This window comes from Lagopus muta, chromosome 9, assembly GCF_023343835.1.
Source record: "Lagopus muta isolate bLagMut1 chromosome 9, bLagMut1 primary, whole genome shotgun sequence".
In the NCBI taxonomy this organism is placed as follows: domain Eukaryota; kingdom Metazoa; phylum Chordata; class Aves; order Galliformes; family Phasianidae; genus Lagopus; species Lagopus muta.
Window position 1 is genome coordinate 4,241,628 of NC_064441.1, and position 247,841 is coordinate 4,489,468.

At 47.9% G+C, this 247,841-nt stretch overlaps 5 protein-coding genes and 2 long non-coding RNA genes across 14 annotated transcripts; 2 read left to right on the forward strand and 5 right to left on the reverse strand.

The window, feature by feature from the left end:
- The first annotated feature begins 3,580 nt into the window (after positions 1-3,580).
- LOC125697550 (uncharacterized) lies at positions 3,581-8,891 on the forward strand. The gene is made up of 3 exons (XR_007378841.1): positions 3,581-3,803; positions 5,944-6,137; positions 7,179-8,891. It is a non-coding gene; the product is annotated as an uncharacterized LOC125697550 (long non-coding RNA).
- A 7,468-nt stretch (positions 8,892-16,359) lies between these two features.
- On the forward strand, positions 16,360-21,977 carry LOC125697552 (uncharacterized). The gene is made up of 3 exons (XR_007378843.1): positions 16,360-16,655; positions 19,728-19,914; positions 20,726-21,977. It is a non-coding gene; the product is annotated as an uncharacterized LOC125697552 (long non-coding RNA).
- A 6,144-nt stretch (positions 21,978-28,121) lies between these two features.
- RPL22L1 (ribosomal protein L22 like 1) lies at positions 28,122-30,085 on the reverse strand. Its single transcript, XM_048954876.1, has 4 exons — positions 30,036-30,085; positions 29,730-29,822; positions 29,158-29,279; positions 28,122-28,365 (listed from the first exon to the last, which is right to left on the reverse strand). The coding sequence occupies exons 1-4, from the start codon at positions 30,042-30,044 to the stop codon at positions 28,221-28,223; spliced, it is 369 nt and encodes a 122-aa protein (XP_048810833.1). The 5' UTR covers positions 30,045-30,085; the 3' UTR covers positions 28,122-28,220.
- An 824-nt stretch (positions 30,086-30,909) lies between these two features.
- On the reverse strand, positions 30,910-36,755 carry EIF5A2 (eukaryotic translation initiation factor 5A2). The gene is made up of 5 exons (XM_048954875.1): positions 36,679-36,755; positions 36,287-36,467; positions 35,219-35,323; positions 34,710-34,841; positions 30,910-34,275 (listed from the first exon to the last, which is right to left on the reverse strand). The coding sequence occupies exons 2-5, from the start codon at positions 36,449-36,451 to the stop codon at positions 34,216-34,218; spliced, it is 462 nt and encodes a 153-aa protein (XP_048810832.1). The 5' UTR covers positions 36,452-36,467; positions 36,679-36,755; the 3' UTR covers positions 30,910-34,215.
- Positions 36,756-39,902: 3,147 nt separating this feature from the next.
- SLC2A2 (solute carrier family 2 member 2) lies at positions 39,903-47,780 on the reverse strand. The gene is made up of 11 exons (XM_048954865.1): positions 47,675-47,780; positions 47,222-47,317; positions 46,836-47,113; positions 46,323-46,447; positions 45,469-45,584; positions 44,772-44,934; positions 44,454-44,641; positions 43,894-43,998; positions 42,288-42,389; positions 41,769-41,972; positions 39,903-41,603 (listed from the first exon to the last, which is right to left on the reverse strand). Exons 1-11 carry the CDS (start codon positions 47,705-47,707, stop codon positions 41,412-41,414), a joined length of 1,602 nt encoding a protein of 533 aa, XP_048810822.1. The 5' UTR covers positions 47,708-47,780; the 3' UTR covers positions 39,903-41,411.
- Positions 47,781-49,524: 1,744 nt separating this feature from the next.
- Positions 49,525-187,749, reverse strand: TNIK (TRAF2 and NCK interacting kinase). Of its 6 annotated transcripts, XM_048954361.1 has the most exons (34): positions 187,482-187,749; positions 164,242-164,307; positions 120,668-120,724; positions 116,375-116,500; positions 109,848-109,958; positions 107,563-107,653; positions 106,083-106,213; positions 101,245-101,299; positions 100,818-100,896; positions 97,132-97,307; positions 95,485-95,551; positions 94,287-94,491; positions 88,008-88,118; positions 87,450-87,536; positions 85,777-85,977; positions 80,934-81,098; positions 78,799-79,038; positions 76,425-76,531; positions 73,599-73,762; positions 72,216-72,313; positions 71,468-71,491; positions 68,250-68,258; positions 66,988-67,172; positions 63,461-63,587; positions 61,173-61,337; positions 57,232-57,346; positions 56,565-56,735; positions 56,231-56,374; positions 55,761-55,895; positions 55,150-55,250; positions 53,753-53,902; positions 53,188-53,347; positions 52,537-52,676; positions 49,525-50,937 (listed from the first exon to the last, which is right to left on the reverse strand). In XM_048954361.1, the coding sequence occupies exons 1-34, from the start codon at positions 187,536-187,538 to the stop codon at positions 50,854-50,856; spliced, it is 4,104 nt and encodes a 1,367-aa protein (XP_048810318.1). In that variant the 5' UTR covers positions 187,539-187,749; the 3' UTR covers positions 49,525-50,853. The 6 variants fall into 6 exon arrangements, with proteins under 6 accessions (XP_048810318.1, XP_048810314.1, XP_048810313.1 ...); XM_048954357.1 differs by lacking the exons at positions 68,250-68,258; positions 71,468-71,491 and having other exon boundaries at positions 88,008-88,115; XM_048954356.1 differs by lacking the exons at positions 68,250-68,258; positions 71,468-71,491.
- An 11,077-nt stretch (positions 187,750-198,826) lies between these two features.
- Positions 198,827-239,697, reverse strand: PLD1 (phospholipase D1). Of its 3 annotated transcripts, none has more exons than XM_048954755.1 (26): positions 239,679-239,697; positions 229,871-230,056; positions 229,646-229,773; positions 229,309-229,454; positions 228,993-229,101; positions 227,586-227,651; positions 223,113-223,171; positions 222,367-222,459; positions 220,147-220,299; positions 219,745-219,894; positions 219,148-219,231; positions 217,926-218,007; positions 216,541-216,651; positions 215,326-215,532; positions 214,515-214,731; positions 212,748-212,876; positions 212,376-212,494; positions 212,116-212,229; positions 208,213-208,323; positions 207,969-208,057; positions 206,663-206,776; positions 206,105-206,154; positions 205,056-205,190; positions 204,074-204,227; positions 203,365-203,479; positions 198,827-203,070 (listed from the first exon to the last, which is right to left on the reverse strand). In XM_048954755.1, the coding sequence occupies exons 2-26, from the start codon at positions 230,022-230,024 to the stop codon at positions 202,846-202,848; spliced, it is 3,114 nt and encodes a 1,037-aa protein (XP_048810712.1). In that variant the 5' UTR covers positions 230,025-230,056; positions 239,679-239,697; the 3' UTR covers positions 198,827-202,845. The 3 variants fall into 3 exon arrangements, with proteins under 3 accessions (XP_048810712.1, XP_048810711.1, XP_048810713.1); XM_048954754.1 differs by lacking the exon at positions 239,679-239,697 and adding an exon at positions 237,975-238,194; XM_048954756.1 differs by lacking the exon at positions 239,679-239,697 and adding an exon at positions 236,310-236,328.
- Positions 239,698-247,841: the final 8,144 nt, after the last annotated feature.

Genomic DNA, 247,841 nt, shown 5'->3' on the forward strand with positions numbered 1-247,841 from the left:
TGTTTGCTTCCCTCCAGAATAGCTCCCTTCTGTATCTATCTGCATTACCATCTCACAAGCAAACTCAAAAGGGTTTCATCTCCAGGGATGTTTGGGGAGGATCATATTTCAGTTTCCATTACAGTGTCATGCTGAAACCCCTAATGTGACCCATTCCCAGCTGCATGGTGTGCCCTGGAGTTATTCATTCTCTAACCACGGAAACAAATGTCTGCTGGCAACAACAGAAAGAGATCCTTCAGCCCCAGTTCAGTTTGAGAAATCAGTGCCTGTGAGTGACCCAACAAAAACCACATCACTGGAGCTGACCTTCTGGGGACCTGTGAGCAGCACCACCGTGCAGAGGAGCCCTGCTGGGATGTGCAAGGTCCCGGCTTTGTGCAAGGCAGCAGACCACTGTCGTCTTTGAATCCCTTCCTAGCCCCATTTCCGTGGCTTCATAGATGACTGCCATAGTTCTCCAGGTTTCTTACCAGGTTCCTTCCTCTCTTCACCAGTGGTGTCACCATCAGCCCCCCAGACAATCTGCCACCACCCCAGTAGGGGAGCAAGTGCTGTGCCTGAGGCTTGCTTCAGCTCTCTCTCATTAATCCTCCCTGTGTTCTCATGAGCTCTGTTACTTCCAATCTTGCAGGAAGATGAATTTCTAAAGCTGCCTCTCCAGTGGTACTCTTCAATTTGATTAAATGCATCTGTCGTGTGTACAAAAAGCTGGATGAGGCCGAGGTACCCTCCAGACAAGTCTTATCACTGAGGTCGCCCTCATGTCAGGGTGAAATTGCCCATAACAGTCAAGCACACGACAGTGCTTTTGTGGCAGAATTTCTGTTCTCCCCATGCACTGAGTAGTTTCTATACCACTAGGATTTCTACTCGTTTTCCCAAAACAGCACGTGTCTGGCTGACCAGTCATTCAAATGCTTAATCCTATTTTGAATTTGAATCAGGCTTTGGCTTCAGTAATGTCTTACAGAGAGGATCTCTAAATCTCCCCAGAAATAAAAGTTTCCTCTCCATCTCCTTTATTTCACTGAGCTTTCCGCAGTGATGCTCCTTAATGTTTTGCTATCATCAGGACTGGCTTCAGAAGAGGTTGTCTGGGTGTCCCTTGGACTGACAGTGAGCTCTCAGCCTGTGCTATTGGGCATCCCACCACAGAGGTGCTCCCGTAAATCTTTTTCTAAACTGTTTCTGCTGAAAAAGGCAGATTCCACAGGACTGTCCTGTTGGTTTTGCAAAGATCCATTGATTCAAGTTATGCTTCAAAGAAAAAGCTATTTGAAGCAAAGTTGTAGAAGTATCTAGTTGTAGAAATAATCACATTCCAATCAGAAATCACATTTAGCCAGAGTGCTGGGCTCCTTTCTTTCTTCCTTTTGCATCAGTTGAAAACTCAGGGAGTTCCCTGCAGAGGTCAAAGAGATTTGGGCATTAGTATGGAAGGATAAGAAGAGGGATTAATCTCGCTGTCTCATCTTCTCCTGTGGTATGATGAGCACCAGAGTGAGGAAGGCTCATCCTGTAATTAAGCCCTGACTCGAGACTTGGCAGCTTCTTTACAGTTACTGCCTCTGTTACAGGTTTCTGAGTGAACTCCACGGTTCCTCGCAGTCCAAGGCTGGAAAATGAAGATGAAAATGTTGCCTGGAACCAGGCTATGTCTCATCTGCACAGAGTGTAATTCCTTTGGATTGGGGAATGTGCTTGTAATGCAAGCTGAGCCTGCCTCCTTTGGGTCTCAGGAATGCTCAGAATCATACAATCACTGACTGGTTTGTATTAGAAAGGACCTTAAAGCCCATCCAGCCCCAACCCCTGCCATGGGCTGGCTGCCTCACCAGCTCAGGCTGCCCAGGGCCCATCCATGCCCTTGGGCACCACCCTCTGAGTGAAAATTCCCCCCCAGCATCCAACCTAAGTCCCCCCTCTTTTAATTTAAAGCCAAACCATTGCCCAGAAGGGAAATTTACCATTTGGTTTCAGTTCACTTCTCCCAGCCTTTCTTGCTCGGTACTCCCCATGCTGGGCTGAATGGAGAAGACAGGTGGCAGCTCCATCAGACACATTCTCAGTTTGGGTAGAGCATGAAGGAAATCACTATCAGAGCTTGTGGGGACACAGTGAGACCTTGGGAATGGGCAGTGCAGAGTGCACAGAGAGTGTCTCATGGTGGACCGTGCTGCAGATGTGCCTGGGGGAGGCCAGGATAAAAGCTGCTGGAGAGAGAGGATTAAACAGTTCAGTGTCTGCAGGCTGCTTAAAGGACCACACACTATTTTTTCCTATTCATAAGATGCCTTTCAACAGCAAACCCAGACAGAAGCATTTGGTGCCATTCAGCTTTCTTTGGGTTTGATGGTAAAGCTTTGGGCGTGGTGAGTGCAGCATGTGCATTCAGGTCACACCATCCATCACGTGGAACGTGGGACATTGCTGAAGGCCAGCTCCCACTGTCCCAGTGGTGCAGGTGATGGCAGGGTTTGGTCTCAGTTTTCTGATTGTTCGGATTTTTAGACTCATCAGAACCATCACAGTTTATAGACCTTGTGTTTAATGATGTGGCCAGGACAGCGTGATATAGAAATCATTAATTTGGATCTTCTCCAAATGGTCTCCCTTGGTGTATTTTAGCATTTGCTTGTCAATTTTCACCCAGAGTCTGAGCCATTTCTGCTTGAACTGCAAATAGGGAAAATGAAAGGGGTAAGAAGAGGGAAAGGAAAATGAAAAGGGAATGTTACCTTGCAGTTTTAACAGGCAGCTTGGTTTATTCATCTTGCTACCAATGATGGATGGGGTTTTGCCCACACTGGGATTTGCTGAGAGGTTTGTATTTTCATCAGTTTTCACTTTGCATGCAAACGAGAGAGTTGATTGTCTGCTGCTGCTTTTGCACAGGAGCATAAAAAGCTCAAGTGAGGCAAGTGGGCAGCAAAAAGCTGCGTGTCTGGGATGAGAGCCCACCAACACCCCCAGGCTGACCCTTGGTAGCACCAACAGTTCAGCAGGAGAGCTGAACTCAGCTCAGAAATGGGCAACACTGCAGGAAAGGGAGGACTGTATGGGTCTGATCGTTTGTTATCATTGGGGTTCCCATTGATCTGCTATTCCCTGGAGATTTCTTTCTGCTGGAGGCAAAGGGCAGAGCTTGGGAAGGGTCAGCCCTGAGGATGAACGCATTACCCTGATTAAATTGTATTTTTCTTCAGACTGAATGCAGGTTCTGCAATGGATGAAGCTCAGCTGGGTCAGATGGGTCATTCCAGGTCTGTTCCAGCTTCAGATCCTGATTTTGTATCTCAGCTGAAGGACGGTGGGCAGAGCCTGCACCTCTCACATTGCTGTGGATTTAATATCTTAATGCAGCCTTGGCTGAACGCTGCTCCGAGCAGAGCACCTATTGAATTACCCACAGCACATCAGTTGAAATCTCCTGTTTGAGAACCCACAGAGCCTGACCCAGCTAAGCTTTCAGGAGAGGCTGATAAGATCTGAGCTTGTGGTAGCATAGCTTTAGGTTTTAATTGGGTATTCATTAAAGCATTGCCACCCGCCTCTCTTGACTGTGGGGGAGAGAGCTCACCAACACCTGCACCTCTCTCATCTGCACACCTGGGTGCTGGCATTCCCTGCACCACCAGGCAGAGTGGGGAAAGCTGTGTGAATTACTGAGTCCATTAGCAGCCCTCCTTTGCTGCACGGCTGTGAGCTTGTGATGAGAGAACCCCAAACAGGCTCCAAAAGTCACACGAGAGGGAAGATGAACCAGATGGCTTCTCTGCAAAATCAAGATTGGATTTTAGGTTAGTTTGTGTATTTTCTAGTCACTTAATATAGCCCTCTTTCTGTTTGTCGAGGCAAATAAGACAAGTCATTAATATGCACATCGTGGCAGTAAATAGGTTTCAAGCAAGCTTCTGCAGTGCTGGGGAGGATATTAGGGCTGGGTGTTCTCAGCAGTGATGAGCCAGCTAGTATGCAAAAAGCTTCTGCCCTTACAGCATAGGGAGAGGATTGGGAAGTTGAGAGAAAGAAAGGTTAATCAAGGGTTCAAAGCAGATAATGGCACTGCTTCTAATTCAGTTAGGTCTAATGCTAAAAATGCACATTTTTGGGAATGCTTTTTGAGGTCACCCAATTATAGGCATGGCGCAGCCCTCGAGATCATCTGGGCAGTGTACAAATGAAATGCTCTTCACATTGACCCACTCTGTATCTCTTTTTATTGCTATTTTTCTGGCCCTTTGCAGACTTCTAAACACTGTCTTTTAGAAATTACATTGCCTGGAAAAATCCACTGGGCTTTTCGGCAGAGGAGTTAATGGCTTTTATGAAGAGGTTTACCTAATGTGAGCTGATGTTTTTGGTCTCCTGAAACCAGTGCTGAACAGAGCTGGAAGTGAGTGTTAAAGATGGGCTGGTGCTGTCTCCTCTGTACTCAGTGTGGGAAAAGGAAGCGTTTTGCTGTGCCCTGCTTTTGAGGACAGCAAAAGTACATTTCAATTAAAAACCAGGAGTAGTGATTGAGTAATTTCTTAATGTGTCCAGTCAGTAAGAGAGAAATGAACGCCTCAATTAGACAAGCTGGATTCATCATTCTGGGAGGAAGGGAGGACAATGTCCTCACTGTCCACATAAAACATTATCACATAAAGCAGCATCGCTTCTGTCCAAACATACTCTTGTAATAGGCAATTTCTGACGTGTGTTTGCCTTTTTGGTTTACAAGAACAAAGGTAAACAAGGCCCCTGAAGAAGGTGGTTCAACCCCTTTCCTCCTGGCTGGTTCTCTCCTCCACCCCTTCCTCACCCATGGGTTGGACATCTGCAAAGGTCCTCATGGTGTACTGACGGTTGGACTAAGTGATCTTAGTGGACTTTTCCAACCTTCACGATTCTGTGGTTCTATGATTCTGTGACTCAGTGCCCTGTGCCACAGCTTGCACTGACATCCTGGATTCACCATATCTGGTTGCCCTCATACTTATTTCCACATCCACCTTCACCTCTTGATGTGGCACGCAGCCAATGTAATCTTTGAGCTGTATCTCAAAGACCTGCAGAGCCTCTGGCTGCTGGAGGGGAAGGTGAGGAGGGTGAATGAATGTCCCTGAGCCCTCCCTGGGGACAAGGACACTACTGCCCAGCCAGCTTGAGGACACTGAGGAATGGCACGTGCTGGGAGAATGGGATCATACAGGGAAAAGTGGTGCAGTGCCAGCTGGAGGGGTTAAAAGCAATGCTGTTTTCGGAGCAGACCTGTGAAGTAGGGAGAAATTAAAATGAGTTGTCCATTACTGAGTTTATTGTGCTGATACGTGTTTATTTGGAGTTCAGGATCTGAAGGCAGGCTGGGCTGCTAATTTTAGCACTACTGGATTTCTTGGAGTGTTTTTATTACACAGTTAAGGAGCAGGGAGAGTGATGCATAATGAAATTTTGCTGCTGGATGGCACGCAGTGCAGTGCCTATCCCAGCCTGCACCAGAACAGACCCTCAGGGGAGGATGCTGGGTGTCCCATCTCTCTACTTCCTGCAGAGAGTGGTTCTGTTTTTCAGGGAATGTCCCCTTTCCTGCAGGCATGGCTCTGAGGTGCATTACGCTGCAGCACAGCTGGTGCTGAGCACAGGCTGGTACCAGGTCACTGCCGTTGGCTTGACAACACGTGTGTTCTCCTTTTTGTTCTGTAAGCAAGAAACTCCAGTGCTGTGTTGACGCAGAGCAAGTAGCAATTCATTTGCAACTCCCCAAATGAAACTAAATTTCTCAGAATAAATTGAACATGAAAGCTGCATCTGAGCAAACCCAGTTTTCTGATGAATTGCTCAGTCCTGCTTGGAAACACAGGCATTCAACTTGAAGATAGCAACTTGCCGCCCCTGCCCACTCTCCCAAGTCCCCATTTGTAGCTCTTATCTAAACCAACTCTCCATTTTTTTCAGGGCTTCATATGATTTACAAGACATTGTTTCCTGCTGGCAGCAGATTGCATGCTTGCAAGGGGGACATTTGGAAAAAGGCAGAAGTGGAGTGACACCAACTGGCACAGCTACCCAGCTCTGTATGAGGACAACAAATGGGTGCTTCAACAGAAGTGTGCTTTCACACAGTGCAGTTAGAGATGTTCTTCCTTATGGTGAGTGATGGTCCGAAGGCAGGCAGCAAGGGATGGGTGAGAAGGGCAGCAGAGGCCATGGATTTTGCCATCACCTGCATGTGGGGATGCCCATGGTGGGGAAGGAGGTGTGTGCCCAAATCTGGTACAGAACATCAGGGCTGTGCCCCCATCCCTAAGGGCATTTCTAGTTGTATCTTCTTCAGTGGGGAGGAGTGCTGGGTATCCGTCAGTGGGTGCCACAATGCCAAAACCATCACAGGATATGCACAGACGTTGACCAGAGATGGGTTTGTGTTTTTTCTGCTTTATTGTTGCCCTTCTCTGACTTTGCTTCCCACCGACTCTGTAATTTCCTGTTAAAATATAACAGAAGGCCTGTGCATTTTAATCCCCTGTAATTGCAGCCCTGGTCACCTCGTCCATCCCATGCATTCCACCTCCACTTGCCCCTGGCCCTGCAGAAACACATCAACATGCTATTACACGAGGAGGCTGCGAGGGGCTCTTGTTCTCCTTTCCTCCATCCTCTCATTATTTTTAGAGCTCGAGGTTCCTTGCCTCCACCTAGTGCAGGCAGGGGCCATGAGAGCCACCCCCAGAGCAGGTATGACTCAGCCATGCAGTTCCAGGGCTCTTTGTGCAGTTTGGAGGAGGATGAGTCACAGAAGGCGAAGGCAGAGGCTCAGCTGGCAGGATCTGAAGGTGTGTGCTGAAGGTCCATGGCTTCCTACAGCGATCCCACCCCTGGCACTGGCTGTGCACTGTGGATGTGGGGCAACTGATCAGAGAGGTACAGAGTATCAAGTCAGCTGTGATTGAGAGAATTTTAAGAAAGAAGTTCTTTCTTAATTAGAAGGCTTGGGAAAATGGTTCTCTGTTAACACAACCTTTGTCAGCTTTCTGCAGCAGGGGCTCAGAGTGTTTCCACAAACCTCCTGCACACCAGCATGTAGCCCAGGAGTTCTGAAGTGACATTTTTCAGTCACTGAAAACCAGTGAAACAGGAATTGCCCTGATCAGCACTTATGTAGGAGATGATACTTATTTTTCTTGTCCTAGATATCAAGGAAAGAAGTGTCCATAGTTGTCTCCTGGAGACATTTTTCTACCCTGCTTCTACAGAGATCCTATCAAACAAAAGACATCTACCAATTGTTTCGTATTCCTTTGGACTCAACTCACTGTACAGGAGATGGATGAAGACTCAGAAGGCTTGAATGCATTGCCCATGAATCAGCAATGAGAACCAGTTGTTTTATGCTAACATAGAAGCAGACTACTCACCAGGTGGTTGTCCAATAGGAGAACTTTGGCTCCTGATGGGGAATGGTCTCAGTCTTGTGCTCATGCTGAACTAAATCCCAAGAGATGTGGGCATGTAACAAGTACAAGGATGGAGCAGGACTGCTGAATACGAATGCTGTACACTTAATGAGTCTGTAAGCAAAATAAGCCATTTTGGCCTCCCGATAAACATACACTATTGGGTTGAACAAGCAGTAGGCACTCACCAAAAGCCACCTCTTTCATGCTGACAGTGCTGAAAGTCATTTCCTGGTGCTTTTTGAGCAGAAAGGCTGCTATGCTAGTAGATACCTTCTCCATAACATCTTTATTCCTATGGAAAAGGTAGATTGGGAAACAGAAAACATTTTAGCTGTTACTCGAGTTTTGACCAAAGGCTCTGCACCAGCCATTAAAAACTTCACAGGAAAACACTGTAAGCATAGTTGTTGGCTTTTTGAGCAAGATTAAAAGTTTAAAACTCATGGCACGGAGCGAGTAAAAACAAACAAAAGAGCAGTCCTGCTGTCAAGTGTCCAGTCTATGCAGGAGACCAGCGACAGCCCACGGCCAATGCGTTGTATTGCTGGCAGATCTCTCGTGCTGGGTCTGTAGATTCTTGTCCAAAGCCCAGAACAATCAAGGCGCTCCTATTGAGTTCCTTGACCTTGGGATTAGGCAGGATGTAAAACAGGAGGACACGAGCAGCAATAACATGTTTTGGAAAAGTTATGCAAATGATGTTAAAGTACACAGTTTAAAATATTAGCTCTGGCAGAAGAAGACTGCTGAAGTTTCAGTCAACGGGAACAAATACTCAATAAATTAAAAACTCAAGATCTGGCTTTGAAACAATTGCTTTGTAAGCGAATGCTCCCTTTTGTGGTCTGCATGAAATGTGCTCGGGGAAGTGATCTGCAGGCAGATACTGCCATCATCAAATCCACCTGAAGAAATAGCTCCAACTTGCACTTCTGTTGCCATCCAGGAGCTTGACAGACAGCCGACAACTCTCACTGTCCTTTTCTGCATAACAGGGATCTTCCTAGAGCAGAGCTGTGACCCATTTGTGGCTGCAGGAGAAAAACTGTATCACTGCTGCCAGGTTAGAGCCCCTTGGTGTCAGCCCAGCACCCACCGTGAGCAGGGGTTGGCTCACATTGTACAATAAAAACCCAGTCCACTGTGGGATATGTATATTTTTTAAACTAATGCTATAAGTATGCATATCTTTGATGCTTTCAAAGCAAAGTCTAGATCACATAACACTGCATCCTGTGATGATTTCGATTATCTGGTAAATCTGCTGTGCTTTTATCCACCATGGATTCCTCTCCCTGAAAGGAGAAAAGAGGTCAGAAAAAAGCAAGAAGGAGCTGGCAAAAAAAAGCTCAGTTATTTGGCAAACAGTTAGTGGCAAGGAGCATGTTTATATAATTAAATTAGTAAAATGGGACCAGTCAGGGGTATATTGCTGCTGGGCAGGAGAGTGGCAACTGGAGTTGCTCTGGCTGCTGCTGTTGTTACTCCCTTGTCTGTCACAGCCAAACACCTCATGTTGTGTTCATCTTCTGAATGCTGATATAGGTACATAAACGTGCCTGTCCCATCTTACAAAGGGAGGAGGAAGACAACAAGGTTTTAAATGGATTTCCTTAGTCTGAGGGTGGCGTGAGAGTATGGGATGGGGAACAGATCTGCTGGCTCTGGCTGTCCTTCTCATCCCTTCAGTACAGGTTCTCCCTGTACCAGGCTGAAGCACAAATCCCCACTGCATTATTGAAGAACACAGGAACTTGATACAGCATTGGTCACTTTTTGCCAAGAGCTGAGGAAAAGGCAGAGCTCCTCTGCAGCTCAGATGCAGCAAAGCCCCAAGATCCCTCACTGCTGCTCCGCGCAGCAATCAGCTCAATACTGAGTGCATCGAGCCAGCTGCATGCATTTCACATCAATGGTCACTGCCCATCTGTCCTACTCCGTCAGAGCTTCTTCTCCCTCTTTCTTTGCTTAATCTCTCACAGGTAATGCAGTAATGTGGTGGATCTTACAAGAGTAACGCATCAAGAAAGAATCATAAGTGGAAAATTTTGCAAATTCAGACTTCCCAAAGATTGTAAAATGATGGTGAACTTAGAAGCCTTGGCTCACTTTTCACATTTGGCTGCAATGTTTCCCTGATTAAGGGCCGTGCACAGCCACAAACATGTTGCCCAGGTGGGAGCTGGGTCCTACCTACAAACTCCGGAGCCTGGAATCACACTGCCCAAGAAGGAGGTGAGTCCCCAGTGCTGCTTCTGTTCTGGGAGCCACCCATGAGACGCTTTTGGCCTGTGCCATTGGTATATCCACTGGGGTCAGAGACCCTGCCTGTGGGCAATGTGCACATAGCCTTTGTTTTACAGGTTGAGAGCTAATGGTTATGGTCATGGGTCATCCGATGCCAGCTGGCTGCTATCTGAAGGACAGTCCCAAGCATATTTAATTTATTAGCAGAGAGGCAGCCTAATTGAATTGACAGTCTGCTTACTGGGAACTGGGGATTCTTTCAAGATCTGATCATTTAATGGCAGCGAATCTCTGCCTCAGTGAAAACTTCTGGATTCGATCCAAAGTAAATTAGTCAAAAAGCAGAGCAAAAAACGTGCCCTGCAAACCTCCTACAGATTCTGAGCTGTGTATGAAGGGCTACAGAGGCAGCCTTTGTTGTTGTCCTCTTCCTTGTGGTCTTCCAGAGGATACACTGGGCAAATACCATGGGAATAAAGGAAATACTTTTGCCAACAGAAAAGCCACAGATAGTGGCAAAAGGGCAACCCTGCTAACAAGCTTGTAGATGGTATGTTCTGCCTTGGGCAGAAACTGCTGAGCATTATGTACAGTGCTTAAACTTGATTATTTCGTGTTGTGCAACTCTAATCACTTTTGAGCGTTAATGTATGCAAATTAGGAACAGGATTAAAATTATAATTGGGAGTGAAATGTGGTCTTTCTGATGAAGCATAAAATTAGCTGTGTCTCAGCAAAAACCCACCTGAACCGTGTATAGATAGGAGCTTCTTCCAGAGTTGGGGCACTGACTGATTTAGTTCAAATTTAGTTTAAAAACAAAAAAAAGAGAGAGATTTTAAGATACTTCCAATCCATCCAGCTGTGTGTGGTGTTTAGAGAGCTGCTAAGGCAATGTGTAAGAACCCACTCTGTTTTATTCTGTATGGATCAATGAGTCCATCTTTGCTTCAGAGAAGCTGTGTGTCGTCATTGCATTTTCAGAGAAGCAGCGGAGTTGTAGGGAAGTGTCAGAGATGGTAAGCATCACAAGAACGACGCATGCTGCATTTCATTCAAAATGACCTTCACATTAACTTCTAGCAGATAGGGTCTGACCAGAATAATGAATCAAAACTGAGTCACTAGGCACTAGTGCTGGCTGCCTGAATCACTCTGTGAGTCATGTTTCATCCAAGATATCTCTGTGGGCATTTGGGGAGTTCCTGTTAGCGCAGGACAGCTGCCTGGGCCAGGTGAGATGATGGGACTTTGGGATGTGCTACCGACAAAGGGGCCTCAAAGTAGATGGGAACATACAGGCAGCCATGTCTCATTGTGTTCTAGTGAGAAGCCATCCTATGTCTGTCCCTTGGCCGAGAGACACAGAGGAACATGGCTGAGAACAACACCTGGGAAAAGTTGTATTGAAGTCCAACTGTCAACCGCCACCAATGTGCTGCTGGAGGACCACGAACTACAGGGCTGACCTCTTCCAAACACTCAGATAATTGTAAGTTTCATTTCCACTGTTCTCAGCAAGTTGCCAGCTGAGCATACTTATAACCTGCAACAGGTCTGTTAATTCCTGCTTTGGTGGATGTGTTGTAACTCAGCACGGGATGATGAGGTGTAGTCTGGGAAGAACGTGTGCCAACAGCATTAGTGCCTGCTGATCAGCTATTGTAGGGAACGGGTAGTTTTCACAATGGGGTTTGCAATTTTATACTAAAATGTAATGTCTAGAAAATTAGTGGTTTGCTGTTTTAATCTGAGTATTCCAGGCAGGTAAGGTTAACATTGTAAAGATCGGCAAGGTTGAGCTGTTAGGTAGGTTAATGTGTTATGGAAGAAGCTTGCAGGGTGTAAGCAGGGTCTGATCAGAGTCCTGTGGTAGGTTGCACACATTTCCTGGCATCCTCGTCCTCCTCCAAACACAAAGTATATCCTATTCCTTTCTTTTCAATTTGGAATGTTTTGTGAGTTCAAAGCTGTGTTCAGGTGGACGTCTGAGCTGACATCTTCCATCCACATCATTTGTTTTGGCACTAGGTTTAACCCACAGCTCAGGCTACAGTGAGGAACAGGCAAACTGACTTAAGGAGAATAGAAGTTGGTGCAAATCCAAAGCCCTTGCAAGGAGCAAATGAGTAGCCCACTGCCTATTTTGTAGTCTCAGCATCATTAAAGCTCCATGGTAGCATCTAAACCTGCTCCAAATAACCTAAAATCAACATGTTTGTTAGATGAGACAAGGGTGTTGGCTGCGGTTATAGCTTTGTTTAATGGTTACTGTCTTGTCTTCCAGTTCTTTGTTTTCTTTTCATCAACAGATAACCAGCTCTTTCAAAGGGTGGGGGATACCTGCCAGGCATAGCATGCTTGGTTTACTTTCCTTCTGTGTAATCACTTCTGTCCTCATTTTTCATTAAAATTTATTTCCATTTCATCTTCCTAAAAACAAATGCATCTCTTTAAAGATGCGCCAAGACAACACAGAGAACCCCACAAGGCCACAGTGATGTCACATATGGACCTCATTGGCTATTTGCAATAGAAATACCTGAGCAGCAGTAAGTTATTTTTCCAGGGGCTGAGCTGGGCTTCCAGGGACTGGCAAGCTTCTAGTTGCATGTTGCCAGCCCTGTCTGACCTGTGCCTTCAGGTTTTAATTACTGCTCCACGTCATACCTATCTGCCCACAGTATTTAATGCCAACTGATAGATCTTATCTCCTTGGGAATTTTAGAGAAAGGCTCCCAGTAATGAAGACTGATGAATAAGTTTGCAGTGTGACCCTACAGTGGGTCTTCATGGGTTGAGTTCTAAGAGGGTGGACTGCTCTGCTCATCTCCATGGATGACTGCTAGGAAGCTCAGAGAAAAGAGTAAGGACTGTCTTATCTGCATTTAAATGCTTTTTTGCTTTATCCCTCATGGGTCTTTGCTTTATCCCCCATGGGAGGAGTTGGGGATTGCCAGAATTCAGACAATAAATGTTATAATTACTGCTGGGACACCGTGTCTTGAAGTAGGGATGAAGAATTTGTCTTGTAGTCAGTACAAATAAAGTCCTCTCTCCCTCTGTCTCTAACTGTGGAGGAGAAAAGAAGCAGTGCAATAAGGCCAACGCCTAAGAACAACACTGGAGTGAACATTCCCAGTATTTCCAAACAAGAACACTTCCCCTAGCAGCCACTCAAATTGATGTTAATTAGAAACAAGGATTCTGAATGACAAGTAAGAACGTGTTTAATTTGAGAAGAGCATCTTCAGTCTATTGCAAACCAGACAGAAGCGCTGTGGCGTTGAGATCATAGAAATGAGATCATAGAATTGGGATTACAGGATTATTAAGGTTAGAGAAAGTGTCTAAGATCCCCAAGTGCAACTCAAACCCATCCCACCATGTCCACTATTACTCAGTGCCACATCCCCATGGTCTTTGAACACCTCCGGGGGCAGTGACTCCACCACTTGCTGGGCAGCCTGTGCCAATGCCTGACCACTCTTCCCAGGAAGAAATCTTCCCTTATATCTAACCAGAACCTCCCGCGGTGCTACTTAAAGGCCATCATCTTACACCCTACGTACTGATGCCTGTCTGATAGCAGCTGATGAAATGGCAAAGCCACCACCTAGCTGAGAAGAAGCCACAGCTCCCTGCTCGCCTGGCCAGGTCACAGCCTTCTGCAGTCCATGCCCTGTGCTCCCAGCCCCACTCCCCTCTGTGATCCTACAACTCTGACCGGGACCAGGCTGCAGCCCTTACTCACCCAGTACATTATGTCTTCTCTTGAAGGCTGCCTCTCTAGAAAATAAACCAGGCCATTCACGCCAGCCCTCTGGCACCGGCCCTGAATGCAAATCCCAGGTTGCACAGCTTGCCCTGCTCTGCCTCGCATGCTCTGCACTGGGAGGTTTTTGTGCACAGGGACAAGTCCCCACTTTGTGCTGGACAAACAGTGACAGCTTTCTTTCTTGTTTGTTCAGTCTCAAAGACCCTCAGCATCCTGGTTTGAATCGAGTATTGTGGTTCCTCGCTGGCAGAAATGTAAATAACAAAGAAATTTCATGTATTTTAATTACCTGAAGGCGGCTGTTTTAATCGGGTGAATCCTCTCATGTGGTAAAAGTGACGTTGCTATGGAAACTGTATCTGCCAGGAGAGGTGACTCCAGCCTGCACACTGCCAGCAAGGGAAGCGGTGATGGGATGGCTGAGCCACTTGGCACAGCCCAGACCTCACAGTGGGAGCTCAGCCCAGTGTTGCATCTTTGTATGTACATGTGTGTGTAAGGCACGGATCTATCTAGGTAGGCCCCCTCCAACTGCACAGTGTTTGGAGCAGATATTTACCAAAAATACGCAGAGATGTTTCCCTGAACACTGATGGAGACCAAATGGTGGATGTGAGCACAGTGGGGCAATGAGTGGAGTGTTTCGGCAGTGGTAATGGTAGCAGTGCTCACCTCTGCTGGTGAAAATGTACAGGTAATGGTGGTGACTGTGTTGAAAAACAGTGTTTTGTAGCTGAGAATTTGCTCTATCAAACAGTGCTATTGTGCTCTTTTGTATCTGTTGTCATTTCCAAGGAAATAAATAGGAGGCATTATGTTTGGAGCAATCAATAGACATAAAGTGACCAGTGGGACAGCAGCTCCAGCCTGGGCTGAGCTGGGCAGCTCGGGTGTTTTGCAGCCCTATACAGCCTTGACTCTTTGTCTGGAATGTCACAAAACCACGGACAGCTTTGTCTGTTGCAGTGTTACAGCAGATCTGAGAAATCATTTCTCTGGGTGTTGGTGGCACTGAGCAGAGCAGAGCCCAGGGGTGGCCGTGCTGCTGCCCAGGGGACACACAGGCTTCCCTGCCCGCGGTTCGGCGTGTGGTTCAGAGCTGCTTTGTGGAAGGGTTTATTCATTTACTGAGCGGATGTGCTGATAAGAGCCCTGTGATAACTGGCAATAAAGCTATAATGACAATATGTTTCAATATATCAGCAAATACTCCTTTCTATGAAACCTTTTTCCCTTTTCTCTTCTGTAGATTAAAAGGAACTGCCTGGAAGGATGCTTTTCATTTCAGTTTATGCAAGCACACAGCATATGGCAGGTATCTGTCACACTTGAGGATGGGTTTTGCCTGGACCCAGCTTTCCTTGGAGGCACCACTGCAGCGCTGAGTGTTGATCAAGACCATTATGGAGAAAGGATGGTTATTTCAACCAATGCCATCAATGTGCTGACAGAATGTGAATGCAACAGTTACCTTTAATATAAGGCAAGGTCTGGTTTGTTATAACCAATATTACAACCAATACGCAGTTAGTATTGTCCTACAAGCTTGACTCGTATGAGGGAGACATTCAACAAGAAGGAAGACAACATGGAGGACTATTAGCTGCTGCCCAGGCCGTGCAGGTAATTGCCCAATTCCCTTTCTGAGATGGAGAGCTGTGCAGAAGAAACTGATAGAGAGGCACCAGCTGGGAGTGTTTGACTGCTGGGCACTGAAATACTGCAAACCATGTTTGGGTACTGCACTAATAGGTGAAATTAAAGTCATGTTCGTCACATAGCTCCTTCCTGGCTAGCTATGAATCATTAGTTTAAAAACAATTTCCTCATTATCTTTCCATTGCTGGAAAAGACAATGGGTTCTGTGAAGCTGTGGTTGTATCCCAGTTGATTTCCGTGCCCTCTGCTCCTCTCACACAGGGCTAGGTGGACTGTGCTCTGAAATACCCTGTTTCAGAAAGGGGAAATGCCCCAAACTGATATCTTTCATGTGATTTTGGCAAACATAGAAAGTGACATCGCTTTACTTCCCCACTGCACATGGCCTCGGCACCCAAACTGTGGTCCCCATAGCTGTCACCCCATAGCTAGGACTGCCCCAATGGCTCTGCCACTTTGTCCAGGAAGGAAAATCCACATTGTGCATGGGAGGGAAACATGGGAGAACCCCCAGCTCCACTTAGTGGGCAAAGCACAAACAACATATTTCAGCTGCAGCAACAGCTGAAGGGCATGTTTACAGTGCTCAGCTGAGCCTCGTGTCAGAAAGGTTTGCTTTTACTTCAAAAGCCTGTCCTAAAGCCTTAGGTCCCCAGAGAAGGCTATGCAGGGCCTTCCAGAATGAAAAAAGAGAATTCAGAATTTTTCAGCAGCCATCCTTTCTGCTTGAAAGTATCTTGGTAGCTCTGTTGATGAGTTAAGGATGGTTCACTAAGTAATTTCCACTGGTTGCACAGCATGCATCTCATGCCAACCACCTGCCTCGTTATCTGGTGCTCCCTCTCATCAGGAAGGCCCTGTAGGGGATATGGTTTGCTTAAAGCCCAGCCTGGTTATAGCTCTCCCCTAGAAGTCTCATCAGCAGCACTGTGTGACTATCAGTTCCTGCGCTCTCTAGTCCTGGGGACCAGATCCATTTAAGGGATGAAAGCATCACAATAAATGGAATTGTCCCATCTCCTGCACTTGGAGGTGGTGCCAAGAGCAGATAGTACTTGGTGCTTTGGGCAACCCTGTGCTTTGACTATCCTGTTGTATGTGTTTGTAATGTGTTCCCTCTTGTGATATCCAGCCTGGAGGCACCAAGTTTGTCTCCTAGAATGCCAGTGTTTGCAGTAGTGATGGGCTATCTTTTCCATCTCCTCTGTAGCTCTGCAGTTGCTCCTTCCCACCAAAATCACCCTGTGATGCTAATGAGCACTGAGGTAGCTGCACAGCAGTTACTGGCTCCTAGCTATAATTCTGGTAGTTAATTAGTGACTCTACTGCTTGTCCCAAAAGATGGAAAGCTTTAATTAGGCTCACAAAGGGACTGTGGAAAAACCAGCAGTTGGTGAGCGCTGCCAGTGGAGTGCCAGCACAGAGTGTGGTAGAGATGTACTTGTCTGCAGCTCCTGGGGAGCACAGCTTTATTGGGCAAAATAAAGAGAAGAGAGTTGATGCTGCCCTCATCCATGGCTCTGCAGGTGAGTCATGGCCCTGCAGGGGATGTGGGGAAGGAGTGCAGGGTCTCTTCCTGCCCTCTCCTTCATCTCCAGCAGACTTTGCTCTTGTGGTATTGGCAGATTTTGGGTTTCCTCCCTCCTTGTGTGTCTGATCCATACGTGACTGCTTTGAAGCTCTCTGCAAAGCTAAGTTCAATGAAATTCTCTCTACAGCCAATATTAAAATTTCCCTTTGGCAAAGTGAGCTCCATTTGTGTGGAGAAGATCTTGAATGCCTTTTCCTTTTCGGTACAGACAACTGGTGCTCTGCATTTCCCATTTGAGCTCAGACCGAGGAGGAACACATTTGTAACTCTGCAGAGGAAGCTGCCTGGAGGCAGAAGCAAAACCCATCAGCTGTGTTTTGATAGCACCAGTGCAAATCCAAACTCTGGGTGGTGGTCAAGCATGGGGGCTGCCCATGACAGAAGCTTGGGTTTTTCATTTTGGTGCCTGGGTGTCTGGGTTTCAGCCTGTACAATCCATTTAGCTGCTGTGCATCTTCCTGTGCTCTGCTCACAGAAGTTATTGCATTAAGCTGCAGACTGGGAGATGGCAGTAATATTTTTATGCAGAGATGCAGTCTCCCAAGGTGCCCTGGCTGTAGAGGTTGATGGCCACTGCACACATGTATCTCCTGCTCTAGTTACCTTCAGGCTGAACCCTTGCAGGCATGCAAGTACATCCAACTTTTTAAAGGATGAAGGGGAAACAGCTTTATTTCAGTGTTTTTCCACTGCTCTGCTCTCTCAAGATGACAGCTATTCATGATTATCAATGGGAAAGGAGTGCCTGATTCTGCTTGGAGGTTCCAGCTGTTATTTATCAGCTCTGTGCCTTGTTTTCACATTGAAGAAACAGTTGCCATGTAGGCTGATGCAGCAGAGATGGATGTAGGACTGAAAGAGTACTCTGGCATGAGAGGGCCTGAGGTACCTCTGAATATCAGATTTCATTGGAGTGGCTTTTTGCAGTTAATGATCTGACTAGAAGCACACTTTGATGATATAAATGCTTGCATTCAGAGACATCTCCTACTTCTCTTTTTGGCTTAGATGACATCCTCTTCTTATGCAATTCTCCAGCATAATTTGCACGAACGTGTCCACCCTTAGGTTTGTACAAATATATTTGCCCTTTGGTTACACAGATTTTCCTTATTCTGGAAAGCTGGCAATACTGTTGAGAATTGTAAAATCTAGCTATGACTAAAAGTTGTAGCAAGTGCAGAGCTGATCAGGAGGATTTACCTAAGACACTCCTTGACTCCTATCAAGGTGCTCCCCATATGCCTGCCTTGAGTCACCCTCTGTAACACCTGGGCAATGCAGCTGGCTTGCATAGAGAGCAGTCAGAAACAACCTAAGGGTTCTGTGCACAGTCCGAGCTGAGAAGCTGCTCAAGTTGTGCAAGTCAAATTGAAACTCTCTGTCTCCTGGCATTTATCCCTGGCATCTACTTGCAACCCCCAGGCTTGGCTATCAGCTCTGCAGCTAATGAATTGCCCTGTGATGTGATTGTGCTTGGCTCTTTTCTCTCTGTGCTGTCCTTGAAGCCTCATCCCTGATAAATCCCACGCAGCCCCTGACCTGCACACATCCAGCAATGAGCAACATGGGAAGGTCACAAGCAGTGTCTCCCACCAGCCTGACCCTCCCTCCCATCAGCAGATTTCTCAACAAAACAGAGGCTCTGTCTGTGTTATCTCATGGGTGGAAGAGTCCCTCCTGGGCATGTTGGCTTTGTCTGGAATGGCTCTGATTTGTGCAAGAGGGGCAAAGAGCAGGGCAAGGCCTGTCCCCGTGGATGGAAGGTGCAGTGGCTAAGCTGGCAGTGGTGCTTGTCCCTTTGTGTGAGGGCACCTGGCCCTGCTGCTGTGCTTCCATGTCCCTCCTTGGCCCTGGGGCATGTGAACTCTTCTAACTAGCTTTGATTCCATCTGAACCTGATGTGTTCAGATGCAGTGTTTTCTGCATCCCTGATGGCTATGAACTCTTCTGATGACTTATTTTGGCACTGTTGAAAAGCAGTTACCTTCTGTGCATCTCCTACTACAGGATATTAAATCCCTGGGCACAAATTTCCATCCATCTGCATCCCTCCACTCTAAATACTCTTTTCTATCCACTTTCCCACTGCTATGGATGCTTATCACTCACTTTCTAAGATGGTAGATTGCACATCTCCTGAACTGGCTGTTTTCAAGATGGAAAGAGTGAGATAATAGCAGAAAACTGTTGGGAATTAAGAACCCTCTTTCATTTTTGGCATTTGAATTGGAGTCAGACTGCAGCTGACCACCCTGGTCTTCCCCCTGCCCTGACCCCAGCTTTGGATGAAGGCCACAGCACTGTGCCACTAAGGCTTCAAGGAGACATTAATTTTCATAATGTTTAAGAACTCAATTTTATTGAGTTAACTTTGATCCTGTAATTTGCTCTCGGATCATCCTTCAAAATGTCTGAAGATGCTCAATGTTAGTAACAACAAAGTCATAAGATAAGAGAAGCTGTGGATGTTGGCCATTTCTGCCCCATGACCTGTGTTGGTGCTCTGGTGTTGGGCAATGCTTGTGCACTCATTGCACAAACTGGCTTTGATCCTCAAGTTTGTGCTAGAAAAAGCAACCCAAGTGTGTGCATTTTGACATCTTTGAACCTTCAGAACCACCAGCAATCTCCAGATGGCTCCCGTCCTAAGGTGGCTACCCCACCAAGCGTCCCTGGTGCTGTGGTGATACCCTGCCACTATGAATGGGGCTGAGGTTGGGAGGTGCTGTCTCCTCCTCTGGCTCTCTTTGTGGTGGGGAGGAGGCATTCAGGTCTTGACTTGGAAATGTGATACTCCTTATGATACTTAAGACTAATTGGAGGTGAGAACGGAGGTTTTCATGGAGATCTCCTCTAATGGTGTGAAGCTTCTCCTCATTTCCATTGTAAATTATTTATGGCCAGCTCATTCCCATTAGTTCTTCTTAGCTTAATTATTTTCTTTTCCTGCTGTGACTCCTTATACACTTATAAACAGCAGTAATAACTTCTTTCAACCCTCTAGACTTTCAGCTGAAAGAGCCATCCTTCTCCAGTCTCCCTGTGGAGTTTCTCTTCTCTGTCTTCGTGATCATTACCACACTTTTGGGAAAGGCTACGCCTGCGAGTGCATGGGAAAAGTCTTCAGTCACAGTGGGCTGAGCATGAGGCATCAAGGGGGTTTCAGAGAAAATGGCCAAGCTGGATATTGGGTGAGTGCCTCAAGAATACCTTAAAGAAGAGATTAAAGAAGGAAACTACAGGCTGAGAGGATAGACAAAAAGGCTGAGCTTTAAGAGGAAGTTGTCCTGACAAAGTTACCTCCTCATCTCAGCCTCATCCCTCCCAGTCAAATTCATTTATTTTTATTCTGAAACTATTTTTCCATGCTTGTACTCTTATTTGAGGCAATAGAATGACTAATTATATATATGAAGACCTAGCCTGGATCCTGACATCCCACCCCAGGCTCTCTCTGCTTTGTGGGTGGGCCACCACTGCAGGAAGGTGACAACCACTGGTTCTAACTCGATCATCATCTCCCCTGCTAAGTGTGAGTGTTTGTAAAGCCAAGGAGAGAAGTTTACACAAGTTAACTGCTTTCTAATGGTGGGTTTGTGTTGGTATATCCACAGCAACCCATTAGTTGGCACATACATCATTTGCATAACTGTTATAAGGAAGAGCCTTCTGCATTGCTGATGAGCGTGAGTTTCTGCTTAATTCTCAGTGATTAAATTAATTTACACTAAACTGTAGTATGGAAGCTGGAGTGATTTTCATGAAAGCTAATTCTGCAGAGCCTTTCACAGGAGGTAATTCAATGATGATAGTTAAGAGCTGTCCTCAGCTCTCCCACCAACCCCCTTAGCCCTGCCTTAGCTGTGCTGTGAGCTTTGCCTCCAGCCTGTTGCAAACTTTGGTGCTTGCACATCTCTTGCAGAGACTCAGAGCAGTGCTGTGTTGGCATCAGCAGCACTGCTGTGCTGAGGAACTTTCTCATGAAATTCCATCCATTTTTAGGTTCGCCTGTTCTCTTCCTTGGAATTACCACTTCAAATTTGGAGCTATAAAGGGATCATTGCAAAAAATGATACAACTACAACCCAGGAAAGCGTGTGGTTGGCATCCATCTCCAGCAGTCTAGGTCTGTGCAAAATCTGCTGCTTTTCTTTGAGGCACCATGACAGCAGCCTCATTTTTGCCAGCACCCTGCAGCACCCTCTGAGCGTGTCTGAAATCAGATCTGTTTTCTTCTGAAAACCTAACGGAGTGCTTGAGAAACACGGCCATGAATTGTTTGGGGGAATGGTGCCAGGCAGCCTGATTTGCTTTTGACATGATTCCAAAACACCAGTTGACTGGAAACTAAGTGCAACCCCAGCAGAAGGATTAATCCAACTATTTTCTTAAGAAAACATAATTACTATGAATCTTTCCAAGCTTGCACAGAGTCAGCAGTAAGTCTTTTTCCTGATCTGCCGGCTGTGGCTGCAGATCTGGCAGCGATGCTGTGAAATTGATCGTTCCCCTTTGGCAGAGCCAGTGGGCGGCATCTGCAGAGACAATGTTGCTGCTGAGCCTTTTCTTTTGCTGCCTGCACTGGGATATTGCAGCATCTGCCATGGCTGCTGGCTGCAGAGGTATATGAAGGAGGTGGTTTTCATGTAAAATATGTCACCTTTTTGCTACTTTGCTCTCAGCATGGATGTGCATGATATACCTTGGGAGGATGGCAACACCATGCTGTGCTCAGCCCTGGTGCCCTGCGATGGGAGGGATGGCTGTGCAGCAAGGACTGCTTTTCTTCTTTCAAAGGATATTTTTCACAGGAAAACATCAGTTAAACAAAAAACTGCAGGTTTGATTGCTTCCTGCTGCCAGCTTTTCCTTTAGGACCTCCCATTCCTTGTGATAAGCTCTCCAAGCAGGGATTTACTAACTATTTTCAGAAGACTGACATGAAGGTACCATGCAGACACTCATTATGACATTAATTTTAATCTTGTTCCAGTACTTTCATTTTGAAAAGAGCTGGGAAAAAAAAAAATCCCTTAAAAAAAAAAAAAGCAAATTGATTTTGGATTAATTTGAAACTTTTCTGCAGGTAGTTGATTCTGATGGCGCATTGTTTCTATCAAGGAAGGTTCAGTTTGGGGAAATCTCACCTAGGGGAAATCTCTTCTCAGAGCAGTGAGGCATTGGCACAGGCTATCCAGGGAGGGGTGGAACCACCATCCCCAGGGGTTTTCCAGAGCTGTGGGGATGTGGCACTGAGGACGTGGGCAGTGGGCATGGGGGTAAGGGTTGGGGCTGGGCTTGGGGATCTTAGAGGTCTTCTCCAACCTGAGTGATTCCATCTCATCCATTGGATTCCTGTGAAGCCACCATGTTACTCTTCCAACTTGTTGTTCAAACCCCTTGAAAATAAATTGTACTTCAAAGAGCAGAGGTGGAGAGCTGTGGTTGGAACCTGGGCCCATGACCTGCTCCATAAGGCTGAGGCCAACAGACAGCCAGGGAGGGCCCTGCTGCAGCCCTACCCCCCTCCTGGAGCCCCACCATTCGCCCTGCCCCTCTCACACCAGCAGAAAGAAATCCTTTCACCTTCTCCAGGGCTTGTTAATGGTTTTGCATCTTAGCTCTTCCATGAGCAAGAAGAGTCTGCAAATGGAAATAAAAAACATCTGAAAGAAACAGTAAGTAATTTCTAACGAGTCTTTCCAGGATACTTTAAATGATGAAAAACCCCTCTGCTCTGTCTGCAGTTAACCAAGGTCCTTTGGAGCCAGGAGGCTACTGAATATTTTAAGAGCAATGTTATTTTTCAGCAGTTCACAGCTAATGAATTCCCAATTCATATCTCAGGGTAGCCGAAAAAGAGAAGAACAATCCATTTCCATCTCAGCTGCAATATGTTTCCCACTGCTTGTGGAACAGGTCATGCTCAGAGCTTGAACCAACAGGATGGAGGTGATAAGGCCATGTCAAAGATGCTCTGTGTGCTCTGGCAGGATCTGATGTGTGTTGACTGCTTTATATTTCTCTTTCTGTAGGCTTTTAGAGTAAGATGAGCTATAAGGCATGCAAGTCTGGGGACCACAGGGGCAGTTTCCTGCTGGCAGTGATGGTGTGTATCTTTGCTCTGTGGTTTTGCACATCATGCTGTAGTGGAAATGCTGAGTCACAGCCTGAAGCAGTGATGGAGCACCTGGTGGGAAGGCTGGGGCCAACACAGGGAGCTCAGGTGCATGCAATGTACCGGAGTGATGGGAAGGGGTGGAGCCAGGATGCAGCCCTTCCCAGCCCTCATTTAAGGGTTGGCAGTGGAGGTAAGGGAATCTCACTGGAGATCCCTGCATACCTGAGCCCTTCCAAAGGTAAGAAGCCTTTTTTCCTTCATTTCTGCATCTGTGGCTGCTGCGTTTGAACTTGTTCATGTTTGCTGCAGCCAGGACTTTGCCAGCCCTCTGTTACTGTGATACTTTCCATCCCATTATAGAACTACGTACCATGGCTGGGAGGAGAGATGAGAAGTGCAGACTCATTGCTGTGCTTTTCACATGTTGACCAAATCATAACTCCGTTTTTTACTTCAGATTCAGGGTCTGCAATTTGCCTGTGCCCTGAATATGTTAAAGGGGCACATTTTGAGGCTGCCAAGGACTCAACTTTAATGTTATTTTGCTGGGCATTTCCCCATTTCTTTTAGTTCTTCTTTTGCTAAGTGCTTGCAAAACAAATTGCAGTCAATATTCTCTCATCAGGGCAGTGCTTTTTAATCCAGTGTGTTTTTTGTATGTGTTAATGCATGCACCCTCACTATGCTGGTCATGAGGAAAGGTGCTTTGCTGGGTGATCAGCCATGTTTCACTTATTCTGGTCCTTAGGATTCAGGATCAAAGGAGAGTGGCATAATCATCTCCTTCAGTGGTGACCATGTAGAGAAATAGATCTAGTGTAAAACCTGTTTGTGAGCATAGATGGGAAGATGCTGTATCCAGAGCAGTATGGGTGTCACACGGACCTTCCCAGGGTAGGTCTTGGGAAGTGTGCTATACAGACAGAGTTCACCAACTTAAGCTCATAGTGGTATTTTAAATACCTCTACAGTTAAACAAAGGCTGGTGTTTTTCTTCCCTAACTCAAAGAAATCTCGGTTCATGAAAACACTTCTCAGGGGTGGGAAGTTTCTGGGGTGGAAAGTTTCCAAGGAATTATTTGATACTGGTGAATCAGCCAACAAGTTACCTGTAGGGACAATTCCCCTGATCCTGGAGATCTCTCACTTGTTGCTGGTGCTCCCTCTTCCAGAGAGGCAGCATTTGGAGGCAGTTACTTCAGCTGACAGAGCATCCCCTCGGCTCACCCTCAGTGAACATCTTGCTCAGATCCTGAACCACGTAGGATCTCACTTCACCATGTCTGATCTCCTCCATGTGACTTCATTGGTTAAGGGCTTGGCACAAAGTGTTTGTGGTTCCTCCCACACCTGTGGTGTAACACTGTCCTGGGGTCAGAACACTGGCTTGCATCTTAGCTCTGCTTCTCGCTGTCCCGTTGTTTTCATTCTGTGCTTATCTCTGCATCTGTAATGAAGTAAAATCTGAGTGCAGTCTCTTCAATAGTTGAGTCTTGAAGTGTTTTAACTTCAGTATTTGGGCTTCAAGGGATTGTCAGTATTACGTAACGGGTTGAAATCAATGCAATTCCTTCAATGTAGGAGCAGAAGAAAATGAAAGTACAGATGAATGTGTGTGCTTCTACCATCGCCTTTATCGTTAGAGCTTATTATGAAAAATACCCAGGAAAATGTAAAATCAGAGGATATTGCACAGTCACAGGGGTGCTGCAAACCTGGGCAAGCAGCTGTGCCTGGTGCCTTTATGCCATCATTGCTGAAATATTGCTTTCAGCTTCCCTGTGCTCCCCAAAGCACACAGTGGTTGGTTTGGCTCCATCTCCTGCTAGCTTTGCAGATATACGACTGATTTAAAGAATTGCAAGGCTGACAGTAAGTGGTGTTTGGAGAAATAGTTGGATGACACATATGGTAGGGGAGAAATCCACAGAGAGCTGTGACACACAGACAGCAGCCCTGGCTGCTCCTGTCTCTGCCGCTCTCGAGGTGTTCCTGGGTCAAGGACCTGTGTCAGGTTCCACACAGCTGTTCTCCTACATCCCTTGCTCAAACCTTCAGTCCTCAGGATAGTGTAATTTCCCCAGACTGTCACCTTTGTTTTAAAATGCCCTTGGTGTGGGCCAGTCTGGAGCAGGTTTGGGAAAAGAGACCCAAAATGTTGAGGTTTTGGGGAAAGTCTGGAAGCTCTGCAGCTCCCAGCCTATGCTGTCAGCAAAAACCGTCCTGAACTCCGAGCTCCTTATCTCCTGGCAGCATAAATATTTTCTATGTGAGCAGAAAGGAGGCTGGATGAATGCATTTTTATAGGAAAATGTTACAGCTCTGGGAACAGGGACTTCAGAGCCATCCTTATCCGTGCTGGCAATAGGGCTGTGTGCTGGAGGAGTGCTCTCACAATTCTGTGTCCAAGGGAAGGATTTCAGCCAGCTGCTCTCAGGGCATCCACTGCTCCGTGCTGCCTTTCCTCCTGTGTGAGCTGGTTCCTGGTTTGGGCACCAGCAGCTCAGAACATCCCAAAGGCCTGCAGGGTCATTGCCCTTAGTGGGGAGCCTGTGCTGGGAATATGAGTAATGACAATTGGTACTGGTGAGGATATTGGTAAGGAGGAGGCTTGGTGCAGCAGCATACCACAGCCAGCACAGGGAGTCTTTCAGCTCCATCAACCCGATGAGGTTTCTTCCTTTTGTTTTGTCTCTAAAATAAACAACACTTTATCCCTATTTTGCCTATATTTGGTGTAATCAGATCGCTCCCTTCATGCGTTCATTTCCTGCCTCTGGGACACTGAAGCTATTCTTATTTATTTTTCCATGGGCCTCTCTGTTCCTAATTACTTTGTGCTGGTGCTCTGGGAATATGCTGATGCTGTGCCACCTCTGATACTGCCAAATGGCTCTGTGATACGCAGCAGTGCCTCAGCACCTCTCCAGGTATTTCCTGCCAGCGGTTTGCTCTTTATTCCTGACCTTGAATGCATGACCAAGTTGATTTCTGGTAATTTTAGGCCTAGGGAGCAAGCAGGCAGAAAGCGTGTGGCTTTGGTTTTAGTTTTTTAATTGCAGTCAGTGAGGTTCTGCTGCACCAGAGATGAGAGAGAACTGGTGGTGCAGAAAAAGCTCTCTATGCTCACAACAAATAGCTGATGCAGATCTGCTACGTCTGCTCTGGTAACAGCTGCTGAGCTTGTTGTCTAAGAAAAAGCACTTCATTATTTTTTTATTTGCCAGACATCAAAATTCTCCATGTGTGGGAGGTCTCTCCTAAACCAATTTTATATGGAAAAGCCCAGCAGAAATGCTTATAGAGAAACGAGAGGGGAAAACCTCTATTGAGAAAGGAATGGAGATAAAAATAATATGTATATTATATAAGCATATGGTTATGTAGCCTATGTATTTATATGAATGTTTAACTTCAACTGAATGTAAAACTTACCGTGCTGTTCTGCTCTCAAGATTAAGCTGTGGATTAAAAAAAATAAATAAAGAAAAAGGGGGGGAAAGAAGGGTGGAAGAAACAAGTGACCCCAAAGGTCCATGTGATTCCTATCTGGATAATTTAATTAATTTCCTCATGTAAACAAGGACTGGCTGATTTCCACCCTCCACCTGCATTACCCCAGCTCTGTTGCCATGAAATGGTCGATGTTATGAAACAATCCCCACTGTTCAGGTTTTCCTGATGTTCTCTTCTTGTCTGTGTGCTGCAGCTATTTCTTCCTGTGAAGCCCACGGGAGGAATGGGTTTCCTGGGCTCCATCCTTGCTCCAGATAAGCACAGAGAGCACTGCCACTCACAGTAGCACTTTTCCTCCAAACCCAGCTGTGCTTTGCTGAAATCCCAGCCCTTGTTTCCCCAGTGCTTGTTGAATGATGCTGTCTGTTATGCTGCGTAACAGCACGTGACACTGCATTAAAAGGAAGGAGAGAGATAACAAGGTAGCACAGCCCTATTGACTTTTTGATTTTGTTTCTAGTTGTTACATTTAATCAGGATGGTTTTGTTGTGTCAGCCTCATTCGAAGGATGCACTGCCACATAAAAGGGCAATTCTGAAAAAAAAAAAAAAATAGATGGGGATGTATTTTGAAATACAACTTACCCAGGTTTTGTTTTGTTTTTTTTTTTTTGCTTAACTCTGTGTTGCAAATAACATGTGGTTATTTTGTATGTCTTTTTTCTTTTTTCTCCAATTTCTTGCAGCTTGATACAAAAAAACCATGCTGCTGGTTGAATGCATGACCAACTTTCAAGCCTGTAACCACCTTACATAAGCACTAGCTGCCATTCGGATTTCCAGCAAAAAAACCCTTGATTGAAAATCAGCAGAGGGTCAGGTGCTCAGGGGAAATGGCTCCCAGTTGCCTGGCCTGCAGCTCAAGGGCAGCTACCCATGCTGTTTCACACTGATCCAGGTTGAGGTCTGCATCTACTCAACACAAACCTTGAGAGCAGCGTCTGGCAGCTGGCAGCCTCAGGACACCCCAGCTTGTGGCATTTTCTGACCATAACCATCTTTGATAAATAAAATCCAAAGCAGCAGGCTGGCTCTCTTACCTCTGCTGGTTCTGAAACAGAAAAATGAAACATATGGGCACAACAGCAATTACTCAAGCAGCTGTTCAATTGCTGCATCCTCTTATCTCCTGTTAAGAGCAGCTGTTCAAACAAATTGGAAAATAACAAGAGACAAACTTCCATGTGCCTTGGGGTCTCGCTTATCACCCCCTCTGTACTGTTTGTTTAGATTTAGGTAGCACGAGAGGAGGTCATGGCTGGTAAAGCATTGCTTTGTGCTTTGGCAACTCTCAAGCCTGTCATAAAACTTGCCAGCAAAAGCAGTGCTGAAATAAATAATCAAAAATCCATAAGGAAATGTTTCAGCTTAAACTAGCAGCTTTCTTCAAGCAGAAAAACTGTGTTGTAGCCTACATGCATCCCTGTTATAAACTAAACTGCACTGCAGATTCCACAGTGTTAACTCCATCTAAATACCCAATTCTGGCTTTACATGCTTAAAGCCCACTCTATGTGGCTGTTCCAAAGGAAGCAGCTGCCTTCATGCAGCCTGAGTGCACCCTTTAACACTGTGAACGTCCCAGAATTTTGCTGGCTGAGGGGCTTAGTTCTGCTTTCCTACCTGGCCTTTTACTGATGTCATGTTGAACAGCTCCAATTTCTAGCAACACAAATAAAACTGCAAATCAAATGATTCTCTATTACTTACATTAATTACAATTAAAGGGAAAAAAAGAGCTTGAAAACAAACCACGCTCTGTCAAACAGAGTACAAAATCTTTATTCACCAATAAGTTAACTGTTCTCATAAATAGATGTTCCTTTTGTACACTGTACTGAGCATAAAGCTAAGCTTCTATTACTCTTCAGAGTCTGATCCTTCTTCATCTTGACTGATCTGGAAGTAGCGTAGCTCATACGTCTCTTTGTCAGATGCAACAACACGAAGCCAGTCACGAAGGTTGTTCTTCTTGAGGTACTTCTTGGTGAGGTACTTTAGGTACCTTACAAACAATAATTATACATTAGAATTTTTGCCATTTAACATTCCTATGCCTGTACTCCACTTGTGCTGTGGCTCTAACAGAGGAACAGTGTGACTTCTATATGCTGAATTTTCTAAGGGGTGATTCTACTTACTGCATTAACTATAGCAAGAAATCACAAAGTATCATGTGTAACAGTTAACAAGCCTATATTTTAGTTCCTGATACATAAGACCTTATTTGGTGCTTCTTGACTGCATAGCTCAATGCCAGTACCTCCAGAGCCACTTCTCTCTGCTCTTAACCTTGTTCTTACACAGCAGATATTGGCACACCTATATCACAAAAGTGAAAGGAGGGCTGGGGGAGGAACTGCACCCAGCTCCGTGCACTGATGTACTGCATGCTCCAAAAACTAACTGCTGGAAAGCTTCAGTTGGCTTCTCTTGCCATACGTGTACACATATATTTTAATATAACTATTTAAGTAATAGAGCAGCCACTCGTGATATGAATGCAGCTACAATTTTAAAAAGCATATTTCCTTGATATATTTCCAACAAGCTACATAAACATTTCTGTACTATCATATCTGTATTAGAAGGAACATTAAGTCTTGTCCTTTAAGAAGATGGTTTTTTTTAATATCTAATCCTGTAAATCTGTTTGAATTGTGTATCTTGCTAATACTAACGCACTACGAAATATCAGCTATTTACTAATATATATTAAATCTGCCATATTCAATTTACTTATCACTTTTCAAACCCCACTACTCAGTAAATACAATGAAAAGAAATCCAGTCAGACCTTTTAGAAAACTGCTTCTCAGATGTCACTGTGATTTTGTTCTTCAAACGTTCAATGTGAACAGTGTTCCCCAAGTTTCCAGTTTTCCCGTTGACCTTAACCTTCTCCTTTAGGAACTGTTCCTGTTTCGACATCAGAGAAGAAATAGAACACTAGGGAAGGGCACCCTAGGTATGAACTAGGGAAGGGACCCTAGTCATGGAGCAACATTAAATACCACTCATTGCCACCACTAAGCATCTGCAATGCTGTAAGACTTCCCAGCGTGCAATTAATTAAAGTGACACAATCACAGAAGCGTTTGAGCTGGGAAGGGCCTTTAAAGGCCACCTGGTCCAGAGCCTTGCAGTGAGCAGGAACACCCACAGCTCCAGGGGGCACTACCAGCCTGGGGCAGGTAGGGACAGGGCACCCGTCATATCGTTTATACAAGATATTTAAGCCCAGGAAACGTTCAGGAACTGCTGTCGAATTAAAAAGCAGCTGCTGTTGTTCACATTGTGGTTTATCACAGGCAGGCCGGCTGCCGTACCGCACCGAGCACTGCCAGCACGCACACGGCCACCACTTACAAAGTTCCCGGAATCAAAGATTCCATCTTCAACAGGATGAGTCAGGTCGAGGCAAAACTTCCACGTCGCCTTCTTAGACTTCCTATCTTTTTGCTAAAAACGAAACGGCAACGACACCAGCGTTAGCTCCGCACCACAAGGGGGCTGTTCGCCCGGCCACCCCCCGCCCCTCGGCGCCACAAGACGGCAGGGGGAGTCGCACTGTCATCCGGACGGCGGCCCCACTGCAGTCGGCTCCTCCCCGGCACAGGGCCGCTCCCCGCCCGCCCCGGTTGCCCGGACATCGGCCGCCCCGCCCGCACTCACCGGCCCCATGCTACCGCAGCGACGCGCTCGCAGAAAGGAAGAGGCCGAGCGCACGCCGCGCTCTTATAGCCGGTCGGGACGTCATGACGCATGCGCACGTGTGACGTCATGGCGCACGCGCGTGGCGGAGCGGCGCGCCTGCGCGGCCAGAGGGTGCCGGGATGGCGGGTGGGGCCGCGGCTCCCTGAGGCGTCGTCCCTCCCGCCCTCCCCCAAGGACGAGTCATAGGCGGCAGCGGAGCGAGTCACCTCTTTATTTGCTCTAATTAATTGTCATTAGGAACGAAAGCAATTCTCTTCCTCGTACAATTCTAGGCCGAGCGGCTCTAGCGCTGAAGTGTTCCTCGTAAAAAGCACGGGGTTGGCCCGCAGGCACAGAGCGAGCGCTGACTGCAAAGCGACAGGAGGCCCAAACCACCCCACAGGACCACGGCACCACAGCGTCACAGCGCCCCGGCAGCCCCATCACCCCGAGCATCACCCCACTGCCCCCCGCACTGAGACCTTGATAACTTCTGGAGCAAAGCACACAACGACCGCTTTCAGCTCATCGTGGGTGTGGTGTGAAACAGCAATGCACCTTCTCAAGCATACAGACAGCCCCTGGCCTGCAGCTGCCTGGGGCACAGCTGAGGGAATGGCACTGCTGTGCTGGGGGTGCTCTCCTCCCTGCACAGGGAACGGGGCTTCCAGTGACACAGAGCCAACGTTCAGACCAACACAGCAGCTCTCTGCTCGCAGAAGTTACTCCCACAGGCACCAGAGCTCACCTGTGCCTTCCATAACTTGCGTGTGAGATATGCAACATAGCCTTAAGGTCGTCTGATCCTGACGTTTAATTCTACTGTAACAAACTACATTCTAATCACTCAAGCAAAAAAAAAAAAAAAAAAGTGGGATTTATTTAATTCTGAATTCTGTAAGACTGACCTGCAGTAACCATAAGAGTTTCAACTGTCAACAAGTTTGACTTCTTTACAGATCTGGTAAAATTACCTGTATTGTGAAGCTACAGACTGTGCCCGGTTTGTGGGTACACCATGGGTTAGAAAAACCTGCGAGAGGCTTGAAAGCAGTTACATTAGAACAGTGAAATTCAGCTAACTTCTTAAAAAAAACCAAAACAAAACAGCCCTGAGAACATGGCTCAACTAGCAGGAGCCTAGTTGAAAAACCACCATTAGAAGCAACAAGTTGAAGGATCTGTTGAAATCTTGAAGTATTACGTGCCAACATTGGAGGCAGGAAATACTGCAGTCTTTCCAATTCTGTAAAGTAGTATGAGAAACTCAATGAATTGGAGCCATAAAAAAATGCATTGTTTGGAGTGGAAATACTTGTCTTTACCTCCTAGTCATCACAGCCTTTATTTTAAGCAATTGCATGAGCTATCCAGAAGCTTAGCTTTCTATTTTGATACAATTTCTTTGAGTGTTAAAGACAATACTACAAAACAAGTAGTCGGGTGATGTTTGTTTTAAACTAAAGCTACAAAATAGGAATTTTCCTAAGCATTTGCTTAGAGATCTTAAAAATATGAATCTATATAGACTACTGATAACAAAGTTGTTGCAAATTATTCTGACAGTAGACTGAAACATCTTACCTTGGAAAAAGTGTCTCAAAGACTTGTTCTAATTTAGAAGCAACTTTCACCTTTACTAAAACTTGGAGATTATGCTTAAGACTCATGCTTATGTATTATTACCTATGGGAAACTTCATGCACGACGAGGCAATGCTATGCACTTCCACTGTGTTCGAAGTGCTTCACAAAAGACAACTATGTATATAAGAACAAACCTATACTGAAGTACTGAATCATTTAGGTCTTGCAGAACTGAAGGTTGCAATAGGACATCCTTAAGCCCCAAGGAGGGTTCTTCCAGCAAGCTGGAGGTCATAAAATCTTGATCTTTAGATTGCCTTAGTACCTGAAAACTTCAGTCAGGCCAGGGTCCCACTTGTAAAAACAGGATGGAAACATCCCCTGTCCTCGAGAACTTACAGTCTTAGTAAATACTTGGACTGTGGGCCAGTGGCATCGAACACCTGTCTTACAACAAGGGTTTGGGGGGACTGACAGGCACCAGAAAGCAGACTGAAACCCTACCAGAACAACAAATCCAAGTCTTGTAGATTTCAAGCATTTTAGAAAGCTTTCATAGTGATGACTCCCCATTGGGCTGCTGATCACACAGATCAGCTTGCTGTTAAGACTATGATCAGTGGTTTCAGTCACCTTCAACCCCGACAAAGCCTGTCCCTTAGGTACTGGTATGGGGAGGCAGGAAGGGACACAGTGCAGAGCTGCTTCTGCTGTTAGCATGCCCTTAAAAACCTTTCTGAAGCATTTCAGTAGCTTGGATCTACAGCTTTTAGAAAAGCTGTCATTTCAGTCAAGCTGTTCAGAGCTCACCTGCAATGTGCACTGTACTAGGTAAGAGCATGCAGCAGTATCCCACTTCTGCCAGGTGTCCCAGGTAACTGTGCTTTATTACCAGAGTATATTTATTGCTGTCTTTACCTTCACTGTACTGCTCTCCATCATGAGAAGTCTATAAAGAACATGCTTTTGCCCACTACATTAGACTTCCAGAATTTGCTAAGCCCCACCACAGTATGTACAAGGGCAGTTCAGGATAGTTGCTGTGAGCCCTTTTGGGATTAGAGAGTACAAGCTGGAAACACTTTAAGCAGTAAGTAGCAGCATTAAGTCTGACTCTCATTGCCAACAGCTTGAATTGTGCAGGTTGCCTAACGCAGCACATTGGGTGTTCACAAGTTGTCCTACATCAGCCGATAGCTGCTGAAACTTAAGGCAAGTCCATGAAATGTTTCACCCACTGTGAGGAGAGATTGAGCCATGGGCTATGAAGTTTCCCACCTATGAAGAGTCTTTAAGTGTCTGACTTCAAGTTGAGTGCTATAATCAAGAGTAAGCTAGTTAGTTATCCTCTCATGACTAGTTCTGTAAAGCTTTGTGTTTGCCTATTAAGCTACTGAATAGTTAGAGGCATGCACGTGTGTTCCAACGACTCCCAACTCCTGTGGATAGGAGCTGACTTTTTCAGCTAATTACTTTTTATAGTTAAGCCATGGTTGTTCTGTATTGTTTGTCAAGTCCGTATTTTGAAAATACAATAGTTCAATTAAAAAAAAACCAACACCACACATGCATTTAGGTTAGGCTCAATGCTACAATTCGTCCCACTTTTGGAAAAAACACGTGGTCCTTGCGCTACAAAAATACGGTCTGAACCTGAAGATTGAAACCTAAAGCTGGAAGCACTGCAACAGATTCCCGCGGAGTTTGTCACCCTTTTATAGTTTCAGATAAATACAACAAAGGAGAGCAACTGAACTGTGGGGTTTTTTTTTTCTTTTTTTTTTTTTCCTTTAAGTCTGACAAAGGCCTCGAGTGAAAGTCTATAGCTTTAGCATCCATTCTCACCTTGACCTATCTATGTCTCATCTACTCAAAACTCAACTGCCTGCCTAAACCACAGGTAGGCTTTGACACCATTTTAACGTTACAATAAGCCAACAAGTTGGCAAAAAAGAATACAGAGGTAATACAGTTAAGTTGCACATGGCCACTGGGGCTTGGTCAAGCCAGCTGGCATTTTTGATCACTTGAGTTTCTTGGTCTAAAATTTGTGATTGGTACCTACAGTTCTGCAAGAGTCCCAATCCACAAAATATTTAAGATTAAAAAAAAAAAAAAAAAAAAAAAAAAAGCTACTTTTATTGTCAGTTCTATCTAAACATGTCAAGAAAAATACTATTTGTGCTCTAGGTCACTTTATAATCCTAGATACCTACTAGCTTATCTAAAAGCCCCTGAATACTGTATTTTGTCTGTTCATACAGACAAACACTGTTTTGCTCAAGCAAATAAAAAAATATATCCACTAGTAACACCTGAACGGTTTCTTAGATCCATAGCTGAAACCCACAGGAATGTTAAAATAGTTACAATTAAGGAATTAAAATCTCAGTGATTTTGAAAACTGCCAGTTAGCCTGCAACACTAATCCAGAATCCAGCACTGCTTTGTAACAATTCAAAAAAGAAATGAGGTTGCTTGTGAAGGCCAGAGCTTTGGTGACAATCAGAACCAAATTTAAAGATCTGTGGTTTATCCAGACCTGAGCAGTTGCCCGTGCCTGGCGATCCTCTTTATTTGCAAGGCTTTATGGCTACAGCACATTCTTCATTCATTGCACTTATGACGGATATCTGGAAGAAAAGACACACAGGTTAGTTCCAACCCCCACAGAACTGCTCCTAGAAGTTACAGCCAGTCACACTCCATGGTGCAAGATCGTGGCATCTCAAGACTTGTTCTCAACTTTAAGCTGTTTCTAAGCCCAGATTATCTCACAAAGCTCCACACAAGAGTGGAAGCTCCGGTCTACACTAAGCAGATAGCACCATTAGGATTTATCCTGACATATCTGAGACTCAAATCGCTTTGCTGTCAACAGAGCCAGCCTTCACTGCCATACAGGGTGTCCCAACACAGATGTCCTACTTGCCAAAAAACCAATTCCCATGTCTCTAACCCCTTCTTCATGACATAATACAAATTACACAATGAAGAACATTTATTCTGATGACAGGCAAGGACAATTAAAGCATCTCTCTTCTTGTCTGCTTCACTCTATTCTCACCTGCACATCTTCATTGGCATTGAATTTTCCTTCGATTTCTTTTCCCAGATCACCTTCTGGCAGCTTTAGGTCCTCACGAACTTCGCCACTTTCTGTCAGCAGGGAGAGATACCCATCCTGAATCCCTATCAGCTGTGAAAAGAAACCCATTTTTAGGAAGTTTAACATCAGCATCATTAGCAGGCAGCAAGCAAAGACAAACAGAAGGCAGTTAGCTGTTACACTAATTCTTTAGTGCTATGCCTGTAACAGTTAAGAACCCAATTTAATTTGCCTTGTGGGGTTGGTGGCACAGTAAGCAGGAGATTTCTATCCAGACAATTCTGACCATTTTAACAGCTGAGTAAATGCTTCTGGTTCAGCAGTGCCACATCTAGACAGGCAAGTCTGCCAAACCCTCAGTTCTCTCAGGGCAACAGCACTTCACTAATTGACAAGCAGTTTTGTGATAACAAATATTTTACTTGTAGTGTTAGGAGTTTTAGTGTGGAAAGATAACATTAACTCACCTGATAATCATTCCTCTTTATATTTGGGACATCCATGTTATGAGTTGATGGGCAAATATCTTCGTATTTTTTCCCATTGAAGATATCAATACCAACCAGGTGGACCTACAAGAAAAAAGAAAGATCAGTACTGTCCATCCTACTACGCCACTGAAATCAGTATTGCTGGTCCCATACAGGGCTTCCTGCCTTTTAAAAGGCAACACGTGAGACAAGATTCTCCTCAAATCCTTTGCTTGCTGTGTGAGAGCAGCCCAAACCCTAAGAGAAGGCCCATAAGGTGCCTTTTCACATTTCAGATCATCCACTAAATGAAGGCTACAGCCTTCACCTTCCATCACTTTACAACGTAAAGCTCAACGTGGTTGACTTTTGGCTTGTGACTGTTTAAAGAACATTTATTTCACGTTCCAGCTGTTGTGTGAAACAGAACAGGGCTGGTGACAAGAAGGTTAAGGAGAACGGAAGTGGCCACGTGCTGAGATGAAAGCAGCTCCCACCTCCCCTGATGCCTGCAGCAGCCGCCCAGAGCAGCTAGCACATGGATTAGCAGTTTACAGCCTATCCTGCTCAACTCCTTTCACTCTTACAGGAATGCTATATAAGTCTGGAAAAATAAAAAAGCCATGAAGTTTAAGGAGAAAAACAGAAAAAAAAAAAGCCAACAGCAAAGGCTTGGCAGCCTCTAGTTTGGACAAATGCTAAGTACTTCACACAGTCACACGAGGCCGTAGAAGCTCAAGAATCAAATGAGCCCACGTCTGTCGATGTGTCTCAGCGGACGAGTGCAGGGCAGCCCAGCCCGGACAGCTGCAGAGCCAACTGCTGGGCAGCACCACGCCGCGCGCCGGGGAGCGTCACTGGGGCAGCCGGCGCGGCCCAACCACGCCCTGGGGATTTCATCAGCCCCTTCCAGAACTTACCCTGCCCCGCCGCCGCACATTTATCACCACCACCACCGCGTAATCCTTCCAACAATCCGCGGCAGGGAGAGCCCCCGGCCCGGCCCTGCCCCCCGGCCCTCCCAACCCCCGCTCGGGGCGGAGGACACGCGGCGCTGCCGCTCACCTTGGCGTGGCCGTGCTTTCCCGTCTTGGAGGTGGACATCTCCACGATCTTACACGGACGCCCCTTCAGCACCACAAAGCCGTTCTTACGCAGCGCCGAGCACTGCATGGGATAGGTGGACGAGGCGCCGGCGTCGCCCGTCGTGAAGTCCAACTCGTCGGCCATGGCGGCGGCTGCTGGGCTGCGGGAAACACACAGCGTCGGGCCGAGCGCGGGGTCCCCCCGCTTCCCCCCCCGCCCCGGTGCCGGTGAGCCGCGCTCCGCCCGCCACGTGCCCGCCCTCAGGGCCCTCAGCGCCGCGGCCCAACCGCCCTCGGGGCCGTTAGCGCCAGGCCCGGGACGGACGGGAGCGGGAAAAGGGGAAGGGGAAGCGTTCCGACGGCCCTTCTTACCTGCGGAGCGCGGCGGGGCGGCCGGGAGGGCGGGCGGGGGCACGGCGCCGCGCACACGCGCCCGACCACTGCGGCGGCCGGCGGGAAGGGGCGGCGGGCGGCGGGCAGCGCGCGCACCACGCCCCACGTCCCGCCCCCCCGCTTCCGCTCGCTTCCTCCGCGCTGATTGGTCCGTCCCGCCTCGTCCCGCCCCACCCCTCGGCCCTCGGCCGGCCACGTGCGAGGCGCTACGGAGAGCGGCGCGGCTCAACCGGCGCCGAGCGCGGAGCTCGGCCGCCTGGGGGCGCCCTCGGAGCAGATCGGAGAGAACGCACCGCCGGGCCTGAGGGGGGCGCTGCGGGCTCGGACCGCCGCGGCGCGGAGTGCCGTGGGCAGAGGCTGCCGGCTGCGCCGTTCTGTGCCGGCTGATAAGCGGTGCCCGGGTCGCACCGTTAAGTGTTCGTACATGCGTGCGTACTGTTTGCTTACCGACACGTGTGCGATGAGTTGCACGTGCTCTAGGGCATCTTGCCTTACGATGAAGTACTTCACGAGAGAGCTGCCAGCTCTTCCGAGCGCATGCTGTGGCAGGACGGAGCCAAGCAGAATGATGGTTCACTTTTTTGAGTGTCAGGATGTGAACTTGGTTCATTTTCTACAATTAAGAGATTAATTGGGTGTGCCCCGAGACATCTCCTGTGCTAAACCACAGCTTTTTGCTGAGGTGCAGCTGTAGGTGGATGATATCTCTTTTTCAGAAACAAATATTCCATCAGTCTTTATCAGAAATTCATTAAAAAACCTGAAAATCAGATGCACCAGTCATTGCTTGCAGGCATCACTCCTGTGTCCGGGTCAGCATTTATTTTCTGAAGTGTGTTTCTTGGCAGTACTGATGTACAACAACAGCAATTTGGTTTCAAGGCATGTTTGTAACCATCAGGGCCTCTCATCTGTACATGTATTTCTATTTTTGCACGTGTGCTCGGAGCACTGCACACCTGGATTGTGTCTCTTCTTTTGAGCAGGCTCAGTGCATTATCGATCTTCAGCTCTCCTTCTCAATCTTTATATCAGTCATGCAGCAGAAGTGAGCAGTGGTCAGAGAGCTTTCGGAAGGTTTAAAATAGCAGAGAACAGATACAACTCATTCATATACTGAAGAAGTGCCCCCAAGCACTTCATTAAAGCCCAGCTTTAGCCACATATTTCAGCCAGCTCTGGGGCAAACACACAGCCTTGTTGCCAGCAAACTCAATGCAACATGGGAGGCATTGCTCTATCCCTCCCACAAAACAGTGCTGGGCTCAGCAGACCCCCCGTGTTCCTGCATACGGTCTGAACCAGATGAAAGAGCCTTTGCTGTGACCTTGCCCTAGGCATTGCACTCTGCTCCAGGCACTGCATGTCCTGGGATGCTTTCAGCTCCCATCACGCTGCCTCTTCTTGCTCCCTGGTCGCTCTTGACTCATGTGCTCTGCCTGGCTGTGCAGATGTGACGGGGCAAGGTATGCGCCCTGCTGGCAGAATTACCCTGGGTGCACACTGCAGGTATGAGGCAAGCAGTGTGACAGTGCCAGGAACACTGAGCCAGCTGGAACCAGCTGTAACTTGCACCAGGAGGAGGAGATATGCATTGCAACCCTGCTATTCGCTCCTCCCAGGCTGATGCCACGCAAATACCAAGACATGTGCCCCACGGGGAGCCTTGCTTCTGACTCCCAATCTGCTGTCCTGCCTTGCAATTCCTCAGCCCCTGTAGGTTTCAGTGGAAGATAAGGACACAGAGCACCATCAGACCCTACAGTGTTGGTCACTGCTTGTGAAGTGCTTCAGTTTCATCCTCATCAGCTGTTTGAGTCGGGAGAGGGAGGGCACCTCTTCTCCATGACGAAAAACAAGTTGAAGTGAGGCAGAAAAATCAGTGATAAATGAGTGTGGAAAGTGTTAATGGAGCCAAATGTCCCGAGCTTATTGGATTAGGAAAGTCAAACTAATTTTGAAATTACGCCTCGAGTGTGGGAAACTAGATATTATTCACCATTTATCTGACATAACAGAAAAGTCTTAATGGCTGTCATCTCAGCACATTAGGAAAACACTGTCGAAGCTCTTGCTGACAAGATGCTTTCTCAGGGGCTATTAATTATATTGCGTTATTAGCTAACCACGGTGCAGGAACATATTTTGCATGTTAACTAAAGTGCAACGACCATTTAGCTAATAAGTATGATTCGGTCTTTTGAATCTTAATGATTAGCAACTTAACAAAACTGTAACACAGAGATAAAAATAATGATTGAACGAGCTGTGTCATAAGAACAAGTTTCAGCTGGATCTCATATGTAACAAGGGCAGATAACGTGCTAATTGCCAGCCTGAAGGGAAAGGGCAGACGTAAACATATCTGCAGATCTGACCAACCCTTGTGACCCTTTCCTGCATCCCCATGCTCGGTAAAAGTGCACTGTGACAGCTCAGCCCGGCATATCAGCTCCATCCCTCCCAGCAGCACGGTGAGGACAGGGATTGCCGAAGTACTGTGCAGCTCCCAGCTCTGCTGTGCTCTCCATGTAGCCTTCCCCACGGCAGCCACTAGCAGAATTGATTGGAAACATCCCAGGATAAGCAAAATACCATCTGTAGGGGATGATACAGATGAAAGAATAATATTAAAAAGCACAAAGGCTCAACTCAGCACTGACCAAGCAAGGGGAGCAACCCGTTAGCTCTCAGGAGTCCCTGTGTGCTGGCAGCAGGCTGTAGAAAAGCACAGAGGGGGAAGATATCTTTCTGCTGGTAACCATTTTTATACTCTTATTACCCAAGTGGCTCTGAACCCATGGTGAAGTTCAGGAATTCACCTATGGCAGCATGGGCTTTGTTAAACTGATGTATGTGCTACATTACAATCAGAAATTCAGGCTTTTAGTTGTCATTTATTTGGTAACACGGAGGAAAACAAAGGCTGCCTGGCTCGGTGTGTTGCTAAACAAATGGTACCTCGCTGCTGCGTCATTCATTTTGAACGCAGACCCTCCTGAAAGCACCACTGACTGATGCTCCTCAGGCATCTGCACAAAGCTCAGCTGCATGCCACCAGAGATGTTTTGCAGCTGCACAGCAAATGCCACCCACAGAGCAAATGTGCCCTACTGGAAAAAATCCCTCCTGTCTGGAGATGGACGTGTGTCTGAGATGTACAGAGGGGAGAGACAACAGCACAAGGCAGCACACGCTGCAGGTGTTGTTCATGATCACCTTTATGTAACAGACACAGATAACACTGCTGTTATTGCAGGCATTCCAGGAAATGATGACATCTCCTCCACTGAATGCATGGGGACAATGCTGGTCCTGGTGAACTTTGTGCCTGCGCTTCCAGTCGCTTGGAAAGAGCCAAAAATTTGCAAAGTCTGCATGGGAAGGAAGTTCAGGCCCAAAGAAGGGAGTGTGAACATTCCCATCACAGCCGCTGCAGTACTTGTCATCGCAGTGAGCTCACTGTGAACAGCACTGATGTTTCTTCCTAAATAAATAGTGGGTATCTATCCTGAGAAGCCTCTAGAAGGCCTTGTTTCACAGCAAGGAATATACAAACCTTAAAAGCTCAAGTAACAAAATTGTTGGTTGTTAGGGTTGATCTAAGCACTGTACAAAAATAACAGGGCAGTGAGGGGAGGCGACCTGGCAATGGTCACACCATGGGAGAGATGAAACAGAGAGGAACAGCTTCCTACAAGGAAAGAGGAGACAAATAGTCTGCAACCACACATATCAACCCAGACAGAGTTTCTTAGTTTCTCTGAGAAACACTAAAAAATGCTGGACAGGCTTGAGAGGTGAGCACATGCAAACCTCTTAAAGTTCAACAAGACCAAATGCAAGGTCCTCTACCTGGCTCAGGGCAATCCCAAGCATGAATACAGGCTGGGTAATGACTGAACGGAGGGCAGCCCTGAAGAAAAACACTTGAGTGGATGAAAAAAGGATGCCTATGAGCTGTCAGTGTGCACTTATAGCTCAGAAAGTCAACTGTACCTTGGGCTGCATCAAAAGAAGTATGACTGGCAGGGCAAGGGAGGTGAATTCCTCTCTGCTCCTGTGAGACTCCACCTGGTGATAAGGCCCTGGCACAGGTACCCAAAGAAGCTGTGGATGCTCCATCTCTGAAGGCATTCAAGGCCAGGTTGGATGGGGCTTTGAACCTGATCTAGTGGGAAGTATCCCTGCCTATGGGACTGGATGGACGTTATGGTCCCTTCCAACCCAAACCATTTTGTGGATCTGTGATCTGTGTGGTGTGCTGCTAACACAGCTGCACTAGCAGGTGTTTTCTCAAGGCTTCAGATCACTCAGCAGGAGGAGGCAGCAAGCATGAGAAGAAGAGGTGAAGGCATGAGGCTTCAGCATCACGCAACCCCTTTTTCCTTCGTTCCAGCTGAGTGATGACCCTGTTTCATGTAATGCTTTGCCAGCTGGTAAGATCATCCTGCCACAATGCAGTGGGACACAGAGGCACACATGTACGGTATTCCTCCCATTCTTTCCTTGGCTCTTCCTGCAGCTCAGCTCTGCCAACAGTTTCAGAGCAAAATGCCAGCTTGGCACCTGTGGCTGGATGGTGCAGGCAGCGCTGTGAAGTCCCGCAGTTGATGTGTCCTCCTGTGCTGGCACCTGCAAGGTGTTTGTGAAATGAGACTTTTGCCTAACGTTTCCTTCTGCATCCCTCCTTCCTGTGCATGTGGCCATGCCTACGCCTCCTCGCCGCCATGCAGGTCTTCCAGCTCCGTCATGGATTTGGCCGGTTGCTTCTTGCGGCGGAACGCAGCTGCGATCTCCTCAAATGATTTCCCCTTCGTCTCGGGTACTTTGAGGTACGCAAACAGGAAGAAGACCAGAAGGAGGACGGCGAAGACGACGAACACATACGGTCCGCACAGATCCTGCAGCAGGGCAATGAGAGCACGGCACAGCCATCAGACCACAGCATGGCTTATCGTCACCCTGCCTGCATAGCCTCAAAGATCCGGGGGACGTGTGCACATCCCTCTATTCTGCCCTGGGGACCTCACCCGCCTCATTGGTGCTGCTTTAGGGAGGTTTCTTACCGCGATGTACTGGAAGCACATCCCCACGATGAAGTTGCAGGCCCAGTTGCAGAAGCCGGCAACGGCGATGGCGGCGGGGCGCGGGCCTTGGCTGAACAGCTCAGCTACAATGAACCAGGGGATGGGCCCAGGCCCCACTTCGAAGAAGATAACGAAGAGGAAGATGGCGATCATGCTGACATAACTCATCCAGGAGAACTGGCTCTGCAAGAGGATGCACTTGGTGTTATGGTTCCAACACGCTTCTCATTGATTATTGCTAATTAATTAAGTTTCTTTTTCAGAAATCACTCTTTATTCAGACAAGTAGGGGCTGCACATGCAGGACACAAAGGGCGCAATGTCCCCGGGTGCTACATGACAAAGAACAGCTTCAGCTATTGCTATTTTGTCCCTCCTGGGGACAAGTATTTTCCAAACCTCTATGAGATGAAGATGAACATGCAGAGCTTTCATCTTCAGGAATGCTTTCTCTTCTCGTTCACAAATTACAGAGAAAAAGTGGAGATGGAGCCTTACCAGGAGCGCAAGTCCAACCGTCATGGCCACGGCGCTGATCAACATGCCCATCAGACCAGCCAGGAACAGCGAGCGCCTGCCTGCCTTCTCCACCAGGAAGACCTGCAGAAATGCATGTATGATCAGTCCCTAGCGGTGCTGCTCTGAGGAGGGTCAATCAGGTCTGTTAGAAGCAAACAGCTCGTTACCACCACCGCACCTCACTCCTGCTCTTTTAGCTCATGTGGTCGAGAGACCACTGCACCTTGCCTGTGTGGCAGCTGGAGTCAGAAGTTTCGCTCTGGTGGCTCCCAGAGTCCTGCTTAGCTGACAGCCACAATGCTCAACTTGATCTTGGACTCTGGTCATCTCACCCAGCTTTTGACATCTGTATCTGTACCAACATCTTCACCCAATAAGGAGATGGAGGTAGCTTCAGATGGCAACAAACATGACTTGCCTTGAGATACCCTACATCAGCCTCTGAAGCTGCCTTTTCTTCCCTTCCACTTTAAAGGACACTTGTGGCCTTTCGCTCAACCTCAGACATCTCTTTTTCCTGTAATTACAGCCAATGATTTACACTTCCAGGAGATGGTCTCTGTTCTGGAGACAGGTCACCCTACTGACTCACGGAGCTGCAGAGCCTCCACCTCCTCTCTCCCTGCCAAGATCTGCCTGTCTGTCAGTTATTCTGCCTTTTAGTCAGGGGCTGTCATTCATTGACAGGTGTGTGTAACTCTTTAAGTGTTGATGGCCAAGAGAACGAACGTCCCCAGGGTAGATGTGGAATTGCAGGAGCCCATCTGAGCTGGAGGCAGACCTCCTCCAGTGGCACAGCCTCTGTGCCTGGTTTCACAATGAATACTCATGGCTTTCCCCCTGCACGGGACCTGCAATGGACTTTCTCTAAAGAAATTTCACCCCAAGGCCTCCTACCTCCATAGGATGGGCTAAGATCTGTATTTCTGCATTGCACCTAGTCCCGCTTCCTAGTGGGTGAAAGTCCTTTACTCCCTAATATGCTAAAAGATATGAAGGAGGTGGTCATGCTTGGCATTTCCTGCTCTTCCTATAGTAATAATCACGTTTTTAAAAAAAGTCTGCTGATTAGAACTGAATTAATGCTCCCAAGAGATAGACAAGGATGGGAAGGCTGGAAAGCTGGAACCACCCTTTTATTGCTGCAGAGCATTGCATAGATCTGAGGAGGAAAAGTGCTCTGTTTGTTTATTGCTATGAAGTAGCCTTTGGATATCGATCATGCAGGCACTGTGTGCATGCAGAGGAAAATCTGAAAGATAAGAAGAAGCTTATGAGCTGTCTGCTCCTGGAGCAGATTGGACCTATGGAATCACAGTCTCACGTGTAACTTTGTTTGGGGCTCAATGCTGATCTACCTGAGCTTCCCTGCACAAGATGACGCAGCTCTCACTCACAAGGCACTGAGCAGTGCTGTCTGACAGCAAGGATTTTCCAGAGGAGGGGATGCCCAGGATTCTCCCCGCAGGTATTTGCAGCTCTGCAAAACCACGACCCCCAGCCCCGGCTCCAGCATAAAGTCGAGTTTCAAAATCAAATCTCAGCTCTCTCATTTTGGGGATCTAGGGCAGACGTATTTACTTACGGAGATAACTGTGAAGACTGTGTTCACCACTCCAACGCCAATGGTTGCATAAACTGGTTGGCCGACACCGGCTCTCTCGAAAATGTTTGTAGAGTAGTAAAAGATCTATCAAAATGCAGTAGGATGAAGGATTAGGTAATGTGGCTGCTGTAACCATCTGTTCTCAAGCAGGATTTATCCTGCTTGCCTGACACTTGAGGTTATTTAATTGTGATTAATCTTTCAACTTTTAAATTATTTATTATAATAATTAAAGCCAAACCTTTTGAAAGAACCTGAGGGAGTTAAAAACCCTATTTAAATTTCCCCCCTGAACTATTACATTTTCACTTTTGACAGTTCTCCTCCACCCATGTTTAATCTCCAAAATTGGATTGCCAGCACTGCCCGTTGGAAACAAATACCGTGATGGGACTGAGGTTTGAAGAGCTTTTTGGATATTATTGCATTGAAATGACTCCAATGTCTCCCTTCTCTCAAAGAACAAGGCAGTTCCTATCTTGTGGAAGTGAAGGACAGCAGGACAGTGTGGGTTTCTTTCACATTTTTGGGAGCCTCACCGCGTTGATGCCCGAGAACTGCTGCGATATCTGAACCATCAGTGCCACGATCACAGCCTGCCGGTACTTGGAGGAGCTGAACAGCTGCCCGATGGACACTCTCTTTTCACTCGCAGCTTCTTGCTTTTCCTTCTCCATCTCAGCAATCTCTTTCATCGGGTCACAGTTTCCTCTGAGCCTTTTCAAACCTTAAGAGAAGGTTCAAAATTCTTTTATATTAGATTAGCGAAGGAGCCTTCCTTGGCCAAAACGGAGGTACCCCAATAGGTAACACTGGGTGGTGTAAGAACAGTCAGGTGAACCCAGAATGTCTCTTACTTTTTTTGGCCTCCTCCACCTTCCCCAGCTTGATGTAGAGATAGCGGGGGCTCTCGGGGCACAGCAGCAGCAGGAAGAACTGCAGCAGAGCAGCCACCCCAGACAGCCCGAGCAGCAGCGGCCACAGCTCGTCGTTGCCAAGGAGAAAGTCCAGACCCAGGACCTGGAATTAGGGAGGCATGTTGGAAAGCAGGGAGAGGTTTCCAAATGATGCTTGGGCAGCATTTTTCTTTGCACTACTTGCAAAGCGTTTCTGTAACCGCAGCACAACAAGCAGGGCCTTACCATGTTTTTCCCCAATTTTTTGTTTTTTTTCAGGAAGGAGTAAGAAGATGCAGACTTCTGGCCGTGTCACATGAGATGAACTCATGGATGTGCCAGTCTGTCACATGGTGGGGACACCCAGCACAATGCACAGTGCTCCCTGCTCCCTACCCCTCTGACAGAGCCATTCTTAGACAGTGAGTATCTCATGCTCAGCATCCAGTCTGACTCTGACCAGGCGTCTACCAAAATCTCACATGGGTGGGCAGAAGACCTTGGGATGCTTCACACCTCTGACTCAGGGCTGGACTTTAATCCCATTCGGGCAAATTCTCCTTCAGCTTTGGAATGGAATGTGAAAAATTTCTCTAAGGCTCCCCCATGTATCCCCTGATATCTGTCATGCTCTGGTTCTGCGGCTTTCCCTTCGTACCTGGCTGATGAGGATGCCTGTGACGATGGCCAGCTGGTGCAGTGTCCCCAGTGCTCCTCGGAGGGCAGTGGGAGAGACCTCACTCACATACATGGGCACGAGGCCGGAGGAGAGCCCTGCACAGAGCACATGAGCATCACCCCTCTGTGAGCAGCAGAGACCTCTCCCCAAACTAGGAAGGAGGATGGAGACCGAATCCCACATCCAACACCCCGCATCTGTCGTTTCACATACGGCACGCAGCATCCCGCATCCTCCATCCCACAGCCCACATCCCACGTCTCGTATCACACATCCCATGTCCCACACCCCACATCCCATCCAGCCCAATCCCTTGCAGGGCTGTTCAGGTGCACGTGCACGCACACAGCCCAGCACGGAGCAGAGCTCTGCTGGGAGCAGTTATCACAGAGCAAAGAGCTTTCTTCAGGCTTTCCTTGACCCATCAGAGCGCACCAGTAACAGCGATAACAAACTGTATTTCTAAGCTAATTCCAATGTAATTCCACATTATCTGCCTGCTATCTTTTCCTCACTACCCACAGCACTGCTGTACTATCTGTAGTCTGGGTGTAGATAGGCTGTTTCTTGGAAACCTGTTAAACAGCACAATTAACAGCATGCTCATGGGACAGTCACCACAAGACTGAGCCTGAAGTCTGAGGCACTGCCCAGGAGGAGGATCCAGCTCCCTTCTAGCATAATTGATTTAATGATGGAGCTGACCCGAATACCCCTGTAGAAGATTGAAAGGGTGGGCATGGGGGAGAAACCCTTTATGAACTAAAAAACCCTAAATACTGCAGAAAATGAGAAACCCTCCTGGTCCCTGCGCCCGCCCCGCCGGCACTCACCGCAGTACAGCCCTGTGATCGCCCGCCCAGCGATGATGAGGATGTGTGAGGGCCCCAGCTTGGCCAGCCCCATGAGGAGGTTGCCAGCGATGGAGAGGACGTTGACCACCAGCATGGCTTTCACCCTGCAGGGCAGCAGAAATATCAGTGGGGTGCAGGGAAACCAGGGTTTACAACAGATGGCAAACGCTGCTGAAATGCCCTCTCTTTTTTGGCGTGAAAAGGATGGGAGTATCTGCAAGGGTTGCTCAGTGGCTTCTTGGTTGAGGGCTGAGCACTGAAATAAAACACCCAATCTGTAATTTAGGACCGAGACCTCTGGGATGTTAGGAGCACTGTTTTGGATGTCTGATGTCCTTCCCAGTCCTCAAACCCCACTGAGATCTGCCCAATAAAATTATGCTGAAAACCTCAATTCTTTGGAGCACAAAGCAAAGACTCATAGCAGGAATGCAGTGACATTCGGGTTGGGTGATGCCTTTTGCTCAACTGGAGCCAGAGGCAGCTGCTCACCTCCCCATCCGGTCGCCGATCCAGCCCACGGTAAAGGAGGAGACCATGCCTCCAACAGCAAACATGGAGACGGAGAGGGACCAGTACATGGTGAGGATGTGAGGGGACACGGCGGGGTCCTCAAAGCCAGCTGAGGGTGGGAGCGTTCCCTCAGAGCTGCCCCATGCCTCCGTGCCTGGGATGGTGACAGTGATGGAAGGATCATCCCTGGAGGTGTTGGTGGCGTGCCTCACCATGGGGATGACACCCAGCAGGCGCCCATAGTGCGCTTCTATCACCTGCAGCGGGCAAAGAGGAAAAGGCCATCATTCAGAGTTTCAGAGCTACAGCCACCCCTGGGCTCTGCTGTGGGGATTTGCCTCCCCAGGACCCTGCTGGGCACGTACCTTCTGCGGGGCGTTGATGACACCCAGGCTGTAGCCGTACTGGAAGAAGCCCAGCACTGCGGTGAAGACGGAGAGGACCAACGTTCCTGTGAGGTGCTGGGAGGAAGCAGAGCACAGCCTCAGCCCCAGCCGGGAAGAATGCAGCCTTGGGACAGAGCTGTGCCCCTGCAGAACCCCTCAGTGCAGCTGGGAAGACAGACCAAGCTGCTGGCTTTCAGCAGTGCTGGTGAGAGTGCTTTTTTCACTCTGCCACAGTTGAAATTATCCTCTGAGGTGACAAAGATCTTAAAAAATAACCCCCCGACCCCTTTGCTCTGGCTCTGTACATAGACATCACAGAGCAGTGAATTAAGAGGGGTATTTTTGCTGGTTGCAGTATTGGCATGCAGCAGCCACCAACCCTGGGTGCTGCTCTCCCCCCAAATCCCAGTGCCCACCACCATCAGCATTTACCTTCTCCGCCTGCATTTTGCTTTTTCCATCCATCCCCACTCCTCTGGACAGCGTGCTGAGCTGCTCCCACTCTGCAGAAGGGACACCAGGGGCAGCAGAAGTGGCCGTGCAGCGGGAGATGGGACTATATCACCTCCGGAGTTAATGAGAAACCCGTGTCCTCCTGGCAGTCCTCAGCTCAGCCAACCCATGCATTTTGGGGGTGATAAATAGAAGAATGGGGACTCAGGGCAGAGAAGGGACGTGGGCAGCGCAGTGGCACACTGAGTTTGGGCTGTCCTATAGCACTGTGCCATGCTGGGGAGCAGGGAATGCAGCCACACACAGGAGTTCAGCACCCGTGCTGGCTTCTGTATAGGGTTTATCGACTGTATCACAAAACTTGCTGAATTTTAGCAAGAAGAAACCTTTCCAGCACATGGAACAAAGACGCTAGGAAATGAGTACGTGTTTTATTTATACATCACTTGGCACCCGCTTTAAAAGATATTTCTGAACAGCAAACGTACACAGATGCAGATGTATCCAGGTGTTTGTATGCATGTAGCTCAGCCCTCACTGCAGTGCCTGCGCCCACCACGTGCGGGCATTCGGGTGCTCAGGGAATGCTGTATGCAGACCCAGAGGCACAGCGCAGCCAAATGACCCCGAGCACCACCATTACCCCACTGTCCCCGAGCAGCCCGTGGTGGTGTGAGCACACAGCCCCACTTGCTGTGACTGCTGATGCTGTGTCCTGCATGTCTTGGACTTTGCACAGTGCTGCGGATCTGGTCTGAACTGGTATTGCTCAGCTCTGTGCTGAAACCCTGCACGGCTCAGGTTGGAACCCCACATGCCAACAGGTGCTGCTGCCTTCCAATGGGTTACGGTGAGTCACGGTGCTGTCCATCAGCCTTCGCTTGGGCACTGAGGATGCTTTCCATAGAAGGAAAAATAGAGAGGCGAAGGCTGCTCATCGCTGTGCTGGGCTCAGGGTAAAACTTTAACTTGAGGTAAAAGGTTCATTGCATTCATGCAGCCCCAGCCTCTGCGTCCGCCCCTCGGGCTGAGCCCCCTCCCACATCCCTGCTTGGGGTGATGAAAAGCCTTCAGGATGCCAGCTGGGTGTGCATGGCAAGGAAGGCCATTTACATACCCCCAAAAAAGGGCAGGAGGGTGTTTGCAGGGCAGCTGGTTTCCAGCAGCACCCCGGGCTGTGCTGCACCCAGGGCAATTGGAGCACATACTTGGCTCCCAGTGACCCCAGGTGTCTTTCCATGGGGTTGTATGGGGTCTGGATGGGGCTGTGCTGCCTGGCACAGGTTAGGGCTGGTCCTGAGCCCTGGGCTGGGGTAGGTGGGGGGCAGCGTGATGGGTGGTGGCTAAGTAATGAAGTGGGATGAGGGCAGGGACTGAGGTGTTCCTCTTGGTTTCTTCTGATCGGTTCGTGTGGCCGTGGTTTTAAAAAATACATTCACAAACTGCCTTGTGTTCATACACAACAATTCTCTTTTATTTCATCGCCGCACCCCAACACCCCACAACTGAAGAAAAATCATTTAAAGCTGCGCATTCTGAACCAGTCACATTGAGGGGGGAACAAAATGAAATGAAGGAGCGATGCGCCTGCAACATAATTTGATAGAAGGCTCTGGTTTCAGGTAGTGGAAATACACAGAGTGGGTGGCAATCGGTGATGGGTTGGGTTTGAGGGCTGTCACCGTGCTGTGCAACAGGGGCGGTGGGGGCAGTGCCCCAACCACGTGGGTACCACTGTGGGCAGAGCATCCCATCCCATCCCACCCCATCCCATCCCTGCTGAGCAACGCTTTCGCCCTGGATAAAGATTCGAGTTTGACCAAGTCCTGTTGATTTAATCATTTTTTAATAAAGCCATCGTTACTGAGTACACCAAGATTGCCAGTTAAGCTCTCTATATGTCGCTGGAGGTAACAGTGCTGTGATCAACAGCAAAACAACGGAACAAAACGAAAACAAAACGAAAAAAAAACAACCCAAACGAAACGAGGTAGGTTAAAACCAGCAACACAGACCTTGTTATGCGACACCCCAATACCACAGCGGCCATGCTTGCAGCTACTGAGAAAGAAAACCCCAGATACGCACTGAAACGTAAATCAACTGAGCAGAGTTTATAAGGACACGATTCAACCCGAACTAAACACACACACATTTCGGCACAGATGTCGTCTTTCACTGTATGTTGGGTAATTCGTAGGGAGCACGGGGGGGTGGGGGGGCAGAAAACGAGTATAGATTCAGACCCTTGGCCGAAGGAACCACGCACATAAATATTGTTAAGCTCTTTACAAGCCCATCAGCAGCACAGCGGGCGGCTCGCTCTGTGCCCGTCCCCACGCCGGCTGCCCCTCCATGGGATGGGTGCCTGAGGCCCCCCAGCCCCCCTCCATCCCAGCCCTCTCCCGCCGGCATCAAACGGCACCGCTGTCCCTATCACGACACAGCATCATGTGAAGATCCATATAGAAATATGGATGGACAGACTTGACAAAAATGGTAGCTGATTTTTATTAGTCTAAGGCTAGTAGTTTAGCCATTTAAAATCCATTTCCCAAAAGAGGGGAAAAAAACCTATTATTTTTCTCTTCTTTAAAAATCTGTTAAGCCGTTGCTGCCAAAAGCAACATGTAAATGTTGGTGAAGGCAAAAGACTTCTAAAATTACCCAGCTATACGGTTATGGCCTTCATCACAAAGATAAAAGGTACATTTATTGTGCTGTCTCTCACCAGATTTAATTGGTAACTTTACAACATACTATATATTTGATGCTAGCAGGCAGACAGAATTAAAAACAGACTTTTTGACACGGTTTCTTTCCCCGTTCTTACAAAGTAGGGGACAAAGAAAAACTGGGAAGAACAAAAAAAAAAACCAAACAAAAAAAAAAAAAAAAGAAAGAAAGAAAGAAAGAAAGAAAGAAAACAACCTCATAACCCACTATAACACAGCGTAATCGGGAGACCTCCAGAGGTGGTTTCCCTATCCCAAGCCACGCGCGGGGTGCGTGCCGAGCCCTCCCCAGGGCGGCAGGGGAGCGTGGGGAGCGGTGATCCTCAGGGCCCTCCGCATCTGCCTCTACAGTGTTAGTCCACGTGTTTAATGTCCTTTAAATTAGAAATAATGCCACGAAGGTAAGTGCCAAGGGCTCTTCTGTTACCAGTTCATCATGGAGTTTCTGTTGAGGGTCATGAAAAATACTTGGCTGCTTCCTCCGGATCTGACCGACGCGAAAAATACCTGTTTGGAGACGGGGGGAAAAAACCTCAGTGAATGCTGATGATTTTTATGATGATGAGAAATAATCTGAACTCTCGTGGACGAGGGAAGCCACGGCTGGGCAGTTTCCTCTGCCTAAACCTCATCGCCTGCTCATTTCTTTGGGTGACTGCAGTCATGGTGCTACACTGGGCTTAACAATCTGGGCAGAAAGGCTGCTGGAGCTGCTGGAGGCATGGAGCCCAGCCTGGGGAAGTGGCTCAAAGTGGGCACAACACAGCCCAGGAAGGATCCAGCCCCGTGAGCCCACGCATCACAGCTCAAATCCCAACCACTTCAAAGCGAGCGTGTAACAACGCCTCCATTGCTATCACCACTGCAGAGAGCAAGGTTTGGAATAGTCTACAAATACCACGTTTATCACGTTACTGCCACAGCATTACTTATTGTGCAACGTTAATACGACTGCTTTCAGTGATTTATATCTTGCTAAACGTTAACCATTTGGGTCAATACTCACACACACACTGTGTTACACAGTGCTTAACTGCCTCAGATTGAAATGCTTTTCTTTGCAGAAGTTTTTTATATTATTTCAGCATCTTCCGAAAGCTAAATTGGGGAAAACCCAAACTTTCCTTCAATACATTCAAGGCACAAAGAAGTATTGGGCCTCTCTATGAAGAAGGCTCTTCTGTGTCCACCATTGCTGGACCACAGCAGAAGTCTTGAAAAATAAGTCATCGTGTGCAAATATTTAAGGGAACGCTTCCACAGGTCCTAATTTTAAATCATTGAACAGGCAGGCCAACTAAATAAACCAATTGCAGCCTCCAATCCTATTTATTGCATGTTATTAAACCCTACTCTGGCGACAGAGCAATCAGTGCCTGCATGTGCTTTGTGCCTGTGCTCCTCACAGAACAATTCCCTACTGCATGGTCTTGATTTATGTTGGTGAAACCCCGTGCCACAGGAAAGACTGACAGCAGACATCAGGGCTGAAAACAGACCTCAGTATTCAACTACCCCTGCCATGAGAACTTTCCTTTTCCTCCAGACAATCCTCCTTCCCTCATTCCCCGTGCACCTTCACACCTCAGCAACACCCAAGGCAGGGCTCATCCATGCAGCCATACAATTTTATGATGCAAGTGCCTTTACACACACGGCTCTGCTGCCCCTGCAGAACAGCGTTTATCAGTGCTGTCTAAAAGAAAAGAGAAAACACTTTACGACCACAAACTGCATCTGAACTGAAAATGCATCATAATGTTTCTATACCTCCGTTCAAATCAGGGCTGTCACACAACCTTAGCACTACCATTTCTCAACTTTTGCAGAGCTTATTTGGTGGCCTCAACTGCTAATGGTCAGATGCAACATTTGAGAGGAATTCAAGCTAAGTCCGTGGGGACATCAGTCTGAAGTAGAAGAGCATTTGTTGACAGGCTGAGATCTTCGTCCACTGAAGGAAACTAACTGGGATGGGACTTATGGGCACCGTTTATTAAACAAGACCTTGAGCTTAATTACTTATTAACCCCAAGACAAACTAGACTGTCTAAAACTGATCGGTTTTACCTTAAAGCACGGATACAAATTTTGCAGTGGACTTACCTTATCATTTCTTTCACATAGAAACTTTAATCTTTGAGCTCTCTTGTGCATAAATACTCCGTCCAAATGTCCCGTCTCCACTGACCGAATCTCAATAGCTTTCTCTCCCCAGCCCATTATTTGATTGGAATGAATGTAGGCTGTCGAAACAAAACGTTTGGTAGGTGTTACTATGTGTGCTGAGCTCAATACTACACCATGGGTAGGAATTCAAAGTGTTTGCAGGTGAATTACAGAGCTCTGCTGAATAGCCTTAACATAACAGTTTTAATCCAGAAGTAATCCTGCATTTAAGGGGAATACAGATCAGTTCTGCTTTCTGCAGGTGAGGAGCTGGGACAGTGACCCACCTGCACAGGCCATGGGGCTGAGCAACCCAGGCCCTCCCAGCTCCCATCTGGCGCTAACTCCAGTCAACACAGTACCCCACCAATGTAAGGGTTTATACTTGGGATAAAGCACAGTTAGTATCTTCAGAAAGTCATTTGCTTTTACTGTCCAGAACCAAACTACAGACATCTGGCAACTACATCTCTTACCTGGCTGAGAGAAATTTCCCTTGATAAACAAAATCCCAAATAAGGAGCACGCTTGACTCTGCACCTTATGTCATTTCTACTTTACAAAGGCGAAGAGGAAGGGTTGACCTACCCACAGAAGTAGGCATTTCTCCCCACTGGAGCACCACATCTTTAGTTATCCGTCCGTAGGTGTTCACATAAACACCTTCATCCTCGTAGCACACAAGCATCTCCATCCCGTCTGTTTTAGGCAGGATGACAATGGCATGAGGAGTAATATTGCCCTGAATCTGCAGTTAAAATAAACACCCTACAAGTCAGAATTACATTGAATGGAAGAAGTGGTAAGGGGAAGGGAGCAAAGCCTTAGGAAAACAAAACCCCAAGCCACACTAACCACAAAACCCGCATTCCATTCCACAAAGCTTTTCCACTGGCTTTTAGAGATAAGCTTGAAGGGGAATAAACTGTCATGTTTACACTACTGCCAAAGCTGTCTCACACAGCAAGGATGAGCAGGGTCAGCAATTATACACAGATCACAACACCCAAAGATTGACACCTGGCAGTAACACTGATCAGCAGCTGCTGACTGATGAATCAAAGTCAAATTAGGCAAATAAACCCAGAGTTTTACAGGTAGCTCTAGGGAGGAAATACTCCCCTCTCTGAGCAGTGCTCCCCCATGTACTCACGTGAGATGGTATATAGATATCGTAAGAGTTCCCAGAATCTACATCAATCACATGGAAACCAGTGTGTGATCCAAAGATAACCTTGAGCCTCTGACCCTCTTCTACAGTGAGATCGACAAGCAGCGGTTTGTGCTGGAGATCTGCAAAAGACTTTTATAACCCCTTTAGTGAGTACCACAGAAGAAACAGCAAACCCCATGGCAGCCCCCTGATACGGTTTTGAAATTGCATTAGTTTGAACGCGCTTCCTATGAAGCGTGTCATTATTCCTGTTCCTCATGCTGTTCCTCAGTCATATGCCCAGGGAAGCACCCGCTCACTCCAGCCTTCCCAGCACACAGGTGCTCACCCTGTCAGGCACAGATCTTTTCCCCAGGGGCAGCCCTTGCTCCCTGTGCAAGTACTGACTCCCAGCAAGGAAATCAGTGAGCTGTACTTCCAACTGCCTGAACAGATCCGTGCCTACAAGGCAAGGTGAGGATTCTCAGCACCCAGATGGGAAGAGCAGCACCAGGAGTGCTGGGCAGCATCCCCACTAAGCCCACAGATCCCAAGCTCCACTAATGCTGCTGAGCTCTTCACGTCACCCAGCCCATTTATTCTGGCTTTTGTTCAGAGAAAGCAAATGTGACCTAATACCAAATAAGCCCATTTCTTCTGGAAGGATTCAAAATGAGATTACTCAGCATGGAAGTCTCTAGGAGGCACTGCCCCTTGTGACTTGCTGCTGCACAGAGCTTAGAACGAAAAGTGCTTTAAAGTACTAAGTACAGCACAGCCTCTGGCAGGTTATGTAGGAGAAAGGTCTCACTGAAGGAAACTGGGGTAGATGAAAAGGGAGAGAAAAACAGTGGGTCGCTCCCCTGCACTTTCTTGGTACAGAATCCACACTGCAGAAGGGAAGAGCGCCTTGCAAAACAAACATGGAAAATAACACCAGCCTGATTTCACTCTCTGTGGCTAAAGCAAGCAAACAAGGTTAAAAAAAATCCCCTAAAACCTCAACTCTGCTTTATTAAAGGACATTTGGTGAGCTTTCTACAGCTTCTGCAATGAAGCCTCCCAGGATAAGCGATATTAATGCTCCACTGGTAGCCATAAGCAGCACATATCACATCTCTGCAGCCACGGGCTTCATAACATTTCTACCAGGGCAAGTACAGTGATGATAATGCTTTTGAGGAGTGGTTTTGTTTGTGTCCTTGAGGTCTGAAAGCCCTGGCACTGCACAGCAAGACTGAAAGGAAACCCTGCAGGTGCTTATCTTCATTGGCCCTCAAAGAGATGTGCTGTCTGAGGAGATGGACTATAAGCAAAGCACTCTCCTACTCCACACAGTACAGAAACCTCATGTGTTTACAGTTACAGAGCATATTCTGGTGACAAGGCACACATACCTTAAATGCCATGAACTTGTGATATGGTTTAGGAGCCCAAGCATAGATCTCTACAGCATTCTTTAAGGCAATCACCAGGAACTTGATTCTTTCGTATTTCACTAAAATTAAAACAAAAGATGTTTAAAACATTCTTTTTTGCTTCAAGATGACACAGTTTATCTCTAGAAACAGCTGCTAAGGCTATCTCTCTGTTGATTTGCACATAGTAGCATCCATCTAACACATACAGATGAGTAGAAAAAGTATTTCTGGCTGTTGTCTACTCATAGTTTCAAGAAAAATCATCAGATCAGATCTAGGACTACTGAATAAAAATCCCCAAAGACTCCAAATATCTTTTGCTTGTAACTTATGCAGCACACAATCCATGTGACAAACTGGAAGATGTTTACCAAGGCATTTTATCACACAGGCTGTGATGGAGGCATTCCCAGTACTGTGGAGCAGGCAAGGAGCCTGGGGCAGTCCAACAAGCATCACCCCCTCCAGGCTCAGAGCTATGGGCACACAGCCTCTTCTCACTGCTTACTCTCCCAGCTGCTCACTTCATGGCTGTACTTGGCACTCTACAAATTCCTCCATGCAGCACAGTGGCCCCAGCCACTCACCAACTTTGTAGTGGATGCAGCCTTCCAGATCCCCAACCGTGATCCAGCCCTGCTTCTTCTCTACTTCGGGGTCGTTGTGTAAAATCCTGTTTCTCAGCCAGGAGAGATAATACACTCGCAGCTTGTTCTTCTTTCCTGTTGGCAAAGGGAAACTCAGCCATCAGAGGCAGCGAGAGGTAACAGAGCAGCATGCAGCCCCAGGAATGGCCCCAAGCTCCAGCTCTCTGTGCACAGCCTTACTGGGTTTGCATGGGAAACTCTGAGATTCCAATGTTTATTTTTCCTCAAGGAAGATAAAAGTAAAGCTCTTTTCACAATGACATTGAAAAGCTTTACAGAAATGATGATACAGCTCAAAAGCTTCCCAGATTTGATGACCAACCATCCTCGACAGGATTCCCACACTAATTTCCACATCCTCATTTCTCACATTTGGAACCAGAAGGTCAGAGATGGGGTGAGAGGAGCACCTGATATTGTCACGAGGACATTCAAGCCCTCGAGCACGTCCATCTGCTGGAACCGCCGTCTGTTGATCAGGTTGTAGACCTTCCCTTGCCCGCTTCGGTCCAGCAGCATCAGGCCATTTTCTGTGCCCACCAGCAGATTTACACCTGAAACAGAGAGACCAATGGGCACAAGGAGCCACGGCTGCTGCCCACCAGAGGATTACAGCCCAAGCTCATTCTTTGCTATCTCTAAGCGACAATTGTAACTAAGGGCAGCATTCCCATTCCCACAGACAAGAAGCATCACTCTTATACCAAAGGGTCTCAGCTGACAGAGCTGTGACCAGGAGCTCACCCCACAAAGCAGCACACAGTATCTCCGAGTTGAAGCGCTTCTTATACTTCCTTATCTCTGGGGTGTCACTGTGGGGACGGATGTTGGTGGGGTTCACGTTCACCACGGAGATCTTCCTGGCTTCGTTCAGCTTGGCCTGCTCCTGTCTGAGCAGCTCGCTGGTGAACAGTGCTTACAAGGAAACAACAGGACAGTGAGGTGTGATTGGAAGCAAATTCTTGCTTTTTTTTTTTTTTCTGATAGAGATGTCATCACTCTGTTACAAGCTGCAAGTTTTGAGAGGTAACATCAGTATTTTCTCATGGGCTGGAAGCAACAGTGAAGCAGTAACAAGGAACATCCCCAGACCTCCAGCACTGCCCACAGGGATGACCAACCCTAACCCTGTCCACATGCATCTATTTTCAGTGAGTTCTAAGCAACTGTAAGCTTCTTGGAGTGACTGCCACCTCCTGGCTCTGCCAGGAACAACTCTCCCAGGTGCCCAGGCAGACAGGGATGGGTGGACTTCCTTATCTTCTTTCTTTCTGGGGATATTTCACTGGTGATGGAGAGAAGGAATTGGATGGAAATTGGAAAGCACAAGGGTACAAACACAAGAGTAACTGAAATCTGAGAGGTTCAAGGGAGTTATTCAGGCTTCACAAATGGTCACATTGCCTCCTACCAGTAGCAGATGACTCTTCATCCTCATCTTCATCTTCATCGGTAGGCGAGGTCTGATACACTCTGGTGTCCACAAAGGGGGTGAAAGAGGCTTTGGTGCTACTTCCCATTCCATACTGCAAAATAAAGACGGAAGACCGAGCTCAGAGCACAGAAATAACACTAACATTTGGTGTGTGTGGCTCTGCAACGAGCGCACAGTGCCTGTCCCTGCGGCGCCCTTTGTGAGCCCTCTACGAACATTTAGAACATTTACTCCTCCTCCCCCAGACGTGATCACAGACAACATTCCACTGGATTTGTGAATGCCTCTGGAGCAGCAGAGAACAAGAAGTGCAGGCACGGGGAGCAGTGCCCAGTGCCACGGGCTCGGCTTGCAAGTAGAAGCACAGCACAGCCAGACTGGTTAGCGGAGAAGCCGCAGTGTCAGAGGCAAAAGTGAATGCAGGGTTGAACAATTTCTCTGCATACAGCACATCTGTCTTAAAGCCCAGGCTGGGATGTCAGTGGCAAGGGGTTGCTTCTCCCATTAATGTGACTGCCCCACATGAATCACCCCACTGCAGTGCTCAGCACAGGACGGGGAATGCAGATGTGAGAACACAGCACATCCCACACTGCTCCATCCTCCCCAGCTCTGGTCTCCACCACATGTCACTTGTATGGCAGGGATGGGTTACTTGCAGTTCCAAGGAAGTATTTTAGATTGTCTACAGCGTTTCAGGTGAGGCTTCAGAAAAGGCCATTTCTGAGTCAGGAAAACTGAACCTGAACATATTGTAAGGAATGGGGACTGGAGCACCTCCCCTATGATGACGGGCTGAGGGAGCTGGGCTTGTTCAAACTGGAGAAAAGAAGGCTGCAGGGTGACCTCACTGCAGCCTTTCAATACCTAAAGGGAGCCTACAAAGAGGAGGGGAATCAACTCTTAGAAAGGATTGATAGCTGCAGAACAAGGGGAAATGGTTTTAAGTTGAGGGAGTGAAGATTTAGGTTGGATGTCAGGGGGAAATTCTTTACAGAGAGAGTGGTGAGGTGCTGGAACAGCTGTCCAGAGAGGCTGTGGATGCCCTGCCCATCCCTGGAGGTGTGCAAGGCCAGGCTGGATGGGGCTCTGGGCAGCCTGGTCTAGCATTAAATGGGGAGGTTGGTGGCCCTACATGTGTTTGGAGATTCACGATCCTTGAGGTCCCTTCCAACCCTGGCCATTCTGTGACTCTGCGATTCTGTGAATGCCAAAGCCAACACTTTACCAAGGGGATCTAAATAGGAACAAACAGCAGCACCACACTGATTTCTTTTTAAAACCATTGCTTTGTTAAGGCAGAAAACGAGGCTAAGCTTTCTCCCAAGCAAAATGACATCCTTACTTGGGAGTCCAAGTGCAACGATTTCCCCCCTCGCTGAGCAGCTTATTCCTCCTATCACAGTATTTATCCAGGGTGCTCTTTATTTGTGACCTACATTAAAAGCTCTAACAGCAGCAAAAATCAAATCTTCCTGCAGCAGCAGCAGGGCTGTTTGTGTCCCAATTCCCTGGGATGTTGTCCTCACTGGGAACACACCTTGCTCAGCCATCATGCCACCAGGTCTCCCAAGAAGGAAGGGAAACACCCTCACTCCTGCCTGAGGCTTCTCGAGGGGCACGTGAGCAGAACAGCCCCAGAAGTGCCCCCAGCCCATCCCCAGCAGCACTGCATGCTGTGGGTGAGCACACAGCTCTGCACTGCGCCTGCCTCCATCCACATTCCCACGGCCTGGAGACAGCCCTGTGTTGCCATAGAAACAGGATGATTTCAAAAAAGAAAATGGTAATGGAGACCCATGTAAGGAGCTTGCAGCCTGAGGCAGAGAAGGCTGCAGTAACAGATACCAGATTTACATATACTGCATGGCCCAAATATACTTATATGTACACACGAGATATACTTGCTACTCTGTGCTTCTTTCACATCGAATAAATACACATTTTTTTCCTGTGCTGGGCATCTTTTCCATAAAGCACCTACAACTCAAAGAGGGAAGAAATATTCAGTATTTACAGGGATGCTTTCCAGCTGACAGCCAGGTGCTTTCATACAGGTGAACTACGATGAACTCCCTCCTTCCAATCCCCCAAGCAGTTCCTCCCTCTTTGCTCAGATTCAGCTGTTCTTCTCCTAAGAAGGTGACATTTTAAGAACTTCCTAGCCTGTTATTTAAATACTAAACCCTCATCTTCCTTCAGGTCCTGTTCAATTGATTATAAACGTCTGTTTTGGCTTATGGAGACAGCACCAAGCTGCAGGGTGAGATAGTGCTGGTCCTTTCAGACCCACTCCTTCCTGACACACTGCAGCACTGTTTGTACAGGGGGAAGCAGTGTGGAAGAGCAGCCTGACAACTGTCCCACACATCCCTTGCAGTCCCCACACTCATACAGCTCTGGAGGCTTTCACAGCTGTGTGTGCAGCTCATTGCAGCTATCCCAACAGACCTGAGGTTGCTCCGTGTGACATTCTCACAGTTCCCATCCATGCACCTTCAGGACAATGCAGAGTGTCTGTCAGTGCACCCTACCTGTGGCCCATGCTGTTAATATGGCTGGGCACCATAAGCAGGGCTTTAGCTTCAGCTTCAGCTCTGAGATGGGCTGAAGCAGAGAGCCCTAAAGCATCCATTTGCAGTCTCACAGAGTGCAAGCCAACCCCACCTGCCAACACAGGCAGAGCTTGCTTGCCCATGCCCTAAGAGCATCCTTATGGAAATGGAGACATCTTATGCTTTAGCTCCACTACCCTACAGCACCGTTGGGACAGGGCACAACACTGATAACATCAGCAGTGTGGATGCAGTGCCCTGCATGAGAGCAGCTGTACACAACACCTCCCACAAAGACACGGCTGTAGGGGTCTCCACACAATCAGGACAAGGGATAACCTCCAAGTAAGGTGCCTATGCCACTGCCTGCCAGTCTGCAGGCTTTATGAGTCACCTGGAAGAACCGAATCCCAAACTTTCCACTTACACCCACTCCTTGCTCAGTCGGCCCTAAAAATGCAGTTTCAGAAATGGAAAAGCTCCTCTTGCCTGGTATTCCATAAATGAATATATTTAAAGCCTATTCTTGCAAACTGTCTGCTCATGTTTAAGCAGTCCCAGGATGACTCTGGAAGGTGTTACTTCAGGACCAACTGTCTCAGCGCTGCTTCTGAAGGCAGCAAGGAAATGGATAAAAGCTGGAGGTCAAGTCAGGCACTGTCTGTTCTTACATTTTATCAGCACACGATTCCAAGCAATTTGCATTTTTATACTGCTAGTAAAAGCAAACTGTAAAATGAGTACATCATCTCTATGAGAGAGGATGACAGAACTACCAATGTATATCCAACCAAACAAAAAGAAAAATAAGATGGGTTACTTAACACCAACCTGGTTGATTTCTCATGGGGAAACAGGGAAATACATGACCGCTTCCCACAGCTGCTGGTGGCAGCAGGACACACCAGTTCCCCTCTCTTACATGTAACATCTTGTCCATGGTAAAAGTTAAAAGTGTGCCATATTGGCTTTGGTTTTTCTTAACCTTTGGGATCACAAAGTCTCAGAGACTGCACACGTAGAAGCTGGGCCCGGTTCATGTTAATGGCACCACTGGCTCATATTCTTTTTACATTTCCAGGTATGAGAAGATGGGGACTTTCACATCAGATTGCAGCATTCAAGCCATCATCACCAACACTTCAGCTGGTGGGTTGAGAAGCCGGCCCTTCTACCACAGGGCACAAACCCATACACCAACTACCCACCAGCTCCCCTTTCATTTCCCTACACTCATCCACACGGACTGGAAACAAAGAGAGAGAAGAGCAAAGGAAGCGAGGGAAGAAAGCAGAAAGGCCCCTTACGGGGCAGAGATGTTAATACTTGTTTAAAGCAATGCAGAGAGCCCCCACCACCTACTTCAGGCACCGAGTCCATGTCTTGCGCATGCGTGGAGACTCGCCCCAGGGCCTCGGTCGGTGTGCCTGCAGGCGAGTGGCTTTGCTGCACCAGATCAGGGAGATTGATGTGGCCTGCAAAGCCATTGCTGGCTGCGTGGCCAGAACGCTTTTTTTCACCAGAGGTCTGCAGAAACACAAGGCATGAGGAAGAAAGAGAAGGGAAAAAAAAAAGGGAAAAAGAAGAGAAAACAACAAAACCAAGTTGTCTGCAGTCACCAGTTCCCTGAGCAGGAACAGGACAAGGACCCTCTCTGCTGTCTCCATCCCCATGCAATCTGGCAAGCGGCAAACCCCCCCAGGAGAAATAAAGACAGGGTTAATGACAAAGTCAATACAGAGTAATTAGCCACATTACAACAAAAGGAGAAGCCTGATCATCGTTGTTTTGAGAAAAGGAACATAAGGCAGATTCTGCTCTCGCCACCATGGGTGCGAGCCCCATGGCTGCCCTGTGGCCAGCTCTCGTCCCACACTGCCACTAGCCACAGTGACAGCAGAATCTGTCCCCTGATCAGCGTGAGCTTTAATGGCTTTTCACTGCTACGGCGGCGAGTAGCCTGACCGCAAATGCCAACAGAGTCCCCGTTGCATGTTTCTTTAACCCAAAACAGCAGTGAACAGTGACAGCATCGCCCTCGCCTGCAGTGGCAGAGCTACTCACATCCTGCTCTGTGCACAGAATTCCCTGCAGCATCACTAGGAATGACTTGTCTGCAGAGAAAACCTCCCGGGGTGTTCTCAGGTGAATGCTGACTACAGTTGCCCATGTCAAGCAAGCACTCAGCCATTCCAATACATTCCTCCTTTCAATCTCAACCTCATGTGAGGCAGGTGCTAGGAAACTTCTCCCTTCCCTGCCCATTGTTTTGAGGTATTTGCCATTCTGATGAACTCGGGTACAATGAGATTGTTAGAGAATTTGCCACCTATCAGGATTAGTGAAAAAATTCCTCAGAAACAGGCTCAGCAACTTATCGGTCTGCTCTGACAACATTAATCTATCAACTATTACCCCATCTTCCAAGCACCTCACCATCCTGACTGTGCAGGGTGGCACGTAAGCCTTCGCCCAAAGTCCCTGGAGGTCAGCGAGCCCTTCCTCTGGCTGAGACAGCTGTGGTCAGAAGAACACAGTGAGCACCCTGCATCACGGGCTGGGTGTCTTAGAACATTCTCTCCTCCCAAAGAGATTTCCCCTCCTGCTTATCTTTCCTGTGGCTTTTAAACCTTCCTGTAAGTCTTGGTCTAGCTGACAGCTTCACTGGCTTGGCACATTATGGCTGCAATGCAATCCAACCTCATTTCAGAAATGCCTGACTTGTTTTCTTACTCAGCCTCTTCAGTGTTGCAGCCACAAGGATGTGCACAGGGCTGACCAAGCTTCAGAGGTCTCTGATTAGAACAGGTAAAGGACCAGGTGAGCTGTGCATTTCTGAACCTGCAAAAAACACTCTATAACTTCTTTGGAAACTTCTTTCTTGTAATGACCTGCTACCTGTCTTTGTTTCCAATGGCACCACCAGCATGTTACAGGACAAAATGAAGAAACACTGGGGAAGGTCTTCCTCAACCAACAGGACATACCTTCTCCTGCCTCTTTTTTCAGTACCACCGATGAGAAATGACCAAGCTGTGCTGCTGTGTTAGCACTGTGCTTCCCAGGAGCAGGGAAGGTTGGGACAACAAGGAGATGTGGTCTCTGAGAATACGGCAAAGGCACTGGGCCAAGATTTCTGAGTGGGAAAGCAGCAGCGATGTCTGCAGTGTCTGGGTTTGATGGAAGCTGCACTCAGCCTTCCAGCCAACTGGCTTAATCCTCCTGAGCAGCACTGGCTGCCTGCAGCCCCACATAAAGCCTCCAAAACACCACATCTCCTGAACGCCTCCTACAGCTGTATGGTGGTAAAGGTTGCAAAGCCCTGGGGGAGCTTCGGGCCTGACTCCAAAAATGCACTCTAAACCAAAGATAACTCCTGTTGCTTGGAGCTATACTGGGACTACAGTAGAGTTGTTTATGTGAGCATTCACCCCGCTGTGCTCCGGCATTACTATTCACTGCTGTTTGTAGTTCTGAGAAACATCTGCACTTGTCACATTTGCTGAGTGTAAATTGCATTAGGAGAGCACTAACGAGCACAATTTACTCAGTCATTTTGTGTTCCGGACACACAGCACTGTGAGTTGTTGTGCTTACATGGGCAAAACCTCCTGAAGATGCTCCATGGAAATCTTTGTTTTACAACTTACCTCTCTCACCATTAAAGTCCCTTCCCTTGAAATATTGCTAAACGTATCTGCATGGGAAGTCTCCAGACCGTGGGTTGTCACCATTCCCAGGTTGTATGGCTCATTGCTTCCAGGAATTCCTGTTGGTCTGAAGACAGAATAGAAAAGCATTAGTGACAGGCACCTCCTTAGCTAAACTAGATGAAAAATCTTCCAATTCAGTAATATTTCTAGACAGGGTAAGGCTTTCTATCGCACAAGAAGAAAAATGAGAAAACACAGCCATTTAAATGTCTGGAGAAATCACTGATGTGGTCAAAAATACAGGAATACAGCATCAGGTCAGGAAGATGGATTACTCCCAGTACTGTCAGCTCCAGTCAAGCAGTGCACGGGGTACCCAACCCACCACAGGACAACTCTCACAAACAGAAGGTGGATTCTGGCCACCTGCTCTGAACACCAGACCAGAAGCTTCATGGTACCATGTCTGCATTACACACCCTGGCTCCGCCTCGCAGCTTTCCACCATCATTCAGGTGAAGATGCAGCCCTAGCCCATGATTTAGCCCTGAAGGCATCAGAGAGGGAGGCAGAAAATAATTACAGGTCCTTTGTGTTAAAAGACCCACTCTGAGAAAGAGAGAATCATTCTGAGGCTGTTACCACTCTGGCATGGAACACACCCTGTCATTTTCAGATGAGATTTCGAGAAGTAAGAATAGATCTTGCAGTGACAGGCAGACCTGGCTGCAGTGCTCCTTCCAGAAAGCTGCTTTGCAGCTGGCAATACACCAACGTTAATGAGGCTGCCTCTGCCACTCAAGCTGACAGTGATAAGCATCAAGGCTTTGGATCCCTCATTACTGCAGCAAAGCACTCCCTGTCGATGGCTGATGCTGAGCGAGGCACCTGCACCTCTCTTCCAGCCCACCCACAGCTGGCCAAGCCTGACTCCAGCCAGACGTGCTCATGGTAAGGACACAGTGACCCCACTCTGCCATGCCCTGGCTTTCTGTTATAACCATGAGAGGTTGGTTCTAGCAGTAACATCAGGACAAATGGTCTGGAGGAGCAATTCATGGTGTGGGTTTGATATCAGTCCACTTGAGAGATTAACGGGCTGTTTAATGCACCTCTTCTGTGCAGAAACATCATCAATCTCCTCCACGGGACCCAGCTCTGAGATACGCAATGCTGGGAGCAGCTAAGTTCATTTTTGGGCTGGAAATTTACTCTCAAACGTGAAATTTTAGGACTACATCAGAGCGAATGTCACACGCGGTGAGCTCCCACCATACCTTATGATTTTACGTTACTAACAGATGAGCAGATTACATACAGTTCAAATACAGCCATAAGCAAACAACAAAGCTCCTGGATTGCCCTGTGACAGCTGGTATGAAGGTGTTGCTGACACACCAGTTTCTTTGCATTTAAGAGCCACACACACCATCAGTTGTTTGCCATCAGTATGAATGCACTGTTCAGCACATCTTCACTCACATCACTTCATCGCAACTCACAATGCAACACAAGACATCACACAACAGCACACCCAGCTTCCCCAGCCCTTCAGTTTGCACCTCCTTCCTACCCTTTGCACTTCAATGCTACCAAAGAATGGGAAAACAACACGATTGTTCCACTTCCAGAAAAAAGAAAATTGAGGAAAAGGAGGCTATGTCAACTTTGAGAGCATGCTGTGAGTGAATGGAAGGTTCACGTAGCCCCAAATTCCCAAATTTCAGCAGCATGCACTCTGTAGGTCGCCCTGCAAGAAAGCCCTGGACCTGAGTGAGAGCTGGCAGGTATAGCCTAGAGAAGAGAGAGCTGGAGGGAACCACCACAGGCTTCAATACAGAAAAAGTATCTGCAGAGACAAAAGGAGTAAACTCCCTCCTGTATGCCAGAGAGAAAAGCAACGGGCTTTTTTTAAGCTGCATCAGGGGAGCCTGGATAATGTTGGAATAAAGAGCAGCAAAGTACTCAAGAAGGATGTTCAAGAAAGTGGAGGAGGGATTAAAGATGGGTTATATGGAGATCATTCAGAAAGAGCAGGAAATGAGATGATCTCTCCCAGCCATCTAATGAAACATACCAAACACAGGAAAAATAAAGCTTGTGTAGAAAAAACAACCAACTACATCTGGATTGAACTCATGTTAACATTCCCTCTGAGAAATGAGTGCAAAACCAAGCATCCGCTTTCTTTCCCCTCCACACACAGCTGTGCAGCTGAGCCCCTAGATTCCTGCACAGCCTTACGTACAGAGCTGCTAACCTCTAGCTCACATGCCAAAGAGCACACCTGCCCCTGTTCAGACACAAGGGGCTTGCACGTCAATGCACACCCCCTGGGGCATGTTTGTGGATGGGACAGGGTGGATAGCACTGGGCTGAGGTGGACTTGAGGCACTCATCTCACTGCCATGTCTGTCATCCCATACACCCAGCTGCAAAGCATTCGGGGGCATTTTCGTTCCTTGGGTTCAAACTCAAGGTGTTTTGTGGAAAGATGGCAGTACAGATTAAACGCTTCTGATTAAACTCTTCTGCATGCAGCCCTAAGCTCCCTTCGTGAACGTGCGACTGCCCACCCAACTGCAGCACAGTCATGGCATCTCATTGCCTCCTGCCTTTCTCTGATGAATTCTGACTTCTCTGCTTTTCCTGGAAGAAAGCTCCAACCCAGGAACATGAAGTGGATCCTTCATGTCTCCCTGCTGCTACTGGTCCAGTCAAGGGATGGAGTATGGTACATCCCCATTGATTAGTAATCCACTTCAATTAGCAGGAGGAATGGAAATTGATCCACTAACATGCTAACAGGCCCCTCAAGCCTTCCCACCACTCCGCTCTGAATTCAGAAGTGCAGGGAATCAACCCCCTGCTGCCATGACCTGGAACAGCAACACATTGGTGGAGGAGCCTCAGTGAACTCAGTCTGCATGAAGGCAGCTGTGTCTTGTGTATGTCGATGCTATGCTTCCCTCCTCTCTCATCTAGTGAAATATTCAAAAGGAGAAGTGTCTGACAGCCTACAACAGGGACACAAATGCTCTATTATAGCCTGCTGACTTTTTACTTTCAGCATTTTAGCCTGCACAGGGACTGAGCCAACAAGAGAAATCAATGACAAAAATCCCAGAACATTACGTGCTAATAATCCAGGCTCCAGTAGGTGGCACTGGTCAGGGTACCAAATACCATGCTTCATTATGGCTTGATCTGGAGCAAGACCAGACCAAAGAGCAGGCAGAGCGTCAAGCAGGTCTGCAGGCAGGAACAGGCCTGGGACTGACTTGGAATACAAGTTCAGTGAATGCGCAGTTAGAAAATCCAGTTTTCTCCATTAAACGCTCTAATTCAGATGAGGAAAAAGACACATCTGAGCAAACCACCCTCTGACACCATGATGCTGCTCCCAGTTCCAGCCACTGAACACCAGTGTGCTCTGATACATCCCATACCACAGCTACTGCTCCTCCACAGAAAGGCACAGTGCTGCAGTGCTACGATTTCCCCCCAAACAAAGAGCTTCTTACATAAGCCTTGGGATGTCACTGACAGGCACGGTCCCATCGTGTGTCTCATTTTCCCCATCTTCCTCCTCTTCTTCGCTGCTCTCTGACTCCTCGCTGGAGGAAGAGTAGTCTGTCACCTTCTTCAGAGGGCGATTGGTCTCTTCGATGCGCAGCTCCCTCAGTTCTTTGGCTAAGGCCGTCAGATCCTAAAGGGGATGGGGGCAACAAAACAGGAAATGGACAGCTATTACGTCTGAAGTGAGAAGAAGGTCACACACATCTCTTCAAAAGCCACTGCTAACAGCACGAGCAACGAGAAATAGCTTTACAGAGTCATTACAAACATGAGACGAACGAAAGACAATGTTTGTAGCATGTAGCATTTATTAAACAAAACAAAACTGATTTATGCTCACTGAAAAATCAATAGCCAACCTCTTCTTTTTCTGTTTGGAACGTGTATGTGCATATAGATACACACACTTATATGTATATACACGACAAAATTATATTTGTTGGAAAAGGTGATGTTCAGTCACCATCATAGTAAACTGGAAAACGTCATTTCAAAGATTGGCATGGAGAATTTCCCCTGCAGGGTTTTCTCTTCCTTCAAACTTCTCAAAGAGAGCCCAGAATTGTATTTATTCTGTAATAAATGCATTTGGGAAGGAAGCAATGACAGCGTCTTCCATGGAGTGGTGCAATCCCCAAGTCAAGAGCTGCTTCAGTGAGGAGTCTGGGCTGCCAGGTGGCTGCGAGTCGCGGTGCGGGGCGCCCAGGGGAGCAGCCCGGCTCAGCGCAGCGCCCTGTGCAGCCAGACTTCTGAGTCATTGCTCTGAGTCAGCCACACACCAAAAAAAAAGAAGAAGGAATAAATGCAATCGTTCAAAGAAAAAAATAAAACAAAAAATTCCTCAGCGGGAACCATTAAGCACTTTATGTGAGATGGGACAGCCTACAAGCTAGGGGAAAAAAAAGCCTTGAAGGGAGAAAAAGATGGGAGCAGTCTCAAAACCTAGCAGTAATTTTTCAGTTTACCATGACTTTGATGAGGCCTCAGACCCGACAGTCATATCAAATAGACACCGCTATTTAAAAACAAGGAACATTGCAGGCACCGTGTAGAAAATAGACTTTTTGTTATCTTACATGCTTTTATAGCAATGCAGGGGGAAGCAGTAGGGCAAAAAAGCATGAGAGCTCTAATTAGAATGGGTTAGAGTACTCTGTTGCACAAAACATGCACATGACGAACAAAGCATCGCGATTGTCAGTCTTACCATTTCTCCCTATATTAGTGACCGAGGTAGCCATCAGTGCATTCGGTCAGAGATAAAGGATTAGGGAGAAAGAAACTCATTGAAAAATACTAAATTCCACAATCGTTTTATGGCCACATTCTCTCGTTACTGCGCGCCACACATTTCCAGTTTACCGTTCCAGCTGGGCGACTACAGCAATATTAATTATGGTTGCAAAGGGAGCTCTTAAAATCTATCCCGTCGACACGTGGAGAGGACGATGAAAAGCTTCTATGGCTGAGATGGAAACCCAGTTTGTTTTTAATCATATTTTGCAAGCAATTTGTACTTGGCCATTATAAAGGACATAACAAGCTCTGCTGTGCCATTAGACCCCAAAGTGAAGCACTCGTAGCTTCAAGTGGAGCAATCATTTATCCCCCATTCTATACACATCAAACAAAATGCTTTACTGACATTTGAATTTGCTCTCGAGCTCCTCTGAATTGGGTCTGGGGCAAAGAACAGCTCTCAGAACCAAACCCTGACACTGGTGACGGAGCACCACGGGAGGTGCCCACCTTTGGTGGCGGTGGGACAGCGGGCCGCACCCCTGCATTCTGCTCCCAGTTGTGCCCTGTCCTGGGCACCCATGGGGCCTGGGAACCCAGACTGGGTTCTGGCCGTGTGTGAGGACACCTCTGCTGCTGTGTTGGCTGTACTGGCCATACCAAGCCTGGCTTGCCCTCTCTCTCCAGCACTGAAGTTGTTTTCCACATGGCAAGAGAAGAAAAGTGAGGAGGAATGGACATCTTCTGTGCAAACATATTACTAAAATGCCTCATTTTACCTATGAGAAACTGCTCAGAAATTCAGTCCACACTAAAGTGTGTGGTGCTGGTTGATAACTAGGATTAAAGGTGTGCTTCAGAGCCTGCTGACATAGAGGAGAGACCCCCAGGGACAACAGAGAGCCCCACAGCCACAGATATCAGCACACAAAAAAAGCTAACGATAGAAATTTAGGATCAACCTATGCAGCAGACACCCATAATGGATGTTATACATCTTGCAAATCCAAATGCTCCCTGTAACTTTAAAGAAAGGCTCTTAATCATGATTAAAGGGAGAACGTGGTATTTAAAGAGTTTGTTTTTGATGCCAATATGTTTAGGATTGAAATACAGTCAAATCTGCAGTCATGACAACTAATTACTTTAATTAAGGCTGTAGCAGCTTCTAAGACATTATTGTTTCAGTGAAAATTTCAACAGCTTAACAATGCTCTCTGTTTAGAGCACAAATATGCCCTTTGTTGAGCACTTTCCTTTGCTTCGTATTAAAGCTTTTTCCACTTTGGAACGGACTTTAAGAGAAGAGTGTGTAAGAGCCTCTTAGAACTGCAGGCAGATCTGCTGCACTGTGGGAGTAGCACTAAGCCCTGCCCTATCGCATGGATGGACCATGAAAACTGCCTTTTGCACATTCCCCTGCTCCATGTGCACAGAGGCAGCTCCCTGCCTGCACAAGGGCAGTGCCCAGCCAGCTTGGTGCTGCACCCCAAATCCACCTGTGTGGCACCCCAGGCTGCACACAGAGCCTGATGTCCTCCAGGTGCCTCCTCCCAGAGCAGACCTTATCACCAAACAGGGTGGGATTGCTCAGAGTAAGGGTTGCACTCAGCAGCACCACAACACAAATGCACTGCCCCAAACCAAGATCACCACCTCTGCAAGGCTGAAAAGCCAGGGTGTGCTGAAACCACGGACATACTCTTTGGTCATCATTAGGAGAGAGCCAAATATTTCTAAAATCAGCTTAATTAGTTCTTAATAACTAATTTGGAAGCTCTAATAGCAACAATACTCCCAAACAATACTATCAGAAAACTCATAGTTCCCAGTTAGAGCTTTGCCTCAGGATGGTTAATTCTTTGATGCTATCATGTTCTCTAGATAATGAGCACTTTGTAGGATTAAATGGCTTCTCCAAGTTGCTCTTGGACCAAAAACCATCTGACAATTAGAAATAAAGTGTTCTGCAGCTCCACATCTGTTTGAAATGTTATTATTGAAGGTGGCATAATATGTTAAGTTAGCAGTATCAGTGTTCTTTAATTACTTTTAATTGCAAAGATGTCTTTAGATTTAATATTTGCTGGAATCAAGTCAGATTGGTTTCCAAAATCATATCAGCTCGTTTAACTTGAATTTAGCATACATGCTGCCTTCCTCACACTGACTGACATGCTTTTTTCTCAAGAAAGCACCTCATTAAACTTGAAGCATTGCTCATTTTTTATCCAGAAGAACAAGTTAACTAACCAGCATGCTCTCCTCCTCCTTTTGTATTATTTTTCTATCAGCTTAAAAGCTGATCTGCCATCCACACAGGGTAGAACACATTGAAACCGCCTTGCTAGTGATGCTCTGCATGGAGCAGGATCTGGCCCTCACTTCACATGAGGGAGCTGCTGTAACGACCTGCTCTTTTAACAGAGCATCCCTGTCTCACACTCCAAACACTTTTCCTTCCTTCCCTCTTCCCTTCCCTCCACCTTCTGTTATTTCTGAACACTCAGAAGAAAACCTCAATGTAGGAAGAATAAAGAAAGCACCCAAAACATTTCTCATGGGCTGGTGATAGCTGTGTCCCACCTACACCGCAGGCTGAGACTCCCAGCCAGTACAAACCACAACAGCTCCCTCACTCCCTCGATGCAGCTGATGGTCTGGTTTCTAACAGTGAATTATTCACCAGATTCACTGCTCTGTTTTCCTCTACTTGCCAAGTGCCTTCGCTTGAATTGGGCCTAAATTGCGTTTCAAATATAGCTCAATCTGCCCACTGAACTCAGCGGGCTCTGGCGGGCTGTAGCTGGGAGCAGAATCTGACATGCGGCTCAGTCTGTCTGGATCCCCTCCACTGACACAAGGAAACTCTGTTCTTGGTCTGTATAAAAATGCAGCACAACGGTAGCAGGAGCTGCTGAGAGCATGAAGGTTCACACAGACCTGGCCTCCACTCACACCATCTGCCAGTGGGTTCCGCACAGCCCGTGGGCAGGCAGGATGCACTGACAGCTCCATCCCCTCCCCGCAGGCAGGCTCGATGTGCCCACCAACATCTCCAACCTGACCCAATGCATGGCATTATCACCTTTTTGAATGGCAGCACCAAGAAAACCCGGTTTGATATTAAGAGCTAGCTAGGCAACCTCGCATTGGCATGACCCGCTGAGAAAAGATATCACTAACCTCATCTATAGCTTTCTTATAGCTCTGTGAGTAAGGGAAGATTAATCAGCATCAGAGGAAACAGATCGGGACAGGAAAAAGCCAGAGGAAGGGCAAGCAGGTTAGAAATAAAATTAGAATTGTTAGCTCAACGCTGTGGAGTGTAAAGAAAGAACAACATCAGCAAAACATTAATACATGTTACAAAAGAGAAGCAGTAGAAATTCATTTTGTTATTAGGCTGACTCTGAAGTTTTAAAATGCAACTGTCAACAACATGAAATCAAAAAGAAACACTTTGGATGAGATTTTGCTGGGCCTTTGCTAGCAGTAATGACACAGGAGTGTACAGAAAGCAGTACCCAGCTGGTTTCTGAGCTGTGAAGGCTGTCAGGGCCGCTCACCCAGCCTTCCCGAGCAGGAGCATCCCTTGGGCCGCTGCGGGGCACCATGCAGTACGGAACACAACAATGTGCCAGAGGCAGACACTGGGCCCAATCTAGCAAAGCACTTAAGCATCTGTTTAGTTTGGAAACACAGGTTTAAGTGCTTTCCCCTAGACTTGGGTTCCTGATCAAACTCATGCACTCTCTTAAAGCATTCCAATCTCCCACAGGCTCTTGCCATACCGCCGCTTTCGAGTCTCTCAGCTGGAGGAGCAGTGGTATTAGCCTCTTTTTTGGGGTCCCCACAGCTGCACTACTGCACTGGCCGGACACCTGGCCAATCCAACTGGCAACATTCCTGCAGGGAATAAGTTAAGACTCACAGCGGGTCGGCTTGGTCGCGTCACATCTCGGTTGTCTTCCTGCTTGATCTTAGGGGGCTCGTGGGAGAGCACGGGTGAGCCTTCGGGTTTGACGTTTCCTGGGCAAAAGGGAAGCAAAGAGAGAGGGAAACTAAAACTCTGACAGGGATGCAAAGCACACGCTGGCCGGGGCACTGCCTGCTGCACATGCTGCTCCCAGCCCTGTGCAATGGTGGGCACAGGGGAGCTTCATCATCCTCCTGCTTGCACAAGGGCACTGCAGCCCCTCCTGAGCTATTCTATTGCCTGTTACAAGCAGGAAAACCATGGTAAAACTAGAGGACATCTCAAGCATGGATCTCCTGCTAACGGGCACTTTCTACTCAACTAATGAAGTCTACCTGTCTTGCTGCTGTTTCAAAAAATCCCCCTGCTCTTCTCTGTCTGGCTGTTGCTGCAGTAAGTCTTCTTCCATCCTGCAACAGAATTAAAGCCCAGCTCTGTCTCCACGCACAGGCTGCTCTCAGCACTGCTGCCTTTCTTTTTGCTACCAAAGAAACAAATTCACTCCACAAAAAACAAGGCATGTGATAAATTAAAAGCTCTGCAGCACCTGACACTGCTAGGATATTATTCGTCACAGGATTCCTCATTAGTAAAAACTAATACAAACAGAAAAGGACAATCAGTGATAAATTACTTTTACTGACTACCTAGAGAAGTGATTATTTCAACAAAAGACATGTCATCTTACAGTCAGGTCATAAAAAATTCAAAGCATGGATGCAACATTTGTTTTAATGCTCCTCAGTTCTGTGGATTTATATTCCAGAGCTGTGACAAAAATGTAGATAAACGGGCTGTCTGTGCTGTAGCAACTCCTAGTGAGATTAAATGGGAGAGCAGAAGATCTTTAAGAATGGCTCCATGATGACAGGAAACAATTCAACTAGAAACATAAACCCAGTGTAAACACAGTTCCTTTCTGAAAGCATTTTAGGGAAGCAGCTTCCAGGCTGATTTATTCCTCTGCTCCCACCTCACTCTTTGCACAAAGATGAAGATCAAAACCGAAGAAAGATACACCCATGCAATGTGGAAATGCATTCCCAAGAAACTGGCATGATCTGAACTTGGGTCAGTGAAGAGAGACAACCAGAACTCTTTTTTTTTTCATATTACAGCACAAACATCGTCTCCTCTTACACCTATTACTCATCAATGCAGTACTTTGGTAGAGCAAGGCAGCACCGTGCTGCCATCAGCATGCAGCAGTGCCTTCAGCAGCGCCCAGGCAGAAGGCAGTGCTGGCATCTCCGTTTACAAGTTAGTCAAAGAAGTACATCAGAAATGAGGAATCCTTTGATTTTTTTAAGGGACATCTGACAGAAGAAGCCACCTCACCTCTGACTCTGTTGCGCTCGCTGGAGCCAGCCTGGGAGCCTGGCTGGGAGCCGCCCTGGGAGCTGGGCTGTGAGCTGGGCGTGCTGGAGCTGGAGGAGCTGCCACTGCTGGTCCTCTGCAGAGGGCTCTCAATGATGGGCTCCGTCCTCCTCAGGTCTGGATTGCTGAGGGAGCACAAATAAGACTGCATCAGGGAGGCCACAGGGGCTTCGGTGCCGTCCCCAGCTGCCAGACAGTTGCACGGTCAGCAGATAGTTTTTCTGCTGGAGAAGACAGGGATGAAGTCTTCTCTTGTGCAACTACGGATCCTGTAAGCCCTACTGAAATCTATGGCAGCTTGAGAGACAGCAGAACAAGGGACCCAATACCTTTACAGAGCTGAATCACAGCCACAAAGAAACAAACATCTAGAGCAGTTTTATATGCTCGCAAAAAATTCCAAGCTGCTTTGCTTCAAACTCCCCTTCAGCCCATACAAGTGCAATGCTGGAGCTACCTGAATTAACTACCAATATCCAGAATAAAAGCAGGAATTTGCAAATGGCTGCTAGACAGCTATTTTTTTCTGAAGCAAGTATCTCGAATTTGCAACAAGGCTGCAGATCACTTTTGCCACTTATGCACACTTTGGGAATTTGATGGCTTCACTTCACACTTGCACAAGTTACCCACTTCAAGCATTTTCTTCCTCCATTTCTTTCCCCCCTGTGCACATACAGAAGTCTTGAAGAAAATGCCTCCTCGACACACAGTGACTAATATCTCTCATGGTATCAGAAGCCTTTAGGAAACTTAACTCTTATTTGGCACTGAGTTGACACGTTTGTGCAGAGTTATGCAATTCATTTTTATGTAATATTTCTGTTAAATGCTCTTATTATTCAAAGTCTCATTAAAAATGTACAGAAAATTTTCTCCACTGAGTTCACTTACGACCTCGTGGACATACAAATCCCACTGTACTGCTGCCATGCTGTGCAGCACAGCTGCACTCAGAGCTCTGAACACGAAGAACAAAGCACGCAGTGTGTGCACACTGCATCACTCAGAGCTTTCAGAGAATGACCAGAATGGTGCAAAACTGTTGGACTGTGCAAAGCCATCACTGGGTTGCTGGCAGAATCGTTTAGCATGAACAGTATATAAAATCACTGTCTGTCATTTTGTATCGACACGCATGCAGTAGTGAGCAGAGCAAGAGCACATCCCTCTGTGCCTGGAAATGCCCCCCAGTTGTTGCAACAGGGCAACAAAGAACAGAAAGCATATTTTTACAGCATTTACGTAGGAAGGTAATTAAGGAATTAAGAGCAAACAGAAGAGGTGTTCAGAAAGGAAAATTAGAGAAATGGTACTTTACTGCGAGAGAAATGAAATGTGAAAGCATTCCACTGAACACTTAGTTTAATGGACAGGGCAGCATCCTAATCACTTTCAATTTTCATCAAACTGATGTCTTCCAGCTCATGCTGCACAGCTGGCATATCCTCAGCTCAATTAACTCACGAGATGGACTTGCAAACTTTGGCAATCAATGTATTACCTGCACCCACCAGGACTGGGATGGGGGGACTGTGGGAACATGAGGCGACCTTCAGCTTGACTTCTGCAAACTTATTTTTGCCTTCAATGCCATCCCATAATAGGACTACTCAATCCAACGTAACACCAGATTTTATGCTGTCCTTCAGGCAGCTTATTAAAAGAACAACGTTCTCAGGAAAACAAAGTGCTTCAGCCTTGAGCAATAAACATGAATATCCATGATATGAATGCTTTTTTAATTTAAGAACAGAACAACAAAAAAGATACTTTAATCTCCTGCTACCCCTGCAAGCTACTCGAGGCTGCTGCTGGCAGGCTTGCTGATACACAATGCAGACTTTGAGCTCCATCATGCAAGGCTACATACAACACACTTATCCTGCTCAAGGTTTACAGATCTGCCCACAATGCTCTGCAAATCAGAGCCAAGTTTTGCCATGACTAAGCCATGTTTTTTCAGACCCATTCTGAGAAGAGCCTGTTAACTGCTCTGCTCATTAAACACGTTTGGGGATGGCTCTGCCGTGGATTTCCCTATCCTTCCTCAGTGCTGGGAGAGTGACCCTCCAGAATGTACTCCACAACGTACCTGAGCTAAATGTGGTAAGAGGAAGTGGGGAAGAAGCTTCAGAGTCTTCTCTGACCTTCTCAGTGACATTGCAATGTCATGGGCATGGGAGGTGGGAAAAGATCCGACTCCCAGAAAGCCAAATGGAATTTTTCCCTTGACCTATGCCTGAAGGTCCAGCTCTCAACAAAAAGTATTAGTGCCCGTTCCTTGGTCACATTCCTCAGTCATTATTTGTAAAAAGCTGATGAGTAGGAAATTTATGGTATGTATTACTGTGATCTCCCCGCTGGCTTGCAACTACATGGGCTCCTTTGCAGGCAAGAAGTGATGCCTGGACAGCCCAATTCTTCTTCAACTCAGTAGAATGGTCAAATTCCCGTTAGATTCAAAGCAACAGACACAGCATCCAGATACAAACCCTACAGTGCCTAGGAACATCTTACAGTTAGCTCAAAGGGAGAAAAACCCATGGGACTCTTATGCACGCACAGCTTTTAACACAAAACACTGATGCAAACCTAGCTCACCACAGCTACAACAAAAATATTGCAAAACTCTTGTCTTCTGCTAGCTGGCCAAAGGAAGGCTGAAGCCCAGCAAGGATGCAGGCATCCTACCAGCACAGGGGGACCTGCCTGGGTGCTCAGCCAGGTGACTGCAGGAAGAACCAGCACAGGATCACCCCTGTCTGTCACAGTTGCTGACCGTACCTTGCCCGGATGGGCTGGGAGCCCAGCCTGGGTCCTAGGGCACTGCCATTGCCTGGGGAGTTCTTCCTCGCCAGCGCCGGGGATATGGAAGTGGTTCGTTGAGGCACCTGGAAAGAAGGGAGATACTGATCACCAACCAAGGCCAGGGCAGGCTGCTGCTCACACATCTGAGAGACTGGCCTTCGGCATTTCCATAAGACCTGATTTATATCTGATTTCCCACTGGTTCAGTATTTACAGCAATTATGAACTATCAAGCTCTCAGCTCTGAGCAGGCACCGCTTGAGCCAGAAGGGAGGTGCTGAGGAGCAGCACACTGCAGCCCTGCTGTCCCCCTAAGTGCCTCCTCCAGAAGCTGAACGCATTAGAGATGGTCTACACCTAACAAAACCCAGAAGTCACTTTGAAGGTAAAATTCAGACTTCAGCATTTTAGCACTTGCAGTGGGGAATTTGGAGTCTCTCGTTCACATATAACACATGCCAGCACGGAGAAAATGTCGGCTGGTGGACAAATGAGGATTGGTAGCAGAAAGGTCCAAACAGAGCCACCTAAGGCTCTCACTCCAACCTGATGGCCCCTTCTGCCAAGCCAAACCTGCTGGCTGCCAGGTGCTCTAGGCATGACAGCTCACGGCAAACACAGCCCCTGGAAGCCCCAACACAGCCTAGGTTTGGTACAGCTCCTAACCCCAGACACGTGGGCCAGGCCACCAATCCCCACACCTGGGAGCTCGGACATCGCTGTGGCATCACATGGAGTCACCCAGGTGCTGGAGGCCAGCAAGGAGAGGCACGGCAATACTCACCAGGTACAGGCAAGGCCAAGGGCTCAGCAAAAAGAATTCAGGATTTTTATGGAGAACAGACACATAGTTATGTTAGACAAGCTAAAAAGACTTAGGGAGAGAGAGCTCTGTATGCTGCAGTACAACCAGCTACAACACATCCCATTAGAAAGGCACCTCTGCTCTGGACAGGTTACCTGGCAGTCAGGGCCCTGCAGCTTCTGTTACCTTCCTCTGAAGCATCCAGTCACAAACACTGGCAGAAACAAGACTCTGGACCACAGAGGCTGCCAGCCCCATTCACGTGGCAATCCTTTTGTTCCCAGTGAGAAACACACCAAAGTGGTTTCAGTCAGTAAAACATGAAGCCAGACTCCTTGCAAGTATGAGTGCCAATGTGACAGCCCCAAGTGCGAAATGCCACTCAGCCTGGAGACTTTTCCACAGTCCCTACTTTCTCATCTCAGGGGAGATACACAGCATGGTGTCCAAAACCAACCCCTTTCCACAGACCCCCTCAGCAGTGCATTACTGCAATCAGAAAAGACGCTGTTCTGAAAAGTCTGAAGGCGAAAGCAGCACCACACGCTGCTGTTTTCAATCTAGCCACTCTCTAGAGTGCTGGATTGAACTGCAAAGGACTTTTAAAAACTGGGTTAAAAACTTTAGTTACCCTCCTGCACTACTGAGGAGCAAGGCATGAGAAAATTGGGGCCGTTGGCTTGCTTTTCCTTTTGTCTCAGCACTGATGCACCTTACCCCCTGCTAGTACACAAAGCAGGAATGGTATTACTACCATACAACACACTGCCATAAATCCTTTGCACAGAGGCTTACCTGGTTTCTGGTCTTTTGATGGAAGCCACTTGCTTGTTACAGAAAAACTGCCTCTCAATCACAGACAAATACTATCTGCCTCACTGTCACTTACCAATTTGTAATAATTTTTTCCTCTCAAAAAATCCTCCAGGCTAAGAGCTGATTAACTACAAGGGGAATTCTAACTGCCAAGTTGCAATTCATTCAAAATGAAGGTGTATAAACAATGCAATTGAAAAACTGAGCCAGAAGACTCTTAATTAAAGAGGTACTGCCAGATACTGCCATCATGTCAATGAAGGTACAGAGCTGCTGGAGCCCTTACAAGTCTTCCATCAAATATTGATTGCAACAGGAGGCACGATGCTGGACCAAAAGGACCCTTCTTATTGAGCACGACAAATTTTATGATCCTACAATTCTATTTAAACAGAAGGTTGCCATTTTTTTTTCCTAGGGCAAGGAGAAATTGATTTGTTTTGGCCTTGGTCCGGGCTCGAGAACTTTCTTTGCTGGAGGGCAATGCTATTTTGCAGTGCTGTGCGCGCACCCAAAAGCAGCTCCCAATGTCTCCGCAGCTCATGCAAAATCTGCAGGGTCAATCCTTGCGGCAGACCCACAGGGGTGAGCTTGGCCAGAGGTGCTGAGCACAGCACCAAAGCACAGCTCCACTGGCTGGCAAAGAGGACCGGTGTCAGCCCAGTCCTGCAGGGACCAGCTCAGGGACGGCCTCTTTGATGTGCTGAAAGCGAGGAGCAATAGTGTTACCTTTGGTGGAATGTCTTCCTCCTGCCGTAACCAAGAACTTCGGTCAAACTTTTCAATGCGAGGGGGCAGAGGAGGGTTTTCTGAGGTGGGGTCCGAGTTCTGCCTTGGCATCTCAGTGCGGTGAGAGGTCACCGTCAGAGCCTCCTGAAACCCAGCCATCCCCTTTGCAGGCTGTTCATGCAGTGACTGAGACCCAGACAAGGAGCTTCCTTGGGATTTCACAGTGACCAGATGTGGAATCTAAGCACCAAGTCAAAACAGAACTATCAGTACAAAATGGAGAAAAAAAGCGGATCGAAAAGAGAAAAATCAAAAATGCGATTTTTAGGGAAAAAAAAAATAAAAATTGATTAGCACTTTGGATGCACTAAAAAAGCCCCCTTGGTTTGAGATCAGCACTGCCTTGGTTTCAGGAACTTCTGACTTACATCACTTCAATGCAAGAACTGTTAAAAATCATGCTCAGCATTTGGAAATGGGGAAATGCCGCAGTCAGAGCCACGTCTCAGCTCTGCACAGCAATGGAACACAGCATTTACTCACAGCAGCACTGAAGGAGTTCAGGCAGGGTGCACCAGGCAGCTCACACACATGAAACAAGGCCATGCACGCCTTGGGCTGCACCCACCGTGAGCCCAATGTCAAGCTCCTACCCCTGGTAACTCTAGGGTTGTGCTAATGATATTTGGCATGGAATTCCCTTATTAAGAATAATAATTAAAAAAAGAGAAACAATAGTAAATAATAGTTACCAAAAAAAAAAAAAAAAAAAAGCTTCAGGAATTCCGAGGCATAAATGGCTTAAAAATAAATCTTGAGGCATGAGTTTCTATATGGCTACAAATCCCATCCCTTAGATCAGGTCTACAGATCTAAGGCTTATGAGTGAATGAAAGGAATGCTGACATCTGGTTTGGAAAATCAGAAACATTCACAGCATTTGAGTTTATGAAATCAGAGCTTCTTCCCAGAACCCTGTGATATCTACAATGACTTCTTCCTTGCTACAGCAGATTTGTAATTAGCATTTCAGGGTAAGCGTGACATTTTTACATACATGCCTATTTGTGCATGGACATGCATGCACATGTGTACAGATACACATATTTACGTGGATCTGTGAGTTTCAAGCAGCTTTTTCTCTGGTATTTTATTGTCAAGCAAAAGCCTTTATAGCTGTTGACAATATTGGTCACGAAAAAAAATCACCGAAAAATATTTCCAGGCTTGAAATTGGGAAATGTTTGGTTAATCAGAGACATTACTGAGAAGTCTGCAAAGTGGAGTTTTACCCACTTCCCAGTGTCTGTGATGCATACAGAATGCATATTCATTGGAGAAGAAAGAGCTTTCCATTTAAGGGCTTTCCAGCATGTGTTTTGCTTGAAGTTGCTGCTGTACTGACTTACAGGAGCACATACTCCATGTAGATGGCCCTTTATTTTCACATTTTCCCATAGAAAGCCCACCTGAATGTGGAGGAAAGGCTCTGTACTCCCTGAAATGAGCCTGCTCAAGTCTGCACATCTGTGAGGGCACTTCCAGTGACCAACCCAGAGCCAGCACTGATGCTCCACCAACTTGCTGCAGAAGCCTACTAACAGACCTTGCAACTAGGGTAACTTAAAAGCATAATTCTCCTCCACTGCAATGGTCATGGTGATCTATGCCTTCTCCAGATGCGTTTGTGACTGATGTTAACTCAATGGAAAAAAGAAACAAAACCCCCGAACTGAAGTGACAAAGAAAGTAAAACCTCCTTCTGATGATGCCCAGCATCAAAATGCCCTGGGTTTTTGTACCAAGCACTGTGGTTTCAAAGCAGATTCAAAGAGGAAGAGAGCGACTGCTGCACTGGACCAGACCAGCAGTTCCTCTCAGTCCTCCAGCTTGTTTCTGGCAGTAACCAGGACCTGATGCTTCAAAGGAAGGTATTAACCAGCGTGATGTTTCTAACACATGAAGGTGACGAGGATCAACTCATGAATGCAGATGCTGCTCTACCTCACAAATACGCTTCAGGCTAAGACATCACAGAGCAAGACACTATTTTAACACTGCTTTTCCTTTTACCTGATCGGCACCCCTGGCATCCTGGGTGCTGTATGGGCACCAGTCAGGGGAAGCACCATTACCTGTGGGTCCACGGGTCTGAGCAGGGGTGGGGTCCGCGCCGGCTGCACACTGCTAATACTAAAGGACTCTGAGCGAGGAGGCAGGTTGGGGTCTGAAATCCTGTTGGCCACCTTGTGTGGCATCGCCGGCGAGCTCTGACGGTTGAGTCGGGAGCGCTCCTCCACCTGCAGTAGGAGGGGTGACACTGAGTGGTTATTTGATGAACTGGGGTTGCTTGGTTGGTATGAAAAACTCATCTTTGATTCAAAGAAACGGTTGTATGGGGTACTGGGTTTTTATACGGGCACAGACTGGGGTCCCCGTGGTCTTGCTACATTCACCTGAAGCTGAACACAGCTCAGCTCCCACAAGCTGCTGCTGCAGGCAATCAATACCACCAGGAAACCAAAAAAGGAACCTCCAGCTTCTAAAAGGCAAGGAAGTCCCATAAAGAGCCATTTTAAACTGAAAGCTGAGGTATGCCAATGTATAGGAAGCTCTTTACTCTTCAGATATATCCGGGTACTGTACGATTAGGGGACTCCTGATACCCAGCAGATTGTGCAGATAATGCATTTTAAAGACTCCAAAATGACTATTTGTATTTCATGTGCATAATTCATTTCTGAGTGTGGAATGGAAAATTAAAGCTACAGGACAAGGCAGCACGCCTCAGAGAAGCGTTTCCACATTTGTTTCTTATTTCTTCTTCAATGTATCTGTAAGCCAGGGGACCCTTTTCCTTCACTACTATGAGCACCACGAGGACTGCTTCTGTTTGATCTGAATAGAAGAACAAGCACAGCAGCCAGAAAATGGCTGGCTTTGATCTGAATTTACTGTCATGTACAGAAGGAAAAAACCCTCCACTACAGATACAGGAATAAAAACAAAGCCCAGTGCTCTCAGCAAATCTTGATGGAAACACGATGTCTTCAGGTAGCCCAGATAAGTGTGCGATCTGGGTAATGCCACAATTAGACCATATACACTGATATTCATACACTGTATGCTATGCAGAATTTTTGATTCCTCAACCAGAGATCTGATGTATAGTTTCATTTACATGCCATTAATGTGTTAAATACCCTTAGCATGTCTTAATTATCTTAATTACAATGTCATGTTGAAAAGCGATCCATGGAACAAGTTAGCTCGGAAAGAGTCATGGCTCTTCTCTAAGCAAATATTCATGAAGCAAAAAGGAGAACTATATGTTGATAAAATGAATCTCTTCCTCTTTCAAATGCCAGGCGGGAGAAAGAGTAAAATTCAGGTAAATGATGTTATAGATTCTTTCTTTCCTAGCTCTCTGTGTGACCAGCTGGGCCATGCCTGCGTCCCAAGAGGACATCACAGCTTCCCCCAGGCACTGCCCACCTACAGTCAGAGGCTGGGCACAGCTCAGTTCAGTGATGCCCATGGGAGCAGACACAAAGACAGCAGAGTAGAGTGGAAAGGAGAACTTCCTCTGAACAAGGGAGCAGCAGCATGAATGCTGGGCTGAAGACTCAGTCCAGCAATCTGCTTATCAGCCAATCTTGGCACAAACAACAACAGCTGAAGACAGTGCCATTGGTATGTCCTCTGGCTGCTTGCAGGAGCTCTCCAGCAGAATGCCAAGCCATAATGTGTGGCTGATTTTGGAGGACTTCAAAGCCTGTGTGGGGGAGAAGGCAGGAGAGTAACGAAATGGAGAGGACTGTGTACCGGGAAGGAGAAAGGCGCTTGCTTTTCCCACTGCCAAGCCTCCTTGACAGCACTTTGTTGCACTAGCTCAGCGGATGAAGCTCTTGGGACTCTCCAGCTGTGTTGTATGGAGCTTTATCAACTTCACCATTAAGCAGAGGGAGAGAAAATCATCATTCTGCAGTGCTGAGCTCTGTAGGAATTCATCATCAGTCCAGTTCCAGCTATCTCCTGTACTCAAGATCCTCCCCCTAGTAGCCATTGCGCAGGCCCCACTGGAAGCTGTTGTTTTAACATGCAGCTTCAAAGCATGGGAAGAATAAAAGCCACAGGGACAGATGGAGGAGCTCAGGCATGCTGGCTTGCTGCAGAGAACAGCCTGGCTTGTGCTGGGCCCCTAAAGACTGTGTGATGGGAAAGCACTGCAGGGCCAGGCCACTGCTTGGAAAATGTCTGACTGAACGTGTCCCCCTTATGCATGGCCATGCACGGCATGTATTGGCCCAAACCTGCCCTGCAGCTGAACATGCTGCAAGTACTCTGTCACTGAGAAACCAGCTATCTGCATCACTTGGATCAGCAAATGCTCGCCCGTAACAGAGCAGTCAGTAATGGAGACAGATGCTGATTAGAGTAACACTGCTTACAGTGCTGATATGATGTCCCTGGCTGGATCATCAGAGGGTCCCAACATGATGTCTGAAATGGCCCAGCTAGTCCTCAATTACAAGAGATTTGTGTGGGTAAGCAGGCCAGGCCTGGGACAGAACTCAAGGTACATCCCAAGTTAACTTCCAGTGGATAATCCTTCACGCTTGCAAGAAGAAGGGATGACAGCAGATGAGGATGTGCATCCATGCATGGCGGTGAAGACTACTTGATCAGACTGCTTTGTCTGGCACAAAAAGAAGAATCTCTTGAATGTGTATTATGGATAAATGACTATATGAGCGAGAAGTAGGAAAAATGGATGGGTCCATGGCAAGAGAACTCAGATGTGGTGATCAGGCTCCTGAGAGAGAAGACTTGAGAAGAAAGATCACAAAAACAAGGGAGATATAGGATCACGATCATCAGTGAATATCTCAACAAGCTCCCTGGAGCCTCCAGAAATCACTCCTGGCACAGGAAACAGCTTGCAAGCTCCTTCTTCAACCTCTCCCATCCAAACAACCTGACATGAAGAACACTTGCTGGCCATTTATAGGGTGACATCCTACCTGCTGCAAAGCCCCTAGTAAGTTGTGCCAAGGCTGCTACCACTGCCTCTGTGTCCACCTGGATTCATACCACTCAGGGTGGTCAGACTGGCAGAAACATAAGCAGAGAGAAATTACACTGAAGAAGTCTGCCTTGATGTGGTGGTTTGCTGTGTAGGTATACAGATGAGATTGCCTGTATCCAGACTTGTCTTGTCCCTGTTCCAATAGGAATCAAATATTTCTGTTACATTAGCACGTACGGACTGGATACTAGAACAGCTCAACTACAGCAGCCACCACAGTATGCAGGTATCAGCACAAGATGGACTTGAGTACAGCCAGTAAAAAAGCCACTTTAATACAAACAGCAAAGTAGCTTAACAGTGCTAAAACTGGGAGCATATGAAGTAGATGAAACAGGGTATGGAGGACGGAGGAGTAGTTTTGGGAAGTTCCCAAGGGTGCTGCATCAAGGCAGTACGCCAAACTACTGCTCCCAAGAGCCTAAAGATGGCACAATCATTGCTTTGAGCATTTCACCGCAACTGGACAGAATGACACAGGCAAAGAACAAATGGTTGAGACAGCTAATTGGTGGAAGCTGGAGATGTTCCAGCACAACGGGAAACCTTGTCATTCCTATGATTTCAGCAAAGGGCATGAGGCACTCTCTACCACTCCTGTTGGCATTGCAGTTCCCAATGCCCTACTTCAAGTGATGACATCAAAAAACAGCAACTCACCCACAGAATAAAAGAAATGGGCCTTGGTGTTTGAAATTGAAAGCCAAACCCAACACTTTTCTCCTTCATCATGGAAAAAGATTCCTCTTTATAAATCTTTGTAATAGTTTCAGTGACAGTGCCAGAGGTACACTTCAGTAATGTTCCAGATGATTTATGTAAAACTGGGCAAGGAAAGACAGAGTTTATTCTCTTTTTTCCTGCCTTCTACTTACTCTTAAAACTACTGTGGATGAAGAAGATCCCCTGCTCTGCAGAAAGCTGCAGAAGCACCACCAAGGTGGAAGTCTCTCCCGCTGGAGGCATTTCAGTGCCATGCTGTATGGCACATCTGGCCTTAGGCAGGAACGTTTTGACCACCTACCAAATCCCTTCTTCCACATGAAAGGCTGCAGAATAATCCTGCAATTCTGTGAAAATATGTTTGGTTGCAATCAAAAGACTCTGAACACTGAATCAGAAGGGAACGAAGAAGAAACCAAAGGGAGCACGAAGAGGAGAAAAGAGTTCTCAAAACCCCATTAATTCTGCCAAGACCAAAGAGTGCCAGACTTTTGGCAGCACAGCAGTGGCCCTGCTCAGTAGGAAGAATGAGTGAATTATTAAACGACCTTTTTGTGGAGGAGGAGAGTTACAAAATTAAACCAACTAAACCCAAAGAATTCTAGAAAAATTAAAAACAAGAGTGGGCACCCGTCTTAATGGAGCCACCACAAAGAGATTAAGGAGAAAGGAAATGTTCGCATGTGATTCTGACACTGCACTGCAGACAATGCACGTCTTCATCTTTTCAAGACGATTCAGTCAGGCAATAATTAATATTCAAGATCTCACAATGGTTATAACAATTCTGTCTTTTTGATGGGGAGAAAATCAGCATTGTGGCTTCTATTCCTGAAAATCACAAAAGAAGAGCAATCCCTAGAGATAAAGCCCTCAGCATGAGAGAAAAACCTGTCTGTTCTCTGATTATGGGAAGCTGAATTAGCACTCTGAGTGCACCCACAACCACCTCTCGGCACTGGCCAGCAGCTGCCCCTTCTCAGGCAAACACAGGAGCTACAACAGCTGCCCAGGCTCCTTGCTGTCATGTACCCATGTACCTATGGCTGAATCTCTCAAGGAGACTTTATCTCCTTGTACACCCTCATGGAAAAATCTCTTACCCAGCACAGTGCTGGGTAAGAATCCAACTTTAAGCACGACACGCACTCTTTGCTTGTGCCTACCTCCTTGGCCCACGCTGGTTTCTCGCTGGCGTTTATCCCTTCTTTGTAATGGTAGAGTGGTTTCTTCTCTGCTGGTCTCTGGTCCTGCCGCTGCTGTTGCTGCTGCTGCTGCAGGGACACCAGGTAGTCCCGCTCCTGTTGGAGCTGCCTCTGCAGCCGCTCTGCTTGCCTCTGCTCCTCCAGCTGCTTGCGCTTATACTCCTACCCAGAAGAAAGCACAGTGACATGGCTGCATGGTGCCCAGCCAGCGTATCGATGCGGGACAGCAAACTGCAGGTTTATCTTTTGGGTAGAAAGCTGGGCCCAAGCATCTGAAAAGCTGTTTTCTTGCAAAGCCCTTTAAATCCAAAGACTCTGGAGGGTGGGCTGTAAATCATCCCAGAGAAGAGACAGGTCAGAGGACACAGCCAACAAATCCGGAGTTTTAAACCCTGGATGGGACTTTGCATTTAGTGTATCTCTCTGCCTCCATTTTCTACATGGGAACAGAAAGTGGTAGTGCTGCATCACCAGAAAAACCTTGCACAACCTGCTGATGGCTCCAACACCTACACAAAACCTGTGCAACTCTCTGCCACACAGCAGCCTGACCAGGGACCTGGGCAACCTCCTCCAGCAGGGTCAGGTGCTGCTCATGGGCCACCCAAGTCCCTCAGTGGCTGCAGTGCTCTTCAGAGAAGGTGGGAGGCACCTCAGAGATTGCAGCTTTTGACAGCCTACAGCTGTGCCTTGAGGCACATGGAAAGTTGGTCTGCAGAGGGACATTAGTGCCAAGCTGCTGAAGGAGACTTCCAATCTACGTCAGAAACACGAGGTCAGCATGGACATCCCTCTGCCAATCCCAAACAGAAGCCAATTAGATAAAATAACTTGCTCACAGGGCTTATAAATTGCCATTGATTTTGCCCAGATTTTTCTGGATGAGGAGAACAAAGGATCAATGCAATGAGGTGCCAAATACCATTAGTTCATAAAAACCCCAGCCAAAGCTGGGTCTATGGAGCACTTTGTAGGACTAATTTATTGTTGGTGTCAATGGCAGCACAGCAGAGCCAACAGTATGATCTTCCTGAATCCCCACAGCTCTGTAAGGTTTAACGACTAAATCATTAACAACTTTTGAAAAGGCCTTTTTAAAAAGCACAGGCTTGTGTGAGGGTTTTGCTTTTCCCTAAGTAAATTCAATAGGTGGACAAATAATAATCCACATAGATTAAAAGTAAACACGGTGAGAGTATAACAGCTAATGGCAATTTAAAAGAATTGTTCCAAAAAATAATTAAACAACAGAAAATGTCACGAGAGGGACTGCACGGTGTTCCTGCAAGGGAATTAAGACAGAAGCATTCACACAAAACATTAAAACCCACATCACAGCATGGGTTTGCCCGGTGCAGTTATCTTACAGCTCCATCATACTCCAGCATGCTGCTAACAGCCATAAACGTCGTGGGGAAGCAAATAGGGCCATGCTGCATCCAGGCCTGCTCCTCTGAGGGAGGCCAAAGGCACGTGGGGACACGGGGAGCTTGGCATGCTGGTGTGGGGCTGGAGGGGTGGCTGTATGCTCATCACAGCTTGCTGGTCCACGCCTCAGCATGGTGGGAGGCATGCAGGGGGTGTGAGTGCATGCAGGCAGGAAGCATCGAGCAGGGACGGGGTGTCCCATTTACCAGAAGTAGTGCTTGCTCCTGCAACAACTGCTGCTGCAGGATCTCTAACTGTCTCTGCTCCTCCTCTAACTGTCGCCTGATGTACTCCTGGAGGTATGGCAGCAAGGATCAAAGAAAAAAGAGAGAGAAGGTGAAAGAGGCAGTGTTTTGCAAGAGGAAGAGCAATGTGGTGGGCACCCAAATCCATCCCACCCACGTGCTGGCACTGATTGACCAGACTGGGTACCCTCAGCCGTGCCCAAACAGCCCAGGGGCTTCTGAGGGCAATGAGCTAAAACTGCTTGGAAATGGCCAACATTCACAGTGGGCAGTGCAGAACCCCACCTGGGGACAGGAGGGTGGGAAAACCCCTCACCAAGCATCCCCAACCTGCAGGCAGACAAGTGGATCCGCACAGAAACCAATTAGGACAGCCGGAAGCGACGCGCACAGCGCTAACAATTAAACCATTTCCTCTCCAGTGGTGAAAGCGGGGACGAAACAGGAGTGCTCGTGAGAAGACGGGCCTTTTTCCCATTGGAGCAAGAGGCACACACTGAGGGTGAGGGCCCACAATACCTGCTCGTGCTCGGCACGCCGCCGCTCCTCCTCCCTCCTCATCTGCTCCTCGTAGTGCCGCCGCTGCTCCCGCTCCTGCTGCTTGCGCAGCTCCTTCTCCCGCCGCTGCTGCTGCAGGGGCAAAGGGCACAGGTCAGCCACCAACACGGGTGTCCCCTCACCTCACAGCCCCACAAAGCCACTCCTGAGGTTTGGGGGGGATGCTAGGAAGGCATCATGTCCCTCATATGCTTGCTGAGACCAAAACCTAACACGCAGAAGATCCAAAATCCAACGGTTTTTCTCTTTTCTTGATTCTTATCTGCCAGTCATGCTATCTACTAAGGAAAAGAAGGCTCTTGACTGAGTCACTGAAGATCAAGCTACTTTTTATGACAAGGGCTCACACGCTTATAGCCTCTTCCCCTGCAATCAATACGGCTCTGTAAGGACGTACTGCTCCAGTCTGGACACAGTGCTGCTTGCAAGGGGCACGCTCATCACATGCCCATACTGAAAATAATTAGCTAGCAACAGGCTGAATCATTTGCAATCACAAAACAAGTGCAACGGGGGCTTACCCTGCTCCTGCCCATCTACTGGCCCATGATCCCTCTTCTTTGTCTCTGTCATGTCCAACCCAACAGCAATATGGTGATGACAATCTACCACCTGCTCCCATGCTTCTGATGTGAACTGCATGGGGAGCATCGGCTTCTCCTTACTTCAGAGGTACCAAGAGTGTGACTCATGATTTTTCTCCCCTTCAAGGCATCCCTCCAAGTCTGCAGCTCAGGGACCCCCAAACTGCTCTCTTCAGGGATTTGGGAGCCACAGGCACGCTCCAGCCACCAAAGCAGCAGGCAGCTCTGCATGGCCACAGCCAGCTCATCAGCAGAGGGCACTCAAATGCAACCAGCAGCTGCCAGGGACTGTGGCCTCGTAGCTCCTCCTCTGGGTGCAGAGACAGACATGCAGTGCTCATGGGGAAGCAACCCACAGAAGCATGGACCAAGGCCTTGCTTCTCCCTTTTATATTTCTTTTTCTGCTCAGACATTCTTGCTGCTGCATGTTGGCAGGCTGCAGAGTCGAGGAAGGTATGATTTAAATGCTGCATGATGGCTACATTACATGGATGTAGAACAGGCAGCTGGCTGCAGAAGCTCTGCCCAAGGAGCTGGCTGAGCTCTCTGGAGGTGAAAATGCATATAGTTTAAATTGCTGATAAGCAGTAAACCTGCACTGTCAATATACGAAGATTTGGTATCTATTACCTACAGATATACAGACATCTATCTACACATCTATCTAGATATGTATCTCCATAGATATACAGATATCTACAACAAGAATACACCCACATTACAAAATATGAAAGAGCCACTGCCTGTGTTACACCTTTCCATCCACAGGTAACACCCACAGGGATCCTGCAATCTGATGATTGCCTCCAGCTTAACACGAGAGCTGCAGCACAGCATTAGTTGCCATCCATGGCCACAGTCATCAGTGCTGCTTAACTCGCTGCAGGGGAAGAAAATTGCACTCAACCTGAAATAACCTGCCAGCTCCAGACTCCGTCGTGTCCCACGCCACGCACGTTGTCACACTGCCCACGGGACGCATGTGTTACTCTGTGCGTACGCATGTCCTCGTTGAGAGCAGTGCTGACATATGTCTGCTTTGATTCTTCGAGCTCTATATTCAAAATGAGACGAGCGGGATGCAGCAGTGACAAATGGGATTTCCCAGCTTTGCCAGCTCTGGCCTGACCTCCTCGGATGAGAGCTGGGAAGGTCGCTGCTCCCATGCACTCAGACAGCCCCCAGGAGCACAGGTTGAACACATGCTAACTTCAGCTCCCAAACATAGTGTGCATCATATTGGTTTGGCTTGGGGGAGAGAGGGCATTTTAAATGTGTTTTTTTTTTGTTAAAATAGCATACTGTTGAATAAAACACATAATGGTTGTGTAGGCTGGGCTTGGCTGGCAGGAGGCAGGGGACTGAATGCCACAGCTATTTCTCAGATAAAAATCACCGGATTGGTCTTTATTTCCCATCCAGCAGGCACATGAAGCCAAATCCCTCCAAGGGAGAACAGAAGATGCTGTTCCCGGGAGAGAGCTGCACACTGCTACGCTACCAGCCAAATGCACACACCAGTGCCAGTGAGACAAGTCCATTTCATTCCCTCCCTAAAGGCACACACCTAACCACCAGCCTTCTCTGCACCTCAAGCCAGAAGCTGGGAACTGAGCCCCTCCAGCTGCAGCTTTTCTTGCATCTGCAAGATGCAGCTCAAAACTGAAATGAAGGATTCAAAGAGCTCTCTTTATTTGCCTCCTTTTCTCCTTTTTCTGCCCTCTACCTCCCAACTTCATTGCACACTTCCCACACTTCTCCAAGCCTGCAACTACTGTGTGTATTTACACTATTGAGATTTATTATTCATGCAAGGCAAGAGCACCAATTAATTAGGACTGCGTTTATATAACTCTGCAGGTAGAGATTTATGTAGCTGCTTGTAAGCCAGAATGGGATCTTATTTGTGCTGCACTGGAAATGACAGGTTTTAAATATTGATGAGGAAAGACACACGAAGGCAAAGCCTCCAGTGGGAAGGCCTTTGGAGGTTGGGCATGAAACAAGGACATCAAAGGAGCAAGCTCTTCTTGCTCTACAAGATGCATTTAGGAACAGGAGCAGTGGGAGAGCTGTTCAGGGTTAGAGTCTCCCCATGAACCATGAGGGCCCTGAGAGGCACTAACACACGCAAATGCAGCTCTCAAAAACCTTGGCAGCTGCTCCCAAACCTGAGCATGAGGCAGCAAAGATGTGGAATGGGAATTCCAAGTAACAAATGAAAACAAATACTCGAGGTGGTTGTGTTGTTGTGGCAGGCTCATTTATCCAAGCCACCAGGGAAACAGTGACTATGCCTGGAACATCATCGTTCCTGACACTGAGCACTGGAGCATGGAGAGGTGTTTCCCACCGGTAGAAAAATGGGGTCAGAACTTCCTAGCACAGCAAATGGAGATGTGACAATGCTCTGAACCACTGCAGGCTTTATTTGGGGTCATCATGGAGGAACACGACTGAGACTCTGTGCAGGAGGAGGGTCTTGCTTCAGAAATGATGAGTTCTGTAGGCTTTATAAACAAAGCAAAACTAAAGAGATGTAAAGCATAGTGCATAACTGCATTATAGGAGCTCCTGTAATGGAGCTTTCCTTGTAAATGGGTATGCTGGCTGCTGCCAGGATCACTGCAAAGTAGCAATCCCAATGAAAATGCTCCTATAAGCTGTATGATACCCACATGTGCACAAGAAAATAACTACAAATCCAGCTGGCCTAAGTTTACCTATAACTAATTGCAGGAAACCTTTTGCATTGCTTCGTAAGAACTTCCACTAGACAGTGCTCAGCTGATTATCATCTAAAAGAGCTGCAGCAAGTTTGTATTCACTGAACATCCAGCCCAGTAACCGCAGTGACTGCAATCTGCCATGTAAACAGCAAGGTGCTTAGATGGGGCTTCTGCATTCCCTGTAAGATCTGACCTTTCGTTTTCTGCCTATCAAGAAAATTAAAATCTGCAACATGACATAAAAATGAGGTTATGTAAAATCCTCCCTGACTACAGCTGCTCATTGCTGCCAAGGGGTCTGTATGGATATTTGTTGTGCAGTATCCTTAATGCTCTTGACCATAAGATGTGTTTTCCTCTAGCTCAGCAGGAGTTTTGATGGTAAATGCAGGGCAGCAAGGCTCATTCTGCACAAATGAAACGTGCAGTAACTTCCTGCATGAGGGTAAACAAAGCTGCCATTTTACTCCTCACAATTCAGCAAAGATAAGCATCACCATGGGTCCCGTGAAGCAGCACAGAAGAAATTCTGGTCCCGTTAGGTGGAGGAAATCCAGAGTAAAGAGTCAACAACTGGAGCTATTGAAAAGTTAGTGTTAGAAGGAGCTGAGAGGCCAAAAGGAAACTGCCTGGCCGCTGCCAAAGAATTTTGGTGCTGCTGTGATGGGTCTGTAGGGCTGCTCTGTGGAGCAGAACAGTAGCAGGGCAATGGAGCACAGGGAGCCTTGGGCACTGACCTCAATACTGAGCTTGGCATAGCTGTGACAGCTGCTGTCTGCAAGCCTCTGAGTGGCCATCAGGCATGTGCCACCCCAAAATATCTGGGGAGAACATGAAGACAAAACTTTATCCATCACTGACTGTGCTAGAATTAGGGGCAGGAGCGATTAAACTTTGTGTGCTAAGCTCTGCCTCTGCCTGCAGCAACCCATGGCAGATACAAAATACCACACAAAGCAGGTGGGCAGCTACAGTTGTCAGCACACCTCAGAAGGGTTTCTTGAGGAAAACAGGTAATGTAGGGGCATCTGAAACTCCACTGCATGGCATGAAGCATGATCAGTCCCCAGGACATGAGTGCTGCTGGGCAGAGGGAACATGGCAGCTGCCAGCACACAGCTCTCTGCTCTGTCTTAATCCCAGCAGAACCCCTGGGTTGATCTCACTGCAGCTCTGTGCTGGGCACCTTTCAGTCACCATCCCACTATCCTTCCCAGTTCTCTGACACAGCAGGAGCACAAAAACACCTTTTCTCTCAGGGCCTGCTTTGCTCCAGCAGGCATCTGCCTTTCAATTTAGATCTGAACACTGAAAAGCAGCTGGAAAGGAGGTAATGGGTGAAGAGCCCACGGGGGCTGTTCCAGTCACTGGAAACAGAGGCACTGATTTTAAATACTAGCCACAGTGGCATTAGCTTTTAATGACATGGGGGTAAGAGCAAAGCTGGGCAGAGCCGTGTCTCAGCAGTCCAGGGCTGATCTGCCAGCTTAGTGAGCGGATTAGTCCTCCAGCAAAACCTGCCCAAGGAGCACGGGCAAAGAGAGAACGATTTTCTTCTATGTGCAGAGAACATATTAATACAGAGGCAAGTATTGTATTCATTACAGGATTTCAGCTAATCTGCTGTCTGCTTTTATCCTGCTATTGTTCCTCTTCTGTACTGCTTGCAGCAAGCACGTTCTTACAATGGCAGAGCCATGATTCCCTTATGATCATTCCTAAATAAACATGTACTGGCACAGGGGATTTCAGGGTGTGTGTGCATGCACAAACCTTGTCCTCTCTCCAAGGTCCTCCCAACACTGACAACATGACAGACTTACACATTTACCAGCTGATGGAATTCTTTCACAGCTAAGCTCCTGACCTGGGGCATTACTCATCCCACTCAACCCAGCCTAGGGAGACCCAAGTTAAACATAGAAGATGCTGCGGCTCAGTCAAATTAAGGGTGTGGGTGCTCTGAAGCCCATTTACTGCAAGACATCTTTCAGACCTATCGGCGACCTCTTCATAAAGCTAACTTAATTACCCTTAATGCATGAACCCTTCAATCAGATGCTTGGGATGAGCTCAGAGTGAGTCAATGGGCTTCCACGTGCAAAACCACATCAGAAGCCTAAGAGCAGAAGAAATCCCCTTATTCCTTTGTGAACTTTTTCAGTCGGTAACTGTGAGATAACCCCAAAGCAAGCACTTCCTTCCAGGGTTGGGTGCCACTCACTGACACTGCGGCCACCCAGTCAAACACTGCAGCTAGATTTTAAATGGGGTGGATAATTTCATGACCGGTCGTATTTGTAGCTGGTATGTTAAGACAAGGGTAATGAAATCTTATGCTTCGGGGCACATATGGATTGCTGCACAAGCCAGGCATCTGCTCCTCCCCCATAAGAGAAATTGTAATTGGCAGGGCTGAAAGGACCAACGCTGAAATAAAAGATTAAATGGGACATAAGTGGTGCATGGATCTGGGGAAAGGGCAAATGGAGTTTTTTAGCTTCTTTACAAGCATCATATTCCACAGCAGCAAATAAGGACAATGAACGTGACAGATATCTGGCCTGACAGGAGTATTGGCCACCTGGACTGAATACAGCTGTCACACCAGTTCAGGACTAACTGTGCTCAGCAGAACCAGGGACCCCTTTAGTTTGGTGCTGAAGGGGTTTATTTACAATGAACAAGCTCTATTACCTCCACAAGGGCTGACAACACTTACATGGTGAGCAGAGAGCCCGTAGGTTGGTACAAACCTACACGCAGCACGTGTGAACAGAGGCTTTGTTCAGCACAACAAAACGCCTGGGTTTACCATCTAGAGAGGTCAGGGCACGATCACGGAGCACGCAGAGAGTGGGACCTGTTAGCAGACACTGCTGCTCAGCTCCCAGAGCCCCAGTTTGGCTTCGCTCCAGCCAGTTACCTCCTCCAGCCTTCGTCTCTGCTCCTTCTGCTCCTCGATCCGCTTCTGCCGCTCGGCCAGCAGCTGCCTCTTGTGCTCCTCGTTCTCCCGCTGCTGCTGCTCCAGCTGCTGCCGGCGCAGTGCCTCCGAGCGCTCCTTGTTGGCCAGCTGCAGCCTCAGGAAGTCCCGGCGCAGCGTGGACTCACCAGGCAGGTTCAGGATGGAGCTGCACAGGAGAAAAGCACCACGGAAGGTCCCACGCACATCCCGCGGCCGTGCACCCCACAGCACCTAGGCACTCCACCATGCTCCCATAGTAGGAATGGAGAGAAGGGCTGGGTCACAAGCGTTGGGGCAGATCGGTGCCAAGTGGAACACGAGTTTCACACCATCTCCCCCCACCATCCCTTTTTGTTTTTTCTAAATAATTTTGTTTTCTTCTTAAATATAAACCCCGAAGCAGACAAGACATTGCTCAATCATACGCCTTGGCCCAGACCACAGCTTACCAACATTCATTTGCTAAAGGATTCCTTTACAGTAAAGTTTCTAACCAAAGTCCCTTGTGCTGCAGTGGCAGGCACTATATTTAGATGTTCACAAAGCACACTTAGCATGAATCATTGGCAGCTATTAAAATACTACATTATCTCAGGGAAATAATGGAATAATCTGATACTAATTACAATGAGACTGAAAAATGTCATCAAAGAAAGTTCCAGCCCTATTGTGCTTGAAGCAACGCTGCAAAGTTTCATGGTGAAAAGTTGCACAGAAATAGGGAGTGTGGATATAAGGAACCACATTTGCAAGAATCTTTCTTAATAACAGCTCACACATTCTTCCACATCCAAATACCCATAGGGGCAGTTCCTCACAGCGTAGTTCATGTGAGCGCAGCAGCTGTGTGTGCACGGAGGATTCTGCACTAATTGCACTGAGCAGGCTGTCTAACAGGGACCTGCCATGCTCCTGTCCAGCCTGCACTGTCAATCCCACAGAAAATGAGACAGCTGGGTCTTCCCAGACTTTCAGCTGAGGGGATCTGTAGCATCAGTTTAATGCCTGCCCACCATCTAACAGGGGGAATACACTTCATCCTACCAGGGAACAGGACTCAGTGATCAAACTGTCCATCTTTGTTATAAGCCTACAATCCAAGTCAACTTCATATAGAATTAAAGAGACACAAAAGTAGAAACAAAAGGTTGATTTTTACCTGGGCTCTCCAGAGTCATTTTCCTCCTCCTCCTCCTCACTTCCACTGTACTCGTATTCTGTCTCATCTAGGAACATAATTACTTATCAGTGCCCTTTACTGGACTCATTTGTTTTTCTGATGGTTAAAAACTCTGAGGGGAAAACAGAACACTCTTTTTTTTCCTGTCATGAAAAAGAATACCCAGCATTGTTTTTGTCCACTTTCTGATGTTATGAGAGGTCTGCAAGGCCATAAAATCAGCATTGCTGTCTCTGACTGCTGGTCCTAGCACACACAGCATACCTGGGGAGAAGGCTGCAGTCCTGGCTGCAGCAGGTGCAACCCTCCAGCAACCAAACATACACCATGTAAGGAAGAAGAGTTACCATAAATAAAGATTTACCACAACACAGCAAAAACTCTCTTCAGAAGAGCTCTTGCAAGTGAGACACACCAGAAGCTTTTGAAGCCACAGGCGCTGGAAGGTGGGATTTAACCACTGCTCTGAAGGTAATGACTTTCTTCCTAAAAATATGCTCTCCCTATGCAAATCTGTACGTTTTCCAGGCAATGAAGATATCTGCATCACAGCCCAATTGCAAAGCTGTGCTACGTACTGTGATTTCTATTGGGATACTGGCTTTATCAGATGAAGGGAAAGATAGTAAAAAGAAAGACTTGCATTTATCCAATTACTCTCCATCTCTAGGGTACAACCTTCATTTGCAAGACTAAACACATTTAGTACTTCGCTAGGATCCAGCTTCATTGTTTCGATTACAGTGAAATCCATTGCAAAGGGCTGGAAGGTAAGCATGAAAAATTAATACTGCTACCAATAAGAAAAGACATAGCGATATATATTAGTTTGCTGAATTCTACAAACAAGCTTTCCAATTCTAATTCAGCTCACAAGCAATGGAGTACTTTAACAAGTTTTTCAGCTATCTGATCTTCCTTTCAGAGCACTCTGACAGGGCCCAGAGAGTTCAGTGCAAACATCCAGTTTAATAGGTTACTCCTAGTCAGCGGAATTGCTTTGGGCAAGGGTCTTATCTGGATGTTCATTTGCACAGCTCTGCTCATCACTGGTGCTGCTGAAATGTCACGGAGATCAACAGACTTGAAAGATGTGAGCTTGGAAAAAATGCAGCTTGGCAGCTTCTCCCTCTCACGTGCTTGCACGAATATATGCACACGTGCATTTCATACACACATTTTTGTGAATCAAAGCTTGAATGTTCCGAGTGGAAATCACTACCTGGACAAAAAGACACTATTTTTCATCAGGAAAAAAAAAAAGGACTTAAAAACATTGATTAGCTCTAATGACAATCACCTGCAGCCTTTGTATGAACACCAATTGTTTTGTTATGGGTATCTGTTCTCACTTCGACTTCGGTGACGGCCAACAGGAACCAAATCAAATAAAGTATTTTAAAACCATGACAAGGGTGCACAAAAAAGAAGCACACCTACTTAACTCAACCTGCATGCCATCCGAGTGGTGGAAACTCGAGACTGAGACTGCAAGCAACCCGGTCCTTTATGCCCTTCTCATTCTTCCTCTTCCCTTCCCCACACAGATACACCTCAGTGCACCCGAGGATCTCCAAACACACAGCAAAGCTCAGGGAGTGCCCAGAGCACAGCGCTCCCACCAACCTTTTTCTCCTCGCTTCTTCTTCGTCCTGTCAATGTGGTCCTTGAGCTGGATGCGGACCTGCCGCTCGTTGGGCTGGTCTCTGATGAAGGGGTGTTTCATCAGCTGCTCCGTCGTCGGTCTCTGGCTGTGGTTCTTCACCAGGCAGCTCTCAATGAAAGACTGAAACTTTTTAGACCTGGAAGGCGGGGGAAAATAAAAGCAAACAGCCATGTTGATTCTTGTATCGGGAAGTGAGAAATTCGTGGGTATTTGAGAATCCTGCTTGGATACTGCCAGTTCTTGCTCAGATGCAGCTTTCTGGGAGGATTCATGCAACTTCCCTGTCGACACTTAGCATGGGCTCAAAGCAGCATCATCAAATCTCCTCTTAGATTTCTCATGCATGCTCCTGTCCATGTTTTCCCAGGTGCTATTAGGGGAAAACACCACTCTGCTGAGCCTGGAGAAAGGTGGGAACCATCACTGTAATGGGGCATCAGCAGAGCCAAATGGCACCAACAGCAACCAACAAAACGCAAGAAACTGTTCTTACACCCTTCCCTTTGAGTTTGCAGGTAAGAATAAGAGACCACACCTACAGATATAAACACAATCCCTCCATGAATTGTCACTCATCAGACCCCATGTCCCAGCTCACAGCCCAGGAGAACGGGACATGCTCTTCTGGAGCATGGTTTGGGCAGAGGCAGGACCATGGCTTTGGGAGGCAGAGCCCAGCCTCTCCTCACCAGCAAATAGTTAAATTCAGCCTCAGCTGAAACAATTTCAGCCAAATCTTTAATAAACAAACCCTTCTTAATCTCAAGTTTTGCATATCAGAAGTTCAGCCGGAATTAATTTCACCGCGTTATAAGCCCAAGAGAACAGGGATTTACAAGGAAGAAAGATGTTGACAGGCCACTATGCTGTATGTTGCTTTAGCAAATAGGAAAATGAGTGTAAATTAATGACAGAAGCCAACAGATACTACAGAATTGCATTGAGAAGTAAAACAATAAGCTTTTGGGGATTTTACTTTTAAGCTGTCAGACTAGAAGTGATTTATCTTTTAAGTGCTAATCCATACAAATTGAGATGCAAAAATAAAATACACTACTGGATCCAATTAAATCCTCCCTCCAGCTTTATTAACGAGCAAATCTTCATCCTCCACCTTGCCTCAAGGAACCCTGCGTCTCTGTGTATTCCAGAAGGGCCAGACCACATGATGCTCTAAAAACTGCACCTCCAAAGCATCATTCTCCTCTGTGGGTCTGAACCTGGAGACAGCTCACGTCTGGGTGCGCAATCCAACCCCAGACAGGGCTAAGCTGAAGTAGTTTATGATGTTTCCTTCAGCACACAATGGGTTTGTCCACCTCCTCAGGCTCCAGTGCAGTATTTGCAGAGAGATGCAGGACACAGGTCTGTGCCTAGCCTGGCCCTGGCTAAGCCAAGACACAACCATGTACCTCATCAAGCTGCTGTCACAGCAGCAAGAACTGTAATCTGCATGTACCCAAACAAGGGCTGCTGGAAACTGAAGCCTGCCCTGTGCATCCTCGAGTCACAAGGACAGGTGCAGAGATGTGGCCTTTCCCAGCCCAGCAGATCAAGCACTCACAGCACCACATAGATGCCACTCAGCCTTGCTTTAATTGCCCCAGGAGCCTGCAGGCATTTGGCTCTCTTCTCCAAAAAGCAGGACTCTCTCTAGCTCTGATTCTGGGTGACACCTTTACTACTTCTCATCACCACCCTGGTGCAGGTCAGCCCATCTCCGTAGCCACATGCACTGCTGTTTCCCCAGCTCAGCCCATCTCCATAGCCAAATGCATTGCTGTTCCCTCAGCTCCCGGGCTTTGCAAAGCTTAAATAAATATTTGCAAAGGCTTCTCAGCTGCTTAGATGAAAAGTGCTATCACAGTGCAAATACCACTTCATTAACAAAGAGATCTTGCCATTTTTTATAAGGCAGGGACAGGAAGTGTTTACGATAATGACATCACTAAAGTTCAAGTGGATTTCACCTGTGAAATGCAGGAAGAAAACAAAGCACCACTGCTGGCTGGATTTAATTGGAAAAGGATACCGAAGAATCTGTAACTTCACAGGACCACAGCACTGTTTCAAAAGTGAGTTCAATGATCTAGCACGGAAAAAAAGACTTGGCAAGCAATAAAAAACAATAAATAGAGCCACTGTGAGAACCTGGTCAAACTCTCAGCTTCTCCTGGGTCTTGCAGAGGTCCAGGTCCAATACCTCCAGCTGAGAAATGAGTCAGAGGCAGCAGATCTGCCTGGAGTCCCAATGGAAACACTCAAATTGTTCTTAAGGAACTGGTGGACTCTTACTGGTTTGGAGCTCAAGGCTGAGCTGTGCAACCAAGAAGAGGAGCAAAACCAAGGACAGGAGCAAAGCCAAGGACATGTAGATCACCTGCCACAGCTGGGGAAGATGGTGTCAAGCAACACCCTGGCTGGTGCAGAACATATCTAAGTACGTCAGACTCTTATCTGAGCCAGGAGTAAAATAGAAACTCCACCCCAGAGCAGTTTTTACCTTAAGGAGATGGGCAAAGTACTCTGCTCAAAGCCTGCCTTTGTCAGCTGCCTTCCCCTTTGTCTGCAGGCTGAGAACCTTTGCTGAATAAACAGCATATTTGTATGAAAAAAACCACCAATCCTCTGAAGTCTTACAATCCACTCTGCGCTGTAGCAGTGAGGATAATGAAGTAGGAGACTGGTGATCTGGCAGAAAACAAGTGTCTAAACTGTTTTCTCAGCTCTCTGACAAATGGCATCCTAAAAAAAACTGTGCAAGGAAAGAGAGCTTCAATATCCTCTGGCAGAGCTGGAAGGGAAAGATCCTTGTCCTGGTTTGGTACTGGAACATCTGAGGACTGAGCTGACAAAATGAAGACACTTTTTGCTAAAGCCTGGGACTCCAAGGCTCTCATTCCTCTCCCCTCCCAGTAGCATTCCTGCTGCTTTGGCACCGAGTGTTTGCAGTGCCCACCAATTACTCTGCTCCCTTTTTGTGTGTGTGTGTTTTCAAAAAGATAATAAGCATCATTTCAAGGAATAAAGCACAGTTTCCTTCTCGCTCTCAGCCTATCTGAGGCCATGCTGTTTCTCTAAAGCCTGGCAGATCTCTCCCAATAAAATCAGGGCTGAACCTGAGGCAGGCAAACCATGCAAACCAGAGATGAGTGTTTTTAAGGACTCCAGCTCCATTGGTACAGAACATACAGTAACAAAACAACATCTGCTGGGCTTCAGAAGTATTTTTCCTACGGGTTTGCATTGGCATATCCCCTCTTTCTTTTTCCTTTTTTTCTCTTCCAAAACGGTGATGTACTTTTTCCCCCAAAATTTTAAAATAAAGCCCAAACTAAGTACAAATCTCTGCATTCTTGCACCTTCAAGATAAACTCCTTTCTTTTGGCCTGGCTACATGTTTCCATTTGAAAATGGAACTTTACTGGAAAGAAAGGGGAGCCAAGTGAAGTGTCAGCTGCTTTCAGCTGCACAAAGCCAATTCAATGTTGGGAAAGGGCAACGTGAGAGGCATTTCCCTCTCTGCTTCTCCCCTTCCGCCCCCTTCCTCCCATGCCTGTGCTCTGTGCAGACCAAAATGCTTCTCCACAGGAGAATATGCACCTAATGCACCCGTTTGATGACCACTGAATATGGAGAGACTCACCACTTCTTGGATTTCAACCTCGGGGCTGGGTTCCGGGGGATGAGGAAGAGGGCTCTCATGGGGTGCATGTCACAGAGAGCTGCAAAGTGCAAGAAGAAGTATTAAGCACAGCATGATGTCTCATGAAGAGCTGACACAAACACACCCAAACTCCCTCTGATGCCACCAGATCAGCAGGACACACGGAGCACGTGCAGCACCAGAAGCCACACACAGCTTTTTGTGCCTTTGCTTGCTGCTCCTATTCCCTAAGCAGCTTTTTCCCACCACGTCTTGGACCCTGCAAACTGCACCAAACCCAGTCCAGGCCGCTCAGTGAAACCCTTGCCTGGGGTTTCCAGCACAGATCCCTGTGCCTGCTGACACTCAGCAAATCCTAGCAAGTCACCACCAGCATTAAATAAAGCAGAGCCACGCATCTACTTACGGGGAGCGCCTTCTGCCATCTCTATGGCTGTTATCCCCAGAGACCACAAGTCACTCTGTAAAAAAAAGCAGATGGAAATGTGTGATGCAGTGCAGCATTGTCACAACAGTGGGCACAAAGGGAACCCCAGGGCTCAGCCCCACGAGCAGGGCCTCTGCTTTCTCTGCCGGGGCCTAAACCTGCAGCACAGGAGATCATCTTTTATGTTCTTCCCATATTTTAAGGCTTGATAATAGGCTCCCAGACTTGCTGGTTATCCCAAGCTTTATTGCAGAGCTTTTGGTGGATGTCACACTAGTGCAGGTGTGGGACATGGCCAACCCCTGCAGCCATCTCACTGGGCATAGTTTCCAGCAGCTGTGGTGCAGAGATGTTGGCATCCCAAAGGTCCCAGTACACCCCTTTGGCTGTGGCATCCCAATGAGCAAACCCCCTAAAGCCTCGATGATCCAGCAACACACCACCCCCCTGCCCCATGAAGAGGAAAGCAGCAAGAGGCAGGAAGGAGGCACAAACTCCAGGTGCTTTCCTGAGACTCTGGCAGAGATTTCATGCCCTGTGACCTGACTATCCAGTTCCAAGGACACAGCACAGTGGTGCAGCTTTGATTCTGCACCACAGGATGCAAGCAGCAATGTGCCAGCCCTGGGGCTGTAGGTAGCCCACAGCAGCCATCTGCGCCCTGGTAATGGGGCTGCAAGCTTCCTGCTTCAAGCTGGATGACACACAAATGGATTTGTTGCAGCTCCTGAGAATACAGCCTGTCTGGGATAGATTAGAAACACGAAGTATCTTGAGATACCTCAGGACTCTTTTGAATCATGCACTGCTCATTAGCTAGAAGCATGAAAAGCAGCGTTTCGCTAGTGGGAGGAGAAACGGGTACCCTCACTTACTGTGTTCCCAATCCTTCCTCAGCCCACACAGTTGTTTTAGTCTCCTGAATGATTAGTGCATGGAAAGTGCATCTATTCAGAAAGCTCCTTTGATTTCATGCTTGTATCACTTTTCCTTCAATTTTCTCACTTGCAATGAGGGATATTTATAGCCCCAGCTCCCTGCCCGTGAGGCTCTACTCCTCACCAATCCATACCACAAGAAATCCCACGTGAGCCCTGGCTCCACCACTCGCTCCAGTAACGAGTCCCAGAGGATGGCTCAGCTCTTACAGACAGGAGGTGTCTTACAGACACCATGCGATCAGGCAGAAGGAAACGAGAACTTTCCTTAATGGCACTGCTGCAACTTGTGCTGGCTTTCTTTTGGCAGAAGGTGGCTAATTCATGACTGGGACATCATGTATAGGACTGCCTAATGATTCATATCTTTGCACCCAACGCACTGGGAACAGAAGCCAGACTAATTTTGGTGCCTTCATTTGAAGCACATTCCCTAACGCATCTCCAGGCCTGGCGGAGGGGAAGGTGCCAGCTGGCACAGGCACACTGCTAAAGCAAAGCCAAGAGCTTGCTCCTTCCTCTCTCTACACTCTGCCATGGACCTCAAGGACAGGGCTGCTCTTCTAGCAGGTCTGGAACTACCTGGAACCACCTCCAGGTCTGGTGGAGATGGCTTTGTCCTTAGACATCATCTCATCAACCAGGGCTTCCCAGCTCCCTACAAGGAGCAGCGACTCCAGGCTTCCCTGGGAGCTCAGTGCAGCAGCTGTGAGGCTGAAGTCGTGGTTTGGTTCATGCTGAAGGGCAGTACAAGGACTTGGCAGCTACAGAACAAGCCCTGCTGAGATGGGACATAGCAGTGGTCCAGGGCAGAATCCAGAGCCCCACAAGGAAGCCAAACAAACCCCACACACACAGATGCAGATGTGAGTTGGAAGCTGTGAGTACACTGAAGAGGACTCAAAGGCTGCCTGATCTCCAGTGACACAGAAAAACGAGTACGAGCTGTGCACAGGTACATCTCAGAGCAGAGGGGATGGACTCTGCCTCCCATTCTCCCTCTGTGATCTCCAGTTCCCACGTGCTGCTCTCTCTGTGCCCCACTTTCCGCCATGGCCCCGCAGTCACTCCTCAGTCTGTGCTCCATTTCAAAAGCTGTCCTTCCCAAGCAGCCTTGAGCCTCTAATCCTGCAAATTGATGCATCTGAGAAAGGTTGCTCTTCCCAGCTCAGAGCACCAAGAGCTGCAGGGCAGGAGCCCCGAACGCTACAGCACCTTCTGTGTATGCATGTAAATATATATGTGACACCCTCCAGGAAAAACAACCTGCATTTTACAGTGTCAAGGCCAATTTCCTTCTTTTTAACCCAAGTTTTCCCTTAACAAATGCTGTCCCATTAGTCCTTGCGACAGATCTTTGTACCTGCCTAAAAATTCTCCCTCAAATCTCATTTGCAACACTTTCGCAGGACAGCCACATCCATTCTTTGTCTCTGCTCAGCTGGGATTTATGCTGCATACTTAATTATCTCAGTCTTTCCACATGATTCAGTATGCATGACCCCTTCCTTTTGGTTGCCTGAACTCCTTCCAAATTCCTAGTGTGTCTTTCCATATTGAGGTGCCCGGTATTATATGCAACATGCCAAGTGATCTTAAAACTGGAGCAACACAGAGAAGGATTATCACCTCTCTAAGTCTCCGAGAGAAAGCAGAAAACTCAGTGGGAAGCACGCATTTCAAACTGATCTAAAATTCAGGTTTTTGTTTCTTCTTGAGTCTGAAAAGCTTTTCAGTCCACCCAGCAAAAAGCCGCTGTGCTAATATATTTGCATTGTCTTGACTTGAGAAGGAAGCAAGCTGGTTTTCCCTTTTCATTCGACACTTACCGACAAGTTCTCTAAAGAAAAAAATAAGACTGGCTGGGGAAAAAACAACAAATAACTTCAACAACATGGAGTTTCTATCTCTTCTTTTTTAGAGGTTTATTTTTCTGAGAAGGCATTTACTGCATCCTTCTGTCGATTACATGGCAACTCTTCCTGACTCAGAAAGAAGCGAGATTAGAGGCTTTTTGTCCAACAGATTAAGCCTGTGAGGATTCCTTTTTTCCACCCTCTAAGTCTCATCTTTTGTATTCACTATTTCAAGCCGGTTGGCTAAACCTGAGTATCTGATTTGCATGTCTTTAAAAAATAATAATCATCATTTCCATTTTTTTCCCCACTTCAAAGCAAGAACATCAGGTGCAGGGACACGACCTGGGGAAATGCCCAGTGGCTCCCACAACACCACGAGCTCCACAAACACCCTGCAGTAAGCATGTCAGCAGCAACCAGCCTTCTGTTCCACATCCCCAGTCAAGGAAAAACTGTCAGTGCCAAGTGCAGAGACAAAGGGGCCCAGCGTGCTACGAGCGTTTGATCCTTGGGGACAATAGCGGGATTTTGGTCCCAGCACTTGTGCATCACTCAGTGACATATTAAGTGCCCCAGTTTTTCTAGAAAGAGTAAAACCTCATACAGAGGCCTTCCAGTGCCTGTAGGGGGGGTCCCAGGAAAGGTGGGAAGGGATTCTGTAAGGGCATGCAGTGACAGAACAAGGGGAGAAGCCCCAGCACACTGCTGCCCTGAGATCTGCGTGTGCCCCATCCCTGGAGGTGACCAAGGCCATGGGTGGGCTTTGGGCAGCCTGAGCTGGTGGGGTGACTGCCCATGGCAGGGGTTGGGGCTGGGTTATCTTTAAGGTCCTTTCCAACCCAAACCAGTCTGTCATTCTATCAAACACCAAAGCAACTTTTTGTTACTTTAAAATCCTTCATCTCTTAAAAATTCTCTTTAAAAAAAGAGGCCAGTAATTGCACTGCAAAGTGGTGGGCTGTTGTGCCGTTACATTACACTGTAACATCCTGCTGTTAAAAAGCAGCTACCTACCTAGCTCACACCGAAGGGCTGCCAAGTCCTTTTAAAATATTACTCTGCAAGTGACCACTCAGGGTGGGCACAGAGGCGTAGCAAGCTTTATATCCCTCTGCATTTCCTCCAAAAGCCCGCATTTTGTAGCTTTCCCCACTCTCCAAAAATGGTCAGTGGATCTCAGGGGGGTTGCAGTTAGAAATTCATGTTCAACAAAACCACAAGGGACAAGCCCACAAAATACAGAAAGCTTTCCTTGCCTGTAGCATCAGCCTCCACTGCAGTTTGAATGGGCAGTGGGAATCACCCCCCCTCTGACCTGCTGCATGGCATGCCCCCCTCTTCATCTTACAGCTCTGCAGCAATGTTGTGCTGTCACTGATCCAAAAATAAACTTTCAACAGGCAACAGACATGTGAAAAGTAGGTCAGAGCCCTGAACGTCTGCTTGTGTGACAACCTTCAGATCTCCCTGTGAATACCAGCCTGCAGGCCAAAAGATGTGATTTTGCCCATTCTAAACCTGACCTGACTTCTCTGAGGAATGAACTGAGGAAACACAGCGTGTTGGTGGTAGTATTGAAACACTCAGCACTGAAAAACTGAGGAGCAGGTAGGAAACCTCAGTCTGACACCTTTCTCAGCATGGGGAAAGACTTCTTCACACTAAATCTTGGTAGGTGATGAGCACAAGACAAATTCACATTGGACCCAAATTCACATCTCAAAATTTAACAGGCAGAAAGCAGGAGGAGATCACACTGCCTGTCAGTGTAATTAGCAAAGCTGCAAGAATGTACTAAATTCCTGCTTGCTCAAGTCTTAGGTGCTGGGACACAAAATCTGAGATCCTACCAAGCACCACCTTCAGATGTTTATGGTCACAACTCTCATTTTAAGCACTCACAAGTAGAGAACACTCTTTCTTTGAGTCCCCTGGCTGCTTTAATTCCTTGATTACCTTATTAGTGACTGCACTAGACTCAAAGATTGCATCTGTAATAACATACAAAGGAGTACAGTACCTTAAAGTCGTAAGTGGCATCAGGATTTTCATCACAAGCAATGACCTCAGGGGCCATCCAGTAAGGCGTTCCAATGAAGGTATTCCTCCTGCCCACTGTTCTGTCCAGCTGAGCACTGACACCAAAATCCACTATGGACAGGAGAGCAACAGGACACAGTGAGTGTCAGACACAAACCTGAGCAACGTTCTTCTGCTGAATGTAAGACAGTGAAGTACACTAACAGCATGGTCAAGAGAGAAAAATACGGCCAGAGACACTTCTGTTTCATCTTTGCTAAGGTCAATAGATAAACAGATGTCAACCAAAGATGAATCTGATTGTCTGATTTCCAGCTTCCATAAGCAACCCTGTGCCTCTTCCTCCTTGCCAGGAGGCAATCAGAAGAAATCACAGTTCCTCATACTCATGAGAATCAGGGTTAGAAACACGAATAAGCAGCAGCCTTTGTTCTATGTTTTTTTTTCATTGAATTAAGGCCTGCCAAATGTTTGTAGAAGCCTCATTTTTCTACCTAAATTCTTGCTGGAAATGGCAGAAATGTAAAAGACTTCAGGAACCAAGGCTAAGGACAAAAGCCCATAGGGAAATGTCAAGCACAGAGCTGAAAAATGAAGCAAAAACTGATGAAATCACATCAATGAGAGAATACTCCACGGTCCACCAAGCTCACTTTGCACAACATAATGGCTGGAGATTTGCCCTGGAGAATTTCCCCTTGGAGGGGAATCTTCACCAGCATAAAGCCAAACAAGCTGGTGGTGCCATCTGTTAAGATGGGGTTTGATTCCACAGCAAAGACATGGTAAAACAAGGATTCCACTTCACTTCGCCAGTGTAGGAGATCTTCCATCACTAGCATAAACTAAAAACACACAAAGATGGCTTTAATAAGATAGGTGCTGGACGATGGAGGGTATCAGGACAGACTGTGCTGTTATCCATGTATCTTCATGTGGATGATGGGTCTTTTCAAGGATGACAAAAACTGCATACAAATTTCATAATATTTCTTGCAATTGAAGCACTGACTGAAAGGTTAGCTTGCAAACCTGGATTATGTCATGGTAAATGGAATGGATTATGGTGCTGGAGAACACACACAAGGCGTACAGCTGTGGAAAAATGCACTTTGATGATGTCTGGGGATGCACACAGGCAAATTTTCAATCTAGGGCATGAAAAATGATCACGATTGGTCAACCTGTATCTGGTGGCAGAACTGCCCACCCCACCTCTCTGCAGAAACACCACTGTAAATGGATCTTTGTATGCAGAACTTGGTCATCAGTCACTGACAGTTTACTGCATGGCCGATCAACACCCAACGTCACATTTTTGAGGCCAGCACAAGAAAAAACATCACAGCAGCTTTTAGGACCCACTGCCGTTCTCCAAGCAATTTACAGGCTCTACCAATTTCATCTCTTCTCTCCAGGCAGCCTACTTGCAGTTTGCAAGAGCTCTAACCAATCCTTACCTAGTTTAACTTCTGCATTTTCCGTCAGCAATACATTCTGTCCCTTGATGTCTCGATGAATTACTTTGTGCTGGTGTAGATGACTCAAGCCCTAGAGAATTCAGAGAGAGGTTAGAGGAATCCGAGTTCAAAGCATGCTATTTTCTGACATTCCTCCTCAACCAATTACGGTCCAGAAACGAAAGATTCACAGTTGCAGTTAAGCACTTGAGAATGCTTTTGTTTATCATGCGTTGAAAACGTTGTCCTGTGTTACCTGCTGGGGGGACATACCCAGCAAATGAAACGCCCGCTGCCTGGCTGCATGTGCTGCAGTGGGTGCTCCATAGCAGGTGACAACCACTGACAACTCCAGAGGGATTAAGACCAGCCTTCCAGTTTCTGCAGAAACCCATTGTAACCCAAATTTCTCTGTATTTCTAGATGCAGTTTTCCCCATGGGCTTTTTTGCCTTAGGGAGCCATTTGTGTTGCAGAAGTAATAGAAAGCTTGTGTGTCCTTTCTGTACTTCCATCATCAAGAAACCAAGAAAACCCAATTCTCTTTGTTATACTGGTCCAATAAGTGGGACTCCAATATACTGAAAAGTTTGTATTAAAAAAGATACCATGGAAATACAAATATTATAACTTGCACATATCCCTAATAGAGATATAGCTCAAATTAAAAGCCCATCTCAAAGGCTAAAGGTAAACTAGCTTTTCTGTTGTGTTGCTTTATTAGCTCATTAATTTCTTTTTGCAGCCTCCATTTTTATTTCATTCATTTATTATTACATTTCCAAACTAACATCCACCTATATTGCCAGCTTAATAAAAAATGGATTACTTTAAAAACTACTTCTGCATTAGGTTTACACTTCACATTAAACATTCATATTCGAGGAAGAATATAATTTCTACTATCACTGCTGGTAGTTATGAGTCATTTTTTGCTTGTTACCTTGAGACAACACTGTGGAACAGATTATATCTGTAGAGGTGCCCTGCTGCATTCAATTTTTAGCCACATTATACCCAGATAGAGGCTCGGTGCACTGGAGGCAAAGCAAAAACTTCACTAAAAGCCAACAAATCCTTCCACAGAGCAGGATCAAGTCCTGCATGTCAGAGTTACAACGTGCCTTCGACTTCTGAACCAAGAACGAACCACACACACTGCAGCATGAAGGTGGGAGTCTTTTATGCCCCAAAATACTGTTTTCTGACCCCAAATCCTCAGCAGCTTTTGCAGCCTGCAGGTCACTAAGTCAACCGCTTCAAAGCACGGCCACAGCACAGCACAGCTTGCACTCTGCACGGCCCAAATGAGAGCAGTGACACTTGATGGTGGCCCTGGGACATGATTCAATGGATAGGTTTTGATTCACTGACAGTGACTATTTTAAGAAGGAGGCTCACAGAGCTCATACATTTGTAATAAACCCACATGCAACTGTAGTTTCCTGACACTGAAAGAAGAACTGATCAGCTCCAGCTCCTTCTGTACATCAGGCTGGTTGTGCTGGCACAGATGGTGACACCAAGGGTCAAGAGAAGTGCTGCGTCACCCTGGTCAACAACAGGAGCCTAAGAGGCAGCATCAGACACAGCTCATGGAGAGCTGCTGGAGCAGTCATTTTGACTCGTTTTCTTTGAATGGCTCTTGTATAGTTTTCTTCACGTGGCTGCTATTTCTTGTCTTCTCTTGAACAAGATTTCAGTTCATGAAGTCTTAAGATTTTAACGTCAGGGCAACCACTGCAATTGGATAATCTGTCCTCATTTGTAGAAAATACAAGCAAGTCTTTGCTAGAGGTGCCACCCTCCATTATGTGAAACTCCAGCGTGGCCCGTTTTAAGACATTCCAGTCAAACATTTAACTTGTGGGCATAAAAGCTGCAGCATCCTCATTAAAGTCAGAGGCATGTGGATTTAATAAAGCATAAGATGTTTTTTAATCATGCAGACTCTCTCCACAGGTTTTATTAGTCCTTACCTTTCTGTTAATTGAAATCACAATCCTACTGTAAATAAATCTTCACCTCATTAATATTAAGGGAAATTACATTTCAGCCGAAGGAAAGAAGAGGGTTAAAATTCAGGCAGCTAACAAAGCTAAAGGGCATTAAGTAGTGCTTATTTATTATGCATCATACAAGCACATGAATCATTCATGCCTACCAGCACCGAAGCTGCTCAAGTCCACAGAGCAGAGCCTCAAGAGCCAACGGCTTCGCGTGTCCCCAAGGCCCACGTGCCACACTCCACCAACGCATGGCATTTAGCTCCCTCTGGGCACATACCCTTAAAATCTCTCTGCAGATGTAGGCAATCCACTCCTCCTTCAAAGTGTTCCCCTTTGTGTTCTTGATGAGGTCGGTGACGGAGCCCGCGCCGCAGAACTCCATCACCAGCTGCCAAATGAAACACAAGTGCAATTACTGCAATTAGGCTGAAAGCATCCTCCGGGCTGCACAGCCCAAGGGCAGGGCCTGACACTGGCAACGCAGCTGCCATCAAACCTATCTACTTTTAATCCATGTGTTTTTTGTTAAAAAAGGAAACGGTAAAAGGTGGGAAGGCTGGAAAGGTGCGATGCTGCCCGGTACGGTGGGAACATGAAACAGGAATCAGTGCAGTGCCAAAAAGCAGAGATCAGAAACATTGAAACCACACTGGCAAAACTCTGCCTCTTGCATTTGAGCTCTTCAACCCCGAATATGTGAAAGCAACATGGCAGATCTGAAAGCTTTGTAAACCTTACAAAACAGCAATATTTTTTTCATTTTTGTACCAGCCCATCTCTGTTTTCAACCACCTTTTTAAGCAGAGAGCCCTCCAGAGGCCAAGCTTGCTGTGCGGCTCCCCAGGGACAGCTGGAGCCCTTGTGCTCGGGCTGATGCCAAATAGACCAGGAACCACCATCTGTACCACTTAGAAAGCTCCGTAATATGAAATACAGAAACACAAGGATCTAACCTGCGCCCAAACTTTATCTTGTCACTGAGCAACTGTGAAATAAAACATTCCAAAACAGTCCAGGATGTGACTCTGCCTTCCAGGGGCACCACGGGCTGCTGGTGAGCAGCAATCCCTGTGCTTGAGAACCTGAGTGCAGCGAGAACATACAACAAGCCTCCACCAAGTCCTGCTGAAGTGTTTCTTCATCAGAAGCGAAACCTCGTTTTCCAGTTAGATCAGTTTGTCTGCAGAAAGATATTCCCTTTCCCTAGAAGTCATGCTGTGCCAGATTCTTCACTGCACATGTTTAAAGTTTCCCATCATACGCAGCTTATGTGGTATTTAACATTTTCCAAGCAAGAGACACCACCTCATTAAAAGCATGGACTAAGAGAAGGGAACAGCAAAAGGTCTGCCCAAGTCCTACCCAAATTGCTCAGAGATACTGATTAAAAAGACTGTTATAAATACACAGAATTCAGGCCCAGTACTGCTACAGAATTCCTGTACAAATAAAATGCTTGAGCAGAATACATCTCAGTTGGCTGACAGACCCCTCTGACCATGCTCCTATCTTTAGTTTTGATATCAAGTTTCTCTTCTCTTCCTAAAATGACAGCTGAAATACTCTTTGCATATCTCCTTACATCAGGAAACTGGCTCCCAGCAAAGATGCATGGCTGGCCAAAGTCTGTCCTGCTAGGACAGTATCTGCATGTGTTTCTGATTAACAGAGCGTTTGGGATACCGCTGCAGCAAGCACTGAAAGGAAATCCCTGGATAGCTGAACCAGCTGAAAACGCTCTCCAACCAACAGGCTGACCTCTCCCTGCAACACTTTATGGCCTCCTGCCATGGAAACTCATCCGCAGGATCTCACCGGGGTTTGCAGCAAGAGGCCCTGGTGGCTGGAGGAGGTCTGGGAATCATTTTGTTAAGGATCAGTTCACCTTTGTCTTCTCCTTCAGAAGGAGACAGGCTCACCCACACCACACCTGTTTGCATGAGCAACAGCCCTGCAGGGGAAGGGCACATCCTGCTGTGTACTGCAGTCACAGCGCTTAAAGGAAGATGGGACAAACACCATTAGAAGTTCTCAGTGCACACATTAATCTGCCAGACTATCTTCATGGAGTTGGCAACTCACTCAGACCGCTGTTCTCTCCCTCATTGCACAGAGCTAAGATTAATTTTGCACCAGTAGGTGAAGAACGCAGCTGCCTGCTGATGTATCCAAAATCTGGAATTGTGAAACCTCTGAGAGACTAAAGCTGAAGAGGTAGAGGGGAAAAGATTCTTGGGAGGAGTGTTTCCAACTTGGCTTTTGAAGAGCTGTCCAATCCTACAGCATCCTTGGGAGAACACCCGGCACCAGCAGACAGGGGCTCAGCAGCACACAGGTTGTTAACACCACAGCTCCCGGAGAGCCCTGCCATCAGTTCTCCAAGAGGAGCAGCAGGAACACAACAAGGCTGCCAGCACACCTCTGTCTGGAACAGAAAGTGGATGGACACCCGACTTGAAAAAACACCACTTCCAGAAGTTTTCAATGGGACAGGAAGGCAGCTGGCAGCATGCTGCTGTGGCAATTAGAAAAGAAAGAAATCCCACTCCTAGAGTTCTCTTTGATGCTCAGATGGAAGGATGCTACAGGAGACCCAAATATGGTTTTACTGCACAACTACAAAGAGAGTAAATAGTGAAGGTGGGTCACACGTCACTAGGTGGGTCAACATGTCACTAGGTAAGGTGAGGCTTCAAGAGAGCAATAAATGCACACTGGAGCAGGTATAGAAAGGATGAAAAAGATTATCAGGTCGCTTCAGAGGACGCAAAGATTTGTTTAGACGGAGAGTTATTTAAGCCACAAGGCAGATATTGCCATGGTATCATTATATATAAACACCCTCTGGGTACACGTAGGTGAGAAGGCAACAAACAGCATTCCAGGAGTAAAGAAAAAGGAACAAGAGGAAAGGCTTCAAATGGTGCTCCTATCAGATACTTCCTTACCAGCCCCATGTCTCCAGGTGAGTGCTTTGCCCAGCTAACACTGGCATCATTAGCAATCTTCTTAAAGGATGGAGTCATGATGTGGTAGGAGAATAAACTTGAAATGCAGATTGAATTTTTAACTGTAATCAAAATTATCATCAAGATGGGATAAAGGTAATATCGTCTTCCAAAATTTAATCTGCAAGGCCATTTATTGAGGAAGTATTTTTAAATACAGCTCATTTAGCATCTACTTTACTCTTCATATCAGAGCGACAGCAAACTTGACAAGGAAGCCAAATTCAGAAGCAGCAGCTGTAAATCTCCATGCCCTGCTGTATCACCCAGAGGAGTGACACAGCTCTTAAACCAGCCACTGCTCCCAGAATGGGATTCCACAGAGACTCCCATTCCCTGCCACCAACAACCTTTTCCATTTTTCAAGTCAGGGAAAGCCATCACACAACTGCCCCAAGAGAAATGCTGATGGAAACCCTTTCCCCTGTTGAATGTGAAAGCAGAAACTGGGTGCAATGCAACCCCTTGTGCCTCTGCCACACAGATTTCCCACTCCACCCATACCTTGGTGAAAGGGGCTCTCACCCCACGCATCATGGCAATGACAGAGCCAGCAAGAGCATTAACATGTAGAAATCTCTGCCCTGTCAACATGTCACCCGTGGGCAGTGGCAGCGTTTGGGGGACTGAAGAGAATTATACCTCAACCCCAACCAGCCTCCTGCCAAACGTGTGATGGCCTGGCAACCAGCACCCAGGTCTGCAGTGAGCAAGGGCCATGCAGTGAGGTCATGGCCACCCCCCAGGCCATTCCCCATATTTCTGCACCTCTTCTCCCTGGGGCCCCAATCCCACCAAAGGCACACAGCACCCCTGGCAGCAATGCCTCATCTGTAATAGCAAGAAGAATTTCACAAGAATCCACCAAGAATCTGGTCTAGTATTGGATATGGAGGTCGGTGGCCCTGCTTAGGGCAGGGGAGTCGGAGCTTGATGATCACTGAGTTCCCTTCCAACCCGAGTCATTCCACCATTCTACGAATACCTCAGTTTTGTGTTTAACATTCCATAAAGGTTGTCCCCATGACTTTTACTTCCTGTCTCACTAATGTATCAGATCTGCGATACACATCTCTATTGTTGCCTGGCCAAGCACGCTCTCTTATTGCAGGAAAACTCATCTGGTTGGCGAGCTCGTCCTCCAGGGCAGCAGTGCTACCAAACAGGAGAGACCTGCTCATCACCACAGCACGCGGCAGAAACGATGACAATACTTTATGTCAGGAGCCCGCCGCGCTTCCGAGAGATCTTAATCTCCACTGAAAGAGCTCTCTGTTTTTTATTTCCGTATCAGCCTCCGAACGTCGATAAAAAGAATTACTTGGGCATTATCAGAAACCGTTTTATTTCAACAAAGGGCCAATGAAAAATAAACAAGCCTTTATCTGCACTGGAAGACTGATAGAGTTCACACAAGTCCTAATTCAATCAGATGCCAAAACAACAGCTACTGAAGGCAGCGACACCAGCACTCCTGCATGGCCAGGGAGCATCCCCATAACACCTCAGCCAGCCCAGCACCGCACAGACTGCAACACCACTTCTAACTGCCCCACCAGGATGAGCAGCACTGCTGGCTGCACAACCCTTTTCCCCATGCATGGCTGGGTGACCCACAGGGAAATCACAGCTTCCTTCCTGACCTCTGCCAGCAAAGGTGCCCCAACACACACAGCTTCACAATGGAGACACGGCAAAGAACCTCTCCTCACCCCAGGAGTTCCCCTTTTTGGTAGCTTGGGCTGCACAGCACGGACTGAACGTTTTAGAAAAATTATTTTCTTAACACTTGCATGTGCCAAGAGCTCCTTGAACTGGAGCTGAATTCACAAAACCCTTCTCCCTTGGTCTGGCTGTGCTAATCCCACACTCAGGCAGGAGCTAAGCCCAGCTCCAAGAGCGGCTGTCTGTCTAGTGAGGGCTTTGGCATGTGCTTGACTTTATTTTCTTCTTTTTTTCCCCTCAAGGCACTCCAGCAGCACAAGGTGAAATGGGTTGGTTTTTATTTCTCTTTTTTTTTTCTTTTTGGACACAGATTATAAAACAGCTAAAGCCAAATGGAATTTCACGGGATGAAAAGGCATTTCTCAGCTTGACAGCTTTCTCCTCGCTGAATTCCAGGCTCTCTGCAAAGAACACGTTTTTCAAGAGTTCCCACAAGAAAAAAAACAAAACAACAAACTCAGTCACAGAAGTCCCTGGAGCCCAAGCCCTGCACCGTCCCAGTAACTCAGACTAGCAGCACCAATGTGGCACAGAACCCCGACAGCTTCAGCTCAGCCCCTAGTGACATTTTTTTGTCCTCCATGATTCTCCCCAGCTCCCACAGCCCCAACGTTTTGCCACATGGACACAACTGAAGCCACTGCACTGGGAACCTTTTCCCAAAATAAAGCCTAGATCATACAGAAACTAATGAAAATAAACCACAACCTGCAGTAACTCTGCCAAGATGCAGAGGAATATGTTGGGATCCGCTGAATGAAAACCAAGGTTTTGGATGCTGACATTAATTCACAACTTTTTAATATACATCTGTATATTTGGAGGTGAGGCAAGTGGACATGGAGAATAAAACAGCCCAGGCTTCATCTTTTCAGCATTTCCATCACTTTCCTGCTGAACCATGGCTGTTTGTTACTCCTGAAAACATAGACTCTGGCAATCTTGTTCAGACACTGAAAAACTCTAGACAGCAAAACGAGTTTTCTCCTTATGACTCCACCTTCAAATCGAAGAGGACACTGCTGCCTTTCCAGAACTGTAGGCAAAACACGTACAGCACTGAGCAAACCTGAGAAATAGCTGGCACTGGTTCCTTTGGCCTGCATGTGCTGAGTTCCAGCCAGCTCCACCACCTGCAGCACTCTGCAGAACGACGATCCTACGTGGTGCAAGGAACACATGTGGGGTCACCTGTGTGGTGTGGGCACAGTCCTGCAGTGGTCTGGATGTCCCTGCAGCAGGCAGGCCACCCGCTCAGCCGAAGGGGAGCTGGCTGCAAGCCTCCCAGGCTCAGAACACAGCACAACGCCTGTGATTAATATTTCATGGCCCTTATGGTAGGAAGCACGGCAGCGCCAAGCTGCTCTGTGCAGCTCTTGCAAGCAGCAGGGCAAGGAGGAGGAGGAGGTGGGCTCACACGTTCTGTCCTCTGATAGACAACGGGTTGCAGCTCTGTTCTCCAAGGCCTGGGAACACTGAATGAATAACTGAGAAGCTGCTGTCAGGAGAAGCAGCAGGATGAGGCAGGTTAGGATATGTGGGGGAGGCAAAGCAGCTTCAGCCCTTCAGCCACATGAGGCAACCGTCCCTAAAATGGCTGAACAGCTGCAGACCCTTCTGCCTTCCCTTCTCCATCCCCCTTTCCTGCATTGCCTCTGTGGAACGTGGAGCACAAGATGTAAGGCAGGGAGCTGGAAGGAATTAGGAGGAAGGGCACCCCCCACCCAGCACCTCTGCCTCCATCTTCCCAGTGTAGCTCCCTTCTCCCTCCAACTGGTTTCAACGCACTTATTTTCATAGCATAAAGTAATTTTCAATTAATTATTGTAACAAAGATGCTGTTAATGACAGTCCAGAACAAATAGTTGTTTGTTTGTTTGTTTTTCTCAGCCTGTGAAAACTCTATGGCAAAATGGAGAAGCATCTTCCTGTGTAAGAACAGCCTTTTCAAAGTCACAATTTCAAAAAAGCCAGATGCAACATGAGCAGTGCAGGTGGTGGTAAGTGGGCAATGCAGGGAAACTGGGTTTGTCAAAACTGAGTTATTCTCAAGAAAAAGAAAGTAACTTACCCAGAGCTGATCATCCATTCCCGGTGGGTTCTTCTTAATAAAAGCACCATAATATGTAGCAATATTTCGGTGGTGAGAGTACTTCTTCAGCATGTTAATTTCTTGTTTGATCTCTTCCTCTTCATCCTGGGGTAAGGGGAAAAAAACCAGAACAAAATAGCCACAGTGAGAGACAGCATTTCACCCTAAGACAGCATTTCACAGGCGCTGCTCTGATCTCTCTATGTTACACTGGAGAGCTTCCACACACCACTTCTGACTGTCCTCTCCTAAGTTTCCTTTAATTGACTTGGGATTTTTGGTTTATTTGTTTTTTACAGTATGTCATTCACAACAGAGCCCCGGCAGCCTGAAAATCTGGACCAGAAACTAAGAGGTTAAACACGGGCCCTTGAACAAAAAGCTAAGAATAGCAGGCCTAGAGATGCTCTGCCACATCCCCTATCACATTTCTGAGCCCTGAACTGGAAAGATCGCCAGGCAGTTCAGAACTGCCTTCCCAAGTGGTTCGGACTGTTGGTGCCTCCGCAGCGGGCAAAAGGGAATGGCCACAACCACTGACCTGCAGGGCTGCAGTACAGCCAGGGCTGGGAGGAAAGAAGTCCTTGAAAGGAGACACGTTCTGCATCCAGCAGGCCACCAGTATGAGGCTCTGTTCTCAGCCCACCTTTTTAAACAAATTCCTTTCTACTTCCTATCCTAACGCACATCTGTACCGCACTGCTCTGAAGCTGAACTACACTTGCATTAGTCCCGTCATGCATCAGCACAGCCCTCCAAGACCTGTCAAGAAGTCTACTGGGATGTTGTTCTAAAACATCCTGCACAGCTGTTACTTCTCAGGCTGTGGAGCAGTGGGCAGCACCTTCGTGCTGATGAATGCTGTTCCAAAAGGACCAGAAGGACGGTTACTGTTTTCCCTGTGTAGGACCCCTTTGTCCCTCACTTGCTTCATCCTGCCTTCAGTTTCACCAACCAGCACATGACAGGATGACCCGGTGATCAGATTAACCACAGACACAGTTCTTAAGGACCAGTGCTCCCTGACCAGACACAACACAGCCAGAACCACAGATTTCTTCCCAAGCTACCAAGGAAAATGAGTCAATGATTACAAGTTTTTCAGAGACGATTCAGGAAGGAACAGTGAAGGAAAAAACAAAAAAGTAGTGGAGTTTGTGGAAAAAACCTGCAATTATATCTTCAGTATGAACACAGAGAGCATAAGCACCAATGAGGGCAAAGAATGGGCCCAAAGTTTTTAAGAAGAATCTAGGAATTATTCTGAAAGACCACTATCACCTCTTCTCTTCAAGAAGTCAATATAATTTTGCTAGCACTTGTTTGCCTGGGGAATCAGGGAAGACAACACTTAAGATTATCAATCAAGCCTCAGAGATATTCTCTTATTGAAACGCTCTGTAGCAGAAAAGCAATTGGATGCTCAGTCCTGCTGGAAGCAAGGAGAAGCTGTCAGTACAGAAACCCACCAGCTTCCTGCATACCACTGGCCAGGTTTTTTGCCATTCCCCTGCTGGGTCGATCTCTGCCAAGAGCAGAGAAGAGCCACAAGGACATTTAGCCTAAGGTTTTATCTTGTGCCCATTTTTAGGCTGAGTAATTCAAAACGGGGGAAAAAGGTGAAAAAGTATGAAAATAATAAAAATAAATCTAAGCAGTGGAAGTCAGGATGTGGCCACATAGCCAGGCTCCAAGGGTGACAGATGAGCTCCATGCTGGCATGAGCCTGCTCTGTTAGAGAAGTCATGACAGAGGCCTACACAGGCACACATGTGCTACCTTATGGACAGGGCTGGCAGGCCAAAACCATGAGGACCTGGCTTCATGCCTGGGCAAGGATCACAGAAATGTTGCTGGAAGGGACCTTTGGTCCCCTTAGGGTCCCCAGCTCCACCTCCCGCTCTGAGCAATATCACTGCCAGCAGCCACCATCAGTACATCTAGCCAGAGAGGGCAGAAAAAGGAATTATCATAGCAAGCTGTTGTAACTACTCCAAAACCCCAGAGGAAAACCCAGAGAACCCACAGACCATGTGCTGTTGCCATGCTTTGCCTCCATCAATTGATTCTATTAGATCAGTGTATGGGAAGTAGGTCACAGAGCATGCAGTAGAACCAGCCTCTGGAAAATTAATCTGAATTCTGAATTCACAGTCACTGCTCAAACAGATCGAGTGCTGTAATCTGAGGGCCTCGATGCCCCAACCTTCCCCAGCATACAGTTAGCAAGAGCACAGATGACTTACAGGATTGTCTTCAGGAATCCTCTGGGGTTTTAGCGCAGGGAAACATTGGGGTTGATGCAGTCTGGGAACTCAATTAACTATGGCCGATCTACTGTCCAGAATTATCCACTATGAAATTATAGATGGCTATAATTGGGGTGAACACACTACACCTGCTTTTGTAGGCTTCTGAAAGATCCACCATCATCAGGGACAAAGGAGAGGAGAACTGGATAGAACCAAGCAGCACAACTGGAAGTGGTGCATGTCAGGAAGTGGCAAAGGATTGGAGTCTGGGTTCTTGCTACCTTGCGCTGCACCTGGACCAGGAGCCAAACCCAACTCCAAGCAAGAATCAGCAACTGACTTTAGAAATGTCTCCAGAAACGATTCTTGTGGTGGCTGGAGAGCATGGCTCTGGGTCTGACTTCAGCATCAACAGCTATGGAGCACTCAACCATTTTTTATATTTATTTATTTATTTATTTTTAAGGAGAATTTATGCATTATATATTAAAAGAAAAAGAAAAATAATGGGCGTGTTTTAATATAGCTGAAAGCAGCTCAAGAGGAAAATAATTAATAGCCAAACAACACATTCCATGCCAAATATATGATTTACTGCCCTGGACATTCACTTCAGCTAGTCAGAGAGAGGCAGGAAGCATCATTACTGTTCTCTTTAATTAAATACAACTACCTGCAGGATAGCTACAGAGCAGTTATTAAGAAGGATTCCAAGCTGAGACTCGATTTTAGAAGCAAGAAGTTTAGATCAGGGTTATCCACTTAAAGATAAGGCTGAAAATATCAATTATTGAGCAGGATTGGATTTGGGCTATCTTCCTTCAAAATCCTTGCTTGGACTCACAATAGTTGAAAAACCACTGAACTGAGTGCTGACTCAAACTTCCACCTAGAAGTAATATTCTGATTTCTCAGCTTAGATTTGTTGTAACCTCAGACTTAACCTTGTGGAATCTCAGTGCCATTAATGCCATGGGGTTATGCTTGGTGGGTCTGCCCACTGCCTTACAGCCTGATCTACAAAAATTAGATGAATGTTACTTGTAGGCATCGTAAGAAAACAGAAATTCCCTCTGATTTATTTCCACACATCACTTCACCTATTAATACAAAAAAGAATCTGAGTGAAGGTCCTGTAGATATAAACACCACACCGTAACATCTGTGGCAATTCAAAACTTTTGTAGCAAGGCAATTCTGTTCCTGCTGAACTTCTGAAAACTAACCAAAAACATTAATTCAAAACCAAGGTGAGTAGACTGGGATCAAGTCCTAAAGTTTGAAATGTGCTATTCAACTAAAAATAAAAACAAAGAACATGCTTGCTTGCTTCCGAACTTGGTGCTGTTTATGCAGCCAAGAGCATTGGGCTACATAATACTTGCACGTAAAAAAAAAGTCTTATTCAAGAAAAAGTGCTCTCACATGACTCTCCTATATGCATCTGTTTAGACTTTGAGGGGTCACAGCAATTCTACGCATTTCTTCTTCTGTGGAAAATGGAAAATAGGGCAATGGTGAAAGCACTTTTTCTCCAAAATCCTGTTAGTGGATCAGCAACTTGCAAACTCTTGGTTTTCTTTGTCTGAAGTAACTTTCAGAAGAGCCACATTCCTGAAAGCAGGATGCTGCACTTTTCCTCTGTGCCTCCAGGATGCATAGAAGTACTTCATCTCACACAGAAAACTTATGCAAAGCAATGCCTGCACACAATTTTGTCCAACAAAAACTTTTTAGTGAGAAATTTGGATCTGGATAAGCTGACACGTCTCACCAGTGCAGGATCATGGTGCTACAATTGTGCTAAGATTTTATCAATCCATTCAAAAAAGCTACTGCTGCAACTGGATGCCTCACTGCTCCAGCGTAACATTATTCCTTCTCAGAACTCTTCTGCATTTGCTTCCTTCTCCCTTATTTCAAGTATTTGCTTCCACAGCCCCCCACACGTTATCACACGCAGTCCCCTTTCCCCTCTTATCTGGCAATTTAAGGATGCAGGAGGAGGAGGATACGTTACCCCGGTGACGTCCATAACCTTAATAGCAGCAAGCTGTCCTGTTTTAACATGACGACCCTGCAAAACAAAAAGGAGAAGTTTGCTTATTTTGCTTGTTTATTTGGCAGTGTTTTGCTTGCAGTAAACAATATCCTTAAGCAATCTCCTGGCTCTGGCAGCTTTCACCCATTTTTTGTTTTTTTCAAGAGCATCTTCACAGCAGCCATGATGGGAAAGCAATTCCCCCCCCCTTCCTCCTGCCATTACAATTAATTAAAGGGCCTTCATCGCGTGCTGTGTTTTCCTGGCAAATAAATGCTGAGAATACCCTTTAATGCTCAGCCATGCAAAAACAGCTCCGGGCCTCTCCTGAGCACAGACCATGACTCGGCTGTAAGTCCAGTGGGACTACAGGATTACACTCACTGCAGCACCTATATGGCACTGAGTGTGGTCCCCTCACGCCCCTGGCCACGGCACAGCCCCGTCTGTCGCAGATCAGGGACACAGATGTGCTTCTGAGCCACCATGTGACCACAGGAGACAAGGCCCAGCTGCAGAGGATGCTGAAGATCCACGGAGCGGAACTGCACGTGTGGACACCGCGGGGAGGGGACACCCAGCAGAAGAGGTGGGGGAAAAGGTGAGCCTCTCCTGAACGGCAGCAGCCCTCTGCCCAGCCTGACCCTGGCCCAGGCGCCGGCTGCGGGGCTGTTTGGGCAGCAGCAGCGCTGCGCTCGCTCTGGATTTGCACCTTCACCAGGAAAGCAATTCACCCAGCAGGGCTCCTCACTCATTTAATAACACCATTTACACGGCCTGAGCAACCTCATGTCCTAACAACAGAGTTTTATTTTAAGAAGTGCCCGGTGGTGCACGCAGGCCTGAGCGTTGCCCCCACAGCCCGGCACCCCAGGGCACGGTCAAACAGCCCTCAGACTCAGCCTGGAAGGACCAGAGCACCGTTAGCCATCATCTATTTAGATAGCCTGATCTGCAAACCCAAATCTTCCCTAAATCCATCCTTGTTTGCTCAGCCAGGAAGCGCCCACACTTACTGAGCCTTTAATTAAAGCCTGGGGAGCAGCAGCAGGGGATAGCTGAACACAATCACAGCACGCTGACTCTTCAATAAAATGGAGGAAGAGAAGGGGAAGCAACTCATGGCATTTAAAGCTGTGCAGTGTGCTAGTCATACCTAGCCCCTTTCAACACGCTGACACATTTTGGCTATCTAATTATCCAGAAAAAGGAGATATTAGTGTAGCCATGATGCATCCCACTGCACCTCTTTCAATGCAGCATGTGATCATATAGCATGCAGCAATTCATAAATCAGTGTTAAGGCCAATGGTTCTGAAATGCAAGGCTGAATTCTAATGGGTGTTTACAGAATCTTAACGGCTTCTGCGGGAGCCAAACAAAAGAAAAACATGTATGCAGTTTGACAATTCAAGTATTCCTTTGTTTTACACTTCAAGCTCAGAGTTGCTGTGTATCTTCGCATAAAACCAGTTCTTGTTCACATTGCCTTCATTCTCTTCTCTCTCCATTTAACCCTGCTTATGTTCTTCCACCCATGCAATCTGCAGTGCAGTGAGGAGCAGGCTGCTGGCAGTGGGACCCGCAGCACTGGAGACTGCAGCACAGAACCAAGACCATGGCTTCAAACACTGGTTTGTCACTGGGTTTTCTCCTTCCACGTAGAGTTTCCCTGATACAGGTCACCACGTGGTTACAGCACACACTTGGAGTAACACCAACAGTGATTACCTCTTATCTTTGATGCCTCAAGATTGACAGCACAGTATCTCCGTTTCAGTGGGACAGCAGCAAGGTTGCAGATATAGGGCAGAAACTAGAGCTGAACTCAAATTCAAGGTGGGTCAGCTTCTGTTTGTGACTCTGCACCATGAGTTTAAGTGTGAAAGAAGACCTGAATTCAGCAAAGCTAAATAAGAATTACCCAAAGATTTACTCCAGCTCGAGTCAAGCCAATCACTAGTGCCATCTGGGCCAAATGATGAGAGTCCCCACATCACTGACATTCTCTGGACTTCCCAGTGAGGTCCATCTTGTCATCTCCAACACCGGCAGCCACCATAGAAAGACCCAGAAAAAAAGTCTACTCAGGTGGTTTGGGGTCTGCTTTACAGAGCAACAAGGTCTGGAAGAGGGACCTGAGCAATTGAAAGAGTATCTGAACTTGCCAGCTCCACAGTATGCTGGCACTTGCTAAGACCTCTGTCTATGAAAAACCAAGGCAACACACTTGGTGTTTGCCATGCAGAGAGCAGCAATTTCTACAGAAAGCACAGTTCTGAAACAACACTGCACAGAGGGGGTTTATTCTAAGCAAAAATTGAGATGGAAACTGCAGTTTCTAAAGGAGATGCTCAACAAAGCTCTGCTGTTCCTGGGACTCCACAGCCAACAGGCAGCAGCTGGTCACACACGGTGGCTGAAAGGCGCAGAGCTAAGTCCACTGACAGTCAACGTCCCAGCCTTGCTGTGGTAGAGTTCTGCTGCCTACCTTTGATATTAGTGAGGGGAAAAAGGAGCAACACTATTCTTGAAATGTACTGGAAAAAGTAACCAAAGCTATGGTACTGCTTTAGAGACTACACTATGAGTCCAGTCAGTAAATGCTCTCCATAATAATGTGGGATGGAGACCAACAGAGAAGCCAACTGTAAAAGCTGCCCAGGCTGTGCAGAGCCTCGTGGTGACCCAGATGGGCTGACCTTAAAACTCCACTTGGGCTCTGCGGCTGTTTTGGGTTCGGATGCTCCTCCCTGCCAGGGCACCGCAAGCAGAAACCTCAGCACCACAGGTGCCCACACCATCCTCCCACAGATCTCTGCACTTTTATAAAGACTATCAAGCCCAGCTTTGCAAGAGCCCTGTGAGTGGGTCAGGTGCCATCCTTTCTGATTCACAGATCGGTAAATGCTGAAGCTGTGAAGCTGGGAGGCTCGAGCACGCAGGGTGCAACAGCCGTGCTCACAGCAGACAAGGGATACCCTGATTCCATCCCCTACTCTCAACCAACACCCCATACACCTCTCAAAACATTTACAGAGGAAAATAAAAACGTTTTGCAAACATCTACTAAAGCAAAACACTTTGAAACTCATGTGAGTGTAAATCATTAGGGACACTCAGTCACTCAAAATACAGGGGAAGTGGAACTGATGGGTCTTTAGCCTGGGAATTTATAACAAAGCCTTGCTTTTCATGTAGTTTGTCAGCAGGGGTGGGTTGTTTAGCTTCCTCCCTGCTGGGCGTTTCTCCTTCCAGCTGCACGTGCTGATGGTGACTCCACCATGACCTTACAGAAGAGCGGGCTGCAGGGCCAGAGCTGAGCTCCACTTCCTCCATCCCTGCCGCATTCTGCACCGCATGAGCACTGTGTCCCTTCATTGCCAATTAATCTTTGCCTCCAGTTTGAGAAGCCTGGTGTTCGGCATTAATGCTTTTGGTGAAACCACCATCTATAGTAAAAAATCCAGGTCATTATCACTCTACTGTAGGCACTGCTGGCTTTATAATACGGATGCAAACAGAATAGATATGCTGAAGAGAGGCGCTGAAAATGAAAGTGATAGATACAATAGAGGAACAAAATTAGCATGAGAACCATACATATTAAAAGATTTCATGCCAGCAACAAGCCCTTTTGACAGCATTAGTCACCAAGCACATCCTGCATGTTGGCCAAGCAGAAACAGACGCGTGTGCCCCAAAGGCAGCAACGACATCCCCACATCTTCACCCCTGACTTCTGTGCCCCCAGGGCAGCACCAGTGCTTGCTGTGCTTTGTCTCCAAAGTAACCAGGCTGGAGCAGGCAGCTGCAGAGCTGCCAGGCCACTCTTTGGCAACGTGTGCCATTGCTCCCAAAGCCAAGGCAGGTTGAAATTCATAATTAACGTGCATCAAGTGTTAAATTGGCCAGCATGAACTCTGCACTGCTGTAATGAAGTTACAAAGGGGGATTGGGATAACAACCCTGAGCAAGAAAAGAGCCACAAAGCCACTCTAATAACATGCTTTTACCTGATCAAAACTTGTGTCATTTAAAACAACACCGGAACTCTCCTACAAACACATTATGATTGAGCCCATGTGCTGCTGAGGTTGGCTCTGGTCCCAAAGCCAAGCATGTGGGTCAAAATAGGTGAGACCCAAGTTGCCTTCATTAAAAACAAATTGTCTCAAAATTCCTCTATGATTTTGGTGTTTCCATGCTTGGGAGCTCACCACAGGGAGGTGGAGAGGGCACAGGTGCCCAGAGGCAATGCTTATAGGACAATCAGCATCCTTTGGGAAACACAGGCAGTAACCGCGATCCTCATCAGCAGAGGCACCCCACATCACCCACCACTTCCCAGCATCGAGAGCACACCACTTCCACCACTTTTTGGCAACAGCAGCAAACAAGGCTCAAAGGGGAGCAGCCTGGCCACGCGAGCGGCATTCAGCACAGCCCCATGCCCTCGTGCCTGCTCACTGATGTACACTACCAGCCCTCTGCCATCAGCCTGCGTGTGGGAAAGGAGGTGAGCAGTTCTCCATCAGCTTGTGACACGTGGTCTTGCTTCCATTGTGCTGGATTTTTTCACAGTGCTGTCTCCTGGAATATTATTTATCGTAGCCTTTTTACTCAAGTGCTTCCAGATGACCATCTCCCAGCCCTGCTTGGCTGCAGCGTTCAATTCTGCACACAACTGTATGTGGCTCAGGCCAATTCCCAGCAGCCACTGACCAGTGAGCTGCTTCAGGCTTCTCATCCATAAGAGCTAAAGGTGCATGACGACTGTCGGCCTCCTGAAGCCCAACACGGGAAGCATGGCACCAACCCAGAGGCTCAAATCCCTGCACACCATCACCTCTGGACACCAGCATGGGTTTATCCACCCCGATCGCCCCTCTCATACAGTGTGGCAACTGAAGCCAAAGAAATTCAAAGGGAGGAAGGAACACAGATCTCCCGGAGCAGATTCTCTGCCCCATTAACCACTGCTGACTCTGCAAGGATCAAAGGTCAGCTGCTGGTGTCACTGGTGGGCACAGCACCCAGAGGTTCTCCAGCACCCTCCTGCTGGTTTCCCCAAAGCAGGTTCAGCATCTGTATGTGGTATCTTGGCTGAACAGCTCAATCTGCCTTCATCTCCATAAATACAGCACTGTGTTACAGACACGGCGATGGCTATGATGATGTAGAACAAATAGGAAGAAATAGGAGCTACTAAAGAGTTTTTCACTTCTCTGGATTTGCTGTCAAGGTTCACTTGGGTTTAAACCCGCATTTCATCCTCAAGATTAGTCAAGTGTGAACTTCAAAGCTGCCACGCTTTTTAATTAAACGTTCATCTGAGCATAAATGTGTGCTCCTAATTGCTCTCAAAAATGCTATATCAAGTATCACCAACTTGATAGTGTCAAGTATTAAGACTAATTTCTGCGAGTGAAGCAGGCACCAGAAGTATTTCTTTAAAGGTTGTGGTCTCCACGGTCTGTAAAATGTAATGAACCGGCACATGCTGGGAACACTGGTAAATGCCTTTAAACAGCATTTGATGCACTCAGGCTTATTATTTAATACCTAGAAAGATCCACTGGAGCACACTAAATTGGGCAGGGACTGCTATAGGTCCACGGGAGAGGTCTACCTGTGTGCAGGCAAATGGCAACGAGACAGCAGAGCTGACTCCAGGGGCTCCAGGAGGGACTCAGCCTCACGTGCATAGAGGAGGGCCACTTGCTGTGACTACAGCCAAGCCCCAGAGCCAGGCAGAACACAGCAGCTGAAGGCATCCTCTCTCTGCTCAGCCTATAAACCCCATCAAGCATGCATAATCCCCATAGCAGGCATTTAATGGAGGAACCGCAGAGCAGGTTTAATGCTTTGAAGACAAACACTTCATATTCAGCCATTTTACAGCACCATTAATCTTGCAACATGTAAACATTAAAATAAGTGGGATTAGGGTGCTCTCATAAGGCCCTTCAGAAATTCTGATGGCAGCCTTGATGGAACGGAACACCGTCACCCCTCTCAGCTGAGCAAGTATAAGCCCAGGAGCACAGCAGGGAGCAGCCTCACCTCCCCAGGCTCTGTTTCTACATTCAGGACCTACTGCAGCCAAGCATCCCTGTGGTGAGCCAGAACTTCGCGCAGGCCTCTGCTCCCGCTCCTGTCAATTCCTAGCTTTCTCCTAGTTCATGGCAATTTAGGGACTTGGTCCAAGATCTCTAGCATTAACACAACCCAAAATTGCATGCAATTTTTTTCCTGGGAGAAGCGCTACCACGGGAAGCGCATTTACCTTAGCACGGAGCCTGAAAAGCACCAGGAGGCTGCTAACAAACAGTTTTACGGCCTGCTGCTACTGCTCAGGCCTCTGGCTGACAATCACAGCACCACGCACACGTAGCTCTTGGGATTGAAACAGCCTCAATTTTGACTGCTCCAGATGCTCTGAGATAAGTGATGCAGACGGCACGCACCCAGTGCATGGCCGCCTCTCTTCTGTTTCAGTGCATGGCAACGGCACGGCAGCAGGCAGACCTGTGCCTTGCAACACTGACCTCTGGCAGCTCGTGCTGGGAAAGCCCGGCTGGGCTGTGGGGTCAGAGCATTGCACCGTGCAGCACCCAACAGGAGCCCAGTGCTGGGGCAGGCAGGCAGTGGACGTGGAACAGTGCTGCAGGGAACCTGCAGAGCTCCCCAGCAAAGCAAAAAGGGGAAATTCAGAGTGCAGGCTCTCTGTTTATGGAGTGCTAGCTAAAAGAATCGTTATTTCTGTTTTATAGCAGTAAATGCACTTAAGCATCAGCACCACTGAAATACACCCGTGTTGACAAACACTAGAGTGTGCTTCTCAATGAAATTACAAAGTGCTGGACATGCATCCAAACTGTCATCCTGCATTAAATTAGACCGTTTTACAGCATCCTGCCTGATTCACACTTGGCTTTTATAGGGTAAAGGCAAGTTTATATACTTCTCAGTTTCCCACTGAAAAGGATCTTGAAAGAAAAAAACAACGCTCAGACTAGTTTAAAGGGGCTAACATCTATGGAAAAACAGGCTCTTCCCAGTAGGAAAATCCAGCAATCTCCAAAACAAGCTTCTTTTATAAACGATGTGCTCTGGCTTCGCACTTGGCTTACACATCTCTTAAGGCTTATCTGAAATAAATCCACGTCTTTGAGAAAGTAATTAAAACATCAGATACTCTAAATATCAGGTCAGCATAAGAAAAAATGAGTCATGTAACAGGATGGGAAATATATAAAGTGTTTATTTTAACTGAAGCAAAATATCTGTTCAATTAATCAGAGCAATCACGGGCCAATTGCTCTTGCCTGCATTTAACTTCAGCACACAAAACTTCTGCCATTCCACGCTGCCTTTTTTCAGAGAAACAGCATGACCATGACAAAGGCAACCGCAATGACAGTGCATTTCCCTCCAGCTTCATGCATTTCCACCTCTCCATCATTGCTCCGTTTCACAAACAGCTCTGTGAGGAGTTCCAAGCAGCCCTGCTGCCCCAAGGCGCTGAAGGACACAACCAACTCAGTGCAATTCCTCTGAACTCAGACGGAACTCCACCTCCTTCAAGTGCCTGCCTGAGCCCAAGCTGCAGAGCAGAAGTAACTGACCTCAAATGTTTATACATTTTCCATTCCAGGAGTCAAAAGAAGCACACACAACTGCTCTACACATTAAGTTCTGGCAAAGGGGCATTCCCAGAGCTGCCCTCCATGCCCTGACCTGCCCTGCAGCAGCCTGGGGGCTCCTCTAGCCCCTTCCCTTCAGCCAAGCTGGCACCATCCCCTCCCCAGGCTTTTGGAGAGCAGGGACCACCACCAAACAGGACAAGCACAAGTTTTACTTCTATCCAAGCTTCCCTCACATCTATCATCTTTTCCAACCTTTAATGAAGCAAAATCCTGGAAAACGTTCAAAAAACCTCTAAAGAGAAAGATAAACAAATAGAGCAGATTTATTTGTTCCCTGAGAAAGGCATAAATCATCTCTCAGCACAGACTGAGAGATGCCCAGGGTTGAGCTGAAGCCCTGAGCTGAGGGAATAACCTTTGGGCTGAAGCACCTCTCACTGTGTCTGCCCAATGTCTAACCAGGACATATGGCCTAGAGAGCTGCAGTTCCATCAATGCAGATCAACGACAGCTCTGATGACAAGGAAAGTAGGCAGCATTATTAGGTTATCAAGCTAAATTGTTAAGTTAGCTTACTATTCATCTCCAAAACAACACACTCTGCTGCACATAGGTGAGCAAAGCAATAACAAAACACATCCCTAAGCCCAACGTTTGCACTTTTGCCACCCCCTCATTCTTAGTTCAAGGAAAGGAGACTGGAAACCCCGGCTCTGTCTGTGGCTCAGGAAGAACCAAGAGATTTCCCTCTCCCATAGATAAGTGAATGTAAGGCGTCCCAAACCAGCACCAGAGGTCCCAAATTCTTTTAGAATGGCAAGTTTCTGTAGACAGCTCTTCTAGACGTAGTTTTTTACCCTTCCAATACCCACACAGGGATAACAGCTGCTCAGAAAGCACTCGCTGCCTCTTTGTGGCACTGCTGCTGATAAACAGAAGCAAATCAGGGAGCAGCAAGGGGCTGTGTATCTGCTTCACCTCTCACATGAGGGACAGTGGGCCATCCACAAGTGCTTGAAGGTGCAGGTTTTGGAGAGCTGCACTTCATGTCAGAAAAGCCTTACAGCAGGGCAAAGCCTCAAGATGTTTCTGCATCTTGCAAGGCTTTCCCATGGCACAGGAATAAACACCGCAGATTTCCCAGCAAGTCAAAGAACCATCATGGGAACAGAGAAGGGCAGGGATGTAGCTGGGTAACCTGCAGCCAGGGCCCCTCACTGCTTCCTCCACCTCCCCATGCCCCTCAGCCCATCCCTTCCTTGTCCTCAGCTCCCAGGCTTCTCTCCCTGCGCTGAGCACGTGCATTTCTGCAGCTAAAAGAAGGCAGTACAGTCTGTTCCCAATAACATTAGTTCATGACAGCCATGTTATTACCACCCTTTAACACCCCCACTTTGCTTCTGTTTCTTACCGCTGCCTATTCAACACCACAGCATTCATAACTAAAACTGAAACTCCATTTAAGAGACCCACAAGGCAACCCTGTATGCAGGCCACGTCTCCCATAACAGCACCACACCATCCCTTCCAGCTGGGAAGCACTGAGCCATGGAAGGAACAATTCCCACAGAGCTCCGGCGTGTGGCTGGTCCCACAGTGGTGATGCTGAGCTCTTGAGGGCAGCCAGGAAGGACAAAGCCTCCTCCAAAGGATCAGGCCATCACCAGAACGGGGAGCATCCTGCTGCCAGCTGGGATCTGTGCAGCACACAGGAACGGATGAATGGGTGTCCTTGGGCAGCCGGCAGCGTTCTGCACCCTTCCCTGTCATTAGCAGCATCACCAATGAGCTTTGTGCCAGAAAATGTGCCCTGGCATCTAACAGGGCTGTGTGTTTTGACAGACAGACTTTTACCTCTCTTCAATCCAGATCTGTAACTCTCCTACAAACCACAGTTTAGAGGGGGGGGAAAAAATGGCCCTTAAAGAGAAAACCCCACACATGCTGATGGAAATGTGGTTTCTTGAAACACCTCTTCAATGCCATCTGTTTGGCTCTGGTTCTAGTTTCATAGTAGCAAGATCCAATTTAGGAGGTGGCATGTAAAGTGCTAGGTGGATTTCCAACCAACAACAGCAGCAAGAGAAGCATCCCCACGAGCCAAGCGCTCTGCGGGATGGACGGGAGCAGAGCAGGAGGCAACACTCAGGTATCAGCTGTGGAAGCTGATCGAGATCCCCAACTGTGATTATTTTCAGAGTTAATGATATTGCAGGCAGCAGCAACTGTATTCAGACACACCTTTGTGCTCTTCTGCACCCAACAGAGGGAGGGGAGAGGGAAGGAGCACAGCTCCAAGCATCACTTGGGGAGATTCTTCCATCCCCCAGCTCTGAGTGCAACCCACAAGTGAATTCACAGCTGGGGACGCTGACAGCTCAGCTAGGGAGGCAGAAGGACTAAAACCTATAGGTTCCTTGAGCCTCTCTTGTTCAGTAACACTCAGATCAGTGACAGTCACACCTCAGTTCCCAGCCCCACGGCTGGCTTTAGGCCAGCTGTATGTGCATTAAGGTTTCATGCGTTCGCATTCATCAGCAGCAAGGTTCCAAAGCCCTGTTTAGAGGTGCTCACTGCAGGAGCGGGATGGTAAAGGTACTTTGATTCCAAGAGGCTTTGGATGAAGTTCCACAGCTGCCAGCAGCCATCACGTCCATCTCTTAGGGTGACTTAGATCCCGGTGTTAGGAAAAGCAGCATAAGGATGACAGAAGTAATCCCACATCCAGCACTGCTGAGGGTTCCAGAGCGCAAGATGCTGCAGACCCCATGTTGCACATTTCAACACAAATAACAATTTGAGGTCTCACATACTTGAAGGCAGATGAGCATCACACTCTTTTATCCAGAATTACCTGCAGGGCTTTTGTCTGCCCTGAGCAGCCCTGACAACTTATCATCCAGCCTGGCCTACTCCCAGTCACTTACTGTCAGAAGTCAATAAACATTTTGCAGTGCCTGTGCTGTACTGATTTAGAAGCCCCAGCCATGCCTAGAGCAGCACTATGTGATACCCATACCAATGCTGCTGTGCAGGGCTGCATCTCTGCGTCATCCACTGCTTCAAGTGAGTCAGGTATGGGGCAGCAACATTTTAGAGAGGCAATTTGGAAACAGGAGCTCAAGAAACGTTGCTCAGACCTTTTATCCTTTCATTTGCTTTATGTATGTCACACATGTATTTGCTCCTTTGTTTGGGATAACGAAGGGGATTTTCTGGCTCCTGCCAAACAGTCCCACTGCAGCTTACCTCCAGAGCCAGTCAGCAGGGCATGAGCAGCTGATCAGCAGATTAAATGGTACTGCTTTTATAGCATCTCGCTTTCCAAGCCTCCCCTCTCAAGCAGCAATCTCCTACCCCTACAGCAGCTGGGCAAAGCTTTTCTATTATGAAATAGCACAGCCAGGGCTTGGCCTTTTCCTGCCTTCCAGACAGCCCTGCAAGAAGGACCTGGGACAGCCACTGCTCAGAGGTCCGGCCTCTGAGAAAAGCAGCGCTGCAAAACACAGAGCCTGGGGTGCAAGAGGTTTGCTAGGAAAGGAGGTACCAATAGGAGATGCCACAAAGCAAGGAGAACCCGCAAGCACACGCAGTGATGCCCAGATGGGGCTGAGAGCAGAAGAAGAGGAGGAGGATTTAGGGTTAGCAGCAGCAGGTGACACCTGCACCAGGGATCGCATGGGGACAGTGCAGCTTAGGAAGGAGTGGGAGGAAGCCAGAAAGACCTGGGTGCCCCGCTGCACGAGCACAGCATTAGCACAGCACTGAGCTAGTTGGGAATCAAGAGACTTCAGCCACTGCCTGCACTTGGTTATCAGTGCAGGAGAGCTATCTACCTACTAAGGATCCTATTACAAAGAAATAACAAGCACAAAGGCAATCAATATTGTGCAGTTTAAAAGCACCATCTGAAGGCAATGGGTTTTACTCGCTGAGATCTGCCAGGTGAAGTGATGCAAGAAGACAGGATTTGTGTGAAGCTTCACTGCTGGCTAATCCGAATCCTGTTCAGGTTGTGCCATGCTGCAGGCACTGCAGGAAGGAATCAAGTCCATGCACTGCATTGAATCAGACCCCTGACCTGCAATTCCAGCTGTACTAAAACAAGGAGAAAAGAATGCTTTAGGAGCTCCTCTGCAGGTGCCTGCACACCCAAGGCAGCACCCCACTCTGCCATCAGCTTTTCACCCTTTGCCAGCAGGATCAATGCATGCTGAGCACTAAAAGCAGCCAGTGTGTTACAGGCAGATTCTGTATTAAAAATTCAAGATCCTTCCCAGCAGTGAGATCAAGCTGCAGGACACACCACAGCTGGTCTGCCTTCTGGCTCTGCAGCACCTTCAACCACAAACACAGCCAGCACATGGGAATGGGAAAGAACCTCACTGCATTTTTCCATAAAAATCAGACACTGCCCATTTGTCTGTTCCTTCAAACATGGCTGGGGAAAGATGAAATACAAGGCTCAATGCCCTTTAAAGTTGAGCCTTGGTTAATGACCACCTTTTCAGTATGCTATGGAACAACAAACCCTAATGAAGGAAGAAGATGTGCCCCATGATGCTTCGGACCCCTGCTTAGGATATGGCATAGAAGCACACTTGGGGATTCAAGCTTGTCCCTCACACTGCAGCGCTGCTCGGATCTGCACATCCAAACAATAGCACCGCATACATCCTTGCATTTCTTCCTTCTACTTTTCCCAACAGCTTTACAACGAATGAGCACAATTTCTTTACATTTGTAATTCAAATGTTCCTATGCAGCATTTCCACAAGAAAAAGTGCTTCAAAAGCGCACTGGAAATTGTAATTAAAACCTGATCTCTGAGAGATGAGTCATGTTTCTGCAGGCTTCAGACCTGGCCTCAGAAAAATACACCAGCAGAGCACTGTTTACCAACTTTACATGGGGAGCTGCCAGCATTTATCAGAGACTACAGGAACGCTTGCATAAATATTAAGGGCAAAAGATGAAATGAAGATATTTCTGCTCAAACAAAGGACTGGTTTACTTGGTGCACTGAGCCTGCTTCTCCCACAACCACAACAGCTCCAAGACTTCTCCTGTCCCTGGAGGTCAGCAGGCCAACCAGCAGTGCTGCAGCTCCCATTCCATGGGCATGGGAAGGGCAGCAGGCACTGGCCCTGTGGGGTCAGGCAGCCCCTGAAAGCACCCAGCCCAGACACGCTGCTTTCTGCTCTGCCAAACTTTCAGCTCTTATTTTCGCTTCTCTCCTTCCTGCTCCCAACAGCCTGAGCTGTTTGAAAAGCAAAAGCATTTCCATCATCTCTTGCCACTGTAAAGCACTTATAAAAGGGACATGTCAGGAGGAAATGGCCAACACTTGTGACATTCCTATGCATACCAGGACATGGGGCAGGATCTCATAGCATGCCCTAATCTCTGCAGTGCATCACAGATCAGACCAAAGCCTCAATGCAAACAGCCCTGATGCTGGGGCTGAGGTGAGCTGAAGCCAACTGGTCACACAGACTGGCTGATCTTCAGCATTTCCCAGTCACCACCTCAAGTGCCTCTGTCTGTGGAAGGGGTGAGAAAAGCAGAGAAAAGGGACTGGGGAGAGGCAGCCCAGGGAACATTCATACCTAAGTGTTGGCTTCCCTGCACGCCCTTACCTCCACCTGACCTTCCCCAAGAAGGAGTCACCTCTGAGGAAGATCAGAGGGCTCACCCTTGCTCCCCAGCTCAGAGGGCAGCAATGAGCCCAGACAGAGAAGTACAGAGGTCTCAGGAGATGACAGCCTTTTCTCTACCAGATCAAAGGGATCAGTGCTGCACAGGGATCAAGGAAAGCTCCTCTCACTCTTTGCAACTCAACCCATAATCAAGACATCCACTTGCTGTTGATCCATTCCAGGAGCAGGGGCTGCTTACAGAGGTGACACTGACAGGCTTTGAACCCAAACCCCTGCTTGTTGTCTCTGCCTCAGGTCCTCCTCCCATTCTGCACTTGTTCAGCCTTGGCCCTTGCTCTCTTGTGTCACAGAACAGCATGCAGGTCCTCTGGAACAAAACCACTCCTCTAAATAACACTTATTTCATATCACAAAGACGAGTTCATAATGAACAGGAATATGCATTTTCAACATGCAAAGCACAGCACAGGCAAATGAGAAGACAGAGGTCTGTGTCACGTTACAAGTGCTGCAGAGCAGTGCATGAACACCGTCAGACACGAGTGCCATCCTAATACCAGCCAGAGCACGAGAGTCACTGCACCGAAGGCAGCGCAGCTCCGAAGTTCACCTGCCATTCCATCAGTCATACGGAAACAGCAGAGCAGACAGCAGAGGGCATGTACAACACAACCACCCATGGATCCGTCTGCTCCCCAACACCCGACTGGTCTGCACTCAGCTGGGTGCTCCTCGCTCCTTCTCCTCCTATACCCACTTATCAGATTGGGAACAAGCACACCTGAAACAGATGTTTTCCCCTAATTCAGGCCCTCTCCCACTTTCCACCTGGTGAGCCACCTAGCCCAGCTTCACTCCAGTTTCTCTGAATGTTGCTTCCAGCCACGCTCGTCCCGGAGAGCTCACAATGCCATTACAGACGCATCCTGGCAATTTAATTACAAGTGAATAATAGCGGTTAATGCTCACAGCAGCGATGTGACTGAGGAGTGCAGTCATTGGCAACATCAGCAGCACAAGCTGATGCAGAATGACTGCAGGAGGAACAACTCATCAGTACTGCCTACAAGCTGTGAGCCTCCATTGCTTCGAACAAAGGGGAACATGAGTAATTTCAGACAAAAGAATGAGCCCTCATCAGAACTTCTGGAACACAGATCTCTGAGCTGTGCTAGGTACAAGTGCTATAAATCTCTTTTTTCTTTTTTAAGCTTTCTCATTTTGTTTCCCTCCTCCATGCTTCCAAATTCCTACCCTTCTCTGAAAGAGATGAGCTGAAGAATTCCCTGAAGGCTGCAGTCCCCAGTATCTCTCAGATGAGAGATTTCAATAAGCAGTTATTGGTTACCACTTGCTCCGCACACAGCCCTGCTGCAGTGCCTCTCCTGCTCTCTTCAGACCTTAAAGCATAAAGGCTCAACAGACCACAAGGACACGGGACTCAGTAAAGGCTGATGCTGGTGACAAATGGAAGCCATCCTCACAGCCCTGAGTTATGTGTTGCTGGGGACAGAAGGAGAATCTTCTGTCAGTACTTCTTAAACCAGCCTCAGTGAAAACACGAGTAATGCACCGCACCGTGATTTATTGTAAACGTGTCCCAGTTCTGCTAAGAACTAAGTCAGGAAGCAGAAGTGAAAAACACCCAACGTGACAACAGAAAAGATTGCTGTCTCCTCCAAAACTCCTGGACAGCATGAAAACACTTCAAGGAAACCTGAAACCATTTCTCCTTCCGTGAGCGCAGTGAATGGGTCACAAACACAGCCGTCCTTTCCAACGGAAGCACCCTGTTTTCCTGAACAATTTAATGTAAATTAGATTAACCAGCGGTTGCTCCTCTGCCCTGTGCTGAGCGATGAGTGCCTCTTGAAGTGCAAACATTTACTTAGAACTGTACAGGAAAATCTTCTCGCTTGAGGTGAACCCGGCCCTGGGTCAGCAGGCTGCTGATGTGGCACACGGCTGTGCACAAACGCCGGAACAAAGTGCTGGGGCCACGTGCCACCAGCCTGCCTCCTGCCCTGCATCGAGAGCTGGGAGGAGAAAAACCAGCAGCAAAACAGACAGGAGGAGAAGACGGCGGTAGGAAGAGCAGTCGTTTCTCTCCATCCTCCCCCAGACCCAATATTTATAGTAAAGTCCCTAAAAATACAAGTTCGGGCTTCCTGCAGTGTTTCACTGACAGCTGCTTTTCTCTCGCTCCTTAAGCCCCGTGAGCCCCCACTTCCTCCCATTTCTTGCTGCCTTCCTGCTCTGTCCCCTTTTTTCTTCCCCATTTCCCCTCTCCTGTTTATTTGCATTCTTTCCCTCTTCCTCCCCTTCTTGTACTCAGCTTTTCCCCATTATCTGCCTTCCCCACAGCTCCCAGTGCAGCCCCGCTCCCTGCCCACACCACGAGCAGGGCCGTGGCATCCCATGGGTGGGAAGACAACGATGACAGGAGGCCTCTGCCCAAGGCAAGGCACAAAACCAAAGAGCAAATTCTGCCTTACCCCCAGCCGTGCTTCTCCTATTGCAGCACCTGAACACAAAATGAAGATTCCCATTTTTCAGGTAATTCACTTTTTACTGCAGTCCTGAAGTTGTCTGCAAACCGCTGTGTTTTGTTTCACACTCACAAAACACTGAGGGTGGCAGTGGACTCTTAAGCTGGACTTCACAAGGTACCACCTTCACACACGTATCAGTCCGGCCACGTTAGTTTTCTTCCTTTCCTCAGCCTCTAAGCTGGGCCCAGCATTTCAGACTGAAGATTGGTTTCCAATCAGAATTACAATCTTGTCAGGATTTGGCATTTTTGTAACATACTTAAAAAGATGTCATTCCACCCTTCAACCTGCTAACTTGTTTTCTTGGCACTATCCTAGGACAGACACCTCTCAGCCTTGCATTAGATACACTTGTACTGAATGCTCTGGAAAAAGGAAGGGGGAGAAAGAAGGGGGAGAAAGGAATTGCTATTTCAGGTGTGGAACAGGCCTCTGGGACCTGAGCACCCGAGCAGGCTGTGGCAGCCCCTGCAGGCAGGTCAGTGCTCGTGGCAATAAGGATGCTCTACACACACATCAAGCCCACCAGTGCAGGGATGAAGGTCAGCCATTCTCCAGTGTGGCTCCAACATCTTTCAATCCCGTTGGCCACTGTCTCTTGTCAGTTATAACAGCCTCAGAGCTGCCAGGGAAGTAATCAGAGGGAGAGACTATCGGTATAAGCAGATATAATAGAAACTCAATTAAATTAGGGAAGTACTCAATCAACCATAGGACATAAATACAAAGGAAACCAGGTCTATTAGTTCTGTTTTTTGCAGAAATGCCTGCTTGCTTCCCGAGTACTGGGGAAATAAGAAAAATAAGTAATCTTAATAGCACGATCCTCATTTGCTGTTTAACAAAAGGTAGTACCAAAACCAACTGCAAGCCAAGCTGCTAGAAAAACAGCTTGCTCTTGTGACTGCTGAATAACTGAGCTCTTGTGGGGGAATCCTGGTTTTGCTTTAACTACGGCTAAAAATTAGGAATCACACCTTGGCCAGCTTCAAGGGAAGAACTTCTGAGCCCAGTTCTGCTCTCAGGTCAGCTTTACACCAATGCTTCACCAGGACTCCAGCGTCCCATCATTGCCCATGTATGAATCAAGTCAAGATCACAGCATGGAGAAGTGCCCGTTTTGTGGGATGGTTCAGGAAAACAACCAGGCACCACATCCAGCAACCTCTTATTCCCTTTCTCTGCTCTCTTTCCTACGTCTACAAACAGCTCTGAACAAGGCTCTTCCAGCAGTTGCTGGGGCTGAGGAACATAATGAGCAGCTGGCCTGTACAAATGCTGCTTCGTCCTTGTTTGGGGTTTCCAGGTTCAGAGCCAGCCTGGTAACCGGGGTGTATTTAACAGCCATGTTTTAATGCCTGGATAAAGGTTTGGTTGAGAGTTTAATAGCACGAAGTGACTAACAGCAAGCTGGGGAACTATTTAGAGATTAACTGATTTAGAGTGATGAAAGGGCAGGTGGTAATTTTAGGATTAGAAATCCATGTTTTGGATGTCAATACTTTGCGTAAGAAAAAGGCCAGGAACAGCACAACTCTAATCCACTCACAAGGAAACAGCAGGACAGGGGAGGAACTGGATCTCTGTGCTGAGAAACTTGAAAAGCACTTGCAGAATGCCATCTTCTGTGCTCTCCAGGACAAGCGTGCCCCCACGGGCCAGGGATGCTCTGCACACCACTGTGCACACTGCCTACCTCAGGACAAAGTCTGATGGCATGTATGAAAGTGATGCTCTGCACACCACTGTGCACACTGCCTACCTCAGGACAAAGTCTGATGGCATGTATGAAAGCTTAGCTTCTGTCTCAAGGAACATGAACATGCAGATGCTGTTTTACACCCAAACTCACTCTCAGTGCCTCCTATGTATATATACACACATCTATACTCATCTATGTATACACTTACACCTACTTACACACACACTATATACACATACAAGTACTGAATCAGCACTGCACGTACTATCTCGTTTCCATCAGTCATATTACAGACAACTCCCAGAGGGGTCAGGGGATGAACTTGGTTAAAGCCAGAGCTATTTAAGCAGAAAAATGGCCCTCTTGCTGCCTGCAGTACCCAGGGCGTTCTCTGAAGCTAAGCTAAAAACAATATTTATCTTACCAGGCGCTCGGTGCTTTGTGTTTTGAGATTTTTTAGCTTCCAGTTAGGGAGGATTTTGCAGGCCCGTAAAAAGGAAACAAAATCCACAGTGAGGTGGAAAAATAATTTATGGACGTATTTTGCATTTCATTTGCTTGATTTTTCCTCCTTCCTTCCTCTTTTGATGTCCCCCACCCCACCCTTTCAGTTTAAGTTACTTGAAATTTGCAAAATCTGAAACAAATAAGCCCAGACTGAAAATACACAGTATGTCTTCAACCCTGCAGAGGTTAAAAATAGGCTTTAAACCAGCTAATATCAGCATCAGCATAAAAGAAAGGACACCCTGACAGCTTTAATTATTACATTCTCTTGTTTTGCACTTCTGAAGAGCAGCAATTAAATCCCTGCTTGGGCTTATAAGGAAAAAGTCAGTGCTCTGCACCTGCAAAACTGACTCGATTACACTGGAGGATTTCAGCTCCCCAAAGCACATTATCCAGGGCAGCCTGCAGAACAACTGCACACAGTGCAAGAGCTCAGTGCCACCCTGCAGCCGAGCATTTTGCAGCCAGTTTGCAGGGAAGAACACCAATAACAGAAACACCTCCTCTTTTGCTTTGCTCTGTATATTTATTTAACAGAAATCTCACCATTTCTGGACAAAGCAGCTGCAGATCACATGTGTGTGCAATGCCTGAAACTGCCATATGGCAATAGAAGTATTTTGCTCATAACCAGTTGCCTCTGGGGACCTGAACTAGGTCACTTTCCCATCAAGGCTCACTACAAACCATTAAATAAGTGGTGCAAGCAGGGCCTTTTAAACATCTCTTATAAAAAAGAGCTATTTTGTTGATTAGAAAGGTAAAGAGAAGCAAGCACCGCCGCTTATGAAACCTATTTTCTGTGACTCATAAATATTAATTCTTTGATATTCAATAATCTAATTGAGTTTAGTGCTTGCAGCTGTTCCCTCATCAGCAGCAGTAATGAGGGTCTCATTTGCTCTGATTACCTGGCTTTGGGAAACCTGCTGCCAGTAGCCATCCCTGAGACCTCTGCTCTCTGGTCACACCTGGCTGGGATCTGCCCTTTGCCTGGAACCCTCTGTGCCTTGGTGGCAAAGTCTCACTAAGACACAGAGGTTGCAGCAACTTCATTTCCCTGGGAGATTCGCTATCATGCTCAGCTCCAGGCTTGCACTGAGTAAAGATGGCTTACATAAAAAATAAAAACACAAAACCACCAACAAACCAAAAACATGACGTAAAAGCATATCCTTCCTTTTTCCCTAATATAAACCAGTTTAGACCAGGAGTGTCTAAGCAGCCTCTCGGTGACTAAGAGGGAACTCAGTGCATGCAGGGAGGGCAGGCACCAGCTGGGACGCAGGGAGAAGAAAGGCGCAGTGTTTCCATAAAGCCAGTGAGAAAAAAACATAGCTGGGAACATTTTTCTGGCAGAAAACGTTCACTTCTGGAAGCAAATCGCTGATGGCCAAGGGGAAAGTGGAGCCTTCCCCCCCAGGGACACCTGCACGTCATCTGCTGAGGGAGCAGCACAGGGATGCAGGCGCACTGCCAATCCATCCCAGCGCCCACAGACACTGCTGCTCACAGCTCCATGCCAAGCCAGCAGCCCTGCCATGATGGAGGGGCTCTCCCAGCTCTACCAAGAGCCATCTCCTCTTCCTCCAAACCTGGCTTTTCTGCTGTCCATCCCACAACATGTTACACAGGAAGCTACTTCTGTTCCAGACAGCTTAAATTTACTGCTAATTTTTCAGGCCTTGAAAAATTTTAATGTGACTTATCATCCTGGGAAAGACTGGATTATCTCCCATTAAGCTCACTGTGCAATGCACAAAGGCGGTATCCCCACGCAGCCCTCCACTGCCGCCTCATAACGGAGCAAAAGGATGTGATAAGGTCCTTGTAGGGCACTCCATCACAGCAATAATGTCACGCACGATAACTCACAGGAGCACTTCTGGTGTTTGTCTTTACTGTAAGCCATGAGTTTATCTGCTGGCTGCAAGGGCCAAGCATAAGGGAGCATAGCTGAGGGTGCACGTCATGCACAGCCGCACTCGCTGGGAAAGCCTCGCGTTCCTCGTGCCAGGCTGACCTCTCTGCAGTTGCTGCTTCGACCTGCTGTGGGCTGTGCATGCAGCAGAGCAAAGGGGAGCTGCTTCAGGCACACTCCCGTGTGCTCAGCCAGCACGCAGCTGTGGGGAGTCTTCAGAACACTTCATCCCCATAGACACAAACATGGGGAATGAGTGGCTGTGGCTTTTTAAGATGTCCTTTTCATGCTTACACACTGCCCTATCTCAGGCGGAAATGGCAATCAGCTTGGGTTAAAAAAGCACTTTCTCTGCTCAGCCAGCATTACTCACATCTGCTGAATTCACTGACCAAACCACAGGGCCCTGTGTTCTACTTTTTTAATCCCCTGCAATGGACCCCATTTGCTCCATGCAGACCCATGCTGGAGCACAACCACCTGGATGCTGCAGGGCTCATCCCAGCTCCAGGCAGCTGGAGTTAAGCTGCTGTCAGAGCCATGGGACCCTTCTCGCACCGTTCCCTAAAGGATACACGGCAGATTTTTGCTTCTATTTTAACTTGTTTCGGTGTGAGATTGATATCTTTGACCAGGAGCTCCAAAAAGCCAAAAGCAGCCAGGATGATTGTTGGACTAGATTATCTTAGTGGTCTTTTCTACCCTTCATGATTCTATGATTGTATAACACTGATCCCCAGCTCCAACAGCACCTATGCACAACACCGTCACCAAGAGTTCACTGCATCATCACAAGTGCCACAAGCAATGCACGCTGCTCTTCATTTTTAACTGGTCTACAAGTAAGCAACGAGCACCAGAAAGACTTCCAAGGGTACAGAGGCTCATCAAGTCCTCTCTGTCAGGGAGAAGGCCCTCCTCAACTGTGATGCTGGCTCTTACAATGGATGCTCTCACCCCATGGTATCTCCGGGTCCAACAACCCCTCCCTGAGTTGCTCCATCTGCCAGAGAAGAGCCATGGGCAACAAGAGCTGCACACAGACTACTGCAGCACGGAGCAGTGGAACTGCTGGTGGCTCTATCACCACCTCCACCAGGTCCCACCACACTCCCATAAGTAACTGCTAATTCAGACTTTCAATAAAAACAAGGGCAATCAAATTGCAGTGCTCTGTTACAGGAGTGATTGTATCTGAATTCCAGGAGGCATCCGCCAGCCTCATCTGCTCACATTTCAATCTGCTATTGTAACACAGGTACACCCAGGCCCCTCTGCTACCATGAATAGCGAGGAAGGGGCTGCTTTCTCCTTCAGGGTGATACAAGAACACCCATCCCACTTGTGGTCCCTTCCGTCCATCTGTTTCTTGCAAATAAACAACTGAACACACTCCAGGATTCTCCTCTACCAATGTGAGAAAATAATGGTGATTCATCACAGTGATTTGCTTCCTGACTTCTACAGCAGCTAGTGCGTACACGCTGCTGTAGAAGTCAGAAAAAAGGACCCAATAATCTTTCAGGAGGTTCTTGTTTGAACCCCAATCCCAGGATTAAGGTATTAAAAGGACAAGAGAAGTGCAAATAATACAGCCAGGGCTTTGCTGTCTGCATCTCTTCCCACCCGTGCTGTTCTCAGATACCGTCCTTGGCTGCTCTCAAAGCAGGCAGCAAGAGCATAGCTGACTGGGTAAAAACCACAGTTGACTGAGGTGGCACCAATGAACCCTCATGCTACGCTGAGTGGAGCTGACCTGGCACACCAAAGCCTTTGCTTGCCTTCCAAGCCCTGCCAGCAATAGGGCAGAGACAGCTGGCAGCCCTGCGATACAGGTAGAAGGGCAACAGTGGAGCAGGAGTGACACTTAAGCAGAAGAGCAATGCTTCTGGCAATCCTGCCTCTTCCACAGCAAAGCCGTGCTGCAGGGAAGGCTCTCCTGGAAGCACCATGCTGGCACAGGACTCTGCATGTCGCAGTGCAAAGCCCACGGTGCACAGTTAGGGTCTGGGCTGGTGACACACACGTGCCAGGAGCTGCCCAGCTGTAATGCCCACTCTGAATTAGTCTGCTCTGCAGTTCCACACAGCCCAGTCACCTCGTCACCTCAGACTCCCCACCTAACTCTTACTGACCCTCACAGTGAGGACTCAGCTCTCCCAGCGCAGTCCTGCAGGGCGGCTGCCTGTGCAGCTGTCCCACAGCATCAGGGCACACAGCACCAGGACGGGCCCAGAGCCCAGCCACACCACGGGGCAGCGCTCATAGGGACAGGCTGGGGCTTGGCAACCACAACACGAGGAACGGAGGAAGTGTGCAACATCCCCATTAGGCTGCCATTACGAGGGCCGATGGAGCCCAGAAAGGCCAGCAGATCATACTGAAAACACGTGGAACATGCAGCTCTTGAGTCTTAGTCCTGGGATTTAACCACATCTATCTGTGCTTTCTCCAGCTACAGCCCACTGGGCATTATCTGATTAACCCCTGCAGTAAGAAGACCCCAGAAGCTCCCTTTTCCACAAACAAAGGCTTCTCAAGACTGCATCTCGATTTCTCAAACAGTAAAAAAGTCATGAGGGCTCACTACTAAAAGCCTCTTCAGAAAGATGCTCAGTTAATCACCAAACCACTGCACAGCCCAAAGCCATCCTAAATGCAACAACATGGCATGAAGTGAATCATCCCAGGAAATGCCAGGAGCACATCTGTCACCAGCCAAGAAGGCAAGGCCAGATTTTGCTCCAGACAGGAAGAAAAACACTGGGTAATATGAAATGGACCAGACCGGTCACTGAAAGAAATCAAGACAGCCTGCAAAATGTGTTCTTGCCGTTGAAAAAGAAGTGGAGATGTTCTTCTATGTGCTGCTGTGCAGGAAAAATGCCCTACTTCCCTCCTCACTGCTTCTCAGGGCTCCTCCAAAAGTAAATTATTTAGGGACCCATCTCAGCAAGTTACTTCCACTCATTTGTGGGGAACAATGCAGCTCAGCCTGGGATTTAACCAACAGCTGTAATGGTGCCTCGTGGGCTCCATCTCTAGAAGACAAGCAGAGAGATGACACGCAGCACCAGAAGCCAGCACTGACAGCAGAGGATGCAGTGAGCACTCAGTGTGGCTCCCATATGAGCATGGTGAGCTGCTCTCACTGCACACACCTTAGGAATACCTGCTATGCTTTCATATTCTGCAGGCTTCCCATGCACAAAATTAAAGAAGGAAGTTGGGTTTTCTACTTTTATGTGAATTGCTCTATGGCAACCAAAAGATACTGCAAGTTAAACGATGTAATTTGTGGACAAGTTTTAACAGGGAATTGGGCTGCCAAAAAAGACCACCACAAAGCTATATTCTGCACCTAGGGCAATTCTACTTAGGAAAAGATTAAAAGTAATAATAATTATATATAAAAAAAAAGACAAACAATAAAAAACCTAGAAACAATGCCACTGAAGAGTAAAGGGAAGAAAGAGAAGCTACGGGTCGGATGTTTGCTTATTTTGCTGTTCTCCTCAAACCACTACTGCTTTTCCAGCATCCCCACTGCAGAGCTGCTTGCAAGAGAGGGAACGAGAAAGGCTCAGGATCACAGCACAGCATCCGCTTGCCTGAATGCAGCCTTTTTAAAAGCCTCACACCACAGGCAGGACCTGGGTGGAGTCTCCTGTAGCACTAAGGGAGGCACACATCCCTGAGACGTTTACTGAGATGGTTTCAAGTCTCAAGCATGTGAACGCTGCATGGAAAAAGCCTGTGCTAGGGCCTGGCAGCCAAAGCAGGCAGCACACACAGCCTGATACTCTGACCCCAATTCGCTCTGACTTCTGGGTGAATTGAAGGCTTGCTGTAATTAATAAGACTACAGTGAAATCAGATCAAGCTGAGCCTTCTGAGAAACGCACTTTCACCTCCGACAGCCTCTCAAGACAACAGGCCAAGCCTCTCCATTGCCACCAAGCTCATTTGGGGCTATAAAGCATCGATACAAGGGGGGAAAATCTGAGAACAGTCTATCTGCAACTAATCCCACAGACAGTTTTTGGAAACATCAAGCGATGCCATGGAAGAATTACAATCTCCTGGGAGAGAGGATCCTCCCAGTGCTCCAGAGTGAGCAGCAGCTGCATGAATAAGAGTGATTAAAAATAAAAAACAAAAAAACCCCACACAGTGCTGTGTGTCAGAACGGCAGAGGCCCAACTCCACGCTATGAAATGGGATTATGGCTCCCTGCAATCCACTTGGTTTTGTTTGCTCAGATTTGCTGGCGAAGCAACAGAAGGCATCAGCCCTCTTTGCTGCCAGTGCTGAGGCACCTCTGTACTTGCTGAGGACAGGAGCTTATCTCCTGGGAGCTCACTGCTAGTCACCAGGAGCCTGACAGCAAAAACACCGTGGCACTGCCAACAGATAAGATGTGTTCCTGCATACACAGGGCGCTATTCCACCCTGCACTCCTGAGGCTTAAAGGAAGGGCTGCTAGTGTGTCCTACTACCAACAGCATTGTTATGATCTCAATGCTACAGTTCAGCATCCATCACTGAGATGCTGATGACGTGCTGAAGGACAAGCATTTATTGTCTGCAGTAGATACCCACCACAGCTGAAGCTTCTGTAATTACTGTTCCTTATGAGAAAATGAAAGATTTATTACCCACATAATAGTCAATGAAGATCTTTTCTTGAGTAGAATACTGGTTTACTTACAGGCCTTCATCTGTAGGTCACACTGTATTACTCAAGATAAAATAGTTTACTTCTTTCAAGCTGTGATGTTGGTTATCTGGGGCTGCTCCAGCAGTAATTAAAAGGACAGAGGCTACTGGTACTGTGCTGCACACAGGAGCACTGGCATAGGCTCCCAATTCCTACCCAGTCAGTTTCAGGCTGTATGTCTTTAAGTTATGAAAACATAGGTAGAGAAGATTTATATTCTGCTGCTGGATAAAGGTCTTCAGCAGAGATCAAAGCAGTAAGCTGTAGCTGCAAAGAGAAGGTTACAAAACAAATCCTCATTTATCAGTGGGGATTTTTTCCCCCTGTAAAGTTATGTACCATCCGCAGCAGGCAAACAAGATAGGAAGGCAGGAAAAAAAAAAGCACTGATCATAGGAAAGGCTGCTATCACTTACAAATCTGCTATTAGCTATGTGAGAAATCCTAAACACAAGATAAAATCTCAGGTCTGTGTTATTACACATCTCCCTTAACAGAGACCTGTTTTAAACAAACACCACATGCACACACTACATCACGGGAGCCCACTGCTGCAGCTCTTCTTCCTTCTCTCCATCCTCTTCCTCCCAGCTTCTTGCTAAAGCTGACATCGGACTATCCAACACCAGGAGGAGAACACAGCCCCAGACAGCAGCAGACAAAGCTCTGAGCTCCCACGGCTTCTCTGCAGTGAGCCCAGCCACCAGTCACCACAGCCACCTTCCACTACAGCCTATGGTTTCCTTTTCTTTAACACCAGAAATACATCCTCTCTATAATAATAAAAGAAGATGCTGCAAGCTATAATCAAATGGTCAAACAAACTTGCAGGGCTGCACCCTTGTTTTTACATTCCTGAATTCTAATCAGTCCATTTAATTCCCAGTTCAGGAGCCCAAGAGGCACCAGCACTGGAGGATGAGAACATCTGAAATGCAGTAAGCCAACAAAGCTCAATATTCATGGCTTTGGTGCTTGAACGCTGAACGTCTTTCTACTGCATCTCCCTTCTGCCACCCAGCTCCTGTCCCCTCCTCCACTCACTGCCATGGGGACACGGCTCAAACTCTCCCACATTTGGAAATCTGAATCATTTAGACACATCACAGAAATGTCCAGGCTTTGTCTGCCACCAAACAAGCCTTGTTCGCTCTGGATTTCACATTGCAGTGGCAGAGACTTATCTATGGCATTTCTACGACACCTGGGGTATGCATGTATCCTATTAGCTGGCCTGGTGGAAGGTCCTCCTGAGCTCATCTAAATGAAACGTCTGCTACACTGACACATTTTGGGGTCTCAGTTACACTTGAAGGTGGCTATCCCACCTACTGGCCTTGGTCTGCTCTGCTGTGCATCAGGCACACTTCGTAATAAGCATTAAATGATACAAATTAAACTATTCCTCAGATTACACAGCTATGACAGCAGGGCTGAGCTCTGCCCTCACTGCTGCTATGGAATCCAAAGGTCTTGCAAACAAGACAAGAAACCTCAGGCAGACATGAGCTGTTACCCACAGCTCTGTTCCAGTGCCACACACCACCCAGTCATAGCATTTGCTTTGGGTTGGAAGAGTTTGCAGCTCAAGGGAAAACAAAAACAAAAAACTGTGTTTGCTTGCATTTACCAAAGGGAGGAGAGAGAAAACCACAGCACAGTTTATCTAAAACCTTGGAGGCACAAGCTTCTGCAGTCAGCCTGCACCCAGCCAGGTGTGCCACAGCAACAGCCATCAACAGTCCTGGGATGGGGGAGCGTTCATCCCCATCCCCGACCACGCTGGGCTGAGAGCACCCACACCACGGGAACTTGGTCACTGCTTTAGCAGTTCTTTAATGCAGAACAAAAGGATAAACAGTGAAAGGGGAAAGAACAAACAAGGAAAGGGAAAATGCATCCATCATATTCCCAACAACCTCAATCACGCAAGCTAAAAGGGTGAGAATGAAGAACAGTCTGCCCTTTTTGCCCAAGCAGAGGGTTAAAAGACACACTCCTGACTACACGTCTCTATGAATGAAAAACCAGCAGAGTCAATAAAATGTGAAGTGCACCTAATTCATTTTTACTATATGACCTACTTTCAGCAGGTTTTGATTCACATGAGCAGCTAGAGCTTCAAGGTGGTGATTCTGCAAGGTCTGTTCATTAAAGTCATTCTGTTCTTTATGGCTTTCAGCTTCAAGGGATATGAAAACACATTTCTGCTCCAGGCATTCTCCATTGGCACGAATCTCACAGCAACACAGGAAGAAAACAGGTATGAATGCAAAAGCTGCCTCAGTGCTGAAGGAAGGTGGGAATGAAGGAAGTTCACTGTTGTAGGCAATGCAGCTCCCACCATGTTCTAGTGCCTGGCCCATCCCAAGCTCCACAGCAGAGCTGCAGATGGGCATGGATTGCTTACAGGCCCTGAGGAAGTCAAAACAATCTGCTGAAATAGCAGAAATGAGGATAAAGCAGTTCATTTCTGCACTCCTGAGTCCCACGGGGACAGGCAGATAAAGGTGTCATTACCTCCATGTGTGCTGCCCAGCAGCAGGCCCTGCAAAGGGTGCTCTGCATTCCTCACTGACCACAAATGCCTGACCTTGGGCCATGGCACAGGCAGGAAAAGGCATTCAGCTGAAAAAGGGGTGCCTGGAAGACCTCTCATTAAGTGTCCTCATGTCAAGGTCCAACAGTCAGCTGGGTAACAAGCAGCTCACTCCACAGAGACCCCATTAAAAACAAACAAATCAAAGAACAGTGCACATGTCCAGGAGCATGATCACAAGTATATACACATCCCTCGGCAAGCCCCCTTCAAAAAAAAATTATAAATAAACCAAAAATAAAAAGGACAAAATACACACACACATATATATATTTGAAAAAGTTCTTTCTATCAGGAAACCATCATATTGAACATCTGGGATTAGAAGAGTTCTTTTCTTCCTCCAGCAACAAAGCAAAGCATCTTGCAGAAAATATCTTTCTTGTAAAGGGGGGAAAAACAAATTTCCAGGGAAGTTCTAATCATACTGAGCCTGGAGACTGAGGCAGTAATGACAAAAGAGCAGTGATGCTGCAGCACTGTGCACCACAAGAGGAGCAGCCAGTGAGTCACAGTGCTGGGCCAGCACAGCCCTGCTCTCCTGTCTTGCACCCAACAGCCCTGCTGCTGGTTTAAGCCAAAATACTTTCTGCCCAAAGGGATGGAGAGCAAAAGCCAAGGCAGGTGGGGATGCTGCTCCACAGCCACCTGGGCTGCAGTCCCAGGACACCACAAAGCCTTGTTACTTTCCACCCATTTGCTCACAGAATCTCCTTTCAGGGGGCTCACTCGCTCTCTCAGAGCTGCAGTTAATGAAGCAGGATTTTAGCATTTGAGTCAGACACTGACCCAGGCTCTAAAAGCCTCTAATTTTCCATTATCTCCTGGGCAAAGGCAGCCTGATGTCTCAAACCTTGCTGGTGGGTTCCTCTGTGCCATAACCTCTGGCATAGGTTTAAACACTATTTTTCTTGACATTTCATCTTAATTATAATATATATTCTTTTTAATTAAATCAAGCTCACGAAGCAAGCAAGACTGACTGCCCCCACTGTGGATGGAATCTATGGGAAAACACACCGGATGGACGGGAGCACCTGACGGTGTTTTTCTTCAGGTACCACAGTCAGTATTTACAGACAAATGCATGTCCACACTCAGAGTTTACACAGGACCTCACATCTGCAATGCCAACACACCAGAGCACGACGCAGCACGGCCAGCAGTCACACGCAGCTCACCCAGTGCCAGCGCACACAAATACATGGGCTGTGGGACACTACCAGAACCACCTGAGCCCATGTAACCCCTGTCTGCAGCTGCCAGCTCACCCAGCTGTTTTGATCATCTCTTCAAAGGATCCGCTTGGTTCTGTTACATATGATGACAGTGATTATTCTGTTCATAATCATTCTGTTATGAATGGTCTCATTCCCCGGCTGAGCCCTAGCGGAGCATTTTTGAGACACAATATCATTTGTTAGCATTCAGGTAGGCTTCTCCATCCTCTCCTCTGCTGCTGAAGACAGACTGACCTGCAGCATCCAAAACCTTGCAGGGACCACAGCCAGACCTGCTGCTACCCAGTGGGCCTCTCTCCTTTGCAGTGCTCCGGTTTGCACCCACAGAGGTTCCTCAGAGGATGGAGCTTCTGGGAAGCTTGCTTTGCACAGCCAGGGGCAAGGAGAGCAGGCCTGCTCAATATTGAATGCTGAGCTGCAGATGTGCTGCGTCGTCTTCTTTTCAGTAGCTGCTACTACTCGATATTTACCCTGAAGCCAATTTCTCCTTTCCCAAGTATTCAAGGTCAACTGGATCTCAGAAGAGATGAAATGGAGGTGTTGGTTAAGGGATTGTTCATGCCTTTGTTGGGCACACATCTCAGGTAAACGCAGTAATCTGGATCCATTGGCAAATTAGTAGGTGCTTACTTGGGCATACCCTGCAATCCTCACCTCCCTTACTCTATCTGTTAAACACACTGTTTTCTACTTCAGCGGTGCCTCCACTTTCTCCCTGTTTTCCTTTGCAGTACTTGCTGCACTTCCATTTGCTCTGCTAGAATCGGCACTACATCTTGCGGTAGCCCCTAATGGTGGGCATCAATAAAACATGACTGGCCTTCCAGGCCTTTTGTTTTCCAGTCAAACATATATCTGCCTTCTCCTTTTCAGCACCACTCTCCTCTAAGCCCCGGCTCAGCTGGGGGACCTCTCCATTACTGCAGCTCGGCTGACATCATTTAGATGGATGTTGTGGGACCAGTCACCCCAGAGTGCTGCCTTCCTCCTCCATCATTCTGAGGTGCTCATCTATTACAAACGTTTTCCTTCACATCTCAGTAGCTGCTCTAACAAAATATCAACATTCCTATCAAACGTGTTACATTTCTACCCAATTTTAGGTACCTCTGCTTCACACGACTTCATCAGAAGCCTTCATACCCGTTAAGGCCTGAAAGAATGAGTGCCAATGGCCTTTTGTAGGTTAATCCACAAGAGATCAAGAGAGTGCAAGACATTCTGTCTATTCAAATTACTCATTTTACAGTATAATAGTATGAATATTAATATTGTCCATTGAAAAAGTGTGTTAATTAGGATGTTGGCAGTTTTCTGGGCCACTGCCACCCAAAGTAAGCACTTGGGGTACGTGACTATTCAAGCAGAGGTCCCAAATTGCTGTCAGGCTCCTCCAGCCTGCTAATGACAGCAAAGCACGCAATTCCACCATGAGAGCCCGATGGTCAAAACAATTAATGAGGGAACAGCCTACAGAGGGTTAATGTTACTCATTTTCCTCCACCAATTTCAGTTACTCCCCTTCCTAGAAAAACAGTATTTAACCAGACCAAAAATAATTTGCATAGCACACATATGCTAGCAGCTGGGAGGGTTTTAAGCAAACAGAACAAATGCCTCATTAATAAGGAAGCGCCAAGGAATCCAGAAAAAATTTTGCAACAGAACCCTGAAAACCATACTAACTTACTTTTTTGATGCTTGCTTTACATTAAAAATGCTCCTTTGATAGAACTAGTTTGGGCAGATCAGTGGATGGAGGTGGATGTATACCTGGAAAGTCAGTGTGGGCTGTATGTCCTTATGCAGGTAAAGCCTCCACAAGCTCAGGATCAGGCCAGGTACATCAGTACCATGTACATAATCTTTGAATTTAAAATGTAATATTCCTCCTTTCCAGCCTCTGAGTCTATTTTTATCCTATCTTAACTGTAGTCTGCTGAGCTCAAGGTTAATCTTCATTTTCTACTAGCAAAATGAATGGTCAGCTACGTTCCAGGCACCAGTGAGGTCTCCTCCAGCTGCCCAGGTACCTACAGAGCTGACAAACCCAGCGTCAGCATGTGTCTTGCTGCAGAGGAAACACACATGGGCAACCCCAGGACACCACTGGCAGCTGCCCAGAACACCTGAGATTTGCAAACATATTTGTCTTCCACTATAGAACAAACCCTAGACTTCTTGGATGTTTCTGCGAGAAAGATCTGCATTGAATAGTCCAATCTGAATGGCAAACCACAGGTTTTCTTCGGTTGTGGTGATCTCCCTAGGCAGAAGAGAAACACCAGGTCCAAAGGACCTTATGTGCACGTGGGCCTTCCCTGCCCTGCATCAAGGGAGGCATTTTCCTTTGGGATCACTCTAAGCTGGAAACAGGAAGCCAGGTTTCTCACACCTGAAGCCTTTGCCGTGGCAATAAAGGGTCAAGTCCTTCTCTTGGGAGAGACTGCAGCCTAAACGTATTTTCACAAACGCATTCTCAGCACGGTGCGATTGACAACACATCCAGTATCTCCCTCTTCGTAATATTCAGAAATGCTATTTCTGGCTCATACTCAAGAGCCAAGAGATCCAGTTTCTCACGCAAACTCGCTGCAGGACCTCCAGCAAAGCCTTCTGCTCCATCACTGCAGCAGATATTTGCAAACATCTACCGAGAAGTGAGGTCTTCATTTTCAGAAGCTCCCAGCACCCTGACCTGCAGAGCATGCCAGCCAACGAAGGGGCCTGGCAGCACTGCTGAAGGTCAGGTCCCTTTTCTGCCTCCACTTAAACGGGAGCATCTAAAATTAGAGCAGACTTTATGAGTGTGGATGACCAAGGCCTCTGGTCTTTGGATTCCTGGCCTGTGTTATCAAGCAGCAGAAGACAGTGTGCATGTACAGATGAATGGGGTAGAGAGAGAGGTTCAAAACCAGACAATTTAGAGTTGTTCAAAATCTGTAGTTGGAAGCAACTACAGAAACCTCTAATAATTCCCCAGGTCACCGAGCACTTTGCTGCTTAAATTTCTTCCTTGCAAGAGATATCATCTGTCACCTACCAAAAGCTAATCCTCTTTCTTCTGACTTTGCCTCTATCTTCTTTTTCCCCCTCTCTATATGAGCACAAGCACCTTTAATCTTAATTTCAAATGTACTTTCCGTGATGTTGCAGATGTGTTATCTGCAGCTGACAATATTCACCAGGTATTTCTCCGTAAAGGACACTGCTTGACCTTGTAACAGCTTCCATGCCTCTAGTTCTAGACACTGAGCATTTCTATTTGAATGGATCACAAGTCATCACTCTTCTGTATCCATTATTAGTAGAGAGCCGGCTACCCAGCGAGCTGCTGCTCTGGGTTTTTTTCCTCCAAATGCAGCATTTCTTCTCAGGCAGAGACGTATTACAGCAATTCAGACACTGACAACTGTGTAAATCACACCCAGGCAGAAGTTATTGATGACCTCATTCCAGTGAAGTATGATATGATCAGACTGCCCCACGGTATTCTGATCATCTGAGAACCCTCAAAGTCGCAAGCTCCATTTTGCTTGGGAATCTAACAAAGGGCATCATCTGTGACAAAAGGCACTGAGAGCCCTTCTCTTAAATTACCTCATTTCACACCAGCGGTAACAAATACTTGTTTTTCTTTATTAATACACTCTCCCTGCCTATAACTGCTTTCATTTTTCTAATTTTGAATGCAAATGCTTTCAAGTTATTGATCCCTTTGGTTAGAAATCTTTTCTTCTGCTTCTACTGGTTCTTGTACACAGCCTAATTTCAGTATGAGCAGTGCATCCAACATAACTGCCCTCCTGGCAGACCCGTCTCCTGGGAGCTGATGTGATTAATATCTCCTGTGCAACACAAATCACATTCTTCAGACCCAGCTTCTCCACACTGCACCACCATTCCCTAAATTGGTACTCTCACATCTTTTATTAAACGATATAATTAGCTTATTTCTTCTCAAGTGCCTTCTGAAATAGGCTGTGAATGGTCACCAATAGGAAAACAAAAACCAGCACTTGAAGTGTGGAGGCACTCAGAGACAACAAATTTCCTTGGCTACGCCAAATTTCAGCGATAGGCAGATGCAAAACCAACAACAAAAAAAGAAACCAACAGGAAAAACTGACGTTAGCCCCTTTAGGCTGCAATTCAGGTGCACAGGGCATGCTAACCTGGCAAACAAGCGAGTAGGGTATAGTCTCCAGCAAAGCACTGTGCAAACAACTCACAAAAACCAAAGCAGCCAAAGACAACCTGCCTGATGAGAAACACATCACTTGAGAGAAAGCCTCTCCCCAGGCCCCCAGTGCATTCCTGCGAGCAAAAATCTGTAATCTAAAACTCCCATGCCCTGCACAATCTGGCATGCAAGCGTAACGGCGTGCATGGAAATCCATTTAACAGCCAAGGAGATGCATGGCAGCCAGCGTGAAGGAACAACAGGCCCTAGCAGTGCTGGCTTCGCAAGGACAGACAAGACCTTGGATCCAAACACAGCTGCTGGTTAACACTGAGGATGAGGTTGCTGCTGCAACATCACCAAGGCCACCTCCATCCCACTACAGCCTGGCAGAGCAGCTCATCGTGCCTGAAGAGCTTCTGAGCACATCCAAGTGCCACAGCTTCTCTATCCCAACAGATGCTGCTCTTTGTCCATTAAAACAGCCGCTGTTCTCAGATGACTTTTGAGGGATGTGCTCACTGGGTGGCTGCTGCAGGACTTCAAGTAACCGTGCAACTGGTAGGGCTGGATGAGGCACCTCCACACCATGAGCCACAACTTTGGTTTTCTTCATTCTAATGCAGTTCTGTGACTACAGTAAGAACGCTTTCTTAAAAGCCCAGAACTGCAATGCTGTGTTCCATTTCAGATGCTTGCTCTTCTAACGTAAGATTTCAATTTTCTTTTGCAAACTACCCCTTGAGTTAGCCTTATCAGCATTCAGATGCACAATTCATCTGGAACAGGCTATTCACAGAAATTCTGCTGAACTGGCTATCTTTCTACTAGTTATGTACAGAAGAAAGGCTTTGGCCTCAATCCTGGATCTGCTGCATTAAAGTGCAGAAGAGAAGATCCCCAAAGCCCAGCAACATGAAGGCACTTCCACGCAGCACCAGCAGCACTGTCTGCTTTGGCTGAATCAACTACTGCTCTAATGAAGGGAGACTAACAGCAAGTCCAGCTGCATGTGCAATTTGTATTAAACACAAATTGCTGTCTCCATGCAAATTTCTTCTTCCATATAACAAAGATATATTTCCAGCCTTTCATGTTGTCCGTAACAGCTTCAAACTACAGAGGTTTTTAACTACCAGGCTGCAAGGAAGGAGGTCAGCCAGAGACTTCGGAATGCTCAAGTTAGGTACTTAATGAGGCATCATACTCCCAACTAATGGTTTTGCTCAGGGACAAATTGCAACACCAAGGAAAGTATTATCATAAAGACTTATCAGCTGCGAGATCTGACATCTTTTCAAACCGGGATGCAAAGCACCAAAAAAGCATAAACGAGGGATTAAGTGCCTGCCAGACCATGTCTCACTCCTGCCAACACAGTGCTAAGCCCACAGGCCCTGGCAGGACAGGTGATGGTGTCTCCCCAGCACGTCCCCTGCACTCTCTGTCACCACAGGTCACTCTGCACCACATCCCCTTGAGGATCCCTGAAGACACCCTTGATTGCTTGCCCGGTTGGAGGAACCACTCTGGAGCTCACACTCCACTGCACCACGGTTGTTTCAAGGAAAACACAATGCTAACCTGTAAGAAAAGAATCACACCTTTCAGCTAATAAGGAAGCACCCACAAGTTTTTCATTGCTGTTGTTTTCTTTTAATGTAGCAGTTTCACAGCACAAAGCCTGCTCTGATTTGATCTAGATGCTATGCAGACAAACATAAATTATGTTTCCTCACATTGACCCTGTTAATAACTATTTCTCAAGGGAACAGAAGAACTGTAACAAGCTAACACTATTTGTTTTTATTTGGAATTCAATAGCTAGACTTATTTAAAAAAAAATCCCGATCCTGCACAAAAACATCCACTGAAATGTGATGGCAAAGGAGTGGTGTGTGGCACTGCCCGCTCCCTGCAGTGGGGGCAAAGCATCACCTCCATTGTGCTGCACTAACAGGGCTGGTCCAGATAAGGCACCCATGGAGAGCCAACAAAGGCAGCACAGCTTCCAGATGGGGGCTGTGGGCACTCTGAAAAATTAGCTATGGCAATCCAAAATCCAATTTTTATCCTTTATGCAGCCCTCCCCCCTCCGCAGTTCCCGTTTCCGAACATACTGTGCTGGATTAGCTCCCTGCCCTCTCTGCCCCCGCACACAGAGGTCACTTCAAGTAACGCTTGCTCTCAGATTCAGTCTTAAAGTGGATTAAAAAAATAATCTGCAGAAGGCTATTCATGTTGCAAACTGGCCTGCACAGTTTGCAACTGCTCAATGGAACAGCAGGGGCTGCTGCAGAGGATGAAGAAGGGAACACGGGGCTCCACCACCCCACTGGGGTGCTCAGCATCACACCCACCCTGGCTGCGTCAGAGAGGCTCTGCCAGGGCAGGGAAGGCTGGACAACTTCTCTCAGGCCCTGCATCAGCACAGGCAGTTCCACCTGCCAAGGAAAGGCCTGAGGTTTATTGCAGGATGAGAAGCACTGCGGAGGCTGAGCTGGAGCCAATGCTGCTCAACCATGAAATCTCCCAACCACATAACTGATGTGAACCCAGCAATCCAGGAGGCTCCTACAGCCCCTCCTTCCAAACACCACACACAAGTGGAAATCCACACTAAGAGAATGCTCACCAGGTCTAACTCAGCACCTCAATACGTCATCCTGCTGCAGACTTGTGGTCATGGCTGACTCTACTGGATGCATCTCACACTTCACATTCCTTCCGCTCAGAAAACTAAAGATATGCAGAGGAAAAAAATGTACCCGACACTCATTCCTAAGAGCAAAGTCATTCCAGTACAGTGAGACAGTGGGAGGTCTGTATTCTGTACATAAAAAGAAGGAACATCTTGCAATCCCATCCTTTCTAGACCAAACCTTTGCCCAAACCTAGCTCTTGGCTGTGTTGTGTGATGCTGCCTGAATCAGCAGAGAGAAGGAAAATGACCTAAACAATGAAAACAGATAGCACCAAGCTGCCATTCTTACGTGAGGGGTGAGGAAAGAAGGGAAAAAAAAGCAGTAACACAGCATTTGGGAGAAGGCTTTGTTTGCTTGGACCTTTCCATCTTTAAGTAATCAGCGTAAAGGGCTTCCCAGGTAAAGCGAAGAACAGGCTGGGGATGTTGAGAAGCGGTGAAGGAGAAGATGCTGAGCTCCAGCTGGATGCCCTTTGGCATCACTTTCCTTCAGGCCCTCAGAGTCAGCTGCAAGACAGGCTGCATCAAAATTTGAAAAGATGCAAAAAATGACAGGCGAGAAACATCTCTAGAGATAAGCAGTCCAACCATGAACGCCTCAAACATGCAGCATGAGCCAATGCTCAGATTCTGCACCCCACGTGCTCTAAGCTTTCCAAAATGTCTTCTGCTGCCCTTTCAGCTGCATGTGGCAGCTCCAGAGCTGGGAGCAACACATCACCTCCCGGCACCAACACCAACCTGATATTCATTAAATATTACAAACAAGTCAACAACAGCATGCACCAGCCTCTGAATGCAGCAAGACCCTCCCCATTCACCTACCTATAGGGCATTAGATCAGCTTATTCTAAACAGGACATTCTTCAGCAATGCACCCGAGCCTTGCAACAAACAAACCTCACCCACTGGCTACGGCTGTGCTGTTACAACGTCCTGCATTATGGTGATCAGAGCATCAAAAGCTGCAGGGCAGGAAGCCATCCCTCCTGAACAGGAGGGCAATGCATGCCCACAAGCGTGAGAAGCCACCTGTTTTCTGCTTCTGGGAGGCCCCACCTGCACCAAACAGATCATACATCCACCAGCAGTGCTCCACCATCAGGTACCCTATGGATCACTGGTCAGCAATAATGCCCTAATAACTGGGCTGCTCCACAGAAGACCCAGGTGTGAGCTCTTAGACCAGCAGTTCTTGAGGGACAGAAGGTGGTACTAGAAATGGGTTGTCTGGGAGCTTTGCAGAGTGGTGCCTGCATCCTTTAACCCCAACAGGGCAAGCAGACAGCTCTCCATCCTGCTGCACCCACCCAAACCACCAAGCACTGCCATACCGACCACCACATCCCTGCCCTCTGCAGCACGCTGTTGGCTTTGTTCAGCATTTCCAAAGGCAGCTGTCTTCCCCCTGTGCCACTGCAGATATTTTGTCTTGCAAGACTGCGCAGTGTTTGCAGAAGCAGAGCACGCAGCAATGCAAGGAGCGTGCCCAGGCGTCCCTGCAGAGACAGGGGGCAGCTCCAGCCCCCAGCTGCCCTTCCCACTGCAGGCTGCAGAGGGGGCGAGGGAATCAAGATTAAAAGGGAGATGAGAAATTAATTCAGGAACATTTTTAATCACCTTTTGTAATCCGTGCTCCGTAGGGCTGAAATGTAAAAAGCACCTTTCCCTTGCATTATTCAGCAGGCAGAGAAGTGAGTGTGACATATTGGCACGTAGGTGTGTGTGGGCTGGCTTCTTGGGGGGAGGGCGGGCTGAGGGTGCTCTGTGTGTTCAGAGAACCAAGCAGCACACCGTGTACCAGTTGCTCTGGTAACAAAGCTCTTTTTTTTTTTTTTTTTAATTTTTTTTTTTACATGAAACATCATTTTCCAGTTCAGACTTCCTCGCGAACCCAACACAACAAGTCCACATTTCAGAGACGCACAAACACACGCCGCATTTGAGTCAGCAAGGGAAAGATGTTCTCCTCTAGAGATAAGCTAACATCACAAGGAATCTGATAAGCGGAGGTCGCCAGCTCTCCCTCTGATAGAGCCAGTGTGCACTGTGGTGCAGCAGCACGCCGGCCCAGCCCTGCCATGCCCCACTGAGAAGCGATACAAACGTACAGAACAAGCCTGCAAACCAGCAGCCCCGCCAGCAGCACAAACCTGCTGGGTGCAGCTCCGTGCGATGCAGGGGGCCGGCCTGGCAGAAGCAATGGCTCAGTGCGTAATGCTGGCCTGCTGATACGGAAGGATTATAAAGCAGCTTGTAAGTCTCATAAATCCACTCACATTCACACAGCCCTCGAGCGACCTTGAGGACCCAGGGGTACCTCGTGGGGCAGCATCCCTCACACCAACCCCACCTTGCATTTGTATTATCAAGAACGCAGGGGAGGGAGCCAAGCAGAGGGCCGCAGCATGCAGCATCCATCAGACCGTGCCGTAGATACATGCGTACATCCATGAGGTTACACCTGCAGCCTGCTGTGCCATGCAGCAAATGTGACCTCCGAAGAAGAAATTGGAAACTGAAAGTGACCCACAGCCATGGATATGGCACTAGAAGAACATACCTGGCTCGAGGAACACTCAGTCCATTGTATAAACCAGCAAGAAGGAAGGAGAAGTGAAATGCTTAAGATGCCCCTCCAAATGCAAAGGCTGGTCAGAGATGGTGACAGGCACTGAGATGGGTCGGGGCAGCAGCAGCACACAGGCCCTGCAGGCAGCAGGGCTTCTAGCAAGGCACAGCAGTCAGCCTCCAGCTACAATGGCTGTGTGTACACAGCTAAGATTAATTCTTTACAGCAACAATCTGCGGGAAATAATAATTTCATGCAGCATGGTAACTTCTTCCACTGGGCTAAAAGCAACAGTGATTAATTATCAAACTATTGACCATCAGTCTTTCAGAAAGAGAGACAATAAAACAACCAATTATTAAAAACAATTAATGTCATTCTCGACTCAAGCTAATTATTTGAACTGCTAATAATGACCTGGGAACCTGCAGAGTCTCTGTTCCCACCAGGGCTGAGCCAGACCATGGGCAGGCTGAACACGGCACAAGCCTGCGCAGGAGTTATTCTCTCACACCTCCCACTGAAAATAAACATAAAACAAAGAAAGAAATATTTCCCTATCTTTAGCATACTTCCCACTACCTATCCAGCAGCAGGACACAGGCCAAGGTGCTGGCTGCTAAGGAAGCAGGTGAACAGCACCAGGGATGGCAGGACTGCATTATCCAGGTTCATTCTGCACCTACAGACTCAGGGATGCCATCACCAGGAGGCAGCCACAGGTGGCTGCTGGAATTTCAGATTCTTCATTTGCTTTCTCATTCCCACACCCCTCAACATCTTCACCTCCTGGGGGTTTGCCTCCAGGTGAACTGGTACTGGCTTCAGACAGACCTGAGCTGGGTAACAAACACAAAGCCCCAACAGAAGACTTTGGGATACATTTCACAGAACCATAGAATGGCTTGGGTTGCTAGGGACCCCAAAGACTATCTAAATTCCAAACCCCCTGCCAGAGGCAGGGCTGCCAACCCCTACATTTCCTCATCATTTTTCCCCATATGCCGTACCCCAGACGTACAGAACACAGCACAGTGGAGAGCAATTGGAAAAACAGTGTCATTCTCTTCACCTGGTGGCTGGTGACACCCCAACACCACTCCCATGACAGCAGAGGAACACGCTCAGGGACCAGCAGCACACACGTCCCATGTGCTTATGTTAACATAAGCAGAACATAGTGCAGAATGATCCTGTGTAACGGCGGAGTGATTATGTGGCATTTACCAGCTAATTAAACAATCAATAGTTACTGTGTGGCTATGGGGTCGGCCCAGAGCACTGAATCCTGCACTTTGTAAGATTAAGCTTTGCTAACGCTGTAAATGAGAGCAGAATCTCAAAGCCAGCAGCACTGCTGAGCGTGGTCCTGCTGGGGTGGGGAAGCAGCACGCAAGCATATAATCTTGGCATCATTTATCTCCCTGCTCAACGCTGGGAAACTATGTGAGATGAGAATGTTGATGGTTACCACCTGACCTACTTTCCAATTTCTTTTAGTACTGAGAAGACTTGCATCAGTCAAGTGATCGCAGAATCACAGCATAATAGAATCATGTGAGTTGCAAGGGACCTTCAAAGGCTACAGGGTCCAACCGCTCTGCACCAAACAGGGATATCACAGCTCCATCAGGATCTCAGAGCCCTGTCCAGCCTGACCTTGAACATCCTCTGGGATGGGGCATCCACCACCTCTCTGTGCAACCTGTGCCACTGCTTCACCACCCGTTATGTTGTGCACGGGTTTGCTCCCAGCCTCCCACAGCCACCAAAACAAGTGCCTAACACCATGGGGAGACAGCTTCATTAGTAACGTGCACAACAAGTGCTATTTTCCCCTGGTTTTGAGCAACCTGGATGGTGCTTCTGAGTAACCTGGTTTTGTTTTCATGCTCAGTGGGGCTAGCAGCTGCAGCCCTGACAATGTGTTTTACCCAAGCAATCTAAGTATGCACTGTGTTTAAAGACTTTTTGTTTGCTATCTAACGCAAACTGGAGATAGATGGTAATAATACTCTGCAATACAATAAGCCTTCTCTAATAATACTCTAAAGCCTTATCAAAACTTTCAGCAACTTCTGTGTCTACCATTTTGCTTCCAGTCATCATCTACGTGCTAAAAAACAGCGAGGCAATGGCTTCATCCCCTATATCCAACGTGCACTGTTCCCATTAGCCATATCTCTAAACATTAACAAAAAAAACCCAGCACAAAAATCCCATAATGCAACCATGCCTTACACTGGAGCTCTCAGCCTTGTAACAAATACAGCTCACAGTCTGGGCCATTAGATGCAGGGTTACTAGGAAATAAAGCAGTGCTTCCAGTTCAATCAAGGGCAGAACCCAGCACCATCTCTCCATACAACAAAAATGAAACTACTCACAAGGGAGTGTCAAGCAGCCAGCAAAGAAAGCTTTCTCTCTCTTCCCTCGCAGTCCTGAGCAAAGAACAGCTTGCTCAAAAATCCAAAATCCTGCTTGGCTACCTAATAGCCCCGTAATGTAATGACCGCCTCATGCTCCAGCCTGAGGGCCCTGCAGCCTCTCCCATGCATCAAACATTGGGGACTCCAAACAGCTTTACTAGCATCGACCTCTAAGCTGCCCACAGGATGTGACAGTTGGAAGTCATCCATCAGCAGGCACCATACGGAATTACCATCCCGGATATTCTAGAGGCAACGTCTCAAATTAATTAATAGTCTGAGAGATTAGTAGCCTGGTGCACTGTGCCTGCCTCACGTGATCCAAGGGAAAAAAGATGCTTCAGCTTGACACTGTAAGGGGCCTACAGCAAACCACAACTTGTGAAACACTCGTGGCTCTGAAGTCTCTCCCGTGGCATTCCTGGGCCAGGCTGCTGCTATGAGAAGTACCCTGCTATGGCTTTCCTCACCTCCCTCAGAAATCATGGCCACCCTGCACAGAAGGAGCAGCGAGGGCTGGTGGAGCAGAGGAAGGAAACAAAGCAAACCAAAACGCAGTTCTTCAGAGCAGCCTCTTGTGCTGCTGCTCCCCAGCTGTTCTTGCTGCTCTCCTAAGAGTCATTCCTCAGGACCCATGCTATCACTCTGCCATCACAAGGCTATAACCACACATTTTATCAATGCAAATAGGAGGATTCCATGCCATGCTGCCCAGAGCTGGGCTCTGGCTCCCGGGCAGGCAGGCTGGCTGAGGACACCTCCACCACAAGCACAATCCTGCAAGGTGCTCTCGCTGCCTGGAGCCAACACCTTGCTGCTGTCCCCAAGGCAGAGCTGCTTTCCTCACAGCAGAGCGAGCATTGCAGTGAGCTGCTTTTTCCACATCTGTAACGTGACCAGAGGCAAACATACATCTACAGAGAGGTGGGAAAACCCCAGATCTGACTGAGAAGGGTTTAAAACAGCTGTGAAACAATCGTCCAGTTACAGCACCTGGTTACAGCAGATACAACTCCCAGGTAAGTGTGACCTCAGAAGTGGTTTGGTATTTTTTTGTTGGTTTTTTTGTTTTGTTTTGTTTTTTTCACAAGGGAGCCAGAAGGTCTAAGCGTCTCGAAAGCTGTTCCATTTGTTTTGCTTTAAGAGATAAATACAGCGGTGGTATCTGGAGGAAAAGAATCGCAGAGATCTCATTTCTGTACTAGGTTTTAGGGTGGGACACCATAAACAGTTATGTGTGCTTTATATCAAAGTCTCCTTTTGTTTATAAAGTGGATATTACTCCAAGACTTCAATTTCAGAGAACTCTGAGCTCAGCCTTAGCCTGAATTCATACCTCAATACTTACTAACTGGGTTTGGACGCAGCTTTCCCCCTCCCCATCACCATCCTGTCTGGCACCACCAGTGAGTGGATCACGCCGAGCACAATCTGACTGTTCCAGCTAGTTAAAGACAGTAGGAGGAAGGATTTGCCTCATATAGAGGGGAAAAAAAGAAACACCAAAGCGTTCAGAATATATTCCCTCCCCAAGTGCTACAGCTGAATGCTTCTGCACGGTTCTTCCCCCACTTTCAGATCTCACATAGGCACACTGGAAAAAGTCAAACACTGCAACAGGAAGCACGCACAGCGGAGCTGTGCAAAGAGCAGAGCATCAGATAGTTTATTTCCCTTTTCAGCTTTCCACAAAAACACGACGCTTTCAAAAGGCCGTTAAAGGTGCATAGTTTCCACTGATTGTTAGAAATATGCACAAGTTAAAATTAGGTCACCCTCTACCATTATTTGAGCGGCTGAAAAGAAAAACAGCTCTGAGACCAACTCCTGCAGTGAGAACAATGGGAACACAGACACCATCGTCCTCCCAGAGAAAAACAACAGCAGCACAACGCCGAGGGGAAGGCTCCTGGAATGTAACCTTGATAAGAAGGGGTTTGGAGGAAAGTTCTGTTTGCTTTGGTTTTAAACTTATTCCAGTTTGAAAAATTCACCCGTTTGCAACTCCAGAAGTTTCAGTTCATCCTCGGTTCACTTCAATTCTTCTATTGTGGAATTGACGGAATTAGCCTACGGCGGTGGGAGGATGGGGAAACCAGGATTCAGAACAAATATCTCCTGACAGGTAGCTTTCCAAGCACCCTTCTTCTCTTCATTAGGGTCAGCTCACTGTCTTTCACTGCTCGACAGGCAAGTGCTTTCACACTGACCCAGTGAGAGTACTTGAATGTACTCATTTCTATTGTCAAAAGGGAACATGGGCTCTCTGTGTGAACACACACGCACATACACACAGATCAATGCCCACATTACAGAAACCTTTGGAGAATGGAGCCCATGGAGTTACTGTCTGCCAGCAGACCCAAAACACTTGGCAAAATCCACCATGCAAAAGTGACATGAAACTTCCTTACGCCATACGTTAAGAGTAGGTAAGCCCAGACTTAAAAATAATTCAACCCTTCCCAATCTCATATACATCATCCACAATAGAATACCATCAAGATGACAAATTCTGGAAATCCTTCAAGCTGGGAGGTGCTGGGGCAGGTAAGGTACTTCAGAAAAAGATGGACTCTCCAAAACATTTGTAAAGAAGCTCATGCATGTGTTCATAATTCTGTTCTCCTTTACGCTCCCCTTTGGAGCACTGTTTACTGACATTTGCAGAGGTTCTAAAGCAAGCCTTCTGAGCAGCAGGTTTGCAGCAACTCACCTGAGTGCTAGCCCCGTGATAAAGGCAGGGCAGCAGGCTGCAGCAGGCCCTTTGGCAGGCTCCTGTGGCCATAATACAGCTCTTCAGAAGAGACCCAGATTTATCTATTATACCACAGACTCTTCATTCCCTCCTCATCACATAATCAATTGGGGAGAGAGGGAAGGAAAAAAAAAGAAAAAGCAATTCTTTTTTTTTCCTAGCAGCAGTTTCAGAGCTAACAGGAGCTCCATGAGATGCACGGTACTTGAGCACACAACCAAAAAGCCAAAGTCCAGCAGGGGTTCTAGATAGGCCTGAATGTGGTGGAACCTCACCAGCCTGATGCACTGAGATGCTCCATGTTCAACACACGGCCAAGTAGCCCGCTTCAGACATCAGTGTAGCCTTACCTTATACACCTGCCCATACGTGCCATTGCCAACAAGCTCCACCAACTCGAAGATTCCTGCAGGATCCTAGGAGAGAAGAAAGAAGGAACGTTTAATAAGCCATACTTTGATTTGTTCAAAAGTAAGCATTCTACAAAAAGATCAACATTTTTCTGACAAATGTTTCGAGTGGTTTAAGGTTTTCCGACAGCACAGGGATTAGCAGCACTGCAGCAACATTGAGCAGGGTGTTGTTAATCCACCCCGTGCAGCCGAGCCATCCCTGCACCAAGCTGTGTTTGAGGAGGAAGGAAAATGAGGGCTGGGGTTGGCCATGGGAACATTGGTAGATGACCAGCTCTTCCAGCAGGAGGACGACCAGCCCTCCTGGAAGACAGCAAAGCGAAGCCCTCCATCACAACACCAGATCATGGAAATAGAGATTTCACTCGCCACAAAGCCTGGATCAACTCCGAATGACTTAGGGCTCCAGAAGTCCAACACTGGGTCTTAGCGAGTAGCTGACAAGCAAGGTTCAACACGTAATAACAGCACCAGTAAATGAATCCACCTTTCCCCCAGCTGCACAGTTTCAGGAACACCACCCCATGCTTTTGCACACCTCTTCCCATATGCCCAACTCCCCAGACTGCAGGACTGAACACTCATAGCTCCTGAGCACAGCCTGGGCAAACGGCGCAGTATGGGGAAAACCCAACAAAAGTGGTCCAGCTGGAGCCCAAAAGTGCTATCCACCACCTGGAGCTGACCGAGTGCAGTTCTCCCCAAAAACAGATGGGAAAGGGAAGCAATAGTGCACCAAGTTTTAACAAAATGGGTGAGAAAGGAGGCGGGAGGGGAAATGACAGCAGCTGCTGTTTATTTTTTGAGTTTCTTTCCTTAGGGTTATTCTCTGCAGTGCTGAAACAACTCTGAAAGAGGCTTTTCAAGTGTTACAAGTATATCTATTTTTGAATATTCACTAGGAGATTAAGAGAGAAGAAAGCTGTGCCTAGGGCAGATCATTGGGAGACTTGGAGAAGCACATCCAGGGAAGCAGCTGGCCAGTTCTGATAAAGAGACCCATTTTCCATGTTATGTTTTCCGACCTCTTTCCACAGCTCCCCAAACCCACAAGTACCCCTATCTGTGGGTCAGCCACACATGGATGCCAGCCATGGGGCAGCCCCAGGTCCATCTGTGCCCGCTCACCGTGCGGCTGCAGACCCCAGGAGCCAGGTGAAGGCACACACATCGTGGCCATCCTCCCACCTCGCTAATTCCTTGTGTTTTTCAGGGGCATTGCCAAGGTAACGAGCAGCATTTCTGCTGCAGGGAGCGGCAGAATTTCAGCACAGCCCTAGCAACACGTAGGGAACGCAGAGGAGAGCGTGCTTGCTCCTCCCAGCAATGCAGTCCCTCCTTCATGTGGCTTTTTCCCATGCAATGGGCTCTCGAAGGGATAGCTCTGCTCCAAACAGTGCCCAGCAGCAGCGTGTTGCTAAGAGCCTTCCAAGAATACACACTGCAGAGGATGGGGCAGGGAGAAATCCTTCTTTCCACTGAACAGGAGATGAGCTTTGCATCTCAATGGCTGCTGGGCACTGTCCTTGGGACCTGGGGACCCAATCACTCCTGAAGAGCCCCAGCTGATGAGTGCAGAGGGAGGAAAACAGGACAGCATGCTGAATGGGGGCTTTTAGCTTAGCAAGGGAAAGAAACAGAGCACAGAGCCCTGGCTGGGGACCAATCCAGGCCAGGCAGGAGTAATCCCAGACCAAATATAGCCCGTGCTGCAGATACCACGCTGGTGCTGGCAGCAGCCCCAGGCTCCATGCTCCTACCCTCCAAGGGGCTGCAGGACCACCCCTGCACGCTGCCACGAGCCTGTTTCCATGGCTTCACACAGACTCTTGCTTTTTTGCTGTTGTTGTTTAAACTGAACATAAAACAAATAAAAAGGAAAAACATACAATTGATTTGTCTGTTTAGAGAAACTGGAAGAGGTCATGCTTTTGAAAACCAGGGAAAAGAACCAGCATTTAAGATACACCCAGGGATAATTTTCAGCTTTACATGAGCATCATGCAGAAAACCGTCTGCATTATCGAAGCACCACCAGGCTCTGCTGCGAGACACACAGCAGCAGACAGGTCCTCCTTCCCCCTCCTTGGCTCCATAACAAAGGATCAGAGCAGAGAGGCAGGGGCAAAACCAGCACTGGATAGGGCTGTGCTTTGAGCACTGCACAGCACAGGTGCTCTGCACACAGAACACTCATTCAAAGCGCTGCAAATGGAAACTGCCTGGCATTGTGCTGGTAAAGCTGCACATCCTGGCCAGAGGCGAGCTCAGTTCTCAGGCTCTCTGCAAGGTAACTGAGGGCCCAGCCCAATGCCTCAGCTGCAATAGGAAAGGAAACAGGCACACAGCAGCACTCGTGGTATAGGCTGCACAGAGCTCTGGGCAGGGCAGGCTGACACCCAAACTCTCCCGTGTCACATCTGGCTCCGCTTCTGCAGCTGCATCAGGACAGGATGAAGTGTTCCAGAGGGGAATTCTCCTGAGCTAACTCCCATAAAAGTAGGTGATATCAAGATCTATGTGGCAGAACGGAGTGAGACACAAAGCAAGGCAAGAGCACGTTCATCTGCAGTAACAGCATGGAAAACTGTTCACTGTATTTCAATAAACTGTGTATTTAAAACTGTTGCATTGCCAGAAAAGGGACTTCTGCACAGAGATGATAAAGCAGAACGCATCCAAACTCCAGCACCAGCACGCACATCCTTTTTGAAGCACTTATCAGCTGAAGCAAGCAGCAGCTGGGCTCACAGCAGGAGCGCTCGCCTCGTTAAAATGGCTCCGCTCAGCGCAGCACAGACCTGCAGGACTGCATGAAGCAGCTCGGCTCTGCCTACACCTTCACGTCCCAACGAGCCCCGTATGCAAAGGAGCCAAACACTTTGCACGAGGAGGCAGCTAAGGACTGCAGGGCTCACCTGGAGATTAGCGAGTTAGCAGATCGACCGTGATCTGTTCCTAAATACTGCCGGGTGGATGCCCACAAACATGAGAGGAAGGATGGAAGCATTTCTGTGCAGGTTGTATCCCCAGCTTGCCCCTTCTCCTTGTGGGAGCCTCACTTTTCTCCCCTCCAGCACACACTGAAGGTATTTAACAGAAAGGGTTATATGAGGAAACAGTGCAGAGATGCTGGGGGATGGGGGGAATTGAGGGACATGCCAATTAAACTTCTATTGCCGTGAAGGCACAGGAAGGAAAATGAGAGATCAGAGCCTCTGTAATCATTGTGCACTTATTCTCCCAATTCTGAACAGCTAATGACAACTTCCAGCCAAAAATCACGGAGATAACCAGTCATTAAACAAATGTTATAACCCTAGAGAAACAAAACGCTCAGTGCAATGGAAAGCAGCACAGCGTTACGGGTCAGTGCGTGACGAGCATCCCCAGGCACCGGGAGCTGCAGCAGCTCTGTGGCACTAGGAGAGGTTTTTCATCTCCACTACAAATAAAGCCCGTGCAACTGACATTCCCAAACAGCACGACGCTCCGAGCCTCTGCCTTACAGCTCCCTAATAAAACACCCTCAGCAGGAGATGCTATTAAACTGATCAGGCACATTCAGGAGCCAAAGATGGGTTTATAAAGCAGCTTGCTTGCTGCCCCTCAAGACCGGGGGAGCTCCTTCTGTGAGCAGGTGTCTGTGCTCAGACAAGTTCCACTGTCACAAGGAGGCATTTCAGCCCTGGGAAGCACCAATACAGCCGCCTGGCGAATATCACTGCTTCTGACCCCACCGGGCTCCAACCAGGAGAGGAAGCTTGTTAATTTACAGTATGAAAAAACACTTTCACAGGAACGCATGAGAGCCAGAAAAGCCCTTCAGCAATGCAATTTGATACGTGAAATTGTCATATGGGTAATGCATTTCTGAGTATGCAAAAACATCTCTATGAGTAACGAGGACAAGAAACAAAGGAACAAGTTTTCACCCCCCATGCTAAATACCTGCCCAGATTTCATTTCCCAAGGCCAAACGTCCCGGCTGGGCCACGCTCTGGGAAGCCACACTTAAGGCAGCCAAGTCATCAAAGGCCATACGCATCTGCCAAGCGTTAAGACCTGAGAAATCTCAAGCTCTAAAAAGTCGGCTGCTGTTCCCTCTGAAAACACATTAACTCACTCATTTTACCGTACTTTTTATGTTGGCTTCTACAGCAGGAATTGAAGCACTCGTATGATTTGACAGAACAAGGTCCCGCTCCCCCTAGGGAAGCTACCCCAAATGGCACGCAGTTTAGAGGAAAATTGAGAGCTTTGAAGAGTACTTGAAGACACAGTTGCTTTTTAATCATAAACCAGTTGTCTCCATCTCCAAGGCTCTTCTCGTTAACAACCCTGTGAGTAATACAAAGATGGACTGCACGAGCCAGGGGAGGATTGCTAATATAGCTGCAGACAACAGCAAGCAAAGCAGGACGGCAAAGGCCAAGCCAACAAAATATTGATCAAGCTATAGAAAAAAAGGTTGGGGACATTACCGTTCTGAGCTTTGAGCACTTCCCATTGCACAGACATACCTTTAAGGCTGCACAACAGTAAAAGCAGTGCAAAAAAACCTCAACAGGCTGCACAGGTATTTCTGAGCTGTTTTCCTTTGGTTATAACCCAAGTATTTGTATTTAAGCAGAGCCATGCTGGATACTAGGTGTTATTCAGTCCTCTCAGACTGCTTAGTCTCACGTCTTCTCCTAGCTTTGGTACTTTTCCCCTCCTTCGCCCACCCATCCAGAGCCTCACAAAACAAGCTATCATCAATGCCATCTACCACTGCACCGCCTGCCTACTCAAGCAATACAAGCTGCTCTGCTTGGAAGAGAAATAAGGAGCTTACTGAGGGTTTTGTTTTCATTCTGAAGAAGTAGTTTGTCCTCCCTCACCCCCAAACACCCAGCTCCACATCTTAAATGAAGATGTTAGTCAAGAAACAACATTCCTATAGAGCATAAGAAAAACTGTTGTCAAGGCTAAGCTATCAACAGGAGACAGATTTCTCCACTTGACAGCTGAGAGAAGCCTATTAACAAATTTATTTGAACCGTTCTTCTTCAGCATCTCCCAGGGAGCCCTTCCTCCAGCCCTTGCTGAGAGTCACTTCAGGCCTTTACCCATTTAAATCCCCCCCCCAGCTCCCCCAGGCCTCCCCCATTCCTTTCCCCAGCTTCTTGCTTAGCACCAGCCACTACCTGTGCACTTCCTCCCCTTCCAAATCGTTAAGACTGGCCAATAGCTGGCAAAAGTGGAATCAAATAAGAACTAATGACCACACTGGGCTTTTCAATCAGTAAAGCTGGGTCACTCCAACTGCTACCTGTTCAACTGAAGATGTAAGTGTGAATTTGTAGCTACAGGCCACAAGCATAACCAACAACCCCACTGAAGGAAGGACAGCAAAATACACGCGCATAACCCTCCTTTCAGTCCCACTGGGCCAAACCACTGAAGCTGCAATATATTGATCTATGCCACATTTCCTGCTTACAGACTAGCATCTGCCCACACAAAAGTCAGAGTTCTTCTGACTGAGGTTCTCCTTCCTATTACGTCAAAAGGAAAAGCAGCTAGTCTGTACAACTTCTATAAATACAAAACACAGGGATGCTTAAGTCAATAAGTTGTTCTTTATTGTCTTAATAAGGAACATACAAGCCTAGAAAGACACACATACCAAATCAAGAGAATGTTTTTGCACCACTTCAGCTAATGATCCTGCTGACATACATAAAAGCTAACCCTTCTCCTGGAGAGCACACTGGAGAACCCTGGTATAAGAAAAAACATCCACAAGATGCACATGTACAGAACCCAGAACAAGGAGGATCCAAGCCTCTTCACCTCCTCAAGAGCCTGAGCCACACATCAGTACCAACAAAGTACCTCCATCCAGTCCTCATGCACCTTAAGCAAGAGTCAACAGGTTCTGACTTGAAGCACCACCTAACTTCCTCAAGTCTTACTATGGCAAGAAGCTGCTGACTGAGATATTCAGTAACCCCTGAGGCGAGGAATTTCTGCTTACTCCTCATTCAAAAGGCTGGCTTCCCCAAATTTAAGATGAAATCGTATATTGTATAAGTCATACAGGACATCCCAGAGATCCCCAGAAAGGCCTCCACAATCACTTGCAGCCACGATAAACACTCATTCCATTTCACAGAAGACTGTTCACCAAGGAGAGCTGGTAGTCAATCAGTGCAGAAGGACCAGCAAAAGCAGCAGTGCTGAATGAGCCCCACATCAGATGAATACAGCCCCAGCACAGCCAGCCACTTCAATGCACATCTAATTCAAGCACACAACCTCAACAGGACAATATATAAAAGGCTTGGTTAAGCTCAGCGTCTAAAAAAGCTACAGAGCCAATTATAAATCATATCTATAGTCCCCAGAAGATCTAAGTCACTACTAGTATTGTGCCACTCTTCTCAGGACGCGAGACATCAATTAGAGCACAGCAGCTGGACACTCTCCACACTGGAAGTCACTCATCTGCCATTGCAGACCAATAAGATAGCATTCCTGAATGTTTAGATCTTGTCTCTCTGAGAAATAAAGTCTCTCCTCTGCCAGCAAATGTTTGCATCAAGCTGATATTGCTACCTACTAGTTAATGCAGTCAAAGGTTTATGAGTTCTCAGAGGAGCTGGTTTAATTACTTACCCAAGCAGCTGCTTCAGGAACTACAGCCTCTTCACACACCACTCCTGGAGGCATGCTCTGAAAGCAAGGTCACTGCCAAGCTCAGCACCAAAAGCAGAGAGCCCTCTCCAACATGCAGGCAAAAAACTCAGCATCCCACACTGCAGGTCCCAGGCCCATGGATGTCTGTAGGGGTGACAGCTCACTGCCAGTTGCACCTTTCCAAGATGGACACTACAGCCTCTTCAGCCTTCAGTGGAGGCTGCCAAGCTCAGGTGTTTGATTGCCTTCACCAAGGAAGGCAGCCTTGCTCCTTCCTCACAGCCAGATTGACGGCCAGAAAAACACCAAAGGGTAGAAGAACACTTTGCTTCCGAACAGGCATTTAGAAGCAAGGCAAAAAAAACTCTTAACACCTTTTGGAGGTACTGGGAGCATAAACTAAACATTAGACTTGAGAGAGACATGAGTGGACAACTCATCCTCCATGTGCTGCAACCACAGGTGGAACACCACCTGTTCACCACCCCCCAAGGACTCCCCAAAATGAAGGCCACAGTCCTTTTAATATTTTGTCGAAAATAAGGCAGAGTCCCTGCATACATGTCTGGAAAACATCACCTCATTGCTGCTTTTGGACAAGGCTGGCACACCAGCCCACTTTTCACCCATCACCTGGTGATGGAGATAGCTGCTGTTGTAGCACTTTTCCAAGGCTTTGCTCCCAGCCGTTACTTCACATCAGTTCCTTATGTTTGGCTCTGCGAGGGCTGGTGAGCTGGGGGGGGGGAAAATCAGGTAACCCTCCAGCAGCAATAGCTCCAAAAAAGGATAATGCAGGGAGCAAACCACATCAAATCAGTCAGCATTACACCAGTTGCAGTATTCTGCAAGATGCAGCCAACAGACTGTAAAAAGCACAACTATACCCAAGCAGCTCCCCAAAATCTGCATTGTGAACACATCCTCCATACAACTGTCCTGGCAAAACAAAGTTGCAAAAAATATATATATCTATATAATTGAAGTGTATGTTAATTTCTGTATCTCGTATCAGGAAACATCTTTCTCATCCAAGAGCAAACAAGGTATGGGGAAGGGGGAGGGAAGACTTCGCACCCTTCTCTACATTTCACAGGCTGCCTTGAGGAAAGCCAGACACCAGGAGCCAGAAGGTTGGATGCTGACAGTCCTTCACTCACACTGGGGGAAGCGAATGGTCCTCCAGCAGAAAAATCAACACCCTGCCAGTTGCATGCCAGAAGAACTGCTCTAGGTCAGAGACAATCCACACTTGCTGAAATGATCTGTAATAATTTTTTGCCAGGCCATAAAGTACACCCCATAGCAAAACTTCTGTATGTCTTGCTTCTTGGTGGCTTGCATTGTAAAACACTCTGGTAAATTTAGGGAGCTGCTCTTCAGTTTCCATGTCCCAGCTGAGGGCAGGGATTATGTTGCTTAGTTTGCGTGATGCGTACCACAGTGGTGCTTCACACCAAGGCAAAACAGAGGGACCTTTCTCATGCATTCGAGGAAGTGGTTCTGGTTTTGCTCTGCAAGTCACCATGACGCTCTGTGCATCCAACCTCCTGCTTCACGGGATCCATTCAGCTCCCATCGAATTACAGCCCCGTGACACCTCCCTGCCTTCAGAGCTCTCTGCTTGCTCTGTTCCCTGCAGCAAGACACAACATTATCTGTCCTCAGCTGGCAACACGCTCTTTGCTAGGACTCCAGCCTTATCAGTTCGTACAAGCAGACTGGCACCATCAGCACAACTCACACAGCAGCAAAGCAAGCCCTGCAAGACCACAGGTGGCAGCCTGCTGAAGACCCGCACGTGGTAGGAAAACAGAGCAGGGAGGTGCATAGCGGTTGGGCTCCCAACAGCACAATATCAGCCAGCAGCAGCCAAGCCCTCCTGCAGGCACTGTGCGCCCAGCCTGCAGCTCCCAGCCCGCAGCTCCACAACGGGGGAACTCCACAGCCCCAAGAAGGATTTGGCCCATACACAGATATGAGTCACGCGGTGCAGGGATGGGAACCATTTGTAACTGCTGCTAAATTAATTGCCATTGTTGTTATTTGATTTGCTAAAACCTCCAGGGCTGGATTTTATTTTAGAAAAATACGAACACATCAGATTAATCAACTTAAAATAAATCAGTTTGATTTATTTATTTCTGCTATATCTACTCCTCTTTACGCTTGGCAAGTGGCTGCATTCTTTCCATCCTGTGAAAGAAGAAGAATGGGTGTTTTGGTTCATCATCGTTTTAAAGGAACCTCTGTAAAGCTCAGCGAGCACAGAGCACAGCACAGGTACGCTGCGGAGGAGGACAAGTGCAGGGCTGGGGCTGCTCCCATTTGCTGCAGGCACCGGCCCTGTCCCCAGGTGCTCAGGAGAGCAGTGCAGAGATGGGCTGGATCTCCTCTGGCCAGCTTTCACCATCCCTGGCTCCTCCACAAGCAGCCAGCATCCTTCCCTCTCTGACTCCCTGCCCTCAGCTGCAGCAATGCAGCAATGCCTCAGCCAGCGCGCTCCAAAGAAAAGCTCTCCCATATATTATCCTGAAGAAAATTAATCTTGTGTTCCACAGAATACTAAGCGGATTACATCTACAGCCTCCAAGGAGAGAAATGTTGATTTCCATGTATCTTGTGCTATTACTCACCTCTATTAATTCTTCTACCAGCACAACGTTAGTCATGATGATTTCCTGTTATTCAGACCGGAGCCCAATCGGTACAACGTGCCAAGCAAGGAGAGTGAGCAGGGACCTCTCCTCAGCTGGCTCCAATAAGCAGCACCAAAGTCATTCACCTGCTTACCGTTAGGAGAAACCAGGAGCCTGCAAGCTCAAGAAGGCTCTATGCCCTTCCAAGCACAACAAGACCAGAGCCACATGGAAAGAGTGCAGCCGATGGACAGCAGTGCAAACTCAGCCTGACTGTTTCTGGGTATTTCACAAGCAGAGTAACAGGTTTAAAGGCCAAAAGGAGCATTCTGATGACATTGCACAAAGTAAGGAACGAAAGCAAGTCTTGGAAAACGTGCTTTTCCCTAGACATGATACACAATCAAGAACTGGCTTGACATGTGGAGAGATTCATACTTTCTATTTGAATCTCATCAGTCTCTGCAAAGAAGTACAACTTCTTAACCCCAATTCCCAGGCTCCATCCTCTTATAGCTCCCAGAAAATTTCTAAGACTACATAACAAACGTGAGAGCTGATAAGAAATGTCTTATCAGATGAAAGAACTCACAGCTTTCCATGAGGGCAAGATGAAGAACTAATGGTTACAGAGCCAGATTAGGGCGTGCATAACCAGAAATCAAATCCACGCAAGAGCAGCAGCCTCTTGGGAAGCGCTCCATCTTGGGAAACAAAACAAAATATCTCATGTACGTTAGTGCCCAACACGCCATCCCTGCACCTTTCAGCCACTCTATCCGTGTTTTATCCTTGAGCCCATGAACTGCTTTCCGTGCTTTCCAAGCCTGGGATGGTTTTATCTTTGCTTGCTGACCCTGGAGACAGATGAGGGACTGCTGGAGACTTGTTCAACTCAACCATGACCCCACACTCTGCAGGGCCCCCCTAAATCCCAGCAGAGCTATCTGCAGACCCACCCATGTCACTTCACCTGACCCAGCAAAGCTCAGCTCCAGACTGCTGCACAGCCCCAGGCTACAGCTACGAAGACAAATTACCGTGAGATCAAGATGCCCTTGTAATCCTTCTCTCCTCTGAAGACCTGATGTATTGGAAAGGAGTATTTCATTCTGCTGGGAAACCAGTCCAGCTTCCAGTGTTTGCACAGACTGAAAGCATCTTGAAGCCAGGAATGAATTGCTGCTCTGGGTCTGGGTGACAGCAAGCACCAAGCTAGCACATTTCACACTGTAAGAAAATTATATCAGATCTCTGCAACTGGATCCACCAGCAACCCGATACTGAGGCAAAACCCTGTTAGCAACAGCATCGATTGAGGCCCCGGCAAACCCCTGTGCCACATTTCATCAGAGCTCCAGATTGTCAGTGATACTAAAACCGATGGTAGGCTGCCGACAGCAGGACTGCATCGTGGGTTTCCCACATCAGCTACTCTAAGACAGGAAGAGATGAAGAGGGCTGTCCCATCACTGAGGACCAGTCACAACACTGGTCTTCCATTTCCCTGCATGACTGGTGGCTGCCTGTCTTGGTGCACCGATCTCAGTCACAAATTCATAACCTGTTGGTTATCTCCTCATCTGATCGATTTCCTTCCTGAAAATTGACAACTGCACGTTATTTCCCTTCCCTGGTATCCCAAACCTTATTCTGCGTTGGCAAATGTACAACAAAAAGCTTTTATTGAAAGGAATTTGCTCATCAAGCTTTGCTAGCACAGAAAGCACACCTTATCTAATCTTAGGAGAGCATAGTTTAATGACTAAAGCACATTCTGAGAGGCCAGAAGGTTTGACTTCTACTCCCAACTCTGCCACGGCCGCAACGCCTGCAGTGAATGCAGACAAGATGCCTGAACCCTCACCTTGATTTCCCATGCTGTAAGACTATCTGAGCATTCCTTTCCTCACAGGGGATCTTATCTGTAAACTCCTCATTAGCATCTGCAAAGAGTTATGCACCTCCGGATGTGTTTTAATCCAAGTATGAAAGAGAGGAGCAGCAGCACTGGCCGCTGAGGCTGAATTCACCCCCTTCAGTGTGCTCAGGCATTGCATTCCCCATCTGTGCTTTGGGAGAATTTTACATTCCTTCTATCTACAAGAAAGAGAGGGAAAAAAAGAAGAAAAAAAACCCACCAGCACTACTATCCCACAACAGCTGGATGTGGAGATGAGGTAAATGCAGACCCAGCATGTTCCCACAGTCGAAGAGCAGCTCACGGGGCCTCTCTTACACAGCAGGTCCTGCTCTGCTTTGCCCCAGTGCCACAGCCTTTGTGGGGCTCTCCCAGCCCTTCTGGGAGGATGCAGAAGGGGCTTCTTCTGCTTTTAATAGAAGCTTCCATTTGGAAAACAACATCAAGCAAAGTAATATTTCAGATCTTCCAGGGAGGAAAGGAAGTCACCCCGTCCTGCCCCCTTCCCACTTTTCCCACTTGCCTCAGCTAACATTGCAAGCAGATCACGCCACCAGCATCAGTGCCAGCAACAGCACTGCACGAGCTGGGACTTTCCCAGTGCAGTAAGACCTTTGCTCTAAGACGGATCCAAGTGGTGTACAGCATAGCAAAGGACAGGAGGTATGTTTGCTCCAGTCCAACTCATGGATCAGCACCGTCTCTGAGGAGCAGAACTTGGAGAAAACATAAGAAGAGGGCTAAACTCCTTTTAAGAGAAGAGAAAAATGTCTTATTGTTCCACAATTAATGGAAAGCAGAAGAGGTTTTATGGAGTCGTTGAGAAATAGAGGGTGAGTATTAGAAAGCACACATCAGTATTTTATAATCACAAGGTGAGCTGCTTGCATAACCCAAAAAAGAACGTAAATGCAGATATCACAAGGTTGTGATAAACTTGGGTTTTAAATGCTCAAGAACAGTTACAAAGTAATTAAATTTCATGAGTGATATATTTATTATTTTTTATTTTTATCTGCAGAGCAGATGCTGCAGCCTCCAGTTGAGGAAGCACCACGGTGAGGTGCACATGCACACACAGTGGATGATCTTGCTCCCATCACCTTGCTGCACCCAGGGTCCAGCCCACCCCACAGCCTTGCTTCCAGCTCCACCCCTGGGGGGGCTTCAAGATCACACCAAGAGAGTGATCCTGTCTGTGAACCTGACAGGGGCAGAAGAATGAGGAAATAAACCTGAATACAACTGCACTGTGAGAGTTAACTACTAAACCCTGAACAAACTCCTAGGCCTTCTTCCCCAATGCTTTCTGACACGAGCACGTGCTCATGTGAATTGCTCCAGTGTGACCAGGACACACAGTCTCCCCTACAAAGCACATAATATAGAGCAGCAAAATGTCAGGAAAATCAAGGGCAAATGCACACAGAAGACAATCCCTCCCCCTACTAGTAGTGCTATTTTTAGGCAGTCAGATTAGCTTGGAGCAGTGTTTCTTGGTTCTGATAATGAGCAGGGCTCTTGCATCTTCTCCTGAGGACACTTTCTCTGCTGGCCAGCACTCATGCAGGCACTTTGCTTTAAACCAACTGCATGGAAGAGATCACATGGAATGGCACAAGTAAAACCACAACTTCACGTGCAAGGCTCTCGGCAAAGTGACCCTGGCTTTGAACATGTGCCACATCTTCATTCACCACACTGCTTAATTTTGATGTATGGGGGAAGAGGACATGACAGTCTACCCAACTACAAGGCATCCCGCCCTTTGAAGTGACTTTGTATACACTCCAGTGAGTCTGGCCAGCAGTTTTGAAGTTCAGCAGCAGTGAGCTCTGCCCATCTGACCATTACCAGCCCCAGCTGTGAACAGTCTGAACCACAGGATAAACCCCGTGCTCAGGTCTTTTCTCGGGACATCAGCAGGTCCACGAACCAGTCTGAAGTTCGCTTCAAGGGAAGAGACAGCACTCATCTGCTCTACCAAAAAGCCTCCTTACAGTGGGTCCTTCTGACATTGAGGTTGACAAGGTTGGTAACAGAGGCGTGACAACGACTCCCAGGAGCAGCAGAATCAGCAGGCTAACGGTGGGACTCTGGTAAAGAAGAGGATGCCTGTTCTCAAAGGACTAAGACAAAAGGAAGATTTATAGGTAGCCTTGGGTCCCACTGCATTGCCAGCTTCTTCTCATAATGAAATGTTCCTCTTTCTACCAGGCAGTTCTGTTGCTAAGGCACTATTCCACAATTTTTTGCAACACAACCACCGGCACATTCAGCGTCCTTGGGCTGCTTCTGAAATACTCAGACTGTCTTGACGGCAAGCCCTGGGTACAAAGCTTTCCTCCTTCAGGCCCAGCCCTTCCTGTCTCAAGGCCTCAGCCTTCCTCCACAGCCCTTCACCACCACCTCCCTATCTGCAGTAGGACCATCAGGAGCTGCTCCAGCAGCCTGTGCCAGCCAGCCTGGTGCAGAGGGCAAGAGAGACTGCAAAGCAGGAGTCAGAAGTGTGGGACAGGAGATCAGCAGGTTTACCAGAAATGAAAGCTCAGGAAAAAATAAAAATAATCAGTGCTCCCACCACATGAAGAGGACAGGGCAGAGCCTGCACAGCCTCCAGAGCTGTGCCCAGCCCCTGAGCCACTCATGGCTTCTCAGCGAGCTCCTGCCCAGGGCCACAACGCCTTACAGTCAGGCTCTCTCTTTCTTCCATGGATCGTAAAACCTCATTTATTGAGGAAAAGCAACAGTCCAACATGAAGAACCATTAAGTTGCCTGGTAGATAATTAACAGGCAGGTACTCAGTCAATTGCTACTGCAGCACTCCAGATCGTTCACAGCCATAAATGCATCCTGCACCTTCTCGGCAGACGTCAGAGGTGAGTTTACAGGGAGACTGCACCCATCAAAGCCCTGGCTGCAGGCAAGGATGCAACCACAGGTCACCCCTTGGCTTCCCCTCTCCCTCATGGTGGTGGATTTTGTTCCAACCATCCTACTCCACCATCACACCTCGGCCATGCTGCCAGGCTGCCCCCCCAGCCCAAGCCTTTGCAAGGCAGATTCTGCAGAGGTGGCCATGGCTCCCACCCTCTGACAATACTACACTCATGCAGGAGGCAGGGAAGGCAGAAGGCTCTTTAAAACAGAAGTGAAAGTAGTGTTCCTCCTCAGGCCTTTGCCTTTCCATGTCAGGGTCCTCTAAAGGTTCTCTGGAGCTCTAAGTGTTGGCAGTTTTTAAGCAGCAATATCCTGAACACTCTTCCTTGCTCCGGCTTTTACAACACACAACAAATAAGTTACTGGGATTTGGCACTTTCTCCTTTAACAGGCCACCATTAACAAGTGACTCATATTACACTGCACTGTGAGTCATCTCAGCAGAGGTCATCACCATAAGCGACAGCGGTTCTTCAATTATTTCCTTCAAGTTGAACTAAGGGTATATTGTTATGCTAATTTTACATCTGCTCTCTCCTACTTTCCCATCCACTGTCTCATGAGAAGCTTGCATTTTCACCTCATGGCCCAACCTATGTCTGGAGGAGCTATTCCACTGCGGTACAGTCACAAAAACTGGGCATGCAAATGCATTTTCAGCTACGGCACAGAATGGCTACAGCGAGCAGTTCTCCATCCCTCCACCCAGTGCTGCCCATCTGGTGTTAAGAGGTTGCTGTTGCTTCCACCTTCTTGCTTTTTCTACTTTATAATGTCGATTTTCCAAGAACCCAGGGCTGGTCCAGAGCTCAAACACAATCACCACCAGGCAGCCACACCACGTCAATACCTCCACGAGCATGGGCAGAGCACAGCAAACAAAGTCACTCTGAACTATGCCCATCCACACACGACGAGTAAGAAGCTATGACAAGCTATGAGCCGAACAGGTAGAAAGGGAGTCCTTTTCAGACTACAGTTAGCTAGGCAGCCCCATATTTCAATGGGAGGATTGAGCAAACTTATGTAACTCATGGTAGAGTATTTCCAGTACTGAATTTAGATGCCAGCAGGTGACTTGTGGAGACAGAGCTTCCCAACCACTAAATCAGGAGAGGACATCCCTCAGCATCCCTGCCACGGATGGGCATGACCACTTGGGGCACTTGGCTCAGAAAACATAGTTTTGTCCATTAGAAAACAGCCATTACCAGCCCAGTCACCAGCACAGCACTGTTGATATTTATAGCAGCCAAACATTCTAACAGGGAACAGGGATAGCCGCAGTGGCTGAAATTCATTTTGGAAACCATCTGAAAACCTCTCTCACTACTGGAATCCCATTTAGCTATTACAGCCTCTTGAAACTAATATACCGATCCCCACAGAATAGAAATAGGAAGGACAGAGTCATCACAGTATTTACTGAGACTGATCAATACATGAACACTGAAGATTTATTGCAGCAAAGACAGCCTGTCTGCGTGGCCAGAAAATGCACTTAAAGCCCTTTTAATTTTGTTGCCTTGGCCTCAGGTTTTAGTTCAAAGCGCATCCATTTTCTGCATATCCATATTTCTAGATGCACCCAATTGGAGGAATCCACCAACACACAAAAGAAGCCTCCTCGGTACGCCCGTAGAGGAGGAGAAAATGCAACACAGAGAGGTTCAATGCAATGCCCTTCTTTTGCAGTCAGCTTTCATGTGCAAGCTCAGGTTAATGGCAAATGAAGCAACACCCAAAAGCAATGGGAACAGCAAAATTGACTGCAGACGAGCAGCACACCCAGAGGGTCTGTACCTTTCTGCTTTTCTCATTGCATGGAAGAGAACACTCACTCATCTCATCCATCACCAGGCTGCACAGGGATACCCGTGCCTCTAGGGTAACCTGCTAGCCTTCAGCATCAGCCAGCCTCCACAGAAGAAAGATTTACAGCTAATTTATTTCCCTTGCTTTAGTAGAGACAGTGACTTTTTATAACCACTTCTCCACAAATCCTTCCTCCTTTTCCCATGCCCCTTCCTTCACCCCAAATCTGGCTGGTTTTGGCCTACAGAACCCAGCTCCACACTCATTTTCAGTCTGCCTGTGCAAACTAAAACCTTATATACCACATTTCAAACATAATAAACTTCTGCCTTGGATATAAACTATAAATGCACAGGTCTGATTTGGAAATTTGGGGCTGTTTTGAAGGTCTATGCGCCAGGTACACGTGATCTGAGTCGTTTGCTGTATCAGCCACATGGCCCACAGTGCAATGCTTCTAAGAAGCATGGCAGCAAGCAGGAAGGAGATCTGCAACTTCTCTTTTGCCAGTTTATCTCAAAATCATATTAAGCTTTTAGGCTTTTGTACAGAAGAGAAAGAAAATGGCAAATCTCTGCTGATTTACAGGGAGATTTCTATTGTTGCCTGGACATCAAACAGCACCCAATTAGTCCTGCAAGGATCTGACCCACAAATTATGAAAATAAATGCCTCCAAAGCTTTGATCTCTTGTATTTCTGTAGCATGCTACAGCAGTTATTAGGCACATCTTATTACATCCAAGCTGTGCGATCTCTTCCTCGGCAAAGGCTCTGCTGCCTCAAATGCATCCTACAGGCTCCATCCAGCAGATTAAGGGCATGGTCCAAACAGTCGCTTCTGTCATGCACCGAGCACATGACTCAGCTGGCAGTAGGCTTTTTCCTGCTGAGTTTCAAAATTAGGAGCAAAGAGAATTTTTAAAAGGCGGGGGAACGAGGGGGAAGTGTCAGCCACCGAAATGGAATTTTGGATTCTTTGTTAGTTTATAAAGGAATACACATCGTTTGCAATGCCCTTGGATTCTGAAAAGCGGTGTTTTCAGCAGAGCTAAACAAATTATCTCTTTCTATACTCTGAAATGACACTGCTGAAGGAAGCAAGCAATAACTGTAACAAAAGGTTTCATGCACGCTGGAGCTGAAAACCACACGTGTGCTCACACGAACAGAAACACATCCGCCCATCCCCGTTGCAGGGGCAGCATTAAAACACAGAGGATGTTACACTGGGGCTGCTCACAGCAAGCCCAGCGCCTGCCACGGGCCACCACAGTCTGTGTGGGGGAAGGATGGGACTGCATGAAGCAATCCAGTCTCACTTAATGGCAAGAGGGTGGTGTTTGCACGAACCCATTAATATCTGATAGACTTTCTGTAGCAGAGCTGGTTATCAGCAGCAGAACAAAGTGCACAGCTCCTGCTGCATTCACAGCGATTCATCAGCTGAGCACGGGGCGGCGAAGGCTGTTTGCTCACCTACTGCAGGAGGAAGCGCTGGTTCTCAGCAACACAAGATGCATCTGGATTCCCCAGTGCTGGCTGCCTGATTACAATCATCCATAATTTACTGCCAATACAGAACCTTGAACTTCTGGCATGCACCGCAGAGAATTAACATTGAAAAGCAACATTCCAGATCAAAGGGAAAATGGCTCTCTGCACTCTCAAACCATTTGCCATGACAAAATAAAATCAGGCGTGCGGAGAGCTGTAACTGAGGTCTGATTAAACTTATCGATGTTACCCAACCTTGCCTGTTTTGCTTCTTCTCCCAGGACTGGCCCCTACGTGCTGAGCATCCTCACCCCATGGGACACTTGTCACTTGGCCCCACAACAGGTTCATCTCAAAGGAGCACAGAGAGGGAATGTGGGCAGACGAGGGGTCCTCATTTTTGCAGGATTGCATTTGTAAGGTAATCCTGTTAGAAATCACAAGCCATTAACATGCAGAACACCAAACTTGATTTCATATCACTTGTTTTCCTGAGAACAGAGAAGGCAGCCCATTGATGTCACTGCATCGCTGCAGTTCAAAGTGACAAAAGGGAACATGGAGAGGGGACAGCAACCCTTATTTAACGGAGCTGTGACAGACTGCAGCCGGCTGGGTGGGAAACAAACCACGCAGCCAAGGCTCAGCGCCCTGCCTTTCACACCCCAACACCACATCCCACGGCTGCCGCTGCTCCATCCATGCCCCATACACTAATGCCTAACGTTAGCTTCTCCCAGAGGCATGCACAGGACAACTGGCAGGATTCTCCCCATCTGTATTTTAGGCAGGAAGAAATCAGACAGGGATCAATATCGTGTCCTTGCTCACAGGCTGAGGCACAGGCTGCTGCTGATGTATATAATGATGGATGCACAGTGGCTGTGGGTGAGTTAGAGGCAGACAGGCCTGCTTTGCAGAGAGCAGCTCAGAGTCTGGGTTTGGGGTGTGACAGCAGCTTACATGTGACCTGGCAACACAGAAATGACGACTTTCAAGTGCACCTCTTCCTTAGCACAGTGATTAATTTCAGGAGATTTACATACTGATGGAATGGAAACGGTTTTCCCCCTTCACCCCCATATAAACTGTGCCACTTTATTTACAACTGGCAGATAAAAACTACCTCCACACATCAAGGAAAGACCTCCTCACACTTACCATCTATTTCCACTGTTGTGGATGGTCTCCAGAGATCAGGCAGAGTAAGCAACCTGAGCTGGAGGAGATGTGGAGGCAGCAGCAAAGCAACATTTGGGCTGCACAGCTCCAAAAGGTGAAAAACAGCAGCCATGCAAGAGGGCTGGGCAGAAGACAGCTGTTTCTGGTGTAACTTTTAATGAACATGCACACAACATGCATGTATGGGCAGAAAACAGCTACTGCACCGTGGCCAGCACTCCTGGCTTGAGGGGTAGAAGTGAGGTGCGGAGGCAGGGCTCAGAGCTGGACATTTTCATTCCTTCAGGGATTATTCAGATCGAGGTTTTATGTTTAAAAACAAACAAAACAAAACAAGGCTTGAAATTTACCATGTCTGTAGGCACAGTCACAGTCCGTAGCTTACACTGATGGAGGCACTGATGGACAACTTCCAAGAGGGTCTAACCTCATGAGTTCCAATTAAATACACACTCTTGCTGAATGCAGGCTCCAGATTTTGCATGGTAGCACAGCATGTAGAACACAACATAAAGATGCCCTTAATCTTCATCTCCTGAAGTCATCTCTAGTAAAATTAGTTTCCTCTTTCTATTTAGGAAGAAGGTGACCTTTGCAAAAGCTGCCTCAATTCTGTTGAGCTACGGTTTTTTAAAAGGAGTTGAAAGAAGCAGCTTAACGTAATGCTGCAGAGATAATGCTCCCGAGTGGTGACTGTAGTGCTTATACCCTATTAGGACTTCTCCTAAATCTTTAATGATTCTGAAATGCTCCATAACCTGATGAAGTTCTGAACGCAATGCCTGCACGTTGGGGCTTTTTTGTTTGTTTGCTTTGATTTTAATAAGAGAGTTTTTAATCTTCACTGACAATGATCAACTAATGCAAACAAACGGCCACTGAGCTCCACTTCTATACAAAGCACATCTAGAGGAACAGCAGTGACATTTTTGGGTTTCATCCAATTCTTCCCAGCAACAGCTAATACCCACCGGCTCCTTAACTCCACGCTGTCTCCTCTCCCAACCCAAGCAGTAAAAGGCCAGGCGTTCCCAAAACAACCAACGATTTTAGGATCCAGTTTCCAGCCAGTGCATGGTCAGCACTCCATAGAAGTAAATAGCAAAGCCTTGGTTTTTGTTAACAAGCCCAAAACAGAGCAAAATCCAGGTACACAAAGAAAACAATTGCTCCTCCCCCGGAAAGTCTGTTTTTAAGCAGGAAACCCTCTGCCAAGCCCAGGTGAGCCCATTCCCAGGCATAAGAGGCACAGCTGTGAGCAGGGGATCTTTGTCCTGAGTCCCTCATGCGCTGCAGAGCATGAGCAGGGGACAGGGCCAGCTCCAAGCACAGCACCCCGAGCGTATCCTCTGCTGCAGCTGCAGAGCCTGCGGCCATCGCCGCATGTCAGCCAGGAGCCAGGCTGCAAACAGACATAGTGGAGGGAAAGCTATTGACCTGGATATTTTAAAGGGATCAAGGCCACTGGCTTCAGCACGAGATGACAGCATTCACCCCGACACACACTGAAATCAAATGGGAAGAGAGAAAAGCCAGAGCCGTCCTTCTGACTGCTCTCCTGTGGTGCTCAGCTGCACACGCAGCATCACGGAGCGCAGCCTGCTGCATCACCACTCACACATGTTATCATTTTCTTACCAAAAAGAAAAAAAATCTGCTCTGTCAACAACCTGCATAAATCCCTGCATTAATCACGATCCTGCTAATAGCAATATCAGGCCGTGGGGCTATTCACCACGCTGAGCAGACCAGCAGAAATACCTCCCAACCCGGACAAAAGAACATTATAATGCAGTTTATCTTATCCCCTTGTCAGTGTAATACGCAGCACTACCTGTTCAATGGCCTCATCATTTTAAATTACAGTTTTCTGCAACATTAACAATGCTCATTACCAGCACTACGAAGACCTCTATTGTAAGAGCCTTCCTGATGTCAGAGCTTCTCCCCGCAGCCCTCGCTGTGCTGACACAGGGACACCTGGCTACCATGGCAATGAGCACAGGATAATATGATTGATAGAAATATGTTGCAAGGGAGGCAGGAGCAAGCCCGAGGTGTGCTCTGAGCTGCAGCAGGCCATGCACTGCAATCAGAATTTGGTGCTTTGTTCAGGCTGTGAGCGCATGAAGCAGCGCAGCACAGTTGCACATCCAACACAAATCCATGTGGCAAAGCACAAGCGCATGGGGGCTGTGGTGTGTGCCCAGCCTTGCACACACCTTTCTGCTCCAGAGGGATGGTGTGGCACGCTGGCAGAAGTCCACCTTTTTTTTTTAATAGGCATTGGCATGTTGTTCCTCAAACCCAACCTCCTGGAACACCTCGGTGACTCAAACTCGGCGATAAGCAGCCCAAGAGCTTCCTCTCCCCACTGCTAAGAAGAAATTATTCTCCCCCCTCCTAGATTTTGAGTCACCCCCAGCAGCCACCCCTCACCTCTGTGCACAGACACACAGCAGCAGCTCCCCCACCCAGACCCATCCACAGCACCAAGCTGACTTTCCTCTCATCTTCCCATAAATGACATTTTGCAAGGCTTGGGGAATTACTCCCTGCTGCCGAGTTTTGTGCTCAGGCAGCAAATCTACTATTGATTTCTGATTCAGGCTCTGCGGAATGATTCACGCTTCTTGCCCGATCTGCTGAATTTATGACCTTTAACAATTATTCTAAGTGCTAAAAGAGCTTAGTTCAGAAGAAGATCTATTCCTTGGCAAATTAAAGCCCTATTCTTGTCTCACTTATAAACCAACACATCTCTCATAATTTAAAAGAAAGTGCCATAACAGGTCTCTCTCCCCATCAGGAGACTGCCTCCTGGATGCAGTCAACTTTCTCTAATCCTAATCTTAGTGGGAGTCCAAAAATCCCAATTTTATAATGGTACTCCCCAGATCCCCTTCCTGCAGGAGCAGCCTCCCTGTGAAGCCCTGCCAGGGGCTGGGTGGGGGGGGGTTAATGTCCCCATGCCCTGGGGGCTTGCAGACAGGCAGGGGTAGATTTCCTCATAAAATGAAAACAAAATCCAGGCTGTGTCTTGAGCACAGCACTATTAAAAAGCCACAAGAACAGAAGAGCTAAGCACATGGGGGTAGTCTTAAAAGGAACTAGTGACCCGGTTCACATACAGCTAACACTGATGGTTAAATATAGATACATACATGGCTAATGGGGGTGGGGGAGAAGCAGAGGGCCTTCCCTTCCCCCCCAAGGACACTGCTACCCAAGATTAACCCCAGTGGCTCCAGCTCCCTCCCACCCTGTAGGGAAGGGAACACTGCAGGTCCCCTCCCTGCAGGATGTTGGTGGGTCCCTGCCTGGTGCGCACCGCGTCCTGCTGAGCAAACAGTTACACTATTAATCAACCAGAAACTCACCAGGAAAAAAGTAGGGCAAGTGAACAAAGATTTTTTTTTTTTTTTTTCACTGAAACAAATAATACTTCTAAAAATATACTTGCGCTTATCCTCAGCGGGTTCTGCTTAATTTTATTTATTTCTCTATGCCAGCAGGTTGAGGGAAACAGCTTCCCATCCCCAGCAGCGAGCTGCTAAGAGCAAAGGGATGAAAAGGAAAGGGGAAAAAGGGAAAGTAAAAAAAAAAAAAAAAAAAAAAAAACTTGCAGGATAAAGGACCTGGGGGTGGCATCGGGCCACAGGCAGAAGCTGACACGTTCGACATTTCAAGGGTATGGCAGCAGGACAGCGATATCTCAAAGGGGGGAAGAGAGGAGGGAGCACAGCGAGCGCTGCGTGGGAAGCAACGCGAGCATCCGCATCCCGCATCCCTCATCCGCATCCATCCCGCATCCCCGGCCGCGCGTCCCTGCGTGCTCGCGGCCACGGCACTGATCAACGGAGCGAGACGAGCCGCGGCGCTGCCCGGCCCCGCTGTGGGCGGTGGGAGCACCGCGCTGCCCCCAACCCCAAATCACAGCGGGGAGCGGCGGCCACAGCCCGCGGCGGCAGGGCGAGCAGCGCGGGGGGGGCACGCGGGCATTGGGCGTACACACGTACATACACACACACAAATACACACACACACACACGTACATACACATACACACACACATACACAGGTACATACACACACACACACGCAGCCGTGTGCCCGCGCGGGTGCGTACACACGGGCACACGCACATCCGCACATGTGTGCGCACAGTGGCACGCGCACATATACGTGCGTGTGTGCACAGCCACAGTTACATGCGTGCAGGCTGCATGCGCGCACGTTCCCATACCTACAAGGCTGTATGTACATGCTTTGTACACACGGCTATAGGCACGTACCCTCGTACAACAGCGGGGCTATGCGCATACACGCACGGGGACACAGCTCGCACACACGCGCCGTACCGCGCGGTGCACATACATACGCACATGCACCTACACAGGCGCAGGCACGTCCGCACACACAGCCCGACGCTCCCACACGTGCGCACCGCCCGCAGCGCGGCCCCGTTCCGCCCCGCCGCCCGCTGCCGCCCTCCTCACCCGCAGCGCCGAGAGGTCGATCTCGTCCAGGCTCCGCGCCGGCGAGTCGCTCGCCATGTTTCCTCCGCCGCCGCCGGCGAGGCGGCCCCGCCACCACCGAGCTGGCAGTGGCGGCCGGCGCGGCGCTAGCGCTATTTAACGCCTCCCCTCATGCGGGGCTGCCGGGGAGGGAGAAGCTGCCGCCGCCGCCCCTGCCCCTCCGCCCGCGCCTCGGCACCTAGGGGCGGCTAGGGGCGGCCGCGGGCTGCCGGCGGGCAGGGCACGCCGCGGGCTGCGCCGGGATGGCGGCGGCGGCGCCGCATCGCATCGCCGCCCGCCCGGCCCAGCGCGCCGCCGGGGCCGCCTGTCAGTCAGCGGCGGGAGGGAGGGGGCGGGCAGGGGGCGGGCGGCGGCGCCACGCGTGGGGCTCGCGCGGCCCTTTGTCTGCGTGGGCCCGGGGTGCTGGGGCTGCGGTGCTGCTGCCCGGCCGCTTAGGGCTCCGTGGGCAGCTGCGCCCCAGGCTGAGGCAGGCGTCGAATCCGCACCCCAAGCTGACCCCAACCTGACATGTCCCCACACACCAGCTGAGTCAACGCGTTGCATTTGGACAAGAGCCGCCGTTTAGAATCGTTGAGGTTGGAAAAAACCTCTAAGATCATCTAGTCCAATCATCCCCCAGTGTTGCCCACTACACCGTGCCTTTAGGTACTACACTGGCCTCTCCTTGAAAGCCTCCAGGGACGATGACTCTGCCGCTCCCTGGGCAGCCCATGCCTTCTCTTTCTGTGAGGAAATATTTCCTAATACTCAGAGCCAACCTCGTCTGGTGAAAGTGGGGCCATCACCCCTTGGCCTACCACTGTTACCTGGAGCAGAGGCCGACCCCCACCTCACCACAACCTCCTCTCACAGAGCTGTAGAGAACGGTAAGGTCTCCCCTGAGCCTTCTCCAGACTAAACAATCCCAGAAATGGCCCAAACCCCTCCGCACCCCACTAAGTAGACTCAGCACTGAGTGTTTTCCCTGTTTCCCTTTTTCGGATGTAGTTTCTGCCAACCCAGGTGCCATGTATAAATATATATGTATAAAAAATCTGTTGCCTTTGAGCAAACCGTATGGGAGCTGCGCTGACAACATCAGCTCTCCCCAGCTCATGTCAGGATCTCGCAATATGCAGAGCTGGGAAGCGGAAACACATGAGTCAACTGGCAGGCGGATGGGGTTTTCTTACACTTTGGGCTGGAGATGCGCTTTGTGCACTGAAAACGATCACAGTTAATTGCAGAGAGAGCAGCAATGAGGGATTTGGGTTGGGAAGCAAAGCCTGGTGCGTGTGAGGTCCATGGGGTCACAGTGTGGATGGCTTCATTCCCTTCATCCGACCCACGGATCCTCGATATCTTGTGCAATGATCAATCCTCAATTGTATTTGAAAAGTCCAAATGGTAAAGTGAATAAAATAAACTCTGCTGTTCTCTGATGTGCTTCCCGCCCAGGAACGTAAGGTATAATTTTTGAAACGTGTGAAGATTTTTAGAAAATGAATAAAAAATGAATTTATGCTCCAGTCCTACAAACAGACAGATTGCCTTGACCCTCTGCATGCATGCAAAGCCTCAAGCTAAGCTGTGATGTAATTACAGTCAATCCTCTGTCTGTCAAGATGGCAAAAATACAGAGAACCCTTCCATACCAATAACTCACTACCAGTGAGTGGTAGCGAATAGAGAGGCCTGGCGAAGGCCCAGGCTGCAGGAAGCTTTTTATATAGAAAATTAAGTTTCCAAATGTTACTTTTTTGTTGTTGTTTTTTTTTTTTAATTCCTCTCTCTGTGTTTGCTCTTTCTGCCAGGAGCATCCAAACAAAGCCTTGCAATTGGAGTCATTATGACGGGAAGCAGAGCACTCTGTTGAATCAGCCCAAAATATTTTGCTGTGAGTCAGCCGAACACAAAATTGCACTTCCACCTGACATGCCCTCAGTGATGATGGCAGGGCTCCATCGTGTCTCACACCTGGTCCCATTGCCACACACAGCAGGAGCTGGGGCACCTGCCCTGAGCTCCTGCTCAGCACTGCAGAAACTGGGACCTTGGTGGTAAGGTGTTGCTTTTGTCACTTCACCCCCATTTGGAAGATGGAGACATAAGACAACATCAGCTTTTCCTACAGGTAGCAGTTCCCAGCCTTGGTCAGCGAGCACCTTAATGAGCCAAACAAAGCTCACCTGTTGGCAGTGCAGGGCTAATGTCGGGTCAGTGGTTTTGATTTATTCATTAAAGGGCATTGGCTCACATATAAACTATTCTGTTCATTTGACCTCTGCATAAAATTAAATATAATCACCTAGCGGTCCCCCTGCAGTTATGTTATGGGGTTATATGTGGAATTAGTAAGTCTAAATGATGTGTGAGGCCTTGTCTGATTAGCAAGAGCTTCAGGTGCTCCTTGTTTTGGATCCTTCTCTAAAAGCAAAGAGAAAAAAGGAACACAGCAAACATGAAAGCTTGGCTGGGCCCTGTTTTGGGACCTACTACGTGATTTATTCTAGCAGCCTATGTGGGCCACAAGTTTGCAGTCATTCCCCAACCACTCATCCCCACGGCTTGTGACAACATCATTTTTCTGATCCCCCAAGTCCAGGCGGTGTTACCTCAGTGTCCGCCCATGTTGTGCAGTAGTTAAACTGCCCAAACTGAATGGAGGATGTTGAAACATTAATACTGTGAAACCCATAACAATTGCATTTTAATTTGATAACACGCAGCTGTGTTAAAAGAAACAGAAATAAATGGCTACATGTGTCCTACCCGCATCTACTGATCCTCCCAGATGCGCTTTAACGGATTCATTATCACTCACTGATTGCTTGTCCTTCTTTCACTGATATGGGTTCCTTGGGGGAGAGAAGTGTGTTTCCACTGCATCCTTGGAGCTGGGCAGGACTTTTCCTAAAGCTATACAGACATAAAAAATCCTGTAAACAGTTAATCACTTCCTCACTTAAGCAGTTAGCCTGCTTTAGCACAACACCTTGTTTATGTGGTCACTGCATCACTGTGTTGGTGTTTCAGAGCTCGATGGTGTTGCAGGACTTTATTTTGTCATTTAACCACTTTAATTTCTTCCTCTTCTGTGAAGAAATAAACATCCAAGGGAGCCCTCCTCTTTGGGAGGTCGTCATCTCTTTTGTAGTCAATTAAAATGTGCCAGTTGTGCTTGCTTAGGAAGCAATCAAAATCCTATTTTTGCATTGTTTGCTGAAAACCTAACGCAGCCTTGCTTCTAACGACCAAGTTCCTGTAGGCCCACAGAGGAATGCTAATTTATTCCTTTTTTATCGAGATCTCAAGGATAGCATCCACATGCAGTGAGGGAGCCAGGTCCCCTGATTCAGGAGGGAGCGTTCCAGAGCCCACTCAGTGCAGCACAAACAGCTCTGCGCCTGAATGCTGCCTTTGCAACCCTCTCCATGGGAGCTGCTTCCTTTCCAAATTCCTTCTATCAAAACCATTTAGCCTCCTAATATGTTTTTGTTGTTGTTGTTTGTTTGTTTTTCTGCTGACCAATCTGGATCTGAGCTACCCTGAGACAAACAGCATTTAGACTCACTTTCCCTCTTCTATCTTGGCTTGTCTCACAGACCAAAGACAGCCCCAGGCCTGGGAAACACCTGACCTGAAGCCACCCCCATCTGGCATTAAACACAGATCAGTCGAACAAGAGAAACTGGCTCTATCTTTTGTCAGATGCAAATTGCTGGGAGTTAATTAAGACGCATTTCAGGATCAGTGAGGATTTTTTTTTCCTTAATGTTAATCTGTCCTGAGGTGTGGGTAGGGTTCCTATATCTCCTGAGCAAGGCGGCAGGAGCTGCACATAGCAGTTAGCAAAAGCGTTCATAGCGAAGGTCCCATGTGTGCAGGGTGCTCAGAGACTTGGCACCTGCAGGCCAGAGGCAGTATGGGCCCAAGTCCTTCTTGCCATACTTATTTTTCCTGATTTTCATTTCTTTTTACTGATTGAAGTCTTCCCCATGGCTTGTGAAAAGTGCTGTTTTGCAAAGGAGGCAGAGCTACAACACCAAGTGATTCTGCCTTTTTGCAAGCATGTTGAATACTGTTTCGCTCTGAAAAAAAAAAAAAAGTCTTTTATGTACAAGAAAACAAGGTTAAGCTGCAGAACAGAGTTTTGAAGTCTGATATTTTGTGCTTCCCACTCATCATCAATGACCAAAGCAGAAGCCAGTCAGAACCCAACTGGATGTACCTGCAGCAACTTAAAGCGATCCTCTGAGCAGCGCTTACTGCGGTGCCTGTAGGAAGACAGGGCCTGGGCCAAGTGCTGGGGCTTGGTGTGGAGGTTCCCTCAGACATGTTTACTTCCTCATGCCTGCATGGAGATGTGGCAGTCTATGAAAGCTCTGCTCCTGGAAGTAGATGAAAATGGCTTTAAAAAAAAAAAAAAAAAAGAAAAGAGTTTCCAGGTCCTGTCATAACAGGGAGACGCTTAAAAAAGATAACCCAAATGTTCACTACAGGCAAGACATGCTGTGCTTTCAAGAAATGGATGGAGGATTTCAGAGACATCAAACATTCTGGCTTGCTGAAACACAAAATCAGCGTCAGAGCTCCTGCAAATATCACTGCACCCTGTCGGAAAGGACTCTACATGTGTAAACATACACCTGTGCCCAGAGTTTGTGTTGTGGAAGTTCTTGGAGGGTGGCTCCCAGCTACCTTCAGGCCCTGCAGATCCTGCAGAGTCTGGATATTCTGACTGACAGGCCATCAAGAAAGCGGCAGACTGCCTTCTACATCAGTTCTGTGCCCCTCTGAAGGCCTTTTCCAGCCTGCAATATGGAACAGCCTTCCCTCCTACCAGTCCCAGCTAAAGGCATTACCACCACCTACAGACAGAAAAGTCTCTGAGAGAGTGAAGAGACGGTGAGGAGCCCAGCCAGCATGGCCGTGGCAGCTCCTCACCTCGAACACAGCCTAGTGACTAACGCAGTTAACCAGACACGGCCCCTCGACGGCCCTGGAGCCCATGTCACCAAGAGAGACCTCCAGAGAGCCACAGAACAGACAAGGAGATTGTAGTGGGGAAGAGTCTTTCAAACACAAACGCTGGGTAGTAACAAGGGGCAAAAGCATGGACAGGCAGAAGGGTAGAAGCTGTGCAGCACCCCCTGGCCAGCAGAGACCAGGCAGCGGGGAAAGCCAGGTCAGCCCCTGGAGCTGCTTGGGGTTACAGAAAACAAGAGGAAACAGGTGGAGTTAGACAAGTTGATGGTAGCGTCAACACGTGATTTCTAAGAAATGAAAAATCACTGAAACACCAGGCAGGAAATGAGGTGGTTTTGAAAATGAGAGTCTGTGAAAGATGTGGAATGACTTGACGTGAGCCGGTGGTGTGTGCTCACAGCCCAGAAGGGCAACTGCATCCTGGGCTGCAGCGCAGGAGGGGAGGCAGCGGGCAGGGAGGCCATTGTCCCCCCCTGCTCTGCACTTGTGAGACCCCACCTGGAGTGCTAAGGCTGTTACACAGTCTGATAGCGATAGGACAAGGGCAAATGGTTTTAAACTGAAAGAGGGGAGATTCAGGTTGGATGTTAGAGGGAAATTTTTCACTCAGAGAGCGGTGAGGCCCTGGCACCGCTGCCCAGAGCTCCGTGCCCCATCCCTGGAGTGCCCCAGGCCTGAGCTGGGGGAGGCAGCCAAACCGTGGCTGGAGGTTAGGACTGGGTGAGCTTTAACGTCCATTCCAACCCGAGCCATTCTATGACTCCATCTTCAGTCAGGAGAACAGAAGGGGGCAGCTTGATTTCCCCACTTACTGGGAAAAGCATGGGACTGGTTTGCACCCACAGCCTGGGCTCTGGTAAATGTGTCACAGCAAGAAACCGTTAGCTAGAAACAAAATAGCGTGAGGATTCTGGGACCCTCAGACAAGCCCACATAATGAATGCAGATCAATCCCAAGCAGCAAAGATGTGGTTGAGCCCCATTCCCCTGTGTACCAGTGTTGGAGTAGGAAGGATGAATTGGAAAATTTCCTTTGAAATTGTGGCCCCTACAGGCTCAAAGCAGATAGCAGAGAGATATTTAGAAGTGACATTATATACTTAATTAATCTCAAGGTTTCAGAAGTTTGTGCTTCTCATTTTGTGGCTTGCACTGAGGGTACTGCAGCCACTGCCCATCCTGTGGTTCCAAGGTGGGCCCTTTGAAAGCAGGCAGTGATGAGTGGGTATTTTCCCAGTTGATTTGCTCCCTGCCATCTGTTATACACCACTTGGCTTTTAACAGCACAGGCAGTATGCACCGAATGCAGGGAAAAGAAAGAATCCTGAGTGCCAAAAACACACAATTTCCCTTACCTGGCATAAATGACAGCCCAGCATAAAATAAAGTCAAAGGTGCTGCTGTAAAACAACTGATACATGAATAAAATAAACAGGGATCAATCCCTACATGTGCCTTGACTGATGAAGGGGGAGCAGACCAAATCCACCACAAAGTGCTGGGTCACTGCTGTGGGCACGGGATCAGGCTGTCACAGCTAGAGAGCTGAGCAGGAGTGAGACACTGCAAATGTGACATGAAGCCAAAGTGCTGTGCGGTGGGGCTGCATGGAAGACAGCAGGCTGGATTTGCTGGTGAGCAGCAGCAGCAGAGGTCTCTGGAGCGGTCAGTAGGTGAGGTGGGCCCACAGTGACATCCTTAAGCTTTAAGACAGCAGCAAGCTGCACACACCCCTGTAGGGTTAATGCCTCCGACCCACAGCTCCTCACCTGGCTGCTTCCTCTCTGCAAAACATCTCTAGGTTATTTAGATATTACAGGAGAATTCAGTGCTTTACTTAATAAGTTAGGAAGTAAGTGAGAGATATCCCAACAGAAAATCCAGTATTCTCTACATAGGCAAGTGGAGGACTTAGTGATTTATGAGCGATCGCACACCTTGTGAGCAAAGTGTGAGTTCTGCAAGCGGTGTAGCTGACGCAGGCTGTTTGTTGAAGGGGAATTAGGCTGTTTCTCTGCAAAACTGAGTGCTAAGAGCTAGTCTGGCTGCAAGTTGATGACTGTCAGACTGCTGAAACCCACACTGCTTTTGGAAAATAGGATTTGGGCTCCTGAAACGCTCTGGCTCTCTTTCAGCTTTGATTTTCTTTCTCTTCTTTCCATAACATCAGCTAGTGTAAGAGTTGAGATGCTGCTGGCCTAAAATTACCTATTAAAAATAATGAAAAAACCTGCAAGACAACTGTAAGACAGCAGCTTCTTCCAAGCATTCAAAACAGCCACATTTGTCTTTACCAGGTTTGCCTTACACTGATTCAGGTCCTGACATTGCAGGACAATAAACAATTTGGGAACAAAACGAGCACATCAGCCTAATACCAGTATTGAGATTAAACACAGTAAAGCTAAGAAAAGCAGCAATAATTTCATCAGAAAGATATAAGTTTATAGGATGAAAATGGCACTAATTCACATAGCATTGGGAAATGTTTGCTTCAGCTTTACAAACAAAATGGACAGGGAAATGGGTGAAATTAGAAATCTACCAAAAGGCTGCATACCACTTAAGTCCACACTAACTTATTTTTGCAGGCTTATGATTATAAGCCACAGGAGAAGCTCCTGGCCTAGTCAAAAAGCAGGGTTCTTCCAGGTGCCCGTCTCAGTGTTACCATGGTGAGGGGATGGAGCTGGTTCACTTCATTTACATCCCACATCTCACCATAGTCAACATTTCTGCAGATCCTGGAAACACACATCTATATGTGACTTTTAGTTCTGATTTAGGAAGAAAGCAAAAGTCTTAGCCTTAAGAAAACTTCTCTGAGACTAGACTGGGAGGAGAAGGGAAACCAAAGGTAAGTCCAAAGGACCCAGAGGTGGAGCAGATGTGATCTGCGTGGTCACGGGAGACTGCTCCCTCCACACCTCCTCTGAATTCCTGCCATAGCTTTACCAGCTGTAAAAGACTGGAAATGTGGGTAACAGCTTTGGCACAGTCAGTATAATCTGCCACCAGCTCCCTAAAAGGAAATCTTTAGCTAACAAGTATGCTGCAGCATTTTGAGCTGGCAGATAACGATTAAACAGTGAATAAAATGTATCTGAAGCCTGTGGAAGCCTTTGACATCACGCCATGCACTGGGCTGCTGCCCTGGAAGAGCGAGAAAATTGGCACGGCCCATGGGCTTTGTGCTCCTCACTGGGAATTTTATCATCTCCATATGTGAGACACATCCTTCACGCTACACTACAACACACAGCTTTCCTAGGGAAACTCAACTGCAGACAAAATTAAAAAAAAAATCTACACAAGATTCCTGCCCATCCTGATGGCAAATACTGGCTGTGTGCTTGCAGTCTGTCCTGCGAGGAGCAGGAACCACATGGATGGTGACAAACAGATTTTGGTTCTGCTGAACTAAGTTTGTTTGAAACAGCGCGTCTCAGCTGGGGGAGACCTGTGCTGCTGATGCATTTTGAGTAATTTCTGCAGGAATCTCTCTGATATGGTAAAAGGAATAATAATGAAATGATAAGGCACAAAGAGCGCACAGACAGAGTGGAACCCACATTTGGAATGATTTAGATGATTCAGGCTTTTTTAAGGTAACAAGCAGTGAGTGCAGTGCAACACATGCTTGTGCAACCCAAGAGCTTGACGCTGATGTGTCAGCTTGAATGAATGATTCATTATTCCACACACGTGCTGGCTCCTCAGCCACTCCAGACTGTACCCATCTGGATCTCAGGAGAAATTCCTCGAGTGTGTAATTGTGCATAATGTGATCATCCTGCAGCAGGAAATAGGTTTGTGAGCATTCTTACCCAGCACAATTGATGTCATACAGATATGGCCTGCAAGGAAACACAGCATTGCAGCGAGCCGTTTCAGAGCTAATACAGCCTCCTGGGAGCCACATTTTAGGCAGTGAATGTATTTAAGCCCAAACAAGGAAGATACATACAGTATTTCAATTTAAAATGGCTTGGTGCGGCTGCGTTCAGGGGAAAAGGGCAAAAGAGAGAGGGAAAAGGATAGGCTCGCTGACCTGCAAGCGCTGGGGAGAGGATGGGTGGCAAGCCAAGAGCACGGAGGAGGATGCCGACAGGTGATGGAGTTGAGGGCATCTTCCTCCTCCTCCTTCTGCACTGCTGTGGCTGCAGGACCCGCAGGCTGTGGGACCCCCCCCAGCTCACAGCTGCTGCCGGACGGCATCGCTCACCTGTGGTAGAGCCGGATTCAGGCTGGGTGAGCCCGCAGCACCCTCTAGAGGATAGCAGGCACCCAGTCCTGGCTGCCAGGGAGAGCGGGGGTGCGCTGCGAGCCTTTCCCCTCCAGCCTTGGCTTTCAGGAAGTTTCATCCCCTGCTCTCATCACTCGGGTGCAGGGCACACAAGAGGAGTGAAGGTGAGTATTGCCTAAAAGTGCTCTGTCCCTGAAAACATACATTAGTGTGACCCCAAGGAAGAACAGCTTAAATTCCTTACTTAATGAATGAACAGGTGCATTGCATTTGTATTATGCAATTCTGTTGCTGAGCTCTTTCTTCAACTGGGTGTGTGCTGGGCAGTACAGTCCTAGAGCATATGGGGTTTTCCTAGGCTGTGCTATGTAAAGGGCAGAGATGTTGGAGGACATGCATCCTCTGACTGCTGTGCTTGTACACAACTGGCCTTTCTGCAGTTCTTCACTTCCAGTGTTGCCAAAGTGGGGCTTTTCCCCACAGAGCCACTACTGTGTCTCAAATCAATTCCACACGCAGTACCTAGTTCATGTTTCTGAGGTTACAAGGCTTTGTATTTGATTCATGAACCATCGACCTACCTGAAAGGGGAACACGCCTAAAATGTGAAAGTCTAAGATGTGAAGTCCTAAAACGTAAGGAAGCACTGACATTCCAAATCTCGCACACATCCTTCAGGTCGAAATAAAAACATGTTGTGCAAACAGACTGACTCCTCTCCTGAAATGTGTGTGTTATATTTGTGTCTTGGACATACAGCAAGCAGGCTGCAGCTTGCAGCTCTGCTGAGGCCTGGTTGGAGTCCTTTAAGGTGCTCTGGGCTAGAGGAGAACAGGATAAGGATGACAACCTAGCAAAGAGGGCATCAATTGCAAGCACTTTTCTGCCTGTTTTGACGCAGTTGTGGGTCCCCAAGCCCTTCATCAACCATCGCGTGCCCTGGCAGCTCCTCCTGGCCCAGGACTTGCAGCCCGGCATTGCGGTCCCTTATCCAACCACACAGCTTGGCTCAGGGCAGCTCTGCATGGGAAAGTGTCAGCAGGGCCTCCAAGCACCATGCAGACCGCTCCCACTTCCTCTGGGCACCACTAACTTGCCTAACAAACCTGCAAAGCTCTGATAACACTGGCTGCCTCTCCTTTGTCCGCCAGTAATAGCTTGCAGGGTGTTTAATTATCAAGATCGAGCTGAATAAGAAGAGATCGCTCATCATTGATTCTGGGTATAAACTGTTTCCTTTGCAGAATAATTTCTTCTTTTTCGAGAACTTCCTTCCCCCTCTCCCCCCCTCCCAAATTAATTTCCATCTCAGCCACGAGCCTCAGCAGAAAGCCTTGCCATAATCATTTTGAGCAAAATATTCTGAGTAATCAATCAGAGCAGTGGAACCAATTTTGAAACTGTCACTTCTAATTTTTCCAATAAAACAAAAATTGAGCATTTCACTCACACTGCTGTTGGGTTTCAGGCTCTTTCAGCCCAGGCTCCACTGCATCAGTGCTACAGAGATGTACTCAATCGTCTGAAGAGCTGTGTAATTGCAGAGAAATAAAAACATTGACTTTTGGAGGAGAAACCTGGTTATTCACTTGTATGTGTATTTTTAATGGGCTAATGGATGGGGATGAAGCAGTGTGCCCAGTAAGAGCAACCTGTGTGCCTGCACACGTGATACAGAAACCTAGGAAATAGAAGTTCAAGTTTTCAGTTTGCAGGATTGCTTGGAAACGCCACTGCTTTATTCATCTTTTTTTCCCTGGAGGTCAGCAGCAATCTGCTTTTTGCTCTTTCAGTGCTGAATTTCCTCTACTGAAAGTTAAAAGGGGAGTTGCAAGTTAATGCTGTTGTGGAGATGGACTATTTCTATCTACACTTTCCATAATACCTCAGGCTCATTAAAACAGGATTGTTTGTTTATTTCAAGAAGTCCAATGTTCTCTTCCTGTGCGTTCTACTTCAGCATATTCTCTCTCCTAGGAAAACCCCAACGACTCAGACCCACCCTTTTACTTTTGGTGGCTCTGGGCCTTTTCCCACTGCTCTGCACCCCATGACAGGTTGTGGCTGCAGACACCACAACAAGCAGGAACGAGACCAAGCCAAGTGTTTCAGCACGCCATGCTCCGTTGTATTTTCAGTCCTTTAATACACATTCATTTACCATACACAGAGTGGAGAGGAAAGCAATGATCAGCAGAAACAAGGGTACAAACTGGGTTCCAGCAGCCTTCACAGAAGGGATAGTGGGTGCTCACGGAGGCAGGGGTGTGGGACCTGCGCTCAACCCGCAGTGGGAGCTCTCACATAGGGGACAGGTTTCGCCAGAGAGACGATACAGAAAAAAACATTCCAGGAACTGTGACTTTTGACAATGCTTTTCTCTTTTCCCGAGGGTCAGGAAAAAGTCAGTACATCAGAATTATTTACATCGAGGACGGAACAGCGGGAGGTTAAAAACAGAATAATCAAAGATACGAAAGTACAACAAGAAAGCAGGCAGGAATAGAAAAAGAAAAACCCATACAGAATCACTGCATTCAGTGGTCTGATGTAGTCAGTGTATGCTCCATTTGATTCACTGGCACAGCACGGTGCTCCTGGTTTCGCCCCCATCCTGCTCCCAGCAGGACCCCAGCTGTGCAGCAGGGAGTGCCTGCTGGGGACCGTTTGCAGAATGAGTTCCATAAAACACGAGCATGCATTGAAACATCCACAGCTCCTGCAGCATCTCTTCTGCAGGCAGTGCAGAGCAGCAATAGGGGACCAGGGCAGGGCAGTGGGACTGGCCTCCACACATTAGGAGGAGAAGGAAACATTCATTTAAAGGGCCATCCAGATATCTTCTCATGGACCATAGATGCAGCTGCTGGGTATAGACTGAAATCCCCAGGCAGTTCTAGCAACAAGTGCAAACCACTGCAATGATAACAGCACACCAAGCCCGAGTCTGATTGTGCGTGGATTTAAGGAACAACGGCATTGTGCACCATCACTGTCAGCCTGGAAAAACCCACGCTGAGGACTTGCTAGCCTGGTGCCTCTGTGAACACAATGGCCAGCTGCAGACAAGTCAGAGCACAGATCTGTGCCTCCCAGCTGCAAGCTGAGACCAGCAACCAAAGCACTGGGTGTCTGACGTTCCTGTTAGCAACATTCTTAGCATATGATGCCATCTTCTCCCTCAAGTTTTTAAACCAGGTGCCAATTCTACTGTGAAACGTTTATCCAGTCCAACATCCATACAACAATACACATACATTTTTAAATATTAGAATTTTTTCTAAAAATCATGAAGATGCGATAAGGAGCGCGGGTTCCCAAAGTGGCATCTATTAAGGAATAAATTATAAAGAAAAATAAAAAATAAATGTCATACTTGGTTAAGCTGCGAAATAAAGCCTAAGCCTGGGAGAAACCTCTCCCCTTTCATTCAGTTCTAATGAGCAAACGTCACAAGAAACAGTGCATGTTTCCAGGCTTGCTAGTGCTTGAACCCACATCCCACGTTACAGTATTGTACATCTGCGAGCAATCCTTTGCAGTTGGAAGGTCCGAAAAGCCAAACTGCTCTGGTACTAAGGCCTAAGAAGTAATGATTGTTCAGTTGCAGATATTGACTACCTCAAGGTCTTCAACCTCGCAGGGTTCTTAATATAAGAAATAAAGCTTCAGCTGTCTCTGAGCAGAGCCATATAGCCCGGGTATGGCCAGCTATGGTGCGGATGAGTGGAGTGTATAATGCTGCTCAGGTGTGCAGAGCTGTTTTCCACTAACACCAACAGCTATGAAGCCCCAATAGTTTGCTTCCATCTTAAGGACAATATAATTTAATGATTATAACTATCTTTGCTAATAAGAGAATGGGGACAGTAAGAGCACTTAGAAGCTGACAGCCTTACATTTCTTCAAGGTTCATGCACACAGGCGGTGGGGGTTGAGCCTTTTCAACTATGACTGCCAATCTCTGTGACTTGCAATGGCTCTGACAGGCTGTCATTGTTTGAAGTTAGCAGCTTTGTTCCAACTAAATCAGCTAAAAACATCTCAAGAGATAAAAGCTCTGAACCAGCACTGACATACGATAACAAGACACCTTTGATCTCTTCTGATTGCCAACAGTTGATGCACGGCACCTTGCTCTGGCTCTGCGAGGCGGGGGGGACCCCAAGTTGATTTTTTTTTTAAGGTTAAAAAACAAGAGAACAGAGTTATCTGCTAGCAGCACGCCAGCCAAAAGCATCAACGTCTTGGACCAAAGATTATCATGAAACTACTGCACATGCACTTGCACCTGGCTGATCAGACCACGAGTACACCAAACAGAACGGAGAAATTTGCAATTCCATCTACAAAGAGAGTGTAAAGCAAAGAGAACTGCAGGACATGGCTGAAATGTGATTTGCACAGGGAATGTTGGTGTTCACCTCTTGTGCAAGCAACGCTGTGCAGAGTGACCTGGTGCCTATTTACAGTTCTGAAGACAGAGCAAACAATCAGCTAGAAAGTGATGCCAGCCACATGGCTGGGAATAGGCAGAAGACCACTCCAATTCTTTTCCAGTTAAAAACAGGTGAGACTGTTGGAAGAGCTAAGAAAAGTAAAATGAAACTTGCTAATGAACTAAATTAAAAAACAGATCACCTGGGCTTTTGACTTAGCAGCTTTGGGCATGCGGAGCAACGCAGGTCACACCACAGAGTCCCAGCCCTCGTGCAGCAGAGGACCTCAGCCTCCCACCTCTGCAGCTCTTGCTGCGTGTCTCCTGCAGCATGTTTTTAGTGTTTGACACAGGAAGCTCCTCTCTCAAGGCTGCAGCTGGGGCTGGGCTTGAAATTAGGAGACACAGTTTGTTGCGGGACAGAGGATGGCACAGAAACTGGGCTAGCACCTACCAGACCATGTCCTAGCCCAGGAGCTGCACTGTTTTGCTCAAGGATGTTAGATCAAATTGCTGCTTCACTGCACTGTGAGATACAGAATAGCTTGGGAATGGAGTTTTCCTTGGAAGGATGTGTTTGGAACAACTGAGCTCAGGATCAAAACTGGTCTAAAAACAAAGAAGATCAGAGAACAGGTTTTACTGAAATCTCCCCTTTTCTTGTGTTTACCCCATCTACAGGGTGATGTGTCTGCTCAGTTTGAGCACAGCCTGCTCCACCTCTGGCTTCATGGCCTTTACCTCTTAAATAGGGAGCAAAAAAAGGAATGGAAAGGTCTGCCTATAGAATGTGATATAATTACATGAGTGAAGTACACGGAGCATAGTGTTCAGTTTGGCTCATGCAAGCTTACAAGTAGCTGTTCCCCGTCACACTTAGTGCCTCATCTGCCTTCAGCTCCAGAGACATAAGGCTTTAGTTTAAAACTTGGACAAAGCTTTCACGTGCCTTTTAAACAAAGTGATGTGCTGTATTTCTGCAAAGGACAGAAAGCTGCTGATTGCCAGCACCTTCATCTCCATGGAGGCTGCCCTTTGCCAGCACCCACACAGCACCATGTTGCACATAGGAATGGTGATTGCTCTAGCCACAGGAAAAACAGTATTTTTCCTCCCCTAGAGGGGAGAAGAGACCAAACTACTGATTCTGACAACAGATTGTGTGTTTCCAACTAAGAGATGCAACATTCACACTTGGCAAGCAGTGATGGTTGGGCAGCACCTCCTGCAGTGACAGAGCTGCTCAAAGGGCTCTGATGGTGCCCAAGATGAGGTGAGGGTCTCTGCTGAGCCACCGTGTGGCCAGAGCCTGAGGAGGCTCCCACAGCACGTGTACAACCACAGCACACAGCTGGCAGTAATAACAACAGCAGTTAGGATTTGTTCCCTGTCCTAGGAAGTGGCATGCATCCTCTAGGTGCTCAGAACGTGCCTTAAGAAGTAACTCCTTCAGAGCTGAAACTTCTTATTTGTCATGAATTCCGAGTCTTTCTGCTCCTCTCCTTTCTAGTGTTGATTTGCTTGAAGTTCCTCCACCAAGATCCTTGAGAAAGGCACATTAGCTTGGTGGAGATCTTTCTTGCTTCTCTTTGCAATGAACAGCTTTCAGAAATCACATATTGTTCATTAGCTTGTCTCCAGAGAACCAAAAATGTAAAGCAGCCTGCATCTCCTTAAGTCCAAACCTCCATGGGTACCATGGACTCCTTTGTTCCAACTGAGGGAAGCAAGTACTCTTCCTCCAGGAAACGGAAGGGGAATTGTACCAGAAACCCACGAATCTTTTTCAATTCTTCAGCTGCTTTCACAGGATCATCATTTGCTAATATTGGTTTGTTGATGAAATCACGCAGCTGGGCTAAGTTATTCACCTGGTCACTGGGAAGGCATCGGAACACCTGAGAGGAACAGAGGGAAGTGGCAAGTCAGCATGGGGAAATACAGTGAGGTGGATTTCCTGAGAAAGATAAAAATACTGAACAGATATTCCTCTGGATGGCAGCAGTTTAAAAAACAGCTTGGAGACGGCCAACTAGAAGCAAGCACACTGGAGCGATGTGAGGATGCTCCAGTTTCTTGCTCCCAGCTATGGCATTTTAGTGATAATGTTCATTCATTCAGAACATCTGACCGACTCCAGGAGCTCACCCTGCTGCCCCGGCCCTCCCACCTGCAATAGGTCAAGGCATCACCTTATCGAAGATGGTGGCATTGCGAGCTGCCGTGGAGATCCACACCTCCTTAAAGAACCGTTCACAGACGGGATCCTGGTGGTCCGGATTGAGATCGGAGCCGCCGAGGACAACCCTGAGCCAAAAAGAGGAAGGGATCGATACCTGCTCAAGCCAAGTCCTGGCACTCCCACTCTTGGAAACACCAGGAAAGGTACCTGTCCCAAACACACAAGTCCCCAAGTGTCCCTGGGACTTGCCAAAAGGCACAACGCCTTCCTGCTGCCACAATCCCTCAGCCTTACTGCTGCCTGATTTTCGCCCTTTCTTTTGCACAGTAACTGTCCAGATGGGAAATAGGGGGGGGTGAAGAAAGGAAAAGGAAAGAGGTCTTACTGAAAAACCAACTGTGTTGTCAGCCAGATGGTTGCTCTGAGTGAACCAACTTTCATTAGAGAGAGACATCACCACCCAAAATTGAGACAGTATGAAAACAGTATCCAGAGGAAAACATCACTGTCTTATTTATCCTGGAGAATCCCCTGAGCAAAATGCTCTGTAAGTCAAGCTGCCAGCTGAGAACAGGGACAGCAGGAGGAAGACTAACTCTGGTAAGCAGCAGCCAAACTCTGGGCTAGAGCCAGGCCCAGCAGCACTCAATCTGACACAGCAGCAGCTTGTTGGGTTTCTCAGCTTTTGAGCCTGAGCCTGCACGGTCCCCATGCCCTACCTGAAGCAGCGCAGCCGGAGGGACTGGGCGAATCGCCCAGCGCTGTACTCCTCCCCATCCATCACCGAGGGCACAGTCTCTGTGTCCTGCACAATGATGGCTACTTCGCTGTCCCGCTTGCCCAGCATGCTGCGGTCGTTGATGTTGGCAGAGCCTGAGAGGGAACAGGCAACGTCACGTACGTGATAAAGCACAAACACAGCACCAAGGGAAAGGTCCCTCCTGGGAAGGTGGAGGGCTGGACTGAGTTAATCCTGATTATTTTTGAAAGGGGAGAAAGGTCAATGCTACTTCATGAGCATGGGAAGGCAAGGAGCGCAAACCTCACCAGGAGCCATTTGAGGCAAGGGCTGAGCTGCTGCTCTGAGGGAGGGCAGAGTTTTGACTCTTGTAAAATCTGCTATGGAACTGTTCTCTTTGCTGATATAACAGATCAGAAAGGGCTTTGTTAAAGAAACAGGTTCCAATTCTGATCTTCTGTTGCAATGTGCAATTCAGAACCTGAGGTCTCTTGTCTTTGCTTCACACTCTCTTAATAAATATGGTAACAGAGACAGATGAAATGCTCTCTCTTATTTGTTATAACCTATTTCCCCACTCCTAGGAAACAGAGCTGATAAATGACACATGTTGTCCAAACCATCCAAATTTCACGGCACATTCTGTTCTTTAAGGAACAGATGACAAGTCTCACAAGTCCTCCTGCTAGAGCCGAGCCTGATACAAGACAGATGGACAATATTCCCTGCACTGGGATTCTCATAACTGCTACACAGAGATTTAAAGCTGTTTTAAAAAAGCAAATTAAATGACAGCTTACCAAACCCTTTTTTCCCTCCTACCTATCCTCCTGATGAATTTATGCGTTTGTATTTTAACAGTAAAGTATTTCATAGGGAAGAACTCCCAGCACGGAGAAGCATGCAGCATCACAGCCCACACTGGGTGCAGGGCAGAAGCTAAGGGCAGAATCCCTGCTCACCAATGATGACCGTGTTGTCATCGGCAATCAGCAGCTTGCTGTGGACATAGATGAGCTCAGTGACCAGTTTTCCTTCCAACTCTGCATACGTTCGGAGCCCACAGAAGGAAATGTAATTGATCCACTTATCTCCAACTGAGAATGAAGAGAGAACAAAACCAATGGGCTGAGAAAAATAAAAAAAAATTCTCTTTACGTAAAGCCCTGTATGAACAGCACAGCTTACTTTAACATCTTGTGCTACAAAAGCACACAAGCAGGGATTTGAAGTGTGTTTATTTAAAAATGGACATTAAGGCCACCTGGGGGCTCTCTGCTCTGCTGCCTGCTCAGACATTCCACTTTGGTGAAAGGTGACCCAAATCCCCCTCTCACAGCAGGAAAATATTCCCAGCTTATATGGGAACCTTAAAAATCACCAGACCCCACGCCTGCATTTCTGCAGAAAGGCTATAAGCAGGTGCTTTGCCCATGCATGGTACTGAAAACACGTCCCAGTGCCATTGCCTGCAGCACGGATTTGCACAGAGCACCAGAACTAACAAGTGTTTGGGATTCCTCTCATGATTACAACACATGCCAGCAGCTGGAACTGTGCTGTGCTCCTCCCTGGGGTCCTTCCCTCCTCCAGAACAGGGCTGCATTCAGATGCAAGGCTGAAGGCAGCCAAGGCTCACGCAACCTCTGGGTTGCTTGGAAGCTGCAGAGGCTGAGGTCGCTCATGATGCTTCAGCCCAAGCCCGATCCCTGGGCTACACCAGCAAGAAGTGAGCTGTGTGCAGCCAGGAGCTGCAGATAGGGCCTTGCTGCCTAATTTTTTGCAGCAAGGCTTTTGGTATGCCTGTCCCCACTGCCTGGGGTTTGCACAGCAGTAGCTCTTCCAAGCGTAATGCAACTTGGAAAACGTGAGCTTCAGCTTACAGAATTGTAGGGGTTGGAAGGGACCTCCAGAGATCATTGAGTCCAACCCCCCTGACAAAGCAGGTTTAAGATCCATCTGTCCAACAGCAGCATCTCATGGCCACGTAGGAAAGGAATACAGCTTTTACCTTCTGACTTCAGCTGGCTCAGGATTGAATTTTCTCCTCGGCACATGGTCCTGGAAAGCAGTTAAGCAGCTCTGAGTGCCACAGCAGCTCAAGGCAATAGCATACACTGAAGCAAGGTAAATTGCAAACACAGTTGCCTTTTAAATACCCCACGCAAACAGAAGAAACATGTGCACATTTTCCCATACAAATGAAGAACTATCAAGAACTGCTCATTTCCTACTAAAAAAAATAATAAATTATGCCACTGCATGTTTAAGATAAAATTCTTTACTAAGGGGGACACGAGGCCCTGGTACTACTGCCACAGAGCTGCGGGTGCCCATCCCTGGGGGTGCTCAAGGTCATGGATGGATCCTGGTGGGGGTGTCACCAAACCTGTATCAGTCCCATGGCAGTGGTTGGGGCTGGGTGGGGCTGTAAGGTCCCTTCCAACTCAACTCAATCTGACTCTAGGACCTCCCTCTGCGGTGTGTGCCCTGCTCACAGCACAGCACTGCAGCTGAAGCAATGGGGTCTCATCATGGTGCAGTTTTGGGTGCCCCCAGCACACAGTACCTGTAGTTGAAGTGCATGATGGCCTGCAGTGCATTGCCCCCCCCTGTCGAGATGTCACCCTCGAAGCCAGGCAGCAGTGGGATCACCACGTACACTCGGTAACGCTTGTTTTCCCTACAACACATTTGAGGAAAATATCAGCCTGCAAGTCTTCCTGCTTGGCCTTCTGTCTTCTTGGTTTCTGTCCACAAAGCCGCTACATAAATTTGAAGGGAGCAAAGTATGAAATGTACTTCCAGGTTCAGATTTTCTCTACCTGCCATCGGCAGTTTATGCTCAGATTTTCTTTGCAGACTGTGTGGCACTGTGTAAGTTTGCACAGCCCAAAGTCCCTTTGCAAGTGGTACAAAGCAGCTCTGCAGGCTCTGCTGTTGGGCACTACTACAGGCAGAAACCCAACCTCTAACAAGAAGTGCCTGCTCCATTCTGACCTGAGGAAGTCAGAAATGCCAGAAAAGATGGGAAAAGCTCAGGGAACAAGCAGAACACTGGCCATTCAAAAAGGTCAATGGAGCTATAAAGTTTTAGACAAAGAGGATCTGAGTTTATTTAATTTCCATCAGTGCTTCTCTATAGCTGTACGTGGAAAAACAGCCCGTGAAAGGAAGTGTAAGAAGCTTTCTGGCCTAGCAACACAGGGATGCTCTTTTGTACTATGACATACACAGATCTTCAGGATAAGTTCCAAAAGATCAACATTAAGCAAGGATGCCCAAGATCAGAACAAAAAAAACAAGCCTCTACCTGTGGAACTCAAGTTAGCATGGGGTCAGGCATCCCATGTAAAAGGAGCATCTTGCAACTGGATTGTGTCCATCCCAGCACAAACCACAGCTCCTTGCAATGGGCTGTAAGTATTCTCCAGCACTTATCAGAAAGAGAGCCTCCATCAATAGCTGAACCCTGCAGTCAAATTCTCAAAATGTGTTTGCATCCCCAATTCAAAAGCAATCCTCTCTACAGACAGTTCAAACAAGCCAGTTTAACCTTTTCATCCACCAGCTTGTCCTCCCTACAGACCAGGACTGGCTGCCTATACACAAAGGTGGGACCTCTGGGAAGCAAGTTTTTCAAACAAATTACATCGTTAAATATACACACGCATCAGAGTAAGTCCAGAAAACCACTTCCTGGTAGCACAGAAACCACTGAAGAGTCTCACGGCTGTAAAAGCACGTAGATGTTTGACCACACAGGCGTTGCGAAGAAGAGCTACTGTACAGTCGTGTCCATTACGATATTATTTTGAAGCACGCTGCATAAATGCAGCTGGCAGACTGTGACTGCCTTGTTAAGAGGAGGTTACCTGTGAGCTTTGAGAATCCTCTGAGCAATCGCATCGCCGATCTTGTTCCAGACAACTTTGTCGTCAGCACAGCTAATAAAAAACTGGTTCTGCGGGAAGAGCAAGCACAACTACTGTCACATAATGCCAGACATGAGCAAAAAAATAAAATAAAATAAAATACAAGCATGCTTTCTTGCAGATCAGGTCCTAAAAGACTGCCCTCCTGATGGCTGCCAGCCATGCCTCCCCTCCTTCCACTCACCTCGATGTAGATGTAGTGCTTGCTGTTCTCTATCACGCTGACATAGGCGCTGTGGATGGACTCCTCGTGGTACTTGATGCCAGCTGACCAGTCTGCAGCAGAACGGATCACCTGGAAGCACAGACCAACACTATGCCTCTGCCCCAGCAGTGCTGCGTTGTCCGAGAGGCACTGCTGCCCTTCAGGATCAGACTAGGAAAGGCAGTAACTGCAACACTCCCCATTCATACTGCATTTGTAATAAGGGAAAAGGAGGCTCAAGAATAGCATTAATGCTTAATAATGTTTTGATGGAAACTGCCCCATCCCATTGCTGTTACTCTGCCAGCTGAGTAGCTCTACACCAATTCCTAGGAGCACAGAACTCTCATTCTTGCTCAAGTTCTTACAAGAAACTGTTTTTAAAACAACCTGACTTTCCAAGCTTTAGGAGTGCACACCCAATCAGCGACCTCTCCAGTAAAGCTGAGGTCTCCAGTGGGGTCAGTGCATTTTCCTACAGCTGGGCAGCATGTAATTACATGGCCAGCCTGATAATGCTGGCTACAGCCTTGTGATGTGCACCTGAGGTCATTTATTTCTTCAGCCAAATTCTTGCAAAAGTAAGAATTTGAGATGAGATGACTTTTAAAATTCATAGCAGTTCAACTGCCCAAACTTCTTTCTTTGCTTTTTATTTTTTTCCTGGATATCCACTTTTAAAGCAGATACTGCAAGATCCCCAGGGCACATTCTCTCCCTGCAAAAGAGCCAGACCCACATGAGAAACATCTTCTGCACAGCAACAGTCAGGGCATGCCCTGAGCAGCATTCTCCTGGGTGGAAATGTGGCTTTTAATTACATGCTGGTACTTGCTTGGGGAAAATTACTCTTGGTTAGCCTCTGTCTTTAAACACTGTCAAGACAAAAGCAGGGAAACAATAGCTGCAAGCATCACAAAAGAGCCATCATAGCAGCACATTAGTGCACTGACACACTGGACAAGAGGAAAATGCAATGGATCTGTGAAACATGTGTCAATAAGTGCACAAACCTGTCCTCTTCCAGGGGTCAACCTCAGTTTCTCCTGGAAATCCCTCCAGTGCATTTCTTTTCCTTCTCTCTGTCCAGCTAATGACAACCACCACCACCCAACAATCCTCTTCCAGACTCACAGCTTCCCAGAGTGCAGCCCACCTGCCCTTCCCTGTCATCCCACTCCTCTCTGCCCTCTCCACACAGCACATGAAGCTGCCCACTGCTAAAGGATTGTCACCGTGTCTCAGAGCAGCATCACAGCATCTCTCAAAAAGTTGGTGTCGTACACAACCTCGAATCCAGCTCTTCCACACCCCAGCCTGCATCCCAGTCCTCGGGGACCCACCTGGACATAACCACAACCCCCAGCAGTGTCTCTGCTGACGGAGGGCTACAAGGAAATCCCCTTTTGCATCAGCCTCACGCACAAGTTGCGCAAAGGGAGAGGGAAGAAGCAGCAATAGAAGATACTGGCTTGGAGGTAGGCACTGCAGCTTGGCCCTCTAACTGAAGGCAGGTCATTTTCAGCCTGGATCAATTCAGAGGCCAGCACCAGTCACTGCATGGCTCCACAGCCATAGGAACAGGCAGGAGGAGACATCTGTATTCACGAAGGGCAGCATCATGCAGCTCCATCTCACCTCAGGCAATCTGTCCTGTCCTGACAGTGTGTTCTAAATGAACTGCTTTAAACCCAAACTCTTTTGCTACGGAGACAAGGCCCCAGTGCCACCACCAAGAGCTGGCATCTCCATCCCCTCTCCCTCCTATCACAAGTCCCACAGACAGCAGCAGTGTGAAGTGCTCGGGCTCATCATCTTTGTCTTCTCTCACAAACAAAAGAGTCGTAAATTTTATGCTTGCTAAGAGCTAATGCATAAATCCTGAACAATGCAGGCCCTCCTGCAGACTTCAAAGAGGCTTTAGTCATTGACAGAGCACTAAATCTTCATTGCATTTACATCATGGACCAGATATTGCCTCACCACACGTCTTCAGTAGTGCTGTCTTTGTCTGATAATCGCCAACTCTGGAATGGAAACAAACCAACACCGCCTTCGGCTTTCTGACTCTTGCAAAATCCATGTACAACTGCATTGCCATGGCAAGCAAAGACCAAAAGTTCAAACGAGAGTAGACGAAGCTGTGCCTGACCATCCCTACAGCTGATCCAAGCATTCTTCCCTCTCAGCCTGCACCCCCACATTTGCTTCTTATGCACACATTGCTCACCCCCTGTTCACCCTGCCTTCTTCCAAACCCTCCCTAAAATGCACTCTTCTGCTCCCCTTCGACTAAGCAGAGCAAAGCCAGACAGTAAAATGAGGTCAGAATGTGTTGATGACAGGTCAGCGGCTCGGACCAGCAATCCCCACGGACCCTTTGTGCTGTCTCTGCCTCTGATCTGCCCACAATTGAAGACAGATTTGCAAACAAGCTCAGAAACAAGCAAAATGTCAGCCAGATTTTTGACAATCATTTCATGCCCAGGGACACTGGACAGCGATTCCTGCTCTGACATTGCTCACATAGTCCCCGAGCAGCACTGAGGTGGAATCACACAGGCTTGGCTGGTGTCCCAGCAAAGAATTCGGTAACAGGACCCTGACAGAGCTCTAAAAGCTGCAACTGAGCATCAATTAGAAATGAGAGAGGTATTTTAAATGAATAATTCACAAGGCAAACCCAGCTTCCAGCTTGGTAATCACTAGAGCTTAACCTTTTCTTTTCTACAGCAAAGCCCATCATTTAAGGCTGAGCTTTACCTCATGGTTAGTGTGTGCTCTGGGGAAGCAAGCCCCCACACCTCCATGAGAGCAGAGTTTCCGAATAAGCCAGTGTCATGGACTGAGCTGGGGAGGCATTTCCAGCCACACAGAAGCACAGCGGTGCCTGGAGCGAGACCATTTCTCAAGAAGCCACAAGCAACGTTTTGGCACTTGACGTAAAATGCCCAAACCCATCTGCGTGACACAGGGCTGTCACACAGCCCATGCTGCCCACCCCTCACCACATGGCCAGGCACAGACAATGCCCGGCAGCCCACAAACCCAGACGAATGCTTCTTGCTCCATGAAGCATCCCCAGGCACTGCTGTCATCTGGGTGGACTGCTCCTTTTGAACAGTGAGTTCATGGATGTTTCCTGGTTTGGGTCTCATCCCTCTTATTTCCACACGTCTTTTGTTCTCAGAGACACCCTGTTGACTTGCTGCTTCAGCATAGCTACTTTGACTTCGTGTTCTTTAGTAAGTCCATGCTTCTGCTGGTTAACACTTGCATTCAATATATACACTAAATGTGGCTAACAGTGTTTTAAATAAATACATTTTTGCAATCATGAGGATGATGGTCAGAAACAAAACCGTTAGCAGAGCATGCAGCAGTGCAGAGGATCCACAGGTCCAAAGATGAAGACCCACACATAAAATTTAACACAGAAAGCAACAGTCACAAGACTGCTCCTAACATGGGGCTTCAAATGGCCACTGCCCATCTGCACAGGACTTCCAGGGCTGGGGGGATAACTGAGAATATCAGCAACAGACACTGTGTGTCCAACACCAACCCACCAGCCTACCTAGAGCACAAACCCAAATGATGGGCATTAGAGAAAGAGCAGCAGAATAAACAAAAAACAGTGCACTATACAAAGCTGTGGTGCACCCAAAACTGCTCAGTCCCCTTATCTCCAAAGCTGGAGGTAACAACTAATCCATCATTTTATTGCAGTTGAGGAATTGATCAGCTGTGCTACAAATGATAAATATAACATGAAAAACTTCTACTTAAATTAAGTCCTACAGAGAGTTTGTAGTGACAATTCCTTCCAGAAAGATGAAAAATGCTCTTAGGAGAACTCAATTAGAAGTCCATTGCACTCACCTGGACTGTGGCACGAACAGCATCAGGCACCTGATACTTCAACTCGTTAGCAGTTTGCTGAGATTTTGGCAACAGGAATGGGTAGGACAGGGAACGGTATTTGGGCTTCATGATCTGCCCCAGGGAAATAAAGAAAAAAAAGCCCTTGAGGAGACTGAAACAGAGCAGTGTAAAACAAAAAAATAAGAAAGCACATCTGTGATAAGATAAAGCACGTGTGCACCTCTACTCTGTGCCCCCACAGCAGTGCTCCTACTCACCTTGGTGAAGTTCCAGCGCTGGATGAAGTGCCGGGCCACATCGCGTGCTGCTTTGCCATGCACCACAGAGGAGATGTCATGCCAGGGCATCCTAGGGGTGGTGTATCTGTCAATGAAGTCTGGGGGACAGGAAAGCACATTTGGACCTCTTCAGACTAAGGAGGCAACCAAGGAAAATTGCAGCATCCTCATCCTCACACAGAGCTTACTGTGACATGGCACCCAGGGCAATGCAGGCTGACTGCCCCCACAAATCTATGGACCATGCATGACAGGAGAGTTGGCCCAAGACCATTCAGAAGGCGTTTGCTGCTTCTTCCTAACAGCCAAACCAAAGCAGTTTCAGAGCTTCCAGGGAGCGAAGACACTTACCAGCAAAAGGTTTGTCAAGCTGAACCCAGTCTTTGAAGACAAAGTTGCAATAGTCTTTCCCATGCCAGAACCTGGTTTCCCCAAGCAGCTCTCCCACACCTGTCTTCAAGCTGCGAATGGATCCTTTATCTGTCACAGCAAAGAAAATTAAAAATCCACATGCTCCAAAGTCAGGACTGTCCATTGCACAGCATTGGTGAGAGGCTCATTGCCATGCAACAGCATTGGTGGGACTTGCCAGTCCTGCTCAGCTGAAGCTGTTTTCTCCCTAGTCTTTCTGTTAGTGTTTCTTCATCTCTATCTAAACATGTTATACAATCAGGATAGGTTTTATGTATACATTAGTTTGTTACGGAAATAAAATGCTGAATTCTTGCTATACTGGACTAAAAAATTACTCCAGAATTGCTTCTTTCACTTTAATGTTATCACGTGGGAGCCCACTGACTTCAATGGCTATGTGTAGAAGAAAGAATATCAATTATATCACCCATGTAATATGCCTTACAGTACTGAATCCAACTTCTCTGCTAGAGGGGTTATGATTTTGACTCTACTGTAATGTAAACTAGCCTTTATTATCTAAAACAAAATTATTTGAAAGTTTATGTTTCCAATTGAAATATCATGGTTTGCTTTATTTGCTGTTCTTGGTTTGGTTTATTGTTTTGTTTTCCAAATAACAATGCTATCTTTTGATACGATTTTACCAAAACTCAGCATCCCAGATGCAAAACTCAGCACCTCAGATGAGGTGCTGCATTTGCACAGCCCTTTCAACAGCATCTTTTGCCATCAGTCAGAGATGAGAACAGCTCAGTGCACCTAACTGCCCAACTCCTTTCGGATTCACTGTGGAGGTGAAGGAACATTCCCAGATAGGACTTTAAACTCTGAATTAAATTTGATTGACTCGTAAAAGGGTTAAAGGAAGTCAAGATGCTCCATTTATGACAAAAATTCTGCTGCACTTCTCCCCACTCCAGTCTGGTGACATTTTATGTGACAGGAGTTCAAATGAAACATCAATCTGCTGAAACTACAAGTGACAGTACATAAAGAGCCGATTCCAGACCTAGCTGGTTTGAAACTAAACAGATTGTGATGCCTTTGCTGCATCAATATACATCCTGAGCTGACTGCAATTGGCCCAGCTATGCTCCAGCCAGAGAAAGAGAAAGCTCTGCTGGGAGATTTCAGGAAGAACTCCATGCCAGAAGGAACAACACGCTGACCCCTGTACCTTTTGGCTTGGAAGTCACATTTTGTGTGGGGAATTAGAAGCCGTATTCACATATCTGGCTGTCAAGCAGCCTCTCTAGCAAGCAGGAATGATTCAATTTAAGTGAACTGGTTTGAATCTGTGTAACACAAGCCTACAGGGGGGATAGTCATATGCAGAAATTGTTTCACCTATTGTAACAAATTCAATTTGAAAAACAGAAGACTCAGCTCTCCGATGCAAGAACAGAAGTTTTCCCACATCATAAGCACTAGGCACCACACACACTGCACCACATCATCTGACAATTGCTAATTAACTAAATGCAAATCCACTTGTAACTGCTCCTGTGTACTTTGCAGCAACACAGATTTACATGTTGTCTAAACATAATTATTATTCCGATAGTTATGGAATTAATCAGCTCTTCTTTACAAAGAGCAGACTACCCAGAAATTAGTGAATCTGCACGCACACCCACCTCCCACCTCCGCACAGCCTATGTGTGTCGTCTGGACATAGCTGGGATGAAGCACATTACTTACTTGATTCACTGTCTATGCTGCTGACGCTGTCAGCATGGTGCATGCCGTGTCTGTGGAGATGCTTGTAAATAGTGAACCTTGAAAACTTCCTGGGTTTTCCTATCCCTTTCATTTTTGATACGTCTGGGACATCACCAGCATTCTTCTGGAACAAATGGGTTTCTGGGGATGAAGTTTGAGACTGCAGGGCACTGTGTTCAGACGACTCTGCTGCAGACTGGAAAGACACAGGACGTGGCTGCATGTATGAACACTTTCTTCTTTAATTACAGGAAAATCCATTGATGATAGCTAGCAGTACGTTCTTCAGTCAATTTACTTCGGATTACTATTCTCCATGTAATTCTCACATGCTGACACCTCTTTACACTGTTTTAGAGCTATCTGGTTGCATGTTGCCCCAGGTTAGCAGAAAAACTTGGCAAGCTATGCACATGCTCAGGGCCCGAGCATCCGGAAGATGAGAGCTCTCCAAGTGCCTTCTGTACACTTGTAACTAAGTTTATTAAGAACACGGCCTGCAAATTATGACTGCTACTCCAACCTTGAGGGAAACCCAACTGCCTACTTCCATGCCCTAGCAGGGGCTGGACAGGACCTAGCCTTAAAGAGTCATTTAATGCTCATATCCTTCTCCCCATTCCTATTCATGGTTGGGCTTCATGATCTTAGGTCTCTTCCAACCTTAATGATTCTACGAGTCCTCCTTCAGCCTCCTGTACCCAACCCTGCAAAGCGGACACAGCTTGTTCGTCCCTCCTGCAAACTCAACACACAGACACCCAGCACAGCCACCATTCAGCCCACTTACTGCCAGGTTGGCCGTTGACACTGACTTGACAGCCCCCATTCGCTTCACGCTGCCCACGTCGGTCAGACGATGCTCGTCGTCATCCCACCTGCCGTATGCCAAGTCGATGCCACCCACAAAGGCCACCGACTGGTCCACGATGACGAGCTTCTCATGGTGAGCCCAGAGGTACACGGAGGAGGACACGTGGTCCGGGTGTCGCATCACCTGAGGACAGAACCCCACACAGAGAGCTGTGATTACTGCAAGGGACTTGCTGCCGTTGGGGTAAGCCATGTTTCAACAGCATAGCTGCATTCCTATGAGGATCTAAAGAACTTGATATGAAAGAAAACAACATATTGGTGATCTGAGTCACTTCTTTGGTTGTTGTCACTACACAGAGAAATGGGAAGTTGTTTTGTTGGTTTTTTTAAACCATCAAGTTGTCTGACATTTGTTTATGACATTCTCTTGACATTTGTTTATGACAAAGTCACTTCTCTAAGCACACAGTACACAGTTTGAGCTTTAATGTCAGGAGAACCGTAAGGCTGACTTCCTGTGGCTTTACCTGCAGAGCCTGTAGGCAGCCAGTGCCCACCTTCCAGTGACACCAGCCCTCCTCTGGTGGGTAAGGTAATGGGGAATGAATGTTTCATTACTACAGCTGATCAAGTGATCGTAAATCTATCATTTTAGCAGCTTGTTCATCACTTATTAAAACACATATGTCTCTAATTTCAAGGTACTGGATCTTGCCTTGGCTACTGGCTCACAATCCACAATTCATTTTCTGCTCCGTGGCGGAGCAGCAGCATAACAGCACATAACAGTGCAATGATGTTCATTTATGACAGCAATGTAAACATCCAGTGTTGACTCTCATCATCAATGTAGGAACAGAAACGCTGATGAAACAACATTCTCAAACTGTAATTTTCCATTTGACATAGCCCCATTAACTCGTCACCTGAAATAACTTTCATATGAATTAGAAGAATAGCTGCTTTGGCAATTCTAAATTAAGCAATTTTATGTTCAGTTATATCCTAAAGAAAAGAGGTTTCCATGCACAGAAGTGGTAACCACAGTATGGGTATGTCTTCACACATTATGTCCACAGTGGACACAATGCGGAGCCTCTGCTCTTTTATTTCACACCCAAACACACAGAGGGTCAACATCAGCAAATGAAGCCAAATGCCCTTTGCACGACCGCCTGCACGCAATTACCTTGATGTTTGGATGGAGATGCATGAGCGTCCGCTTGCTATACTCACTGTTGATCCCTAAGGCCAGCTCCACCTCTTTGTACAGTATTACAAAAATTCGCACACCTTGTTGCTGTCAGAAAGAAACACATAGGAATTTCAGTGAATACCTCCCTGAGGTTTGCCTACGGTTAGCAGCACGTGCAGGACAGCAGCAGTGCCTCCATACAGACATCTCTCCCAAAGCAGATGCACCGGAGCGAATGCCAGCAAGGTGCTTCTGCTGGTAGAGCCAGAAGCTCTCTCTATTGAGAGCAGACTTAAGCAGTCTCCAAATTGCAGATGATGTTTTGCTCTGCAAGGGAGCACTGCAGATGCATCCCAGCCAGCCTTATCCCCAGCCGGACCACAGCTGCCAAAGCCAAGGAATGCCACAAGTGAGGGCAGGTAAGTATTTCCAGGAGCTGACCTTGAAACACTCCTCACTTATGCAAGGTATTTATAGCCACAGGAAAATCCATGCCGTCATGGCAAACAAAGCCAATTTCTTCCAGTGAGCATGCCCTGTGGCCACATTCCATTTGCCAAAAGGATGAGTCTATCCAAATCTCAATCAAAGTCAGGCACAAAACCCTCACAGTTCTAGGGATGCGGTGAGGGCTGTGGAGATGAGTGGATTGGGAGGGGATGGAATCAAAGTGAATCTGAGCACATCCACCTGGATTCCTGCCCTTTTACACAGCGATGCTCAGCACTTCCCTGGCTGCGCCTCCCATCCTGACTAATGTGAGGCAAAGCACCAGTTCCAGCAGAGCCATTGCCACAGGCCGTGTGGGCAAGGGGAACTCAGCCTGTGCTCACACAATCCTCACTCTGATGTTTTTTTTCTGCCAGTATCTCACAGCTCTGCACAAAGAAAGGAGTGCGAGCACACAGAGCGTCACATAGGAGTCTTCAGAGGGAGTGCCAGGACAGGCAAAGGTCAGCAGCAGGTCTCACCCGCTCCACCAGGAAGATCAGCAGAGATGAAAGCAGAAGAAAAAAGCCATATCAAGAACTCCAGCTTATAGAAGCATTTGCTTACTGTACACAAGCATTTATTAGCTTGGATAACACAGCAATGCAAACAGAAGCGTCTGAGTCACATTTATCACCTCCTCCTTCAGAAGCTCAACACCACAGCCCAGCTCTGGGGAACAGCATGCCGTTGGTGTTGGCACTCTTTTTCTACACAACCACTACTCATCCTGAGCCACACGCTATGCTGAAGCCCTTTCCCAATGGCAGTTCTCTGCAGCAATGCACCAAGATCATCGTGGCCACAACCTCCGCATGGGAAGGGCCACAGCATGACCCTGCAGCCACAGGGATTGCCGTGCAGAGGGGCAGAAGCTGGAGCTCACTTACAGCTTTCCGCTTGAGAATGCAGTCCAGCCGCCAGCGATTCCCTTCAACAACGGGCCGCTTCATGAAGATTTCTGGGCTCAGCCTAAGGAAATAAAGGGGGAGAAGAACACAGTGCATGTAGCATGCAAACAGAGCATTGGCCTAAATGATCAGCTCAGTAAGCAAAGAAATCAGGAAGTGTGATTTCAGCTCTCCAGGAGCGTATGGCAGCATGAGAAGCACAGATTTGGGCTGAATTTTCCATTCTGCCTTAAGACAAAGCAAGGTGATACTGCAGTGGGACATTTTAGTGACTCGTAGCTTAAAGGGTCACAAGGAAGAGTTAAGCTTTTGTATCTAAATCCTGCAAAGTGAGGCAACAGAATTTCTGTCCTTTACTTTCATACAGAACAGAGGAACTTGTGCTTGACTAATGCATCTCGCTACATCCTAAAACCATGCTTCTCACTACAGCTTTTTTTTTTTTTTATCTTTAATTCCAATTTTCAGGTAAGTTTTGCAGTTCCACAGCATGTTACTAATTGACTGTTGCCAAATAAAACGTTAAAAGACAAAGGGCCTGAAACACAATAATCTTGCACTACTACCTGGTGTTGCACATGGAGCAACAAGAGCATTGGGTTTATCTGTGGCCACGTCAGGAAGCAGGCTTGCATTTGTCAATGCCACCATTACATTTAGTTTTCTCATAATAATTGCTGCCTCAGAATTGAACCCTCCACTTCCTACCAGCAGTAGGTAAGTACTAAGAGGCTCTTCTTACAGATGATGATGTGCCCAACATCGGAGAGGATGGCAGCCTGCCCCACTGCCTCTTCCCAAGCTCCTGTGCACATGACCTGGGAAGAGCATGGCCTAAATCTGTGGTATCTGAGTGTCTATGGTCCCTTACATCCTGCCAAACACTCCTGTCCATTGGCTATACAGCATTTTATGCTCCCAACGAAGCAACTCAAACACTTTGCAATTCAGGTGGTGCCTTTATGCAGTTTCAGGCCTCTCCTTGGAAAGAGACAACCGAGCAGATGATTTCAATCATGTGCTTTTGCTGCCAACCCTCCTGAAAAGGCCTTTGAGTCCAACACAACGATGTTTGGGTGTGCTGCCAAACCATCTGGCAGCACGGTGAGCTGCCATAATGCACGGCCTCCAAACACTGCGGCATTGTCAGGAATGCCCCAAGGGTGACAGCTGGTCAAAACCCAAGTATGCAAGTACGAACCACCAATCTGTGATGAAAATTTCTTCTTTAGCAGCTTCCATGGCATTCGCAACATCTTCAAAGTACCACTTAGCATTTACATACCTGCAAAACCAAACAAAGTACATTTCTTTTTCCTCCCCGTTCATCAAACAAGAAGTTCACAGTGAAAGACCAACAGGGTCAGTGCTAATATTACTTATGTTTTCTTCTTAAAATAAAGCATAAACCTCATTTCAAGAATTAGGGCAACACATAGCAGGAATTTCATGCTGCTATTAGCAGCTTAACAAAACAGCATAAGAAGAGATCACTGAGTGCCACTCGGTACTTCTGCCAACCACACGCCATACCCTTGGGCTTCACTTGACGTGAGAGCTGTTTTGGCTCTCAGGAAAGGATGGTGTAAGTGTATTAGCTTGGCTTTACAAAAACCATTTGAACAGCAGGAACTGTGAGATGGGACCTGATGGATGCCAGCAGAGGGGCACAGGAAAACCAATCTGCAGCACTGCTGCTCTAGGAGGAAGCTCTGGAGGAGGAAGCAGCCAGAGGAAGGCATTCTCATTAGCACCTGCACTAACATGGGTTTATATCCCCCAAATGCCCCCAACTCACCACTTGGCCAGTGTGTTCTCCTGCACGGCCGCGTACGACCCAAAGCGGTGCTCAGTGAGGAAGTCCTTGCCGTGTTTCCGAACGAACTCATCTATTCCCTGCCTCCACCACTGGGCATGCCTGTAGCTGGTGCACTTCAGAATCAGTGACCTGTAAGAGAGAAACACAGGGCACAGTGCTTTCGCCGGGCTGCTTCCTGTCTGCATGTTGCTAGATGCACCTCTGTCGGTCATGTTTTATTAATGCTACAAGTAAGGAGCAGCAAGAATCTTTGCTTTGTTGGTTTGTTTGCAAAGGAATACATCAGCATTGCCCTGACAGTAATAATAAGAAAGATACCACCGACTCCTTAAAAATAATAAAAGCAAGGAAAAAGCATCTAGCTAAGCCTGGATTTCTTACCTAGAGAGATTGTCTATCTGCAAGCCGTACTTCGTTTCTGTTTCTTTCTGGCCTATCTTGATGCTGAATTCCTTATCCACCAACAGGACGAAGGAAATGGCCCCTGAGTCCGGCTTCATGTAGAGCAGGAAGGAGTCCTTCACCACCAGCCACCTGTGGGGCACAGGAGCTTGGCATCACATCCCTCAAACACTGCCAGAAAACCCCAGTAACCTGAGAAGGCTTTCCAAACAAGTGTGCACTGCTCACCAGGGGAAGGAAAGCATTTAACCAAAAGTAGTCGTTAGGAGAGCGGAAAAGCCCAAGAGCTCATTTTATGAACTTAGGTCATAAGTCTGAATCCAATAAAAGACTTCCACAGCAACTTGCATGCTACTTTTTATAGAGGTCTTTGGAAAGACAGCATCTCACATTACAAAACCGGTGAGACAAACATCCCAGCCAGGTGAAGGGAGCACTCCTTTTAACCCAGATCTCCATTCAGGCTGCGTGCCCCTCCTATAAGCGATACTGGAACTGCCTGACATCTCCAAAATGAATTATCACAGAATCATTAAGGCTGGAAAAGACCTCCAAGATCCCCAAGCCCAACCCCAGCCCATCCCTCCATACCCACTGCCCATGCCTCTCAGTGCCACATCCCCATGGCAGCAGAACACCTCCAGGTACCCTGCACCGCTCCCTGGGCAGCTGTGCTAATGCCTCACCTTGCTTTTGAAGCTAGCACCACTTTTGCTCCTATCAGAATGTGCGAACAAGGCATTTTGGACAGCATTTATTGCCAAGCAACAGGCACTCTGCTAGAAACACATGATGAAGGATGACCTGCAGGTTTTATATAAATACCACAGCCTGAAGGCAACTCTGGGAAAAATATGCTTTTGCTGCAAATGGCATTTCTAATTTTTCTCCCCGTGCCGTGTAGCTGGGGTAACCGGCCCCCTCTGTCCCACACAGGTCTCCATCACGAGACCTCCGCCTAATTCTTGTGCAAATGCAGAAACACACACAGCAACAGAATGCACCGCAAAAACGTGCGAGTTCTGCTACCCTTAGTAACAGTCCCAGCTCCCCTGATACTTCCAAATCCCATTATTTTCCTTTCTTTTCAGCGCCACGAGCTGACTGAGCATCACCCTTCGTTTGGTGCCAAAATACCCTCCCTTCCTCTCCCCAGAGGCCCATAATCTCATTCCCAAGCATCCCTGCTGGGTACGGTTTCCAATATGTGCACCTCTCATTTCCTTGGGCAGCTCTCCATGCCTGAGGACCCACCCACCTTCACGGTGCCACCCTGCAATCATCCTCCACGTCCCTTTCCATAGACCCACGGCCATAACATCCCCAACCAGCTATAACAGAGGAAACTAATTTGGGGTATGGAAAACCCAACACCTGCAGCAAAGCAGATTATGACCCAAAGAGACAAAAGAGAGAAAGTTAGCAAGAGAGAAAAACAAGGATGGGTGGTGCAGGCTGGGGACGAAACACTTGCAAAGCTGTAAGAAATAGGCAGTTCAGTTTTACAGGGCTTCCAACACATTTTGAAAAGCGATTGTAAAGCTGAGTCTTGGAGCATGCTGCCATCCTGGCATTTAAGGGGGAGAAAAACAGCCAAAACTACACCTTCACACTAGTGTGAGAAGATAGGGAAGAAATAAATTATGGGGTATGCTGCCTATTTCAGTACTTTCCTCCTTTTATCCAACAAGACCTAGAGGATTTATTTGAGAATGCTTCTCTATTTGTGAAATACATGAAATTATTTGTAGAAGCCAGACATAAATGTAAGTTCTTCCTACAATCATCTGTAGGATTTTAACAAATCCTCCCTGGCAGTATTAGTGCACGTAATGATTTGACCTGGAAGGTCATCTCCTTGTGAAATCACTATGGATAACTCCTGTAAAACTGTTTGAAGTAATACTGGCAACACTACAAAGAAACAGAACACCTCCACAAGAACACAGCAACTTTTAAGATCATAGAATCACAGCACTGTAGAATGGCGTGGGTTGGAAGGGATCTCAAAGACCACCTTCTCCAAGTTCCAGCCCACTGCTGCAGGCAGGGTTCCCAACCATCAAGACAGGCAGTAGACGAGGCTGCCCATGGCCCTGTGCAACCTGGCGCTGAACACCTCCAGGGATGGGGAAACTTCCAGGCAAGGGGAGCAGCAAAGCACAGGAGAGGAGCCCTCAGCTCTGCACCCCTCAGTACCTCTTGGACCAGCGGTAGCACATCCTGCCCTGGCCACAGCAGTTCAGGCCAGGTATGCGGTGGCCCCCGGAGCGTTTCATCACCAGCCCTTCCCTGCAAAGACACAAATGTGGTCAGGACAGGTGACAGGGCTCACCCTGGGCGCCCTCCATGCTGCTTCGGAGCCCACCCAAAGGATGGCTCCTGGCACCTCCAGCCTGGCCTGAACGGCCCTGCACCACTGCCCCAAAGGCCAGAAGAAGGGCAAAAACATCTCCCTAAAGGAAGCAGTGCAGATTTAAAAAACAAAAGGCCCCATTTCATGCAGTCGTAGGATCATTAAGGTCGGAACAGACCTCTAAACCCACCAACCCCAACCCATCCCACCAAGCCCACTGCCCCTCAGTGTCATATCTCCACAGCTCTGGAACACCTCCAGGGATGGTGCCTCCACCACTTTCCAGTGTTTCACAGCACAGGCACACAAACATGCAGGCAGACATGTTGTAGGGAGGGGAGGAAAACAACCCCATAACCCAGCTGGTGAGCTGCAGCCCACGTCTTGCAAAGCAGCCCACATTGAGGCTACTTCCCAAAGTGGCAGCACTTCTTTCTGAACACTGATGCATTTTTATATCCATATGGTAAAATATTCCCCAGTCAGTTGTTAGTGAGGAGGGAAAACTATGAATGTGAACACTATAAAGCCATGTTCTTGGTGAACTGTACCTTACAAAAGGAAAAGAAAAAAACAGCTCGCAACTCACATGCCCTTTGGTCCCAGGTCGTGGATGAATGACAGCTGACTTACTCCAATGAACTCCATCTGGGGAAAGACACAAAACAGTTTTGCTTCACCCTGTCACCAAGAGAGAACCTACAGAGGAGCCTAAGCAAAAATCACCACAGTAACTTCAGTATCCTCAGGAAGAGCACAGAAAAACTGCAAAGAGAATGAGCATTCATCCCTGGGGCTGGAAGCCCCCAGTTGGTTTCCAATCCCCTAAATACCACCACCACACACCATTTCAGGGCTCAGCTCCTCAAACAAAGACCTCAACAGAGCACTCTTGCTCAGCCTTCACTCCATCACATCATGGCCTCATCCACCCCCAGACATGCACAACGAAGGTGTGGTGGGGCAGGAGGAGAGTGAAACAGAGCATGATTGAACAGTGTTCAGCATGTTCTCCACTTCTGCTGATCTGGGCAGCCCAGGATGAGCCCCAGCTCCCACCACCAGGTGCATCAGCAAACCTCAGATTTGAGTCACCTGCCTCCACCCTGCTCCTTCTGCTTCAGCAGGAAGAATGCTGAACGGATTCAGCAGAGGAATGCAAAGATAAGCAAAGCTGGTGAGAAAGCGCAGCATGACTACATTCAACTCTAAAAATAGGACACCCTGAGATTTGGAGCAAGCTGGCTTTTCTTGGCACAGCGGGACGCCCCTGCCTGTCTGCTGTCCCTGGCCCTGCAGTGGACAGAAGTCTCCAGGCATCCTAAGCTTACTGGTATCCCAACACCCATGGAGGCCCTCCAAGGTCCCTCCACCATGGGCTCTTTGGCAAACCCATCTCAGGGCCTTCGTTTGCAAAATCTGATTCCACAGGGGAGTTAAATGGCTGGAACCACGAGCTTTGCAAGGCTTTGAAAACATGAAGCATGTAACAAAGAATATCAGCAAACCTGAGACATAAGCTTCTCCTGCAGTCACAGTGGCACTGACTCAGGTCTTATCCCAACCGTGCCCAGCACTGCCCCAGATAGCAGCAGGAGCACAGAACATCTTTCTTTCTCCCTGCTGTTCCCTCTGGGACGTTCCCAAACTCCTCACCCCATCTGTAAGGTCAGGAGAAGGACAAAGGATCTTTTGTTCTCCCAGCAGCCCAAGGACATGAAGCAACCTCCATTCAGCAGAACCAAATTTATGCCCTCAATCTCTGCTGTTTTTAGCCTGTTTCAGACAGGGACTAGGACAAACTATTCCATGGTTTTGCTGCCCATCTTGATATCAGTATTCTCACTGGGAAATCGGCTCTGGGAAAGTACCGGCTGTGAGCTGTGAACGTCTCCATCCATTTCTGCAGTGACATGCAAAACAAGACAAGGAGTGTGTGAAAGCCCAGGGCATGTCTTTAGCTCTTACAGGAGGTCCTAAGCAGAATTTTCAGGCTGGTTCCTTGCCTCAAAACCGATTTCCACTCCTTCAGAAAGCAGCTGGCGTTCCCACCAGTCGGATCAGAAAACTGGCCATCTCCCTCACATTATTCATACTGAAAACAATGCTGCACATAAGCGTCAAAACCCTTTGAAAAAAATCAGCAGTGAGCAGAGAAATAACAATCCCTGAAGGAGGAGAAGAAAAAGCAGGAGGAGAAATTCATAGGATCACTACGGTTGGAGAAGACTCCTACGAGCACCACGACCAACCCCAACTCATCCCTCAAGCCAACTGCCCATGTCCCTCAGTGCCACATCTCCAGGGCTCCAGAACACCTCCGGGTGACTCCACCACTCTCTGGGCACTTTGTGTGAATGCACCACCACTATTTTGGAGAAGGAATGTGTCCTGATATCCAACCTGAACCTCCTCTGGCACAGCTTGAGGCCATTCCCTCTCATTCTACTGAAATTCCTTGCCCTTCACCCATGCAGTCAGATATGCTTTGACACAGAGCAACAAGCAAGACTGGGGCTTGCTTTGCAAACTAATCTCATCACTTCCAAGCAGGATTCCTCAGCACAGTGGAAAAATAACTGATCAGATGGTTTACTGTCACCATTACCACATCAGCTAGCTGTACTGCTACAGAGCATTACAGCAGAGGTGCTCAGAGCACAGAGGAGCAGCGGGCAGCTGGATTCCTGCGCTGCCTGGGGAGCGGTCCTGCTCCGGTTTCCGAGCAGCCTGCAGCAGAGTATTTGAAGTATGAGATAGGAGCTGAGGGAACGCAGACTCAATGACAATGTTGCAGCGATACAAAATAATAAAAACAAAAAGCCAGACGCAAGCCATCAGCTGCAGAAAGATAAGCAGCGAAAGGTGGGGAACCGCTGCAAGGCGCACAGCCACGGTCACAGCCATGTCGAGAGCGTCTGATTTATTTATGGCACACTTTCTACAGCATCTGCATTTCAGAAAGAGTTCAGCAGCTCCACTCCGCTTTTTCCATTTAGATGCTTGGGTTTTTTTAATTTAGTGGGCCAAAGAAGCATAAACAGTTAATTAACAGCTGTGACTAGCAATAAAATGAGATCACAGCACTGTTCAGAATTAAATTGTTCAGCAACAAGATGACAGCTATTTCTTACACAGAAAATTGGCTTACGATAAGCCTAAGTTTAAAAAGAAAAAAACCACTGACACCAAAAAACATCACACATGCTGAAGTCCAATAACCAAAACTATGGAAGGATTAGGAGGCATTGGTTCAATCAAAGCTATTTCTGCTTTAGCTCAGGCATCCTCCATTGAATCATAGGTTGGAAAAGGCCTCTTAGATCATCTTGTCCCATTCTCAGCTATTGCAGTTAACATAAAAAATGATGTAAACACCCAATTATTTTTTTTTTTAATTTTAAATTTGTACTGAATGCAACCAAACCCACAGGTCCTGTTTCCCAACCTATTTGGGCTATCTTTCCCCAGTTTCCAGAAATAGGTGTGGACAGCTAACACATTTGGGTTCCCACAACTTTCATTTTAATGGTAATTGTCTTTAAGCACTTCTACTCAGAACAACAAAAAGCCTTTGGGAAGGGATATTAGATATGGAATTGAATCACAATTCACAGAGCCAAAAGGGGGGGGAAGGGAAGGGAAGGGAAGGGAAGGGAAGGGAAGGGAAGGGAAGGGAAGGGAAGGGAAGGGAAGGGAAGGGAAGGGAAGGGAAGGGAAGGGAAGGGAAGGGAAGGGAAGGGAAGGGAAGGGAAGGGAAGGGAAGGGAAGGGAAGGGAAGGGAAGGGAAGGGAAGGGAAGGGAAGGGAAGGGAAGGGAAGGGAAGGGAAGGGAAGGGAAGGGAAGGGAAGGGAAGGGAAGGGAAGGGAAGGGAAGGGAATAAACTTCAGGACATAGCATGGAAAGCAGATGTGAGAATTAATCAAATTGCACAGATTAGAAGGGCACTGTACAAGAAGCAAGAGCTGCACATCATGCTGGGCACAGCTTGCCTTTGCCACTCCACTTTACCAAGAATTTAGGAATTGCAGAAACCCTTGGCGACTCAATAGGAGGAATTGCAGAGCCAAAGTGATCAGAGCTGCAAACAGGAGCAGCATTCTCCAGACTCCGGGCAGAGACTTCTCAACCACAGAAAGCAAAGTGCTCATTTTGTTCTAAGGAGGACAAATTCAGTTCCAAGGAAAATGCCAGAAAGCCTCAATTTTGCGTCGAGACAGAGAATGGTGGGGGTTTGTTTTGTTTTCTTTTGTTTAAAGGAAACATTTTGCTTCCCGTGCTTCCTCCCAGCGCAGGACTGCTGCCCTTAGCAGCAAAGTGAATGTTTCGCTGCAGCCAAATTCAACACGAGCCAACAACAACCAGAGGGGTTCTGTGCACGGTGACATCTGTCTGTGTGGCTGGGGACAGAGGGACACTCTGCACAGCTCATGGCTGCCCAGGCAGGGACCACCCATCCCCCTATCCCAGTCACATCGCACACAGCTTTACATTTGCAGAAATCCTGCAAAGTATTCCGACAAGCAATGCCTAATCTGACAAGCGGGATAAATACTGTAGAATAACTCTCCCCCGCTCTGCATATGCTGCTGATCAAAATTGCCAAGCTAGCCCAACATTGCCTTGAGAATGAAAGATGACTGTTTTCCATGTGCAGATTGCGACTGCTCTGCTGCTTGTCCCCAAAAGAACCCGCACAAAGCCCTGGCCCCACTCTCTGCCCCAGTGCCAAATGGCTGCCTGAGGTCCCTGCAAAGCTAGAAGCTTGCAAATGACTTCCAGAGCAGCACTTCTTCCCAAGCTAGCGAAAAGAAATGAAGAACAAGTTCCTTTGGATGCCCTAAGTTGAGGCTGTATTTCTGCCTTGTTACAACAGTGACCTCCAGCAGTCAGCCTCACACTCTTTCCCTCTGGTTTTCATCATATCCCATCCATGCTACAGTGATCAACAGAGCCCAAACCACTGCCAAATGGCCATTAAGTGGTATTCTTTCCTCAGGTTCAACACACGAAAAGAAAGAGAATGCCCTGTTGCCATTGAAGTGCATTAATTTCTACTCACCGTTCCATGGTAATTCCTGTACATGGGCATTTTTAGGATCTTTGTCAGGTAATCTTCCAGCTGTTTCTACAATTCAAACATCAAAACTTTAGAAAGGATGCAGGCATTTTCATGAAAAAAAAAAAAAATAATAATAATAATAAGAAATCCAACTGATATTGGGAAGCAATCAGGAAATCAGACACTCTTGTGCTCAAATGGACAAACGAGTGCGTTGTTCTGTGTTCACTGGGGATTAGGGCTCAGTGGCACAACAGCCTGACTGCAGGTTGGTTCCTGTGCACTGCACCTCCCCCCTGTTGCTTGGCAATTTCAAAGGATCTTTTTCTTGCCCGAGTGCAAGTTTCAGAGCTATTTTGAACACAAAACCAGTCCCTGGTGCTTCTGGCCTGTATGTAATGGTTTCATAGGAAAATTCAGCCCCAGACACAACCGAGAGTGCCTATTCAGCACTGTGCCAAGTCAATGGGGTGACGTGGGGAACATGGTGACCACTCTGCCCTGTCCCTAGGCCACCAAGGAGAACCTGTCCTGCCCATCCCAGCAGAGAAATGGAGAGAACATTTCTTCCCACCCTGGCGGGAATTGGGCAAAGAGGAGCTTATATGCGTGCCTGTGTCCTACAGTGCCAACCAAAAAGAACCAGATGCCATTAAGAACGCTGCGCTTTGCAGCACTGCTATCCTAGCACATGATGCTCCCAAGTGGGCAGCAGGGACTTTCAACCCTTTGGTAAGAAGTGTGGGACTGCAACAAGGAAAACAAGAACCAAAAAAGATTTTTAAAGTAGGATGGGTAGAATTCAGGAAACCTTTTTCTTTCTCTTTTAAAGCTAAAACTTCATGCAGAGCGGTGAGGCGTTTGCAGCAGGGTGGGTTATCTGCACAGCCACAGGACACAGCCCTTCGAGTGCTGGAGGCACAGAGCCCAGGAGGGAGCAGCCAGCAGGAAGGGGAGAAGGAAAGGGTGAAGGAAGACACCCTTCTGGGCTTGCTTGAGCAAATGGCAAAGACGCAGTGAAGAGGTAGGAAGACACCCACCTGCTTCATGGAGGGGCCCATCTGTTCACATCTGATGGAGTTACAGGGAACACGTGTGCCTTGGCTAAAATTACCCATTTCAGCATCGAGAGCCTGACTGCCATCTCCTCTTTCAGATGGGGACAGACTGAAATCACTTGGATTTTGATGGCCGCGGGGCTGCCTTCATCGTGCAACCCGACCCTATGAGCTGCCTCTTCTATCTATAAACTGCAGCAGGTGGGAACAGGGGGACCATCATCCTGGGCATCATGGGTTAAATGAACCACCAGGAGTCTCCGCTCTTTCGAACCTAAAGAGCAGCAGCATGCTCTTGGCATGGAGGAGGATTTAGCACGCCAGCAGCCCCCGGACTGCCAGCACTTACCCTGCGGCTGGAGAAATGCTCCTCCCGCACCGTGCTCTCAGCTGTGTGTGGAAGGCTGGGCATCTGCCGAGGCTCTCCTCTCTTGATGGATTGTCTTCTCACTGTGTGGCTGTGAGGAATCACAAAGCCCAGCATTGAGCCTAAGTGCATGCATCGCACCTCGATGCATAACCGCACCTCGATGCATAACCACCCTTCTCATGCAAGGCTTCTGCTTTCCTCAGAAAAACTCCCCAAACCCACAAAGAAATGGGTGGGCAGGAAAGCAAAAAAGAAAAGGTATTTCAGACCCATTTAGGAAGCTGGCCACACGTACCTCCTGGTGGGGATGGGGATGCGCACGAAGGCTTTGTAGCGCAGCAGCTCCCGGTGGAACTCCTGGAAGTGCCTGAACTTCCTTTTCACGTGCCATATGAACTCCCCGTGGGTCAGCTCGATGGTGTACACGTTGAGGCTTGGGACCTAGCAGGAGGACAACACAGATCAGCCCTCCTGCAGCCACTCGATGAGCCCTTGTTGTGTTCTAAGGAGCATTTGGTTTTAAAGCAAATGGGAAACCCTCCCTCTTGAGCACAGCCAGAGTTTGCCTACAAACAGCATTTTCATAAAGCTGCATGGAAACAGAATGGCGTTCCTGGCAGGTGTGTTCTGACCTTCTTGGTGGAAGTGAAGCGCTCCACCTCCAGCACACGCACACGCACGGGGCATCCCGTCAGGTAGGTCTGTGTGCCCGGCTCCTTGAATCCACGGGTGTGATAGATGGCAGAGAAGGGGATGCACGCTGCAAGGAGCACACAGCCCATTAGCACACCTCAGATGGACTGAGTGCAGCACTGCAGAGACACCGGGCTCTTACACACAGGTGACTGATAACTCACTGGCACTTTTGGGATCACTCAGCACCTCTGAGTCGACCTCCTCCCCGTCGACGTGCAGCTCGCGGGTGTCCAGGCTCTCGATGATGTTGCTCATGTCTGCAGCGATCCTCTTCAGCGCTGAAGCAGCTGCATGGCCCTCGTGCTTCAGGGACATCTCGGATCAGCACACGTCGGAGCCACGGGGGGCTGGGGAGGAAGGAGCAGGGCTGTCATTGTCACCTCCAACACCTCGATGTGGGATGACATGCATCCCAACCACCCCCATCACTGCCACCTCCAATACCTCAACACGGCACAGAGTTCACCCCACTACTGCCACCTGCAATGCCTAAACACAGGATTTAGACTTCCTTTATCCCCATGCACCTTACTCCCCTGGCATCCAAAAAGGTCTCTTTGGCCTTTGTTCTGCTGAGCAATAAATGTCACAGCCTGGCAGCACTACTGAAAAAATACGGACAGGGCTGCGTGGCAACACTTCACAGAAGCCAGTGCATTTCTGCTTCTGGAGGGTCTAACGTTGTGTGAAATAATGAGTTCTTTAAAAACATTTGCAACACTTCTGATGCTAAGTTCTGCAAAGAACACTGCAGTTGTTCGTGAGTGAGCTCCATAAAATGAGCTGGGTATGCTGTAATTAGGAAATAATTTAACATTTTAACAGAGAGAACACTCTTTTTTTGTTTTCTCTTGGAACAAGTACATAATTTTATTATTATGTAAGGCCAATACCACACAAGGCCCAAACTATGGTAAAATCACCACAACAAAAAAACGCCTATTTGACTAAAATCAGGAAAAACTGGGTTGTCTCCCAGCAAGTGAGCTCCCATGCTTGTAGGACCAGACACGGCACCAGCTCACTGCAGGAGTCACGCAAGAGGCCTGCCAGAATAACACAAACCCATCCACAGACCTCTTCTGTCCACTGATCCATCCATGGAAGAGGTGTTCTTGCTCCACCAAAACCTAAAGCACGTTCCCAGAGATGAGGGTTGCACAAAGACCAACTCGAGCACTCTGCAGGAGCCATGCCATGATTTACCTTGGCAGGAAGGCAGCACCCAAACACCACGCAGCTGGTGCTGGACAAAGCCTGTGCAGGTGGGAGTGCATGGAGCTGGGCATGCATCCTCCCCTCCCCTCCCCACCGTGCCAGGTACAGCCCTGCTCCTCTCCTCACATCAGCTGACCCAGGTGGTTAATGGATAAACAATTAACCAGTGTGGCCATGCCTATTTGCTGAGGACCACAGTACAGCTGCATAACTTAAGGATTTATTTCTTTATTATTAGGTGGTTTTTTCTTAAAGCTAAGGTCGTTTCCACAGCTGGCACAGACAAGCTCTGGGACAGAGCAGAGTCCAGGCACGATTGGACCTGAGTCAGCCCCAGCAGCCAGAAACTGCCCTAGAGATTAGAGACAGATTATAGGCTTTAGAGGAGAAATGAGCCCAGCCAAAGCCCCAGGAGCCTGAGCAGCAGCTGAGCTAATGGAAGGCACAGAGCGCCCAACTGGGTGCAGCTCTGCAATCTGCTCCATCAGTCTGTGCTCAGCCCTGTGTGCAGACGCCTCGTGCATGCTCAGGGGTGAGCTGAGCAATGTGCCTGGATTAATGTGCAGCCGGCTGAGTACAAGGCTGGCTGGGATCACATCCCTGGCAACAGCAGGGCATGAAGGCTGCAGCACAGGGCTGAAGATGGGCAGCAGAACCTGCTAGTATTGCCAGCCTCGAAGGTGGCGATTATATGAAGGATCCAGTGGTAGTGCAAATCACAGAAGGGTGGGGAACAGGACAGAATTAATTAGAAATGAAGTCAGCCCAGATTTGTGCTTTTGCAGCCATCATGGCAGAACTGCAACAAGCTCAGACACTGACGAGCACCATGCAGAACTATGAAACTGGGACAGCCCCCACTTGGGAAGGAGAAAGCACTTCCAGTAAAAACAAGCATTTCCTGCTGATGCTCTCTCAGCTCCCATCCCAGTGGTGAGGAACACAAATCCCTGCACGCTGCCCTGACCTCAGTTCTCACAACATCACACCCCCCCCTCCCCTGCCCCACACAGCGACCTTGGGGCAGGGCTGTGTGCAATGGCCTCTGTCCCACAGCCAGCTCTGCCCCTGCACACCTCCCTGTGCAAGGCTGCACAGCTCAGCTCGGACTGGGGCAAGGCAGTAAAGTGGGGATAGAAGATGCAGGCACCAGGAGCCCAGGCTGCGTGCCAAGGAAATCCTACGCACGATGCCCTCAGCAGCTGCTGGCCCTGCCTAGAGACGAAAGGTTCTTCATGTAAATATTGCCCAATTTCTCATATTTTAAGCTTAAATTCAGCTTCAGACCACACCTCCATGGAGCTCCCTGCAGGAGATGTTTGCGTGCTGGCAGCCCTGGATCCACACCCAGCACAGAGCAGTGCAGCCATCCCAATTCCCCAGCAGGTGCCAGAGCCCTGCAGAGCACCTGGGAACATCTGTGCTCCAAACCACAACCCCATATGGAGCAAAACAGTCACACACTGGTTTTGTTTGCCTGCATGCCCTCCCTCATCATTGATCAAGAAATAAGGCATGGCTGCCATCCTGGATAGATAAACCAGAGCTAGAGAAGGACTGAAAAGCAAATCCAAGTTAACAGAAAACAGCATATTTGGGCATGGTCCCAACTGACACTACTTACCTTTGGCCCAGTCCCAAGAAAAGCAGAATATTTCAAAACACTGCTTCCAAAACAATTATTCTCTGACAGTGAATCTCCTAACATTTATCAGCAATACCTCTAAAAGCAGGAGCTAATTAGCGCTTCCCGCACTAATGACTGCAGCACAGCCTCTCGCCTCACCGCTATCGATCTCTGCAGCCCTTCTCCAGGAGGACTGCTGCCAAGCCAGGAGCACACCACAGGGACGTACAGTGCTGGGAATCCCAGCAGCAGGGGATGGCAGTTCCCATCAGTAACATGGATATCTGCTCAAATCCCTGCTCAGCACTATGGCTGGGAGCCCAGCCTTTCCCAAGGACTCCTTTTATTTGCTTCTCTAAGCAGTGACACGAAAGAAAAAACATCACTGTGGTGCTTGCAGGGGAGCATCACTGCTGAGCTCACACTGATGCACGCACTCAGGGCCAGCCCTGAGCTGCAGCAGTTTCCCAACCCCTGGGATGCTCTCACTGCTGGGGCTGTGTTTCAGCCTTTGCTGGCAATGACAGGAATGCACATCCCGTGCCCCACCTCGGGCAGCACCACCTCCACCAGGAAGCCGACCATTAGGTGCTCATCAGTGACTAAGGCTGGCTGTCACCTGGCTGTTGGCCCGTGGTTTGGGTTCCTGGGGCAGGGATGAGAGTTGCAGCACTTGGGAGCATTGGCAGACGCACAGCTCTTGGCACGGGCTGTACAAGCTGTATAGAAATCCTACATCTGGAAAGCTTGCCAAGAAGACAGCATGACACAAAGGATCACAGAGTGACAATGAGCAGAGATGACCAGGACCGCCGTGTCAGAATGGTGTGCATTTCTGCCCCCTTATATATAGCCAAACACGTCATACAAAAAATGCAGGACATATTTCCACTAACTAAACGTATACATCCCATACATCTCCTGAGGCTATTCTGGGTCTGCCAGACCACAGGGAATTTGGGGGGCCCCATCTGCAGGAGGGTTTGGGTCCCAATAGAGGAATGCAAACACTCTGAGCTGCACGTAGCAGACACCCAGAGCCTGGCACAGCAAAGGCAGCTGCTCTGGGCTCAGTGCAATGGCATTTCCGTGGCTGAATGCAAAGGGATCGATCTCCAATAGTTCTGCTCATCCTCTGGTTCCCACAGAGCAGCAACACAGCTTTGCTCTGCTCACAGCACTGCTGGAAATCACACACGGAAGTATCCAAAGGTGCTTTGTTGGGCCATTGCCTGCAGGAAACTGTGCTGCAGGGCAGTTTGGTTCTATGTGGGGATCACATCAGCAGTGCTTGCTCAACTTTGGGTCAGCACCTGAGGAACTAAGCTCAGAAAGAGGCAAACTCAGCAGAAAACTGCCATGTAGAAAGAAGGAACTTGCAGGAAGGGAATAGCAGAAAGCCTCTTCTGTGTTCCTTGCTTAAATACAACTGAATACCTGCAAATTTATGCAGCACAGCACATTTACACACAGCAACAATACTAACAGCTTCCTTAGAACAAAACAGATGCCTTGGATTTCTTTTTCTCCCTTCCCTCTCTCCATCACGATGGTGCAGGCAGTGGGAGATACTGCTGAGCCCCAGCAGAGCTCAATCTGCCCCTTTGCTCCAGTTCACTCAGCCTTTCTTCATAGGGGAGATGCTTCTGTGGAGATGGATGTGGAGCTCTAGGGAGATGATTCTGTGATTCTGTGATTTGCTCCAGCCCCAGCCCAGCACATGGGATGCCTGCAGATCCCCCTCATCTTATGGCCCTTCCTAGAAGCCATCAGAGCCCCAAGGTTATGACCTGCAAGCTAAGCTCTCCGAGCTCAGTGCAAGATGGAAACCTTCCCAACATCAGCCCCAGGTTAATCACATTCTTCCCCATATTTCCCATCCTAGCCTCCCAGAGCAGTGATGCTTTCCAAGAGTTTTCTGTGGGCAGTTATATTCTTTCTGCACATTTAAAAAAAAAAAAAAAAAAAAAAAAAAAAAAAAAAAAAAAAAAAAAAAAAGAGAAAAGAAAAGCTGCTTGGCAGAAAGAAAAACATTCGGTGTTTCGGGGGAAAAAAAAGCACCCTGCCAGAGCTCAGACAGCACTCCTATCTCTGGTGCTTTCTGCCAGCGAGCAAAACGGCTCATTTGCCACAACTGCTGCCAAAATGTCTTGGGATAGGTCACACCACAGACACTTGAAGGTACCGTGACTCACTGCTGCTCCGCACTGGGAGGGCTCACAGCTGGGTGGGACCCCTGCAAAAAATATCAGTTTGCTGGGAACCTCTGTCATGGAAAAAACACACTTCAGAGCATCTCATCAGGGCTACAGGAATAGACACTTAGAAAAAGCGGAATGGGAGACCAAAATGTTTCCCCCTGAAAGGCCACAGTAAGCACTGCCTGCTCTCTGAGTCGCTCCTTTGACTGCAATGGACACGTCTGCATGCTTCACACAGAGCGGCCAACCACGCCGTGTAACTGTGCCTCACTCGAGTACAAGACACGATGCAGAGCCAATGTTCACAACAGGGGCTGTGCTGGGGGAGGAAAGCGAAAGAAGCAATTCTGGTTTAAAAAGGTGATCCTTTTTGGGAGACACGTTGTTGAAGCGGCTCCGTGCCGCATCCCTCCTGCGTGTCCATGACCCGTGCGCCCCGAGGCACAGGGAGCACAGAAAAGCAAGTTCCTGCCCAACAAGATAAGCAGAAACAACAACTGGATGTGAATCATCCACTTGCACAGACTTGGACAGAGCATGTCATGATGCTGATCTGTGGGATATTGTCTGTCTCATAGTGCCCTCTGTGTCCTCGTGTCGTGCCGGAGCGCTCCATCCCCGCTGGGGACACTGCTAGCCCTGCACTTCCTCTTCTGCTAAACGCCTGCCCCAGCACTGCATTGCCTCCTTACTGCACCTTTTCTCCTTACACAGCCAGCTCCTTTGGGCTATGGACCATTTCTTCATAGGATCATTAAGGCTGGAAAAGACCTCTAAGATCCTCAAACCCAACCCCAAGCCATTCCCCCATGCCCACTACGTCTCTCAGAGCCACATCCCCACGGGTCAGTAACACTTCCCATGGACAGTGACTCCACCACTTCCCAGGGCACAGCCATTTTATCTTTGCATTACAAACCTGCATTTTGAGTCCTCACTCTCGCTGTGGGAGCATCAGGCACGAGCCCCACCTGTTAATCCACAAGCCTGCCTTCTCCTTGCTCCCCCAGGCATGAGAGGAGGGCAGGACACGTGTCTGCTACCCCCAGGCACCAGCTGCCTCCCACTGCTCTGGGCTCCCTGTGCCATGTGGGAGGGAGAGCAGCACAGTGCTTGTTTGGGAGGGAAACACTGGGAACAGAGCTATCCTCCTCCTCCTCCTCCTTCTCCTCCTCCCCCCAGTTCCTTCTTCCCCCAACTCCTTCTGCTCTTCAGGCTACCCGATGAAATACCTGGTAAAATAATCACATACAGATGCGTATGGGAACACCTGACCACAGACTGAAACAACAAAAGAAGGGTGGGCAGGGTTTGGGGAAGGGAAAAAGAATAGAAATGTGACTTCCATCAGATAGCCCCAAGAGCACAGGACACAACACAGGCCATCCCATGCACAGTAGGAGCAAGGCGTGAGGCCGTGCTCTGCTCCCAGTGCTCCTGCATCAGGCACTCCATTGAACCAGCACCCACAGAAACTCAAACCGAGGGCTCGAGTGAGAGTTTCCCTCATGGAGGACAAATCCAGAAGCCTGTAGAAACCCCTATGACTGATACCTGCTTTATGATGCCATTCTCCTGCAATAAAACGGTGGCAGAGCCAGCAGCAAGCACGTTCCCCTCGTGCTTCCTTCCATGAAGATTTGCTAACTTGCTTTAAACCCACTTCCAGGGAGAGAATATGTGTACCAAGCCAAGTTCAGCTCGTAACTAAGCCAGGCACAGCCACACTTCCTTCATGCACGAAGATGTTTCCCGAATCTCTGCTGCAGAACAGCCCTGCTGTAAAACATGGGATCCTTCCTCTGCTGCAGCCACACCTGTGGTCTAAAGAGCACTTCACCAATTACTGGGGATTATAGTGTCAAGCTGACACAAGCCCTTACAATCGCTATTAAGAAAAGCAGTGCAACTTTCTCGTTGAGGCATGTGATTTCAGGATGCTTACTGAAAGAGTGAAGTCACCAGCGAGGCTCACCAGCCTCCTGCTTTCGTTTTCTTCCTTTCTTTCTAACTCTAATTGTATCTTCAGCAGCTGAAGGAAACTGCAGTTCTGATCCCAGGAAACTTCTGGGTCTGCAAGATCTCATGGGAAACTGCCTGCCCTCGTCATAGCAACAGCTTCTGAGCACAAAACCCCCCCAAATCACTCAATTGGGTCTTTTCCAGCAAGCCCACAGCCTGAATGTCCATTTCCAGTAATCCTCAAAAAGGAGGATGTTATGTATCCAGACAAAATTAAGCATGCAGACAGGTGCTTCAGTGAGAAACTCAAGCAGAAAAGTTAAACCTTGACAGAAGGACCATCTGCAGAGCTGAAAGACAAGGAAGGGCAGCCTGGCGGTTTCCAAACCTGGGCCAAGGCTGAGGCTGCCACGAGCATCCCAAGTGCTGGGGCACAGGTGCAGTCCTGACACCTGTGAGCCATCAGCATGAGCTCATGCTGCCGGGTGCCACGGACTAATGTTTGAGCAATTAAAGACTCTTGAAACGGCGTTCCCACCCTCCGAGTAGCAAAAGGAAGCAGCTAGGAAACGTAACGCCGTACCAAAACAGTGCTTGTTGCAGCGCTGCGGTGCCATCCCTCTTCCGAGGAACGTGACATTAACACGGCTGTACCCGCTGTCGCGGATAGGACCGAAGGGAAACGCGCTCTGCCCAAAACATCCACCCAACGCTCGTGGCACCGCGCGTTCACCTCAAGGCAGGACGCGGCCACTAACGCAAGGCACGCAGCCCCGGGCACGCTGCGGGATCGCTGCTGGAGTAACCAACCGCCCAGGGCAGCTCTCAGACGTTCGGGGCTCCGGATCTCCAGCAGCAACCTCTCAAAGCAAGGAAGCATCACGCCAAATAAAGACAAAACGCAAGCAGTGGAGAAGGCTCCCGGGGTGCCGAGCGGGGCTGTAGCGGGGAAGCCGTCGGGTCTCGACCCTCGGGCGGAGCGGGGCAGCACACGGGGTGCCGGGTGCCCGCGAGGCACCGCCCCGACCGCCCGACCCCCGCCCGGCGCGGAGCCACGGAGCGCGCAGCAGCAGCAGGGACGCATCCGTAGCGCAAGCGGTGCGGACGGCACCTCCCGGGAGTGAAGTTTGCTCCCGGCACCGCGCGGGGAGAGCCCGCAAATAAACGCCCCAAGCGCAAGCCCCAACCCTTCCTCTCCCTGCACCGGCAGGAAAAGAAAGGCAGGGCGAACGGCCCGCCGCTCCGCACCGCACCCACCTCCTGCCCCCGGAGCAGCGGCCGCTCCATGACGCCGTGAGCGCTCGTCCCGTCCCGGGCTGTGCTGTGTTGTCCCGTCCCGGGCTGTGCTGTGTTATCCCGTCCCGGAGCGGCGGGGCCGGGCCGCACCTCGCCCCGCTGCACCCCGACGCCGGCCCCAACCTCGGACCGGCCGCTGCCAGCCTATGAGCGGGGCGGGCTGCGGGAAACCCCTCCCCGACAGCAGCGGGCGTGGGACAGAGCAGAGAGGGAAGGAGGAGCGGGGGGAGGAGGAGGAGGAGGTTGTGGCTCATCGCGGGGCAGGGCGCTCTGCGGTCGAGGGAAAAATAATAAGCGATGAGCGCTCGTTAGGAACGGGGAGAAAGTTTGCTTTTTCAAAGCAGAGATGTGCTGCTCCGCCGGGAGGACTCGCCTTCCTCTCTTGTGCCCTCTTGGTTGCTGCGTGGGAATAAGCCTCCTCTGGCTAGGGGAGCAAACGAGAAAGCCAGAGCAAATTAACAGTGAGTTAAATACACAGGTAATGGTGTTTTTAGGGTGAGACAACTTAATAATTATGGTCACATACTGTCTGTTTCTGATCAGTATGCAAATGCTGCTTTTCTCATGCTGCTCCCCATACACACTCTCAAAGCGCTTTTGAATAGGCAGAAAAGTAGATTTTGAGGGAAGGGACAGATAGAAAAGCACTGAAGTGACAAATAGAAAAGCAAAGCCCTCCGTACGCTGAGCTGCTCTGGCAGTCGTGTTGGGGTGCTGGGAGCATTCCCAAACCTCTCTGCAGTGCCACAGCCTCCCTTGCTGCAGCCACACAGGACCATCATGGTGACTTGTTCCAGGGAATTCAGCATTCCCACTTCAGTCTCTGTGCCAAGGTTTTAGCATGGATGTTATGATAGTTTTCCTCCTTAAAGGATTTATTGCATTTTTTAAACAGCCCCATTATCAGCTAGCCTGTTCAAAGTGGGTTTCCCCTGTCTTGGCTGACTGGTGGCTCACTGAGAACAGTGTGGGTGATGCCCTTCACGCCTAAAATCAGACTGGCCAATCTGAGCTCGGTTCCCAGCAGCATTGCAACACGGTTTCTGCTGGTGCTGAGCTCCAACGCTGCTCCGCTCAGCATCATGGGGAGCTGTGAGTGTAGGTGGCATCAGGTGAGAGGATAGCATGGGCATCTGTAGCACTCAGCATCAGGAAAGCACTGGAGGCGAGCAGAGGGAACTCTGAAGCAAAGAACAGGAGAAATGGAAATGATGGAAAGTCACCCTTTGGTGGTGACATCCCCGTCTTGTTCTAAAGCTCAGGCAAAGCCTGGACACGCTGCCTCACACTGCTCATGGCAACATGGGGTGGGAAGTGTTGGAGGGCGGGGGGGAGCACTCCTCAGGGCACTGCCTGCAGGGGATGCCCCATCTCTGCCACCCGCTCAGGTTCCCCTGCTGACCCCACAACTGCTTGGACCATGCCTGCTCCCACCCCTGGTGGGACAGCACATGCCATGCCTACATCTGGCTAGCTGAGTTCTGGGAGATCTTAATGAATTCATGAACAGTAACTTAGTTAATGCATATTTAGGTTAGGCTTACTTACAAACCTCTTCACGAGCACTATGGCACCTATGTACCACACTTCCCCCCATCCCAAGCACCATTGCCATCACCTTCCCTGAGCCAGAGGCAATGCACAAAGCGGATGAGCGGCACATGCCTTGTCAAATACCTCGAGCCCTGAAGAAACACAGCGCTGCTGGGTGACTGCAGGGCAGGCAGGGCTGGGGGTTCCTTTGTTCTCTGCTCCTAAAGACTTTTGGCCTCCAGAACCGCCTGTGCAGCTCTCCAAGGGCGCTTCCCACTGTCACAGGGATGCCACGTGTGTGCTTATCCAAGGTGAGCACGTTGCGTGGTGTCACACAGGGAGTCACGTAGCTGGGCTCTGGAAAACCATTGTTGGAATGTTAGGGACAATGTCATGGTTACTTCTAATATTATTATTTTTTTTAGCTTCTATTTTGTCACGTTTTTCCTTCTCTTTAAGAAAAGAAGGAAACACCAAAGAAGGAGTTGGGATACATAATGCACACAGAGACATCTGCAGAAGGGCTTTTTGGGCACTGGTTGGCAGCCCGTGCTGCTGCATAGCAAACACAGCCCTCCAGCTGAAGGAAAAAAAAAAATGGAGATTTTATTGATTCATTTCTTTTACACAAAGCCCTGTGCTCTGGTCTCACCCATGGGCACCGTGGTAGCCAAGCACGGGGGAGGGGAGGAGCAGAGGCCAGCAGTGCACCCAGAACCCTGCCAAGAGCTGCTCTCAGCGACAGCAAGCAGCACGTGGTGGGAGAAAGCTGCCATCAGCTCCTGCAGGCCTCACAGACAGCATTCTTGCAGCAGGGAGAGCAGTCCTCCTCCGCTCTGTTTCCCTCCTCCCATATCCTCCCAGGGAAGCGGCTGCCACCCCCTGGGAGGAAGAGGCAGGGGAGGAAGTCGGGCACTGTGCCACCGTGCCACGCTGCCTCCTGGGAGCTGTAGTCATGTCTCACAGCCAAGTCCTGCACTGTGGCTCTCCCTGAGGCACTGCAGCTCACATAGCCCCATCCTGGCCAGGGGACAGCAGACCCCCAGGTTGGGTTGCTGTGAGATGGCTCCGTGGCTGCCCAGGCGCTGAGCACCATCGCGCTTGGCCAGGATATTTCAGTTTGCTTTCACACCTTCCCCTTCTCACAGAATTCCCATGGAAACAAAAACAAATCTCTCGCTGTTTGGGTCCATTTTTTTTTTTCCTCTCAAGGGAGAAGAATGAATGAAAACGGAAAAAACTCTCCAACTTGCTCTGGGGCTGTGCAGGGCCATGTGGGTATCGGGATGCCCTCATGTGGCCGCAGGGCCAGGCCTGGGCACTGGAAGTGGAGCTGCTGTGCTGTGCAGCGCTGCTCTGATCTCCCAGCAGTGCCAGGCAGATCAGTGAGCCAGCAGCGTCTGGAGGAAGGAGAGTGCAAACGGGCTCATATGGTGCTAAGTGGAGATGCGTGCTGGCTTGCTATTTAAAGCTGAGCAGTAGCAGGAATGGCAGGTTTGAGCAAGCTCAGCCAGTCCATCCAAAAACAATTTTCACAGTCCTCTCCAGCCCAGGATCTCCAGCTGCCCCTCCACTCCCTGTGAGGTCAAACCATCCTTCTCCCCCTACCAGCACCCCCAAACTGTCCCCTGCCCAAAGGCAAGCAAGATGCAGCCCGAGACCAGGGTTTGGGGATGCCTTGGTTTTCCCTTGTCTACATCAATAGCACTGTTTCTAATGTATTCTGAGACGTAGTTCATTAAATGGGTGAATTACATGTTTTATCATTCATCCATAGCAGGTTGTCAAGGAGGTACGTTATTATTGGCAGCTAGAAAGGAACTAACAAATATTCTTAGAGTATATAACGAGCACTTGAGTAAGAGTTAAGTAATGAGTGTTTCTTCAGCGACAAATCTACGCCAGATATGCTCCACCTGTTTTGTTAACAGACAAAGGCTTATATAAGCTGGGCGTTACATAAAACCCTAAAATAAAGCAGAGAACTCCCCCACCTTGGATGAAGGCACGACCACAGAACACATGTACCTGGGCTGACATTAACCCGGTTCTGCTGGTGCCATCGCTCGGCCCCGTAAGCGCTGGGCCGGCCCAAGTCCCACATTTCTCCAGAGCCTGCCATCAAAATAACGCTCTCCAGGTAGCTCCATCACCTCGGTGCTGGCCCAAGAATGCATATCTGTGCCTGTGTTCTCTGGTGTGCTCTAAACACCCGTCCGATCCCAGGGCACCATGCAGACACATCACCTGCCTCGGTGAAATCAGCCTTCCTCCCCACACACCTTGCATCCCGCCTTAAAAAGCACGATTCCAAAACTCAGACAATACAGTCAGCCCACACTGATGGTTACTTCCAGACATCAGAAAAGAGGATTTGCATTTCTGCTCACAGCCTGGGCACAGATCCCCCTCCCGGTGCAGACGTGAGAGGCGGCTGTGTGAGAACTGGGGATCCTTATCTGTGGTGGGACAGCAGGGGACAAAGAGCTCCACACACAGGATTACTGGTAGGGCAGAGCAAAATGTGTCAGGAGGAACTCTCTTGACTACAAGGCTGCCATTCATTGCAGCAATCAGTTCTTGCAGAAACACGCCAAGGCTGCGATGTGACTCTGCCTCACTTGGCACACGCTGTCTGCCCAACCCTTGCTCTGAGTGAATGGGAGCTGCACAGAAGGGGTTTGCGTGCAGCTCCTCTGCTCCTCCCTGAATGCATCCTTCAAGGTGCTGGCTGACAGAAGGCAGGCAGCCTGGAGCAGAGAAAAAGAGAAAAAGGAAGTAAAATGCAAGCTGTCCAACTTACGGGAAAAAGGAAAAGGAAAAAGAAGGAAGGAAGGAAAGAAAAAGAAAAGTAAGAAAGAAAAGGAAGAAAGAAAGGAAAGAAAGGGAGAAAGAAAGAGAAAACAAAAGCATAGCCTGGATTTGGTTTCTTTTGTGTCATTTATCTTAGTCCTGATTTGAGATGACACAGATAAGGCAGTGGTGACCCCTAGTGCCCTCTCCAGCTGCAGTGTTAGTTATTCAAGCACAATTAGGCCAAAACCAGCATCTTCCAGACCTGCTCCTCATTCACAAAGCTTCTCCCTCTCCCAGGCACAGGACCTAATTTCCTCTCTCTACTCAGACCCCATCACTGCGAGGAGTTCCCTGCAGCATCCCTCTGTTGCTGTTGTCTGGGAACAAAATTATACACATTTCCTCCTGTAACAACATATTATATTCCATTGAGTCTTTACCATAGTACATTTCTATTTATTATACTCACAGAAGAAGAAAGAAGAGCCTGTTTTGTTCACTCCAAGCTTGTCAATAGTTCAGAACAACCATTCAGAACTCCTGAGAAGAGGCCTTTGTCTGGGATAAAGTGTACTTGCAGCAACGAGCCACGGAAAGGAGCAAGTCTGCCCTGTGACAGGCATGGGTAAGCACTGCTGTGTTTTTCTTTCTGAAAAGGCCAAGGCAGTTCCCGTGGCTCAGCCCACACCAGCACATCCACCACCCACCCCACTCTGCCTGGTGAGGCCCTGCCTCTGCCAGGGGCAGTGGTTTGCTCATGTTGTGTCCAGATGGGTGTGCTGTAAAGAAAATCACTGCAAGCGTTTTTTTCCAGTTTTAGCACAGGTTCTGTGCCTGCCCTGCTCAGGAGGTCGTGCTGCTCACATGCCTGCGCCGTGAATCATTCCTGCCTGGGTTAGTAAAACTTTCTGAAGTTCCCGCTTCTTTTTCCCCAGAGTTTTGTTTGTAAAGTCGGTTCAAAGGAAGGATAGGAAGCCTGCGAGTCGTTGCATCATTTAAGTTGATTTTATCAGGTTTATCTCTCCCTTTCCTTGCATAACAGTGACCCGGTCTATGCGCTGCTCTCTCTGGAGCACGCCCTGCCTGTGTTTCCCCATTCATTTCTTTTTCCTCTGCTTTAATTAAGCATATGCAAAAATCACTGCTTGCACGTGGGCATCCCCTGAGCCCTCTGGTTGTTATCAGGACAGGGCTGAGTGTCAGAGTGCACCAGATGATCCAGACCCATCCAGCTGCCAAAGGTGAGCTGGAATCACCCCACTGACAATACCTCCATTAAAGACTGGGGTTTTTCCTCCCAAAAGCTATGCTTGCTCAAAGAGACTACAAACCCTGCAGCTTGCTTTGCACAGCAGGGCAGAATGGATGACCAGGAGTCCAGCATTCACACCAAAAAATGGCAACCATGCCTGGTGGGAAGGTGGTCAGACAAAACAGATGTCACTTCCCATCCCAAACGCTCCAAATTCGCACGCAGTGCTGCCCAGGCACAGCCACGAGCAAGGCAGCTGCTTTTCTTTTGTTCTTTTTACTTTTTTTTAATCCCCGCCCTGTTTCAAAACTTTCCAGATCCAAATTTTCTTGTTGGAACACTGCCCTGTTGCACTTTCTATCTACATGCTTGCACCGGGATTCATGGGGACCTTCCAGCTCAGGTTTTGTTGTAGTGTCTCCCCAGCAGCTCAGGGTGACTCACTGTGGGTGTGTGTGGTGACAGTAGATGGGACTGGTGCTGAGCAGCAGGCAGCGCTCAGACTTTGCTCTGAGTGCACTCCTGTTGAGTTAGAACATTCTGAAACCTGTGTCCTCCATTCCATACGTAAATCCCACAGCTGGCCTGATCCGGACCTTCACTAGGATGTGAGAAAGGGCAGGGGGCACAGGGATGCTCCAACTGTGGCCCTGCTGCAGCACCAAGCCCAGGGCAGTGTCACTGCACTGACAGCCATCGTGCAGCTCCATCCCCTTTAGCAGAGCAGTCCCGAGGCACAGTGGCACAGGCTCTGAGCTGAGCACAAATCCTCCAGCAGCAGCAGCAGCAGGCTGCTCCCATGCTGCAAAGCAACCACTGCTCCGAAGAGCAAGGGGGGAGGAAGACCCGCACTGGGGTGGATGCCACCTCCAACAGGAACAAGCTGCACAGATGTTGTTTTCTTTCAGCTGTACTGAAAATCTGTGAGGAAGCATCAAACTAGGCTCAAAGAAGTTATTTTACCCTTTGGCAAGCACACAAGCACAAAGGCCAAGTGCAGTCTGTTGCCATTCCAAAGTTTTAATTGCAAGATAAAGCAGACATCAGTCCCAGTTTGCCAGCACACTGCTTCCAGTTTCCTCAAGCACTTCACTAAAAACAGTTGCATCACTCTCTATTCCTCTTTTTCCTCTTTTTGGAGAGCCCCAGCCATTTTGTACAGTTTGAGTAAAACAGGCTTTTTCATAGAACAAAAAGTGAAAAGAAGGAAGAAAAGGAGAAAAAGAAAACAACTGGAGGAGCACAAAGGCCACATGCACGCCCCAGCAGAGTGCATGCAGTTGTTCTGTTCATACTCACCACAGTGTCAGCAGCACAGACACCAGGAGGGCATTTCCACCTCCCTGCAGTTCCACCCAGACTGCTGGGAAGACCGCAGCGTGCTCAGCAAAGAAACCCAGAGGACACGACAGCACAGGATTGTCTTCTTCAAGGAAATACCTGGACATAGGTGTTTATCTGAAGCCCAGGAGTGCAATGCTGAGCTGCACAGTATTTACCAAAGGGTGCAGCAACGCCTATTTACCCGGCTAATCCAGCATGACCTCTGTTAATGGAGGAAAATATTGAAGGAAAAGCACTCAGCACTTTTGCATTTCAACGGAATTTTGTGCTGCCTCAGCTGGCAAGCAGTGTCCCATCACAGCTTTTTAAAAATTACTAATTGCATATATATATGAAGAATGCAAACAGAACAGCCAGTTGCATACATACAGCCTTACAGGTATCAGTCATTAAACCTCCAAGCAAAAGCAGACGTGGGGTGCCAGATCCCTCTGTTTTGCATTCTGTGCATGGAAGGAACATGCACCTGAGCCACATTGTGTTGTCCAGCAGCCCAGCTGTGCAGGGCACAGCCCCCTGCACACACCAGTGAGCAATGCACGCTGCTGTGCTGTTGGGTCAGAGGCATCTTGTGACACAGGGCTTCCAGCTGAGCACACCCAAGGTTTTGGAGCCTGGACAACAAGGGCAGCTATTTGCTTTGAGTCATGCCATTCATACCTGTGTCTTTCCAGGCAGATTGCTATGCAAAGGACCGGCACTTACTTGTACTTTTTGCGTTGGCCAAAAAGACACTTCTTCCCTAATCCGAGGGGTCTCCCAATGGCTGTGGCTGCTCCTGGGGCTGCCGGCCTGCAGTGGGGGAAGCAGGTATGGGAGGCACGGCTCCCAGCTGCCCAGCATCGCTTGCTGTGGCTCACAGCAGTGCTTCCTGCTCCCCACGTCACCCAGTGCTGCACCCAAACGCCGAAGCCCGCATGCAGTTCATGGTCTTCCCTTTCCGCCCCCCCCATATGAGTTCATCTGCTGGGTTTTGTTTTAAAGGCAGAGTGAAAGAACTTTCTACCAAATAGCTGGGGAAAAAAAAAAAAAAAAAAAAAAAGCAAAAACCCAAAAAACAACAGTGTGTTGCTATTTCAAATCTTCCAAAAATATTTTGATGGGGCGGCTTTGCTTTTTTGTTATTTTTAATTTCTCCTCTCTCTCTCTTCTCTACCACTTCTGGTGCAAACCTGATCCTGGCAGGCTTTCGAAGAACAAGCTGGGAGGAAGTGGAAGGGCATGGCCAGGTACAGCTGCTAGCAAATTATTTTCTATATATGCCCAACATCACACATAATGTTTGCTGAAATTGCAGCTTTCCAGGGAAGAGTATCTGTGTGGTTTGAGGGGCAAATTCAGCAACTAAAATTTGCTTCTCTAGAATTCAAGCACAAGAATCAGCCTCAGACCAGGAAAACGTGGCAGTCTTGAAACGCCAGACTGATTTTTCACTCTTGGAACCCAAATCCCACTGCATTCTTAAAGGATTGGAGAGACAACACCGCTCATTACTCAATTCCTTTGGTTTGCTGGAAGCCAATCCCACACTTTATGCTCTGCACGTGCCAGGCTGGGACCTGGGATCCCTGCCAGAATGTACTCTGATGGCTGATTTGCAGCAGGCTTCTCCTGCGCCGAACATCGGCGCTTTTGGAAACAGGGCTTTGCAAAGATGCCATCAAGGGAACGCCCCTGCCTTCCGATCTCATCAGCCTCAGACGAACTCCAGGAGATCTCAGCACCGCGCAGAGGGGGATGCTGGAGAGGTGCCGCTATCCGCGGCTTCACCGGGCAGCACTCAGCAAAGAGCCTGGAAAACAACCTGTTTTAATTAGGGGCAGTAACGCTCGTTAAGGACCGAGCGCAGCAGAGATTGCTAAGGGTCACGAAGCGGAGTCCTTCCTTCTGAAATCCTCCCCATAAAGGCTCCCTCGCAATGAGGAAGCTCAGTGTCAGTAGACGAGCTGTCTTCTGGGAGCTGTAGTTCCCTGGAAAGATGAATTCACAGCCTTCCCGGGGCTGTGCCAGCAAAGCTGCCGGGTTGTGCTGGCTTCTGTTGCTCTGGTGCAGGGGAAAATAGGGTTGGGATTTAAAAAGGGCGTTTTTATTGGCAGCCGTGCTAGCAGAGCTTGGGAATCAGCATAGCGCAGTGGGAAAACTCCAGCGTGCTTGGGAGCATCAGACACCAACTAATAAGGTTTCTGCCCAAATTAGGATAGGAAAGGGGTGGTCTCTTTGGATCCTGCAGTCACAAGGGTTTGCTGGGAGGAGCAAGGTTTGCTTGAGGAGACAGAACGAGGCTTAGCCAAGCCGTCATGTGTTAATGGAGATGAGAATGTTTTGTCAAATAAGGTCATTTTGATAAAAGGAAACAGAGCTGGGACCCGGACTGCCTGCCGGTGGAGAGCAGCTCCTCTGCTTTTGCTCAAGGATGAAGCTTCAGGGCAATACATGCTGCAGAACTGTCAAACTGCAGGTGCTGCTAAGGCAAGAGCCTGGTGGTGCGAGCTAAGAATTACCAACAGACATGCACAGCACTTCTCTGTGGTTTACATAAGCCACCGCAGTGCTTGTGAGCTGGTAGACACAGAGGAGACGGCTGTAAAGAGCTGAATGCAGCACACCATGCACCAGGGCAGACAACAGGGCTCCACAGTGCTTCTGGCAGCCAGGCTGGGTGAGTGGCTGGGGAAGCAGAAATTACCTGCCCTGCCCTCCTGGCTTGGGAGCTCTGCGCTCACAAGCACTGAATAACGGGAAATGGAACTCAGGAAGACAAATCCTCATGGCTTTCTCAGGGTTGACCAGGCTGACTGCAGTTTAGATGGCAGCAGTGACACTTACTTTCTCAAGTGTAAACTGCTTTGACCACTGGTCTGCAAGGGAAGAATCAGAAGGAAGAGAATCCTTCCTGCTGATAC

What these genes read in the sequence shown, in the direction of transcription:
- SLC2A2 (XM_048954865.1), bottom strand. Translation starts at nt 47,707, where the DNA reads ATGGATGGAAAAAGCAAAATGCAGGCGGAGAAG. An exon ending in GGTGGAGGAGGCCAAAAAAA is followed by an intron (nt 44,642 to 44,771) that starts GTAAGAGACATT and finishes CCTTCTCTTAAG; the next exon opens with GTTTGAAAAGGCTCAGAGGA. An exon ending in CGGTTGGACTTGCGCTCCTG is followed by an intron (nt 41,973 to 42,287) that starts GTAAGGCTCCAT and finishes ATCCTCTTGCAG; the next exon opens with AGCCAGTTCTCCTGGATGAG.
- PLD1 (XM_048954755.1), bottom strand. Translation starts at nt 230,024, where the DNA reads ATGTCCCTGAAGCACGAGGGCCATGCAGCTGCTTCAGCGCTGAAGAGG. An exon ending in CAGATAGACAATCTCTCTAG is followed by an intron (nt 219,895 to 220,146) that starts GTAAGAAATCCA and finishes TCTCTCTTACAG; the next exon opens with GTCACTGATTCTGAAGTGCA. An exon ending in TGACAACACGGTCATCATTG is followed by an intron (nt 204,228 to 205,055) that starts GTGAGCAGGGAT and finishes GTTCCCTCTCAG; the next exon opens with GCTCTGCCAACATCAACGAC.
- TNIK (XM_048954361.1), bottom strand. Translation starts at nt 187,538, where the DNA reads ATGGCGAGCGACTCGCCGGCGCGGAGCCTGGACGAGATCGACCTCTCG. An exon ending in GGACTTTAATGGTGAGAGAG is followed by an intron (nt 61,338 to 63,460) that starts GTAAGTTGTAAA and finishes GTGTTTCTGCAG; the next exon opens with ACCTCTGGTGAAAAAAAGCG. An exon ending in TGAAGAGTCATCTGCTACTG is followed by an intron (nt 56,736 to 57,231) that starts GTAGGAGGCAAT and finishes TTTCCTTGTAAG; the next exon opens with CACTGTTCACCAGCGAGCTG.
- EIF5A2 (XM_048954875.1), bottom strand. Translation starts at nt 36,451, where the DNA reads ATGGCCGACGAGTTGGACTTCACGACGGGCGACGCCGGCGCCTCGTCC. An exon ending in GAAAGCACGGCCACGCCAAG is followed by an intron (nt 35,324 to 36,286) that starts GTGAGCGGCAGC and finishes TTTTTCTTGTAG; the next exon opens with GTCCACCTGGTTGGTATTGA. An exon ending in ATGCCAATGAAGATGTGCAG is followed by an intron (nt 34,276 to 34,709) that starts GTGAGAATAGAG and finishes CTTTTCTTCCAG; the next exon opens with ATATCCGTCATAAGTGCAAT.
- RPL22L1 (XM_048954876.1), bottom strand. An exon ending in TCTTTGATTCCGGGAACTTT is followed by an intron (nt 29,280 to 29,729) that starts GTAAGTGGTGGC and finishes ATGTCGAAACAG; the next exon opens with GAACAGTTCCTAAAGGAGAA. An exon ending in GAGAAGCAGTTTTCTAAAAG is followed by an intron (nt 28,366 to 29,157) that starts GTCTGACTGGAT and finishes ATTGTTTGTAAG; the next exon opens with GTACCTAAAGTACCTCACCA.